This window comes from Macrotis lagotis, chromosome 1, assembly GCF_037893015.1.
Source record: "Macrotis lagotis isolate mMagLag1 chromosome 1, bilby.v1.9.chrom.fasta, whole genome shotgun sequence".
Taxonomy (NCBI): domain Eukaryota; kingdom Metazoa; phylum Chordata; class Mammalia; order Peramelemorphia; family Peramelidae; genus Macrotis; species Macrotis lagotis.
The window spans coordinates 700,737,841-701,026,198 of record NC_133658.1 but is presented as its reverse complement, the minus strand read 5'-3'; the positions used below and the strand labels follow the sequence as shown (position 1 = coordinate 701,026,198).

The following is a 288,358-nucleotide window of genomic DNA, read 5'->3' as shown; positions in this document are numbered from 1 at the left end:
AATTGGACTGAAATTCAAAACCTCATTGAGGACCTTAAAAAAATACTAAAGAAAAGAGGAAGAAGAAAAATTGAAAAAATAAATGAAAGTTATGCAGGAAAATTATGAAAAATTGACCGAAGAAATAAATTCCTTTAAAAGTAAAAATAACCAACTGGAAAAAAAGAATGTAACTCTTCAAAGATAAAATCAGTCAACTGGAACAGGAATGCAACTCATCTAAAACTCAAATCAACCAACTGGAAAGCAAATCTAACTCAGCAAAAAGTAAGATTAAGCAAATGGAAAAAGATACAAAAAAGCTAACTGAAAAATAAACCCTAAAAAATTAGAATTAGACAATTAGAAACTAATGAATTTATGAGACACCAAGATTACATGAAATAAAATCAAAAGGTTGAAAGAATTGAAGAAAATGTAAAGTACTTTTTAGGGAAAACAAACAACCTGGAAAACAGATCAAGAAGAGATAATTTACCAATTATTGGTCTACTATAAAACTTAGATCAAGAAAAAGAGCCTGAAAAGTATCTTTCAGGAAATTACCAGGGAAAATTGTCCCAATATACAAGATTAAGAAGACAAAATAGTTCTTGAAAGAATACACAGAGCTTATTCAGAGCTAGCATAAAAATTCTAAAAACTATCATAACTAAATTCTAGAATTCCCAAATAAAGGAGAAAATGCTAAAAGCAACCAAAAGGAAGCAATTTAAATAGAAAGGAAGCACAATTAGAATTACACAGGACTTATCAACTTCAACATTAAAGGATCAGAGGGCCTGGAATATAATATTTTGGAAGGCAAAGGACCTTGGATTGCAACCAAGAATTTGCTATCCTGCAAAATTCAGCATATTTTGTCAGGGGAAAAGATGGATGTTCAATGGAATAGAGGGCTTCCAACATTTCCTGATAAAAAGTCCAGAACTGAGTGAGAATACAATCTTCAAAAACAAGACTCAAGAGATGCATTAAAAGATAAACAGAAAGGGAAAAACAAAAACAAATGTTAGTCAAGAACATTAAATTGTATACAACCCTACAAGGAAAGATAATTCTAGGTATTCCTCTCAGGATAGTTAAAGGGTTGAATATAGTTGAAGAGATTCTATTTAGATGATTTGTGTATGATTGGTTCTTGTCCTTCTATTGAAGAAGATCAATGCTGGAGACAAATTACAGTGTATTAGGGGCGGCTAAGTGGTGCAGTGGATAAAGCACCAGCCCTGGAGTCAGGAGTACCTGGGTTCAAATCTGATCTTAGGCACTTAATAATTACCTAGCTTTGTGGCCTTGGGCAAGCCACTTAACCCCATTTGCCTTGCAAAAAAAAACCTAAAAAAAAATTACAGTGTGTTTACTTGTGGCCAATAAGACCAATACCTGCTCAGAATGCTCTACCATAGATCCTACACAAATAGTCCAGGTGAAAAACGATGGTGTTTACTCCAAACTTCTGTGTCTCACATTTCCTTTGAGCTATTTTAATTCGGCCTTGCTCACAGAGTTCAACACTTTCTCTGATGAGGGCCTCCTATGCTAAGCAATCCTGTGCCAGGGTCTCCCATACATTGCAATCATTTGAAAAGTTCTTGAGTTCTGGATGCCCCAATATTTACAAACTGTATACTTAATTAAATCAGAAGTGACTTTAATTTACTAGATACTTAGAGTTTTGTAGTATCATAGAGACAGAGATGGGAACCTGCCTAGAAGTGTTGAACATAAAGAGATTAGGAAGTGATCTTATCTTGATCAATACTTTTGTTAATGAGGATTTAAGTACCATGGTTGGGGTATTAAAGGGACTATGGGAAAGAGGATACACAATACTTTGGATGGGGAGGACTGAAGGGCTATGGTTGGATTACTATAGAGATGAAGGGAGAGAGTACACTTAGAGGGACTGGACATGAAATCATAAAGAAAAGATTTTGCTTAGCTTGATACTTTGGCTACAATTGGGGGGAGTAAGCTTGAGGGAAGGTGTATAAAATCCTCATGAAATGATTAGACTTTGCATGATGCTTTGGATCATGAGGATTGTTTGTCTGTGAAGAGCACTTAAAAGGGTGTAAGGTATAAAGGAGTTATAATTTAATGTAATTCATGACTCTTGAGAGGTGTATTTTTAATCAGACAGAAGAGGGGAGGGTACTTAGTGACTCTGAGGCAATGCTGCTCATCAATCAATTAAGTAATCAATCAGCCTTTGAGAATAGTATTTCTATCAGGTCAGGTAAAAGTATATTTTGACAAAAGGGATGTAAGTACAAGACAGAATTAAAACTTAAGTGCATAAAAAGAACTATACTAGGAGAAGACTAGGCAGTAGTGGATAAATAACATCAGGGGTAAAAAACACAAAGATCTATTATAGTAAAGAGAAAAGAGGGAGGGTGAGAACTCCTGAGTTAATCTTACTCAATAGATTTGACTCAGAGAGAGAGAATGATAATGTACATTCCCAATTGGGTTTAAAAATCTAACCTACTCCACAGGGAAGGGGAAGGAAGGGTGGAGCAATGGGAATAAAGAACTGATAAAAGGAAGTCAAAGGTATAAGTGAAAATAAACTTGAAGTTAAAATGTAATAGAAAAGTTAAAGGGGAAAGGGAGCAAAACATTGATGAAGAGGAATAAGAGGAAAGGAAAGAGAGAAGTACAAATAGGGAAAAAGATAGCATAGAAGGATATACAGAATTAATCATCTTTACTGTACATGTGAATGTGATGAACTGTCCCATAAAACAGAAATAGATAGCAGAGTGGATTAAAAACCAGAGTTTTACAATATGTTGTTTACAAGAAATACATTTGAAGCAGAGATATTCACAGGGTAAAGATAAAAGGCTAGAGCAAAATATATTATGCTTCAATAGAAGTAAAAAAAAAAATCAGAGGTAGTGATCTTGATCTCAAAGCTAAAGCAAAAAATAGATCTCATTAAAAGGATAAGAGAGGAAACATCTTCTTAAAAGGCACCATAGGCAATGAAGCTATGTCATTATTAACCATGTGCACCAAGTGGTATAGTATCCAAATTCTTAGAGGAGAAACTGAATGAATTACAAGGAGACATAGACAGCAAAACTATAATAGAACTAGGTAAATTTTACCACAAAATAAACAAGAGAAGTGAAGAAGATTAATAAAATCTTAGAAAATTTAGATATGATAGACATCTAGAGAAAATTAAATGGAGATAGAAAAGAATACACTTTTTCTCTCTGCAGTGCATTGTACCTATACCAAAATTGACCATGGACTAGGGCATAAAAACCTTACAATCAAATGAATAAATAATAAATGCACACTTTTCAGATCATAAGATAATAAAAATTACCTGTAATAAATGTTCATAGAAAGATAAACCAAAAGTTAATTGGAAACTAAATAACAATTTTAAAGAATAAGTGAATCAAACAACACATTACAGAAATAATCAATCATTTCATCCAAGAAAATGTTAACAATAAGACATCATACCAAAATTATGGGATGCAGTCAAACAGATTTTAGGGGAAATTTTAGATATCTAAATGTTTGTATTAAAAATAGAGGAGGAGGGACGGCTAGGTGGTGCAGTGGATAGAGCACTGGCCTTGGATTCAGGAGTACTTGAATTCAAATCCAGCCTCAGACACTTAATAATTATCTAGCTGTATGGCCTTGGGCAAACCACTTAACACCATTACCTTGAAAAAAAAAATCTAAAAAAAAATAGAGGAGGAAATCAATGAATTGGGTATGCAACAAAAAAAAACTCAAAAAACTCACTATTTGACAAAAATTGTTGGGAAACTGGAAAATAGTATGGCGAAAACTAGGCATAGACCCACATCTCACATCTTACATCACAAGAAAGTCATAATGGATACAGGATTTATACATAAAAGGGAATACCATAGTCCAGTTAACAGATCAAGAAATACTCTGTCTGATCCATGGAAAATAGAGAAATTTATGACCAAACAAGAAACAGAGAACATTATAAATTATAAAATGGATGATTTTGGTTAAATTAAATTTAAAAATTTTGCACTAATAAAACTAATACTGCCTAGATTAGAGGGGAAACAGAAAGTTAGGAATCAATTTTCACAGCTAGGGGGTCTGAAAAAAAGTCTCAATTCTAAAAATAGAGAATTGAATCAAATTTATAAGTCATTCTCCATTTGATAAATGGTCAGAGGATATGAAGAGACAGTTTTCAAACAAATAAATTAAGTTATATATAATCTTTTGAAAAAAAATGTTCCATATTATTACTGATTAAAAAATGCAAATTAAAACAACTATGAGGTATCACCTCACCCCTATCAGATTGGCTAATATGACCAAAAGGGAAAACAATAAATGTTGGAGAGTTTGTGAGAGGACCAAGACATTAATGCACTGTTGGTTGGAATTGTGAACTAATCTAAATATTCTGGAGAGCAATATGGAACTATGTCAAAAAGCAATAAAACTGATCACAGCCTTAGTCACAGCAATACCAACACTAGGTTTATATCCAGAAGAAATCATAAAAATTGGGAATAGTTCCACATATTTAAAAATATTCATAGCAGCTCTTTTTTTTTGTAGTAGAAAAGAATTGGAAATTGAGAGAATGCCCATCAATTGGGGAATGGTTGAACAAGTTATAGTATCTGAATGTTACAGAGTACTATTGTTCTAAAAGAAACCATGAAAAGTCAGGCTCTAGACAGGCGAGGATAGAATTATAGGAACTGATGTTGAGTAAAGGGAGAAGAACCAAGAAAACATTATGCACATTAACAACAACATTGTGATACACATTAACAATTATGATAGATGCAGCTCCTCTCAGTAATTCAGAGATCTAAGACAACCCCCAGAGACCTATTATGGACAATGCCCTCTATATCCAGGCAAACAAAAAACCAAACTACAAAATCTGTTTGTGTTTTTTTAGGATCAAACTACAAAATCTGAATGAATTTTTATATTCACTTTTTAAAAATTTCTCTGTTTTTCCTTCCTATCTCATAATTCCTCATATAAAAAAATGACTAATATGTAAACATGTTAAACACAATGTTCACTAGATTGCTTGCTGTTGAAGGATGGGGTATAGGAAGGGTGAGTGGAAGAAAATTGTGTGATTTATAAATATGCATGTGAAGGCAAGTGAAAAACTTTCATTATATATATATATATATATATATATATAATTGAAAAATAAAAATAAAAATAATTAAAAATAATTACAGGCATGTACCACCAACCCTGGCAAGGCTGAATTCTAATAAAGTGAAATTCAGTTGTGATAATGATGATGATGATGATGATGATGATGATGATGATGATGATGATGATGAAGGATGATGAAGATGGTGATTAAAGAATTTCTATAGTGCCTCCTATGCACCAAGCATTTTGCTAAGGGATAACTTTTGTATATATAGATGACTTCTGATGTCCTATCTAACTCTCAAATGGCATAATTCCTTGATTCTTTTACGTTATTCTGTGAAACAGACTCTATAGTGTGAATCAATTATGACTTCTCATTTGAGTCAAATGAGGGAAAATAAGAGAAAACACTCACTGGGTCTGTCAATATTAAAAACAATCAACCAAGCAATGAAGAACAAGTCATACAGGACTGAGGATAAGCCAAATTATTTTAGCAACAAAAGTTATATCCAAGGTCAGCATATGGAATCAACTCTCAGAAATGTAAATTAAAAAATAAATATCCTCATTTATAAAAATAGGGGAAATAACATTGCCTATTGCATAGCATTGGAGTGAGGATCAAATGAAATAATGTATCTGAAAGGCCTTGTGCATCTTAAATTGCTATATAAATATCAGTTGCTGCTACTATTAGAATATTCTGCCTTCCATCAAATTTTTGAAAAATTCATAAACCAACAGACTTACTGCTAACCAGTGACCATGTCCTTCATGTAAAGGACAAAGATGTGGGATAAGATGTCAAGCCATAAAAAAGAAAATCTAGGCACACAATTTGGCAAAGAACATTTGGAATAAAGAATATAAAAAGCAGTCATGAATGAAAAGCATAAAGGTGACATGGGAATATGGTTGTGAAATGGGATGGGGTAAAGATTCTCAGAAAATTGGCAAGGCCTGTGCAGAAGGCAGGAAATTAGGCTGAAAATTGCTGGGAAAGTTTTTATTTAAAGTGTCATTTGGGGTGTGTGATAGCATTCATTAAAGTTTATGGAATTAATTACTTAGCATCTGAGACTTAGTAGTATTTTTCCCCAAAAACAAATATCCATAAGTCTTACCAAGGGACATTTTTTAAATTAAACTATTTCACAATGGCTTCAAGGAAGGCTAAGGGTAAGGCTAAAACTGAACAAGAAAGGAGGGCTAAATTGATGCATGAAGAGGCAAAATTGTGTCGGAAGGAAAATTTTTCACATCATTAATCACTGAAAATGTGTCAGCAAGCACAAGGCCATATGTAATTGGCAATAATATCACAGAAATAGATGGTTTAACTAAGAAAGGCATTATTACTGAGTTCAAACATTTGTTGGACTACCTCAAATGAATGAAAATGTGTTGAATTAAAAATTAAATTATATGGACCTTAAGAATATTTATATATTGCTCTTCTTTTTTCTAATCAATTAATAAATATTTCCTTTTTATGTGTCAAGAAATTACTGTTCTGGGCACTGGACATACAAAGAAAAAATATATATTTGTTTTCCCTTCAAGAAACTTACAATCTAGATGAGAGACACATGTACATATATAGCTATATATATATATATATATATATATATATATATATATATATATATATATATATAAAAAACAGACAAAAGATGATGGGAGTAGGTGGACACTGGCAACCTGGATGATCAGAAGACCTCCTGTGGAAGGTGATATGTAAGCAGAACCTCCAAGAAAATTTGGGATTGTGAGTAATTGGAACAAATTTCATAGTTGAGGGACAGCAATGAGCAAAGATCTAGAAATAGGAAATGAGAACAAGAATACCCATCTGAGGAGACTGTGGTAGGAGCAGAATAAGGTTGGGAAAGTATGATGAGGCCAGACTGGGAAGGGATTTAAATGCAAAACAGAAGAGTTTGCATGTGATTCTCAAGGTGATTTGTTTTGGGAAAAGGATGACATGGTATTACTTGTGCTTTAGAGAAGTCAGTTTAGCAGCTATGCAAAAGATGGATTGGAGACAAGAGTCAATGCAAGGACATCAATGATAAGATGATTGAAATAATTCAGATTTGAGATAATCAGGACTTGAAATATGGTGGTGGTTGTGAGTGAAGCATTGGATATGCTTGAGAGAGATATTGAGGAGGTAGAAGTGACAAGATTTGGCAACAGAAGGGCTATGTGGGGTGAGGAACCTCAGAGGGCATCTAAACCAACCCTTTCATTTTATAGATAAGGTAACTGAGGATCAGGGAGGTTGAGTAGCAATAAGCATTATGGAACCCAAATCCCTTGATTCAAGATGCCATGCTCCATAGAGCTGAGATCCCCTCTAGTTCTGAAATTCTAATTCTGATTCCAATCCTCAGATAAAATATTATCTCTATGAAGAATGAGTAATCTGGGGCCAAGATGCCATAGAGAAGCCAGGGACTGTTTTAAATTGTTCTGACTTTCCTTCAGAACTGGCATGAACTAAATCTCTTAACAGATTTTGTAACCACAGAACCCAGAAAAGAACATCTACCAACAAATTCTGTCACAAGGGAACATCGGTGAGCTGGGGGTCAGAGCCAGCACAGGGGCTTCAGGGTGAGGTCAGGGGTTCTGATCTGAGAACAGCAGCAGAAGCTTTTATTGTGTGTATGGAAGGTTGGGAGACCTCCAAAACAGTGACCCAGACATCTGTCTGATCAACACAGCTAGTCGAAACACAGACTTTGAGCCCCATGTTTTCAGCTGAGCCCCTCCCCTCATTCCTGTGGGAGAACTAGACTTTCTTCAGAACAAATAGCCTCCCACTGGTGTTTGCACCTTGCCCTGAGTCTCCCCCAGTTGTGATTGAATATTTTTTAGGTTTTTTTTTTGCAAGGCAAATGGGGTTAAGTGGCTTGCCCAAGGCCACACAACTAGGTAATTATTAAGTATCTGAGGCCAACTTTGAACTCAAGTACTATTGAGTCCAGGGCTGGTGTTCTATACACTGCTCCACCTAGCTGCCCCCGATTGAGTATTAAGTAGATTATCTAGCCCAGGGACCCAGCTCCAATACAGCCTAGATCTTGTCAACCCCACCCTCTCAGCCACTAATCACATACAAGTCAGAGAAAGGCTCTGGCATCCTCTACAGGCTGATCCACTGAATAACCCCTGAAGTGAGCAAAGCCTCTAGGGACTTTCAACACCAAGGATTTGTGAACTAGCCCCTACCCCAGCACAAGTCTGGAGGGAAAGGACCCAAAATGAAGAAAAGGCAGCATAAGGGGGGGGAGGGGTCCATTGAATGTTACCTTGAAGACAAGGATCCTAATTCAGAGAGACTGGTCTCAAGCCCAGAAAGACTTCTTGGAAGAGATCAGAAAGGAGTTTAAAAATCAAATAAGGGGCAGCTAGGTGGCACAATGGATAGAGCCCTGGAGTCAGGAGGACCTTAGTTCAAATCCAGTCTCAAACACTTAATAATTATCTAGCTGTGTGACTTGGGAAAGTCACTTTTAACCCCACTGCCTTGCAAAAACCCAAAAAAAAAAAAATCAAGTAGGAAAACTGGGAAAAGAAATTTAATGAAATAGCAGACTTTCAACTTTTCCTGATGAAAAGACCAGAGCTAAACAGAAAATTTGGTCTTCAAACAGGAGACTCAAGAGATACATGAAAAGGTAAAGAGGGGAAAGAAAAGAAAAAGCTATTGAATAAAATGAAACTGGCTACATCCTCACTTGGGAGAAAGATTCTCATAATTCTTGAGAATTATAACTCTATTAGAGGGAATATACATAGCCAGAAGTAAAGGACACTCATGACTTTGTCTGTGACTCTGATGGAATGAGTTAAAATATTATCTCTTTAAAAAGGGGGGGGACAGTAAAGAGACAGGTGGAAAGAAGAGATTGAATGGGGTGCAAAGGACCTCTTGCAATAGAAGGGAAGAAGGGAGGAGGTAAGAACTGCCTGAATCTTACTCACATCATATGTGGCTCCAAGAGGGAATAAAACATCAGATGTGGCTCAAAAAGGGATTAACACACACTCAGTTGAGTTTAGAAACTTATCTTACCTTTTAAGTATTAAGAGAGAAAAGAGGGAAGGGGTGGGAAAGGGGGTAGTGATGGAAAGAAGGGAAGGGAGAAGGGGCAAAGGGAAAGGGGAAAGAAAGGGAGGGGATTGGATAGAAGAAAGTAAACACACAGACAGGGGTGGCATTCAGAAGCAAAATACTGGGGAATAGGGAAAAGGGGAAAACACAAATGTAGGGAAGATATCATGGAAAGCAATAAAGAGTTTGTAACTATAACTTTGAATGTCAATGGGATGAACTCTCCCATAAAACGGAAGCAGTTAGCAAAGTGGATTAAAAACCAGATTCCTACAATGTGTTACAAGAAACACATTTTAAGCATAGAGATACATACAGAGTAAGGGTAAAAGGCTAGAGTAGAATATATTGTGCTTCATCTGAAGTGAAAAAGACAGGGGTAGCAATCCTTATCTCAAATAAAGTAGCTACAAAAATAGATCTCATTAAAAAAGATAAGGGAAGGAACTCTATTCTCCTAAAAGGTACCATAGACAGTGAAGCAATTTCAATACTAAATGTATGCACCAAGTGGTATAGTATCCAAATTCTTAGAGGAGAAGCAGAATAAGTTACAGGAAGACATAGGCAGTACAACTCTGCTGGTAGGAGACCTCAACCTCCCTCTCTCAGAATTAGATAAACCTAATTGTAAAATATATAAGAAGGAAGTTAAGGAGGTAAATAGAATGTTAGAAAACTTAGACATGATAGAACTGTGGAGAAAATTGAAATTGTTTTTTCTGCAGTATGTGACACCTACACAAAAATTGACCATGTACTAGGACATAAAAGCTCATAATTAAATGTAGAAAAACAGAAATATTGAATGCTTCCTTTTTTGACCATGATGCAATAAAAAATCACTTGCTAAAATCACTTGGAAACTAAATTACCTCATTTTAAAGAATGAGTGGATCAAATAATAAATTATAGAAAGAATTAGTGATTTCATCCAAGCCAATGACAATAACTAGACAACATACTAAGGTGGTAAACTTGGATAATTAGAAAGATGGTGGTATCCTTAAGAGAATTATGGTAGTTTTGAAGAATATGAGAATTTCAGGGAAAATATAATGAACTCTATTTGGGAACAGTCAATTTTGAGTACATTCAGTTCAAAATATCCAGTAGGTTGATAGAGATGCATGATTAGAACTCAGGAGAGATACTAGGGTTGGACATACAGGGATTTGAAAGGTGGCTGCATAGAGATTATAATTAATCTCAGGGGATCTGACAAAATCACTAAGTGAGACACAATAGAACATGACCTAGGGTACAGCCTTGGGAAACACCTACAGTTAGGAATTATGATATGTATAAAATGAACAAGCAAAGAAAATTCAGAGAGTTGTGGTTACATAGGTAAGAAAACTAGCAGAGAGCAACAATACTAAAACCAAGAGAAGAGAGAATATTCAAAGGAGTGGTTGATCAGCAGTGTCAAATGTTACAGAGAAGTCTCGAAGAACAAGGATCAAGAAAAGGAAATTTTGCCATTAAGAGATCATTGTTAACAATCCACAAATGTAGCCCATTTACTATCAATTATCTATATTCACACTAGATAATTGCATGGTGGCAATATTAATAAATCTTAAACTACAATCTATTAATGAAGGCTATTATTATTGTTGCTGTTGTTATATCTTCTATAAAATGAGAGAGAGAGAGAGAGAGAGAGAGAGAGAGAGTAGAATGTGGTATTCTACATAAAGGATCAAATTTGGTTCAAAATCACCCTGACAAGTCCAAAAAATGCCAACTTATTTTAATATATTGTTCTGAATGGATGATTAATACTAAGAAATATGAACGCATATTTAAAGACTTTTATATACTATGGCAGAGGTGTTTTGAGTGATAAGTGACCATGGGAAAATCATTTAACCTCTCAATGTTCACTGGCAACTCTTATTTAAGATGATAGATAGATAGGTAGGTAGATAGATAGATATAAAACCATATATTACAGATGGGTTCCATTCAGTATCAGTCAAGAGAATTCCCATGCTGGAATTTCTCCACTTATGAAATCACAGATCTGAAAAGGAGTAAGAGAGGGAACCTTTTAAAAAGAATAAATAATGAAACTTGGAAGTGAGCTAAGTAAGACATCATCTAATCCTACTCTACCAATTTACAGAGGAGGAAGATGAGACCTAGAGAAATAAAGTGACTCACCCAATGTCACAGAAGCAGGGAATGCCAAAGCACAACAATAGGTCTCTTTATTTAGCTGTATGACCAATACTATTAATGTGTGTGATATTATATGTCATTGCATTGTCTAATACAAATCTGGGAGGGGCAGTAAGTCTATCAAATTCACTACAAAATTGACATGGTCTAATGACAATAATAGCACAAGATGAAGCAAGGCAGAAAAAATTCTATTATGAAGATATCCTTTGAAGAGGGGCATATATAAGGAGATAAAGGAGGTTTAATCTTGTACTACCCCTTTGAAAGTGGCTCACAGTTCTAATTAAATTAAACTCTAAACAGGCTGAAAACAAACAGACCTAAGAAACTGCTATGAACATACTTAATTTTATGTGAGAATGACACCCAAATTCCAAATGCTTCAATTTAAATTTGAGCTAGAAATATTTAAAATACAGCTATATACACAGAATGATCATTTTACCTTCCCTAGAATCCTCAGCATTTTGTCAAAGGATTCCATATCACTTATCCATAGGGGAAGAGTAGTGGGAACATATTGTAAATTTACCCTACACCAAAGAAATGAATGACTAAAAATGATAGGAGTGTTCCTTTATAATTCACTAAAAAGAAATTGTTGCTAAATTATCCTTATAATGTGGTTTCAAAATAAGCAGAACCAAAGTCACATGAGTAAAGAGTGCTTTGATATAAGCCCCTCCACACCTTAAAACTTCTCATTGGACCTTGTAAATGCAATGCGGGCATTTTGACTTTTCTTTGGATAATAACCAAATATTTTAAAAAGGCAATACTATTAAATCACTTGACCTATGTTAGCCTTAATAATTTTAGTCATGACATGTCTATTATTTTTGGACCCCCATTTTAAAAAGTTCCAAGAAAAAAGAAATATTCTGTGACAAATACTCTTTTAAAAGAATTATCATAGACAAGGAAGTAGGAATCATTATAAATAAATAAGCAAATAAATAATTCTCTAATTATACAATCTCAATTACCAAAAAAGGCAGGAGGAGCACCTGTATAGCCACAAAGGAAGGTCTTTTCTAAGTAATCACATAAAAGGGCAAGTACAAAAGATAGGAGGGGAATATATAGAAGGCAGAATTCAAAGGAATGCTCTAGACACCATAATATGCATTTGGGAGATTAAAGTCTGGAACAAGCAGAACTTTTTAACAGCAATAAAAAAAACACAGAAAAAGGGCATTTATCATTTATTTGGGGACAAAAGCAACAAGGAATAGATTGTCTCATTGCTTTAAGTTGATATGCAATGATAATGCAGACAGAGAAAACCAGACTTCTGTTTTTTGTTTCTGTTATATATTTCAAAAATGATTTTTTTTTCAAATTAGAAGGGATAGGACTAATGAGGGAATTCTGGCCCTATTGTTGAAGAGAGAAGAGAAAGCATTTAAGTACATTTAATGTGTCTGAGTGTCTATGTCCAGACTAATTACATTCCAGGTTGATGAAAAAATTTGCAGAACTACTAAAGGCAATCTTTGAAAAATCATGGAATCTCAAATATGGAAGGCAACTCATAAATCATCTAGTCTCCTCATAAATTCCCTCTACAACTTCTCTGAGGTATGGTCATTTAGTTACCTCTTTGATAACCTCCCATAATGGAGAATTCATTATTTCTTAAAGTATTTCATTGCTCTAATTGTTGAGAAGAGTGAAGGTCTGTGTGTCTGTGTGTGTGTGTGTGTGTGTGTGTGTGTGTGTCTGTGTATAGATTGGGGGAAGGGGTTGAGAACCTGTTGCTGTTTTGTTTCGCTTTGTTTTTTCATTTTTAATATCAAGCTGAAATATGCCTCTCTACACATTCTGCTTTTTTGCTTCTAGTTCTCCTGTTTGGGTTTAACCAAAGCAAATCCAATTCTTCTTTCATTTCTACTCTCAATATTTGGAGACAGATATACTAACTATCTTTACTTCCCCAAGTCTTCTTTACTCCAGATTAAATGTCGTGAAAAACAGGTTGGGGAAAGCAGGAGCTTAGAAATAGACAAATAATTTTCCGGACCAAAAAAAAAAGAAAAGAAAAGGATAAATCCTAGAAATTACAGACTGGTGATTTTGACATTTATCCCCAATAAAATTCTAGAACAGATTATTAAGCAAATGATTTGTGACCATTTCAGAAGGAATGTAGTAATAATTAGGAGCCAAGAAGGGTTCATTAAGAGCAAGTCATGCCAAACTAACTTCATTTCCTTTTTATGATTGAGTTATTAGGTTGGAAGAGCAGGGGAATTCAATAGAAATATTATATCTTGATTTAGCAATACATTTAATAAAATGTAATATATCCTTATGATATATGAATATGTATGTGTGTGCATGTAACTGTGTACACATATATTACATGGGTGTATAATCCAGACCTGTGAATTCAGTCATTTAGACAGCTCCTGATGAAGAAATTTCCTCTACAATGTTGGTTAAGCAATCTTTGTGCAGTTTCTTAGAGCACTACCTTAACTTGTCCAAGGTCATAAAGACTAAGTATAATTTATTAATCAATTTATTTATTTGGGATTTGCAAGGCAATGGAGTTAAGTGACTTGCCCAAGGTCATACAACTAAGTAAGTATTTAAGTGTCTGAAGTTGGATTTGAACTCAGGTCCTCTAGATTCTAGTGTGGTGCTCTATTCAATGTGCCTTCTAACTGCCTCAACTAAGTATAATTTGGAGGTACAACTTGAACTCTGGGTCTGACTCTAATTTATGGATAATATTATGAAATAAGGTGAACTAACAAATGGCTTAACAACTATACTAAAGAGCATCCATCAAACTGGAGGTAAGTAGAGGAAACTATATAAAGTACTAGGATTAGAGTCAGGAAGACTCATCTTTCTAAATCAAATCTGACCTCAAATACTTTACATCTCTGTGATCCTGGGCAAGTAAGTTTGTCTATTTCCTCATCTATAAAATGAGCTGGAGAAGAAAATAGCAAACCACTCTAAAAACCCCAAATAGGGTCATGGAGAGTCAAACACGATTGAAAAATGGCAACTACAATAATCTCAAACTGAGGAATGTTGCAACTCTATCTTTAATTTTATTGTATTTGACAACTGTCTACCAATTATTTAGTTAATAAACACTGAAGACATATTTATCAAATTTTCCTATGACCAAACTAGAACAGATAGATGCTATATTGGATGTTGTCATAATTAAGAGACAAAATTTTCTACATAATTCACAAACAATAAAATAAAACTTAATAGGGATATACACATATGTGTGTAATATATATATATATTTGTATCCCTATTAACTTTGTATGCATGTATAAACACAAATGTACACATATTTCCTAAAATTTCATCTTATTAGTTGTGACCAACATATAAAATTTTGTCCCTTCATTACATGTGTGTGCACATGCATGGATATGTTTGCATGCATGTGTGCATATCCATCCCACTATCCAATGAAGAAAAATACATGGAATCAGGTCATAGGTGTTCAATTTCATAATGATCAACTTGTTGGAATGCTTTCAATCAGAAAATGCCATTTATGACAATAAAGCTTCTTAGGTTTTGAAGAAGGAGAAATTTACTGGAAGCAATTAATTATGTGAAAAGACACTAGGAAGATTATATGTAAAAGTAGATGTGCATGTGTGTATATATATATATGTCAATTATGCATTATATTTCTATATTTGTGTACAAATATATGTAGCTTATTGCAGCACTGCTAAAAAAAATCCAAGAATTTAATAGCACTTGATTTTTTTCAAAGTATTTTTACATTATCTTACTCAAGATAAAGAAGGCAAGATTCATGATCCCCATTTTGCTGATTAGTAAAAGGAGACTCAAATAGGAACCTCAATGATTTGTTCATTGATTTATGCAAACTGACAAAAAAGTTACATAACTGGGGTTATCATCAGCATCATCTAATCCTAATGATCTGTAATTATGATTGAAGAAGGTTTTTCTAATCATTCCTTTGATTTTATAAGAGGCTCACATTAGGATAAACATTTTCTTTTCTTAAATTAGAGTTTTTGTCTACTGGGAATACATTTCATGTCCCTTGAAGATGTGAACAGATTACTATTTATGATGTAGATAGTCAGGTCAAACTCTTGATAAAAATATACAGGTCCATTTTTTAAACTGAAAAATCCAAAACAGCAGAATCAATCAATCATATCTCCAGAAACTTTTAAATCCACAGTCACTAAATTTCAGTTAAGTTTCAAACAATATTTCTTAAACACCTACTATGTGCCAGACATTGTCCTAGGTACTGGTGATAGAGATAAACACGAAACTGTCTCTGCCTTCCAGAAACTTATATTATTGGGGAAGGGGAATATATATATATATATATATATATATATATATATATATATACACATATACATATACATATACATATACATATATATATACATATACATATACATATACAGTGTATGTATATATACATACATATATACATTCATATATATGTATATGTATATATGATGTTTGTCCTTCATTCTCAAAGAAGACCACAACATCAGGGAGATGATGTCATGACAAGCACCTAATTTGGATTTGACTGAGGGAGGTGCTGTGCTAAGTCACCAGTTTCACTTTCTCCTCCAGAACCATCTGGGTCCAATGACCAGATAACCAGATATGAAGCAGGATGCCTGGAGATGACCCTGCATGCAAGGCAATCAGGGTTAAGCGACTCACTCAAGATCACACAGCTAGTAATGTCAAGTTTCTGACAGCAAATTTGAACTCGGGTTCTCCTGACTCCAGGGCTGGTGCTCTACCACTGCACCACCTAGCTGACCCATTTGTATATATAAGCAAATATAAAATACATATAAAGGAAACATTTGGAGCTACCAGGGGTGATACAAAAGTATGGAAATCAGGAAAAAGATCATGTAGGAGAGGGCATAGATGATATAAGGCTGAGATCAAAAGGAAATACATTCAAAGCTAAAAAGGGAAAATTCATACAAAGTCAAGGATTTGGGAAGGTAGGTTATTTTTTTATAAGGAACAGCTGGTAGAATAATTTGATTAGAAAGAGGAATATATGAAAGCAAATAATGTGTGAAAAATCTGGAAAGGCAGACTTGAGCTAGATTCTTCAAAAGTTAGAAAGATTTTCCTTTCTTCTCCTTCAAGGGTTTTAAAATCTGGTTTAAAAACCTTTAAAAATGGGTTTTAAAAAACCTGAAACTGAATCTTCATGTTATCATTCTGTAATTTTATTTATTTCTTTAGAAAACACAGATACAAGGATAAGAGTTCTAAAGTTACAAGAAATCTTAGAAATTATCTAGTACCACCCCCTCATTGTGCCAATGAAAATACTGAAGACCAAAAAGGTCCTCACTTGACTAAAGTCTCTCAGGTAATAAATATGAACAGTAGAATCAGATCTTCTGACTCCCAAACACTTACTCCAGAATGAAGGCTCTTTCTAAGGTTCAAAGCTGTTCTAGGTTAGTAAGCTGCACTTTTTTCTTTCTTTTTTTTTTTCATTTCATTGTTATTGTTGTTGTTAAGTCATGCCTTTCTCTTCACTACCCCATTTGGGGTTTTCCTGAAAAAGATATTGGAATGATTTACTATTTCCTTCTCCAGCTCATTTTATAGATGAGGAAACTGGGGCAAATAGGGATAAGTGACTTGTGCAGGGTCACAAAGACAGGAAAGGTATGAGGTCAGATCTGAACACAGGATGATGAGTCTTCCTGACTTCAAACCCAGCTCTCTACTCACTGCATCACCTAGCTGCCCACATCTTTCTTTACATGGAACTATATGATATCAACTTCTTTCATGTTATAAAATAACACTTCTATTGTGTGTTTATCCAGGCATATGATCACTTTTCTAACTTGCACTATTAAACAAGAATGAATTTTAAAAAATGTATGATATAAATACAGGTTCCTGGCACAATAGGCATTCTCTGTGAGATCACTTTGAAGCCTATGAATCGCTTGAAACTGGAAAAATGTACTTTACAAAGTATCTATCTTATAATGTCAAATTTCTCTTGCTCAGTTTGTAAGTCTACACCTTTCTCTACTGAGATGTTTGCACCACACCACTAACAAAGTCTGGGCCTCACTCCTATAGAAGAAGTGAATGTGATTACAAAGAAAACTGGAATTCTGAGCTCAATGTCTACATACATTTTACTAAGCCAAATTTCCTTAGGAAATAAATGAAGATAATCATTTGAGATTGTTACTTTAAATATTTTTGAATTAGAAGTTACTTGACAAAGAGTAAGTTCAAGGTAAACCAAAAGACTTGAAAAGTCATAGATTTGCATTTACATATACATATATATATACACATATGTGTGCATCCATTTATTTTATATACACAAAACCATATACATATGTGCATATATAAAATGAATCCTTTCTTTTATAAGAATAACAGCCCATTTAAATATATTATTTCCTGACATTACTTTTTAGCCTTTGCCTCTCCATAGAAGGGTACATCAAAAGATATTTTCCATTGGGCAAATAAACTTTCCAAAAGGATTTATGTTGTCTCTTACCAATCCTGCTCCCAAACAATCTCCCCAAGGACTACCTCAAATTAAAGAATGCCCAACATTCCTCTCCCTTCTCAAGTACATCTTTTGATGTTATACCCATAGCCCTGTGGCACCCATTTATCTAAGATTTTCTGGGAACCCAAAGTATTACCTCTCAGAAAAATTCTGTCCCTGCTCTATAAGTTTATATGGATCTTGAAGCACTTCTGCTAATGATCCTTGAGAAAAATCTCTTCCTGCCACCTCTCAGAAAGAACCTTTCATGCTCCTCTTTAGTCAACTATGGAGATTCTGCATAGCATGGTGGACCACATTCTGGACTTGGAATCAAGAAGACTGAGTTTGAATTCAACATCTGAATATTTACTAGCTGTGAAACAAAGTGAGTCAATTAATTTCTCTGAGTCTCAGTTTCCTTGTCCATCAAAGGTCTCAAATTATATCAAGTAAGAAAAAGTTCCTTATATATCTTACTGTTATATAAATATCAACTTATTAAATTTACAATGTAGACCTTTGTATATAGGTCTACACAAACCTGCTCTGAGGCCTTGCACATCTATAAAAAAAATACTAACATAGTCTAATTAAGTGAATCTTCAAGCCGTTTTCTTTTTTAATTACTTTAGATGATTCAAAGATCAATGGTGAGGTACATGGTAGGCATGAGTAGGTTATGATATAATACAGAAGAATTATTTTTTCCAATTACATGGTATGAAAGTTTTTCAACATCCATCCATATGCATATGTATATTTTTAAGTTACATAATTTCCTTCCACTGTCCCTTCCCACTCCCCTCCCCTCAGTGGCAAACAAATGTACATACACATTTGTATTTAACATGTTTACAGATTAGTCATTTTTGGTATGAGGAATTAGGATTAAGGGAAAAGAAAGAAAGCTATGAGATAGGAAAGAAATACATAAGAGAAAATTTTTACATGTGAATGTGGTGTTCATTCATATTCTGAAGGGTTTTTGTTTTGTTTTCTTCCTCTGGATGGAGATCGCTCTGCTAGGGTTGTCCTAATTCTGAACTGAGAAAAGTTGTATCCATCAAAGTTGATCAACTCAAAATGTTGTTGTTAATGTGTACAATGGTTCTGATCCCTTCAGAGAAAGAATAATTTAAGAATAGCAAAGTTATCATGGTATAGAGGTTACAGAATTGCATTTGGTGTCAGGAAGACTTGTATTCAAATTCTACATTTGGGCACTTACTATCTGGTTGATTTTGAACAAATCATTTAAACTTCTCTATGCCCTGTTTTGTATGTATAGGTGCCTAATAAATGCTTGTTTCTTGACTGAGGAGTAGAAAAGATGGGCAGTGAGAGCAAGAGCTAACCAATGGACAAACTTTGTGCTCTCTGTAAATGAGAGGAAAACTTCTGTGGCTTCTGTGGAGGACATGAAGAGCATGAACAAAAATGGAAAGGTTGTAACTTGGTACTTTAAAGTGAGTACCCAGTTTTCTCATATTAGTGGAACAGAGTTGATTTTTAAGTTCCCAGAAATGAAACACAGGTAAATGAAAAAAAAGTCCCAATTAACAATATAAAACTTGGTATATTTTTTATTATTTTCAAGCAGTCCTATGTAAGAATATATTTCTCTTAGGTTATTTTAAATGCACAAATAAATACATGAATTCAATTCTATCCATACTCCTAAGGACATGCATTCCAGTATCATTTCCCTTTAATAGAGTGTTTAATAGAGGGTTCTCAAAACTAATTCTCCAAAAAAACTTCACTGGACATAGGACATGTATGAAGCATGTGTATTCTACATATATCAGAGAAAGAAAGAAGCAGAGTTGGGAATCAAGTCATAAAAATAAGAAAGCCTGTTTCTCAGGAAATCCTGTATAGTTGAATCAGAAAACCTGATCACCTCCAGTGACATTTTATCTGGTGCTTGTGTCTCAATAATGATGATGGAACTAGGAAGGAAATGATACATTCTTTGGACGATTAAATCAGTTAAATCAGTCTAAACATTCTCATGATTCATAGTTGCATGAGTAAGGATGCCATAATCTTAGCTTCATCTCTGTCCTGCTAATTTTCTTAAGCTTCATTATTTTTTTTTTCTTGCTGGTATCTCTGACCCCTCTTTTGCTTTCCCCCATCATCTGTCTCTCTTTTTTTCTTCTAATTAGGCCACTTCTTTTTCTCTGTCCTTCCTGCTCCAGGTATATTTGCTACTTCTATCCCTGCTATCACCTCTTTTCCACATTATCTTTTTCTAAGCACAATGCCAATGCCATTTTTTCTTATGATTTGTGAAACTCTTTCTTTCCTCTGTCCCTGCCCAGGCCTCCTACCCCCTGCCTAAGCTTTTCCTTTTTCCTCTATTATCCAATATGCTCTCTGTTATATTTCTAGCCCTTAAAGTTCACAGAGCTTGTGGGAAAATAAAACCACAGCTGTTGTGAAACAACAGAGGTTTGTCCAAAACTATCTCTGGTTATTCAGCTCTCCATTTACCATTTTGTCCCAAAACAATAGTTTAATTGCACACATGATGAAGATCGAAAAAAATCAAGAAAAATCCAGGGAGAAATGCACTTCTGAAAATCTGTTTGCCATCAGTTTTAGTCCCCCCCCCCCCATCAACACCACCAATAATAAAAGTGTGTATGTTTACTTTTTTTAATTCTCTTACAAGGAAGCTAGAGCAAAAAGCTGTCTTTCATCTATTGATAATGTGGCAATATGACTTGACATACGTACCACCTTCAAATGTAAATGATTTTGATAAGAATGAACATTTAATTTTAATGGGATGCTTTCAGGGGTGTGCAGAACACTGTAGAAGGGGACAGAGTGCTTTACTCCAGAGCTGGTAGTGACAAGAAGACAATCTCTTGGGTTGAAGAATTTCCCAGAGGAGATTCTTGGAATAATAGAATCAGTTTAGTTTTCCTCTCTCTACTTTACCCACAGCTTAGATACACGACAATTTTAAAGCCATTAACTTTACCAACGTTGTTATATGTTTCCTTTTCTGGAAAATCTTTTAATGTTTATTTCTTGATCTTTGGGCTTCATGTAGAAGCTTTTCTTCTACTCTGTATACATAATGTGCCAGGTGAATTTGTGTACTCACTGATTAATACTTTTCCATATTACCAGCTGAGATACTGTTATATATGATTTGAAATTTTTATGTGTGTACATATATGTGTGTGTGTGTGTGTGTGTATGGAGAGAAAGAGAGAGAGAGAGAGAGAGAGAGAGAGAGTCCTAATAGGAAACTAATCATTACAAATGTAATTGAATTTTTTTTAACCTTTCCTTTCTATTCTACAATGTATTTGCAATTTGTCTGTTGAGCTTCCAGACCTTTGGAAGGAAAAAAAAGTAAATTTCTGACTACTTATAGAAAAAACATTGAAAGAAAAAGGAATATATATATATATATATATATACATATATATATATATTCAGGATATCTAAAATATACTATTAATTATAGCAAAACCAAATGAATTCCCATAGGATACAACCAAAAGTTCACTACACAAAGGCAGTTATTGAGATTAACCATCAAAACAACCTCCTTTCACCAAACAATAGCTGTTAGTCTTACAGGGAAAATGGAGAAGAATAAATACACACACACATATCACATAGACATTGATATGGGGTGAATAGATGATTAGAAAATTGAAGGACAGATGAAGTGAAAAAGAAACAAGAGAAAAGAGGAAAAGATTAAAGCAGAGGAAAAGGTTTTAATTAAGACTGATATATATAGCTATGAATATAGTATGGATACAAATCTATCCTCTAAGAATCTTTTAAAGAGAAATACTGCTGTGATAAGAGAAATAGGCACATTAACACTGACTGGCTTTTGCATAGTGATATTTTGCCCTCAAAGTTCTGCAGAAATTATCCTATACCAGTAATATTTAATTGTAGCATAAAAATTAAACATCATTTACTTGATATAAAATAGGGATAGTATGTAAATTAAGTAAGTTTCAATTCATGTCTTCTTACTCACATCTGTTGGCAGTTTAAATAGTTTTAGTGTCATTAATTGTTATAAAAGTGCAAGATTTGCTGTATGCTTGCCACTTAGGACCAAAGGCACAAAAGTCTAATTGAACTAAGTAATTAGTAATTTGTCATTTCCTATTGTCAGCAATTACTTTCCATTAGAAATCCTCACTGAAAATTCTAATTTGAAGTGAGGTTTGCATTTTATTGCTGTCCATCCAAATTAGTTTAAAATTGACAGCTACATTTTCATTTGAAAATTTAAAGATATTAAATATGCTTGAAGAAATTGAAACATATTCTATTCCACATAAGCCTGTAAGGTTGAGTATGTATGTCTATGTTTATGTATATATACATACATGTCCACTCAGGAGGAAAGAAGGAAAAAATCAAAGGAGTGTTTCTTTTCTTTTTCCAAAAGGGAGTTGTTGTTCAAATATCACATTGCAGGAGATGCTTTAAAATCTTTGGTCTTCTGAGTTTAACATTTGCACACAGACCTCCATGGTGCAGAACCTACCTTCACATAGATGGGGAAGGAAATCACACCGTTATGCTTCTTTCTAGGGTTCCAAGCCCCCATTGGGATTTGGCTGTTGGGTCATTTTTCATTTGTTCTTTCTTCATGCTCCATTGGCCAATCAGCATGGTCTCTTCCCTTAAATCCCAAGGGCAGTATGAGGCAACCTTAATAGTAAGGGGAACAGTTTGTTTGAGCCTTTAGAAACACACAGTGCTGATTAACTGATGATGAAGAAATGATTTATAATTAAGATGATTCCATTGAGATTCTCTAAACTATGAGCAGCCAGGATTCTTTTTTGGTAAAATTCAAGTACCACTTAGGTTTGTAAAAGTTCACAACAAATGTTATTTGTCTATTAAAACTTGACATGCCTGCTCTTACAACATAATGCTCTGTTTCTTTAACAAATTTGTCAGAAATCTGATTCTTGGTTGTTAAATTTAATGACACAGGAGCAGAAATACTTTGCACATTCCTCCTTAGTCCATTCCAACACCCCTAGAAGCCTAGCACTGTCACCCAACAGATCTGTAACCCAAGTGCTTTATTTAACTTTAAAAAGTGTCTAGAAGAGAGAAAATATGAGATCTTCAATGAGCCTTTGCACAAGTTGTGGGGAAGCAATCTTGGTGTGTCTACTTCAAGAAGAATTAACAAAGTCCATAAGAAAGATATCCAATTTATTCACCTACAGAGTTAAAAAAATCTATTAGAGGGCAAAAGACAATGAAATTGCACAATTACATGTCTAATAATTCAATAATTATTAAAAGAGGTATAGTGCACATCTGTACATTAATTGCAATATTATGGTATACTAACTTTTTTTCTAATTTATGTAAAGCTCTAATTGACTTGTAACACTAGCAATGGTGATATATTTTTCTAATATGCATTTTTTTAATGAAGACCCAACAGTTACTCCAAATGCATATACTTTGATAGAACAGGTTTGCCACAGAAATTCATTTTACTAACTGGTCTAGATCACAATTATGCAGCATTTTGTTTAAGTGGGAATTAATTACTGCTAATTTGCAACAGAATTCCTATGAAGTGTATTATGTCTATAAGAATATTATTATTGTTATGTTAGAATACTAGAGCACCATAATGATTTCTCTGTGTGATACAGATGTTTTTAACAAATCTTTAAAATTCAAAAGATTGGTACAAAGAAGAGGAATATAGGTTCATTCCATCCTGCTTCGGGTAGTTATCTGGCAGGGACAGAGAGGACACTGCTCTGTCCTCTACACTGAAAAAGCAAAGCCAAACAAAACATAACCAACAAAACCAGAGGCAGGCTGAAAATTTGAGATCAAAATGATCCACTAGACATTTTAACTGTGTCTCAAGTTGCCTGAAGAAATCTCACCACATCGCAATGAAATTTCTCCTTATGTTGGTACAAGTTTGCCGGTAACAGTAGTGTTTTCATCGAACTAACAATTATTGACATTGTAGATTATCTCTAGCCTATATTTATCCTCTTTCAATAGATTCACTTGCCTCTGGTCCAGATATCTTTCAGGGAAGAAAAATATGCAGTTCTTATGTAAAACCTCTTATTTGGCCCCTTCTACAATTGTGTATAATTGCCAATAAGGCACTGCACAGAACAGAGAATTAAATTAAAAGTTCAATAAACACTGATCAATATGCTTGTAAATACCAAGTCCATAAAATGATCTTCTCTTTAAATGTAGTTATACAACAGGTACATGTTAGTGTGTTTGAATTCAGTTGATTTTTTTTAAATCTAGTTAGATTTATTTCCAATTTTTTTTTAAAATGTCACAAATCTAAGAATAGTGTCCAGGAAAAAAAAAATCTGAAAAAACAGGCAGTCTTCTTAAACTGTTGCTGCCTCCTGGTTTAACATTAGCTCACCAGCAGCGAATAAAGAAGTCATCTCTGTCTAAGATGTAAATAAATCACAAGCCTCAGTTACTTTACCACTAGCTGTTTGTCATTCAGGAAAATAATGGTTAATCAATGACTAATCAATGAAGATGTGTAACTTATTAGTTTGCAGTCCTTCATCATCCTATTTTCTTCAATTGCCTGGGGGTTTGTGTTCAGTACTTACAGAATCGATTACAATTGAGAGTGATCATTCAGCTCGTGTTGAGAGCTGTCAGCTGCACTTTCTGCTCTGATGTTTTACTCTTCAGTTTAATATGAGATGCTAATATTTAGCTGCATCTGACAAACTAGGTTCCATGGCGGAACATTTCATGAGAAGTGCTTAAGTAACTAATTGTATCACTACATGTCACTTGATGAAACTAAACTTTTCCTGACTTCACAATAATCATAAGCATTACTGGCTTGCTGGGGAAAATTAAAGGAAAATAGCTGCCTGCTTGAGTCTGATCATGCCTGTAGGGAAGGTCTAAGAAAGGCAACTACCAATGATGCCTTTATAAATAACTACAGAGAGGAGAAACAGATCAGTCTTCGATTTCCATATAAACAACACTCTCTGAGATGAGCACCTGGGTGCCAGTGTGTATTTGCTCCCTAACGCCATTAGGAAAGTTGGTCCTGCTGCCTTTTGACACATTTATTTCAAGAAGCAACCTTTTTGGTAATGCACGTTTTGATTCCAAAGAAATGCTAATTGCCTGACAAGCCTGTTTTTCTCTTGGTGTGTAAAAATGTGTCACCAACCTAGACATTCTGAAGAAAGGCTGGGGGAACAGAGAGAAGGCAGTTGGGGGGAGGGGTTGGGGGGGAAGAGACACTACCATTAAAAAAATAATTATCAATTTATAGGGTTATTTACTTAAATTATTATTTTTGTCATTTGTTTTGAAAGTTGGTGTCGGCAGCATTCATACAGGATGAGGCAAGGAACTAATAATGATTAAAGCATTTCATTAGATAAATATTAAGAGCTCAATTCATTGATTAAAAGAAAGTTTAGGCTGTCTCCTCCTCAGTTTCAGTTCCAACAGCACCCTCTTGTGCCCAGGACTGCAGAGTGCAGTGGATAAGGAGAAGCATTTGTATGCAGCTCCTGCTAACTGACACTTACTTTATAGGCAATATTAAGAAACTTAGAAAAAGTAAATCCATCATCAGAAGTGACCCAAATGTCCCTTTTAAACTTAGAAATGTTTTAATTTCATTCGGTGATCAGAATGGAGAAGTTTAAGAATGATTTAAGAATTTTTTTAAAGCGGTACAATGGTGCATTAACTTTATTCAAGTACCACTTCAACGATTCATTTCAGAATTTTATGGATCTTTTGGGATGTTTTAATTGTTTTAAATTGCCATGATGACTGGGGGAAGATTTAACTAATGGCAGCCCCTTCATGAGAAAGGTTGCCTCATACTCAGTACCAGAAACTGATGAAATAGCGAGTTTACATTGTTTCCAGTAACAATAGGGAAAAAATCCAATGATTATAATGTATCTTTATACCCTTCTTTCTTAGACAATAGGATAGGGATAAGTACCATACTTGTACTTTCAAGGGATAAGTTTCCCACACAAGGAACCTCCTTCTAAATTCAGAATTAAAATAAAAGGTAAAATAGGAGACTGGATTTCTAGGAGTAAAGGGTATCCCACTATCATTTCACTATTTATGTCCTGGATAACTCTCCAAATTAAAAAGTTAAAAAGATTTGTCCAAAAATTTGAATAAAAGACTTCTCCAAAGTCACACAGATACTATATATGTCAGAAATGAGACTTGAACTCAAGTCTTCCTGATTGACTCCCATTGTGCCACCATAAAGATGCCTCATTAATAAGAAAGTGATAAAGGACAATCATATGTTACATGATATTGTTGTTTTCTTTTCCTACTCAACTATCCCTCTCTCCCTAACACAAGGAAATCATATTTTAGCCTTCCATATATGTGGGGGAAATACCTTGAAGTGATTAGATGACTGTTGAAACAAGATTTGCAAAATATTGAAACAAAGCACAGTGAAAAGAATACTGCAGTAGAAATCATAAGACCCAACTAGGTTCAAATTGAAAGTCATATGTGAGTGACCCTGGGCAAGTCATTTCACTCTAGATTAGCTTTCTTATCTAAAAAATAAGCAAGTAGAATTCAATGGTCTCTTTGTTCTCTTCCAACTCTGAGTCCTATAAAAATTTTACAAAAATTATAGTTTGTAATAGATTGTAATAGATTTTCACAAAGAGAACTACAAATAAAGATGTTCCTTCAGTTCAGGTTCATGTCCTGGAAAGCATTTAGATTTTATAGTAGCTAGATCAAGAGAGTTCAACTCAGGAGAGAACTGAGTTCAATCCCATTCCAGAAACTTGCTAGTTATATGACTGGATAAATCACTTATCCTTCATGAGCCTCAATTTTCTCAAATGTAAAAGTGAATATAAAAAAATAGTGCCTACATCAGAAGATTTGTTATGATGATCAAATAAGCACATATATGTAAAGTGAATTGATCATTTAAAGACATTATGAGTAAATTAGTAAATTAAGTTATAAAACTGCACTAAGACATTTGAAATTAGATAGAAAGATAGGTACATAGATAGATAGATAAATAGATGATAGATAATAGATAGATATAAAGATAGATGATAGATAGATAGACACACATATCCATACATATTTAAATTTTGTTTTTAATTTAATTTATGGAATAAAAAGAATTTCTATAATATAACAAAAGATGATTGTACATGAAATTACTAATCTACTATGCACAACTTGCACTTTCAAATACACAACAAAATTATGATTTTTTTTAAAAAGTTCTTCCCTCCTTCCCACTCTACTTGCTATCATCATCATTATCATTACTGTATTCCCCAATGTTTTCATACATTAGAATATGTATTACAATTATAATGGAAGTGAAAAGCCTTTGATGTTAAGATGAAAAATGACAGGGGAGGCAGGGAGGTTGGAGGTATGTACCAAAATTTTGAAAGAATTTAAATTTATAGTAAGATTATAGCACTCTCATGGGTGGTATGTAAACACAAAAAGCAGTTTAATGGCTTGACTATGTTCTTCCTACTAACTACATTACATAAATTTATAGAAATCACTAGACCAATATGTACACAAAGACACAAGCACAGGTACAATTGACAGTATGGTCAAAATGGACGCGCTCTCTCCAGAGCAATTCAAAAGTTGCAAAAATAGATCATGATAGAATTTGTCTCTTTGAAGCTAGAAAAAAAGTCTAAAGTAAATAATCCTAGATTTTCTTCACTGAAGCAAGGATTTCTCTAAGAGAATGAGCATCCTGGGGAATTTTAGGAATATCTTAAACTCCCCCAGAATATCTTTAAAAAAGAAAAAGAAGTATTTCCTTTCATGGTTAAAATATTAGATGAGCTACCAGCAAACTCTACAACAAATACAATATGGATATGTCATGTTTTCCTTGAATAATAATATGAAGATGTAATTCTATTGCAATGGAGTACACAGGTTTCTAGGTATCTTACAAACAGGGATTGAACAAGAACTAATTATCAAAGACTAGTTTTTGGGACATTGATAATAGTATTTTTGCCATCTAGTATTTTCCAAACCCTGGACAGACATTTCCACACTCAGACCAGGAAAGGTATTTTTGTAAAAGAGTTCTATCTCTCTCTACCCACTGAGCCTTGAAAGGAAAACTATGACAAAAACAAAAAGTTAATACTATTATTTATCTCTATAGAGGCCTGATCCCTGACCAAGTATTTTAAAGAGTTTGGTTTTTTCCTGGGGTAGAGATTGTAGAGATTTAGTTTTATTTCTGTTTTTATTTTAAAGGCAAAAGCTATTTCATAAATATGAAAATATCAGTTCATATAATCTATTGGACTGGAACAAAGGTAGTTTAGCCTCTTATATAGGGAGTTTGTCAAACAAGACCAGAAAATTTGAATCTTGCCTCTTTAGGGACATTAAGATATTATGGTAATTATGTTAAGAGTAGAGGATTATCATGATATTACTGGAAAAATTCCTAGGCCTACCTGAAAGTCAAGTAGTCAGCATCTCTCTGCGATGCATTTTGATACAAGGGTCTTAATGTATTTGCTTCTTTGTTTGCAAGTACTCTCCTAATGGTTCCAAGAATTTTTATTTTAGTAAAGGATCAAACATTTCCTTGTATGAAGTGACAGTAGCATTTGTTATTTGAAATCAAACTTTCTTCCAAAATATCTGATTAGTCCTTCTGAAATCCAAAATGCCTACTATACTAATTTTATTTAAAAAAAAAAATATATATATATATATATAATTTTTAAAATCTCATAACCTATGATCCATGTTTTCTGATACAGGTAATGTAAAATAAATGATATAATCCACAAAACAATGACAAATGAAAGACTTGGAAAAGGTTATGGTTTGACAAGGTAACATTTTTGAAATCTAGACACCAATCAAATTGATGTAACTCTCAGTGATGCAACACTTTCTGACACTAAAGTCTTTACCACTGTCTAAAACATATAGAATAGCCTATTGTGATTGCTTAATGTCAGCTTTTGTTCATAAGCTCTTTCATAAAACTGAAACCAGGAAAATGATTTAAAGCAGTTCAATTTGTCTATTTACCTTAATCTTTAACTATTCCCATATGTCTGGCTACATGATGTATGACTCTTCATAAACCAATTTTTCAAAGATATACAAGACAGAAAAAAGTCAAGCTCCTAACCTTTTATGCACTGAACTTTCATAGAGAGCTGGAAAAACAAAACACTTTTAGGTTTTAGGGGGCAAAAAAAAGAAAAACACTGAAAGGTTATTTTTTTTTATTTCTTTTTCTGCTTTTAGTAAATGTTTGCATCTCTTAAAGTACAGCCTGTGATAATACCTGGATATGTGAAGTGTGCTTTCATCAGTTCCTCCCACAAACTCCAATGGAAAAGGTCTTTGTTTGGAAGCTGAATGCCAGCAGAAAAAAGTTGATGATCAGCTCTTTAATTAAGATAATTAAACATTTATATCCAATGTAGTCAAGGTAGGAAAACTGTGCTAAATACAATACTGCAGTACAATAGTGTGTCAAAAACCAGACATATTCTTTCTAAATAACCAGTATGGCATTATTTTCTATTATACAGATGAGCATAAGAATATGAGCACTATGACCAAATCAATCATTTTGATTGGGAAAAAAAATACTTTTCAGTGGAATCCAGCTAATTAAAAAAAAACTATTTCAGGAGTAAATGAATGATTAAGTGAATATAGGATTCTATTATCTGAAAATCTTAAAAAAAAAAGATTTATTCATTGGGCAAATGGACCATAGGTTCTGGTATAAATAGTTAGTACCTATTGATTCCAGAAACAACCACTTACTGGGATTTGGCTTGTGTTGATATTTACATTTAAATCACTTCTATCACTCAGTTCCAGTCATCAGCCAATCAGTAAACAAACAGAAATCTGTATTATGGGAAAGGAAGAAAACAAAGAAACTGCCTAGACCAACCTTTTTTTTTTTTAAGGGCAGGGCTGTGGAGTTGGTAGTTAGTCAAAATTTTAAACAGGAAGGATCTGAATATTTTAACATCTATCAGACTGCTAACTCCATCCCGTTTCACCCTCTTTCAAACCACTTTGCTGAGCATAGAGCTTAGGATATATGTTTCTTCATATTACACTGCCTTACACAGAGTATTCCTGTAAATGCACCCTTGGGAGTTCACATTATAACATTTTGTTATAAGGGTATCTGAACTAAAATGGGTTCTTCCTAGTACTCTGTATAGGATCTACACTTTGAACTGAATTCTTTGTTAGAAAAGCTAACATAAACTAACACTTCATAGTGCTTTACATAAACAACTTCATCCGAGCTTTATAACAAGTCTGTGATGGAGGTAGCACTAGTTTTACTATCTCTATTTTATAGTTGAGAAAATCAAGGCTGCAAGAAGTTAGTTGACTCACCCATTGTTACCTAGTAGTTAATAAGATTCATGGGAAGATTTGAACCTAGGTTTTCCAAACCAAGTGAGGCATTGTAATTCCCACTAAGTCACAGTGACACATTTTCATAACAGATCTTGAATCCTGAAGTACCTGAGTCATTATCATAAGACCATTCAATTCCAAAGCAAATTTAACCAATTTAGAAATATAGGGTTCCAAAATTAGAGGTCTGAATGAAATGAGTTAGTACTTAGTAAAGAGCATTTTTTATAGCATACAAACAAACACGACCATGACATTCATCAAGGGGCCTACATGGACAAAAGGCGATGCTATTCATTAATGACAATGACTCTCATTGATGGGTTCATTTTTTTTCCATGATAATAAAATTATCTTTAAATTAAAGGAAGTCTACAGGGAAAAGTACTAGATAACAATTACAAAACCTGAGTTACAGTTCTTTCTTTACCCTCCTTCCTTATTATGTGAAAATAGAAAACTTTGCTTAATATCATAGTTAATATGAAGGTTAAAATCCCTGTTTCCACAAATCTATCAGAGAGGAAGTCAATTGGCACAATGGATAGAGTACTGGGGCTGCAATCAGGAAGACTTGAATTCTAAGTGCCCTCAGATACTTAGCAGAATGTAGAAATCTCTCAATAAATGCAAGTTGTCTTCCCCATAAAGAGGTTATTATAAGGTTAAATTTGTTACTTAATAAATCATTAATCCCAAAGAGTTTGTGCAACTTCTGAAAAATCCAAAGTATTTTGTGCTCTAGGAGAGTCTACATGTTTTACAAAATGTTATTTGTAAATTCAAAGAGATTTTATTATCAAGAAGCACCATTCTTTAATGTCTTCACTTTATATAACAAATGACAAAATTGCTCCTTTTAATTTCTAAAATACTAAACTTGTTCAGTTTATTTGAACATATCATTTGTAACAACATCAAATTTAAACCAAAATTCTAGTTTGCAATGTGCCTTTTACTCCACAGATTATTTATTTAATTAACAAAGGCAAGATATTAAAAGTATACATCAGCATATTCTAAGTAGCATATACTATGAGTTGTTTCTGAGTTAAAAATACATGTGGCTCTTAAGATAGTAACACATAAAAGGAAATAAGTGAAAATGAGAAGGAAATTGATTTGCAAAACATGCTAAGACACACTCTAGGGATATATAGTTATGATATCTAATTATTATAGCTCTGAAATGGGATTTCTTAATGAATTTGAAAATTTGAAATGTCAAGGAATGTTTATGCTTCCAAATCTTATAACTTCTCAAACTATTTATGCTATATTTCAATTGAGTTTCTGTATTTTTTAATTCTCATTTTGTCATATTTTATTTTAAACTAAGAGAGAGAACATTTTTAAATTAATTTAGCATAACCAAATGCATGGGTCCTATTGTCTGGAATAATCAGCCCTAAGCTGGGTAGATAAGTAATACCTAAAATGGAGAAGAGAGTAAACACAGTTTGATGATATTTGGCAAATGACTATAATCTGTTTACTCAGAAATCCTGCCACTTACCCTGTCCCCAAACCAATGACTTAATAAAGATAAGAACTGGAGAAATAGAGATCAAGCAGACAATAAGATTGGGGGAGTGGGAAGCAGATTGTTCTCATTGATAATTTAAGAAATTGTAAATGGATGAAATATCCCACCATTTGGCTAGAACAAGTATTTTGTATGGATAATCTAGGTAAATGGGAATAATTAGCAATTTTCATATATATATATATATATATTATATTTAGATATATTTATTTATATATACATTATATATATACATATACATACATATCTTTGATATAAAAGTTAGATTATTTTTAGCATGAAATCTGAATGTTTAAAATTTACCTTTTAATTTGTTTGTTCATTTAACAAGCTATAAATTCAACAAAGAGAAACTCATTTAATATAGATTATTTTCTGATTCCTGGATTTACCCTCAAAAATAAAAAATAAATAAAAAGGCTCTATTTTAAAAAACTTCAAGTAAGCTTGAGAAACTGACTGTGGATCATGTATACAATGTAGGGTCAATGCTGTATTGAATTTCCAGACCATTTTCAGACTACCTTCTGGCAATGGAAGCATTTTGACCACTGACACTCCCTATGGGTATATCTGACTATCCTGGTACAATGCACCATTCCCCATTATTGAATCTACAACAAACTGCTGTAGGTTATTCATTGATTGAGTGTTTAAGTGTATTCTTTAAGAGCAAATAGGGAACTAATCTGTAAGCAATCACATAAAATAAAAAATCAGCAGAATTCTGGTTTCAAAGACGCCTTTTTTGCTGCAGCACTTAATTATGTGCATACTTTGATTATATTGTGTCACACTCCTTTTTTAAAAATCTCTTAGATTATGCAGAACTCTTTACCTTAAGAAATTAAGCAATCATTTCCTAAGCACAGTCCACACAGAGTTAAGGCATTTTACTCTCCTTTACGCTAACATTTTAGTGTAGATCAATCAGAATATTCACTACTGCTGTTAAATACCCGATAAAGATGCAGATGATGGTTCTATAATATTTCTAATGGACATTAGACTAGACATCAGGGAAATAGCTTTTCAGCCTCAAGACAGACACATGTCTGGGCACAGAGTTCTACATACACCTCTGATCAAACTATATTTTTAAATAATCATGTACTGCTTGCACTGGCTCCTGAAACAATGCCGAGACTTAAGAATGTGTGCAGCTTTGTGAGAGTGTGAGAAGACAGTTTTTGAGTGCACTCATAGGGCTCCTCTGTCAGTATGTATTTAGGACAGTTTCCTAACATGAAGTCAGCTCTGCTGCATTTTTTATTTTAGATTTCTGGGGTGCTGAAAAGGAGAAAGAAAAAGAGGGAGAATTAAAAGTAGGGAATTGTATGTGAGTGTGTTTGTGTATGTGTGTGTGTGTGTGTGTGTGTGTGTGTGTGTGTGTGTGTGTGTGTGACAGACAGACAGACAGAGACAGAGACACAGAGAGAAAGAGAATGAAGATAGAACTGCATTTGCTAGTTCTTTCCTCTGAAAAGTGTTTTCTTATTTCTGGGAGAAATTACTTATTAGTTATTGCTATATATTTGCCAAATTGATTTATTTTTGTTTGAATTGATTCCAATGTTTGTAATATTTTAACAAATAAAGATTTAGAATGTTAAAGAATAGATTGATAGGTTAATGTGAATTACACTCATTGTTTTCTAAAAACAACATAGAAAAGTATATATATCTTTGAATATCAACATCTAAATAAGATAAAGGTAGAAGTAAAATGCATTGTAAATAATTTTGATACTCCATATTGATCCTAAGAGAATATTCTACTACATGCAAGTTTATATCATGCTTTTAAATTATATTTAAAGAACAATTATACAGTCTTTTGAGCTAATACAGTTCTCACTAAAGTTACTGTCTATAAAGGGGAAAAGTCTACTACACATTAAAGGAGCTGAGGTATAAAGGATATCATCAGAGAATACCATGAGAAAAAAAAGAAAAAAACAACAGATGGAGACTGGTCATATTATGAGAGTAAAGTGATAACCTGCTGTCAGTCTGCATGTTCCATAGGTATACATGCTTAGGGAAGGACTCTATATATTAGGTTGGGGGGGGAAGTGGGGTATGTACAAGAATCATAGAAGAAGGACCCTCACGAATGAGTTGCAATCTGCATCAGCAGAGGGAATACCCACGTTAATGAGATTGCAGACCCATTGTAGAAATGGAGTATTTCTAACACAGAAATAAATATTATTTTCCTTTGCATTTATTTCAGAGCCTATGAATAGCACTGACACTATTATTTGTTCGATGATTTTCATGTTAATGCCAGCTTTAATGGTAAGTGAATTGGGATAAGGAGGAAGATATAGGTTCAGCCCTTTGCACACTAAATTTAGGAAGTCCAGAAGCAAGAGGTTCTGTAATTCTGATAAACTGTTAAGATATTTCAGCAAAAATTCCAATAAGTTGTTTTTTTTTTTATTTCTGTAATGCAGGGGAAAGAAGCCAGAATTTTTTTTTTAAATAAATTTAATGAAGGTAAACCAAAACAAGAAAAAAAAATAATGGTGCCAATCCCTGTAATTTTTCTCACCAGTTGTATTAGAAACTTATATATGTATATATATATATATTATATATATATATAATAACAATAGTAATGCAGTTAATATTAATATAGCATATGTACTTGTCACTGTGCTATGATTTACAAATATTATCCTCATTTGATCCTCACAACAATCCTGAGAGGTATGTGGAATTTACAGATGAGGAAACTAAGACAAACAGAAATTAAGAGAATTGCCCTGGTTTACACAGTTAATAAATGTCTAAGGCTAGATCTGAACTCAGATCTTCTTGGCTCTGGTCCCATCACTCTATCCATGGTGTCCCCAGCAGCCTTAAGCTTCAAACTTAACAATTAAAGAGCAGGATAATCAGTTAATAATGAATGATCAGATTGGGACAAACTCAGTCTATAAAAAAGATCATTCAGAGCGAAATCAGTGCTATGTCACTGGTCCAAGGAAAATATAATCAGGTGCTTGCAAAATGATCAAGACAATTCCCTGAACAGAAGAGTCATGAGACACAAAGTGCTACCAAGAAAACATTGAGTATTCTTCTGTGATTTTGACTCCCAGTTAAGAACTACTTTAACAAGTGGGCAATAATGAAAAAAAAAGAAAAAAAGATTTTGCAGTGTTTAACAAGTTCTCCTTGTGATATGTGATGGTTTTTAATTGTATGGTATTTATAAAATAAATTCAAATTTTGACATTATTGAAAATGCACACTTTTTCACCAAAGGGCCTTTTGCAGAAGGTAAAAATCTACATTAATTTTCCTAAGGCATTCAATTCCTCTGCATGGCCCAAAAGGTTCTATTTTATCTAGTCATTAAATTTGCACTTATACTTGTTGGTACTGCCAGGGGTATTGGGCTTTTTTCAGTTTAAAGTAAGAATATTCCTACTGCTAGAGATTAATCATTATAAAGAAAAGTCTCAATCAAGAAACACAATAATACCTCAGGCCAGCAGTTAAAGGGACTCTCCTGCTGGATCTCCCCTCACAGCTTCTCCAATTAATATCAGATTTCCTTTCTCCCACACCCTCACTCCACCCTTCTCTTCTCCCTCCCTCCCACACCAAGAAATACATTTTCCAGATCCGAACATGATGTGAGAAATGTCTAAAATTAATGATTTGGAGGAATGGAATGATATAGGTAAGAAAAAAGAAAATTCTATGTGGTGTTTTAGTTTTTTGTTAAGAGTAAACTGAAACTGCTTTGTGAATTAGGTGCAGAAGCACACTTAATTAAATAAAATCAATTTAAATACAACTGCTGGAAAGCAAACTTCATCCAGAAGTAAGACTTTCAACCAGAAGATTATTTTCTTTTCTTCCTACATTATCAACTTCATCTTTATTTTCCCCAAAATCATTATAGATGTGTCCTCTGAGGGCTAGGATTTGTCTTTTTTGAAATGAACTAAAGAGACATGGGCAACCCACCTCACCATCCCAGCCAAATGTGCCCCAACTACAGCATCACAACTAAACTTTCCTCTGGGACAGGCACATTTTTACTGCCAGATAATTGGCCTTTCCACTGGATTAATGTGGAAAAACTGTGACATGCAATGGCTAGTTAGGTAAAAATCGGATAGAAGACATCTCCATTCCTTCGGGAGACATTGAGAGCTCACAGCAGCATGTTCACATCACCAGAGTTTAAGTTTTGTCAGCACTCATATTTTAAAGTCCACTTACAAGGGTTTATAACTCAGCTGTGTGGATTCTTCATTCCTAACTGAAAGCTGTCACACAACGGCATCATGCAGCTGGGGAAAATACTTTTCAAAAATCATTAGGTGGACAAAATTATACTGAACTCTCAAAATCTACCTTGGCCCCAGGCATATTTACCAGTGAGTCCCTTCCAATCCTTGCCAATTCCTACTTGATCTTAATCCTTCTCATACTGCCAGGTCAAAGGAATAAGCAACAAGATGCCAACAATATTCAGGCTGTTGTCTACATGATACCAAATAAAACCTCTTAAAAGGGTGGAATTTTGTCCATCGACTTGTTCATTTTATCTGTTGGACAAATTGATTTAGCTGTTATTAAGGTTTTTTTTTATTTTCACTAATTCTACTGTAAGTTTTGGCATCTATTGGAATAAGGGGGAGGGGTTGTAGAAAGAGCACTGATTCTAGGATCAGTAGATGGATAACATCTCCAAAATGAGAGGAATATAATAGGCGACCTCACTTTGAACTGTAGATTCATGGTCTATAAGACCTGAGATTACATATATGAGTTTCATTAATAAACCCAAAAATGATTCTTCTGGTTGTGGTTGTTCTTTTTGTGCTTTCTTATTATACTTCCCCTTCCCTTTCCCCTTTCCCCTTCTCTTCTCTCTTCTTTACTCTTTTTTTATCATCAATACTAAATCATTGTAACTCAAATGTACTTAGTTCCTAAAGTCTATGGAAAACACCATGTAGTGGATAGAAGGTCTGCTTGAAGTAAGGATAATCTGCTTTAAGGTTTAGTCACATATTGCCTAAGTGATCCAAGGAAAGTCACTTAACCTTTAGTGTCCCAGGGAAAATTTTTAAAACTTTTAAAACTTTAAAAAAAACTTTTATTTAAGGCAATGGGATTGAATGACTTACCCAAGGCCACACAGCTAGGCAAATATTAAGTGTCTGAAGCACATTTGAACTCAGGTCCTCCTGACTTCAGAGTTGGTTTTCTATCCACTGTGCCACTTAGCTGCCTCCCAGGAAACTATTTAGGGATATAAATTACAGGATAATAGTCAATCTTCAATGGTACTGGGAGTTTATTCCCCAGGAATAAGATCTGGACAGAAAAAATAATAACTCACAATAATTCAGTGCTTTAAAGTTGGGAAAGCACTTTTTTGTAAAGTACATTATTTCATTTGATCTTAACAACCCACTTGAAAAGGTATTTTCTTAATTCCAAACCAAAACTTCAGCTTAGAGAGGTTAAGTTTAGAATGATTCCCAGAGTTACCAGCTTAAAAACATCAGAAGAAGAATTTGAACTGAGTTTTTCTTGAATTTAGTTTAGTTCTCTTTGCATTAAATCATGTTGCCTCTGTTTTACAAGGCACAAGGTAGACAAAGAAAAAAGAAGAAAAAAGAACAAGAAGAAAAGAAGGAAGAAGAAAAAAAGAGAGAGAAGAAAGAAGGAAGAAGGAGAAGAAGTAGTAGTAGTAGTAGTAGAAGAGGAAGAAGAAAAAAATGGAAGAATGATGATGATGATGATGATGATGATGATGATGATGATGAAAATGATGATGTTTTCCTTCATTCTTGAAGAAAACCATGGCATCAGGGAGGTGATGCCAAACAGCAAGTGAATTGGATTTGAGTGATGGGGTTACTGTGCTAAATCAACCATCCTCACTTTCTCCTCCAAAGCCATTTAGGTCCAGTGGCTGGGGGTGGTCCTGGAAATGAGGCAATCAAGGTTAAGTGACTTGTTCAAGGTCATATAACTAATAAGTGTCAAGTATCTGAAGATTTTTAACTTAGGTCCTCTTGACTTCAGAGCTGGTGCTCTATCTACTGCTCTACCTAGCTGCTCTCAGTAGAAAGAGGAAGAGAAAAGGAAAGTGGAGGAGAGGTGAGGGACGAAAAGAGGAGGGAAAGGGAGGGGAGTAGAATGTTTGACAGCAGATGATAAAGTCCAATCTCCAACTTGGTTGTAAGATACAGAACTTGCCCTGATGCCACAGGGAATATTTCCATCATCATCATCTATTGTGCAACAGAATAGAATGACTGAAAGGGTTAGGATAAAGTGATATTGCCACAAAAAAGCCAATACATCATGGCCTATGAGACTCAACTGAGTTTAGAGGTCTCAAGAATCTCTTCATATAGCATATCCCTAGGAGAATCAGGGACCACAGCACCCTGCTAGAAGGTCCTGAAACTTAAAAACATCTGCACAAGTCAGACATTGTAATAGGGTTAGTCATTTTTTTTTAATTTTGAATTTAATTAACACCAGAGAGAGGGAGGGAGAGATAAAGAAAGGCAAAGACAAAGACTGAGTGAAACAATTCCACATAAAAAGTAAAACAGATAAAGGAAAATTATGGTAAATTATAGATCTCTGTTACACATAGCATAGTTTTATAAAGTAAAAATAAACTCAATCTGTTTCTACCAAGACTGTCCTGCTTTTACATGTTTAATTTGTTAGTCTTCACATTACCTTCAGCCCTGAGTTCAATAAAATGGGGAGAGAGATTTACAACTCTGCTCATTCTTCATCCTTAACAGGGCATTCTTCTGGGAAAAATACAGGAACTCAAATAGTTTTTTTTTTTTTAAAAGATAATTTAGGGGCAGCTAGGTGGAGCAGTGGATAGAGACCTGATTTCAAATCCGGTCTCAGACACTTAATAATTACCTAGCTGTGTGGCCTTGGGCAAGCCACTTAACCCCATTGCCTTGCAAAAACCTAAAAAAAAAAAAGATAATTTGGAGAGGGAGAGAATAGTAACTGATGTGCCCATGACAATCTGATGAAGCCTGTGTAGTCCTCCAAATAATGTTTTGCCTGCATTCATAATTGAAGAAAAAAGTCAAATTTATAACAGAGATTAGTGAAAATAAAGATCTAATTTTTTTCTAATCAAAGTTCAAGAGTCCCGTGAAATCTATACAGACCCCTTGGTTAATAGTTCTTGAACTAGAGGGATTAAGAAAGGCTTCAGATAAGAAGCAAAAACTGAGTTGAGCTTAAAAAGAAGTATTTTAAGAGACAGAGATGAGTGAGGAGACACTTCCAAACATGAGGGGAAGTTTATGCAAAGATCTAGAAGTTGAAGATGGAGAAAGGCAAGTTGGGCCTAGAAAGTAAAGTTTGTAAGAGAAATAACATGAAAAAAAAATGTCTTGAAAGGCAGGCTGCAATCTAATTCTGAAAGGCTTTTTAAATGACAGCCTGAAGCAGTAAGGAGAAGGAGATGAAAAAGGTGAAGAAGGAGAAGCAGGAAGATGAAGGAGGAGAAAAGATGGGGAGGCAGGGGATGGATATAAGACATGTTGTGGAGGTATAATGGACAAGAATTAGCAAATGATTAACTATTGGGAGGGCAGAACGAGAGAGTTGAGAATGCCTTTAGGTTTGCAAACCTGGGTGAAGTGACTTCTCACCCTCTCCTGAAAGGACAGGGAATAAAAAGATATGCATTCAAATAGTTTCACATAAAAATAAAGTTCCCTTTGTTACATAAAAATTATGATATTCCATCTTTCCAAAACTGAAAAAGGGCAAAGAATCCTCAGAGTTGCCTAGGTGGGTATCTTAAGTGGAAATAAAAGATTTCCTCCACCGGAAAGCAAAGTATATGATATTACTTAGTCAAAATCTTCAATAAGTCTCTTTTCTGTGGCTCAGACCTATGTTGCTGTTTACTCTGTCTTAGGCTGGGTAATAACCCTGAAATATATCTGGTTCCACTGGACCTCAGGGTCCATTGCTGATCCTTTCTTCTATCCTTTCCTAACCTGCCTTGCCCAAACTTCAAGTCACCAACCATGAGACCCCAAAAAGTAGTCAGCCTAGCAGCAATGAGGCCATGGTCACTGCAACAGCTGTCTGTAATGATTGGCACAGATCCCAAGAAGTGCCAACCGCAGGGCCCCCAAACAGCTTCTGTGTAGTGAGTTAATGTGGAACAGCAGTAAATATGAAAAAAAGAAACCAGAAGAAATGATTCAAGAGGCTCTGATGAACTGCTTCAGCTACTGTCGAACAACTGTGAACCAGGAGGATCAGCCACAGCAGATATGCAGACCCAAGAGTAGCAATCAGAACTAGACTGGCTCTCCTCAGACTGACCTTAAGATTTGAAGCAGAAAGATGGGCAAACAAGCTCTGATTTTGCAAATGGAGGCTACAGCCTCTGATCAAAGAACAACTTCTCATGTGTACAGTGTGGAAAACATAACTACTCATTTTCAAAAGAGAGAGAGAAACAGAAACAAAGAGATGGAAAAAAAGAGACAGAGAAAGAGAGATAGCCTGTTTCCATTATTTAACTAAAAAGGGCAGCAGGAAGATATATTTATATGTGATTGTGTCATTCACACACATAAACACACAGAGTCCACTTAAAGCTCTTAGCAGTTTTTAAATTTGAACTTCATCCATCTAGAAACTGAATTTTCATGCAGGGCATCTTTCTGGTAACAAGTGGTGATTTTTCATCTCCTAGCTGATAAGGACTCCCATTCAGCTAACCATAGGCACGATTTACCTACTTGAAGCTTGGAAACCATTTTTCATTTGTCACAGGACCTGAAATACGAATACATTGTACATAACTATGTGATGCAGTTGTCCAAAACTTTGTTAAATTAGTTTTTTTAATGTCATTTTGCAAATTATTTCTTGTCTTATTTAGACTTAACCCTGATTCTTATATTAAAAGTTCATAATGATGTTATGAAGATTGTACAGAGAGAAAAAATAAAAATAAAGGATAATATCTGTCCTACCTACCTCCACGGGAATACTGTGAGGATCAAGTGAGATAATATAGGGGCAAATAGAAGGTATGGTTATTATTACAATCCTGTCTCCCTCCCCAGGTGTTCTGACTCACACTCTTCTTCAAGCTCCTGGTTCTCCCTTGCCCTTGAACACTTATCTGCCTTGTGACTGTCTCAAAGAATGGGAGAGCCAGAAGGGGTCTTAGAGATCACCTAGACCAATCTCTTCATTTTGCAAATGAGGGAACTGAAGCTGAGACAGGCTAAGTGACTTGCCCAAGATTACAGTTAGTTGATGGCAAAGTCTAGTCTCTTGACCCTGTCTAGTATGCTGGTTGTTTTGTTGTTTTGGGGTTTTTTTTAATTTTTGTTTCCTTCTCTGCTTCACTGTCTTGGGGGTGCTGCTCTTTTCTTTACTTAGATAGCTAATATAATAACTAAACCTGTAATAAATAGATGAACAAAAAAGAGTTTAATAAATACTTACTAAAGCCAACCAATATGCTAAGTGCTAGGAGTACAAAGGAGTATGCTAAGTGCTAGGGTGTCAGGAGGACTAGTCACTCTGGGGTGAAGGATTGCCAAGCCCTTTTTAGGGCTCCTCATCTACCTTTCCTGACCAACTGTGTCCAACTTTCACCTGTGGCTCCAAGAAGTAACATGCCCTATGGTCACACCCTGGTAAAACTATCTGGGCAAATGGGCTAAACCAGGTTAAGGATAAGTGAAAAGCCTCAAACCTATTATTGAGTTAGGGAATTCCTGCCCCTACCATGTAAAGATTTTTCCTGGTTGGTTTGTTCTTGTCCTTCATTATTGAAGAAGATGAAAATGATATCTTTGTATTAGAGACAAATCACACAGTGTTCAACTGTGGGTGATCAGACCAATACAGTCTCAGAATGCTCTACCACAGGTTGGGCACAAATAGTACAGGTGAACACCTGGTGTGGTTACTCTAAACTTACGTATCTCACATTTCCTTTGAGCTATTTCAGTTCTGCCTTGCTCATAGAGCACAGCCCCCTCTCTGATGAGGGTGCACCATGTTAGGTGGTTATGGGAATAAGTTAGTCCAACAGCATGTAGGTGGCTGAAACAGGGACTGAGGAGAATGCCAAGGTTATCCACTGGATCCAAGGTCATTTGTCCTGACTTAGTCTTGCCAGTGGACTTTGATGACTCTGGAGGAGAGAATGAAGTTGAGGTCTTGTGCAACTTTGCCTCACTTAACTCCAATTCACCTGCAAGTCAAGTCATCATCCATCATCCCACTGACATGACATAACTGTTCTTCTTATAAAATAAAGAATGAATACCAACAAGGGATTGCAAATTCAAAAGAAAGGCAATTTCCACCATTATGGAGTTTGCATTCTAATAGGATAGTGGTATCTAGGCTTCTTTGATTATATACTTATATATATTTTTTAAAGTTAAGCATGCAACCATATGTATGTATTTATAAACTATTATGAATTGTTATAATTTTTTATTTTTTAAGATTTAAGGCAATGGGGGTTAAGTGACTTGCCCAAGGTCACACAGCTGGGCAATTATTAAGTGTCTGAGACTAGATTTGAACTCAGGTACTCCTGACTCCAGGGTAGGTGCTCTCTCTACTGAGCCACCTAGCTGCCCCCATTATAAATTATTTTAAAACTTATTTATGTTACATATATTTGCCATTATACAAATAAGAATGTAAATTATAAATCTTTCATGCAAATATAAATGACAAAAGATGAGAAAGATGCAAAAATATTTTGAAAATATTTCATTTATTAACAGTATACAAATTTTTCTTCTTACTAAAAGCACTAATAGCAATATTTTGGTAAGAACAATTTGATTGAATATGCTTTATTTTTTAAATTTCTGTTAAATACTTTGTGAAACTAAGTTGAAACCATGACTCTAAGTTTAGTTTATTCTGATACTTGGTTTTAAAGATGATTGGAAAAAATACATCACAAAATACAGAGATCTGAATTGCAAAAGTACATTGTTGCCTGTGCTCAATAAATATATTTTTTTTTGAGTTGACCCATAAAACATCATTGGTATTTCTTATCCAGAGATAAAAAGGAAGTTGATAATCTGGCACATTGGTAATGGTACCCTCAGTGCAAATAAAAAGTTTGGAAGCTGGGTGGTCCTGACAGGAAAGATAAGAAATCAGCAATGCACATTACAAATCACCCATGTCTGTGAGCTACTAAATCAGAATCTTCCACCAAAAATAAACAAACAAACAAACAAAATCCTGAAGAGGGCTGGGGTCTTACTCTGTCCCTGAGTACTTTCTCTGCCAACTGAATGGTGCCAGAAACAGACAAAAGGTCATCCAGGGTGCAACAGTACGGAAAGGCTGGGAGCAAGAGGGAGATAGGGAGCTTACTTTTATAGGTATCATAGATAACCAGTCCCAGGTTGGTTATTATTACCATTTTCAAAGGTTAATAGTAGGATGTGTGGTCATAGGAAAGGTGTAGGGAGATAATGAGGGGGTGATGAGGGAAAATGTTGACCTAATCATAGGTGAAGGGTTGGAGTAGTTATGTTGGAGATAACACCCAATAATTCAGAGAAGAGGACCTATATTCTCACTTTGTTTGGTTGACCTCATGTGGTCAAGCCAAAGACCTCACTTTGGATACTAAGTAAAGGGGCAGATAAGAAATACAATGGTCTTTGTTTTGGTCTGAAAAGTTAGAGATAGTGAGTGGAACAATAGGGTGAGCAGTTAATATGTCCTTACCAGAAAAAAAAGTGGTAGTATACATTTGATTACAGCTCATTTGGCTACAGTTTCTAGAGTAAGCCATGAAAAGCCAGAGTCAGGGAGGGAGGAGATAAGTGAAGAGAGAGGAGGAAGCTATGCACATAATAACAAGCCAGAAAATGACAGGGGCACATAGAGCATAATCAGGTCTCTTAATGGGAGAGGGCTAATGCCTTTGCCTAACCTTCCCCTCCCCCATTATGTGTGCATTTTAATTATGACCACAGGAGTTCTTAACCTTTTTTTATGTCATGAAATCCTTTGTAGTCTGATAAAGCCTATGGACCTCTTCTCAGAATAAGATTTTTAAATGCATAAAATAGAATCCATAGGATTATAAAGGAAATAAGGAAATACAGTTTTGTTAAATACTTACTTTGTTCCAGGTAATGTATTACACACTCAGGATACAAATAAAAGCAAAAAGAGACAAGTCCTTGTCCTCAAGAAGGTTATATTCTAATGGAGGGAAAGACACACACACACACACACACACACACACACAGACGCACACATAGAGAGACACCACACAGACACACACACACACAGACACACACACAGACACACACATAGAGACATACACACACACACACACACACACACACACACACACACACTCAGATGCATGAACTAAAAGAACAGGGAAGAGGTGGAAAAGTACCAGTCATAGGTACCAATTATATTGAAATGCAGAGCACCTAGATGGCTTAATGGATAAATAGCCCAGTCTGAAATCAGAAAGACCTGAGTTCAAATCCAGCCTCAGACATTTACTACCTGTGTTAACCTGCCTGTTTGTCTCAGTTTCTTCATTTGTAAAAATGATCTAGAGACAAAAATGACAAACCACTCTTTGCCAAGAAAACCCTAAATAGGACCACAAAATCAGACACAATTGAAAATCAAAAATATTGAAATGCAGTTATCAAAATATTTTTAATAAGTTCAAAGAGTCAGACACAACTGAGCAACAAAAATATTTTTTCTTTATTAAAGATTTTATTTATTTTGAGTTTTACAATTTTTCCCCTAATCTTACTTCCCTCCCCCCACCCCCACAGAAGGCAATTTGTCAGTCTTTACATTGTTTCCATGGTATATACATTGATCCAAATTGAATGTGATGAGAGCGAAATCATATCCTTAAGAAAGAAACATAAAGTATAAGAGAGAGCAAGATCAGACAATAAGATATCAGGTTGTTTTTTCCCTAAATTTAAGGTAATAGTCCTTGGTCTTTGTTCAAACTCCACAGAAGGTATTCTCCATCACAGACAGTCCCAAATTGTCTCTGATTGTTGCACTGATGGAAAGAGCAAGTCCATCAAGGTTGATCATTGCCCCCATGTTGCTGTTAGGGTGTACAGTGTTTTTCTGTTTCTGAGCAACAAAAATATTGAAATGCAAATTATCAAAATATTTTTGAAAATAACTTCAGACACCAGGTTAAAAGCCACTATCTAAAGACAATAACTTAAGTTAAAGGGGTAATTTAAATTTTGGTAATGTCCTATCAAGTAGGAAGGGGATGTTTACCAAATCATTGCCATTAGATAATCAGTTTTAATAGTATTAACTACAGTACACTATAGAATTACTGGGAAATAAGCAGGGCCTCTCACCATTTCCCTGAGGCTGCCCAACTAACTTATTTTCAAATAGGAGTAAAAAGGTTACTCTTTGTGCTAGACAGGAAGGGATTGTAGGCAATAGAATCATTTGAGGTAGAATAACTCTCTAGGCCAGTTCCATATAATTCATTCAGTCATGTCAATATCTTTCCCACCTCCTCTCCTAACCACTCCCTGCCAGGCTATCATGTAGGTGGAATTGTTCTCAGCACTGAGATTCAAAAATGAGTAAGACAGAGACTTGCCTTCAAGGAGTTTATAATCTAGCCTAGATGTATCACATTGGAAACAAGTTGTCCATAACACTCGAGTGGGACTGATTAAAATACAATTGTGAAATATTTAACAAAATAAACAAAAACACAATAGAATATATATAATGCTATTATGTTGTTTTCTAAGTCAATATATACAGCCCACAGAGATCCTCATGTTCAATTTAGTGACCCCACTTTTATTTTCCTTTGAAAAACAGCACTGATCTAGTAGTTTAAAAATGGATTAAATAGAGACGCAGGCTGGTATTGTGGAAAGAGTGTACATGACTGGGTTTGAATCTGAGCTTTATTGTTTATTAACTATTTGACAATGGGCAAATAATTTAACCTCTCTGGGCTTTAGTCCCTCATCTGGAAAATGAGAGAGATGAACTAGATGGGTCTCTAAGGCTTCTTCCAGGTATAAATCTACAATCCTATTAAGGAGGACCTGTGTATTTTTTTCTTTCTTTCATATTCTATGGGAATGTAAGAAAAAATTAATTCACAAAATTTTTATTTTATTTGCTCACATAGAACAAACACACATGCAGAGAAAAGGATTATTCAGATGAGATGTTTTTTTTTTCAGGGAAAAGGAGAACATCTATGAAAGATTTCATGAGGGCTTATTTGGTATTGACATAAACAAGTATTTCTACTCTCAGCTGGAATGATTCCAAAAGGGCTGTCATGGTCTGTCGAGTAAATAATACATGCTTTAAAAACAATTATAAATCTGTATTCACCTGATGGACTTTGCATTCATTCCAGTCAATTGGGCATATAATACTCGTTTAAAAAATAAGCACATATAATGCATTAAAAACTGCTTAAACGCCCATTTAACCGGAGGGGCCAAAACGGCTCTAAAATGGAGCATGTGATTAACACTAATGGAAGTTATGCATACGTAATGAGAAGAGAACCCCAAACCATTTTAAAAGAAGGATATGACAGAAGAACAACAGCCAGGAAGCATAAAGATTTAAAACCCTCGTTTGCTCTCTCCATCACTGGCTGCCCTGAATCCACCAACATCTCTGAGAGTGGTGAGGCAAGGCCTCCATCAGTAATAAATGGCCTGAGTCCTTAAGGTAAAAAGGATGATGAAGGGAATGGCAGTAACAACCTTCATGATGAATACATACAGTAATTGGATGCATAGTCATACTTAAATAGCCACTTACTGATTATGGCTACAGTCCCAGGGAATGAGGCTTCTTGGCGTCCGTTTTCTAAGCATAAGAATTTCCTATAGTTGGTCTCTAAAGGGCTTAAAGAGGAAGGGCTGTCACAAAATTCAAACACAGTTCATTTTCTAAAGAGTGTGTGTGTGGGTTAAATGAACCCACAGTTGTTGACATAAGGAAGGGGAATTCAGGGATCAATATTGAGCTGCCAGCGAATGCGGCCTAGGAATCCTGGGTTTGGTATTTCAAGTCCTTCCAAATCTGGTGTTTGCCCACCTTTCCATTCCGATTGCACATCATCCTGCTGTGTGTTCTACATTAAAGACAAACTGACCTATTTGTTTTGCCTTGTTCACAACATTCTCTCCCCTGTTTCTGTGACCTGTCTTCTGTGGTTAGCTCACCTCCACTCCACCTTCCTTCAAGGCTCACCTCAAAGGTTACCTACAATTTCCTTTGTCTATATTTTGCATTTATTTACACAAATGTATTTTTTCCATGAGAATGTAAGCTCTTTGAAGCCAGGAACTTCTTGTCTTTTAATAGAGTACCTGAATTACAATAGGCACTTAATAAATGGTGAAGGTAGGAAGGAAGGGAGGGAGGGAAGGAGAGACAGAGAGAGGGAGAGAGGGAGGGAGGAAGGAAGGGAAGGAAGGAAGGAAGGAAGGGAAAGAGGGAAGGAGGGAGGAAGGAAGAAGGGAAGGAAGAAAAGGAAGAAAGGAAGTCAGATTATCTCCAATAAACTCAGATTCCAATTCTGCCACTACCTGTATATTCTTGAATAAATAACTTGACCTCTCTGGGCCTCAGTTTCCTCATTTGTAAAATGATTAAATGACCTCTCAATTCCCTTCTAATTCTAAATCTATAATCTTTTGATTGCCTATCTTCAATACTTTCAAGCCTAACATCATATCCTCCTATGCTCAAATCTCCTCAAAGCACTGATCCTTGCCATAGATAAACTCTCCTCATGTTCCTTTGATCCATTCCCTCTGATCCTCTGTAGGACCTTGCTCTATCAATCTTCCTCTCTCAACTTCAGTGTCTTATTTTTATGACTTCTTCCCTGCTACCTACTTACAAAGCTAGGTCTTCCTGATTCTAAAAACAAAAACAAAAAAACAAAATTCCAGTGGCTATTATCCCTTTGAGCTATCAACCTACATATCTCCTCCCAATCTCTATTAAATTTCTAGAAAGAGTAGATTATACTTGTTGCTGTAAATTCCTTACCACCCACTCACTTTCAGCCCATTATAGTCTGGCTTACCCTGTCATTCTACAGAAACTGCCCTCTTCAAGATCACCATTGACTTCTTAATTGCTTAATTCAATGGTCTTTTCTCTATCCTCATCCTCTTTGACCTTTCTGTGGCATTTCACATTATTGACCAGCCTCGCCTTTTGAAACTTTCTCTTTCCTTGGCTTCTGTAAAATTAATCTTTCTTCTGGTTCTCCTGCCCACTCATTCTCAATTTCCTTCACTGGTTTATTATTATCTCCCAATTGTTCTTTCCTCTACCCATTTCTCTTCTCTCTGCACATTATCTGCTTTGGTGATCTCATCCAAGTCTGTTGGTTCATTTGTCATCTCAATGCTGAGAAGTAAATGAAAGAATGAAAGCATTTTTTAAGCATCCAGTTTGAGCCAAACATTGTGTTTAAAGTTATATATTCAGAAAGAAAGTTACTACTCTCAAGAGTCCCTACTCTCAAGGGTCTCAAATTCTAACATTCTTTCCTTTCACAGGATAATTCATATACTTTTATAGAATTTGCATTGCTAAACTCAAACCCATTCTGGTGTTGAAACACCTGGCAGAGCCAGGAAATATGGTGGCAAGAATTTTCTTCTGTGATTCCTCAGTAGCTATGGCAGTTTTTAATTAATATTGGTAATAGTGAGATTGATAAAGGTACTTCCACAGTGGCTGCTCTCCTGAAAAGTAGCTATGAGGACTGAAACACTTTGTGGCGGATTATGGTAGAAATAAAGTTGGTAGATTGGGGGTTGTTGCTGGTCCCAAGGATCTCATGTACAAAGTCCTGAAATACTCCAGTCATGATGACTCCCCAACAATGTGTTCTCTCTCTCTCTCTCTCATATATATAGTTAAATGGGTGCTACTTGAGATCTGGAACTCTCTTTTCTTTTTTTGTATTCTCAGAATTTAAAAAAGAGTTTGACACATTATAAGTGATTAATAAATGGTCTTTTATTCCTTTATATATGTGTGCATATATATATATATGATTTTTATTTCTTTATTGTATATATTTTTACTCTTTAGTAAATATGTATACTGTGCATACACATGTATATATACACATGTGTGTATATATACACACAGAGAAACACACACACAGACAACTCTTGAAAAATCACAGAAATAAGAGGTGGAAAGTTGTAAATAACAGTACAGCTTGAATACAAAATTGTAAAGGGAAGTAAGGGGCAATAAGAATGGAAAGTTAGGCTGACCCTATATGTATGTATGTGTTTATATGTATGAAATGTACAATATAACATATAATAATGTATGATATATAGTTTAATATGCAACTCCAGTGCTTCATTTCAACCTGTGTACCAGATACTAAACATCCTCACTTAGCTATCACACTTGTGACTCAAACTTATCATGTTCAGAACTAACCTCATCATCTTGCTTCTTAAATATATCTTCCAAACTTCTCAGTTGACATCCTTTCAGTTCTTCACCCTCCCAAATTCAATTATTGTTGATGTTTTCCAGTTCCTACTTAATATCCAAACAATTGGCTTCAAAATATGTCTCAGATCCACGCCTTTTTTTTACTATAAACTCCTACTGAACTATTAGAATAGTCTTCTGAATTTTCGTCTAGTTCCCAGTTTCTACTCTCTCTAATCCATCTTCAAGACTTTCAAAATAATTTTCTTTTTTTTTTTTTGACTTTTCAAGGCAATGGGGTTAAGTGGCTTGCCTAAGGCCCACTAGGTAATCATTAAGTGTCTGAGGCTGGATTTGATCAAAATAATTTTCTTAATAAATAATTGACCATGTGAGTGCTCTGCTCAAAAACTTGGTAGGGTTCACTATGTTCATTTGTATAAATTACATTTATACATTTTTTTGTATAAATTAAATTTATATATATTTCTTTTGCATAAATTGCATTTATATATTTCTTTTGTATAAATTACATTTATACATTTCTAAACCTGGAATTTAAAGAGCTGTACCATTTGATTCCATCCTAACTTTCCACTAAACATTATACCCCTTCAGCACTCTTCATTCCAGGCTACTTTAATTGTAGTTCCCCTAATGTTAACCTTGCTTTCCCCCTCCTCCAAACATTCAACATCATATGATCCCCATGATTTCCTCATCTCTGGATCTTGAAATAATTATTTTCCTTCTAAACTTGTTTTGGGTGTGGTCTTCTTCATGAAGCCTTATCTAATTTTCCCATCCTCTTCAGGATGCTGCTTTTCCTAAGCAGCTGTTTAGATTTCTCCTTTACTCTTGTACATACTTCCTTATTTCAAAGGTCATCCTTAATTTTCCTTGATCTTGATCCTTTTATCAACCTAGCTTTATGATCTAGAGCAGCGTGTAGACCAGGAGATTTTTTTCCCTTTCAAGTTTACTTAATTTCTTCTAATTTATCCTGAAAAAATTCAATTTCTGATCTATTTCAATTGTTCAAACCCCTCTAGCTCACTCATGAAATTTCCTTCTTTCTATTCAGCTCAGTTTCTCTCTCTTTTCCCACTTCACCCCAGAAGTGAGAAATTCTCTACATTTTGATAGTAGATATAATTTTGATAGTAATTTAATAACCCAACCCCAATTTAATAACGAGTTCTTCAGTCAGGGAATACTGAGCTAAACAAATATATTCTCCTCTTGTTTGCAACACAACTAAAAGAATATTTTGCCATTCTTAGCATTCTTCTCAGGCTTTATGCATTCTTAACTTTAGCACTCTTCATATTTACCTTAAGAACCAATGTTCCTCCATCACCTTCCCTTGCTTCCCTCTTCTACACACTTCTGTTAAAAGTCTAAGTTCGTCTAGTAAATGCCATAGGGACCTATAGTCTTTTGAAATAGTTTCCTTTTTTCTTCAGCACTGGAAAAATTCTTGTAAATTAATTCAAAATTGCATTATTAAGAGCTTGCCATTCTTCTTTGGGCAGATTTATCTGTGGATCTTACCTATCATTTTTCTCAACACTTTGAAACTCACACTTACATTTATTTAGGAAATACATCATTCCATATCCATCTTTTTCTTCTTACCTACTACATTATCTATTATGACAGTAGAATAATGAAATCAAAATGTCAATTAAGATAGGCAGGAATAATTGCTGGACCAGAATAAGTATATACATATATATGTGTATATATATATATATATATATACACATATATATGTGTGTGTGTATGCATATATACATATATATGTATATATGCATATATATGTCCATACTACATACAGCACAACATTGAAAGCCTTATATGATCAATTTTCAAATTATCTCATAAAAGAAAAGATTTCTAAATGAAAAAAGTCAAAGATGTTATTTTTCATACTCTCCAAAAGATAGTACTTGATGCTCATTTCCTATATGGACTTGGGCAAATCACCTAATTTCCCTAGGTCTCAATTTCCTCATCTGTTAAATGAAGGGATTAGACTAGATGTCCAATTCTATGATCCTGTGATATTATTAATACAAGAAAAATTCAAGTTAACTTCAGCAGCTATTGACATATATCTACTTTCTCTTCTCCATAATTCTATGAAAATATTCTGTAAATATAACAAAGATATACTTGAGGAATAAATGAGAAATGAATCAGAATTGTTTTATAAGACAATTTGCTATAACAGGCTACAACTTCACAATTGACTAAAAGGTATAAAGCACTTTTTGTATTATATTATATATCATTTATATTATATAAATACATATATTATATCTATAAATACATTATAAATAAATATATCATATAAATATTATATAACATATATAAGATATTATAAAAATAAATATATTATAAAATATCATATATCTTGTTTTTAGTTTATTAATTATAAAAGAAAAATAGTAATTCTAGGAAAAAAATTCAGTATTAAAGCCTGTCTTTCAACAAATATATCCCATTCATATAAGAAAAACTATATTAAAGGACTTTGATAGACGCCAACGCAGAGAGAAGTTTAAGGTCTGATGATGATATTTAAAAGGATTTATAAAATAATCAGTCAACAATCATTTTTTAAGAGCGCGCCACCCAGGCACTATGTTAAATGCTAGAGATTCAAAGATAGGCAAAAAAGAGACCCTGCCTTCAAAGATATTCCATTCTAAAATGGACGACAATATTAAATATTGTCCATAGGTCTATATTACATGCACATATGTAAATGATATAACTAAAAATAATTAGTAATCTCAGAGGAAAGGTATTAGCAGTAGGAGATCAGGAAAGACTTCTATCAGGAGACAGAACTTGAAGTAGGCCTTAAAGAAAACCAGAAAAGATACAAGGTAAGGTTGAGAGACCAGAAAATTCTAGACAGAACATGACATAGAATCAGGAGATGAAGTGTTCTGATTGAGGAAGAATAAAAAGTACAGAATAGGTACAATTGGGTAAAGAGGTTGGAAATACAGAAAGGGATAGTACAAAACTTTAAAAGCTAAATAGACTAAAGAAGTCCTAGTACTTGGAGCTGTGGAAGACCAGGGGAGCCTTCCTGGGCAAATACCAGAATGCAAACCAAGAGAGCTTTGACCACATATTACCCAGGATCATACTATGTTTGAAGCACCAAAAATTTGCAGACTCTAAGAACTAGATCTGAAACAGGATCATGAGAAGACCTGCAGTTTGGAACTGTACCTCCCCAGCCCTGGATGAACAGAGACCAACTTTAAGATAAAATTCAAAGTAAAAAAAAATACTTAAAAAATGAACAAAAATAACATAAAAGAATTTCCAATAAAAAACTATAACAGCAATAGGGAAGACTGAGACATAAACTCAGAAAAAGCCAACAATATGATACCAAAAAAAAAAAACTTCAAAGAAATGTGCTAATTAATCAAAATTCAATAAGAATTCCTTGAAGAATTAAAGGAAGAGATTAGAGCCATAGAGGAAAAAAATGGAAAAGAAATGGAAGTGATGTAAGAAAATTATGAAAAGAAAATTAACACCTTGGCAAAGAGGCAAAAAATAGGACAATAATACCTTAAAATAACAGAATTATTCAGAGGCACAACAAATCACTAAAGAAAATCACTCCTTAAAAATCAGAATTGACCAAAAGAAAAAGAGGTACAAAGCCTCATTGAAGAAAATAATTCTTTAAAAATTAGAATTGATTGGCTAACATGACAAAAAAAAAGGAAGTTTATGAATTTTGAAGGGGATGTGGGAAAATTGGGACATTAGTATTTTGTGGGAGGAGTTGTGAACTTATCCAACCATCTGTCCAAAGGGCTAGAAAACTGTGAATACCCTTTGATCCAGCAATACCACTACTAAGTCTGTATCCTAAAGAGATCAAAGAAAAGCGAAAAGGATTTATTTGTACAAAAATATTTATAGCAACTCTTTTTGTGGTGACAAGTAATTGCACATTAAGGGAATATATATACATCAATGGGGTGAATTGCTAACCAAAATGATTGGAATGGAATACTATTGCATTATAAGAAATGGCAAGCAGAATGATTTTTGAAAAACCTGGAAAGAGTTATATGAAATGATATAAAATGAAGTGAGCAGAACAAAGACAACATTATACATAGTAATATATTCCTGTTTGATCAACTTTGAATGCTTTAGCTATTATCAGTATTACAGTGATCCAAGATGATCCAATTCCATAGGACTTTTGATGAAAAATGCTCTCCAACTCCAAAGACTGAGGGACGAGTCTGAATGTAGATTGAAATATATTATTTTTCACTTAACTTATTTCATGGGAGTTTTTTGGTCTGTTTTCTTTCACAACATGATTAATATGGAAATATATTTTGCATGATTATACATGTATAACCTGTAGAAAATTTCTTACTGTCTCAGAGAGGGAGAAAGAGAGGAAGTGAGGAAGAGAATTTGGAATGCAAAATTGAAAAAAATAATGTTAACTAATTTTACATGTAATTGGGAAAAACAAATATTATTCATACAAAAGTAAAAATTAGAATTGAGTAACTAGAATCAAATGACATTGTGATACATTAAGAAACAATATAAATAAATATGAAATGTGACATATTTCATTAGAAAAATTGAATATAAAACAGAGAAATTAATTAGAATTATTATTCTAATTAAAGTAAAGATCAAAAAAGAGTGTAGATATCATAGTTCAAGAAATTATCAAGGAAAAATGTTCCAATATTTTAGATTCCGAATATAAAACAGAAATTGAAAGAATCCATCAATCATGTCATAAAAGAGAACCTGAAGTGAAAACTACAATAATATAGCCACTTCCAGTGCTTCCAGATCAAAAAGGAAATACTTTAGTCAAAAAAAATAATTCAACTATCATGGAGCCACAGTCACAATCACAATAAGATTTAGAAGCTTCCATGCTGAAGTAAGAGAGAGTTTGGAATATGATATTCTGGAAGCCAAAGGAGCTAGAGTTACAACTAGGAAGCTCTTACCTAATAAAACCCAGTATAATCTTTTCAGGAGAAAAATGGATATTTAATGAAATTGAGAATTTTCAAGCATTCCTGATGAAAAGAAAAGCACTGATGAGAAATACTGATTTTCAAATACAAGAATCAAGAGAAGGTACAGAGAAGGTAAATATGGGTGAGTAATTATAAGGAAATCAATAAATTTAAACTGTTGAAATTCCTATATGGGAAAGTGATACATATAATTCCAAAGAACTTTGTCATTATTAGGAGTTTACATAGACAAAAAAGCATGAGTGTGAATCAAGTTATGTTGGAATGATCTCCCAAAAAATGAAGGGATGGAAAAGAGAGATGTACTGGAGAATTTTTCTCACATTAAAGAGCTATATAAGGAAGGGCTTTCACTATGGAGAGGAAAATGCTGGCCAGGGGGCTGGTAATGATGCTTGAATCTCACTTATGAAGAAATACATGTTCATGTAATTGTGCATAGAAATATAGGTCAGAAATATAGAGAAATAGATGGGGAAGGGATTAAGAGTTAAGGGAGGGATTATAAAAGGGAGGGAGAATTAAGGGAAATAGTAGTTCAAAGTAAAACAGAGTTTGAGGACAGATGGGCTGAAAAGATAGAGTAAGAAACAGTAAAAAAAATGGAATGGAGAGAAATATACAGTCATAAATGTGAATCTGGATGGGATGATCTCATCCATAAAAATGGAAGCAGATTGCAGAATGGATTAGAAACCAGAATACACTATATTTTTTTTTTACAAGAAATACACTTGAAACAGAAAGACATTCATAGAATTAAACTAAAGGACTAGAACAGATATGCTGCAACTTAGGTAAAAAAGTCAGGGATTGCAAACTTGATCCCAGATAAAGCAAAACAAAAATGGGCCTAATTAAAAGAAATAATCAGGGAAGTTATATTCATTAAAAGCTAATAGCAAACATTTTACACTAATTTTCTCTGATAAAGGCCTCACTTCTCAAATATATACTAAAGATAGAATTGAGTCAAATTATAAAAATAAGAGCCATTCCTTAAATGATAAATGGTCAATGGATATCAACTGGCAGTTTAAGAAGAAGAAGAAGATATCAAAGCTATCTATAATCATTTGAAAAAATGGCCTAAATCACTATTAATTAGAAAAATACAAATTAAAACAACTAAAAGATGCCATCTCATACCTATAAAAAATGAAAAATATTGAAGAGAACGAGGGGAAAATTGTCACACAAATGAATTGTTGGGAGCAGTACACTGGTCCAACTATTCTTGGGAACAATTTAGAATAATGTCCAAAGGACTATGCATAATCTTTGACCCAGAAATCCCACTATAAGATCAGCACCACAAAAAGATCAAAGGAAATCGAAAAAAAAATCTAGAAGTACAAAAGTATTTGCAGCACCTTTTTGGTGTCAAAAAGTAGGAAATTAAGAATATACTTATCAATAGGGCAATGGTTGAACAGAATGTGGTGTATGATTTTTTAAAATTTATTTTATTTTTTTACATTTAATTTATATAATTATTTTCACAATACTACAATAGTCTGGATGTAAAAGTAAACATAATCCCCCCCTCCCCCCCCCCCTTAAGGAAAGAGAAATCTCAAGAAAAATAAAGTGTGAGAGAAAAAAGAAATGTACTTCAGTCTGTGTTCAAATACCATCTCTGTCTTTGGAATAGATTGAATTCTTTATCATAAGTCCATCAGAGAAATTGCTTCAATATTTTTCCCACAGTTGCTATTGCTAATGGCATTTCCCTCCATTCTATTCCTCCCCACTCCCAATTATTCTATTCTCTCCCTCTCCTTTCACCTTGTCCCTCCTCAAATGTGTACTGTATCTGACTACCCTCTCCCAAAATCATCCTTCTCTTCTAGCACCTACAGCCCCTCCCCTCCCCCAGCCCCCCCTTGTCTCATCCCTTTCCTCTCCTTTGCCCTCTAGGATAAGATAGATATCTACCTTATTGAGTGTATATGTTATTTCCTCTCTGAACTACTTCTTATGAGAATGAAGGCTCAATCACTCCCCCTCACCTTACACACAATTGCAAAAGCTTTTTCTTGACTCTTACATGAAATATCTTGACCCATTCTACCTTTCCTTTCCCTCTCTCCCAGTACATTCACCTATTGACTCCATCTATATATTATAACTTGATATTCAGCTCCCTCCTGTGACTTGTCTATATATGCTCCTTCTAACTGCTCTTATAAATGAAAAGGTTCATATGAGTCATCAGTATCTTCTTCCCATGCAGGAATAAATGCAGTTCAACATCATTAAATCCCTCAATATTTGCCCTTCCTGTCCAACTATGCTTCACCTGAGTCCTATACTTGAAGATCAAACTTTCTATTTAGCTCTGGTCATTTCAACAGGAAAGTTTGAAAGTCCTCTATTTCATTGAATATTCATCTTTTCCCCTGAAAAAGGATGTTCAGTTTAGCTGGGTAGTTGATTCTTTGTTGTAATCCAAGCTCTTTTGTCTTTCAGAATGTCATATCCCAAGCCCTATAAGCCCTTAATGTAGATGCTGCTAAATCTTATATAACCCTGACTGTAGCACCATGATATTTAAAATGTTTCTTTCTGGCTGCTTGAAATATTTTCTCTTTGACTTAGGAGCTCTGAAATTAGACTATAATATTCCAGGGTGCTTTTTTTGGGGGGGGGGCATCTCCTTCAGGTGGATTTACTCAATTTCTATTTTACCCTCTGCTTCTAGGATATCAGGACAATTTTCCTAGAGAATTTCTTTAAAAATGAAGTCTTAGCTCTTTTCTGGGTCATGACTTTTAAGTAGCTCAATAATTTTAAAATTATCTCTCTGAATCTGTTTTCTAGGTCAGTTGTTTTTCTAATGAGATATTTCACATTTTCTTCTAGTTTTTCATTCTTTTGGTTTTGTTTGTTTCTTGATTTCTCACAAACTCGTCAGCTTCCCTTAACTCCATTCTACATCTGAAGAAGTTATTTTCTTCAGAGAACTTTTTTTATCTCCTTTTCCATCTGACAAATCCTGTTTTTTAAAAGTATTCTCCTCATTGTCCTTCTGAACTGCTTTGCCCATTTGAAATAAACTGGTTTTTAACATGTTATTTTCTTTAGTATTTTTTAGTATCTCCTTTACCAAGCTGCTGACTTGGTTTTCATGATTTTCCTGCATTGCTCTTATTTCTCTTCTCAATTTTTCTTTTACTTTCCTTACTTGATTTTCAAAATCTTTTTTGAACTCTTCCATAACTTGAGATTTCTATTTTTTTTGCAAGGCAATGGAGTTAAGTGGATTGCCCAATGCCACACAGCTAGGTAATTATTAAGTGTCCAAGGCCAGATTTGGACTCAGGTATCCTGACTCCAGGGCCAGTGCTCTATCCACTGTGCCACCTAGCTGCCCTGATTTCTATTTTTCTTAGAGGCTTTAGACAGAGGCTTTGATTCTGTCATCTTCTGAGAGTATATTTTGATACTCCTTGGGACCAAAGTTTTTATTTATAGTCAGATTCTTTTTCTTCTGTGATTTACTCATTTCCTAATCCTATAAAGTTATTTTAACACACTTTCTCAAGCTTTTGAAGGTTTTTAGGACACCATCCTAGGTACCACAATTCCTTCAAGGTCTTATGAGAGGTTCTGACTGCTCTCCTGACCTGTACTCTGGTATGTAAGTGATCACAAGCACTCCCCTCTGCCTTGAACCTGTGAGAACAGTCCCTGTTCTCTTTGGCAATAGGAGGCCTCATACTGTGATCAGGGTCTTAGTATGGACAAAGTACAAGAGTCCTTCCAGATATAGTGGAGAGACTTCAACAGTCATCCCTGACTCCCTTACTACCCATGGGCTAAGAGCTCTGGAAGCAGCTGTCAAAGCCATGCTGAGGTCTGAGCTGTACTGGGCTCTGTGCTACCTCTATAGTGGCAGAGTGATCCCATTCAGCTTCCAAGATGTCCCTGGAGATTCCTGGGCTGAGAAGTCTGGAAACTGCCCCTGCTGCCATGGATTCAAAAGCAGCCAGGGACCCAGGTGCTCTAAGGGCTGTTCCTAGAGGGTTGGAGCTCTTTTGCTTCAATGCAGTCTGGCTTTGGTTGCTATGCAGCTCGTTCCAACACTGGTGGAACAGAACCTTCCTATGGTTTTTCCAAGTTGTCTTGAGCCAGAAAATTGTTTCACTCAAACTTTCTGTGGTTTCTGCCACTCTAGAATTTGGTTCTGGAGTTTTCTGGAGGAGAGTTTCTGGGAATTCCTGCCTCCCTGCTGCCATCTTGGCACCACCCCCTGGTGTATGATTTTGTTAAAGTACTATTGTCCCATAAGAAATGATGAGGAAGAGGATTTCCTTGATAAGGCCTATATGAACTAATGCAAAGTAAAATATGGAGAACCTGGGGGGTCATTGTCCACAACAATAGAAATATTGTAATGATAATCCACTGTTAAAAACTTGGCCACTTAGATCAATACAATAATCCAAGACAATTCCAAAGAACTCATGATAAAAAAAAAATGTTACTCACCTTCAGGGAGAGAAATGATAAAATTGGAGCAGAATTTTCTCACTCTCATTCACAATATGATTTATTTTGGAATTTTTTGTATGATTTCACATATATAATTATGTCATATTACTTGCTTTCTCATTGGCTGGGGTAAGCCAAGAAGGGATAGAATTTGGAACTCCAAATTTACAAAAAAAAGAATGTTAAAAATAAATAAATAAATAATAATAATAATAAATAATAATAAAATACAAACTAAAATAGAGAATATTATCATTGATTCTGGAGGTAATAGGGAGCCACTGAAGTGGGGTGGGAGGTATGGTATCATAGTTACACCTTCACTTTTGGAAGATCATTTGGCAACAGAGAAGACAGTGTAGTGTAATAGAGCCAGGGAGAGATGATGCAGAAAGAAGAACCAGTAGTCTAATTCTGTAGTACAGGAGTGAGATAGTTGGTATAATGCCTGGCACATAGGAGGTTTAATATAAATGCAAGTTATCTATCAAGTATTATACAAACGTTTTCTCATTTGATCCAAAAAATAACCCAGGAAGATCAATGCTATTATTGTCCTCACTTTATGAATAAGTAAACTAAGGCAAACAGAGGTTTAAATGATTTTCCCAGGATCACATAGGCCATATCTAAACTCAGATTTTCCTGATTCCATGACTAAATGTTTTATCCATTTTACTACCACTTGCTTCTAAAGTCAGTTCATGAGGGACTACATCAAGATGGGAATTGTATGAGTAGACAGAACAGAGTCATAGACCAGAGATGGTATGATGGTAGATCAAGTTTAGGCAAGAGTGAGGTGAGTCTAGAATGAAACTGTTGAGAAAAAAAAAGAACGACATTGATAACTAGTCCTGAATATCTAGGAGGGCAGAGCCAAAGTGATGAAATATGGCTTCACCTTAGAACATACAGAATAGTGAAATGCTGAAAGTGATGGTTTTGAGTGAAACGATCTGGGTTTAAAGCTTTCTTCTTCCAATTACTACTGTTGTGATATTGATATTGTGATAATATTGTGATATTGTGAAATTTGAAATTATCTAACCTTCCTGAATCTGAAGTTGTTTTTTTTTTAATCCTCAAAATGAAGCATGGGGTCAGATGAGGTCCCTCCATTTCTAAATTCATGACTCAATCAATGAATCTATGAATATGAAAAACTCCTAATTTACAAAATGATTTCATGCAATGATGCAGAGTGATGAAATCAGAACAAAATTAAAATCAAGATTCTGATCAAATACAATGGCTGAAGTTAGCATCCTACTTGAGATAAGCAGGTGACTCAGTGGATAGAGTCCTGGGCCTGAAGTCCGGAAGATCTGAGTTCAAATCTAAATCAGACACTTACTAGTTCTGTGACCCTGGGAAAGTCACTTAATCTCTCTTTGTCTTAATACAATAGAGAAGGAAATAGCAAACCACTCTAGCATCTTTGCAAAGAAAATCCCATGAACAGCATAGCATGGTCCATGGGGTAAGAAAGAATTAGACATAACTGAACAACAACAAAGCCCCCTTCCTATCATCGAAGTTAAAAGGCACAACTCTCCTTTCTTTTAACAACTGATAAACCTTTAGAGAGGTATACTTTGTAAGATGGTTTGTTTGTTGAAAAAAAGTCTTAATAAATAGATTGAAAATAAATTCAAGATTATTTGAAAATAAAGTCATTCCAGAACAGATGTTCAGCTTTCAAAATTCAACAATCAAAAATTATTCTTGAATGAATAAAACCACTTAGCTAATAAAAAAGTACCACCATGTAAGACACTGAACCAAAAGAAAAAAGCCCTGAGAAAACAAAAATCTCTGGAGCATCTTTTTTGTGAAGAGAGAGGGGTCTAAGAGTCATTGTATGGCCAGAGAGCAACTGTGGAAATTGGAAAAAGGAATTCCAATTACAGTCCTGGTACTGTTCATTGAGTTTTATAACCTGTTTGAGTCACTTATGCATCCTGTTTCTCCATCTGCAAAATGGGGATGGTCCTGTCTGCCTAAAAATATCACAGGGTGCAGATAGAACTGCAAACTGGATGGACCATTGCTCTAAATGGCATTGATCCAACATGGTACTTTTTAGTTCATTGTTATACATAATCATGCAATAATTATTTTTAAATTTCTTAAATTTCTACTGTTATCTCAAACCTTAAAGCAGTATTTAAATGCTATTATTTGTATTCTTATATTAAGTTCCTCTTAATGAAAGTATTGCTTTCAAGTCATATATATATTTTATTATTCAACATTCAGTAATTAATAACATAAAGCATTTATTGTGTCAACTGGTGAGGAAAAGACACAAAGAAAAATGGATAACTGCTGCCCTCTGTGACTCAACATTCTATCTGAAGGGATAAAACTCTGAAAAATGAAACTAGAAAATGATGATGATGGTGAAGATGATGATGATGACAATGATTATGATAGCTAGCATTTATATTGAGCTTTTAAAAGGTTTACAAAGTGCTTTTTAAATACCATCTCATTTGATCCACACAATAAATCTGTGAGATAGCTGCTACTATAACCCACACTTTACAGATGAAAAAACTGAGGCAATCAGAAGCTAGTTGATTCGACCAGGTTCTGATAGGGTAAGTTTCTTAACTTACTTGAACTGATTCAGATCTGAACAGGTATTCCTTGATTTTGTCATTCAATACTTTACCACAATACCTAACAGTTTCAAAGTCAAAATGACATAGAAATATATACATACATAGAAATACAAAACCATATCATATGTTTTGTAAATGTAAATGCTAATGTGATAAAAGAATAAATAAGTATAAATTAGTGGTTTTCAGGGATTGTGAGTTAGAGCAGAGAAGTATGAGGGGAGGTCTCAAAAGAAATTATATAAATAGATTTCTAAATGATATAGATAGATAGATAGATAGACATTTCATCAGTGGGGCTTGAATGAACTTTGAAGAGACAGGAGTGAGGAAGACATCTGTAGCACTGATGTTGTCTTGGTTAGAACAGCCCAAAACTGAGGTTGGAAAGAGAAAATTCTAAGAGAATGCCAAGGAGAGATATTGCAGAATTTCAGGATAATTTCAATTTTATTTTTACATAGTCTGTCTGAATTTTATAGACCTTTTTGTTTGAGACTACAGATGTTGGAGACTCCCAGAGTAGAAATGTCTTCTACCAACCAAGATAAGTAGACCTTGGGCAACTTAAGGAGTTACTGGGACAACTAAGTGGATAACTTACCCATGGTCATACAGATTCTATGGCTCAGAAGTAGGACATGAACTCAAATATTTTGACTCTATTCATTCAACTAGCCTTCAAGACATTGCTCAAGCACAACCTGTTTTGAAAGTTCTTTCCTTGTTCCACTGGATGTTAGTACCTTCTATGCATGTTTTGCATCTACCAATATAGGTACATTATTTTCCCCATTAAAATATAAGCTCCTCTAAGGCAAAGACTGCTTAATTTTTATTTTTTTAAATAAGTAATTAGCACAGTTCAGGAACTGTGTACATAGTAGGTATCTATTAAACATGTTTGTATTAATTACCTCTTTGTAAATTTGCTGTATATATATTAAAATAAAACATAAATCCAAATATTGTGAACTTTTTTAAGCATGTTTGATGGCCATCATCTAAGTTTTAACAATTAAAATTATGTTTAATATCATGTTTATCCTATCAGCTCCACATAACTTGATAAATGACAGAGAGAAGGTAGGGAAGAGGGCAGGAAGTGTGGGAATATAGAGGGAGGGAGAGAGGAAGGGGAACAGCAGAGATAGGAAAAAAGTAGGGGAGAAGTGAAGGAGAGAGAGAAACAGAGACAGAGAAAGAGAGACTCAGGGACAGCCAGAAAAAAAGAAACAAAGTGGAGAGGGAAGGAGAAAAAAGTACTAACTTACCTTAATGTATGTTCCTTTTCTATTTAAAAATGAGAAGAAATATGTGTATAGATACATACATATGTATATTAATACATGCATGAAATCTTTAATGTTGACTTAATGGCTCTGGTACCTTTTCATTCAATCTCTCTAGTTTAACTTTTAATGCTTTCTGTACATCCCAACAATTCAATCTAGAGCCAATGAAATAAAAACCATGATGACTCTTAAAGAGTTTAAGATTAATGCAGGAGGAAATTACCTTGGTTAGTCATGCCTATTCTTATTAGTAGCTTAAAGTTTGCTTTTTGCTGAAGAAGTGGTGGGAGGTTGATTTGAAGCCAAGACAGAGTAGATTTGATTGTGTGATTTGCTTTTTAATTATTGTATAAAAGTAGATAGAGTTGCCAGCTAAAGAATTATATTGCTTATGTCATATCAAGTAGCAGTTATATATGATGAAGCATTTGTGTGCATAGAAAGCTGACACAGATCTAATTCCCACACAGCCACCAGATTATATAACAAGGACAAATGATAGTTCCTTGCTTCAGAAATGCTAAGAACATTTTTGAGTGATTTTATTTTAAAATTTTTATGTTATTTACTCATTTTTAATTTTTAAAAATTTATTTATTTATTTTCATCCAAATGCATGTGTATATTTTTAAGTTACAAAATTTCCTTCCACCCCCCCCTTCCCACACCCCTCCCCTCATTGGTGAATACTTAGGTTAGCATTGTACATACATATTTTGATAAACATGTTTACAGATTAGTAATTTTTCTGTATGAGGAATAAGGATTAAGGGAAAGAGACACATAAGAGACAATTTTTATAAAGTGTTCATCAGATTCTGAAGGGTTGATATTTTTTGGTGTGTATTTTGTTTTGTTTTTCTTCCTCTGGATGGGGATAATATTTATTTATTTATTTTTGTTTATTTTTAATATTCATTTTAAAATTTTAAAGTTCTTATTTCAACTTAAGTGCCTTATTTCACCCCCTCGCCCACCCATTCATTGGGGAAAGCAAGTAATATGATACACATCATACATGTGAAGTCATGGAAAATATATTTCTATTGAGGTAAAACTCTAAACGAAACCAAAGATTGTGAGGGGTAGATGGAGTGTAGTGTATAAGGAAAAACCAGCAAATCAACATGGCTAAACTATATGAAGAATAAGATGGTAAAGCTATTTAAACACTAAATAAAAGAATTTGTAACTAAACCCAGAGGTAATAGGGAGTCAATGATGTTTACTGAATATGGTAGTCATGTGCACTTTAGGAAAATCACTTTGTCAGCTAGGTAGAGGATTGATTTGACTAATAAAGAAAGGTTCACAGTAGGAAGACTATTTCCTTCATACATTGTACCAACAATACAAATACAGAAAAGACATACTTCTACCAAAATGAACTGCAACCACAAGGATTGATTGAAAATTATACATATGTAGGACTTCCAGCCAAGATGGTGGAGAGAAGAAAGGTACTGCATTAAGCACTTCCTGTCCCCTCAAAAATAACATGAAAGAAACCTCTTAACAGAAACTCGATCAACAGAACTCAGAAAAAGAAGCTAGGAGAAAAACACCTACCAAAAAGGATTAGGAGAGGGCTTCAATCACTCCAGAAAAAGCAACCAGCACCCCCTATTGGCCAGCCCTTGGAATTACTAAGCAAAGTGAACAAAGCCTCTAGGATCCTTAAAAGCAAACCTCTGAGAGCTAGCCCCCCTCCCCCAACACAAGATCCTAGAAAAATGAAGAAAAAACCAGCAAAAAGGGGGACCCATGGAGAAAAACTTAGATGAACCAGATTCTAACCCAGAGAGATCTAGCACTCTTTAGGAGAATATGAATTGGTCTCCAGCCCAGAAAGACTTCCTTGAAGAAATCAGGAAGTAATTTAAAAATCAATTGGAAAAGTTGGGAAAAGAAACTCAAGAGAAAATTAACACATTGAAACAAGAAAATTAAACATTGGAAAATACAATTGGACAAATACAACAAGAAAATAATTCAAATCCTCAATTGGACAAATGCAAAAAGAAAATAATTCTCTCAAATCATCAATTAGGTAAATAGAAAAGTCCTTCAAAAAATAGAATTGACTGATTGGACAAGGAGTTGCAAAAGGTAAATGAAGAAAATTCTTCACTAAAAAAAGAATAGAATCTGTAGAAACTAATGACTTCATGAGACAACAAGATTCTGTTAAACAAAACCAAAAGATCAAAAAATAGAAGAAAATGTAAAATACCTCATCAACAAAACCACTGACCTCGAGAAGCAATTGAGAAGGGATAACCTGAGAATTATAGGACTTCCTGAAAGCATTGAAGAGAAAAAAAGCTTGGACTTAATATTATAGGAATTAGTGATGGAAAACCACCCTGATATCATGGAACCAGAGGGTAAAATAGTTATTGAAAGAATACATCGATCCCCTTTGGAAAGAAATCCTAAAATGAAAACACCAAGAAATTTTGTGGCCAAATTCCAGAACTATCAGATAAAAGAGAAAATCCTGCAAGCAGCCAGAAAGTAACCATTTAAATACCAAGGAGTCACAGTAAGGATTATGCAGGACCTGGCTGCATCAACATTAAGGGATGGAAGGGCCTGGAATGAGATATTCTGAAGAGCAAGGGAGCATGGAATGCAGCCAAGAATCCACTATACAGCAAAGCTGAGCCTTCTCTTCCAGGGGAAAAAAATGGGCATTTAATGAAATGGGAGACTTCCAACATTTTCTGATGAAAAGACCAGAGCTAAATAGAAAATTTGCACATCAAACAGGAGGCTCAAGATGCACATGTAAAGGTAGGAAAAAAAAGATAAGAAAAAAACTGTTATCCAATAAGATGAAACAAGCTAAATTGGTACTTTAGAGAAAGACTATAATAACTCTTGAGAATTGTAACTATTAGAGAGAATATACTTAGCCAGAAGTGATGAACACTCATAACTTTTCTGTGACTCAGATAAAATGATTTAAAAACAATACCTCCTTAAAAAGGGGGACAGTAAGGAGATAGGAGGATGGAGGAGACTGAATGGGGTGAATCTCATTACATCAAGAGGTACAAAAGACCTATTGTAATAGAGGGGAAGAAGGGAAAAGGTGCAAACCACCTGAATCTTCATCTCATCAGACTTGGCTTAAAGTTAACTTAGACACATTCATTTAACTTAAGAAACTTATCCTACTTTCAATTATTAAAAAGGTTAAAGGGGAGGGGAGAAAAGGGGAGCTAACAGAAGGAAGAGAAGGAGGAAGGAGAAAAGGGAAAAGGGAAAAGGGGAAAGATAGGGGAGGGCAAACACACTGAAAGTGGGGGTATTCAGAAACAAAATACTGGGGAATATGGATAAAGGGGGGAAAGGGGAAAATATATAGGGAAGATAGACATAGGGAAGATAGCATCAAGGGTAATAAGTAATTATAACTTTGAATGTAAATGGGATGAACTCTCCCTTAAAACATAAGCAAATAGCAGAGTGGATTAAAAACCAGAATCCTACAATATGCTGCTTACAAAAAATTCATTTGAAGCAGAGATACATATAGAGTAAAAGTAAAAGGTTGGAGCAAAATATATTTTGCTTCAGCTGAAGTGAAAAAAAAGCAGGGGTTGTGATCCTTATCTCAGACAAAGCAGTTGCAAAAATAGCATTAAAAGAGATAAGGAAGGACTCTATATCATCCTAAAAGATACCATAGACAACAAAGCAATTTCAATACTAAATATGTATGCATCCAGTGGTATAGCATCCAAAATCTTAGAGGAGAAGCTAAAAGAGCTACAGGAAGACATAGACAGCAGAACTCTCCTAGTGGGAATGGATTAACAAACTATGGTATATGTATGTCATGGAACATTATTGTTCTATTATAAACTAGGAGAGATGCGAATTTCGGGAAGCATGGAAGGATTTGCATGAAGTAATGTTGAGTGAAATGAGCAGAACCAGAGAAATACTGTACACCCTGTTGGCAGTGGGGGTGAGGATCAACCTTGATGGACTTGCTCATTCCATCAGTGAAACAATCAGGGACAAGTTTGGGCTGTCTGCGAAGGAGAATACTATCTGTATCCAGAGAAAGAATTGTGGAGTTTAAACAAAGACCAAAGACTATTACCTTTAATTTAGAAAAAAAACTGCTATCTTATTATGTAATTTTGCTAACTCTTATACTTTATTTTTCTTCCTTAAGGATATGATTTCTCTTTCATCACATTCAAGTTAGATCAGTGTATACCATGGAAACAATGTAAAGACTAACAGACTGCCCTCTGTGGGGGGGCAGGGGGAGGGAAGCAAGATTAGGGGGGAAATTGTAAAACTCAGAATAAATAAAATATTTTAAAAATTATTTTAAAAGGGAAGAAAAAATTGTACATATGTAAATATGCATTTAAAATAAATAATTTCCATTCCTTGAGTTTTTGATGGTCCAAATTTATTTACATGGCAAGGGAATAGGTAAAGCATGGATTAATGCAGCAAAACAATAAAATGACTAAATTATCTCATGAAAATTCCACTGAAGTCCCAATAGTTTATTGTCAAAATGAATTTTAGAATTTTGAAACCATCTTATTGACTACTCTCTGACTCATGTGAAGGTTACACCAAATAGCCTCCATCATCTTTCAATTATTTCTCAATAGTCTGTATCATTGAAAGAGAAGAACAAGAAGTCCAGTTGAAGTTCATAAACAATTCCCAAATTTTTTAACATTCTGGAGCTCCTCCCTAAAATGAAGTTCCACTAATACTATTCTTAATGGCAATGGCATGGCTTTAAGTCTTGGAACTGCAGTCTCAGAGAATTAAATATTAAGGAAAATAGAAAAAAAAAAGCACAAAGAATGATAGGCTGCAAAAGATTAGAAATAAAACGGGATAAGTAATGAATGAATGAATAAATCAATGAATATTAAGCAATTACTAGGTGAAGCACTGAGGATTCCAATAGAAAAGTAAAATAGTGCCTGTTCTCAAGAAGCTCACATTCTAATGAGGAGAGAACGCATAAAGTATGTTTTCATTGCAATTCATGTGGAAGGGTCACTAAAGGGATATCATTAAAGAAATATATTATCAAAATGGTCATATGGGCTAACTTTACCATGAAAATGGGGATAATTGACGGACAGGCCAGGAATTATACTACATTAGCAACTGCATCATATGAGGAGAATAAAAGGAAGGTTCCAGCACATCAAAAAGATATCATTTGGTGAATTTATGAGAAGAAATGTGTGAGATTTGCACAAGATGAATAGGCATGGATGGATAGGTTGCAATCTGCATTCTTTGGAGAGGATACTGTCACTAGTGAAATCAGGAATTCATTGGAGTAACAAAATGTTTTTACCCAACAAGGAAGAAATCTGTCTCCATTTAGATTAATTTCCTTCATTTTCCCCCTGACTTGCTTCTTTCTAGTAGATGTGCTAATGATCAGTAATATAACCAAAATGTAGAGGCTGGGAGAGGATTCACAAGGGGCCTAGGATATACTGAAATTATGCATTTTCCCTGAACGAATTGTCTTTTAATTAGAAGTCTAGTGAGAATCTCCTTTCCTTTAACCCACAGTTTGTCATAGCATCTGTGCAACCTATTCTTAGGGGTGGCACAGTGCTGCCCACTGAAAAGGTCAGGGGAGTTCAGAAGCACAGGCAAGTTCTCCATCAGAAGAAAAAAAGCATCAGAGATGACAGAAACCTCCTTTACAACGAATGTTGTTCACCGTATTTGAGAGAGTGCCACCCACAGACAAGATGGCAGTTGGTATACTGTACTGTGTTGCTTGCCAGAATCAAAGCAGCATTCCTATGGTCTGAAAGGCATTCAGACTGTCTTAGGAATGAAGCCCAGTGCCCCTTGATTCTTTGAGCTTTAGATGCTATGGAAGTGGAATCAGTTGCTTTGTACTGGCACCTACCTAATTTTGAGCCCAGGTGTTCCATTATTTGTGGCCTCTCATTCCACTACCATGCCCCTCCTCCCATTTTTTTTCTTTTTCATTTCACCTCTTGGCTAATATTGAAAATGGATGAAAGTGAGTTAACTCAGTCAGACCAGGGCAAGGAATAGCCGGAGTCTGTGAAATGGCATCTCTGTCTTACAAAATTCTGTCAAACTGCCCCAGTTCTGATGGGCAATGCCTGGTCCCTCCCTGTACTCTCTTCTAACAGAACTTGCCGCCTAGGATATAGGCTAATATAAAGTGTGGCTTTTAAACCTTGGCCAGGACTGTGCCACCAGGAAGGCACTGGAGACCCAAACCCCACCAAACCCAGTTCAGCTGCTGTAACATCTATAATCTTTGAATGCAGGTCTCCAGAGGTGAAAGGAGAGTGGATTAGCCCACTGCTCTGCCTTGCCCATAGCATAGTATAATATTAATTAGTCACCTTCCTTATTATTCAGTCAAAATATGCCAGACTAAAATAAATTACATTCTTAGCACATATTTCACACCCCTGGATCAAGTCTTGCAAGGGTTTTCTTTTATTATTTATAAGATCATGTGCTGTCTTCCTGCTGAAAATGAGATGGTCTGCATGAGGAAAAAGGTAAAAGAAATGCAGAGGAATGAAACAATCAGATATTCCCTAATGATATTTAAAAATAGAAATTTTGCTAGTGTTACATACAGCATGTTCCATCTTTTGAGATTTAATGGCTCTCTTGTGGTTTAATGGAGAATTACTTTCAGTAATTGATTATTAAAATTTAAAATTGCTAACCATCTTCATTATTAGATGAGCGAACATGTTATCCTTGTAATTAAAAAGGCCTGAGACTCACTTTCATCCTGTTGACAGAATGGGCAGACAGTCTCGGCACTCAGACTTGATCGTTTCAGGCTTCTTGTTTGACAAAAATAGCCAGCCAGTCATTTGATGATGAAAATGCAGAACATCCACAGAGACCGAGGAGAAATATAATGAACAAAAAATAATAATAATAAAAGCCTACAAGCTAATTAAAGTTTTCAGTCCTGACTCATTAAATGCCATGCATCACTTATAGGCTATTTCCCTGTGCTCTACTCAGGTAAAATGGAGCAATTGCCCATTTTTCTTGACTTGCTAAGTGGACTTTCACCATTCATCAAACCTGTTTCTTTTCCATTTTTTAATGGCATTTACCCTTCCTTGCTCCACCTGCAGTATTATCCGTGGTAAATTCTTAGTGAGGAATCTTACTCTATGGGGAAGAATGCAACTTGATTTTCCTGCTCTCAATCATATTTAATACTTGTCAACACTCCTTACTTTTATGGCTCCAGATGCTCAAGTCCTCTGAAAATCCAGAAGAATCACAGTATTTTAAAGTCAGAAAGAAACTCAGCAGACATTTACTTCAGCTGTTAAGCAAAAAGAATCCTCATTACAGCAAAGGGGATGAGTGATCCTCTAGATGAGTCATGTTGAACTCACATAGAAGGGTTGGGAGGAGACATTACAATGATCCCTGCTACATATAAGCATTAGAAAGTCATATATTAGCAGTTTCTATATTCTATTGTGTTTTAATCTATATTGTCAAATACTTCCTAATAAGATTTTAATCTGTTTCAGACAATATGTTGGGTCACAGTTCAACAGAATCTGGCACCTCTGCTCTCTAGGAAGTTCAGCATCTTTGAGAGCAAGAGAGGGGAAGCTAATCATTCATTATGTCCATTTCCTAAGTAGGAAGTTGAGGCTCCTGAAAAGATACCTCAATACATCAGAATGTTCATTTTGTGAGCTTTAGGGGGTTTTTTTTGCAAGGCAAATGGGGTTAAGTGGCTTGCCCAAGGCCACACAGCTAGGTAATTATTAAGTGTCTGAGACCGGATTTGAACCCAGGTACTCCTGACTCCAAGGCCGGTGCTTTATCCACTACGCTACCTAGCTGCCCTCTATTTTGTGAGCTTTATAATATGCTGTGATTTCCTAAAGGGATGAGTTTATGACAACCTGACACCTATCTATTAAAAGGGGGAAAATTCCTAAGTCTACATTGTAATGAAAAGTCAGGCAAAATAATTAGGACACCAAGGGAAATTATAAGTAAGAGTTGAAAGATGAGTTTTTATAATAAAAATTTCTTTTGATGACTGTCAAGTTTGTTACATTATCTCAATCATATAACTTGGAGTAAAGATTATTCATTATTCTATTCCCCTCAACTTTTAGCTAAGAGAGGTGATATTTCTTATCTTCATCACTCTGTGGGGAAGCTACTAAGAAAAAAAACTTAAAATGCTAAAAGAGAATAATAAAATTGGTGATTTGAAAATGTTTCTTTCAAGATACAACTCAAAACTGATTTCCTCTAGGATGTCTTCACCAATAGCACAAAGATAAATATCCCAGTAAGGGGGGGGAGGGAATGGTGGGTTTTCTAAACAGAAGAATTATCCAACTTAGATATCATTTAATGGAATGTAAAGTAAGCAAGAGCAGTAAATGAAAGATGATTAGAAAATCAAGACATCATCCTATAAGAATTAAGTTATGAACAAAGTAAACAAAAATGAATTAATGCTTATGAGAACAAAATGTGTGTTTAATGTTATTATTAGATGATGTTGAAACAAAATTATTCTTAAAAAAAATCAATACTATTCAGGAGAGAGGGGAGAATGATAAGAAACCATGGAGAGATGGAAGAACTATTCAGCTCTTATGTGACTACTCTTTTCTTTGACAAGAAAATGAACTCTAAGTTAAGGATAAAATAAAGATGTTTAACAAATACAGGAAATATGAAATAATAATGATAGGAAATTTTATATAGTCTTTTGAGGATTACAAGGTGCTTTACAAATATTGTCATATTTGATTCTCCCAATTATTGTGTGAGGCAAGTGCTATTATTATTCCCATTTTACTGATGGAAAACTTGAAGTAGGTAAAGGTTAAGAACTTGTTGAGATTCATCCAATTGGTAATTCATCCAATTAGTCCATATTTGAATTCATATCTTTCGGACTTGAGGTCTATTGCTCTCTCTACTGCACTAGCAATTTGTCTCTTAGAACAGAATAAACTTGGATATTGTAAGAAAGAACTAACCACCCTCAATAAGTTCAAGCAATCAAGTATGAATGATCTATATCTTAAAGGAATAACAATAACAAATATAATAATGATCAGCAGATGTTATTGTTTGACTACTGACAATGATCTTTGAAAAATGTCAAGCTAAGGGATGTTAAACTAAGAGTAGTGATTAATGAATCAACCTGGGGGGGGTCTCTAATAGGGATCTGTCTTTTTCCTATGCTATTCAACAGTTCTTATTTCACTTAAAAGAAGGAATAGATGCCATGTTTACCACATTTTAAGATGACTCAGAGGTGGTAGGTATAGTATACATGGTGTATGTCAGTGATAAGGCAAAAGAATCTCAACAAGTTCAAATGAGAAGCAGACTCTAATACAATAAGAGTATAGAATTGGGAAAGATAACTAAATAAGAGTTCATATGAAAAAGGGTCATTTTGGTGGACAGCAGTGTCAATATGAGTATTTGTGAAATAAAAAGTTTGGGGAAAAAAGCTTGAAGAAAGGGACATGATAGACATCTTCAATTACTTAAATGACTATCATAAAGAAGGGAGTCTAAATTTTTTCTGCCTAGCAACAGGGGCCTGACCTATGAGCAGTGGGTGAAGACTGCTGAAAGGCAGATTTTGACTGCACATACAGAGGAAAATCTTCCCAACAATTATAGCTGTCAAAAATGTAATATACTATTTGGAAGGTAGTCCATTCCCTAACACCAAAGATATTCCCAGAGAGATTAAATAGCTAATATTTGTATAGACCTTTAAAGTTTGCAAAACACTTTCATATGTCACCTCTGATCCTCACAAACCCCCTGCAAAATAGTTACTATCATTATCCCATCTTATAGGTAAAAAATTGAGGAAAATGGAAGTTAAATTACTTTCTTGGTATCACATAGTAAGAATCTGTGGTAAGATTTGAACTCAGGTCTTCCATCCACTAAGGTCAACTAATTACTGTGCCTTTGAAGATATTGTAGTTGAAACTTCTGTTCAGAAATAGATTGAACTTTATTACCTCTGAAGTCATTTCCAACTCTGTGATGCTGTAATTAAAGCCAACCTGCTTCGCTTACTTCTTCACAGAATAGATAGAAACTAAATTTAAATGGCATTTTATAGGTATGTGCACATTGTGTCATTTTATCTTCAAAATAACTCAGGGAGGGAAGGAGCATGAATATTTTTCCTCCTTTATACATGAAGATACTCTGGGTCAAATATCTTAAATGCCTGAGTCAAAAATCACACACACACACACACACACACACACACACACCCACACACAAATATCTGGTTTAGAATTCAACCCAGACCACCTGATTTTTCGGTCAAAGGATTTTTCTGCTCCTTTAAGAAAAAAATCCTCTCCTTTCTCCTCTGAAGAGTCCTGTCAGAGATGATGATATGGTGTTCATTTTTGTATCTAAGACACCAACTGCATAAAACCCAAAGTGAAAATAGAAACAGCAAATGATGAATGTAATAGACATATATTTCCATTCACGGAAATAGTTTCTATTTTCAGTATTTATCACCTTCCTATAAATCTATCATAATCAATTAGAGAATGAAGGAGAGTAAAAAATAGTAGAATAACAAATAGTACAGATCTTTTCGGGTGGATTGAGACTCCTTTAAGAGAGGAAAAATACTATGGAAGCCTGGATCCTTTTTCCTGCTAAACTTTCTACCAGAGGCTGAAATGACAATTTTTTACAAATATTTTAGAGGTGATATCTATTCAAGAAAAGATTTTGACAACACACAAGAAAAGAAATTTCCCAAACAATTATAGCTGTCCAAAAATGGAATATAATACTTCGGAAGGTAGTCCATTCCCCATCACCAGAGATAATCTAGGAGGTATTGGATAACTAACATTTATATAGCCCTTTAAAGTTTGCAAAACATTATCATATGCACTTTATGTCTTTTGAAATTACTTGCAATTATCATGGGAATTTCTTTTTTTTTTTAGGTTTTTGTAAGGCAAACGGGGTTAAGTGGCTTGCCCAAGGCCACACAGCTAGGTAATTATTAAGTGTCTGAGACCGGATTTGAACCCAGGTACTCCTAACTCCAGGGCCGGTGCTTTATCCACTATGCCACCTAGCTGCCCTTCTCTTTTTTTTTTTTAGGTTTTTATGGGAATTTCTTTAGGGCATGGGTTAGACTAGATAATCACAAAAGCACTAAAGATGATGGCCAGCTCTCAAATGTGATTCCACTATCCTCCTTCTTTTGACTCCAAGCAAAGTATCACTCCAACAGGAAAAAGCCTGAGAAGTTGTCTTTCTATATCATGGGTATAGTAGAAAGGATAAGTGTGAAAGAACAGATACCAACCCAAAAGCTAAGACTGTGACCCCAAAGCAGAAAGCAAAACTTTAAGGGTAAGGAAGAAGTGCGCTATCCATGGTCCTTAAATTACCTCATTGTCAAACAGTATTTTTCTTACCATTTCCTTGTGCACTATGTGTTTTGGATTGCTCATACCCATTATGGTCTTCTCGACTGTCTTTTGTGTGATACTCATTTTTAATTTTTAAAAGAGTATAGCAGGAATTCTTAACCTGGTGAAATTGGGTTTTAAAAATATTTTGATAACTATATTTCAATATAACTGGTTTCCTTTATATTACTAGGTATTTTATTTTATGTTTTTAAAAAAAATTATTCTGAAATTTCTGTAGTCTCTGCTGGATTTGATCCAGCAAAGCAGCCCATGAAATAAAATAAAAGGTTAAGAACACCTGGATTATATGGCTTATGTGGTTCAAAGCCATTCAATAATACTAGTGATTTTTTTGAAAAGCCTTTTTCATAAAGAAATTTAGTCTTCTTTAAAAAATCTCTGCAATTTACATAAGATAACCAAGCCATTCTCCCCCTATTACTTTCTAAGGCTAATATATTTTCCATTGGCAGTATCTATCCAAGAGACAGACTAACAGATATCTAGGTATAAATAGACATATCTATGTATTTATTTTACACACACACACACACACACACATATATATACATATATAAATTTATACTGAAAATATCCTTAGATTCTTTATCTAGCTGCATATTATAGAGTGAACAATAGGCATTCTAAATCTGCTAGATTTTCCTTTATGGATGACTAGGCCAAATTCTTTCAAGTAGTCACAAATCACATTTAGGAAGTTTTACAAGGTTTGAGGGTTTGATTGCAATGTTATTTGCAAACAGTAAGATCTGTTGTATGTCACCACCCATAAGGAATATCTATATCAGGACTCTCTAAGCTGGATCTCCTCCATGGCTGTAGTGAACACTTGGCAAGCATCTATCTCCTTGTTTTATTCCTTGCTTTATAATAGTGTCAGAGAATCATAACACAATATTATTTATTTTGTTATGTCTTTGAAGAAATTTTATGTGATTTTTATTTTTATTTATTTTATTTTTATTTATTGTTTGAAACAAATATAATTTTGAAGCAAATACAAGACACACTTTGTTGGAAGAGCTTTTAAACCAAATGTATATTTGTTCTATTAGACCAAATGCATAATAAACAAGCAATAAGCATAATGAGCTCTTGTATTCTCTATATTTTTCTGTCAAGTGTGTATTGAAAAGGATATGGGAGAGACAGCAAGTCAACGAATGAAGAACTGATCTAAGAATCATGATTAGACTCAAGTCCCATATCTGACATATCCTGACTATGCGATTCTAGGCAAGTCACTTAAACTTTCAATGCCCTCAGACAAGTCTTTAAGACCATAAGTGACAGAACAGTTTCTGAGCTTGAAATTGGTCTCCATGCCATAAGGAGGTATCAGAGTAAGATTTTTGGAGGATATAAATGTTCATAGGTTTAAAAATGCCAAGTTGTCTCATTTGGCCTTTATAATATCTAGAGACTTTGTAGGTTTATGGATATCTTCACTGTTACTAGCTTAAACGAAGACTTAGTTTCTTTACCTGACTATACCTAGCTCTAGCAGTTCCCTAAAGAACTAGCAGCTAAAATACCTTGTTGTATCCCATGCAGGATGCCATGCTTGAGAAATATCAGCAATCTCATCAGGAATGCATTGTTCATAAGACAAAGTCCAAAGACCAAGGTTTGGAAGAATATTTGATCAAAATCAATAGTTGTTTTTAAATGGACAAACAAAACCTGGACATTATTCAAGTTTAATCACTGTACCCTTCACCTCACCTATTTATTTTCTAACCTTTTCACAGAGATCGGTAAATCTGCTTTTTCCACAGTGAGTTGAAGGCAAGTCAGCATAAAACTGGTGAAATTTCATAGATTTTAAAGTGTTTACTTAATATCACCTTTCCAGTTAGAGTAAAATCCAAACCAATTTTCATAGACTGACATGTGCAAGACAAGTACACAATGCATATATAATTTCATGATGGGGTCTAGGAAGAGCCTTGAATTCAAACCAGTAGCCTAGGGTTCAAGTATTGGCTTGGCTACTTAAAATTGGTGTGTTTGTACAAATAATTTTTTTAAAAAACAGGATATAGATTTATGAAAGAAAACTTGTATGTCACCCCATCTGCCTCTCATTTTACAGACATAAGGAAACTGTAACCCAGAGAATTTAAATAACTTTGCCAAGGTCTTTTATATTAAGTGAGAAAGTCAACATTTGAACAGAGATCTATCACAATTTTTCTAGGCCTCCTTGTTTCCTCATCTATAAAATAAGATGGTTTGATAAAATGATCTCTAAGGTCCCTTCTACTTCTATCTAATTGCTGTAATTATTCTGCTTTTTTTCTCAGAGCACCAAAACCAAGAAAGCAATTCTCAGTAGACTTCAGTGACTAAGAACTTTGTGAAGAATTTGGGAACAAGGACAAAGTCTCCAAAAACTTGCTGTTTTCAGTGAGAACAAACCCCAAAATCTAAAATAGTTTTAGAAAGAAATGTACTAGATAATTTAATAGAAGAGAATGAACTGGAAAGGAGGTGTGACTCTCTCCCATCTAGGTTCTAGAAGATTTACATTATATAGTATTTATACAAAGGTCCCTGCACATGAACCATGGGTACACAGTAAAACAATTTTGTCTAAAGGATAACTTGACCAAAACACAAGGGAACTCAAAGCATAAACTTGGGTGGAGCATTACAAGACCTAGATCCAGGACCCAGAGGAACTCCCAGAATTCCTAGAAAGTTACTGGGGCCAGATGACATTCTGGGTGTAGACATCTTCAATTACATAAGGTTGAATTTAAACCATTATTTTCTTCTGAAGGATAAAATAAATCATCCTTCCTACACTATCCACATGGATGATGGCTGTTACCAGAAATGTGACTATATAGCCATGGAAAAAGTAGCAAAAGACACCAAAACCTGGAAACCACTTTAATAGCAGTTCAAGGATACCATGGAGAAGCTATAGAATGAGCAAAAGAAGAAAGACAAAATAGAGAACAATTCTTTTAAGTATTGTCCCATTCATCTAGTATTGTGTTACAAGAGGGCTTTATGGTGAATATATCCAGAGTAGGAAATAAAAAAAGAAGATACTCTTAATATTGAAGGAAGTGTCCAGTATTTTATCAAGTTTTACTTGATAAATTGGAGTAACTATGATTAAATTAAAACCTTCCTCATCTTACCAAAGGATGGAAAATTGTCCATTGTCCAAAGCTTCAGACTGTTGCTCCTATAAAAGAAAAGGAATAGATATGCAAAAACATGTGTGTATATATATACATACATTCATAAATATATATATATATATAAACATATATAGATATAGATAAAGATATAAACATATTTTCACTCAAAGAGGTTGAACTAGAGAATCCTGGGCTTATACTCTATGACAGAAAAGATGTCACAGAAGGTGAAACAGAAGCAGAAGAGTTGTAGTAGAATAAATGAGTGATTTATGATCTCACTATATTGGTAAATTATGCTATTCCCAAAGGAATTTCAAATGACTGGAAAATATTTGATACTTTAACATTTCGATCATTTAAGCAAAAGGGTTTTTTTTTCCTTTTCTGATTTACAAAGATGAGTTCAAAGTATAAAAATGCTGCACATCATAATCTATACTGTCCAAAACAAAAACGAAACAAAAAAAAACCAGAAGATTAAAAAAAACAGAAAAGAAAAACTAGCTCAGAAACATTAGTGTTCAATATGGAGTTGGGTTCGGACATGATGAAACCACATGATTTTTATACTAATGAAGCATTTCTCTTTCAGCCCTATTGTCCCCTAAATTATCACTGATTACAAGTCTTCCATATAAAATACCTGAATGAACTCTTCTTCTGCCCTAGAGTACCTTATCAATCAATCCATTGATCAATCAATCAACCCTTGAGAAAGGTATTGCTATCAGGATAGATAAAAGAAGTATATTTTGACAGAGTGCTTCTAAGTATAGGACAGGATTAAAACAATAAACATTAAAAGAAGGATAAAACTTAGGAGAAGTCTAGGTATTAGAGGATAAATAACACCACATAAAGAGGTACAAAGATCTACTACAGTAGAATGAAAGAAGGAAATGTGTGATCACTGTGTAAATTCTACTCTCAAAAGATTTGGCCCAAAGAGGAAATAACATATATTTCCAATTAAGTTGAAAAATCTCTCCCACCCCACAGGGAGATATGGGGGAAGAAGAAAGGAAAAGGAAAAAGGAATTGATAAGAAGGAAGACAAAAGTAAAGTTAAAAAGAAAAGGGTTTTGTTAGGGGGTGGTTGCAAGGCAATGGGGTTAAATGACTTGCCCAAGGTCACATAGTTAAGTATTAAAAGTCTGAGGTTGGATTTGAACTCTAGTCCTGACTCTAGGATCACTGCTCTTATTCACTGCATCACCTAACCACCCTTAAACAAAAAAGTTAAAGAGGGAAAAGGAACAAAACTTTGGTGAGGAAAAATAAGATAAAATTATAAATGGGGAAAGATAGCATGGAGGGAAATACAGAATTAGTAATATTAACTCTAAATATGAATGGGATTATGGATCCCATAAAATGGGAGATTGCAAAATGAATTAAAAAACAGAATCTACAATATGTTGCTTTCAAGAAGCACATTTGAAGCAGAGAAATACACATAGAATAAAGGTAAAAAAAACTAGAGCAAAAGATATTATGCTTCAGTGGAATCAAAAAAAATCAATGCTAGCAAACCCAACCTCTGACAAGTAAAAGCAAAGTAGATCTCATTAAAAGGAATGAGGGATAAGGTACCATGGGCAATAAAGTAATATCTTTATTAAACATATATAATATATATATATATATATATATACATACATACACCAAGTGGTACAGTATCATAATTCATAGAGGAGAAGGTAAATGAATTATAGGGAGACAAAGATGGCAAAACTATAATAGTGGGGACCTATCAACAAAATAAAGAAAGAAGTTTAAAAGGGGGAATAAAATGTTAGAAAACTTAGATATGATAGACTGCTAGATAAAACTAAATAGGGAGAGAGAGGAATATATCTTTTTCTTTCCAGTACATGACAGCTATACCAAAATTGACCATGTACTACAGCATAAAAACCTTCCCATCAAATATAGAAAGATAGAAATATTAAATGCATAATTTTCAGATCATTATGCAATAAACATCACATGTAATAAAGGGTCAAGGGATAATAAACCAAAAATCAATTGAAAACTAAATAATCTAATTTTAAAGAATAAGTGGATCAAACAATAAATCATAGAAATAATCAATAATTTCATGCAATAGAATGACAATGAAACATCATACAAAAATTTATGGAATGTGGTTAAAGCAGCTTTTAGGGGAAATTTTATATCTATAAGTGCATATATGAATCAGAGAAAGAGATCAATGAATTTGGTATGCAACTAAAAAAAGTTAGAAAAAGAACAAATTAAAAGCAATTAAATACAAAATTAGAAATTCAGAAAATAAAATGAGGAACCAATAAAATTGAAAGCAATTGATCTAATAAATAAAACTAAGAGTTGGCTTTATGAAAAAAAAACAAACTGGTAGTTAATCTGATTTTTAAAAATAAAGAAGAAAACCAAAATAAGTATCAAAAATGAAAAGGGTGTACTTGCCACCTTTGAAGAGGAAATTAAACTGATTATTCAGTTATTTTGCCTAACTATGCCAAAAAATTGCACAATCTAAGTGAAATGGATGAATATTTTCAAAAATATAAGCTACCCAAATTAACAGAAGAGGAAATAAACATTTTTAAATAACCTCATTTCAGAAAAAAGAAATTGAAGAAACCAATAATAATCCCCCTAAGGAAAAAAAAAACTCCAGTCTCAGATAGTTTTACAAATAAATTCTATGAAACTTTAAGAAAAAATTAATTTCAATCAGATAGAAACTCTTTTTAAAAACCCAAGAAGGAGTTCTGCCAAATACCTTTTAGGACGCCAAACTAGTGCTGATACTTAAGTTGTAAGAGCCAAAACAGATAAAGAGAATTATAGATCAAACTCCCTGATGAACATTTAAGAAAATTAAAATCTTGAAACAAAAAGTAATAAAAGGAAAAAATCCTTTAAAAATACAATTGTAGAAATGGAAAAGATAAGAGCTCCTTTAAAAATAGAATTTATTAAATAAAAAAGGAAATACAAAAGCTAACTGAAGGAAATAAATCCTTGAAGACTAGGGTAGGTCAAGTGGAAGCTAAGGACTCCATGAGACACCAAGAATCAGTTAAACAATATCAAAAAAAAAAAAAAAGGAAAAATAGAAAAAAAAAAGGAAAATACCTCATTGGCAAAAACAACTGACTTAGAAATTAAATCCAGAAGAACTAATTTAAGAATTATTGGACTACTTGAAAGCTATAATAAAAAAGGAGCCTGGATAACATTTTTATAGGAAATCATCAAGGAAAACAGCCCTGATATCCCAGACCTAGAGGGCAAGATGTCATTGAAATAATATCCTGATAACCCCCTGAAAGGGATCCTAAAATGAAGGTATCTAGGAATATTGTAGGCAAATTCTAGAATTTTGAGATCAAGGAGAATATAGGCAGTCAGAAAGAAGCTATGAAATTACCAGGGAGCCATATTCAGGATCATACACGACCTGCCTGCATTAACATTTAAGGTTGGATGTTAATGTTTAATGGAAGTTTGGATTACAATCAAGATCAACTACCCAACAAAAATGAGAATATTCTTTCTTGGGAAGAGATGGACATTTAACAAAATAGGTGACTTTCAGCCTTTCCTGATGAAAAGACCAGAGCTGAGCATAAAATTTGATCTTTAAAACAGAGGTACTTGAAAAAGTAAATCAGAGAAAAGAAAAAGACTGCTATTCAATAAGATTAGACCAGTTATATCACTCCATGTGAGGAAGAGTCCCATAACTCTTGAGAATTGTAACTCTATTAAAATTAAATTAGATATTAAGTGCATAATTTTCAGATCATTACACCAAAGGTAAGGACATTGCTGACCATATCAAAAACAGAACTAACAGAATCATATGATTATTTCAATAGATGCTGAAAAAGCTTTTGACAGAATAAAGCACTCATTCCAATTAAAAACACCATATAACATAGGAATGGAGTTTTCCTTAAAAGGATAAGCAGTATCTATCTAAAAATCATCAACAAAAATTATATGCTAAGGGGATAAGCTAGAAGCATTCTCAATAAGACCAGGGGTGTACTGCATTTCCATTGTCACCATTATTATTCAATATTGTGGTAGAAATTTTAGCCTTAGCAATAAGAAGAAAAGTAAATTGAAGAAACAGGTAATGAAGGAAAAAACCTCTCACTCTTTGCAAATGATATGAATGATATACTTAGATTATCCTAAAAATAATCTTTAAAACTACTTGAAACAATAACTTTTGAAAAATTTCAGGATATAAAATAAAGTCACATAAATCATCAGCATATCTATACCTTAATAATATGACACAACACCATGAGATACAAAGAGAAATTCCATTCAATATAATGATAGATAACATAAAATCCTTGTGAAGGCAGACTGGGAAACTATATGAAAATAACTATAAAATACTTTTCACACAAATCAAATCAGATGTAAATTGCTGGTAAGTGTCAATTGTTCATGAATGAGACAAACTAATATAATAAAAATGACAATTCTTTCTAAATTAATTTACTTTTTCAAGTGTCATACCAATTAATCTTCCAAAAAATTACTTTAGTGAGGGAGAAAAGGTCAAGAATAAAAAGGGAATTAAAGGGGAAAATAAAAAGGAAGGTAGCTTAGCCATATCAGATCAAAAATTATATTAAAAAGCATCAGTCATCAAAACTGTTTGGTACTGGTTAAGAATGAGACAGGTGGATCGATGGATTAGATCAGGTGAACAAGAAACTATGATATATAACTATAGCAATCTGCTGTTTTATAAACCCAAAGATTCCAGTTTCTGGGATAAGAACTCACTCTTTGATAAAAATTTCTAGGATAATTGGAAAATAGTATGGCAGAAACTAGTCATAAACCAATATCTCACACCCTATAACCAAGATAAGGTTGAAATGGGTACAGGATTTAGACATAAAAGAAACCATAAATCAATTGGGAGAACAAGAAATAATATATCTGTCATACCTATGAAAAGGGAACAGTTTATACCAAAGAAGAGATAGAGAACATTATAAAAGATGAAAGGAATAATTTTAATTAAAATTTTTTGCACAAACAAAATCAATGTAACCAAGATAAAAGGAATGCAGTAAGTTGGGAAACAATTTTTATAACTAGTGTATCTGACAAAGGACTAATTTCTAAAATATATAATAAATGAGTTAAATTTATAAGAAGCAAATCAATTGATAAATATCAAAGGATATCAAAAGGCAATTCTCAGATGAAGAAAATAAAATTATCTATAGTCATATGAAAGATTGTTCTAAATCAATATTGATTAGGGAAATGCAAATTTAAAAACTCTGAGGTACCACCTTCCACCTATCAGTCATTTAAAAAATGATTAAAAAGAGGGTTGGCTAGATGGCACAGTGGATAAAGCACCAGCCCTGGAGTCAGGAGTACCTGGATTCAAATCCAGTCTCAGACACTTAATAACTACCTAGCTGTGTGGCCTTGAGCAAGCCACTTAACCCCATTTGCCTTGCAAAAAAAAAAAAACAAACGTAAAAAATGATTAAAAAGGAAAATTATCAATATTGGAGGGGATGTAGGAAAACTGGGACATTAATGCATTGTTGGTGAAGCTGTGAACTGATCCAACATTTCTGAAGAGCAATTTGGAATTATGCCCAAAGGGCAATAAAACTGCATTCCCTTTGACCCAGCAATACTACTACTAGGTCTGTATCCCAAAAAGATCACAAAAAAGGGTAAAAATACCCTTGTGTACAAAAAATATTCAGAGCAGCTCATTTCATAGTGACCAAGAATTGAAAATTGAGGGAATGTACATCAGTTGGGGAATGGCTGAACAAATTGTGGTATATAAATATGAGGGAAATTATTATTCTATATTAAGTCTTGAAGGATGGGACTTCAGAATGGTCTAGAAAGACTTGCATGAACTAATGTCCAGTGAAGTAAGCAAACCAGAACATTCTAAATACTAATAACATTGGATGACGATCAACTATTATTTACTTGTTCATTTAAGTGGAGCAATAATCAAAGATAATTCTAAAAGACTTGTAATAGAAAATACCATCCAACGTCCAGAGAAGGAACTGTGGAGTTTAAATGCAGTACAAAGCTTACTTACTATATTCATTTTTTAAAAGATCTCATGTATTAGGTGGGGTTTTTTTGTCTCTTTGACATTTTGATTTGATTCTTCTTTCACAAGATGAATAGGGATTTATGTTTAACATAGTTATACATAGATAACCTATATTAGATTGCTTTCTGGCAGGGGGAGGCAGGGAGGAAATGAAGGGAGGGAGAAAAATATGAAATTCAAAACCTTCTAAAATGATTGTTGAAAACTATCTTTGCAACTTCCGGCCAAGATGGCAGAGCGCAGCCAAGTTCTGTGCTAAGGTCTCCTGATCTTCCCTCATAAACAATATGAAATAATGGAAGTCCATCAACAAAACCCAGAAAGGGAAGCTTGGAGAACAACAGTACCTCAAGGTCTGTCTCAGGAATTGGGGGTGTGCAGAGTGCGGGGTGCTGACAGCCAGTGGAGGAGGGGCGAGAGCAGGACTGAGGTAAGACCAGATGGGGGGGGGGGGGCTTTCACTGTGGGAACCACATGGCTCTGGGAACCAATCAGCTGGAGGAACGCCTTCGCTGTGGCAATCAGTTCACTATGGGGATCACTTCACTCTGAGAAACAATCAGAGAGTGGAGGCGTGGCCATGGGACTGACAGTCTAGGATTTACAGGAAGGGCTGGAGGATAGCTTCCAGCCTCTAGCACCCCCTACTGCCTGGGAGGAGATATTACATCCAGGAAGAAAAGCCTCCAACATCCCCTTCTAGCTACTCAGTGAGCAAAACCTCCAGCACCCCCCAACTGACCAGCTGGAGATACTACGAATCTCTGTGAACCAGCCCCTTCCCCCCAACACAAGATCTTAGGAAAATGAAGAAATGCCCAAGTGGAAAGGGAGACTATAGAAAAATTCCTAAAAGGAAAAAAAAACCCTAATTCAGAGAGATGCAGAACCACTGAGGAGAATATGACTTGGTCTCCAGCACAGAAAGATTTCCTTGAAGAAATCAGGAAGGAGTTTAAAAATCAATTGGAAAATCTGGGAAAAGAAACCCAAGAGAAAATTAACACCTTGCAATAAGAAAACAAATCCTTGGAAAATACAATTGAACAAATGCAAAAAAGAAACTAATTCTCTCAAAACCTCAAATGAACAAAGGCATTTACAAAAAGTAGAATTGATCAACTGGAAAAGGAGTTGCAAAAGGTAAATGAAGAAAATTCTTCCCTCAAAAAAAAAAGAATGGAGTATATGGAAACCAATGACTTCATGAGACAACAAGAATTGGTTAAACAAAACCAAAAAATTGAAAAAAAATAGAAGAAAATGTTAAATACCTCATCAGCAAAACCACTGATCTTGAGAATAGATCGAGAAAGGATAACCTAAAAATTATTGGTCTTCCTGAAAGCAATGAAGAGAAAAAAACCTGGACTTAATATTAAAAGATTTAGTGATGGGGAAATGGCCCTGATATCATGGAACCAGAGGGCAAAATAATTATTGAAAAAATACATCAATCCCCTCTGGAAAGGGATCCCAAAATGAAAACACCAAGGAATTCTGTAATGAGATTCCAGAACCATCAGATAAAAGAGGAAAATCCTGCAAGCATCCAGAAAGAAACAATTTAAATACCAAGGAGCCACAGTAAGGATTAACCAGGACCTGGCAGCATCAACATTAAGGGATCAAAGGGCCTGTAATGCAATATTCCAAAAAGCAAGGGAGCTTGGAATGCAACCAGGAATCCAATATCCGGGAAAAACTGAGCCTTCTCTTCCAGGACAAAAGATGTACATTCAATGAAATAAGACACTTCCAACTTTTCCTGATGAAAAGACCAGAGCTTAATAGAAAATTTGGACTTTAAACAGGAGAATCAAGAGACACATGAAAAGGTAAAAATTTTTTTAAAAGGGAGGGAGAAGGGGAAAAAAGTGTTGTCAAACAAGGTGGTGAAACTGACACTTTCCTTACCTGAAAGAAAGACTTTAACAACTCTCAAGAACTGTAACTCTATTACAGAGAATTTAATTAGCCAGAAGAGATGGACATGCATGACTTATTTGAGAAGCTATTATCCAATAAGATAAAACTGGATATATCATTACCTGGGAGAAAAACTCTAATAACTCTCAATGATTGTAATTCTAGTAGAGAGAACAGCCAGAAGTGATGGACACTCATGACCTTTATGTGACTCAGAAGAATTTAAAAATGATACCTCCTTAAAAAGGAGGACAATAAAGAGATAGAAGGATGAAGGAGACTGAATGGGGTCAATCTTATTACATTAAGAGGTACAAAGGACTTATTGCAATAGAGGGGAAGAAGGGAGGAGGTGAGACCACCTGAACCTTACTGTCATCAGATTGGTTTAAAGATACCATACACATGCTCAGTTAACTTAAGAAATTTATCTTACTTTTAAAGTGTTAAAAGGGGAAAAGGGGAGGGGGGAGGAATGGGGTAATCAACAGAAGAAAGGGAAGAAAGAAGGGGCAAAGGTAAAGGGGTAAAGAAAAAGGATGGGGGGTTGATATAGGAGGGAAATCACTGAAAGTGGAGGTATTCAGAAACAAAATACTGGGGAATATGGATAAAGGGAAAAAAGGGGAAATACAAACAAAGGGAAGATAGCATGGAGGGTAATAAAGAGTTAGTAATTATAACTTTGAATGTAAATGGGATGAACTTTCATACATACATCTATATATATATATATATACATATATATATATATGTATATATATATATATATATATATATTGAGTAAAGGTAAAAGGTTGGAGCAAAATATATTTTGCTTCAGCTGAAGTGACAAAAAGCAGGGGTAGCCATCCTTATCTCAGACAAAGCAATTGCAAAATAGATATTATTAAAAGAGATAAGGAAGCAAACAACACCTTCCTAAAAAGTACTATAGACAGGGAATAATTTCAATACTAAATATGTATGCACCCAATGGGATAGCATCCAAATTCTTAGAGGAAAAGTTGAAGGAGCTACTGGAAGATATAGACAGCAAAACTCTACTAGTGGGAGACCTCAACCTCCTGCTCTCATATTTAGATAAATCTAACCATAAAATAAACAAGAATGAAATTAAGGAGGTAAATAGATTGTTAGAAAACCTAGACAGAAGGGTGACTAGGTGGTGCAGTGGATAGAGCACCAGCCCTGGAGTCAGGAGTACCTGAGTTCAAATCCAGCCTCAGACACTTAATAATTACCTAGCTGTGTGGCCCTGGGCAAGCCACTTAACCCCATTTGCCTTGCAAAAAAACCTTTAAAAAAACCTAGACATGATAGATGTATGAAGGAAATTGAATGGGGATAGAAAGGAATATACTTTCTTTTCTGCAATACATGGCACTTAACACAAAAATTGACCATGTACCAGAGAATAAAATCCTAATAATCAATTGCAGAAAGACAGAAATAGTGAATACATCTTTCTCATATCACAATGCAATAAAAATCATATGCAATATTGGGCCAGGGAGATATAGACCCAAAAATAACCAGAAACTGAAGAACTTCATTTTAAAGAATGAGTGGCTCAAATAACAAATTATAGAAAGAATTAATTTATCCTAGATAATGACAATAATGAAACAACATACCAAAACCTATGGGATACACTCAAAGCGACTGTCAGGAGATATATTATATCTTTAAATGCTTATATGAACAAATTAGAGAAAGAGGAAATCAATGAACTAAATATGCAACTAAAAAAATTAGAGAAAGAACAAATTAAAAATTTCCAGTTAAATACCAAATTAGAAATTCTAAAAATTACAGGAGAAATTACTAAAATTGAAAGCAAAAAAATCTACTGAACTAATAAATAAAACCAACAGCTGGTTTTATAGGGAAAAAAAAGAATAAATTGATAAACCTTTCAATTTTATTAAAAAAAAGAAGAAAACAAAATTGTTAGTATCCTAAATGAAAAAGGTGAACTCACCACCAATGAGGAAAAAATTAAAGTAATAATTAGAAATTATTTTGCAATATTGACAAAAATATATGTTACCCAGGTTAAATGAAGAGGAATTCCTTACCTAAATAACCCTGTCTCAGAAAAAAGAAATTCAACAAGTCATTATTGAACTCTAAGAAAAAAAGCTCCAGGGCCAGATGGATTCACAAGTGAATCCTATCAAATATTTAAGGAACAACTGGTTCCAATTCTATATAAACTATTTGGAAAAATAGGTGAAGCTGTATCTCTGCCTAACACTTTCTATGACACCAATATGGTGCTGATACCTAAACCAGGAAGAGTTAAAACATAAAAAGAAAATTATAGACCTATCTCCCTGATGAATATAGATGCAAAAATCTTAAATAAAATCTTAGCAAAATGACTCCAACAAGTTATCACTATGATAATACATTATGACCAAGTAGGATTTATCCCAAGAATGCAGGGTTGGTTCAGTATTAGGAAAACTGTCAGTATAATTAATTATATCAATAACAAACCAATCAGAAATCATATGATTATATCAGTAGATGCTGAAAACACTTTGGACAAAATACAGCACCCATTCCTACTAAAAACACTAGAGAGCATAGGAATAAATAGATTCTTCCTTAGAATAATAAACAGTATCTATCTGAAACTATCAACAAGCATTATATGCAATGGGGATAGGCTAGAGGCATTCCCAATAAGATCAGGGGTGAAACAAGGATGCACACTATCACCAATACTATTCAATATTATATTAGAAATGTTAGCTTCCACAATAAGAGAAGGAAAAAAAATCAAAGGAATTAGAATAGGGAAGGAAGAGACAAACTCTCACTCTTTGCAGATGACATGATGGTATACCTAGAAAATCTCAAAAAATCATCTAAAAAACTACTAGAAATAATTAGCAACTTTAGCAAAGTCACAGGATATAAAATAAACCCTCATAAATCCTCAACATTTCCATATATGACTAGCAAGATGCAGCAGAAAGAGCAAAAAAGAGAAGAAATCCCATTCAAAGTAACTTCAGATAATATAAAATACCTGGGAGTCTACCTGTCAAGGCAGACTCAGAAACTTTTTGAAAACAATTAAAAAGCACTTCTCACACAAATAAAATCAGACTAAAATAACTAGGCAAACATCAATTGTTCTTGGATAGGCTGAGTTAATATAATAAAAATGACAATTCTACCAAAATTAAACTACTTGTTTAGTGCCCTACCAATCAAAATTCCAAAAAAAAATCCTTTAATCAGTTAGAAAAAAATGTAAGTAAATACATATGGAGAAATAAAAAGTCGAGGATCTCCTGAGATTTAATGAAAAAAAGTGCAAAAGAATGTGGCTTAGCCCTACCAGATCTAAAATGATATTATAAAGCATCAGTCATCAAAATTGTCTGGTATTGGCTAAGAAATATAGTATGGATAAGTGGAATAGACTAGGTGCAATAGCAGGAAATGATTACAGTAATCTGCCGTTTGATAAACTCAGAGTCCAGCTATTGGGATAAAAAACTTTCTCTTTGATAAAAACTGCTGTGAAAATTGGAAGTTTGTATGAAAGAAACTTAGATTAGACCAACACCTCACACCCTATACCATGATAAGATCAAAATGGTTACAGGATCTAGACATTAAAAAAACAATATTATAAGTAAACTAGAAGATCAAGGAATAGTTTGCCTGCCATATCTATGGAAAGGGAAACAATTTATGACCAAGGAAGAGATGGAGAACATCACCAAAAACAAACTAGATGATTTTGATTACATTAAATTAAAAAGCTTTTGCACAGACAAAACCACTGTAACCAAGATCAAAAGAAATGTCATAAATTGGGAAACAATTTTTATAAATAGTGTTTCTGACAAAAGACTCATCTTTAAAATATACAGAGAACTGAGTCATTTTAAAAAAAGACAAGCCATTCCCCAATTGACAAATGGTGAAAGGATATGCAAAGGCAATTTACAGATAAGGAAATCAAAACAATCCAATGCCATATGAAAAATTGCTCTAAATAACTAATTATTAGAGAAATTCCAATGAAAACATCTCTGAGGTACCACCTCACACCTCCCAATATGACCAGAAAGGATGATGACCAATGTTGGAAGGGATGTGGGAAATCTGGGAACTCATCCAACCTTTCTGGAGAGCAATTTGGAATTATACCCAAAAAGCAACAAAAAATGTGCATACCCTTTGATCCAACAATACCACTACTGCATCTATACCCTGAAAGAGATTATGAAAAAAGGGTAAAAACATCACCTGTACAAAAATGTTCATAGCAGCTCTCTTTGTGGTGGCAAAGAAATGGAAACTAAGGGAATGCCCATTAATTGAGGAATGGATTAAAAAAAAGTGGTATATGTATGTGATGGAACACTATTGTTCTATTAGAAACCAGCAGGGATGCGAATTCAGGGAAGCCTGGAAGGATTTGCATGAAGTGATGCTGAGTGAGATGAGCAGAACCAGAAGAACACTGTATACCCTAACAGTAACATGGGAGTAATGATCAACCTTAACAGACTTGCTCACACCAACAGGGCAACAATCAGAAACAGTTTTGGGATATCTGCGATGGAGAATGCCTTCTGTATCCTGAGAAAGAATTGTGGAGTTTGAACAAAGACCAAAGACTTTCTATGTATCTTTAATTTATTTTTTTTTCAAGGCAATGGGGTTAAGTGGTTTGCCCAAGGCCACACAGCTAGGTAATTAGTAAGTGTCTGAGGCTGGATTTGAACTCAGGTACTTCTCACTCCAGGGCCGGTGCTCTATCCACTGCACCACCTAGCTGCCCCCACCTTTAATTTAATTTTTTGGAAAACTGTCTTATTACGTAATTCTGCTATATCTCATACTGTATGTTTCTTCCTTAAGGTTATGATTTCTCTCTCATCACATTCAACTAACTATGGGAATGATGTAAAGACTAACAAACTGTCTTCTGTGGGGGGGGGGGAGGGAAGCAAGATTGGGGCAAAAATTGTAAAACTGAAAACCTTTCTAAAATTTTTTTAAAAAAATCTCTCTGCATATAGTTGGGAAAATAAATAAACAAAATATTTTTTATAAAATAAACTATAGATGTGACCCATGACTCATCAAAGTTTGTGTTTTGTTTGTAAGGACAAATCTTTACCCTCAAAAAGGATCCTTTTTTCCATTTGTTGTCCATAATTTAAATTTAATCCACGAGTCTTGAACTTATTAACCAGTTCAAATTGTGTGTGGAAATAAAAGAAATGAAGTATCAATGTGAGTTTAAAAACTTTAGCACCCACCAATTATCTCCAAGCATGACATGGCTAGAATTACGCATCAAAAGTTCATTATCTTTCATAAAGTTACCCATCTCCCTAATACAAGAAGAGATCTAAAAATTTCTTTGAGGATTTAATAAATAAATAAATAAATATTACTAGAACCATACCATTATCATAGGCAAAATCTCCTGAATATAACACCAATGCATAAAAATGTAAGAATAACATTTTAATAGATACTGCCAGACCAAATAATCACAATCTCCAATTTTTGTCAAATAAAAATGTTCAAAATATGGGAACCTATCAGGAAAAAATAAGTTCAAAACCATGTGGAATAGGGCAAGGTACATATCATCCCCACCATGCAATCTACTATTAGACTTGCCCTGAAAATTCTTTCAGTGACCCTACAGAAGATAAGTTTACAATCTAATCCAATTATTAAATCATTTTAAAAAACTGTTATTTTATCCACCTGTTCAATTTTCAATGGAGCATTAACCATAAAGTGGCATTATAGTGACTTGTGTCAGGACTTTGACACTGAACCTCATCAAAAACACTGAGATAAATAGGAGAAAACAGTGATGAGAGTTATAATCCTTTGTATTTGCATAATGTTTTTAATTGTTAGTATTTTCACAACCATTGTGATTTCTTTATATAAGCCACTGAAAAGCAAACATTGAATGAATATGAGTAAAGATTTAATATTTCCACTGTGCACATTTGAGGGATACTAGGAAAAGGAAAGTCATTGATGTTTCATGTTTGGAGAGGGCAGGGTCATGACATCCCACCAAGGTTCCATCCAGTCTGTTTGACCAATCAGCTGTTACCTAACCATCATATTTTTTTTCCTCCACCCAGGTCTCACCTTCATCTCTAGAATCCAGTAATGTTGTTTGCAATATTCTCTGTGTCAGCATAGACAAAAGTCATCTCTGTGCTCTGGAAATGGCAGAGAGTGAATAATTAACATTAGGCATCAAGACATTGACATGTCATTCACTGGTAACATGGTAGGACGGAATGCCAATAGCACTTTCTAAATATGCCATGGAGGAAGGGATTTTCTAGAGCCTTAATAAAATAGGTCTCAATACATAATGTATACCAGGGAGCAACTGCTTTCCATCACAAAAAAAGATTGCTAAAATTACAGGAAAGAAAGGAAACCTAAGAAACTTGTCTATTCATCTTACAGCCAGGACTGACCTTAGGAAAACTTAGAGTAAGTAGCCACTACCCACATTGTGATTTGAGGGCAATCAGGTGAGGAAAGATTGTCCCTCACCTTCCCCATCCTCACAATTCAAGAGGCAGTATAGTATCCTAGAAAGAACACTCACTGCATTTGGAATCAGTCTGAGTCTTAGCTTTGGCATTTAATAATTGTAGAATCTGTGGGCAAGTTACTTAAACTCAGTTTTCTCATCTGCAAAAATGAGATGATGATTTTTTCATTAACAACTTTGCAGTGCTGTTGAGACCAAAGGACTTTATAAATGTTAGAGTGTGACACATGGGCATAAGCTATTTTGCTTTTGGGTTTGGTATTCCTTTGCATCTTCAGAAATCTGTATTAAAATACAGTTTTTCTCTGGAGGCCTGATACCCTAGGGGGAAAAAAGTCAACAGAGAGCTGAGAGAAATGTCCTTCAGTAATGAGACATTGTATAAGTACCTGGGGAACAAGAAAGAGAGGGGAGGGAGATATTAAAAGGAAAATTGGAAGGCTGCTCAAGACAAATTTTGCCTAAATCTACTATTTTTCCTAGAGTTCAAAAATACAAGATTCCAGATTGTGTGAAATAAGCCAGCAAATAGGAATATCATTATATATGAATATTAGTTGAAATTAGCCTATTTTAGTTCATTAATCAGTTACATTGTATCATCATGAAGACTCAGTTCAAATACCATCTTCTACAGAAATCTTTCATGATCTCTCCAAATGCTAGTGTAGTCTTCACAAAATTGTCTGCTATATTGGTTCATATATATGTATATATATATATATATATATATATATATATATATGGATATGGATATTCATACATGTATGCTTTCTTTCTCACTCAGCTAGAATGCAAACTCCTTGAGGGTAGAGACTGTTTCAAATTTGAATTTATATCTCCTCTCTCCCCTCCACCCATACCTCCCCAACTAGCATGATACCTGGCACACTGTAGATAACAAATAAATGCTTTTTGCTAATCACCATTTTGTCCAAAGCAGAATTCATTATCTTTAACCCTGAATCCCCCTTTTCTCCCACCTTTCCTTCCTTTATAGAAAGCCAAATCATCCTACCTAGACTTCTAACTTAGGAGTCATCCTGGTCTCTTCACTCTCTGTCACCCCCATATACAATCTATTGTTAAGATCTGTCAACTTCACCTTTGCAACATTTCTTGAATATACCAATAAGAGGAGAAAAACTTGAAGACTTAAAATCAAGTAATCCTCTCTCATTTATCATAAAAGGAAATTGTAGGTTAAATGATTTGCTTTAGGCCTCATGAGTTATAAGAACCAGATTCTTTGAATTATTCCAGATTTAATGATCTTTTCCATCTTCCATTCTTCCTCTTTAAAAAATCCCTAAATACAGTACAAGAAATCGTATCAAGCTTTAGATATATATCAAGTCTGGGAAGTAAAGCATTATTCTCCTTTTAGACTTCCAGGAGGAAGGGGATTATAAAAATCTAAAACTATGTTTCCAAGTTCAACATATGTGATAACTATTCAAGAGCTATAACTTGCAATATGTTTAAATTGATAAAAAAGAAACCGTAAAATGGGAGATTGTAGTGTAGATGAAGATTTGGATTCAAATCCCCCAACCCTGTTAACTTACTGATAATTCTTAGTAAATAAACAAATATTTATTAACCACTTGCCATATCTCAGCAAATATATTTAAAAACAAACCATTAATTCATAGCTCTTTCTCTTTAAGAAGTCTAATTCAGAGAGAGAATATGTCAGTATTGAAGTGCAAGATAAATATGAGTGGATAGTAGGTATTCTGGAAAGGGAAGACATAAGCAGTTGAGGGAGAGGGGAAACAGGAAAGGTCTCCTATACAAAGTGCCATATAAACTGAGTCTCCAAATTGGAAATATGGGGGGGAAACCATTTCAGACCCCAAATGGGAAATGGAGTCTCCTTGAAGCAACTGTAAGTGGATCTATGTAGCTAAATTAAAAAGTGCATACAGATGAGTAAGGTGTAAAAGGTTGGAATGGTGGGTAAGGGCCTGGTGATGAAAAATTTTAAATGCTAAATAATTCATATTTTCCTTGAGAAAATTCTTCAATTTATTTCAGCCTCAGTTTCTTTACCAGTAAAAACTAAACAGGTAAGTTACTCTTAATCATCTCTAAATCATCTGAAGCTCTAAAAGCCTGTGATCTCATACAACTTATTTTGAACAGAGTTCTCATTCAACCCCTGAGGTAGTCTGCAAATACATATATGGAAGAAAAGTTCTAATTACTTGTTGGAATTTTTAGGTGATTTCATAAATATTGAAAAAAAAATTGCCAAACATGGAATAGTTAAAATAAATAAATGAATAAATAAGCAAAAAGATTTTAAATGAGAGAAAAATACTATTCAAAGATTAAAAGAATCTTCCAAAAAATAGTATTATATAGCCAAACACAACAGTTTCTTAATCCAAGTACGAGAGAACCTTGAAAAATCTGCTCAGAATATTTGGGTTATCTTCAAAAGCAGACAGCTACTGCAGATGGATTACAAATTCCCTAAATTCAGTCAAATGAATTGTTTCAGTGAGATAATTATTAAACTATTGATCAGTGAGCTGGGTTCTCTGTGTCGATGTCAGCTTCCTTTATCGTGGACAGATTACAGGCTCTTTGTCACCTGTTTGTGTGGCTCCGTCTGCAGCAGCAGAATGTTGGCAGTGTGCCCAGGTGCCACGTGGGAGACCCAACACTTCAAAGTGGCTTTTTCTTTCCCCCTGTGAGTACTTCTCCCTGTCATTACATGGTTCCCCTCTGCTCCTATCATTACAACAATGGAATCCATAAAACCTAACACAGAGACAAAGGAATATCTTATTGGCAACTAATGAAACATGGAAAGACTACTCAGGCAGTGTAAATAAGAAAGGGCTTTGAACCATTATAAACTACCCACTTATGTCCTACAGGTTTGTGTTCAACACAGTTGGGAGTAACTGCCTTTCCTTCATAAATATCATAGGATTCCAACCTTAGGGTGGTGATATGTCATAATCACCCTCATTCAATATCTAATTTGACATGCAAGGTCCTCCACTATCTAATCCCCACATATTTTTTTTAAAAGTTTTATCTTCTCCTGCTCCCAGAATATCATAGCAATAAACACAATTCCCCAAATAACTTTCAGTTTCCTCATTTGTCTCTCCTTTTGCTTCTATCATTCATTCTTTCTACCTAACTTCCTCCCCATTCTATTCTTTCCATCCAAATTTTATCAGACCCAGGATCACCTAGCTACTGAGTGTCTGAAGTCAAATTTAAACTCAGATCTCATCTAGCTGCCTCTATAGTGATAGTAACTCTTTCCATTTACCACTTGACACTTATTAGCTGTGTGACTTTGGCCAAGTCACTTAACTCTGATTGCCTCACAACCAGGGCCATCTCCAATCATCCTGATTCATATCTGGCCTCTGGATCCAGATGACTGGAGGGAAAAAGTGAGGCTGGTAACCTAACACAGTCTCCCCTCATTCAAATCCAATTCATGTGCTTGTCATGGCATCACTTCCCTGATGTCATGGTCTTCTTCAAAAATGAAGAACAAAGCATTTATCTAAAGCTCTATAACAACTCAGGGAAGAAGGGATTTCCAGAATTTATTAGCCAGCATTTTACAGATAAGCAAAGTAAGTCTCTGGTTAATTACCCCCTGAGCCTACAACCAATAAATACCAGAGCTTCATATTTGAACCCTGAGTTCTCTTTTCCCTACTTTGCCTTATTACATATGTTTTATCTCCCCAACTAGTTTCAAGCTCCTTGAGGGTAGAAATTATGTTCCATAATTCATTGAATCCTACATATCACTTAGCAGATTCTTTTCTGCATAATATCACATAGATACTTGCTAATGTTATTTAAAAGCAGTCAGCTGCCCACTCTGAGTACCTGAAACTACATAAGCTGGAAGAATGTTATTTGGTAATTTGATCACTTTAATCCACCTCATTATGATTTTTTGGAGTGCCATTATTGCTTTAATGTCTTAAGGGAGTTCAGTCTGGAAACTGAAGAACAAATGGTTTGAATCCTCTATGGTTCTGCTAGCACTGAGAATCTAGTACCATATCTGCAGTCTCAACACCCAAAGGGATTGGGCAACACTAACAAATAAGATGCCCTCTTACAAAATCCTGCCCTTTCACAGCTTTCAAACTTGGTCAGACATCCAAGACACCAATGGATGTCTGACCAAGGTAACCCAGGTCATCACCTAGATGTCTGATCAAGGTGATAACTTGGATGTCTGATCAAGGTGAAGATCTGAGTCATCACCTTTCATCTTGATTTTTTTCTTGCTCCTGAACTTTGATGACTCAGGAAGAGAGAGTGAGGCCAACAACTTTGTGCAAATTTGCCTCACTTCAATTCAATTTCACACCCAAGATATTTCCTGTGATGTCATTGGTCCGTTTTGAAAATGATGGATCGAAACAATAGTTCACTAAGTCATATTTATCTGCAAATAGTAAGTCCCACTAACTTCCCTGATCCAGTGCTGGGTAGTGTGGAAAGAAAGTTGAATTTGGAATGTGAGAATCTGAGTTTAAAACCCAGGTCTAATACACTAGCTGGGTCACATTAGGCAAATTACCTAACCTTGATGATTCTCAGTTTTATTATCTACCAAATGAATTTGATTGAACTAGATAATATCTAAATTCCTTGAAGCTCTAAATCCATGATACTTTTCTTTGTTTTTCCCCCATACCAACCCACCTCAATAATGGGCATCTCCCTTGGACCTCATATCATACTTTGTTTTGCTATGCTCCAATGCACTTACATGTAACATTATGTCATTAAAGTTATTTGTGTTGTGTCATATCCCCTGCCAGACTGTAAATTCTGTAAGGGTGGGGACTGTGTCCTTTTTAATCTTTTTACCTTTCTCAACACCTAGCATTGTGCTTTTATATATACATATACATATATAGAGATCTATCTATCTATCTATCTATGAAGTGCTTAATGAATATTTTCATTAACTGTTTGACTTCAATTTAACCTTGTAAAATTGTGAAACATCTTTTGTAAATTATTTTCACAAATTATTTTCCAAAAGAAATAACATTATGTGAAATCCAGTTCTATAATCATTAACATCTACTATGCACCAGATACTATGCTAAGCACAAAAGATACAATTAATATATTTTTTTTAATAAGACAAACTCTGTTCTCAGGGAGTTTACAATATACAGGGAGAGGCAAGACAAAATGAGGCAGGAAAAGAGGGAGGGGTTTCCTTGTTCCATGAAGCTAAACCAGTTAGGACATAGATTCAAAGTGGAATGAGCAATTTCTGCCATTTATAAAAGAAGGCATTGGGAGGAGTTTGGTACCCCACCCCACACCCCAGTCTTCCAATCAGAGGGAAAAGAAGGCTGAGGGAAGTAGTATCAATTAAGGCTTGAGTTACCTTCATGGAGGTAAGTTTAAAAGTGATGTCAAATGTGAATTTAATTGCCAAATATTCCACCAGTTGGATAATTTGCACTGGGGCAAAGTCCATGGTTTGCCTATACATGAGTGAAGTTTCCATATATGGGTCAAATAATCATTGACATTTCTAGAGCACTTTAAAGTTGCCAAGGTATTTTACTTACATTAGCTCATTTAAGCCTCACAATAACCTTTTAAGATTTCATTGCTAAATTTCATTAAATTTCATTTTCATTGTTAAAATAAAGTAGAACTCAGAGAGGTTAAGTGATTTGACCAGAGTCACACAGTTACAAAATGTCAGAAGTAATGATTCAAATCCAGGTCTCTCTTGAGTTCAAGTTCATCACTCCTATGGCTACATTAAAAACTCACAAAACATTATGAGCTATCCTTAAGACAATAAAAATTATTTTCTCTGTATAACCACAATTTCAAAGATATCCAGCATTATACATTCCTCTATCAAAACAGAATTCATTAAAAATTATTCAAATAAAACCTCAAATTGATAAGTAAATTTTTTTGATTCTAATTTTCTACATAGTGGACACAAATACTAAGTCCTGGAAGACAAGAAAATAGATTGAGAGATTAGCGATTCAATGACATTTTTTAAGCTGGAAGTTGCCTTACAGATCATCTAGCCCACCTCCCTCATTTAATAGATGGGGAAACTGTTTTAAGGATTGGATTTTTATCCCCAAAGTAACAGAGAATTCATTAACTCATTCCCAAAAGGATTTGTTTTTGTTCTTAGAGTAAATGAATCATGTTTGTTCAGAAAGTTTCTGATTAAGTTTTTCCCTTGTCCATATAACTATAATATTTGTTTGGAATAATATAGCCATCAGTGTAAAATTATTTTCATTAGCACCAACAAGGTGCTCACCAATCAGCTTGCTACTATTAAAGGGCTTATAACAACCATGATTTGGCCAGCAGCTACAAAATCTCAGAAGAAATGAGTTCAATCCCAACTCTCTCCTGAATTCAAGTTCATCTCTTTTTTTTTGGCTAAACCAAATCCTCACAAAATATTATGAGTTTGTTTTACAAATGAGCAAGACTGGTGACTTAAGTTTGCAAAACAGACTCCCCTAAGGTTCTGCCCATAATTATCAGTAGTACGAGTGGAAATATCATAACTCACTTAAGAAAACTGTTTTCAAAGTTTCTACCGTTGTAATATCTCTCACTTTTGCTCTCTTCTATACTCTAACATTGTCACCATCCTGGTTAAGACCCTCATCACCTCATGCTTAGAATATTGCCAATTTACTTCGAGTTTCCCTGGCTCAAGTCTCTCCCCACTCCAATCCATCAACCACTAAGTGATCCCTTGGATTTTCCTCAATAGCAGATCTGGCCAGGTCACTCCCTCTCTCTTGCCAGTGGCTCCCTAATGCCTCCAGGAACAATCACACAATCCTGGGCTTTTATAGCCCTTCACAACCTGACCCATGCCTGCTTTTTTCTTTTCTTATACCTGATTCTCCTTCTGGGATCCAGTGACACATTTGCTCCTTGTTGATCCTCAGATATGACACTCCATCCCCTGACTCCAGGGATTTTTAATGACTGCACCACCCTTGTCCAATCCTTACCTGGAATTCCCTCCTTCCTAATCTCTGCCTCTTGACTTCCTTGGCTTCCTTCAAGTTCAGTTAAAGTACCACCTTCAGCAAGCAGTCTTTCCCAATCCTCCTTAGTCTTAGAGTCTTCCATCTAGGATTAATATATAGGAATATGTGTGTGTACATACATGCATATGTATGTGAGTGTGTGTGTGTGTGTGTGTGTGTGTAAACTATTTATACAGTGCTATTTGCATGCTATCTTGCCCATTACACTGTTTACTTGATTTGGATTTCCTCACTCCAAGCACTTCTTGGAGTACAGATTTTCAACTCTACACACCTTCTCATATCAATTCTCATCTTTGTCTTTCCATATGTATTCCGTAAAAACCCTACCCAAAATGCTGAAGGCTTTTCTCTTTTAATATTTCATGGACACCAGTATAATGTGCAGATTGCTTATCTACATGAGCAACATGCCTCCTTTTCCTTTTGCCTTCTGCATTTAATTAAATGTTACATATATTCAAAAGCTTGACATACTAGTCATTTTGGGTTTTCAGATTGAATCACAGTGGGAATTCAGGAGAAAGCTGTCATCTAAAGTTCATGATGAGGATGGACACTATGGTTCAGTGACTAGAATTCCAGAGTTGAAATCACTGGACCTGAGCTTGGATTTTTGCCTTGGATACTGAATATATGTATGAAGACTCTGGGTAAACCATTTAATATAATTACTTTGAGGTTTAGAGAGGTTCCTCCTCTCTAAAATGGAAATTGTACTTTTACTCACAAGATTGTTGTAAGAAAATTCAAATTACTTTGAATATCCAGAAACATTTTTATAAGTAAGATAAATTATTTTTATGAAGAGGTATATGTTTATTGCCCAGTTTTGAACATGTATCTGCATGGACCACTATGGAGTTTCTCCAATACTATGAATAGCTAAGACAGAAAATATAGATAGATAGCAATTTGGACCCAGAGTTGAAAAGGAAAGAGGGCTGGATTGCTTTTGGGAAATTGCAAAGCACTTTTACTGACCCCAAGCTTATAACATAAAAGCAAAGGCTCACCTTTTCAATACAAAGATTTTACCAGTATTGCAATCTGGCACTGAGACCTACAATGCCACCATCTCCTAAGAATTAAAGATGAGCATCACACAGAGGGCAATGCAGAGGTGTGTGGTAGGCGGGGGAAAGCTGCAATATAGCAACAACAACAATAACAAATAGACAGCTTTTTAAGGTTTGTGAAGTGCCTTGCAAATATTATCTCATTTGATCCTCATGATAACCCTGTGAAATAAGCATTTTTTACTATTTCCATTTTATAAATGAGAAACTGAGGCAGATAGAATTTAAATGACTTGCCCAGGATCACACAGCCAGTAAATATCTAGGGTCAGATTTGAATTCAGGTCTTCCTGACTCCAGATTCATTCATTTATCCACTATACCACCTAGCTGCCCATTTAATCAATGGAGAACTCAGAAGAACAAATGCAATTGTCATTGAAAACTATATTACAGAAAGAAAAGATGGGTTGCTTTCATGAATAGACAAGGGATAATAATTAGAAGGCCAGAATGCTCCACTGGTCCCTTTATAATGTCATAAGCAGCTGAAAGAGGTTTCCAGTACATTGGATAGACCCCCAAATTTTGAGTTTCGGGGAAGGACATGGATGAGAATCTCCCTGAAGTATCTGGCATAGATGTACAGTAATCTGCTTTGTGGAAGGAAATTCCTAAGTCACTTATTTATATTTTAGTATTAATTTAGGTAAGAAAAGGCAAACACAAGAGGTAATGGAGTATGTGGTGTAGAAAGAGAACCTGCCTTAGAGTCAGGAAGACAAGTTCACACCCTATTTCTGACATATACTAACTTAGTGGCACAATGAATAGAGCACTGGCCCTAGAGATAGGAGAACCTGGGTTCAAATTGGGACACTTAATACTAACCTAGCTGTGTAACCTTAAGCAAGTCACTCAACCCCACTGCCTTAAATAAAAATTTAAAAAAAAACAAACCTAGGATCTGTGATTTTTTTTGATAACTGTAGTTCAACATAATTAAATACCTTTGTAATCCTGTAAACTTTATTTTATGCATTTAAAAATATTTGAGAAGGGATCCAAGGGCTTCTCCATATTCCCAAAGGTGCTCACGACACACAAAAGCTAAGAACTCCTTTAAGATTTTAAGCACAAAGCAATTGTTGATCTACATGATGTTTCTTCCTACTTCATGTTCTCTCCACTAATGAAAACATAAGTAAGACTAAAGAACAAAACATGAAGTTCCTTGGTCAACAGCACTACTGTGTTTTGTCTCAACTCAGTCTCTAAATTCTGGAGTCATCTATCTTTGCAATACATTGTTAGCTGACTTTCTGAAATCTGTCTCCCTCTTGGAGTCCATTAGCATTATTTTTTGCATTTCTTTCTTCTTGCAGTGTATTTTAAGCCTAGGGTCAGGTCATTATTTTTAGACAAGGGGGACAAGCAATATATTTCAAGTCTAAATTCATGATCCTGAGAAGGTTGTGTCTATCTGCTGCTACTCTACAACATCCCCTCCTGACTGATTGACCTTTGGCATCTTTTTTCTGTTCACTCCATGGAAAGGAGGAAGGTGCTGTAAATAGAGCAATGCTTGGAATCAAGAAGATTTGAGTTCAAATCCATTCTCAGATACTTAACTCTGTGACTTTGAGCAAATCATTAAACCTTTCTATTTCTCACTTTCCCCAACTGTAAAATGGGAGATAATAAATCATATCAATTATCTTGCAAAGTGATTGTGAAGATCAGATGAGATAATATTTGTAAAAACACAGCACAGTAACTGGCAATAGTAATCATAATTATAAATGCTTATTCTTCCTACTAGTTATCAGAGATACAAACTAGAGTTCCCTTTGTTTTGTTTGGTTTTCTTGCTCTCCCTGGGGCAAATGGCCCACCTAGTCTGGATTCTCCTACAGTCATAGTTCCAGTTCCTCCGGAAAGAAGGCAGAATCTAGGTTAAGGTAGTGCTCATAAAGAGAAAAATAATGATATAAATGATAAATGAAATAAAGATTTTAGGAAAATTTTATGGTATTTAATTAATCTACCAGTTTTACTAAGTTACTTTCAAGTGAAATGGCTTTTCACCGGAGCCTTTTGAAAAGGTTGGAAGGGTATTCCCTGAGCTGCAATCATTAGCATATAGATGTCTCTAAGTGTTAATTTCTGTTTTCACTGAATGAATGTAATTTAAAATGAGGACCTTTCAAATCAGTTAACTTTGGTCATTTGAGAAAGATAAGAAAAATGGACTCAAGCATGAACCCCCAGCAGAACCTGCTTCTTCAGGATAAGGACTCTGTACTAGAGCCTCATGCTACACTGGGAAATCACAGACTTGTTTGGAAACAAGAGGATGGCTTAGGGTGAGTGGGTTAAAAGGACCCTAAACACATGCCTGCACTAATAGTTAATCATGGAAAGGAAATTGAAAATGAATGAAGAAATCAATTTGGGAAAATATGGTAGCTTTATCCCCTATGGATAAACCAATGTTATAACTGTTATAATAAAAAGGATAATAATATAAAAACTATATTGAGCAGCTCAAACTTTTCATCTAGCACAGTGCTAGACACTCAATAAATATTTAGTACTTTTTTTTTTTAATCTGCGATTTCATCGGTACAGGGAGCACCTCAATGAGAAAACTCTCATTAGTAATGCCAATTTGCAGTTAGGTGGCTAATGTATTGGACCTGGGGACAGGAAGACCTGGGTTCGCAGCTAGTCTCAAAACTTCAGTTTCCTGATCATGGACAAATCACTTAAACTCAGCCTCAGATACCTTATCTGTAAAAAGAAGGAAATTGAAAATTTCCAGGTATTTTATGCTAAATCCTAGAATTGGGAGAAGATAAAGTAATTCTAAAGCACTTTATATATCCTAAAGTACAATATAAGTTCTAGATGCTATTAAATTATTTTATATTTCTATTTATATAATTATTATTTTATATATAAAATACAATCAAATTAAATTATAGACTAGGGTACTGAGTGGATCACTCAACTAGTTAAGTATCAGATGCAGTATTTGATTCCAAGTCTTTCTTCCTAAACTCCAAGGTGGCCTTCTACCTACTGAAAATCTCTCCAATCCCGCAGCTCTAAAAATTCAATGATTCCTAGCACTGCAATAGGGCAGCTAGGTGGCTTAGTGGATAGAGCACTGGTCTTGGAGTCAGGAAGATGTGAGTTCAGATCAGACAATTGACAAGTACTATTTGTATGACCTTGGGCAAGTAACTTAGTCCTGATTGCCTCACATCCAGGGTCATCTCCAGTATTCCTGATCCACATCTAGTCACTGGGCCCAGATAGCTCTGGAGGAGAAACAACACCCCCTCACTCAAATTCAATTCACATGCTTGTCCTGGCACCACCTCCCTGATGTCACGGTCTTCTTTAAGAAGGAAAGACAAACATCATCCTTGTAATAATTTTTATACCCTTATCAAAACTAACTAGTTGGTCAAATCCATTCTGACTGGCAATTGAGGCTTAGTTCAAAAACATTTTAGCAAAGGAAAAATTGTGTATAATAGCAGGAAATAACTTTTTAGTCATGAAATTTGTCAAAAATTTAGGTTTTCTAGAGAATATACTATCTCTTTCATGATGCATAGAGATAGCTGCTATACAGTCAACATCTTTAAGCTTAAGTAGCTAACATTCCCCTATTATTGGGGAATTTGACTTGTGATTCAATAGCCCCAAACTTAAAAAAAAAAATGTTTTCAACTGAATATTGGCAATTTTATATTGACCCCTGCCCAAGCATCTCTTCCTAAATTCCGAGAAATATATACATTCTTCAGAAATATAGATAATTTTTACAGCACCAGGGACAGAAAGTAATAACACTAATGCCACATATAGTAATATTTATTTAACAGATCTGTGCAGTGTGCCTGACATTTCCCCTGGTATCAATTTGTTTTGTTTTGCTTTCTCCTATAGCAGCACAAGTTAATTTAAAATGCAAACTCACTTTGTACACATTGTAAAATACAGGAGTCATTTTATTAAAACAAGATACCTTGTAGACCCAATGTCCCACATCTATCAGAAGTTCTAGAATGTAAAAAGATATTCAGAAAAAGGGAAAAGAGAGATGAGTAGAAGGGGGAGAAGGAAGAGGAGAGGGATAATGAGGAAGAAAAGATGAGGAGGAGGAAAATAGGGAGGAGAAATTGGAGGAGGAGAAAAAAGAAAAGGAAGAGGAAAGCAAGGAGGAAAAAAAGAGATGGAAAAATACAGAAGATGAACAAAAGGTATCAGTATCCTGCTCCATAATACAGAGGATAATGGAAATAAAGTAGGATGCTAACCTAGGAGGTTTACCATCAATTTCAGGGATCATTTTGGCAGTTGTAAAGGCCTGGCAACAATCTTGAAATGTTGCCAAATAAGATTCAAGCTATAGAATTAAGGGGGTCTGTGCCCAGATTGCTGTGATGATCTTCCTTTTAGAATTCAATATAATGACCTTCTTTAAACTACAAGGAATGATAAAAGTAAGAAAAAAGCATTTCTTAAGTTCCATTTGTGTGCCAGGACTTAGGTTAAAATCTTGTGATAAAATACAAAATGGTGGCCACTATTCTTAAGAAGACAATACATCTACTTGAGTGGAAGGTAAGGAGGGTTGTTTGAACTAGAAAGACACAGGGATAGTTAATGATGCCACAGGGAAATTAATTGAAACGTTCTTTCCAAGAATGTCAGTGTTGATTTGATTACTGTTCCAAAAGCTGGAAGTATAATGGGGTAGAGAAAAGGCAGAGTGAGTAACAGGACAGCATGAAGATGGCAGAGCACATCAGAGTGGTAGATTTGGATTGGACTAGTTATGGGGAACTCTCATCAACTGCAGTTCCTGAATGAAATGCTTTCCAAATAAAAAGGATGAGCAGAAGAAATTGAAACTATGTGAGATGATGGGGTACATGATGTCATCCCTGTCATCTGTCTGCTCCTGGAGTTGTCCCAAAGATGCTTTTAGTGAGTTCACAGAAGATGAGTCTACATCTCAATATTCCTATTCAATTATTAAAAGCAATCATTTTATCAACCTGTGCAAAAATTTGTAGAACATTAAATATAAAAGATAACAGGAATGGAGACAAGCCCCATGACCACCATTTCTAACTTAAGGCCAGTGAAACATATGAGATGAATGAAAAAAGAATGAGTAAATGAATAAACATATATCATATATTTCAAATTTGTAAAAGTACTTTATGTACATTATAATTGTCTCATAAATGGGAATCAATGGGAATCATTATTATTGATAAGATTTCAAACCATTCATTAGATGCAATAAAAAAATGAGGAAAGGTCTTTGCTTTGTATATCACTCCATTCTATTATTTATAACAACAAGCTGCAATGGAACAAACTGATGCTCTCCATCAGGAACCTAGCTGGCAAAGAGAAGAGGAACATATATATATATATATATATATATATATATATATATATATGATGTTGGCTCATATAATTTATACCAGGTTCTGTACTTGGCAGTTGTTTGGTTCTTCTCTTAATCTAATTTATTGGTTATTAACAGTAATGAGCATCTCCTTTAAAAGAAATGGGCAAAGTTTCTCATTTCAAGACACTGAGGAGTCAAATGACTATCCCTGAATAATTTCCCCCTTCTCCTCCTCCATACCCATTCACTCTAGAGTTATTGCTTTTCTTTTTTCCTTCCCTAGCATAGATCTTAAAGTCCCCAGTTTTCTTTACATTATCGTTAACATTCTTCCCTCTCTCTTCCTTCTCTTAATTTTACATAGGGGTTATGATGATACAAATGTAATAGATCTTCTGGAAGGCTCCTACCCCCACCACCACCACCACCACTACCACTACCACCTAACTGGCCATTGTGATGAAAAATAGCACATTGAATCGGCAATCACCCATGTGGATAGTAATAGGGAAGAATGGGCAAAAATGGGAATAGTGAGGAGGAGACAGGGCCTTATTGAATGGATGGATGGATGGATGGATGGATGGATGGATGGATGGATACAGAGAATATTGCAAAGGTGAGATTGACAAGACTTGGTTATTGATTGATTAGAATAAGGCCTCTTTAGAGGAAGATAGGTGGCATATAATGCAGGGCTTGGAATCATGAAAACCTAAGCTCAATGCTAGCCTTAGAAACTTAGAAACTTGGAAACTTGGCTGAGTGACTTTAATCAAAACATTTAACCACTCTCTGTCTCAGTTTCCTCAACTGTAAAATGGTGACATTAATAGCATCTACTTCAGATGAGTTGTTAACTCTCAAGGGAGATAGTATCTGAATAGTGCTTAATAGTGAGCCTTTAATGAGCAGAACCAGAAGAACACTGTACACCTTGCAGCAACATGGGGGTGGTAGTGGGGAGATCAACCTTAATGGATTTCCTCATTCCAATAGTGCAACAATCAGGGATAGTTTTAGAGTACCTGAGAATGCCATCTGTATCCAGAGAAAGATCTGTGGAATTTAAACAAAAACCAAAGTCTATTACCTTCAATTTTTTTAAAAGTGTCTTATGTACTACATAATTTTGCTATCTCTAATATTTTATTTTCTCCTCAGGGAGATGATTTCTCTCCTAACACATTTAATTTCGATCAATGTATAGCATGGAAACAATGTAAAGATTATCAGACTGCCTCCTGTGGCGGGGTGGAAGGGAAGGGAGGGTGGGGGAAAAATTGTAAAATTCAAAATCTCATAGAAAATGATAGGTAGAAACTAGTATTGTATATAATTGGAAAACAAATACAATATTAATAAAAGTAAAAAGAAAAATAGTGGGCCTTTAAAAAATACTTCCTTCCTTTTCTCCTCTTTCATGAAGGTCAATGATTCTGTGTTAAAGAGTATATGGGTGGGGGCAGCTAGATGGCGCAGTGGACAAAGCACTGGCCTTGGAGTCAGGAGTACCTGAGTTCAAATCCAGCCTCAGACACTTAATAATTACCTAACCGTGTGGCCTTGGGCAAGCCACTTAACCCCCTTGCCTTGCAAAAAAAAAAAAAAAAAAAAGAGTATATGGGTAATGGAAGACCTTATGATTAAATATTTACCTATGAGGCAAATACTTGAAATTTGAGAAGTCTGGGGAAGGGCACCCTACCCAAATAAATGTTTCCTGGTATACTGGAAAAGACACTAGGCACAGTAAGAAAAGTTGCACTTGAATGTCAGCTCTATCACTGTGAGCAAGATATTGGAATTTTTTGATCCATTTTTTTTATCTGTAAAATGGCACAATACTATTTTACTATCTTCCACATAAGGTAGATATCATGATTACATGGAATAACTATCTCCACCCTGAAACTTTCCCTGATTCCTTAAGCAGTTAATACATTTGCCCTCCATAAATTATTCTGAGTTTAATAAATGTTTGTTTACTTGAACTGAATTAATGATATAAAAGCATGTTGTAGGGAGGGAGCGGATTGGGAAACCTCTTAACAATTGATTTTCTCCCAGACCAGTTGATGAAATTACAGGATATAAGGATGGGTAATGTTCACTTTGAACACATCACCAAAGCAACCCAAGTGTCTGATGCTCCAGGTCCCTGATGTCTTTTTGCTTTTCCATTTGTCTAGCTTTTTGTTTTAAGACAGCTCTGTGATTTAATCAATGTAAGGACTCCCCCAAGATTGCACTTCCTACTAATGAGGATAGGCCCCTGCTCTGCAACCTGTAGTCACCTTGAGAGTCGCACAACTAGAATGTCTCAAAAGCTAGACTTCCACAAAGATCTTAAATCTGAGGCCAGTCCTCTATCTTCTATCCCAATCCTGTCTCTTATGAAAAATATATAATATCAAAATCATCTTATCTTTCCTTCAAAACATTCTCTTCATCCAGATAATTTTTCCATTTATCACTATTCTCTTAAGCACCCATATTCAAAGCTCATAATTATCACTGACCCATTCCTTTTCCTTATACCCCACAACCAATTTTTCATAAAACTCTGATAATTTTATTTCTTTTTTTAAGGTTTTTTTTCAAGGCAATGGGGTTAAGTGGCTTGCCCAAGGCCACACAACTAGGTAATTATTCAGTGTCTGAGGCCAAATTTGAACTCAGGTACTCCTGACTCCAAGGCTGGTGCTCTATCCACTGTGCCACCTAGCCACCCCTGATAATTTTATTTCTAAAATACTTCTTGCTTCCTTCTCTCTATCATTCCAAAATCATTCCCTCTCACCTGAATCACTGGTAATTTCCAAGCTGCTGCAACTCATCCAGCTCCAATTTGTTTTATACATTAATCTTATTAATGTACATTTTTTCAAATGCCTTCAATAGATTCCTTCCACTAAATTCTTAGCATAGCAAAAGATCCCCAATAATCTGACAGGAACCTATCTTTACTTTCTTCTTGTCCTCACTCCTTTTTATACTCTGACTTGCTATCCCAAAATCACATTTCTCTGGGCTCAGTTTCCTACATCTTCGTCTCTGCCTGCACAAGTCATATCCATATTTGTGATGATCCACTTCAAATGCAACCTATATTAATGAAGCATTTCCTAGCAACCTTTTTTTCCTTCATGAGCTTTTGTAAAATCTTTACTTTCTTAATCATCTATCTATATGCAAGATGATATATATATATGTGTGTATATATATATATATATATATACACACATATATATATATTACAGATAGCTTTCAAACCTTCTTTGGGTGTCTCCTTTTCTTCAGACTATACATATATATATATATATATATATATATATATATATATATATATATATAAACTTAAAGTTTTGTGAGGGTTAAAAAAAGTTTTTTTTAACTTTTTTTTTAACTCTCACAAAACTTTAAGTTCCTAGAAGACAGGGGCTCTGTACTGATTGCCTTCTACCTTCTTTAGTGCCTACCACAGTGCTTTCTAATAAATGGAATGGGCAAGCAATAGGCATTTATACAGTGCCTAAATGTCTACTATGGACCAGATACTGGGTCGTGTTTTTAAGAAATATTATGTCATTTGAGCCTCACAACAACCTTCTGAATCAGTTACATATATACATATCTAGATATCTGTATCTATCTGTGTGTGTGTGTGTGTGTGTGTGTGTGTGTGTGTGTGTGTGTGTGTGGCTTATTCAGGGTCAGAGAGCAAGTACATATCTGAGGATGGATTTGAACTTAGGTCTTCCCGAACCCAAATTCAACCTCTAACAATTGTGCTGCCAGCTAACTTCAATGGCCTTTAAGGATTATAATTTCAAAATAAATGTTTGTTGATTGAATAATTGAATGTTTCCCAAGATAGTACCTGGAGCTAATACTTTTCACTAGTTGAAAATATTCAATAATCATAAGGAAATAAATGAAATATTCATAGTAGAGAATTCATGAACATTATAAAAGCTACTCAAATGTTCTTGACACCATCTCAATGGCAGCTTTGGTCCTTCCTCAAGGAAATTCATTTTACTTCTCAGCCCATCTAAAGCTCAACAATTTTTACTCCAGTTACTATAAGGAATACATAAGGAACAAGGTCACCTTACAATTTAATACATTGCATAAAAAATGTAAAGGTCAGATTGATTCATTTGTCAAATTCCCTCCTGATTTTTTATTTCTTCTCATTAATGAGTAAATGAGATCATATTTGCAAAGCACTTTACAAAGCTTAATGTTAAGTGTTATTATTAATATTATATTAATATTAGCTATTTATTATTTATTTTTATCAATTGCACTCATGCTGCAGTATGAAGTAAAGGAAATTCTATGTGAGACTTCTAATGATGAATAAAGAAATATTTTGTAAAAGCATGTATCCTTCAAAATGCATATTTCAGTTGAACTTTTCTAAATAAAAATGTTGTTAAAAGAACTTGTGTTTTGGTTATTTTGAAACCTGCCAGGTAATACAATTTTGTTTGAAATTAATTATATAAGGGTAATTTTCTTTGCCATTTCAATAATATACTTTACCTTCTACAATATATTTGATCTTCCACTGATAGAACAAAGCCTTAAACACAATCATATTGTTCTTTATGTACAGCAGTTTAAGTTATCTGAAGAAAACAAAATCTTCCCACATAATCCTATACATGAAGTAACATAGATCAAATTGAATTCACCTGTCTATTGTCTTCTCTGTTGTCTATATGTCCTTCGTTCTTGAAGAAGACCATGACATCAGGGAGGTGATGCCATGACAAGCATATGAATTGGATTGGGGGGGGGGGGCTTTTGCTAAGTCACTTTCTCCTCTGGAGTCATCAGGGTCCAGTGACCAGATATGAATCAGGATGACTGGAGATGGATCTGGATGCGAGGCAGACAGGATTAAGTGATTGTCCAAGGTCACAAAGCTAGTATGTGCTGAGTCCAGATTTTAACTAAGGTCTTCCTGATTTCTAAAAGTACTGAATGATATATGACAAAATAACATAACTCTATTCTCAATAATTAATTTCTTATAATTTTATTAGGTTTGACATAGTCCTTTCTAATGGGGATGCATCAAATTCAGTACTTAGAACCAAGATCAATTAGATCTTGAATATTTATTACTGAAATTCCAATGTAATATGACAAAATACAAGCTCTTAAAAGAAACAATTTTGGTGTGCCACATCTGTAGTCAGTGTTACTACATGCTATGATAAACTTTCCAAAAAATATGTTAATGGAGGTTATTTTAACCCTACTATATTTATTTTCCTAATCTGACTTCTCAGAATGCAAAAGCAGCAAAGTTCAATTTGCCTTTGTGGTAAATGGATGCAACTTAAAGTCATTGAGTATTCCCAGGTAATCCCTTTTCTTTATTCAAGGGCAGCCAAGTCTATGAGGGTCTTCATTATTTTCTGTGTAGCATGTTTGCAGCTCTAAAATTTATTGGTTCACCTATCAACGTATACACATATGTGTGTGTATGTGTATTGAGTTTGATGATAATGATCCAGCTTCACAAGGCCTCTTGGAATTATTTATTATTAAATTTCATTACATTCTACAAACATTCATCCTGATTAAGTTCATTGTTTGAATCTCTAACAACTCCAACCCTCATTATGCTCAGATATGGATACTGTAGTGATTACTTCATTCACAGTTCACCTTGATATTTCTTTAAATATCTTTTAATGAAATATTTTCCAATGAAGCTCTAGATGGTAAAGAGTTATAGGAAGATAAGCCACCTATACTTCAAATGTATTTTTAATCATCTTTCTTTTAACATCGCAAATTTTTCCCATTGTTTATAAAATGGGAGTGTTAGACCTGTTGACCTCTAAGTTCCTTCCTATTTCTAAATTCTTTGATCTTGCCCAGGTCCCATCACAGACACAGACAAGAGGATTGCTAGCTACTAATGCAGAAAAGAACCTCTAAGAATGGCTTACAAATACCTAAAATAATAGCATACTCTAAAACTTCATCTCCTACCCATTAAATTATGAACAGGAAGAATTCATAGAAAGTAGGATTTTAGTTAGGACTTAAAGGAAACCAAGGAAGCCAGTAACTAGAGCAGAGTAAGGAGAGTATTCCAGGTATGGGTGATAGCCAAAGAAAATCCCTGAGTCAAGAGTGTCTTGTTCATAGTAAAGCTAGGGTCACTGGATCAGAGTCTGTTTCAGCAAATAAAGTGTAAAAGAACTGAAAAGGTAGGAGAGGGCTGGGAAATGAGACTTCAAATCCCAAACAGAGCCTTTTGAGGCAAATGAATAAATAATTATGGAAAAAGAGGTTTCTCCAGTTTATTAAAGAATAAATATACTGCAGTCTGGGGCTCAGAGTTAATTGTTACAGTTGGTTATTTATTTATTTGTTTGTTTATTTTTTAGGTTTTTTGCCAGGCAAATGGGTTTAAGTGGCTTGCCCAAGGACAGCCAGGTAATTATTAAGTGTCTGAGACCAGATTTGAACCCAGGTACTCCTGACTCCAGGGCCAGTGCTTTATCCACTGTGCCACCTAGACGTCCCAACAGTTGGTTATTTAATGAGAGAAATGTTGCATTTTAATCATTAACACAGAAATATTAGAACATACCCCTTGATTACCGTAAACTCAGTTTGAGGAAAATGAGATAGTATCAGGTAGAGAGAAAGGTGATTATCTCATCAAGATTACATATAAAGGTATTTGATCCGCCAAATCATGCTACAAGGGTAATGTGGCACCATAAGAAATGATGAATATAAGGAATTCAGAAGAAGCTTTCTCAAGCACAGTACTGAAATCAAAAGAAAATAAAATTTTACGCAATGACTACTGCAAAGTGCTTTGCAATAAAACACATTAAAGTAGCATTAAAAGACAGTTGAACTCAGATTAATTGCATTGACCAAGCCTAATCCCAGATCTTAATTTTTGTTTCAGGAGGGAGATAGTGACCTATAGGTGTAGAATTTTTTCCCAGATCCTAAGTTATGATCATTTTGTTACTTTTGTTGGCATTTGTTACTAGAAAAGGTTCCATTGTGGAGAGAGAACACACTATTAAAAGTAATGCTGTTAAAGAACAAAATGTATCATTAATTTTTAAGCAAAAAAATAAAAACTTAATAGCTTAATTAGGTGCTCTTCTGTCTCTATTGATACACCTGAGTTGAGACTGAGAACCATTTCCATGGTTTCATTTAACCATCACTGATGACAGAATAAAGATGTGGGAAAGAGTCAGGCTCTAAGAATAAAAAGAGAGCCAGGAACAACAGCAACAACAAAATATTTTCCTCAGTGTGCTGTACTCAGTTTTCCTGTGCTGTACTCAGTTTTCCTGAGACCTATATGTGTTTTATGATGAACCATGGTAAAGTTTCTTTATCCATTCTTAAATATTTTCTGAATGTATTGCAATTGGAAAGCTCCTACTTCTGCCATTCACATTACTCTGCATAGGAATGACCATTCTAAGTAAAAGTGACTTTAATAAAAAATGCATAATAGATCAATCTGAGTGATTTCCCCACAACCTGATTTTTTTGACTCTAGTGATCATACTACCAAGAAGATAGTTTCATTAAAGCAGCACTTTCCTCCCATCTAAAAACTTGGAAGAATTACAAGAAAGAATACATCAAGTCAGGGGCAGCTAGGTGGTCCAGTGGATAGAGCACCGGATAGAGCACTGGCCCTGGAGTCAGGAGTACATGAGCTCAAATCCGGCCTCAAACATATAATAATTACTTAGCTGTGTGGCCTTGGGCAAGCCACTTAACCCCATTGCCTTGCAAAAAATAAAAAGAATACATCAAATCTGAAAAGTAGAAGGACAATGAAGAAGATGAAGGATTTGAGCAACTCAAAATGATAAAAAGTAGTAATTCCAACAAAATCCTAGGCATAAGAGAAAATGAGGAGGAAGAGGGAAGTGAGAATGATTAAAACAAAACTTATGGATAGCACAACTGACAAAGGAAAGAAGATTACTGTGAAAGCCAAGAAATCAGAGAATGAGGAGGTTAGGTTTAGGTTTAGGATGAAAATCAAGATAAAGATAATAAAAATGTAGATGAAAAAGAGAAGAAGGAAAAAGGGAGTATCTTTCAAATTAGTACCTGGAAAAAGGAAAATGAAAAAGCAAAAAGTCCCTAAAGGTGGAAAACAGAAATTGAAAATTGAATCATCTATAGCTTTTAATCTCTTCAATGGAAACCTTCATTGCAACAATGACCAAAAAAAAGTTATTTTGAACTAAAAGCCAGTATCATTGACTTATTAGCAACATAATAATAAAATTTTTTTTTGTAGTTGTGGATGCCTAAATTGGCACTACCAGGAAGTTTGGCTATATGGAATTTGAATCCATTAAAAAAAAACCTGAAAAAAGTTCTAGATCTCTATGGCACAAAAGAATTTTACTTTCTTAAAAATTATTTTTATTTATTGCGATAGTTTTCAAATACATGTAAATAGCTTTTAATAATCTTTTTTTATTTTTGAGTTCCAAATTATTTCCTTCCTTTGCACCTTTTTACTCCTCCAATCTTCTTGAGAAGGCAAGGAATTTGATCTCAATTGTATATGTGAAAAATTCCTAATATGTAAATATGATAAACAGAAATTTACAAGTACAACTTTAACCAGACTGTTCCCTGCCAAAGGGAGGAGGGAGGAGAAGGGGGGTGGTGACAGAAAAATGTACAACTTACAAATTTGTAAATGGATGATTGTTGAAAAGTTATCAAAGCATATAACTGGAAATATAAAATACAAATTAAAAAAATTAAACATATGAAGTCACACAAAACATATTTCCATATTAACCATGTTGCAAAACAAACAAACAAAATAAGACGAAAAAATTAAAGAGGGTTAAATAGTATGTTTCAATCTACAATCAGAGTTCATCGGTTCTCTTTCTGGAGGTGGATACATCATAAGTCCTTACTATGTTCAATGTTCTCCTGGTATTCTTCATTTCACTTTGCATGAGTTCTTACCAGTCTTCCCAGGTTTTTCTGAAACTATTCTTCACTTCATTTCTTGTAGCACAAGACTTTTCCATCATAATCATATGCCAAAATATGTTGCCATTCCCCAATTGATGGGAATCTCGATGAGCTGTTATTAAATATTTTGATGCAAATGATCTTTTTCTCTTTTTTTTTAGTCTTTTTTTGGAATATAGACCTAGTAATGGTATTCCTGATCAAAGAGTATACACAGTTTTATAGTCTTTTGGACATAGCTCCAAATTATAACTCCAAAATGGTTGGGCTAGCACACAACTCCATCAACAGTATATTAGTGTCCCAATTTTTCCATTTCCCTTCCAGAATTGGTCATTTTTCTGTTTTGGTCATGTTAACCCTTTTAAACTAGAAAAAAAGAGGGGGGAAAACAGGAAAGGTACAAAAGATTGAGATGGAAGGACACTTCATCAAGAATCAACTTTATTAATTTCAGAGGAAGAAATAAAAGAATTGAATGAAGATGCTGTTGAAGTTAGATTATTCTGCTCAAAGAAAGAGATATCCAAAGGAATTTACTACAGATGTAGATATGGACAAGATCTTGGAAGAGAAACAAAGTACAGAGAATGATATTTGGCACTTATTCCGAATTACACATGAGAGAAAAGTTGAGGACAATAATATTCAAGAGCCAAAATAATGATTTCTGGACTAAAGTCAGGGTGAGGCACGCCTGCTCAATAATTTTGTCTATAGTGCCACTGAAGAAAGTCTACAAAAAGGGTTTAAGAAGATACCATTCGGGGTGGCTAGGTAGTGCAGTGGATAGAACATCGGCCCTGGAGTCAGGAGCACCTGAGTTCAAATGTGACCTCAGACACTTAATAATTACCTAGCTGTATGGTCTTGGCCAAGCCACTTAACCCCATTTGCCTTGCAAAAACCTAAAAAAAAAAAAAAAAAAGATACCATTGATCAGTGTAATTCAAACAAACAAGAACTGAAAGGGATATATTCAATGAATTTTTTTTTGTTCTATTGAAGATACAAAAGAACCTTTGAATTTTGATATAAAAATAGAAAATTGATGCAGAGAAATCAGCCTGAAATTAAACAGACAAAAAATAACTAATGTAAGGTGTCAGTTATATATATTCCCCCAAAAGGCAACATGAAAGCCACCAGAGAAGAAATTTTAATCATATTATGGTTGTCTTGGTGCAAGGATGATCAAAGACAGAGAAACTGGGGCAATTAAAGGCTTTATTTAGTATTGTAGACTTCAATATAGAAGAAGTTATGAAAAGTTTCCAAAGATGCCAAAGATGATGGGGGAACTAATAGTAACAAAGGAATTCTCAACTTTAGACCAGACCTAAAGCTAAAGTCAGATTTAGAGGTAGTGGTGGTGGGTCAGGGAGGATTAGGTGGTGGAAAAGGCATATGTGGACCTGGAAGTTTTGAAGCTAAGGAAACTTTTGGAGTACAGGATAGTTTTCAGTGAGACAGAGAAAGAAAATAAAGTTTGAAAAGCTTCCTGACCCATTCTCTTCCCTCTTATATTTGAAGGGACTAGGGTGTTCATCCTGTCATAAAGTCATTGACAGAGCCTTCCAAGGACACTCCAATATAAACATGAATTCCAGACATCTTCTTGGGAAAATCTAGATGATATTTGAAGGGAGAGAATATTCCAGTTTTCCCTGAATGGATGCTACATATAAACTTTTTTTGAGACAGGTCATAGATGTGAGAGTTAACATTTTTTGTCTAAAAGTTGATGAGAATATAATGTTATATACACTCCATATACAAAACATTTTTATCACAAATGTCCAAATTTTTATTCTGTTTTCATTTTTCCCTTTTTTGAGCGGGCTGTGGAGTGAAATATTTTATTAAGGCTATTTCCTAAGTAATCTGACTTGGGATAAACCAAAAGAATCTAAGATTGTTTTTAAAAGTTAACAGATACTTAAAGCCTATTGGATTTCTTGCAAGACATTTAATCTATAATCTACTATGACCCTCTCCAGTTTTATTTCAAGTTACTTCGTTCCACACCCTAATCTCCAACCTAACTGCACCAGTCTCAGCCACCTAAAAATATCATGAACTTCTCAATCAAAAGATTTTGTTTATATTGCTCAATATGCCTACAATGTTCTATTTCCCACTCCCTCATTTTTTAAATTCCAATTCACACTTTAAATACATGTTCAGATTCAACCTACTCTATGAAGCTTTCCCAGATCCCCCAGGTCAATAATGTCTTTCCTCCCTCTTCAGAATTCCTATTTGTTTTGCAACTCTGTAATGTATTGACCATAAAATAGAAAACCTTATCTTTGATTCTTCCTATTCCCCAACTTTCATAGTAACCCATACAGTAACCCATGTTTGCTTTTTATCTTACTCAAATGTAATCTCTACAAAGATAGTACTATGTCTTATCCAACCTTTCAGGGACAGAGGGAGATAGATGAAAAAAATGGTGGAGACAGTGAAAAGTTTTAAGATGTATTATATAAATGGCATAACATACCACCTAACTGAATAGGTGAAGAAAGAATAAGAGATTTTCTTTCTTTTTTAGGTTAAGATATCGTATTTATAAAATAAGCAAGACAATGATGGTAACACAGATGTTGGCAGAGACAATATCTAAGCTTCATTGAGTTTGAAATGATATCAGAACAAGACTTGGACATGGTCTAGGAAAAAAAAGGCAAGATTTGAAACTAACTTGCTAGATAAGTAGCAATCATTAAGAGATAGATTTGATTAACCATGAATTAACTAGAGGAAAACATCACTGAATTCTGTTGAATCAGTAGTGCCTTAAGAGGCCCTGAACAAAGTTGCTCCATCTTGCTACCAGTTTCATGTCTGCAAAGGGAAGCTGATAGTATATTCTACAATGACCTGTCTAAGAGGAGAGTAAATATAAAGAGCTGTAGCTTCTTCAGAAAAACAATTATTAAAAAAATTATGTGCTTCTATGTCTCTGTCCCCAGAATCACTCTAGGTAAAAAAATGAAGAGTTACTAGCCTTGTGCTTCTGACCAAGAAGCATGAACCATTATTTTATACCCCTTTTAACATTTAGAAGAACCCTAATATTCATGACAAAGTAGTATAAAGTTTGTGCATTAAGTCAATTTTTTGAAGACTGTATGGTTCTGAGCATCTTTTGTTGCTTCCAGATCTGTCACAACCTGGCAAAATGGAGCATGAGGAACTGAAGAGGCATTTTAGAGACAAAAGAGAATAAAGAAGAAAGAGAAGCAAAGGAGTGCCTCCAATACTTTACTTGCAACCATAGTGAGAAGAGTTCATGGGCTTCAGAAAAAATGTCTTTCTATTCTAAGGATTTTGGAGCCCAGGTTATCTAAAGTGATTTCATAATTAACTAGAAATAGCTTTATAGTAAACTAGAGAGATTCTATTGTAGTTCCAATTTGATCTAGACATCCACGCTTCAGTGCTTATACTTCACAACAAACCTTCAAATTGGAAAATTCACTGGAGTAATTAAGATTTTTAATTGGAGGAAAAGCATACAATTCACAAAGTGTACCTAATTAGTTCTCATACTACTGATCCACCAGACACAATTTCCAAAACAATTTTAGAATTCCACAATATGGTCTTTTTTAAAAAGCAAGGGGGATGGGTGAGTGAGGGTACAGGAAAATATTTCTCTAACCAAATAGCTTTGCCACATACAATTTAAATATGTTCTAATACAAAGGCTCATGAACTTATCTGCATTTAACCCTCTTCCCTTTATAGTGGTACTGCTTTCTTAAATTTGTTCAGGCGTGTTTAAAAAATAATTATACAAATCATTAGTATTAAAAAGGTAATATAATAGTATCAAGAAGTCACTTCACAGAATAGCTGTAAATTTAATCAACTGCTGATAAATTTTTCATAATTTGAGTTCAGGTTCTTTTCTTGAAGCTTAACTTGATAACAAACCTAGCAACTGGTAAAAACTAATTGGTACAGAATAAGTGAATAATTTATATAGAAAGGAAAAAAGTGAGGAGTGTTCAGTAGATGTAAGATGACCACCAGTTATAGCTACTTCTGAAAGATAACAGCAAAAGTCATGATTGACTTTATGAATTCATGGTACACTGCTGACATCCACAGGCTGTCTTTCCACATTGTCCTGAATCCTTAAACCTATAGTAGTGCATGACTTATGAAGCAGAAATCAATAACTTTTAAATATGCATGTCTGTCTTTAATTTAACATTAGGCAGATTACTGTATACTGACTGTGTTCATCCCAGCAAATGCCTAACCTCTGAAAGCATGAAACTTGAAGAATAAAGTCATTTTTTATATCTTCTGCTAGACTGCTCACTGCAATTCCAGGCACTTCAAGTTAATATCATATAAATTTAGTAATAAGAGGGGGTAGAGACTAGAGAGCTAAGCCTGGAGTGAGGATTGAGTTCAAACTGAACCTCAGATATTGACAAGCTGTGCGACTCTGGGATTGCCACTTATCCTCTGTTGCCTCTTCCTGTACTGTAAAATGGGGATAATAATAGTACCTCCCAGGGTTGTTTTGAAAAACAAATGAGATAATTTAAAAAAAAACCCAAAAACTTGGCACAGTGCCTGGCTATAGTAAGTGCTATATAAATATTAGCTATTGTTATAAAAATATTTGGTGGCAGTCATAGTGGTGGTGGTGGTGGTGCTGGTGGTAGTAAAAATGGCAAAGGTGGTGATGGTAGTTGTAGTAGTGGTGGTGGTGGTAATGGTAGTGATGATAACAGTAGTAGTAGTGGTGGTGATGGTAATGGAAGTAGTAGTGGTAGTAGAGGTGGTGGTAGTAGTGGGGGGCAGCAGTAGTAGTGGTGGTAGTAGTGGTGGTAGTAGTGGTAGTAGTGGTAGTAGTAGTAGTAGTAGTAGTAGTAGTAGTAGTAGTAGAAATAATAGTAGTGGTGGTGGTGGTAGTGAGAGTGACAGTGATGGTAGTAGTGGTGGTGGTAGGGGTAGTGGTAGTCGTAGTAGAAATAATAGTAATAGTGGTGGTAATGGTGGTTTTAGTAGAGATGGTGGTGGCAAGAGAGGTAGTAGTAGTAGAGTCACTGTCATAGTGCTAGTGGTAGTGATAATGTTGGTGGTATTGGTGATGGTGGTGGTAGTGGTAGTAGTGGTAGAAGTAGTGGTAGTAGTAGTGGAGGTAGAGGTGGAGGCAGTGGTGGTGATGGTGAAGAAAGTGGTATTGGTGGTAGTAGTAGTAGTAGTAGTAGTAGTAGTAGTAGTAGTAATAGTGGTAATAGTGATACTGGTAGTGGTGGTGGCTATGGTGATGGTGCTGGGGTAGTATTGGTAGTAGTAGAAGTAATAGTAGTAGTATAGTAGTAGTAGTAGTAGTAGTAGTAGTAGTAGTAGTAGTAGTAGTAGTACTAGTACTAGTACTAGTACTAGTATAATAGTAGTGATATATGAATCTGAAGGACCTCCCTTCATTAGTGTAGTACCATTCACAACCCAGTTTCTTCTCAGGTATGATTTTTCTCCATTTCTAAGTATAAATTTTCCATTGATGATTGACCCATTGTATAAGAGATCCTGCTTGGGGCGGCTAGGTGGCACAGTGGATAAAGCACTGGCCCTGGAGTCAGGCGTACCTGAGTTCAAATCCAGTCTCAGACACTTAATAATTACCTAGCTGTGTGGCCTCGGGCAAGCCACTTTAACCCCATTTGCCTTGCAAAAACCTAAAAATAAATAAATAGATAGATAGATAGATAGATAGATAAGAGATCTTACTTGAGTTCTTTTCATTTCATGAGACTGCCAAATGCCCCTTTGATTTTGTTGCTGTTGTGTGTAAACCTATCATTTTATTGGTACAGGGCCTCTCTTAGATTCTTAGTGTTGCAGAGGGCAATGAAAGGTTAAGTCCTTGCCCATGGTCACACAAAAGAGATTGAATCTTGGTTTTTCATTCTCTGAGACATAAATGTCTTGAACAATATAGTGTTCATGTAATGTTATTGAAGTTGTTTTTATTAGAACTGAAATTTTATTAGTGAGCTCTTGAGATAAACTTCTACCTATGTAGATTGGTTTAATTTCTTTAGAACTTATGATGATAAGCAATTAATCTAAATAAACCTAGATCTTCTTGATTCTGCATTGCAATACATCACTTCACCTTGTGTAAAATAGTGAAAAACATTATCATCATGTAATGGATTCACTTTCTTCCTCTCAATTTCAAATTCTGCTTTCATACTTGGATATTTCAGGTTTTAATGTTTCCTCAAACATAGCTCATTAATCATCTTAAATCCTATAAAGTTAGTCACTTTTCATACCTACAGATTATTATATCCTTGATCTCACCATCAACAACAGTTCAATCCTCTATGATTCAAAGATCTAAAATTCCTTATAGATCACAATTTATTTTCATGTAAATTCTTCCTCTTCTTATTTCCTTCTAGATCAGAGATTCTTAAGATCTATTTTATTATGGATCTTTTTGACAGTGTGGAGAAAAATAGACCCCAAAATAGTCTTCAAATAATGATTCTAAATGCATAAAATACATAGAATTAAAGAAGAAAAGAATTCCATTGAAATAGTTATCAAAGTATTTTAAAAAATTCATGAATCCCAGGTTAAGAGCTACTATAGAATTACTCTTTATTCTCATCATGCCTTACAATCACTCTATCCTTTCCTATTCTCTCAATATACTACTCCCTGCTCTGCTCTGGCTCCCTTCTCAGCCTTGATTTTTAATGAACATTACAATTTTATTGTTGCCTACTTTTGAATCCCTTTGGCTCTTGTCCTACTAATGATCATTCCTTTCCATTCCCCAAATTGCACTGGTTTACTGCTATTATTTGCCTTTGCAGCTGAAGTAATGAAAAATGATGATGTTGAAAATGATGCAGATATGTTATCCCCACCACAAATTTATCTAATTTCAACTGGACCCATATTGATATATAGCAATCCTTTAATCTGACTACATTCTCAATGCAATGGCTCCAAAATTTTTTTCTCAATCCATCTGCACTATCCTTTCACTCTCCCTCTTAGCAGAGAACTTTACTAGTTTACCAAGAAAAAAAGAAGTTTTCTCTTACAAGTTCCAACTTCTCTCAAATTCTAAACCTCAAAAAAAAATCCCAAACAACTTGAGTTTATTCCCATACTTTTCTCTCTTTATGAAGGCCAACACCTCTATATATGTCTTTTTATTTTTTATTTTTTAATTTTTTACAATTTTCCCCCTAATCTTGCTTTCCTCCCCCACTCCCCACAGAAGGCAGTCTGATAGTCCCCCATTGTTTCCGTGGTATACATTGATCCAAGTTGAATTTGATGAGAGAGAAATTAAATCCTTAAGAAATGAAAATAAAGTATTGTGCCTGACTGTTGCACTAATGGAATGAGCAAGTCCATCAAGGTTGATCATCACCCCCATGTTGCTGCTAGGGTGAACAATGTTCCTCTGGTTCTGCTTATCTCACTCAGCATCAGTCCATGCAAATCTCTCCTGGTTTCCCTGAACTCCCATCCCTCCTGGCCTCCAATAGAACAACAGTGTTCCATCACATACATATACAACATTTTGTGGAGCCATTCTCCAATTAAAGGAGATTGACTTGAATTAACTTCCAACAAATAGAACTGCTATAAATATTTTTGTGCCAGTGATATTTTCTCTATACATTACTAGAATATTTTTGTTTAAGAGTAAACATAATATCCCCTCCCCCAAAAAGTATAGAACCTCATGAGAAATAAAGTAAAAGAAAGAGAAAAAAAATGTGTTTCAGTCTGTGTTCTGATACTATCAGCTCTGTCTCAGGTGGATCACATTCTTTATCATAAGTTCATCACAGAAGTTACTTCCATATTTATCCACTGTTGCTGTTGTTGATTGTAATTCCCTCCATCCATTCCTCCCTACTACCATATTATATTTTCTCTCTCCTTTCATTCTGTCCTTCTTCTAAAATGTGCTATAGGGTAGCTGAGTGGCACAGCAGACTGATCACCAGCCCTGGGGCCAAGAGGCCACATACCACCCCTGAGACCCAGCAACCAGCCGGCCCCATGGTCCTGGACAAGCCACCCAATCTCAGGCCCTTGCAAGAAGTAAAAAAGAAAATATGTTATATCTGACTATTCTCTCCTATAATCTACCCTCTCCTCTATAACCCATATTTCTCTCTTCCCCTTTCCCCTTCTCTCCTTTATATTCTAGATGTTTATCCCCGATTGAGTATGTATGCTGTTTCTTCTCTGAACCATTTCCGATGAAAGTGAAGAATCCCTCATTCCCCCTCACCTTCCCCGCTTCGATATCATTGCAAAAGCTGATTGCAAATACATATGTGTGTGTGTATCTTTTATATGAAATATCTTAGCCTACTCCTCCTCTCCTTTCTCTTACTCCCAGTACATTTCCCTTTTAGCCACTAACTCCATTTTTACAAAATATTATATCTTCAAATTCAGCTCTCTCCTGTGCTTCATCTACAAAACTTCCTTCTACCTGTCTAGTAAATGAGAAGTTTCATATGGGTATTATCAGTATCATTTTTTTCTAAGCAGGAATACATGCAGTTCATTATCATTAAGTCCCCCATATTTTGCCCTTCTCTTCTGCTCTCTATGCTTCACCCAAGTCCTGTATCTGAAGGTCAAACTTTCTGTTCAGCTCTGGTCATTTCAACAGGAACAACTGAAATTCCCCTAGTTCACTGAAAGTCCATCTTTTCCTCTGGTAGAGGATGTTCAGTTTTTCTGGGTAGTTGATTCTCATTTGCATTCCAAGCTCTTTTGCCTTCTTGAATATTATATTCTAAGTCCTATGAGCCCTTAATGTAGTTGCTACTAAGTCCTGTGTGATCCTGACTACAGCTCCACAATATTTGAATTCTGGATGCTTGTAATATTTTCTCTTTGACTTGGGAGTTCTGGAACTTGGCTATAATATTCCTGGAGGTTGGGGGTTTTTTTTGGATCTCTTTCCAGGGGAGATCTCTCAATTTCTATTTTACCCTCCGCTTATAGGATATCAGGGCAACTTTCATGTAGAAATTCTTTAAAAATGAGGTCAAGGCTCTTTTCCTGATCATGACTTTCAGGTATCCCAATAATTTTTAAATTATCTTTCCTGAATCTATTTTCCAGATCAGTTGTTTTTTCAATGTTTCACATTTTCTTCTAATTTTTCATTCTTTTGGTGTTGACTTCTCATAAAGTCATCAACTTCTTTTAGCTCCATTCTACATCTGAAGGATTTGTTTTTCTCAGAGAGCTTTATTATCTCCTTTTCCATCTGGCCAATTCTGTTTTCTAAAGCAAACTTCTCCTCAATAACTTTTTGAACTGTTTTATCCATTTGACCTAAGCTGGTTTTTAACATGTTATTTTTCTTTAGCATTTTTTTGGATCTCCTTGACTAAACTGCTGACTATTTTTTCCCCAATCTTTCTTCTATCTCCCTTACTTGATTTTCAAAATCTTTTTTGAGCTCTGCCATAGACTGAGCCCAATTTCCGTTTTTCCTGGAGTCTTTAGATATAGGAGCTTGTACTTCCTTATCTTCAGTTTGAGCATTTTGATCCTTCTTGGATCATAGACAAAGTATTTCTCAATGGTGTTCCTCTCTTTTTTCTGTTTACTCATTTCTCCAGCCTGTGCCTGATTTTGGGGTGCTTCCTGAGCTTTTGAGTATTATTTGGACACCCCCACACACACACACAAGGACCTCAGTGTGTGAAGCTCTGACTGCTCTCCTGGTCTATGAATGACCACAAGCACACCCCTCTGCCATGGGGCTGAGGTGTGGGGGGGCTGTTCTATACGGGGGGGTGGCAATCAGGATCTGAATGTGGTCAGAGCCCCAGAGTCCTGTTCCAGGGACAGAGGACAGACCTCGGAAGTCTCTCTCCACTTCCCTACCTTCGGTGGACTGAGCACTCAGGGCTCAGCTGCCTGGAAGCTCCTGCTTGCTGGTGCCATGTCTGCTTCCATCTCTATATGTATCTTTGATCCTATATCTTTCAATCTGCTCCAGGAACTTGCTCATTGGTCTTCGTTTCTACTTTCTAGTTTACTTTCTCCTTTTAGTCACTGGTTTCTTTCTTAATAACCAAGTGTCCAACATCCTAAAAAAAATATCCACTCAGCCTTTTTATCTCTTCAAGCTATAGTCCCTTAGTTATCTAAACTTTTTTAAATCAATAGTCATTGACTCAATTTTCTCACTTTGCACTCACAGTACAATCCTTTGCAGAGTCTTCTGACCATAAAACTCAACTGAAACTGCCATTTCCTAAGTGACCCATGATTTCTTGACATCTAAATAGTCCTAACTCCTTCCCTACACCTTAATCATTATGATTTTATTTTTTAAAGCACGTTACTTTTATTCATTTTTTCACATTACTACAGTAGTCATGTTATAAAAGTAAACATACTCCCCCCACCCACAAAAAAGAGAAACCTCAAGAAAAATAAAGTAAGAGGGAAAAAAGTGTGCTTCAGTCCGTGTTCAGATACCATCAACTCTGTCTTTGGGATGGATAGCATTCTTTATCATAAGTCCATCACAGAAATTGCTTCAATATTTTTTCCCACAGTTGCTATTGCTAGCTGTATTTCTCTTCAACTATTCCTCCCCACCCCCATTTATTCTATTTCCTCTCTCCTTTCCCTCTGTCCCTCCTCAAAAGTGCATTGTATCTGACTAACCTCTCCTACAGTCTTCCCTCTCTTTTATCATGATTTTCTTAACGGAATCCATACTACTCAAAATGAAAACAACTCCTACATTTTTCTTTCGTCTCTTACTCCTAATACACAAAGGATGAGATGCTTGATTTCGAGTATCATTAAATATTATTCATAATCAAAAGTTAAGACTCCTGGATGGAAATTAAATGAACACAAGTCAGAAAAACATGGCAACCAAAGCAACATTGGTTAAGTATAAAAATGCAATTGTAAAAGGTATACATATATAAAAGGAACAAAATATTACCTCATCATAACTAAAAACAAGATCATATCATTCTGACAGAATTAATAAATAAAACTGGAAAGAAGGAAACAAACCTATATGAAACAGTACAGATTTGCTTATTCTTCCATAGCAACATACACTTTCTCGATGATGGTAGAAGAAGCACTTTAGTATATTCTGGCTCTGTGAAGAAAGTAGAAAGTATGTTTTTAAAGTTAAGCTGAAAGAATAGCTATATTGGACCAAATACATAAGAAGGAAACTGTGCTGACTAAGGCAGAATTGCAAAGCAACTTAGAATTTGATTTTAAAAATATCTCAAAGGGAAAATTGAAAAAGAATGGAAAAAAGTGTGAATGGCATTATTACACAAAAAAAGGTGACTGAGAAGATGTAAGAAACTGCTGAACCATGTATTGACTTTCTCATTTCTATAAAATCTTTAGGAGGATGGTTAATGCACCACTGAGAGTGCCTTATGATAACACAAGGAGGGAAAAGGTATATTTTTACTGATGATCTTCTCAAGTAGATCATACCATGACAGTCCCACAATATGCTAAAAATTATCAAGAATAAAATATCCCACTCTGTAATATTTTCTGATTACAAAAAGTAAAATTCAATGTGTAGGAGGCTTGTTTGAGTCAATTAATTACCTGGACCTATTTAAAGTGACACATGCTACATCCAGAGCCTGGTTCTAACAATCAATCAATCCTAGGTGCAAACCAGGTACAAACAAGGCCTAAATACTTAATTGAATCGATCAATCAACCATAGGGCATAGAACAAGTGTAAAAAGTCCTTGATCAATTTAAAAGTCCGTGAAAGTCATTAGATGAAGCTTACATAAGAAATATATTGATATTAGTTGAGGAAACTTGGTTATAACCTATGGGTCATATCTAAAAAAGCAAGATGATTCAGAACCCAAGATTTGATTGTCTAACTGCTTAGGATGAAAGCCTTTTAGTCAAACTTTGGACTCACTTAGTGAAAGGGAGAAGGGCCTCATCCCAGCCTAGACTTTAGTCTCTATTCTCCCCTAGGAATGGTTTGGATTTATCAGTGTAAAAGAAGGATTATGTACCAAACTCCTCCTGACCTTCTGAATCATAGGAGCAAGGGAAGGCATTCGAAATCATTTTGACTAATCCCTTTACTTTAGAGAAACAAAGAGACTTGCCAGAAGTCACAAAGCAAAGAAATGGAAGAGCTGGAAATCAAATTTGGCCCTCTTCTCATAGCAAGATCCTCCCAGGAAAACTAGGAAGGAATGACTTCTAGCAGGGATGGATTTTTGTCATGAGCTTGTAATGACATTTGCAAAGCATATTTTCTCCCTGATTTTGAATATCCAATTCCTTTGACTACATTATCTCCAATTGTGAAATTAACTCAATTCTACTGCTTACTTCTCCTGACCTGATTTTGAACAAAAACATTTAGTTGCATAAATTTTTGATACATGATAATAATTTAATAACAATAATTACTGGCATTTATATAGAACTTTAAAGTTTTAAAAGTGCAAATGTTTTCTCCTCTTATTCTCACAATAGTCTTATAAAGTGGATGTTATCATTCCCATTTTGGAGATAAGGAAACTGAGGCAGACAGGTTAAGTTACTTGTACAGGTTCACAAAGCTAATAAGGGGATTAGATATGAACTCAAGGTTTCCTGACTCTATATCTAGTACTCTGTCCACTGAGCCACCTACCTATCTATACATAAGGTATAACTTCATGTATTTTTTTGAGGGGGACGGCATGAAATTAATTCAGTTCAATTCAATTTGACAAGCATTTAGTAATGGGAAAATATTTATTCCATGCAAATCAATGAACTAGACATTGAGAATACAAATTAAACATGAAAGTCTCGGCTTCAAGTTTATATACTAGAAGTGATACATCAAGTACAAAGATTAAGTCCATAGAACCTGAGTTATTTGCTCTCTCTCTCTCTCTCTCTCTCTCCTTTGCTTCTCCCTTTCCCTTTCCCTCTCCCTCCTCTCTTCTCCTTTCTCTTTGCTTTTATCATAATTTTCTTAACACATATTCATAATGGGTTCAGTAGTGAGGAAACATTTCTTTCCATCAGGGGTCTTTAATCTCTTTTGTGTCGTGGTCTTCTTTGGCAATGTAGTGGACTATGTATTCCTTTTTTTAATATAATGTTTTTAAATGCAGAAGATAATATGCAAATGACTACAAAGGAAATTAAAGGTTAGTGAAAAATAAGGATGTATTTTTATCATCCAAACATATTAGCCTCCCTGAAATCTATCATGGGTTCTCAGGGGATGCCAGCTTAAGGACCCCTGTTCTTAATATAGATAAGATATTTTCTTGAATTCTTGGGTTCTATGTCTACCCATCCACTTGAATCTGGACATCTTTGGAAAATCAATTATAACTTGGGGTTGGTCCATGTCTACTATATTCCCAGAAGTAGGGCATACAAAGATACTCAAAGAATAATGGAAATCAGTTATAGGATAGTGATAGTTACCTATTTATTACACAATAAAGAAACATTTAATGCAAAGACCGTGTATTTTAAAAAAGGTTATAATATTTCACTATTGTACTCTCTCAGATTTCCTAAGCTTATGAAAAAAACACAAAGCAGAAGAATCAGGCAACACTCTTAAGACCCAGATTTAGGCTTGCCTAGTAAGATATATGTGCTTGCAATCATCATATTGCCAGGGTAGAGGGAGACCACCCATTTCAGAAAATCTTAGAGAAAGTTACTTGCCACATATATCAGAAAGAGGAAAGAGTACAAGTCACACCTTTAAAATAAATCTATTACATAGGTGGTTCTTTCAAGGACAATCTCTGGCAACATCCCTTTGACAGTCTTCTCTCCCTTCAAACATAAATGAAGAAAAAGTTAGGAGAGGAAATGATCTGGGAAAGCAGGGATGGTTGGAGTGAGTGGTGAGTAAAAAGAATTGGTTTAGGAAGGATTAAGCAGAGGGAGAGATGTAAGGGTGGGAGCTTATAGTCAGAGAAGGAATGACAGAACTTTGGATCATGGAGGTTGAAGACTAATGAGCATTAGTAACATTAAGTATATGACCATCATTCTCTGTGGATGAGGTTGACTTAAATTGAAGATTATGGGATGTTAAGCTATTAATGAACTGGGAGGATGACACTTTTTAAAAAGAAATCTCATCTTTAATATTGAAATCCTTGAATAATAGGGGTTTGGTAGAGAATAGCTATGAGACAGATGTTGAACTACTTGAGAAAGAATAATTAAACTTTGGTAGATAACAACAATTGGGATCTGGACAGGGTGATATATAGTAGATAATAATCTGGACAGGGTGATATATAGCAGATACTAATGGGTGTTGATTGAACTAATCAATGAATCACTTCCCTCCCCACCTCCGACTCTTAGTCTGATACTTCTATCAGGTCAGAACATATCTTGATTGATTCATCCACAGCTGTGAATCAGTTGTGAACAAGGTTTAGACATCACCCAAGAATTGGTTGAGGGTCTCTCTCCCTGTCTCCATCTCTGTCTCCCTCTCCCTCTCCTTTCCCCTCTCCCACTCCCCTTTTCACTCTCTCTTTTTCTCTCTCTGCCTCTCTGTCTCTGTCTCTAAGTATTAGGGTCTAGCAAAGAAAACAGAAGTATAGATGAGCTCAATAGCTGAGCTGGAATCAGCAGCAAAGGAGTCAGCAAAAAAAGGAGATAGTAAGAGAGCTGAATTATGATAAAAACAAGAAAATATCTAGGAGGTATATTGACCCTATAGATACCTCAGAAGATATATATAAAGTCGGAATTTGGCTAGGCTAGGCTAAGGTCAGAATTTGCACCCACATCCTCAAGGACTGAGCAAAGTTCTAAGTTCTTCCAAGTTCTTCCAAGTACTTCTCCTTTAATAACCTTCCCTGTTAACAGACAGGGCAACCTTTTCCCCCTTATTCTTTTCCCCAAATAATCTGAATTTTTCTTCAATGTCAGACAGAGGTCAGGGGCAAACTAGAGATAAATACAAATTTAAATTGAAGCAAAGCTAAATGTTGGGAATTTTCCTAACTAGGGGCTCTGGGAAATGGGGGATATACTCATAACTTTTCATTTAATATAAATTTCCTAAAGCATCAGAGGAGGGAACCATGTAGGTGTAAGGGAGCATTATATTGCATCTATGCTTAAAATGGACTATTATAACAGAGTATGGCAGATTATATCTCCTGAGACAAAGATAGTAGGAAAGAAAGGTCACCTACATCTTCTGCAAAGACACCCACATCCATTGATGTTACAGATGAATGAAATGAATCTCAAAGGAGAGTAATAAGGGTCTGGGAGTGACAATGGAGAAGGAAGGAGCTTGCCTACTCCTTCCTCCAGTCCCAGGGGAGTTATGAGTAGATGTAATCAATGAGCAAAGCTGTAACCAGTACATAAGAATGTGCTCAGTATGCAATGTTTTCTCTGAGGAGCTTTCAGTGAGACACAGAAGATGGAAGGAGTAAGAAATGAAGAGGTCAAATAGGAAAGGCAGTTTGTTAACTGTAACAGGAATTACAGAGGGCACTATATAAGGGTTATAGAGAGTCAAGGTCAGTCAGTTAATAAACATTTTTAAGGACCTACTAAGAGCTACTCATTAAGTTCTAGGGCTACACTGGAAAATGAAAGACAGTCCCTGACTCCAAGGAGCTCACAATTTAATGAAGGAGACAATACATAATATCTCCTACTTCATCAGTCCTGTCATGGCATTTCTCAAAACTAATCAAATGGAGAAATTTCCTAATTTGTTTTCTAATTTTATGATACTCTTGTCTCTTCCATCCTAAATTGAGCATGAAAAAAGTTCTGTAAATTTGTACTAATGATGGTTGCTATAAACTTCATCATAATAGTAGCACTTTGGAGATTTTAGACATAAGAAACATACTAAAGCAACTGCATTCTTTCACTTTACACACACACACACACACACACACACACACACACACACTCAGACTTAGTAATTAATAATTTTAGGAAATTAAATGAAGCAGGTTTACCATTCAGATGCAACTTACAGAATGATACTGTTTATGACTAATATTATTAATTGACCAACTTCCACTTATTGAATGGCTAAATTATGTAGAATCCTGTAATGAAAGCAAAATACAGTTATCCCTTCCACATCACAACTTTCCCCATCATGGTTTCAATAAACTGACAATCAGCATAAGAAATTAAATGGGAATTATTTGGGGGGAGTTTGGGGGAAGTCACAAAATGACACAGAAAATTTTAGATATTTAGAAATACATAAAAAAGCATTGTATAATATCAATATAGTTTATCTTTTAATACTGTAAACACTTCATAAAAGAAAAAAGAAAAAATTGAGAATTCTTCTTAATACAAAGGGAGAGTTAAAATTTTTACCAGGATTTTTCAGATTTCTTATTGCCTTAACCCCCAAACCCCTAAGATGTGGAAGGGAGACATGGTATACACCTTTAAGGAGCCTATATTCACTTAATAAGAACAAGCACATTTAAAATAATACTAAGGGGTAGCTAGGTTACACAGTGAATAGAATACCAGCCTTTAAGTCAGTAAGACCTGAGTTCAAATCCAACCTCAGACACTTAATAATTACCTAGCTGTGTGACCTTGGGCAAGCTACTTAACCCCATTGCCTTGCCAAAAAATAAAATAAAATAATACTCAATATAAAACAACATGTTCATCCTAAATTATGTGATAGAGGAGAATGATTGATATATTTAAGGAATTCTTAGGAATGAGCTCTTAATGAGAAATGGAGTAATCACAAGAACCAAATATTTATTAAATAATGATTATGTTCTAGGCATTGTATTAATAAGTGGTGATAAAAATAAAAGCAAAAAGATAGTCCCAGACCTCAAGGAGTTTACATTCTAATTCCTGTGTAATAAGAATTCTATATCTGGACTAGACATTCTTCAATGGAAGAGAAAATAAAAAACAGTATTTAAGGAAGATTAATCAAAAGGCATAGCCTTACAGAATAGCGTAAATACCACAATACTAAAGTTCAAACATTTAAAGAATTCAGAGACTACACAATTCCTACACTCCAAAAATTCATAGTCTAAAAGGGACATTAACAATTAATTATAAATGTTCATTTAAAAGTTTAAATGGGGAAATTCTGATGCATTTTTAAATAAACTTTAGTTTTCTTCCTAATTTACTTGATTACTTCTCAATTTACCATCTAAATTATCTGATATAAATAATTTCTTCTCCTTTAATCGAGATGTCTTCCTGAAAGTAGGATTATATAAACAACAAATTTGATGATTAAAAAATTATTTTCGGCTGAGCTCTGTCCTCTGCCCCTGGAACAGGACTCTGGGGCTCTGACCACATTCAGATCCTGATCCCAGTCTAGGCCTCCCCATAGAATAACAGGGCCCCCGCACCTCAGCCCCATGGCAGAGGGGGGCGCTTATGGTCATTCACAGATCAGGAGGGAGGACAGAACCTCACACACTGAGACCCTTGTGGGAGTGTCCCAAAAGCTCAGGAAGCACCCCCAAAACAGGCTTAGGCTGGGAAAATGAACAAGCAAAGAAACAAGAGGAAGACCATTGAGAAATATTTTGCAAATGAGCCCAAGAAGGATCAAAATACTCAGTCTGAAGATGAGGAAGCACAAGCTCCTGCATCTAAAGACTCCAAGAAAAACAGAAATTTGGCTCAGGCTATGACAGAGCTCAAAAAGGACTTTGAAAATCAAATGAGGGAGTTGGAAGAAAAACTGGGAAAAGAAAGGAGGTGCAAGAAAAACATGAAAATGAAGTCAGCAGCTTAGTCAAGGAAATCCAAAAAAAATGCTGAAGAAAATAGCATGCTAAAAACCAGCTTAGGTCAAATGGATAAAACAGTTCAAAGTTATTGAGAAGAATGCTTTTAAAAGCAAAATTGGCCAGATGGAAAAAAGAGATAAGAAAACTCTCTGAGGAGAACAAATCCTTCAGACAAAGAATAGAATTCAGGGAGATTGATGAATTTACCAGAAATCAGGAATCAATACTTCAAAACAAAAAAAATGAAAAATTAGAAGAAAATGTGAAATATCTCATTGAAAAAACAACTGATATGGAAAACAGACTTAGGAAAGATAATTTAAAAATTATTGGAATACCTGAAAGTCATGATCAGGAACAGAGCCTTGACATCATTTTCAAAGAATTACTACAGGAAAATTGCCCTGATATTCTAGAAGCAGAGGGCAAAATAGAAATGGAGAGAATCCACCGATCCCCCCGAGAAAGAGATCCCAAAAAACCAACCCCCAGGAATATTATAGCCAAGTTCCAGAACTCCCAAGTAAAAGAAAAAATATTACAAGCAGCCAGAAGGACACAGTTCAAATATCATGGAGCTGCAGTCAGGATCACACAGGACTTAGCAGCAACTACATTGGAAGCTCATAGGGCTTGGAATACAATATACCGAAAGGCAAAAGAGCTTAGAATGCAGCCAAGAATGAACTACCCAGCAAGGCTGAATGTCCTCTTCCAGGGAAAAAGATGTACTTTCAATGAACCAGGGGAATTTCAAATGTTCCTTTTGGAATGGCCAGACCTGAAAAAGAGGTTTGATCTTCAGATAGAGGACTCAGGTGAAGCATGGAGATTGGAGGAGAGGGGGGAAAATATGAGGGACTTAATGAGGATGAACTGCATGTATAGAAAAATGATACTAATAATATTCATATGAACCATCTCAGTTAATAGAGCAGGTAGAGGGAGCTTATATAGTTGAAGCACAGGAGAAAGCTGAATTAGAAGACAAAATATGGTGTAAAAATGGAGTCAATAAGAAAAAAAGGGAAATGGAATGGGAGAAAGAAAAAGGAGAGGGGGGGAATAGTCCAAGATATTTCACATAATAAAATTTTTTTTTATTACAATGAGCTATTGCAATGATATGGAAGGGGGGAGGCAAGGGGGAATGAGGGAACCTTTGTTCTCATCAGAGATGGCTAGGAGAGGAAACAGCAAATATACTCAATGGGGTATAGACATCTGGAGTAAGGAGGGGGAACGGGGGAAAGGGTGGGGATGTGAATTAAGGAGGAGAGGATGGACCATGGGGGGACAGTGGTCAGATATAACATTTTCTTTTTTACTTCTTTGCAAGGGGCTGGGATTGGAAGGCCTGCCCAGGACCATAGGGCCAGGTGGATTCTGGGCCTAAGGGGTGGTATGGGGGCTCAGGGCTTCTTGGGCCCAGGGCCAGGCATCTGTCTGCTGCGCCACTCAGCGACCCTACAGCAAAGCCAGAGTGAAAGGAGAGAGAAAATATAGTACATGGTAGTGGAGAAATAAGAAAGGAGGGAGTTGCGATCAGCAATGGCAATGGAAAAATATGGAAGTAATTTTTGTGATGAACTTATCGTAAAGAATGTGAGTTGATGGTGTTGGAACAAAGACTGAAGCACATTTTTTGTTATTATTTGGGGGAGGGTGAAGGGCAAGTGGGGCTGGATGGCCTGCCTGGGGCCACATAGCAGGGTGATCTTTGGGTGTCTGGGGCCACATTGGGACCCAGGTGCTCCTGGCTCAAGGGCCAATGCTCTGTCTGCCACCAGCCACCCCTACTATTATTACTATTTTATTTTATTTTGGGTCTTTTTTTTTTCTTCTTTTTTGGTTTTTGCAGGGCAGTGGGGATCGGGTGGCTTGCATGTCACATGGCTGGGTGATTATTGGGTTTACGGTTTACGAGGCTGGATATGGACTCGGGTGCTCATGGCTCTAGGGCTGGTGCTTCGTCCATTGTGCCACCTGGCCATACCTACAATTATTACTATTATTTTTTTAATTTTAATTTTTTTCTTTCCCCTTTAATTTTTTTCGCCCAAACAAGTCTATCTATTCATGGGGGGAGGGGTATTTTGTTTGCTTGTAAACAAGAATATTTTATCAATGTAAAAAAAACCTTTGTACAAAATGAGAATAAAAAATAAATTAAAAAAAGAATTTCAAAATAAGAAAAAAATTATTTTCAAAAGTTTTCTCCTCTGAAAGAATGCAGTGTCAACTATAATGATTTATATGATCAAAGAAATATCTAATATGAAAATCTGTCAGAATTTGGTTAATTATCTAAATGGAAGTAGTAGCAGATAAGTGGATAATCAAATGTGATAAATAATCTAAAATCATTAACATTTTTCATCTTGGCCACCCTACCTACAACTTTATTTCCTGCAACTCTTTAATATACACTGTCTTTGAATATAGGCATCTCTAATATTCTGATCACTTGATTAAGAGTAAATGAATAAACATACTGTAAAAATCTCAAAATAAAGAAGACATGAGAAAGTTGTCTAGTTTCCTTTTCCCCACCTTCCACCTCAATCTTCCTTGCAAGTCATTCCATGATCTAAGTAAGCAACTACCTACAAAAACTCAGTCTCCTCAATAGAAATCTGATTCCAAAGCAATGTGTAATGAAGAATAAGTTATAGTCACCAAATATCAAAGACACTGACAAACTGGTCATCCAGGACCAATTTTTTAAAATTACACCTACTGATAGTGCCAATTTGTACAAGGGACAAAGTTGCTGGTTTCATTACAGGTTCATTGGGTCCACCCAGGGCCATTTTAAAAAACAGAAACACTGCCATTTCTATAGGGATTGTGTCTGTCTGTCTGTCTGTCTGTCTATCTGTCTCTCTCTCTCCCCCTTCCCTATGTTTTTCCATTCATATGCTCCATGTTCTTCCCTTCAAGGGTACTATGGAACCTAAATGTTATTTATATTCTACCACTCAGTATCTAAATAGAAAACAGTAGACTTGTGGACAGAGGATTAACTTGGGAACCAGGAAGATTTGGGTTCAAGTTCTGACTCTGAAATGTGGCAGTTGTAGTTTGGTCAAGTCACTTTCCATCCTCCAGGCAAATCTCTAACATTATTTTATGAGACAGGTGAACACTTAGGATCTGCACCAGAGTAAGAAATTAAAACAATTATGTCCGAAATGCACCTAGGTTCATTCATAAAACCAGTCACTTCATGTCTATTTCAATTGTATGGAATAAACTCATCAAATCAGGAAACTATAATTTTATCAGAAAACCCAAAATTGTAAATGTTCGTGTTAAAGTATGTTACTTTTAACAGGCTCAGTCTATCACTCCAGATATCTTGCCCAACACAAGTTTGACCCTATTCTGTTCAGGCTTTTCAGTCATGTTCAAACCTCTATCACCCCATTTGGAGTTTTCCTGGCAAAGGTACTGAAGTGATTTGCCATTTCCTTCTCCAGCTCATTTTATAGATGAGGAAACAGGCAAACAGGGTTTGTGACTTGCCCACAGGGAATCTGGGTGGTGAAGTGAATAGCAAATCCACTCTGGAGTCAGGAGGACCTGAATTCAAATCCAGCCTCAGACACTTACCTAGCTGTATGACCTTGGGCAAGTCACTTAACCCCATTTCCCCAAGGGGGAAAAAGTGACTTGCCCAGGATCTCACAGCTAAAGAATATCTGATCTGGATTTCAACTCATGAATCTTCCTGATTCTAAGCTAAGTATTCTATCCACTGCACTATTTGGCTGGCCATAACACTATGTAGGCACCATCAAATGACAATCTGTGGTTTTCATACTGGGAAACTTAATAATGATATAAAATGCATATAGTTTGAGGTGGGGTGGAGGGAGAGAAGAAAGAGGGAAAGAGAAAGAGAGGAGGAAGGAAGGAGAGGTGAGAGAGTGAGGAAGGAAAAGTAAACAGGAAAGATAAAGTGTTCTTATGATTTGGTCTCAAAACTGTAACTAAAATTTGTATTTTTTTAAAAAATGAATAAAAATTTTTTTTTAGTTTTTGCAAGGTAAGTGATTTGCCCAAGGTCACACTGCTAGGTAATTATTATGTGTTTGAGATCACATTTGAACTCAGATCCTCCTGACTCCAGGGCCAGTGCTCTATCTACTGGGCCACTTAGCTGCCCCTAAAAATGAATAAATCTTTTCAGTATTCCCTAAATGTTAATAGCAATGCTAGCCAATAAAAATAAAATGTAATATTTTTAATTATATATTTAAATATAAAATCTTTCTACTTATTATAATAATCAAAAGAGTGATTTTTTCCGAATTTCAACATTTTTGCAGTTATCTCAGATGACATGTTCAGCTTATTAAGCAAGAGTATTTGAGTTCTTCTCAAGCACACTTCTACCATGGTCTAAAGGACAGATAAAACAAAGTCAACTCACTCCACCAAAAGCACTCAGTGTGTTTAAAGACAAAAGATGGGCCAGGGTCTGTCAGTCAGTCAATGAGCAATTATTACTGGGCTAAGTGCTAAAGTAGTTTCAGGCTTCTTAAGTTGTTTCTGATGATATTACCATAGTAACAAGACATGAATTTCACAGCAGAGGAAGGGAAGAATTGTGATTTACTCCTTAGCATCAATTGTTCTGGGCACTTATATATTTGGCAAAAACTGTAATAACAGTTTAATCTTGCAACTTTTATTCATAATGACTTGAGCTGATGATTGCCATATTGAATAGTACATTCTAGGAAAATGTTGAGTACAGTTCATGAACTACCAGAAAATATATGTATGATAATGCATACAGAAAATAGCTCAGCATCGTATTGGTTGGTTAGGTGGTTGATTTTTTAGTAGATACAGTCAATCATTACAGAATCAACACAAAAATGAAATGGTCCACAGTGATTAATTTATGTACTATCTTAGTAACAATCAGGCTAGAGCAAACACCAGTTAATAAATTATTCAATATTATTTACCTGTCATAAATCAACATATAATACTTCATTTTTAAGACTTTTCTTGCATAATAGCAATAGATCTAAACTACACCCCTCAAAAGTCTAAAAGTTAAGCTAAAATAATAGTACAAAGTAATTATTGAGATTTACATATGCAGTACATCTTCAATTGATAAGCAAAAGTCAAACCATACAATGTTCTATGCTAATTTGTTTTGAGACTGGGGTCTCCCTTATCTCATTTCCAGGCTGGAAGGGCAGCAGCTCCTCTTGGGGTTAATCCCACTACTGACTGGCTTGGAAGCTTTGACCTGTTCCCTTTTTGATCTGGGTCAGATTTCTGTTTTTATAAAGCTTCCCCTTCCTCCTTTTCCCATAGGGACTCACTAAACTACTGCCAGACTTAACACAGGCACCCAGTTGACTTAGTCCAAAGTAAGTCAGAACACTGGAGCTCCAGAGACCTGATAGCCTCAGCCTCCCCAGAAGCAGGGACAGAATATAGGTATGCATCACCATGCCTGGCCATATCTTACTGTAAGACACCACAGAAGTGAAGAAATGAGTCTGCAAACAAATCACTTGAAGCTGAAGGAATTTCTTTTATTATATTCATATGGAAGAGAGCAGCAACATTATAAGAGTAAATAAACCCAAAAGTTTTTCAAAGATTCATATCTGAAGGAAGGATTACAGAACTGTAACACTATACCAGAACACACAAAAAATAAGGTTTTTATGTTTAATTTAGACTACAATGTATTTTTAAAATATTAAATTCAATGCAAATTGAAGATGGACTCTAACTTGTGATTCCTAGACTATTCTTTGTAGTTTCTGGTTGAATTGTCTATTCTTCTCACCAATGGAAGCTTTCCCACAACACATGGACTTTAAGAAATCATTCTGAAATTCTTTTCTCTCCACTCTTTGTGAGTTGATATCTATTTGGATTAAAGAGCAATCCGAGAACAATAATGTTTTAATTTGCAAGGAAGAACACCCTTATTGAGCTGGTAAAATTCCACTAATTGTATGAGATCAGTAAATCTTGTGTGACCATCATCCAGGGTATGAAACATTTCACCATCATCTTCTAGCTGTAAGGAGAATGATAAACTGTTTAAAGGTGGCAAAAATGAAAAATAGCTTAGATCAACAATAGTCTATAAGAATATCATATCTCCCCCATGAGAGTTTAGAAACCAAAATTTACAGTTCAACAGAAACAAGGCAACTTTGGAAGTAGGACTGAGGAAGAGTTCACTTTCTAGCCTTAATATCATTAATAATATACTTAAGTATTTCTAGTGTACAAGGTAGTTCTATTCCCCACCCTCACCCCAATATTTGCTCATTGATTACCTATCTGTAGTAACAATATGTACTTTTCCAAAGTAAACAGATGTTTGCAATTGACTTATATGTCTTATAGAAACACATTTCCAATTTTAAGGCTTTTTTCTCTTAACTTCCGGTCAATGTATTTAGTAAAAATACTCACAGTTTGCATTATTAAATTCATTTTGAAGCAATGAAATATCAACCTAATAGAACATTTTTTTACATTAAACTTTTTTTGGCATTAAAGAGTTGATCCTTACAATAAAATACTGATCATATAAGCAAGAAAGTAGGAGAGCACAATTTATAGGCTCCAGAAAATTCAGAAGAGGAAAATTCAGGAGTAATGCAGGCATCATCAAGCTCCCTGTAAGATTTAATGCCCTTGATTGAAAGTAGAAAACATTTCTAACTCCCTCCCTGAAGTAACCTCACTGCTCCCACTGAATAGCTTCCTGTCCTCAAAGATTAAGGGAAAAAAAAGTTGTCATAATGTTGGAGGAGGAGTAGAAGGAGGAGAAGGAATAGTAGTAGTAAAGGTAGAAAACTGGCACAGGAGATTAAAATCATGTGGGAAAAGGAGGTATCTAAATCATTATTTCATACACTTGTGTAATAGTTTATAGAACATTAAATACAAAAGAACAGGACCCTGACTTGTTTCTATGTGAATTACCAAAATCAAAAGTAAAGATGAAAACAAAATTATAACAACAATAATGATAAATTCAGAGAAACAATGGAAATTGTGCTATATCCATGTTGTATATAAAAATTTAGCATCTCTCAAATATTTAGCATGACATGACCTGATAGTTAGAATTATACATCATAAATGCATGCTCTTCCATGACCTGATATAAGACAAGTTTACACATCAGAAAAACAAGTATAATGGAAAACTCAACCAATAAATTAAAATTGACCTGAACCATTATCACAGACTGAACCATTTCCCACAATTTCCTGGGCAGAACACTAATTCATAATTTTTCTTTTTAAATTTACTCTTAATATCCAAAGTAAACAGAATGAAAGACATTCAAAATATAGAGATTTGGTTGAGCAACTGAAAATCGAGTGAGAACAACAGTTTGAAGTAATATGTCATTCCTAATATTTTGTTTGCTCCTGCATTTGTAGCAAGAATGTTTTGCGTAAGCTTACAGAGGATAAGTTTACATCCCAATTCTTTTATTCAACTATAAAAATCATTTTTTAAATCTACCTAAGTGCAAAGAATATTCACCGATTATAAAGAAATAATAAATAGCAGAATAACAACTTGCCTTAGGACTATTTCTATCTGAACCCAACTGAAAAAAAAAGATGAGAATGATAAAATCATCAACATAATAATACTTTATTCAAAAAATAGTTTAGAAAAATGACCTGAACCCAGAAAAATGTGTCAACACTTCCCCACAGTTTCACAATATTTCCTTGCAAAGACATATTTAGGAGAAGAAGAGACCAAAGTTGTAACATGATGCTTTCACAAAGAAAGAACTAAATAAAATTCAGAAAAAGATTTCTTTAAGGGGTCTTTTAACAACAGGTGGCAGGGGATGCAACATTGCTAAGCCAATTTTATACAATTGAAGGAAATTCAATTTTTCAAACATTTTCTCTATTTCTTCTATCAATTCAGACCTAAAAGATATCTGTGCCAAGATAGTTCCAGTCAAAACAAAAGCTTCCAAATAGCATTTAATAAAAGAATAAGTTTCCCAAAATTGTACTCATCAAAATAATTCCCAATACAAGAATGTGCAATGATAAATCACTTACTGGTATAATTTGAAAATGCTTTATCTTTTGTCCGTGGCTCAATGAAAGTACAAAGGTTTTGGGGTTGCTTTGGCTGTCCCGTACCAAGAAAACTCTAAGGAGAAAGAAGGCAGTTGAGTTTGTTTCTGAGGAATACATAAATTTCAAAGAAATAGAAGGACAAACCCAGAAGTAAATGTTCCAGTTATGTCTGAGTTCAGTAAGCCCATTCATATGGACTTTTCATGTGAATTTCAATAGTGTGAAATAAACTCAGAAAGGTCAAGAAATTTTGAGCAATTTTCCTCAGAAAATCTGAACTACAACTGTCATCTAAGTTAAAGTATGTCATTTTTAACAGGCTCAGTCTTTCATTTCCGATAGCTTTCCCCCCAAAAGCAAAATGCTTTATAAGCATCAACAACTGGCAACATGTGGTTTTCATATAGGGAAATTGAGTATTGGCATCTAAGTGTGAATACTCTACAAACTAGAAGAAATGACATCGGCATTCTATTATTTTACCTCACAAGTCACTTTAAGTACTGAAAAAGAAAAAAATTCCACCTTTTCACCTGGAAAGTGGCATTAACTACTTTTTAAACTTTGGTATGTTATTTACAATCCCATTCTTTTTATAGTTGGATTGGTAATGTTAAAAACATTTTATATAATGAGGATAGCGGGAAAAGAAAAGATGAAATGCCATAATACTGAAATGATTTTTTTGTTTAGATAAAAGCAGAAAATTTTTAAAAATGGGAAAAAAGAGCCAAAAAGACAATAGAAAAAAGATATGTAAAACAAAACAAACTCATCTTAACCTTGAAAGATGAGGTAAAAAAAACCCCAACAACTTTCTGATATATCAAGCTAGAAAACAAGACATGGCCTAATGGCCTGAGAGAAAAATGCTGCCAGACATGGATCCTTATTTACTGGCAAGACAGCACAAAACCAGTTTTGTATTAATTGCTGGCAAACAGCCTGTTTTCAACAAACCCCACTGGCAAATCCTATGCTACTTTCCCTGGTGCTTAGTTAGAAAGGCATTTAGATTTTGAGCTGCAGTGCCTGTCCGGTGATAGTCCCATTTCATTTGTGTTAGTGTGAAATTCCAGACATTACATCATTGGCAGATAGGACAAAAGTGAATTTTATTGGTAAATCAAGTTGTAAATCTTTTTTCTCTCCTAAATAGACCACCACCACCACCTAGTGGACTAATTCTTTCCAAGGTGGTACAGAACAGAGTTAAACAAAGGTATCTTCTTCCTATATTCTTGTAATATCAAAAGGACATGAAGCTAATGATAGAAGAAAAATAATGTAGGAGTCCTCCCCAAATCACTTTAGCCCTTTTGATTCCTATTTGCTTTCTGTTCCCATTAGGTTGTAATTCAGGTAGTTTTCAAATATAATATTAATCTCTAATAAAGTGTGCCATACATCACATCTATATAATACTGTGATGTGAGGTTAACAAAGCATTTCCCTTATGACAAACCCTCTAAGGTTTTCTAGAACATTGCAGGTACCCAATAAATGCTTGGTGATGAACTACTATTTGAAAAACTAAATTATTTTTTCCATTTTCAAAAAATGGTTGATGATTCCTTGCTTTTTTAGAAAAATCTTATTTACCCAGATATTAGTATCAAGTCCTCACAAAATCCTCTATTGAAATGATTTTTGATATTAACTCATCAGCATCATTTATTAAAATGAATGTAAAATGCTTTCTTATTATGTATTTGCAAACTAGAATATATATACAAAAATATACTATTTATAACTAGACAATATATTGTTATATGCACTTAGCTCCTCCATTAGAATATAAGTTGGAATCATTTCCTTCTTTGTACTTATAGCTCCACAACCTCCACAGTGCCAGGGCCATGAAAGGTGTTTCAATAAAAGTTTGTTGCACTGATTTGAAGGTAGGCATTGCAACATTCCTCAGACAGTTTTGGTTGATAAATTCAGTAAATTTTAAATATTCTTCAAGTTATTGGCTAACTTTATTAAAGTATTAAAATTAAGATAAAAGGTATGGGTAAGAAAACAATAAGCCTTGAGAATTCAGATAATACTACATCATCATAACAGAATAAGTTCTATGTATAAACTCATAAAGAAATTGCATCACATTAAGGCAAACACGTTCAAAAAGTGTTTCAAACATGTTCAAAAAGTACTGTGATCCTTTAAAACTTTTTTTAAATTAGACAAAAGAAAAAATAAAGATCTCACAAGTGTTAGCCGCATATTAAATTTTATGACTTTCTTGGCTTGAGCTTATATGGTTCATCTTTATAGCAACAAAGTAAGTTGGCCCTGAATCACACTTAACAGCTCTCTTAATCTCCACCAATTATGAATACAAATGAGCTGGAGACATTTAAAAGCTAATGTGAAAATAAGAAGAAAATTTGTATTAAAAATAGGAAAGAATCAGCATTGAATTTGTTTAGACAAGTTCTTCCCCCCCCCCCCCAGCAGGGATTAGAAAAGGGGACAATTCTTCCTTTCTCCAAAAAAGGTACCTGAAAAATGCAATTAGTAGGAACAAATTTGAGGAGGAAATATGTACACACTAACATAACAAATTAGTTGTATGCTTAAATCAAAACATGTTTGTTGTTGTCATTTTCCTCAGCCACCACTGCCAACTTAACTGGCACCCAAAAAGCAAGCTCTGTTTTTTCAATAATTAACATCTGTGACCAACAATAAATTTTCTCAAACTGACATAGAGTGAGAAATCTAACTGATGGCTGAGGAATTAACTGAGGAGACTCTTCCTCATTTGTTTTTGCCTTCATCTGTTTTGTTCCTTGTGACAATGAAAAGGCCACTTGTGGACTGTGGGAGGAGCAAACACCAGCCGCACTTTATCCAGGGATGCCCTCTGGGCTCTGCACCTCCTAATGAAAGTAGATGTTAGAGATGGTACCTACCCATCTACAAGTCCTTGTTGAATGATCAGTCGCTGAGCTTCATCTCTAGAAATTCTGTGATGAAACCATGGCTGTGCCCTATGAATAGCTGAAGAAATCACATAAATGTATATTTAAAGATTTCTCTCTCAAAATCATATGGTGTCAAATGAAGCTTCTATACATCTATCTGGAATTCACCAACACATTTACACAAGGAATTCTATTTCCAGTTAAATAAACAGACATACCTAAATTTGTTGAGGAACTTTGAGAAGCAGTAGGACTACCATGTGTGTTTAGTCGTAAACATCCCTTTTTCTGAGCATGGAAGGGAAAAAAAAAACACTTCAAATTTTGAATGGAGGAAAAAAATGTATATATATTAATATTTGAAAAAATTATTATACCCTCCATGCTAATCCTTCTTCAACAGCAACTGAAAGGGCTTCAGTGGGATTTTCTATAACTCTGCTTTTATGGCCTGAGAAGTCCATTGCAACAAGGGAATTCTCTGAGATGCTCCTCTGAAAAAAATATTCAGTTTTAAATATTAAAAAAAATTGTTGCTTTGTTGCCTTCCAATATTGTTCTTCATTCTAGAGCATGATGATCCACTGAGCAATGGGGGCTAACAAACCAAATCAAAAACCTTCCAGGAAATTAACAAATTAAAATGCCTTTTTTTCATTATGGAGGTCCTAAAACAGAAAAAAAAATTTTGTTTTGACTATTTTCAGTTGTTAGTACAATAAGATTAAGTTGATAGACTACAAAGATTAAAAACATACAGTACAGAGCGAATCCATCTGTCAAGTGAAACAATACTATCTGCTCACACTCACATTTGGGGTTGGAAAAATACAAGTCAGAAGGGAATAATTATTTCAATGGCCTTCAATAATCTTTTTAAGTCCTTGTTTGCATGAGTCAATATCTCTCTCATCCCTTTGTGAAGCATTAAGAGACCTGTCTTTAGAGCTAAGATTTTATTTGTTCCATCTCACCAAGAGAAAACTGTGTTTTGTAAAGTTACAGGATAATATAAAATTTTATTTAAATGAAATTAAATTAAAATTAATGAGAGGAATTACCCTGTAACTTTTTTAAACTGAATTTTCCCTTTGTGAGATAGAGCAAATAAAATATAACAGCTCTAAAAACAGGCTCTTAAGGGATGAAAGAGATGTCTCTTGCCAGAAAGGACTAAAAGATTATTTGCCATCTTGATTTAATCCAATAACTTTCTCCATTTCTTTCCTCCAAATCTGTGAATGGAAACCTTGATTCTTAATTATCAATATTTTGTAGTAGGAGATGAGATTTGCCTTGCCGTCAACAAAGATTGAGTCATTTGTCTTTTACAAATTGTAAAAACACAAAACCAAAAACAAACATTAAAAAAAAAAAGTCAGAAGACTCTTAATTCAGGCTACTATTGAGTTTAACACACCTCCTTTCCCCTCTCTTCCTCTCCCAATAATGATAGCCCTCCAAAAGGACATGGATAGAGTCTTTAGTTATTGGGTAATAAAGAATGGGCAAAAATAAAAATAAAGATCTAATGATAAAGGAAGTTTCCTACCTGCATCTGGGGGACCCCATGGCTCAATAAGGACTTTTTAGATCTGTCTTCTTGGATCCAGCCAGTCCTTGTTTCATGTAACAGATCACAGTCAAGTATGTGCTTGGATAAAAACACTCCCCACCAAAAACTTGAAACTGGCTCTGGGCCACGTTCCCATATTGTGATGTTCTCTTCAAACCCTCCTGGAGCACTCAACCATCTTTTTTTATAGTTCATCTCTATTTCGAGAGATCCTGCTTGCAATCTTCATTTGTTAGAGGCTCCTTTCTGTTCTAACTGACAGCTGCTCTTTCCAGACAGATGCTGTCTCCGTAATCTCTATTTGCTGTCACACCTTAGTTTGCCCTTTTCACCCCATGATCTTATGGGCACGGCTGTCGACCGGCCAGATGTACTTCTGCTTTGCTGATATTAATGAAACGCCTCCACCTGCCTCAAACACGCAGGTCTGAACTGAGTATCTAGCCTCCATCATAATGATAGCTTTATCCTTAGAATATCTCTATCTTCACATGGCAAGATGGGCTATGTAATCTAAAGTTCCTGATAACATAGAAATACGGCTAGGAAAGAAAAATAAACACAACCAGGTGTTTCTTTTTTTTTCTTTTTTCTTTTCCCTGAAGAACATATCTCAGCAATGAAAAAAAAAAAAGAGATCCTATTCCACTAATTACTTGACTCTAAGTAAGGAGAAAATAAATGCAGGAAAACAGAAAAGTATCCATTTCCCTTGACATTATGAAAATTTTAAAGTATGAAGAATTTACCTTTACTTAACACGAACGTGTGAGGCATAATTCATTCTATCATACAGGAAAGCAACAGTAAAAGCATTATTAGAATCTGTGAAGTTGAGTTTTAAAAAATCTCCTTTTTTAGCACTTTCTTCTTTGGAATGGCAAAGAAACTTAAATGTTTCTTAGGGCTCTGTTGCTTCACCCATCCAGTTAATGTGCTAAGCCATCAAAATAAGGTTTTTGCATTGGAATATCACACTATCAGTCAGATTTGGATTCTCCTTGTCTTTTCAAGGACTACCAAAGGATAAAAATATTCATTATCACTTAACCCTACTTTTACCCCCATTGTAATCCAGCTGGCTGGGATCAGCAGTTCAGTTCATGGCAAGAAATGGAGATTTTTTGGTATTCCTTCCTCAGCTAACATTCTCATATGGGTTTGAAAGTTATTGGTATGTCTCATTAAGCAGGACCTGAAGTCAGAACTGAGTTCAAATCCTGCCTCAGTTATTTATAAACTGTGTGACTCTGGACAAGTTATTTAAAGTGTCCTCATCTGTAAAATGGGGATTATGGTATTATGTATGATAATCACATATAATATCATTGTATTGACCTCCATGCGGGGGTGCTATAAGGTTAAAAATCAGATATAGTAAAGCACCTTGCAAACTTTAAAGAGTTATATAATGTTAGCTTTGAATACTATTGGACTTATTGTTACTGAAAAATCCCTAAAGAGCATTTTGAAAGGGAATGAACAAAGTACTCAGTTAAATATGCCACTGGGATTCTTTGTCAGGAAAAGGAATCACAGACTATATTGTGATGTAAAAAGTTATTCTTAAGCACAGTTTTAAAATATTGGAGGATAGTAATGTTAAAACAAACCCAGGCTTTCACAAATATCCCTGTATTTATCAAAATAGCCATCCCATCAATAGTGTATGCATGGATAAATACCCAAATACACTTATGATGAACCAGGAAGACAGGGCCCTTATAGTTCATAAACTACCTCTTGATTCAAGTTTTGTTCTTTTTTTTCTGGAAGGCAATCTACATTTTAAGGAATATGCATTCATTATTTTTGTGACTATATTTTAGTGTTAGGTGATGAGCCAGGCACTAATAAATGAAAGAACCCAATGTAGAAAAAACTAACCCCATACCAGTCTTTTCCTTCACAAATCAACTCAGATGGTCAACAGTTGTGCCACCCCCCAAAAAATAAGTGGGGAATAATGTCATTCCTGTATAGTGTTACTGTTGTAAAATGAGTCATGAGAGCAGATGAATGCTAGTGCATTTAAAAAAAAAAATTAACAATTGTCCACCCCCCCAAAAAAATCAAGCTGCTATTATATAGTTTGAACAACATAACTAATTCTTTGGAAAAAATATGCAACAAAAAAAAAGATGGTGTCCTTTTTATGTATGTCATACACACACAAACACACACATATGCACACACACAAAACATTTTAGAATTAGGTTTATAACAACTACTCTCTAATAGATATGAGGTCTTACTGATGTTGACCATTTCTCCCCCAAAACACAGATTAATTCACTAATGCCTTCCCACTCTATGAGACCAACATCCAGACCCATGCCTAAGTTCACCAAAGTGGTTTAGTTAACATGATTCTCTATATTCTCTGGATAGCACAAGAATACAATAACCCCCAAATGCATACATCTATTTTAACTTGTGCATAAATTCAAATACAAGGATAAATGGTCATTTGTAAAATGCTCATTTTAAAGTGGTCATTTTTAGAAAATTCAATAAGACATGTAGCTCTTAGTTTGTGGTTTGTAGGCAGAACAATACAATGATGGAAACTTACTCTTCTGTAACTTAAAGTAACATCACTAACTGCTTTGGAGCTCTTTTCCTATATAGTCTATCAAGCTTTCTAATCAACATTATTTCATGCCTCATTCCTAGAACTGAACATTTCATCTGCTACATTACACGTAGGGTAAATGTTCTTTCCTTGGGCACAGCCATGAAGAGAATATTTTAAATTCAAGTGCAAATGCAGGTTTCAAAAATACAAGTTAACCTACTTGTAACACTAACACAGAAATGTAAATTTTAAAAATATTTATCATTATGGGATACTTCTAAGATATCATGCTATATATTTAAAGTACAGGAATGTGTCTCGGATTAATATACAGGAAATTAAAGTCGGATTTGATGGAATAGAAATAAGTATTTATCATATCACATTTTAAAGGACCTCACACTATAATGCATGGACCAAAAATGCTCTGGTTGTATTTATGATGAACCAGTGAGACACAGTCTATATTTCTCATATATAGTATCATTCAATTTTTTTGCCTGGAAAAATAATCTTCACTTAAAGAAATCTACATTCATTGTTTTATAAATATATTGTAGTGTTGGGTCATGAGGCATGAGCCAAAAGAATGGTAAGTCTCACTCTTCCCAGGTCCAAACAACTATCTAAATTCAAAAACAAAACTTTCACAAAATCAAATAAATTTACTCATGAAATTAATATGATCTGCATTGTTGAAGTAAAGTTCTGCAATTTCACTAATGAGAGCTGATTCCTAAAATAACTTTTCTCAAATACGTCAAATTAATAATCATGTGACTCAAAAACATAACCATAGTTTCAACAAACTTGTAATGAACAAATGAGGTTTAACTGGAAAGGGAGCCTATCAAGAGTAACACAAAGGACATCAATAAAACTGTTTTTTTTCTTTTGGTTTTTACAAGATAATGGGGTTAAGTGACTTGCCCAAGTCACACAGCTAAGCACGTTTTAATTGTCTGAGTCTGGATTTGAACTTAGGTCCTCCTAACTCCAGGGCCGGTATACTATCCACTACGCCACTTAGCTGCCCCCTAAAACTTTAAAAATAAACTGCAAAACATAACAGAAGTAAAATGAAACAGATAATGAAGGAATTTCATCACAAGATTTCTGAGATAGGTCTAGAGAAAAAACAAAACAAAACACATGAATTTATTATTTCTTCCTAATGAAAGAATGTAACTTAGAATACCAAACTGATGAGCAACATGTTAAAATAAGGTACAAATTTAGTATTAGTGGATTAGTACTTACCATAGGTGACATATTCTGAGAGCTGCAACCACTTCTCCCTGGACATGGATGCATATAATTCTGGTACAGCTGCATCCCATACTTTAATGAGAAATGAATATTTTCATCAATTTTATCTCATGAATTAAAGGACAAGAAACGTCTATGTCATGCAAAAATATGGTCTTAGTATTTTATGTCTGACTTTAATTTATCACAATACTTTGGAATTGTATATTTTTTATTTAAAGTAACTTCTGAAAATATTTTTAAAAATCAGAGGCTTTGCTAAAAAAAATTGGAAGTGAGCTTGTGGCTTAAAAAATGCCAACACCTTAGAATGCTACCTAATGGAAGTCATTATTTCTTTCCAACACTCAGGTTTCCAAAGATCATAGAATATCATTTCTATATTACTTATTTAAACATCAAATAGGCTGCTTATTTAGTGAAGCTGCTATTTAGTGTCACTTGTGAAACAAACAAATTAGTGGATAACCAATTTTTTGCTTAACATTTGCTATGCAATTTGGTCCCAAATCTCTTAAGATTCCATGTTCACAAGAAAAGCACATAGGGAAAATTCCATTTCCCTAATAAAGAATCCTGTGAAGTGGGTTGTATATAGTTAAATCTGCACTAAAGTTATAATTGTGTAAAATATGGTAGCTGGTTCCAGTTCAATGGAAATATGAAATGCAAAATCAAATAATGTGATCACTTCATAGGATTCATTACTTGTGCTAATTGGGATCTAGTTTTACCTTTATAAGGCTCCTTCACATAGGATTTAGAACAGTGAATTGAGGTCCCTACCAGGTTATTTCACAAACTCTAACATAGTTAAGATCCTGAGATCATGTCATTATTATCAAAAGGCAATGTTTAAAAAAAAAAAAGCAATACTGATGTCAACAGTATTAAGTCATTTACTTTAATTTTTTTGGTTAAATTTCCAGGAATTCAAAGTCATAGGGAAATGGTAAAAGTACACCACATTCAAGCACAAGAACAAAAAAACACAGGAAATATGTGGTTGTGAGGAAAGAATTCTTACTTTCAACATTAATCTTGACATCCATCTTAATACATTACAATAGACAGTCAAACAGCAAGATAACACTTAGAAAGTTAATCTAAAACATGTGTACATATATATATATGTATATATAGTTTAGATATTCAAATGGCTGGTTTTCAACATAATTGATTTTCTTTATAATATATTTTATTTTGTACATTTAAAATTATTCTGAAAAGGAATTCATAGAGTTTACCAGAATACCAAAGGGGTTCATAACACACATACACATACACACACACACACACACACACACACAGAAAAAGGGTTAAAAATTTAGAGTATAATTGCTTTTGAGATTTGAGATATGTGAAAAAATGTAACTACTTTCCACAAACTTGTCCTTGAGTAGATGTCTTCTGAAACTGGGAGCTATTCCTTTAGGCTTATTTTATTTTATACATGAAACATCAATGGGACAATATTTCTCTCTGCTTCCTGCTAAATTCTCTTCTTTGGAAAGAACTATAATTTACTTAAAAGAGAGATTTAAGATAGGCAGTGAAATGAAAATCTCACCCTCAGGTTGTAAATTGTTGGAAATATTTGAAATTATTCAGAAGAACTATTCCCTCCTTGAGATATTTTTTTTTACTTCAAAATGGGAATCAAACTTAAGTTGCATATACCAACTTACTTTTAAGTCAAAGTAAAAGATAATTTTTAAGGTTTTTTCTTTTACCATATAAAGATAAATAGTTTTATTTAAAATCTATATTAAATTCTTTTTTTTAATTTTAAGTTCAATGATTTTTCTTTTATTATTTGAATAAAAATGGCCACTGAAAGTCATCTTTGTGGGTATTTTCCTCCAAAGGGGTATATCTCAATCTATCCATGCCTTCTCATTCAGGAAGATTCTTATCATGTATTGAGGAGCTATCCAATGTCCTGGAGGCTATCTTCTGGGTATTTTAATATTTTGTGGACACTAGTGAAATACACAGGCAGGCTAATCTGCACCCCATGTAATCTCTTGTTCTCATTGCATGACCAAACCATTTTCTTTTTATCTATTTCAGAGGCTTAAGGGACAGAATTAAAATGGTTCATTGTGCCTAAGTCAAAAAAAAAATCATCCTTGGTATTAGGATAAAGTCTTTTATATATTCATTATATGACTTGTCAATACCATCTGAGTTATCTGCAATTTGTATTCTAAGACTATATCATTTACAAGATTTGCATTTCATATATTACTAGAGCACTAATTTTTTAAAAAAATATGTTTTAAATGTTGTGAATGTTTTAAATATGCGTTTTAAATATGTGCTTTCATGACATTAGAATCACTGAAAATTTAATAAGATTTCCAAATTCAATCCAACTCACTAGCCTCTTTGTAATCAGTTCTAGAGTTTAGACATTATGCATTTGTAGCATCTGTCTAATACATGTTAAACTTATTCAACAGGTGGACCATCAAAAGGCCTGCCATGTTCTGAATAATATGTATTTGTCATTTAACTTGATTTTTCTTTCTCTGTGTAGACTGCTAGGTAATATCTTGAAAAGGTTCTCTTCATGATTATATTAAAATGGCAAAAGATTTTTTTGGTAGCACATTTCAGAGATAACTGTTAGTGATGTTCTACTTATCAGTATCAAGTTAGGAATAAAATGAGGAGACATGAGTTTTTCAGGGTCACAGAGGATATTCTGCACAAAATGTAAAGGGTAGAGAAATTTCACATAGATGATATATTCTTGTTCCAATTTAGAGTGATACCTGATTGGTCTAGAATGCCATAACAATGTTTCAGTGAGCTTCATAATTACTCTACGATAATGGTTCAGTTTACAGTCACCTCATCATTGTCACCTGCCCTCCAAAGTGCATGAGCAAATTTTTTCCCTAAATGGTGGCACCTAGACTGGAGTATCAGGGAACCATATCTTTTTGAGCTTATACTTTTATAATTAGACTTTTATTATTATTCTAAATGGCCTTAGGGATTTTTGGCAGGGAGGTTGGGGTTGTTTTTGGCTTTCATGTCAGTCATGTGGAGTTTACAGTTTATTAAGCTCCTAGATCTTTTTCACTTAAACTGTTACTTAGTTCTTCATCCTATATTTTTTTCAGTTTTAACTTAATTATTAAATTTTAGTGTTATCCCTACTAAATAGCTTTCAAATTATAGCCCCTTCCAGATTCATTAGTCCACATTATAAATTAAATTGGCAAAACAATTTTAGCTTTACTATAAAGATAACAGAAATTAGTTAAATGCACACACATTACTAATGTTGTTTTTAATAAAGCTGGGTGGGTTCAAAATTACTAGACTTGGTTTAAAACAATGCAATAGCAACAGAGAAATCCTATCATTGCATGTAATTTGGAAATTAAGTATTCCAAAAAACATCAAATTTTTAAGAATAAAAATGCAACAAATTAATTAAGAGTAATAAATTACATTTTTTATTATATAAACATAATATCTTAAGAGCAATAACACCGATGGGATGGTGCCATGTTATTCCCTGAAGAAAAAACTTTAGATTTTATAACAGAGAATCTGGGTTTTATGACAGAAAATCTGCTCTGTCACTTATTACCTAGGTTCAACTTTGGACAAATGAGTTAACCTCTTTTCCCTCAGTTTCCTCATCTGTAAAATGAAAGGGCTGTATTAGACAACCTCTAATAATCTACAATTCTAAGGAGTTGCTGCTGTTGTTGGATTTAAATGCTACCCTTCAGATAACCCTTTTTCAATCCAAAAAAATAGTTATTAAAAAGCATCAGTTTTAAGCCATCTGTGTCATCGCCTCCAAAGTATGCATCTTTATTAAGTTCAAAGGGGCATTAAACTGACTTGTATCCAAGCAATTGTATATTCATCATTTGAATGTTGTTTTCATTTTTCATTTTAATTTAATTTTTAATTTATCGAATAAAACAAGTATGTCCATAACATAGTACAATAAGAAGATGATTGTACATGAAGCCAAAAGTCTATTATGGACAATTTGCTATTCTTTTCACTTATATAACAAAACTTATCATGTAAATATTTTTCTCCTTTTTTCTTCCCTCCATTCTCCTAGCAATGGCTATAATAAGTATAGTGTAAAATTATTCTGCATATGTTTCTATCTATCAGCTCTTTCCCTGGATGCAGATAGTATCTTCTTTCATATATCACTTGATAGTTAATTTTTAGAACACTCATTCCTATTTTCTGTCCCTCTCCTTGAGGGCATCTTCATGACCTCCAAAGGAATATATATATTTATACACAAACTAACAAGTTCAAAAATTATCTTCCTTGGGGCAGTTAAGTGACTCAGTGGATGGAGTACCCGCCCTGGAGTCAGGAGGATCTGAGTTCAAATTTGACCTCAGTCCTTAATAATTGCCTAGCTGTGTGACTTTGGGCAAGTCACTTAATCCCATTAGAGAGAGAGAGAGAGAATGAATTATCTTCCTTGCAGGAGTAATGATCCCTATGTAGTACAAATATAGATCTAAGATTATCAAAGAATTGAAATTTTACAATCTTAGGACTGAAAGGCAACTTGTAACCTATGAATCTAATAATTCAGAAGTCTAAAATGATTGCATTACAATGTTTTTATAAACAGATGACCATAATTTGCAATACTGGTACATTTTTATAAATGCAGGGTAAGCACTGTAAAGATAGATGTTTTAAAAAAATTTTTATCATAGAAACGGTACAATGCCAAAGATGACCATTATTTGTGTTATATTAATTTCAGGCAGAAATAAATCAAAATGGTCTTAAATGTAACAGTCTTATAGGAAAAAAATAAATTTAAAGTTACCACATTCTAATTAACATGGAACAGTAATTTTTTAATGTAAAGATGATCTCTTATACATAGAAAAATAAAGAGATGGAGGAGGGGAGCCAGAGAGAAGATAGATAGATAGATAGATAGATAGATAGATAGATAGATAGATAGATAGATAGATAGAGACAAAAAGAGAGAAACAGACAGAGACAGAGAGATACAGAGAAGAGATACTCTATCTTTTAATTCCTCCCATTCTATGGTAAACACTTTTGACAAGTATTAGCTCCACAAGATAGTACCTTAAGCAATCTAATCGCAGTCAGCCAGCACGTTCTACTCTGCTCTTCATCTGCATAGAGCAGTTTCAGGTCTCCGCTCCCTCCTGCTTTGTTAGGCTAGAAGGCCACAGCACATTGTTTAGCATTAATGCATATCTTGAAGGTAACACCTGTTGAAATAAAAGCCACTAAAATTCTCCTATTTATGAGAAACCTGCTTCTTTTTTATTTTAAAAAATCACAAGAAACTAAAGCTTACCTACAAAAGCTGTGGCCTGCCTTTATGCATCTATCAAAATAGTAAGCCTGTACCTTTAAACAGAATCCATAGTTTGCTGGGGCTCCATGGGTCTTTTTGCCTGCCAATGCCATGAAAATATCACTATTGCCAAATTCACTGAAAAACTGCAAATGTCGTGGTTCCTAAAAGGAAATGAAAGGGAAACTTTTTTTTTTACCATCCTCAGCTTAACATGAAACTTTTTTCCTAATATGACTGCCTTATAGAAGCAGAATTTTAAAATATCAAGAGATTAAAGATAAAATCTAACCCTAATGCTACCCAAGCAAAAACAACCACAATAACAACTAAATAAAAATAAAAACCAAAAAACACAAATAAAATGCATTGTATCATTTATTTAATCAAGGCTTCTTCACTGAGTTACAAAGACCTTTAGTGGGGGGGGGTCCATAGACAGATTTCAAGGGTTCTATGAATATAAATAAGGGGAAAATTTCATAAAACTTTTTTCCTCTGTAATTTTATATATTTTATGCATTAAAAAATTCATCTGAGAATGGGTCCGTGGATTTCAAGTCTTGTAAAAGGTTTCATAGAATATAAAAAAAGGCCAGATTCCATACATTAAATAATCCTCTAATCTCTACTCTATTTCAAAAATTTAAGAATACATCAAGAAAAGGACACTTATCATCTATAAATTGATAACTATTATTCATACTTCAAAAAAACTTTCCCATCATGCAAAAGGCAACTTTGCCACTTTGGTAGTAAATATCTACCTCACACATTCTCACACCTTACATACTGTCAAACTGGACTACTTTTCTTCCTTAATCCATTTTTCTTATGTTAGTTACATAAAAATGGCAATTAAAATGTTTGATGACCTCAATAACTAAAGAAATGAAAAAAAAAAAAACCTTGAGCAGAAACAGATAATGGCTCCTGTTTTTTTAGGATTTATAACTCACATTTAGCTATAAAATAATTCCTTTACATAGGGAAAGACATATTGCATAGGTAAACTTAATGAAATTAATGGATAGGAACTATGTCTGAATTTAAAGGCAAAGCAGGATCTTGAATGATTATTTCTTCCCTAGAAAATCAATGATATTTAGGATGTGGTCATGGGAAATTACCAGGTCACTTTGCTTCTCTGATAGGTTAATAACACAGAGTTGTGAGAGAGTTTGAAAGTTTAATCAGGAATGGTCCAAACTCACCTACTTTTCAAGAGGCAACAACGGTGGGCAATATAAGCAAGGAAATCTGCCAAGAAGAGTTGTAAGAAGACTGGACGGATATAGGAGTTTCAGTCTCAACTTTGTTCACTGAGTTATGTGACCTTGAGCATGTCACTGATCAACTCTGATCTTTGATTTCTTAGAAAAGTATGCCAGAATCCAAGGGCTTCCTCGAGTACTCTAAACAGCATGCTCAATAAATGGTCATCCAACTCTTGTTTAATGATCTCTAAAACAAGAAGGAATCCACTGCCTTAAGAGGTAGCCAAATGTACTTTTAGGCAGTTCTAATTACTAGAAGTTTTTCTTAATGTGGAACTTAAAATCTACCTCTATATCTCTGTAACTTCCACCTACTACTGCTGCAAATTCTGTTCTTTAAGGATAAACAGCATAAATCTTATCCTTAATCTCAGTTATAATTATATAAATCTTTGAAGACAGTTATATTTTCCCTAATTCTTTTCTCCTCAAAATTTCTTAAACAAACTATGGCATGGTATGATTGCAAGGTCCTTCTTGCTGGTTTTCTTCCTCTAGGCATTATGTAGCAGAGAGGTAAACACAATATTACAGCAATAGTCTGACCAAGATACTTCCTGTGTTCTAAATGCCATAATTCTCTTGATGCAAGCAAAAATCTACATTTGATTTTTTTTTGCCTGATACTAAATATTGTTAAACACACTGTAGCAAGTTTAGTCCACTGAAAGCTACCATTCTTTTTCAAACCAACTGATAAATAAGCCACATTGTCCCCATTTTCTATTTCCACAGTTGACTTTTTTAATCCAAGTATGGGGTCCAATATGTATGCTTATTAAGTTTATCTTATTAGATTTGACCTAATGAAGACCCTTCCAACAAACACTAGTAGCTATTGTTCCCAAGTCAAACCTTTAGAACTGGAAAGAACCTTAGAGGTCACATAATCTTTAATCTATTAATGGAATTTATTAGACTTAATGATATTTAAGATCTCATCGAGTTTAAATATCCTATGATCTAGGGGAAGAAGCAAGAAGGCAGATTAGAGGCATTTGCTAACTGAACTCTCCCCAAATTCCTGCCCAAACAACTTTAAGATAATTCCTCAAATTACATTTTGGTACAGAAAAGACAGCAACAATTCAGAGTGAGACATTTTTGCAGCCTAAATCAATTTCAGAGATGAACAAGAAAGGTCGGTACCACTGGGACAGAAATCAGTACAGTAGCAGCACCAGCCAGGGGTCTTAGAGGTATGTATGACTGTGAGGTACTGCTATGACATTATCAGCTGCAACTGTTGGAGATCTTAGCCCAGAGAGATGGTGAGAGGAATAACAAGTGGTCAACAAGAGATTATGTGACACTCTTTGCTGGCACTGGCTACAAGTAGCACTATCAACTCTACTGCCAATTTAGTTATTGGTCATAGTTCAAGGGCAGAGATGGGTACTTTTGTCAGTCACAAAAGCTCAAGAGCCCTAAATTCCAAAGCAGAAAGGAGCACCAGTACATGTGGCTATGGAAGATTCTGGTCGCAGTTTCAGGATCAAGAGGAGTACTAACACTTGAAACTATAGAAAAGGATAAAGACTCCTGGATCATGACACCTTGGAATCACCAAAAATCTGCAATCCCCCAGAAGTAGATTTAAAAACAGTAGAATAAAAAATGCTGAAGTGTGGGACAGTGCATCCTCCCAGTCCCAGGGAAGTAGAACCCAACTTCAAAATATCATTTAAAGAAGAGAAATAGACTAGAAAAAAATGAACAACAACAATAAAAGAACTTGACCATAAAAAGTGGCAGAGAAGACCAAAACAAAGTTCAGAAGACAATAATGTGAAAATGGTTATAAGCAAAGTCTCAAAGAAAAATGCTAATTGGACCCAAACATAATAAGAATTCCTTGAAGCATCAAATAAAGAGGTAGTAGCAGTGGAAAAACTGGGAAAAGAAATGAGATTGCTGCAAGAAAATTAGGAAAAGAAAATTAATAGCTTGGCAAAAGATGCACAAAAATATTATAGAAAGTAACTTAAAAAAACAAAATTATTCTAACAATAAAAATAGTAAAAAAATTCACTAAGAAGAGAATTTTTTTTTAGAGAATTTTTTAAAAAGCAGAATTGGGCAACTGAAAGCTAATGACTCTGTAAGACATCATGAAACAATAAAACAAAGTCAAATTAATGGAAAAAAAAGAAGAAAATACGAAATATCTCATTGGAAAAGAAACTGACCTAGAAAAATAGATCAGGGAGAAATAATTTAAGAATACTAGACAAACAAAAATTATGATTAGAAAATTATTCTAGATATCATATTTCAAGAAATAATTAAGAAAAATGACCCCAAATATTTTAAAACCAGAGGGAAAATAGAAACTGAAAAAAAATCCACAGATCACTTCCTGAAAGAGTTCCCAAAATGAAAATTCCCAGGAATATTATAGCCAAATTTCAGCACTTCCACATTAAGTAAAAAATATACTTTAAACAGTTAAGGGGGGAAAAAACAAATATCATAGAGCCACAGTAAATTATCACACAAGATTTAGCAGCTTCCACATTAAAGGAGTAGAAGGCTTGGTATATTATATCCCAGAAAAAAAAGCTAGGACTATAACCAAGAATCACTTAGTCAGCAACACTGAGTACAATCCTTCAGTGAAAAAAAAAAAAGATATTTAATGAAATACAGGGTATTCAAGCATTCCTGAAAAAAATCAGAGATGAAGAGAAAGTTTGCCACTCAAACAGAAGACTAAAGAGAAGATAAAAAGGTAAACCTGAAAGAGTAATCATATGGGACTCAAAATTATACTGCTTCAGTCCTACATAGGAAGATAATAAATGAAACTCCTTAAAACTTTAATAAACATAATGGCAGTTATAAGAAGTTTACATAGACAGAGACTATGAGTAGGAGTCAACTATGCAAGAATGATCTCAAAAAAAAAAATAAAGAAACTGGGAGAGAAAAAAAAGAGGAAGAATTTTCTCACAAAGAAGCAACATATAAGGAGGAGCTTTAACAGTGGTCAGTGCTTGAACATCACCATTGTTGAAAGTGGATCAAACAGGGAAGAATGCAAATTTACATTCAGCTGTGTTTAGAACTATAACTTACCCAATAGGGAAAAAAGGAGGGGAAGGGGATAAGAGAAGACATGAGGACAATAAAGGGAAGGTCAGATTAAGGGAGCCAGTGAAGAGAAGCTAAACATATTTTTGAGGAGGAACAGGATAAAAAGAAGAGGAATAAACAGAGGAGTACTGAATGAAAGTTAATAGTTAGAAATCCTAACTGTGATTGTGAATAGGATGACCTCACCTATTAAACAAGAGATAACAGAATGGATTAGAAACCAGACTCTTAAAATGTTGTTACAAGAGACACTCCATGTTGTTCCTTGATATTTGTCCTTTATCTCGAAGAAGATATCAGGAGGAGGTGATGTCATGACAAGCACATGAATGGGATTTGAGAGAGGTGGGGCTGTGCTAAGTCACCAGCCTCACTTTCTCCTCCAGAGCCATCTGGGTCCAGTAGCCAGATATGGATCGGGATGAGATGACTCTAGATGGAAGGCAATCAGGGTGAAGTGACATGCCAAGGTCATATAGCTTGTAAGTATCAAAAACTTACATAGTCCAAATAAAGAGCTGGAGCAAAATCTAATATACTTTAGTTGAGGCCAAAAAAAAAAAGTATAAGTAGTAACCATGATCTTAGATAAGGCAAAAGCAAAAATAGCCCTAATCAAAAAATAATCTGAGGAAGAAACACAAAAACAAAAAAACCTTCAGAATCTGATGGACACTATAAAAATTATCTCTTATTTAACTCCCTTTAATCCTAATTCCTCAAACCAAAAAAGACTAATCTGTAAACATGTTTAACATAAATATGTATGTAAAATAATAATCTGAATGTTCACTGGTGAGGGGAGGAGTAGGGTGGGAAGGAAGAGTGGAAGGGCATTTTGTAACTTAAAACTATACATGTGCATATGGATGAAATAAATAAATAAACACATAAATAAACAAATAAATAAATAAATGAGAGATAATCAGGTACCATAGACAATGAAGTAATGTCAAAATTTTCCACAAATTTATCTGATTAAAGACCTTATTTCTCAAATACATACTGTGAACAGAAATTAGCCAAATGTATTAAAAAAAATTTTTAAATTTCCCAATTAATAAATGGTCAAAGGATATGATCAGACAGTTTTAAAAAGAACAAATCAAAGTTATCAATAACCATATGAAAAAATGCTCTAGATTACTATTTCTCAGACAAATGAAAATTAAAGCAACTTTGGTGTACTCTCACCTGTCAGAAATGACAAATGATGGAGAGGAAATCTACACTCATGAAATGCTAGTGCAGTAGTGAACTTGTTCAACTACTATAGAAAACAGTTTGAATTTTGCCCAAAATGGTGTAAAACTGCACAGTCTTTGACTCAGCAATACCACTATTAGGTCTGTATCTCAAAGAGATCAAAGAAAAGAGAATAGGACATGTACAAAATATGCACAAAAATATTCCAAGCATCTCTTTTTGAGGTGGCAAAGAAATGGAAATCAAGGGTATGCTCAACAATTGGGAAATAACTGAACAAGTCACAGAAAATTATGTATAGAATGCTATTGTGCTCAAATGATGGAGGATAGGGCAGAAGAACATGGCACAACCTATGTGAACTGATGCAAAATGAAATAATAAAAACTTGAAGATCATTGAACTGTGAAAGACTTGTCTACTCTGATCAATACAATACTTTAAGACAATCTCCAGGCACTCATGATAAAAATATGCCATCTACCTCCAGTGAGAGAACTGATGAATTCTGAGTATAAATTGAAGTTATTCCTTTATTCCTTTATTCCTTTCTTATTTTGGGGTTATTTTTGCAGTATGGCTAATATGTATGTTTTGCATGATTTCACATATATAATTGTTATATTACTTACCTACTGATAGGAAGAAAGGGAGAAAATTTAGAAGTCAAAATTTAAAAAGAAAGTAATATTTAAAATAAATAAATAATTTTTAAAAGATTTTTTGTGTCCAAAGATGTCCACAATCTATATCTTGATTGAGCATCTGACACTGATTAAAACTGTTAGATGTGATCTAACCTAGGACTTGCCAGAAAGAAAAAGAGAAAACAATAATCTACCTAATATCAGAAGGGATAGGTTTTCTGAGAAACAGAAATAAGCAAACTTACTGATAAATAACTTGAATTTTTTTAAAAGATGGAATGAAATCTTCTCTGATAATTCTATAGGTCACCATGGAGCTGGATTAGTGGGAGGTGAGGGATAAAGTTAAGCTGTTGTAGAACATTACATGAAATTGCAGTTCTCAGCAGTAGACAAACTCAAATAATAATACTGCTTTTCAGAAGGATGGGGAATAACCAGGTGGCTAAAGGTGCAAAGTTAAGGAAGAAAGATCCCTATGGAATTGATTGTAACTATACAGAACTGAAAAAAAAAATCTGACCATCTAAGAGCTAAAGAAAAGGTAATATAGTTTGCTAAACAAAAAGAACTTTAGGGATACTGATTACATTAGGGAGTTTAAATAGTTGGTGCTGTAATTTTACAATCTATTTAGGTAGAGACATGAAAAACTATCCCACTTTTAGGTTGCAGAGAATAATCCCACAAAAGAAGAAAAGGAATAGAGAAGAATGAGAGGATTATCTTGGCATATCACTTCAGGGAGGAGACTTAAGGTTCATCCTTTGAGCATAGATAGCATTGTCCTTCAGTCCCTGAGTAAAGGGAAATCTGCAAACAGGATTTAATTTTCACTAATTCTTCTTTTGACCACAGTGGTAGTCAGCAAAAGAAAGAAAATTTTCCTGTTTGTAGCAACAGAATTAAATTTCCAAGGCAGAAAATATGAGATGGATGAATAGTAATGCCTCAAACTTAAAAATAGTGTTTTATAGTTCACAAATTACTTCCTCAAAATAACCTTATTATGTAACTAGTCTAAATATTATTTATAAGAAAATAAAACTTTCTGATCCAGTCTTATGAAAAAAAAATGATATAAATCATTGTAGATTAGAGAAATGCAACTCAGAACAACTTTTAGGTACCTACTCATAAGACTGGCTAATATAAAAGAAAAGGAAACTGATAAATGTTGCAGGTTATGTAGGAAAATTGGTATACTAATGCCTTTGGGTGCAGTTGTGAACTGATTTAACCCTTCTAGAGAGTAATTTGGAACTGCTACACAAAGAAAGTGAATTTTTTGCACAAAAATCAACACTAGTATAACATAGCTATAATTTCTTTGCAGATGCAATCACTCTATTCAATGGCACTGAATCTTCTGGCTCTGATTATTCAGATAGAAAGTAAGAAATCTTAAATTCTAAGACACATAGACCTTAAATTTCAGATTTTCCTGAAAGCTATCATTTTTTTCTTCCATACTGCTGAAAAAAACTTAACACAAAGAAATTTAGTGAAAATAACCAATAGCTAAAGAACATTTTTATGTTTTCTAAGTACTATGTTCTTTAGGTCTCAGGGAAACAATCAACCAAAGTGTTTGCTTCTAAGAACAGAATCCACATGGAATGGTATTCCTAGAGATGATGAAGACATCCAGATTCTCATGTTTGTAAATGATCTAGTGCTAACCAAATTAAGGCACGAAATACTGTAGAGCCCTTTGAATTTAATCCATCCATAATTACTCATGAGACTTTGGCGTTTGTGAGTGTGTAATTGTGTGTGTGAATGTGTGTGGGAGGGAGGGAGGGAGAGAGAGAGAGAGAGAGAGAGAGAGAAAGAGAGAGAGAGGAGAAAGAGATGGATGTTCCACGAAGTGGGACTAAAACTGAAAATTTGGAAATAAGCATGATTGTGTTTGGAAAATTGTGTGGCACTATTTGAAACAAAATTTGAGTAGAAACTCTGGAATTCAAATATAAGAACAAAGAAAAACATAAAAAGATAAATACATTTGAGATGTTTATCTTAAAAAAGGAAAATATCTCCTATATGATAATAACTGGAAAATAATCTAAATGAGGAAAAATAATTAAGTATACCTTCAAAATCTCAGGGGGGGGAGAGAAAAAAGGAGCAGAGGATGTATTTCCAATGCCTCATAACCAAGTGCTGTGATAATGAGCATATAGTCATGGAGATAGTTATAGAAGTAGTCACCAATGGAATCTCATACTTGTCTGAACCAGGTTAAGGTTTGAAAAACAAACACACACACACACACAAAGTATTTGAGAGAGAGAGAGAGAGAGAGAGAGGGAACAAGAAAAAAGGGAGGATATTATGAGGGAGGGAACAACCTCAAACCAGACAAATTTCAACGCTGAAGGTGAGTTATTTGTTATTATGAAGAATTATTTAAAGGGGGGGAAATGGGTAAGAACCAACGATGGGAATGGAGGGGTGCAGCCAAGATGACAGAGAGAAGGCAGAAACTGTCTTAAGCTCTCCCCAGTTTCCCTCAAGAGCAACACTAATCAAAGCTCTAAACAGATTTTGGAGTGATGGAACCACAGAGTGGAGCATCTTCCACCAAGGTCTATCAGGAGCAGAGCATGAGAATGCCCAGGTAGGGAATAGAAAACCACAGCACCCTGTGGTGAGGTGACAGAGAACCAACCAGAAGTTCTCAGTTACAGGAGAGGTATCCAATAGAGTCCCCAGACTCAGCAGGTCAATGCACAAGAGGCCAACCAGGAGCACACCCCCTATTGCGCAAGCCACAAGGATACCCAATCCAGAAGGCATAACTCAAGAAGTAAGATACTGGTGTTCCCAAAACAAACTCCCAAGAGCAAGTCTCTAGCATTCCCAATGGGAGGGCCCATGAACCACTCCCTTATACTCCCCCAAGGCAAATGGCCCCAGGCCAGTGAGCAGGCCTCTAGGGCTCTCAACTCCCAACTCTGCAAGCAGCCCCCCCCCCACCCTTACACAAGAACCTGGAACCTGGAATAGGGCCCAGAAACCAAACTCAAAATGAGTAAGAAAGGGGCAGAGAAAAGCAGGGTCTATAAAAAAGTTACCTTGGAGATAAGGACCAGCAAAACACCATCTCAAAAAGAGGATGGCAGATAAAAGAACAAGAATATGAATTGGTCTTCAGAACCAAAAGACATCTTGAAATAACTCAAAAAATATTTTAATAATCAAATAGGACAAAAATGACTAATATGCAAATATATTAAATGTAAACATACAACTATTAACAGATAGTTTGCCATCATGGGGAGGGGGGGAGAGAAGTCAGAGGGGGTTCAAAAATGTATGACATAAATTTTCAAATGAATGAATGATGAAAAAAATGACCATAGCATATAATTGGAAAAATAAAATAAAATATCAATTTAAAAAATCAAGTAGAAAAATTGATAAAAGAAATGCAAGAGGGGCAGCTAGGTAGCGTAGTGGATAAATCACCAGCCTTGGAGTCAGGAGTACCTGGGTTCACATCCGGTCTCAGACACTTAATAATTCCCTAGCAGTGTGGCCTTGGGCAAGCCACTTAACCCCATTTGCCTTGAAAAAACCTAAAAAAAACATGCAAGAGCAATTCAACATCTTGCAAAAGAAAGCACAAAAATTGACATAAGTAAACAAATGCTACAAAAATATAATTGGGCAAATAAAAAAATGGAAGAAGATAACAGCTCCTTTAAAAATAAATTTGGACAAAAGAAAAATGAAATGTACAAGCTAACTGAAGAAAATAATTACTTGAAGAATAGTCTGGGGCCAGTGGAAGCTAATGACTCTATGAGTCATCCTGAATCAGTCAAGCAAAATCAACAAAATGAAAAAAAAAAAAATAGAAGAAATGTAAAATACTTCATTGGAAAAACAACTGATCTGGAAAACAGATCCAGAAGACCTAAGTTAAGAATTTTTGGATTACCTAAAAGCTATGATCCAAAAAGGAACCCAGACATCTTTCAAGTGGGGCAGCCAGATGGCACAGTGGATAGAGCACCAGCCCTGGAGTCAGAAGGACCTGAGTTTAAATCTGGACTGAGATACTTAATAATTACCTAGCTGTGTGACCTTGGGCAAGTCATTTAACCCTACTGCCTTGCCAAAGAAAAAGAAAAAAGAAAGCATCAAGGAAAACTGCCCCAATATCCTAGACCCAGAGGGGATTATAATCATTGAAAGAATCCACCAATCACTTTTTTTTTCCAAGGCAATGGGGTCAAGTGGCTTGCCCAAGGCCACACTGCTAGGTAATTATTAAGTGTCTAAGATTGGATTTGAACCCAGGTCCTCCTGACTCCAGGGCCGGAGCTCTATCCACTGCGCCACCTAGCCACCCCCCATCAATCACTTTCTGAAAGGGATTCCAAAATGAAAATGTCAAAGAGTATTCAAGATAAATTCTAGAACTATCAGATCAAGGAGAAAATTCTGCCAAAAAGAAGCAATAAAAATGCCAAGGAGCTATTATCAGAATATGCATTAACATTAAAGGATGGAAGGAACTGGAATATGATATTCCAGAGGGCAATGGAGCTAGGATTACAAATAAGAATCAACTACCCAGGAAAACTGAACATGCTCTTTCAGGGGAAAAGGACACTTAACTTTCCTAATTAAAAAAAAAAAAACTGAACAGAATTTGATCTTCAAACAGGAGACTCAAGAGATACATAAAAAGGTTAAATAGGGGGAAAAGAAAAAGACTTATTCAATAAGATTAACCTGGTTATATCCCTGCATGGGAGGAAGATTCTCATAACTCTTGAGAACTGTAACTCTGTTGGAGGGAGTAGACTTAGAAGGTATGGATGTAAATTGATTTTGATAGGATGATTTAAAAAATTAAGATTAAGAAAAAAGGAATTGGGGCAAATCATGTCACATGAAGAGGAAAAGGGAGAAGGTGAGAATTGCTTGAATTTTACTCTCATCAGATTTGGCTCAAAGAGGGAATAACACAAACACTCGGCTGAGTTAAGAAATGTATCTTACCTTTCAAGTATTAGGAGGGGAAAGGTGGGAAAGTGAAGGTGGAACTGATAGAAAAGGGGGAAGGAGCATAAAAGGGGAGGAGGCTGATACAAGGGAAAGAGAGAGATTGAGGGAGGCTTCAGAAGCAAAAAAGATAGGGTGAAAGAAGAAAAGTACAAATGGAGGAGAGATACAATGGAGGGTAATAAAGAGTAAGTAATTGTAACTATGGATGTGAATGGGATAAACTCTCCCATAAAACAGAAGTGGATAGCAGAATGGATTAAAAGCCAGAATCCTACAATATGCTACTTACAAGAAGGGCATTTGAAGCAGATACACATAGGGTAAAGATAAAAGGCTGGAGCAGCATTATGCTTCAGCTGAAGTGAAAAAGACAGGGGTAGCAATCTTTATCTCAGACAAAGCAGCTGCAAAAATAGGTCTCATTAAAAGGGATAAGGAAGGAAACTGCATCCTCACAAAAGATACCACAGCAATGAAGCAATTTCAATACAAAATATGTATGCACCAAGTGGTACAGCATCCAAATTCTTAGAGAAGTTAAAGGAGCCACAGAAAGACAGAGAGAGCAAAACTATAAAACTGAGGGGACCTCAACTGCCCTCTCTCAGAATTAGATAAATCTAACCACAAAATAAATAAGAAGGAAGTTAAGGAGGTGAATAGAATGTTAGAAAACTTAGATATATGATAGACCTATGGAGAAATTTGAATGGCGATAAAAAGGGATAAAACATTTTTGTTTTTGTTTTTGTTTTTTTGTGGTACATAGCACCTACACAAAAATTAACATGTATTAGGGCACAAAAATCTCATAATCAAATGCAAAATAGAAGAAATATTAATTATATTGTTTTCAGATCAAGATGGAATAAAATCACTTGCAATAAAGATCTATGGAAAGACAGAATAAAATCAATTGGAAACTAAATAACCTAATTTTAAAGAATGAATGGATCAAACAAATCACAGAAAAAATTAATAATTTCATCCAAGACAATTACAATAAGGAGAGAATATACCAAAACATGTGGGATACAACCAAAGGAGTTTGAAGGGAAATTTTATATCTCTAAATACTTATATGAATAAGAGAGAGAGAGAAAGAGAGAGTCATGAAAATGATTTGAACATGCAACCGAAAAAGCTAGAAAAGGACAAATTAAAAATTCCCAATTAAATATCAAATTAGAAATTCTGGAAATCAAAGGAGAGAAAAGCCAAAGTAAGAAAACTATAGAACACGTAAATAATAAGCCTTGGGTTAATTTGATTAAAAAGAAAGAAGAAAATCAAATTATCAGTATCAAAAGTGAAAAAGGGGGCAGCTAGGTGGCGCAGTGGATAGAGCTCCCACCCTGGAGTCAGGAGTACCTGGGTTCAAATCCGGTCTCAGATACTTGATAATTATCTAGCTATGTGGCCTTAGGCAAGCCACTTAACCCCATTGCCTTGGGGGAAAAAAAAGTGAAAAAGGTGAACTCACCACTAATGAAAAGAAAATTAAAATAAGAGTTCAGAGTTATTTTGCCCAACTATATGCCAATAAATCTGACAATCTAAGTGAAATGGATGAATAATTACAGAAATATAAACTGCCCAGATTAACAGACAAGGAAATTAAATACTTTAATAACCCAATTTAAAAAAAAAACTGAACGAGCCATCAATGAACTCCCTAAGAAAAAAATCTCCAGGGTCAGATGGATTCACAAGTAAATTCTACCAAACATATAAAAAACAATTAATTCCAATTCTATTTTGAACTATTTTTTAAAAAATAGGTGCAGTTCAGAGAGCTAGGACAACCATATTAGACTGGCTATGGACAATGTTATCCCCATCCAGAGGAGGAAAACAAAACAAAACAAAAAGAAAAAAAAGAAAAACAAATTCTTCAGAATCTGATGAATACTTTATAAAAATTATCTCTTCTGTATCACTTTTCCTTACTTATGTATCTCTTTTCCTTAATCCTAATTCCTCATACTGAAAATGACTAATATGTAAACATGCTTATCAAAAATATGTATGTACAATGCTAACTTGACTGGGAAGGGAGGGTAGGAGGAAATTTTGTAACTTAAAAATACATATGTACATATGGATGAAAATACATAAATAAATAAATTTTTAAAAAATAGATGAAGTTCTGCCAAATTCCTTCTTTGATACCAATATGGTGCTGATACCCAAACCAGAAAGAGTCAAAACAGAGAAAGAAAATTATAGACCAATTTCTCTAATGAATACTGAAGCAAAAATTTTGAATAAAATATTGCTAAGCAATTATAGTAAGTCATCACTAGGGTACTACACTATGATCAGATAGGATTTATACTAGGAATGCAGGATTGGTTTAATATCAGTAAAACTATCAGCACAAATGACCATATCAATAACAAAACTAACAGAAGTCATATGACTATTTCAATAGATCCTGAAAAGGCTTTTGACAAAATAAAGTACTCATTCCTATTAAAAACACTAGAGAACATAGGAATGGAGTTTTCCTTAAAATGATAAACAGTATTTCTCTAAAACTATCAACAAACATTATATATAATGGGGATAAGCTAGAAGCATTTCCAATAAAATCAGGGGTGTATCAAAGATGCCCATTATCAAGACCATTATTCAATATTTAATTAGAAATGTTAGTTTTAGCAATAAGAAATGAAAAAATACTAAGGAATTAGACTAGTCAATGAAGAAACAAAACTCCTTTTTTTTGCAGATGATACGATGGTATACTTAGAGAATCCTATAAAATCAACTAAAACACTGGAGTACTTAGCATCTGAAACACTTTAGCAAAGTTGTAGGATATAAAATAAACCCACATAAATCAACAGCATTTCTGTACATTACCAACAAAGTCCAGTAACAAGATGCAGAAAGTAAAATTCTATTTGAAGTAATTCTAGACAACATAAAATACTATTCTCCAAGGAAACTCAGAAACTATATGAAAACAATTATAATACAATTTTCACACAAATAAAATCAGACCTAAATAACTGGACAAATGTCAATTACTCATGGATAGATAGAGCTAATATAAAAAATTATAATTATCAATTAACTAACTTATTCAATGCCATACTAATCAAACTACCAAAAAATTACTTTTTGAGGTAGAAAAAATCGTAACAAAATTCATAGGGAGGAAGAAAAGGCCAAGAATATAAGCGGAATTAATGAAAGAAAATGCAAAGTAAGGTGGTCTAGACATTCCAGATTTAAAATTATACTATAAAACATTCATCAAAACTGTTTGCTACTAGCTAAGAAATTATATTATTAAAGCATCAAGAAAACAAGCTAAGAAATCTATTTAGTGGAATATTTGAGTTATAAGAGAAAGTAGTAAATGAGTAGTAAACAAACAGTAGTAAACATACTGTTTGAAAAATCCAAAGACTCCAGCTCCTGGGATAAGAACTCAATCTTTGATAATAAATTCCAGTGAATAAATGGAAGATAGTGTGGCAGAAACCAAGCATAGACCAACATCTCACATCTATACCAATATATGGTCAAAATGGTTATAGGATTTAGAAATAATGGTGATGCCACAAGCCAGCTAGGAGAACAAGGAAGAGTTTATTCGTCAGATCTATGGAAAGGGGAGAAATTTACGACCAAAGAAGATATAGAAAATATTATAAAATGCAAAATATATAATTTTAATTACATGAATTTAAAAGTTTTTACACATATAAAACCAATGCAACCAAAATTAGAAGTAATGCAATATGCTGGGAAACAATTTTTACAGTTAGTGTTTCTGATAAAGTACTCATTTCTAAAATATACAGAATCAAAATTATCAGAATACAAGCCATTACTCAATTGATAAATGGTCAAAAATATGAACAGGCAATTGCCAGCTGAAGAGATTAAAGGCATGTATAGTCATATGAAAAATGTTTTAAATCATTATTATTTAGAGAAATGTAAATTAAAACAACTCTGAAGTACTACACCTCATACCTATCAGATTGGCCAAGATGATTAAATAAAAGAAAATGATAAATGCTGGAGGGGAAAACTGAAACACTAATGCATTACTGATGGAGTTGAGAACTGATCCAACCTTTTTTGGAGAGCAATCTGGAACTATGTCCAAAAGACAATACAGTTTTGCATACCCTTTGATCCAGTAAAACATTACTAGGTCTATATCCCAAAAGATCACCCAAAAAGGGTAAAAAAAAAAAATCAACATATACAAAAATATTTATAGCAGCTCTTTTCATAGTGGCAAAGAATTGGAAATCAAGGGTCTTTCAATTGGGGAATGACTGAACAAATTCTGGTATAAATGTAATGGGGTACTATTGTTCTATAAGAAATCATTAGAGGGGTGGCTAGGTGGTGCAGTGGATAAGATCACTGGCCCTGGAGTCAGGAGTACCTGAAAAGCTTGGAAAGCCTTGCATGAACTGATGCCGAATGAAATGAATAGAACCCGATGAACATGATCTAAACTATAACAACACTGTGTAATGATCAACTTTGATGAACTTGGTAATCTCAGCAGTACATTCTAAAGGATTTGTAATAGAAAATACCATCCACAAAGGAAAAACTATAGTCTAGATGCAGATCAAAGCTTATTTACAATTTTTAAAATTTGCTTTATGTATTATATTTTTTCTTCCTTTGTGCTTTTTTTCCTTTTTTATTTGATTCTTGTTTCACAACATGATTAATATGGATATATGTTAAGATAGTTTTATATATATACATATATATATATATATATTATATATATGTATGTATAACCTAAATTAGATTGTTTTCTGTCACTTGCAGGGGGAGGGAAGAGAGAGAAGGAGAAAAATGTGAAACTCAAAACCTTACAAAAATGATTGTTTAAAACTATCTGTGCATGTGGTTGGAAAAATAAATAAAGAAAATATTGGGAAAAAAAACTATACCAAAATAAAAATGAACCAATGATCAGGATCTAGAAGAAGAGAAGAAATAAAGAGTCTGTTCAACTGAAATAGGTCACTCCAGTTACAAAGCATTAGCATCCATCACACTCTTTATTCAAGTTATACCACTACTTAGCCTATTTGACCCCAAGAGAAACATTTAACAAAAGAAAAAATTATCTGTACAAAATGTTTATAGTGGTTCTTTTCATGTTAGTTCAAAATTGGAAACTATGGAGTATCCAACTACTGGGGATGGTTAAACAAACTGCACTATAACAACACAGTAGAGTATTATTGAACCTTAAGAAATAATTCAATGTACAATTTCAGGTGAAACTCTGAAGACCTTTGTGAATTAATACAGAATGAAATGAGCAGAACCAGGAGAACAATGTATAGAATGGTCATGCTACATGCTATAGAGAAAAACACCTCTAAGGTTACAGCACTCTGATCAATGAACATGAGTCCAAACCAATGAAGATGAAACACACAACTAACTTTCTGACAAAAACATGATGAGCTTAAAAATGCAAAAATAAAAATATATATTTCAGAAATGACTAGGGTGGAAATTTGGTTTTTTTCCATTCTATGACAATATATAATAAGATATTTGCTTAAGGTTGGGAGATTTTTGTGGCAAGGAGAGAAAGAAAGGGGGAACACATGAATATAAATTTATATAAAAATAAGTTTTTAAAAGAAAATTTTAAAAAGAAATGACTAAAGGGATAGATTCAGAAAAAAATTGGAAAGATGGATGTGAACTAATATGAAGTAAAGTAACAAAACCTGAACTATTTTATAAAACAGCAAACACATTACATTGAAAAACAATTTTTAAACACTTGAAAACTCAGTGCAACAGCCAGTCATTATTTCAGGAAGTAGAGAAACAGGAGGAGAATTGAGGGGCAAAGAGATATGCACTTTTGGATATGGCTAATGGGTGGATTTGCTTTGTTTCTCTCTGCTTATTTGTCAGAAGAGATGATTTTTGTGTTTTTATTTTGTAATTGGAAAACTGAAGTTATAGGGGAAGAATGCCTAATAATAGAGATGCCAAAAATGAAGAAGTTAAAAAGAAAGAAAAGAGGGTCAATACATTTTTTTTCTTTAATCACATTAGACAGGAGCCATTTGGAATTCACAGACAAAGCAGGACATCATTGAAGCTAGTATGTCGAATTAAGTATATTTTTTAAGGTGAACATACAAAAGATTTGTTGTGTCATAGAAAAAAAGTAGTTATTTGAATATATGCTTTATATTTTCCATTTGACTGTAAGCTTAACTTGCCCAAATCAGATACTCAATAAATATTAATTTAATTAATTGAGATAAATCAATTATATTATAGAATTCCCAAAGAAATTTAAATATGTGTTTAAGTGAACTCTACTTATCCATATCTGATTATGTTTTACTGCAATTCTGAATAGATAATCTAGCGTAGTTCAAAAACAGATAACAGACCAGTGATGGCCTGCATATAGCACAGTTTGCAAACCCCAATCTAGAGTATGTAGGGTAAAAACTAAAATATCTGACCTATGTATTATGATCTGGTACAGATCAGTAACTTTTTCAAGCTAGGTATCCCTCTTTCCCTTAACCTTAACCCATTATTTATTTTTTTCCATCAGTTTTCCAAGTACACATGTTCTAGTTTTTTTCTCCTTAATTCTTTATTTCTTTACTGATGAACGAACTTTTATCCTTCCAAATTTTTCTTTTAAAAATTAGAAATGGTCCTAAATGAATAAACATGAATTATTTTAACTTCAAGAGATCAAATTAAAAGATCCAACAAAGATACTTCTCATCTTATAATGACTACATGATCCATTAGAGATCACTTCTATTTCTACCTACCTTTGATGTCCCTTTGGTAGAATAATATAAACCTGATCTTCTTAGAAGAAAGTAAATCTTCTTCCAGGATTTTTTCCCCTGCTCTTTTGCATGTAAGAAACCATGTATTTCAGGATATGTGCTAGAACTCAGAAAATTCTAGAAAAAAAAAATTAAAGAAATGTAATCCCAACTGAACAACAAGCTGAACTTTATTTTTACAGAAAATGAGAAACTAAGTTTACATATATATATGTATATATATACATATATATATTTCAAATATTGAACAAGATGACTAATGTCCTTATGAAACCATAGAAACAGCAACTTATTTTAATAAGAAAAACATAATCCCCTCAAAAGTCCCCAAGTTTATTGCAATATAGTAGTGCTCGTGGAGAATTTTTGAATTTAAATATCTGTAACCTAACCAAGACAGTATAAATAGTGACAGAGCCATTTAACATACCTGTTGTCCCCACTGAATCCATTTGAAAAATCGGGTTTTGCTTCTGGAGGTAGATGGAAATATAATTTATTTAGACTTTGAAAAAAGCCTTTGACACTGCAAAGGTTATTTTAAAAACCAGAATGGGATTAGATGAGAGACAAGAGGCAGTACGGTACTGTAGGAAGAACTGTGAACTTAGGAGTCAAAAAAAATTTGGTTTAACTTCTGGACCTGCCACTGAAGAGATCATGGATTAAAAAAAAAACCCTCTTAATTTCTCTGACTCTCAATCTCCTCATCCACTAAACAGAGATAAGACTTAAAATACCACAGTACTACCCTATTCCTAAGATATCTAGGAAGTAATGACTTCCTCTTGCTGTTGTATCATAATGTATTAGATTTAAAAGTAAGCTTGGAGATGATTTGTCCCAAAATTCTCTCTCTGCAATTTCTCAACATCCTTCTCCATTCCTAAGGAATGGCAGGCATAGTTATTCCGAGTATGGCACTCTGACTTCCTATTCTGTTAACTTGAGTTGGGGGGTTAATGTGTGTATTGGGTGTGTATGAGGGAGAGCAGAGGGAGTGGTGGTTACCAGGTTCCCAAACCAAATGGAACTTCACAGGCTTTTTCAGAAAATGACAAATTATAACAACATGAAAGGAAATCTACTGCTATCACTTCTCTCCAAGGTGTTTTCAAAACAAGAAAAATAGAAAAGGAGAAACTTAAAAAATTTGATGCCTCCCTGCAGAATAAGAGGCAAGTAAAATAAGAGGCATGACCTAGATATCTAGACCATCTGCAAAAATTCCAAATCAGTCATAAAATATTTCTGATTCTTCACAAAGCACTGTGACTTCCACTGTTACTATCTTCCTGAAGTTTCTCAGTCAGGTCAGATATAGGGAACCAATCAAATTAAAGGTGGCTGTGGCAGTCAATGAGCTATTAAGCTTCAATCATCTCCACCCAGATGGGATATTTTGTGCCTCTTCCTCCTCCCATGAAAAATAAGGGAGATAATATTTTGGTCTTACTCAAAGTAGTAAGGAATTATCCTGGTACTCAGTTGTCACAGATTTCCCTCAAAAGATTTCTTGTGATTTTAGGCATATCTTAGACTTTCTTCATGACAATAGATGTAATAATAACAAGCGCAGGGGAGGTGGTATTATCCGCCAATAATCAATAAAATCAATTAAATTATGGCCATCAAACAAAATATTAGAGCACAATTTTTGAAAATCAATGAGAAAACAAAATTGTAGCATTAAAATTTAATTAAAATATAGCATAATTATTTGGGTTGTATATTTAATTTTTTAAAAGACTGGAGGTAGGGGCAACTAGGTGGTGCAGTGAATAGAGCACTGGCCCAGGGGTCAGAAGGACCTGAGTTCAAAGCCAGCTTCAGACACTTAATAGCTGCCTAGCTGTGTGATCTTAGGCAAGTCACTTAACCCCATTGTCTTAAATAAATAAAAGACAGGAGGTAGTAATTGTGAAATAACATTCAATTATGAAATATCATTCTACAGCCCTATAGATGACTCAGAACAAGTAATATCATTTATTATTTTACATTTATTAATTTATTTCCAGAGAAAAGCACATGTCTTTCCATTGACAAGTCAATATGTTCCTAGAATGCAAGGTCCATATTTCCTTGTGTCTGCAAATGTATTTTACACCATGCTTGCTAAGTATCTGTCAATAACAAACATTTCCAAAAGATTTCAGAATTACCACAAACTGAAATACACTAATATCATTTCAAAAGATTATTAAAAATAAATATTAGACATATGATCTTTGTTCTAGAAACAAAAACAAATCAGAAAAAATGTTTTCTGTTTTTAAAGGAACCTGATATTTCAAGGCTTCGGTAACAATACAAAGTGTTTCTTTGCTAATTGGAGCTTGTTAGAAGTAACAGCAGAGTTATAACATTATAATCCACTACCCTAATCAAAAAATATTTCAAATTTTTTCCTCCAAGTCAAATTTCTAGGGAATGAACATTATAAGTAGCCACTATATGAAGAAATAAATATAACAGAAATGCAAAATTAATGACACATCTCTATCTTGTTCTTTGTCAAATAATCTTTTCTCTTATTCTCATTAAAATACTTCAGATTTAGTTAAGAATCAACATGTTGGAAAATTATTTTGCAGGCTTTTATGCTCTTATAATTTTTTAATTTCATCTTTTACATCTTTTTTGATTAAGGAGTTTGCTATATAAAATCTACCTTTCAGTATTTCTTAATGAGAATTTTTAACTTTCTTGCTTTTATTCTTTATTTTTCCAGCAGGAAAATAGAACCATATACTAAGATAAACCTTCAACATACATTGCATGATAATACTTTTTTTTCTAAGGCAAATGGGGTTAAGTGGCTTGCCCAAGGCTACACAGCTAGGTAATTAAGTGTCTGAGACCAGATTTGAACCCAGGTACTCCTGACTCCAAGGCCAGTGCTTTATCCACTATGCCACCTAGCTGCCCCACATGATAACACTTTAAAATTTCCACTAATGATAAAAAGTAGTTGAGGTGACAATGATGGCCGTCATTGTCAAAATCATATCATATTCATAGTGATAATAATATTATATCTTAATATCTTAGATAACTGATATACCAGGAGAACATATTACCTGACAGCATTAGTACCAATAATAATTCACTGTTTTAAAATCTCCAAAATCATCTATTTTTGAAATATTCTGTCTCTCTCTCTATCTCTTGTCATCTATCTCTTTCTAGTGCTCTACCTCAAGCTTTCTCCCCAATATCTCTCCATCTTCATTTTCCTTCTCCCTATTCTTCTTAACATCAGAGTCACTTACCAATAGATCTATAAAACCTATTATTTTGAAAAAAAATAAATATGTTCAAACAAAATAAATCAACCCAGTGGCTTCTCATAATCCATTAAAAGTTGGGGGGTTAGGGGGTTATATTTTTCATTCCTTAAAAAAACTGAGATCACCCATGAAAAAAGTTGTTAAAACCTAGGCATTCTGAAGCAAAGGTCTCAAACTCAGGTTAATAAATTGTTGATGGTTTAACAAAAATTTACATTACCTGTAAAATAAGAGCTTGAGAGAGTTCTCCATTAGTTTCAGTTGCAAAAGACACCATATGCTCTGGAAAAAAATTCTGTTTAAAAAAAGAAAAATGTCAGACCATCTTATACTGTAGCTTAAAAAGATAATATAATTAGTTTTCTACAAAAATGGTCCCCAATAACCCAGTGATACCCAACTCAGTGTTAGAAGGGACTACAGTCTACATCCCAAAGAGGTTAAACGAATAGTCCCTGGTCAGAAGGGATTGTGAACAACAGATAGCAAAAGAGTAGTGATTTTAAAAAAAAGGAAATATTATGATGATATGTTTTGATAGAAATAACACACCAAAAATCATTAGGAAAATCTTGATTTCAGTATTTCTGTCTTAAATAGAGCTCTAGCTTAAAAACTAGTTAGAATAGGATGAAAAAATCCTGAGGAGCATCCAAAGGAATCAGAAAAATAATTAAAGGTCAACAAAGAAAGTCCCTTAGAAAGTAGGTCATAAGAAATATTACTTTTTACTGTAAAGCCATTCAGTCATGTCTGATTCTTCATGACCATAGCCACCAGGTTCTTGTATATTCTACCGTCTTCCAAAGTCTAAGTTTATGTTCATTTTTTTTCCCTGACACTTTCCATCTCATCCACTTGCCATCCCCTTTAACTTTTGTCTTCAATCTTTCTCAAAGACCACAAAATATTAATTTTAAAAAAGTGAACTGACTTCAAGTATTTACTGAAAATGTTGGCTACTTTCCTTAAAAAAAATATGTGCGTTTTCTCTAAGAAAATATATGCAATTGGGGCAGCCTGGTTGTACACCTATCATGGAGTAAGATATGGGGGTCAAAGCATTCTAAAGCAAAGGTTCCTAACTTTTCTAAAGGAGAAATCAGCTTAGCATTCCCCTATAGTCTTTATTAAGGCAACTAGGTGGCTCAATGGAAGGAGCCTAGAGTCAGGAAAACCTGAATTCAAATCCTCCAATACTTACTAGCTGTGTGACCATGGGCAAGTCACTTAACCTGTATGCCTTCATCCATTGGAGAAGGAAAGAGCAAACCACTCTTTGCAAAATATCTTTGCAAAGAAAGCCCAATGGATAGTGTGGTCCACTGGGTCATGAAGAATCAGACATGCCTGAATGACTAAACAATAGGTTTTATCCTGGGGAAGGGGAATACGTTAAAAATGACATCACTTTCAGTATCAAAAGTGATCAAAGTGGAAAGAAGGGAGAGATATCACAATCTATCTCCCAGTAATTTATGGCCACTGGATTATCTACTTATGCAGCTGAATGGGTCCAACATAAGATACTAAAAAACTTAACTGGGTTAGTCCCTGGTTAACAAATAGTTAGTTATCTCATCTTTATTCAGACCCTTCCCAGGCTGGTAGGATTCGCCAGCCTCGGTGTTCCACTGATGAGAATCCAGGGGCATTTCTGCATCATAATGAGACGGCATACTACTCTAATGATGATGTTGCATAATATTCTATATTATATCTATTTGTGTGTCTCAAATCCCTCCTTAATTGAATACTCCCAAAGGCAAATAACATGATTTAGCTAAACTTTTTTTTTTTTAGTTATTTTCAAGGCAATGGGGTTAAGTGGCTTGCCCAAGGCCACACAGCTAGGTAATTATTAAATGTCTGAGGTCACATTTGAACTCAGGTACTTCTGATTCCAGGGCTGGTGCTCTATCCACTGTGCCACCTAGACACCCCTTAGCTAAACTTTTTATCATTCCAAGTGCTCAGAGAGAAACACTTATTATACAGCAGATAGTAACATGATTTCAAAACCAAACAAAAAAAGCAAGTTTAAGTGCTGCCTCTCAACATACTGGTATGTAATATAGAGATTTCTTACCTGCTCTAAGTAACCTCTAATCTCCTCACTTTAAGAATAATGGGTACCTGGGCAGCTAGGTGGCACAGTGGATAGAGCACCAGCCCTAGAGTCAAGAGGATATGAGTTCAAATCCAGCCTCAGACACTTAATAATTGCCTGCCTTGGGCAAATCACTTAACCCCATTGCCTTAAATAAAAAATTTAAAATAAAATAATAATGGGTATCTATTTGCATTGGTAGATGGCTTCCCCTCACCGAGGCATGCTCTATTGCAATGAAATCACAGGTTCATTTCTAATCCATGACTATCCCCATGCTTACCTCTGCACACAATGAGAACTAAATGTTTCTTGACCCAAACTGAAATTGAATTTGATGCATTTTCTTATGTTTTTTTTTCCATAAATAGCATGATGCAAAATCCCTTCTACTCTTGGCCAATTAACTCCTAAATGGTAGGGATTGTTTCTATTCTGTCTTTGTATCCACACAGCACTTACAATAGCACTTTAAAAACAATGTTTGCTGAACTGAATTGGTAATTCAGTTTGCTCAGATTTCTACATGAGTCAGAGAAGGGGTGAATGCTAAGAAATCCAATGAGGGACCAGAAGGTTCACCATCAAGCCAACTAGGATATCCTAGTCTAAGGTGATAACCTAAATGTAGACACTCCAGCATGCCTCTATAGAAACATAACTAAATGATCTTGCCTTTTCTCTTCTAGTCATACAAATATACTATATGGTTAAAGAATAAAGGATAACATATCTAAAGCATGTATTTTATATCAAGACCATCACTGTGGAACATCTCTTTAGATGTGTTTTAATTTCTTGCTTTTAATAAAGGTGCACACCAAGGAAGTGATTTCCACTAAAATTATACTCCCACTTGAGTTTTACTGCAACTATTATTTTCTTTATTGCGACTCATCCCATTATTTTCCAAATGCCAATTCTATCATGCCTGCTAAAATTCAAACTCTAAGGGATTTGGGATCATATCTTAATTATCTTTATATCTTTCCTATTGCTTAGCACAAGGCTTTACATATAGTAAGCAATTAAAAAGGTTGGTGGATGACTAAAATAATATAGTAAAAGAAAATAGAATGTAAAAAGGACTCTTTCAGGATTCTGGTAATGTTCAATTATCATATATATTATGAATATTTCCTAAAGGATAATTCTAACAATGAAAAATTTATAGCATAAATATGCCCAGTTACAGAAATAAACCAATTTAAAACATACCGAACATTCCTAATTTGCCAAATAATTTGTATGTTTCTTAGTACAGAATTCCTTTCCTATATTAAAGTTGATATCAATAAATAATAAATTTGTAATCTACTTCCCATGTATGATAATTTTTTTTAAAAAAGGCACCCTGACTGGACCAGAGAATAGTATGCATTCAAGCTATAACGTTAGATTCAAAGGATCATCAATTTAATTCCTGTCTACTACTACTCCCTCATTTTACAGGTGAGGAATATGAGGAACAGAGAGAACAAGTGAATTTGTTCAGTGTTGTAACTAGTCTGAGGCAGAATTTGAACCCAGATCCCCACAACTTGAAATCCACTATACTATATCAAGGTTTCTGAAAGGCTGAAGTCAATTTGTAAAAGAGAGAGTAGTTCTCCTCAGGTAACTAAGAGTCACCAGAGTTTCAATCAAACAATTCTCACTATGATCTGTTATGTCAAATTTGATTCCTGGAACTGGAATTTCTTATTTCCAATATATCATGTTTATGTGTATGTGTATATGAAGCAAGGGGTAGCTAGGTGGCACCATAGACAGAGCACAGGGCCTGGAGACAGGGAGAGTTCAAATCCAGCCTCAGACACTTCCTCGTTGTGTGATCCTGAGCAGTCCCTTGTTTGTCTCAATTTCCTCAATTGTAAAATGAGCTGAAGGAATCACTGCCTAGAAAAGCCCAAATGGGGTCTAACTCAACAACAACTATAACAAATTTGAGGCTGAGTCATTGCTGATTCTTTTTTCTTGCATTTTTCTCCTGAGTTTTTGTGAGTCTACTACTACTATTCTTCATTCATTGTAGCTACTTTTTATAGTACTTAGCTTAGCAGAAACAGTTCTTTTTCACAATCCATGTTTGATTACATCTTTCTAACATTTTACATCTCAAATCCTGATTGTGATAGCAACAAGGATGAAAATATCACCAATGCTCCCTGAAATACTCAGTTTCTTTCCTAAGACTTCACACTACTTAGAAATAATTCTTAATTTTTTGGTAGTACTGATCACAACACCACAAGTTATCAGATATGAATTACACAAGAAAGAAAAAAAGGAAGGAAGGAAGGAAGGAAGGAAGGAAGGAAGGAAGGAAGGAAGGAAAGAGAAAAGGAAAGAGAAAAGGAAAGAGAAAAGGAAAGAGAAAAGGAAAGAGAAAAGGAAAGAGAAAAGGAAAGAGAAAAGGAAAGAGAAAAGGAAAGAGAAAAGGAAAGAGAAAAGGAAAGAGAAAAGGAAAGAGAAAAGGAAAGAGAAAAGGAAAGAGAAAAGGAAAGAGAAAAGGAAAGAGAAAAGGAAAGAGAAAAGGAAAGAGAAAAGGAAAGAGAAAAGGAAAGAGAAAAGGAAAGAGAAAAGGAAAGAGAAAAGGAAAGAGAAAAGGAAAGAGAAAAGGAAAGAGAAAAGGAAAGAGAAAAGGAAAGAGAAAAGGAAAGGAAAGGAAAGGAAAGGAAAGGAAAGGAAAGGAAAGGAAAGGAAAGGAAAGGAAAGGAAAGGAAAGGAAAGGAAAGGAAAGGAAAGGAAAGGAAAGGAAAGGAAAGGAAAGGAAAGGAAAGGAAAGGAAAGGAAAGGAAAGGAAAGGAAAGGAAAGGAAAGAAATGCTACTCATATGGCTTGAAAGGTATGGGGAGGTTTTCTGTGACGGCTTGGATACATGCCAGGGGAAAGAACAGATTTTTGTACTGTATCAGCAGGAAGAAAAATAGAGGCCTAAATATCCTTCAAAAGGAAGCCACCAGTCATCTTTCCTCACTTCCTTCCCCTAGCACTTAACTGAATGCTTACTGCTTACTTGCTTACTGGAAGCACTACCAAATTCACATCATTCCTTGTAGGAGGAGGAGGAAGAGGAGGAGATGCTTCCTCTTTAGAGGGTACAGCTGACTCCTCTCAAGCTACAACATCTCTCTCTCTCTCTCTCTCTCTCTCTCTCTCTCTCTCTCTCTCTCTCTCTCTCTCTCTTTCTCTCCACATGCAGCTGGTGGATCAGGGGATAGAGCAACCCTCAGAGTCTGGAAGAAGATATAAGTTTAAAAGCAGCCTTAGAAATTTATGGGTTGTGGGACACTGAGAAAGTCACTTATACTCTATATACTCCAGTTTGCTCATCTGTGAAATGGGGCAATAAACACCTATCTTGAAGAATTTTTATGAGGATCAAATGAGGTATTGTCTGGCACTTAAAAACGATTGCTATACTTCCTATACCTTTTTATTTATTGTTTTTATACTGAAGCCCTCCCTCCTTTTTAATACTTAAAGCATATTCCATTCTATTAGATGTTCTTCATGATCCATTTACATTCCTTTCAATGAGAGGGTTCAGCCTATGCTTTGAGCCTATATAAGAAATACCTTGACAAAGTCAATTTAATCCATTAGGTATAAAGTAGGTTGCAAAATTCTCCCTGGACTACATACTTTCTCTATGTGATAGCCTTAATCCTTTCTGGTTTTCCTTTTTTTTCAGTTCCTGCTATGGTGATCATTTTTTCTACACCCAGTTTGTAAATAGCAGAATATCCAAATGGAAATGTTCAGCAGATAATTTTAAAATGCCGAATACTGCTGTAATCCCTTCCTATTTACCAGATGATGAAACCAAGGCTTAAAATTTAAATGTTTTGCCCAAGGCCACACAGCTAATTAGTGGCAGAATTGAAGCAAAAACACAAGTTTTATGACTCTTTGTCCCATGTACTTTTCATTATACCAATTATCTCATCTTTAACACAAGAAGAATCAAATACTTTTACATTTAAAACATACTAAAATCACTATTTTGCTTTCAAAAAGCTGAGTCTATAATTTAGAAATAATATGATTAATTTTGGAGACATTTATTAAAATGTTGTCTTTCAAAAATTACATTAAAATAACTAAAATGAAACATTTATTTTTCATTGCAGTATTTTATACTACTTATGGATATTACTTACCACTGGGTTTTTAAAGAATTCATATTTGGCATAATTTTTTCTAAAGTATAGCTTATTTTCTTCCTCCATTCCCCAGTTTGACTGAACTTCAATCACCAATTCATGGTCTTCTATTGTTCTTTCTGTAAAGATTGAGAATACATATGTAGTCTTCACTGTAGTCTAGCTTCTTATAACTATAGCAATGTTTAAATTTTAATTCAATTCTAAAATAGCCGTATTAATTTTCATATCAATGTAAAAATACAACTGAGACTGGGGAAAATAAAAATTTTAACAGACTTCTTTCTGTCAGTTATGTTTTAACTTTATTGCTATATTAGATATAAAATAAATCAGATCCTAAACATAAATAAATGTATAGGAAACAAGCAAATAATTCTACCTCTTTGTCATCCCAGGATAAAAATGTTTCTTTTTATATAATAAGTGCATTATTATACTTGAACAATTTACACTATAAAAAGATAACTTTTACATTAATAAACATTTATTTACTTTTTACTCATTCATAAAGATACTATCTTTTCACCGTCTTTGTGTGTGTGTGTGAATGCAAATTTTTCCCTAACTCTTTTTCTACCTAACCTCACCAATCTTAATCTAATTTCCCCCCATAAAGCTATGCTTGATCACCCCATGCAGTCAGAAATGATTAATCATGTTCCTAAGCTCCAGTAGCCCTTACATTGTTTAATCATTTGGTATTTATATATGCCACTTTATATCACTCATTACAATTTCTATATCTGAATGTTTCATATCTCAGGTAGACTAATCTCCTTGAAAGCAAAGACCATTTCATACTGACATAAAAGTTCAGATTTGTTCAACAAATGTTTACGAATTTATTAATTCCAAAGGGAAAAACTCCACAAACTATTAGCATGAAAACTGGCAAGAGTCTGAAAGTATGGAAACAGAAAAAGAAAGGAATTTGATTCCAAATAAAACCAGGCAAGATATCAAAATATGTAAACTATAACCTTATGTAAATTTTACATAATTCAATGCATTTCATATACAATCAAAGAATAAATAAAACAAAAGTTTTGCTAGGTTTTTTTTAATAAGCTATATTTAGTAGGTACCACAGTATATTTCAAAAAGAGAATTGCTTTAAGGAAACACCAGAGAAACTAGCTTTAATGAGTATGAGTTACAGTGTGCATAAAAAACCAGTATGGCCCAGAGAATGGTAATCAGTGGCGTGGGAGGGTAGGGGGAGAAAGGGAGATATTATAGGTTTCAGAATGATTATGGCCTGAAATGTTCAAATGATATTATTGATAATCACAACAATTTTCAGGTATTTCTAAGGCAAAAAATTACTTAGAACCAGTCTATTTTGGACCAGGAAGTGGAGTGTGAAAGAAAGGAAAATGGAACAAAGACTGCCAGATTAGCAGACTTAGATCTAAGCCTTTATTGTATCAGAGATGAAAATTATACAACGAGATTGTTGTGTAATTTGTTGTATATACAACTCTAACAAGAGAATTAGTAAAGGATATGGCAATAGTAAATAAAGAGGGAACTCAGGTCAAATGGCAATGACGTGAAATTTATCCAGACTAATTCATGAAATCTTCAAAGGTCAAAAACACACAAAAGGAAACTTTTCAGGGACTTATAGGGAAAGTCAGAATTAATCTTTTTCTTGCCAGGTGTGGTAGGCTAGGTGTAAATTTATAGGGGTCATTTTGGATCTGAAAGAAGAGAAATAGATTGATTTTTTACAGTTTTATAAGCATGAAAGATTATACCCATCAATACTATGGGGAAACAACTATTTAGCTGTTCATAAAGAGTGACTTTAATGTGCCACTTATAAAATCAATCATTATTTTATAGTTATAGTTTATATGTCATATTCAAGTTAATTTTAATTAGTCACTTTTTTAAAAAGTTTATTAAAAGAAAATAATAAAAAAATATGGCTGTTGGGAAGTTTGTCTGACAATTTCAGTAAAATGGTAAGCATCTCACTACAATTCAAATAAACTTATATGGTAGAAAAGGAAGTTAGTGGATGGATAGTTCCATAATAAAGCTACATATTTCCATCATATACTAAACATGGAGGCTAGAAAGGTGAATGTTCAATTGTAAAGTGAATCATAGGAAAAATAACAACTCTATAAAGAAAGGCATCTGAGTTTTGCATCTTGTTTAGTTAAAAGACTTTGACACACTAACAGACCACACTTAGCTCTGAACTTGCAAGTCTCAAGAAAATGTAACAACATGGAGGCAGAGAAATTTAATCATATCCATGCCTTATCACAGATAATATGGAAAAACTAAGTTAGAACCTCTTAATAAAATATCAATTTATAAGAAAATGTAGAAAGGCATTGTCTAGAATCTTGTTCTAAATTCATTTCTCATTATATGCTTTTCAATATTTATAGTTACCTTAAAAAACTTAGGTTACCTAGAAAAAGAAAAAAGGAATCCATAATTATAGAGTCATTGGCAACCAGTAGTTAAAAAAAGTTTTGCTCAAGAAATCTATATGCTACCCAACAAGATGCATCTATTAACTACTATTCAAATCTAGATTCATAGTCCTTTGGGTACAATGCACTAAGGTTCATATTTCACAAGATCAATTGCCAAAATTATCATGGTGACATCAGATTCTGCCTAAGACACTCTCTAGTGGTGTCCCTATGACCCTGAACAATTCTTAACCTCTCTTCAAATTTCCTCATCTGTAAAATAAGGATGCTGAATTCAACTTCTAAGGACCTTTTTTCTAAATCTGTGATCTTATAATTACCCACAATGGGCCTAAAATTTCAAGAATCACTCAGTAAATAGAAGTTAACATTTAGCTTCTATATTAAAGCCTCATACAAGTATATAGATTAGAGAAAGATAAGTTAATGCATAAAAATCTCAAGAAATATAGATTTAAACCCATAAAAAACAGTGTTAGATTTGGAGTCAGAAGCCCCAAATCGAATTCTAATTCTACTACCTACTGAGTGAGTTCATGGTCTCAACAGGCTACTACATTAGCCTGAGACATTTGAATTAGATGGTCTCGCTAATACCCTTTTCCAACCCTTAACTCTTATGATCTCATGGAAGGACTTCTAAAACAAAGTAAATGAGTAATTGCAATTTATTTATTCACATTTATAAAGTGTTTTGAGATTTGTAGAATATTTTCCCTACAACAACCCTATGATGTTGGCAGCTAATATTGTCATCTTTCAAATGAGGAAAACTTCAGCTCAGAAAAGTTGGATTACTTCATCCATGGTTTTATATGGAAGCTTTATAGGAAACACAAAGCTAGTGCTCCAACCCAGATCTTCTAACTTTTCATCTTTACACACTGAAAAAGTGGCTAAGAGGGAGTAACCAATGTTCATGAATTACCATACTGGGCAATTTAATCTGGGTATCCTTCTATCACAGCCCAGACCACTAACTCCCCTCAAAAAAAATATTCATAATGACCCTGATTCACCAAGGCAAAAATTCAATTATATTCAGCAAACTGCCAATAAAGCAAGCTATTACAGAATTCATTTAAAAAAAAATTTCTGAATACATGGTTTGGAGGCTCATGAGTTAGCTTTAGTCACCTAGAAATTTTCACTTTCTAGAACAGCTTATCAATTATACCAGATAAGGGTGACTAGGTAGCACAGTGGATAGAGCACCTGGAGTCAGGAGTACCTGAGTTCAAATCTGACCTCAGACATTTAGTAATTACCTAGCTGTGTGGCCTTGGGCAAGCCACTTAACCCCATTTGCCTTGAAAAAAAAAGCCCAATTATATCAGATAAATCACTGCTGTGAGTTAAAATGAAACAAAATGGAATGACTAGTCTAAGCTTATTTGAAATCTTGTGAGATATCTTTAAACTCTACCACTTAAAAGATCTTGGAAAAGTCATAAAATCTCTCGATGCTTCAGTGTCCTCATCTGTAAAACAGACCCTAGGGTCTAGTCCCTAACTCCTTGGATTAGTATAAGGATCAAATCAGACAATACTTGTAAGGTCCTCTGCAGGTCTTAAAATACTATATGAATGCATGTAGGTACCATTCTTGGAAATCAGCACCAATACTATATGTGATCGGTTAGCATGTCGAAAAGAAAGCATGCATCCTGCCTTCATTGCTTTTTTGTTATGTTTCATGGGAATCTGTGTTCTTGAAATGTATGTGGTGCAGGAACATGTAAGTTGACTTCCAGGGATATAAAGAGCAACAACTACAGTTCAATAAACAGGCTAGGTAAAATCTGCATTCTACCTTCACAATGTATATGTGTGCACGTTTGTGTGTATGTTGCTGTATATCCATTTACATGTATAGTCATTTATACCCTAGTATAAATTAAATTATCATCATCATTATTATTATTATTATTATTATTATTACTCATCATTTATAACTGACAACTAATTGAAAACTGGCTTTGTCTAGGGAAGTGGAAGAGAAAACATGAAGACATAGGGCATCAGAAAATGTAGAAAGACAAAGAAAGACAAAGAACAAAACAGAGCAAAATCGGTCTGTTTCTCAGTTTTCTTGGACCTAATCCTAAGGATCAGAAAAAAAGAAATATTTATAGCTATGTAGAATACTGAATACCTCTCAGCCCTTTCATCATTTCCTCCTTAGTTCCTTCTGGAACTTCTAGCAAAGTTCAATCAGTTAAAGATTAAAAAATACTTTTAAAACTAAAAAGAAATCAACATGAGAAATATTTCTATGAATGATGACAAATAAAATATCACAATTAGACACTTAAAAAGATCAAGATTCCATAATTAGTGTCAATATGAGAAACTGAGAGAAAAGGAGAAAGTTTATATAAAACATATGCCAAACTAAATAAGTAAAACCAAAAGAACTAGATATAGGTTTGAAAAATTCACTAAAGAGAAGTTGAACTTCAAATACAAGAAAACCAATGAAGAGGGTCCTTCAATTGAGATATTAAATCATATCTTTTCCCTAATGGCATGCAGGTAGAGAATTAGGAGAAAACAATGTTGTATACATGCTAATAAAGGTATTAACAGATGTTTCTGTTAAATTATTTTTGTCACAAGGTATGCTTCAGTCTAGAGAGCACTAGGGTATGAAATGAATATGACATATAGACAAAAAAGTATTCATAAAACATATTGTTTTAGATATGACAGTTCAAAATAATATCTTGATCAATCATTGAAAAAAACGAACACAGGGCTATCTCATTTAAATTTATTAACAATATTTTCTAATTTATTATTTTAAAAAATTTTTAACTCAGATTTAAAAATACAGCCAACATAGAAATTTTAATAATGATATATATTGAAATTTATTCTGATACTTCACAGAAAAAAAGCTACCCTAAAAATGCTACAAATGCAAAAGGAAAAAACCTGCATTTTTAATGTATGCTGAAAAAAACTGTATTTGCTATATAGCATACATATTTATAGACATCTTTGTCTTCTTTGCCAGCTATAGACAACTCCAATCATTTTAACAATGGCATAAAAAATTTGAAAATTTTCTATTTATAGAACATTAACAAATTTACTTTTGATGTTTCACAATTCACTGCAGCTTTATGACATCAGAAGGAAATACTACCAAATGGAAGTAAGTATATGTAATTCTGTTTTTTATTTAATTTTGAACAGAGTTTTTCTTTAAAAACAAAAACCTGTTCCTTCTGAAGCTGTTGATTTAGCTTCAAAGTCTTTTTTTTTTAAACCTCAATCCTCCAGGAATAGAAAGTGCTCACCTGTGACCTTCTGCCTGGGTTTCTTCAGTGAATCTACTGAAAGTACGGCATGGAGCTCAAATAGAAATCTGAGTCCCCACTCTTCTCCTCACTTGATAAGAGAAGAAACAAAAGTGGCTTTTTACCTCTAATTCCCCCAGAAAACAATTCTTACACCTTTGTTATAGGAAACTCCAGGAGACAAATGGTCCTTGTACTCCCATATGTTGGGGGGAACTACATAAATATTTTTTTCAGTCTTATTTTCAGGTAAAAATGAACAGTCACCTACCAAACAAAACAAAAATGAGAGAAGCCTTGGAAAAAAGAGGGCTCTATTTCTGAAGAAATTCTTAAACCAACAAATACTTTCTTAATAGAGGCAATATCACCAGGAAAACTGTCACTGTCAAATTTAACTGTTACTGTGGTCGGTGTCTATGACCTTCTTTCAACTTAGGCACTATAACCAGTTTCACAACACTAGAATCTTAAAAAAGTGCGCTATAAATCCCACCTCCTTGAACCCTTTCTTTCTTGATTGTTAATAACTAACTGCAGTCTAGTTCTGGACAGGCTTCACTTCCTGGCACCCTCAATTAAATACTATTCTTGATACAAACATTTATATTGGACATGATAACTACTCAGCTATTCACTCAAATATTGTATTAATTATATAATATAATTATAGTATATTAATATTATTCCACCTATTGCCTGAAACATTCTGGATTAAACATCTCTAATTTGTAAGAAGACAAAGGCTAGGAGAGAGGGAATCAATGTTTATAACTGTCTTTGTACAAAAACTCAGTTCCATGACTAAGTTGGTATTTAATTCCCATTTTAGTTGTTGTCAATGACAATATATCAGAAACATTGACAGTATAGAAAGCTACAAAACCATTTCAAGAAACATAAGATAAAATTTCACACTTTTTACATGGATGAACTGAACATACTCACTTCAAAAAAAAAAAAAAAAAAGGATTGCAGCCCTGTATCTTTTTCATCTCTATGAACTTCTGTCTGAAAGAGGTGGCACAAAGACAACTAAACAAACAAAAACTATTACAGAAAAAGCATCCAGTAATTCATTTTGACTGTTAAAATCACTAAGCTAAGAAGTTCATAGTGTCCCAATGTTACAATGAATTCCTCCTGAAGTGACTCCTGAGCAGTCTGAATATATGTGCTTGATAACTCAGGCTAATTGCCTCTGTTTCACACCGTAGCTTCAATTAGGAAACAAAACTAAAGGGAGGCAAATATGGATCTCATTAAGTTCCAGATGACTTCTTTGAGATTGAAGCTCTCTTTCCTTGTGTACTGCTAAGTAAGAGCAGGAATGTGCTTCCAGGGAACTACAGTGACATCCAGTGGATATGAAGAAACACAGACCTGCTTCAAATCTGCATTACTGAAACAGGGCTTGAATTAGAAGCATAAGAAATTTTAAAATCTTAAGTGTGTGTCAACGTGAAGGGATATATATATATATATATATATATATATATATACACATACATATATATGTATGTAAATATACATATATATGTATATATGTGGGTGTGTGTATATATATGCATATATAAATATATATATATATATATATATATATACATACATATATATTATATGACTAGTTGCTTCAATAAGGACCATGAGCCTATCAGAGTGAAGAATCCATCAGTTAAGTAAGAAAAGGTATATGGTAGGTCCACTGTGGACCCTGTCCAAAAGAGAAGCATAACAACCAGATATCATTTACAAGATATATCAAGAATTGATTTAATGTTATAATTTCAAAACTGCTAAATGTTCAAAGGATATGAATAGTCAGGACTCAAGGGAAGAAATTCAATCTATCAATAGCCATATGGAAAAAAAATGCTCCAAACACTAATAATTAGAGATGCAAATTATCACTCCCAGCAGATTGGTAAAGTTAAGGGAAAAAAAGGAAAATGACAAATATTGGAGGAACTATGGGAAAACAGGCATATTAACGGTCTGCTGGTGGAGCTGGGAATTGGTCCAACCATTCTGGAAAGCAATTTGGAACAATGCCAGGCTGGCAGGATTTTCAAATATCAGTTTATAAAAAATTCTGTCTACTGCTCAACCCTGCTGAAACAACTTCAATTATTTCCAGTTTCCTATAGGATAAAATGCAAATTTCTCAGGTTAGCATTTAAGTCTCTCTGTATTCTGGTTTCAACCCATTTTTTTAAACTTTATTTCATAGCACTATGAACTCTGTATTCCAAGCTAATTAGAATATTAGTAATTCCTTAAACTTGAGACAAATTTATAATTCCTTGTATTTGTATAAGCTCTACAACATGTCTAGAATGTAATCCCATCCTCAGGTCTGCCTTTGGAAATCAGGCATCCACTACACTTTCATGTCTCTATCATGACCTACTAGGGCCATCTCTACTCCTCCCCACTGGTATCTTGGACTCAGCCACTGGAACTATCCTGGGTTCAGTCAAATCAACTTTGGTCATATGTTTCCCAGATCCTCATGTCTTCCACACTTCTAGTTCATACTCTATTGCCACCCCTTTCAAATTCCCCCTTTTATATGTCATTTTTTCCCCCAATAAAATGTAAGCTCCTAGAATGCAGGTCCTGTTTTTCTTCCCTATATTTACATCTCTGCCTAAAAGCAAAGTAAGAACTCAATGAATGCTTTATCTTTCTATCTAAGGCCGTGACCATTCCAATGCTCTTTTCTCCATGAAGCATTCCCTAACTCTCATCCCCTATCCTCACCAGTACCCTGCTATTTCAAGTGCTCTCTCCCTCAATTTTTGAATTCCATACTTGTTTATGGACATGTTGAACATAAGAGGCAAAATGGTGTCTAGTAGTAGCAGTGGATAAGCTTAGAAGGGAAATGGTTCTGAATCTTGGAAGTTAATATTTGGATAAGCACACTGTTGACTGAGAAATTTTAACCAAAAATTCTGCAAAACACATAACACTTAATCAGAGAAGTTTTGACAAATCATTCTTTAGCATAATAGGCTGTTAACATTACAAATTTCATTTACAGGTGAATAAATCAAGATTTCATTATCTAGTTCAAGGGCATTTTCCTGCTATTTACATATAATGACATCTAAGAAAAAATATATAATTTATCTTCATTCACTAAAAAAAAGTAATAAGCAAAGAATGTCATTCAATGCTACTATTCATCCTAGAAAATATCTACAAGATTATTTATGAAACATGAAAAAAGAACTAATAGATATCATTTTGACATTTAGCAATAAGGTAAATGACAAATGAGCACAAGCTACAAAAAAGAAATATTTGTATCTTTTATCACTAGTTGTATTTGATTACTATTTTTTAAAAGATCTCTAATTTTAATTCTCATATGTTTTAACCTGAATCATAAAGCAAGATGAACTGGCTACTCCAAGAATAATGTACTCTATCTCTCAGATTCAGGCATCTTTCCATACCTGGAATATTCATCTCCTCAATTTTACCTTCTGAAATCCCTGGCTTCACTTTCAACCCAACCAAAATCCCATCTCTTAAAGCAAGATTTTCTTCCACCTCTCTTTAAAACGTTTCCTATTTGTTGCTGTACAAATTTGCTTTGTATGTAATTTGTTTGTATGTTGTCTCCCCTTTTAGAGAATAAGTTCTTTGAGAGCAGGGGCTATCTTTTGCCTCTGTGTATAACCTCAGTTCTTAGGCACAATGTCTAGTACATAATATAGGCATTTAATAAATGTTTACTGATCAATTGATTAACATAACTTAAATATGGTTCTAAGTCCTATATCAGGTGACATTTTAGAAAAAATTATTGGTTCATATCCTTATTTTTTAACAGTTTCTAGGAAAAAAATAAAAATGTTTAAATATCTTTATCTCCCCACTTCACTTATAAGAATTTTTTTCACTTTTTCTCATCCTCAGACATCCAAAACACATGGGAACAGCCTACCTAAATAAAGTATTTATATATGAAACAGAGTAGAACAGTGGTAAAGTACTAACCTTTGAATCTGGAAGACCTGGGTTTAAGTCTTATCTCAGACACATATTGCTTATCCTAAGCAAGTCACTTAATTTCTCAATGCCCAGACAACTCTGTAAGACCATAAATTGTAGCAGATAGATATTGGCAGAGGAAGTTTTCTCACCTGAAAGTGGGTGTCTGTGTGTATATAAGATATAGATATAGATATTCTTTCTCTTACCCAACCACCCTAAACAACTTCCCTAATTGACCTCCAAATCTCATCTCTTCCATTGGACTAACTGAATAATCATTCCATCTCTTTCTCTCTAATTTTCAATCTCTCCTAATCTACTGATTCATTCCCCACTAACTACAAACATATCCAGGTCTGCTTCTCCTTAAAAACTCTACCCAACATTCTCCTAAACTATCATTCTATATTACTATAAATCATGCAACATTGCTCTCCTCCCTTTCACAAATTTCTAGGGAAAAAAGCTGTCAACATTCACTGCCTCAACTTCTCAATCACTTCTCAACCCCTTGAAATCTGGCTTCCAATTCTATTACTCAACTGCAGCTGCCCTCTCCACAGCTATCAGTGACCTCTATATTGCCAAATTGCTTTTTCTCAATCTTCAGGCTTCTTGGCTTCTCTGCAGCACTTCAACTACTGACAACCTCCTCTTGATGGATTCTCTCCTCTATGGGCTTTCATGACACCATTTTCTCTTGGATCTTCTAATAACTGTCTCACCACTCCTTTCCAATATCTTGCTGAACCATAACTATGGGTATACTATAATCTCTATCCTTCACGTCTTTTCTCTTTAAACTCTCTTGTTAAATTCATCAAGTCCCCCTGAGTTAAATTTTCATCTATATGCAAGTAATCTCATATATATATATATATATATATATATATATATATATACACACACACACACACATATACACACACACACACACACACACACACACACACACACAGTACTAGGTTCTTGCTTTCTGAGTCTCAGGTCACCAACTGTCTATTGTCCATTTCAAATTGGATGTTCTATAGGAGTCTCAAACACTGTAAACCCCAAACATAACTCATTTTTTCCCAAAAAAACCATCCCTCATCTGAAAATTCTTATTATAGATGAGGTCATGACTATCTTTATAGTCATTCAGGTCGAAAACCTTGGTGTCATCCTCTCTCTCTCTCTCTCTCTCTCTCTCTCTCTCTCTCTCTCTCTCTCTCTCTCTCTCTCTCTCCCCATATAACCAATCAGTTGCAAAACTTTGCCAATTCTTACACAATATCCCTCGAGCCATCTTTTCTAAAGAAACAGCTGATGGCACAGTAATTAGAGCAGTCATAAAGATTAGAGTTCAAAGCTGGTCTCAGATACTTAATAGCTCTGTGAAACTGGCAAGTCACTCAACCTCTGCCTCAGTTTCCTCATCTGTGAAATGGGGATAATAATAATAATAATAACCACCTCATAAATTTGTGGGGATCAAATGAGTTAACATTTGAAAAAAAAGTGCTTACTTAGAACTGTGTCTGAAACATAATAGTCACAGCATAAATACTTTTCCCTTCCCTTTCCCTGTTTCCACCTCTCTTACCAATCTAGCTAAAGCCTTCATTATCTTTCCCCAGGAATATTACAATCGCCTCTCAATTGCTCTCTTGCCCAATTTTATCCTCTATCAGAGATGCATGTTCCACTTAATTTTCAAAGTGAAAATACTAAAGCACAAGCCTAACACAACTCAACAAAGTCCAACAGATCCTTTAAAAAGGATTTTTAATCCTCTAGAATTAAAACTGTATATATTTTTTGGGGTTTAGAATTCACAATCTGGCCCCAACATTACAGATTCCATAAAGCTGGTTTATTTTTCAAACAACCTAGAATGTACCCCCTCCTCATCTCCACATCTTCAAATTACTCATTTCCTCTGAAGCTCAGTTTAAGTAATACTACATAAACTAGATCTACCATGAAAAAAATTAATGTATTATCATGTCTTCCCCCATAGAATGTAGATGGTTTCATTTCTGTCCATCTATCCCCAGTGACTCATATCTGGAACAAAGTAAGTACTTGATAAATGTTTGTTGACTAGTTGACATTCTCCATGTGAAAAAATTAAGGAAATATAGACTGTTATTTGCACTGGAAACTGAAGCAGCAAATGGGGAAAGTCTGACACCTGTCTACCAAAAAAAAAAAAAACCATCCAAAAGCAGACTTGACTTTGGAAGCTATTTCATATATTTAAATCAGACTGGAGGGTATCCTTCAGATATCCTAGCATCTACCATTAGAATGCCCAAATTATGATTTATCTCATTCAGATACCTACATACATTCTTACCAGGTCACCCAAGGAGGTTGGGAAATTTCCTCTATCAATCTAGAATTTCCCTGGACAAGTCTATGTTTTGGTTTAAGGAAGTAATTAAAGTTGCTAAATATTCATCTGAGAAAGACTTATAATATATAAGTCCTCTAATGAAACCAATGCTACTTTTTGTTAAAACTTTTAAGGAAAGTGAATTGAAAGACTATTTCTGGCTGATTTCAGTCCACAATTTGTGTATATCTGAAGAAGATTCATCATGTTATAAAGGAAGAGTATTTCTGAGATAGATGATTCTTGAGAAATTTTCACATTTGTTGAATTAAATGGAAATCCAGTTCTGTCTCCTTACCTATACCTATGTGAGGAAGGTGTTCAATAAGAGTCCAACTGTTGTCATCGATGTAATGATTCTTAAGGATTAACAATTGGCAAACATCTCTGGCTGTTATATCACTTGGTACTTCCAATGCTCTGCTGGTGCCATCCTCATTGTACACTTTAATTACCTGTGCAAACAGAAAAGGGGACATGTGGCTATTATATTCTGGTCAAGCACTGATCACCAGAAGACATCTCAAGTGAACTGTAAAGAAAGAGATCATCCAACTTATCTTTTTATATAATTAAAACTTTATTTAAAAGTGTACTCTTAGACATACTTTCCAACAATTATCATTTCTCTAACCACAGGATTTCATTTATTCACAGACCTGATTAGTAGAAGAGGTAGAAAAGATAATACTTGTTATTATCATCTGGAACATTTTGCTCTATGTAAAATATTTCTATGGAGGAGAAACCCACCAAAAATAATTCATCATCCAAAATGCATTTCACTGGTAAACCAGAGAGGTAGGTAGCTTGACAGACTTGATCTAGAGAGAATGTTGAAGTCAGCAAAACCTTGGTCAAGTTCTGCCTCTGATAGAAATAGATTGTGACCCTGAGCACATCTCCAAGACCTGCAGTGCCCAAGACAATTCTCTAAGACTACAAATTACAGAGAAGGTGGTAATCTGCTTTTGGTAGAGTTTCTTCCCTTGGAAATTCCTGATGTCAATCAAATAGTATATCCTATCCCTATCCCTTTATTCATGTTTAGATCTATTTCAGATATTAAATTAAGGAAAGTTATTTGGCCCTATGAATCAATGAAATATCATAAAAGCATCAGTGAAGCAGATAAAAAAATGAACACTGACACTATGATTAAGCCTGTTCTAAATTTTACTTCCCTCTAAAGAAAATAATAAAAAGTTAACAGAATTAATTTTTAAAAATCCAAATATAAAAAAACCCTTTTGCTTGATGTGAATCTATTTTGCTTTCAATTTTTTGATGGATAGATATGGTAATGATCATTTTTAATAAATTCCACTTGTAATTAAAAAGCAATATAGTGAGAATTTCATATTTGTAACACAAAAATATACCAAACACTTAAGAAAGAATGAATGAATAGCTAAAATTGTCCACCATTTAAACAGGACAGCTAGCTGGGCTTGGAATCAGGAAGGCTCTTCCTGAATTCAAATCTGACCTCAGATACTTATTGACTGCATGACCTTGAGCAGGTCTCTTAATCTTGTAGGATTCCAGTATCTTTGCCAAGAAAATCCCAAATGAGGTTAACAAAAAGTTGGGACACCACTGAAAACCAAATGAACAAATAAAAACATTTAAACAATCCTGCTAGATTAGAAAAGTATCTCTCTTTGCCTAAAAATGTAAAATTAACACTTTATGTTTTCTGGGTAATTATGCATCCTAGCCACTTGACTAAGCAAGCTATTCCACATCTGAGCCTCAGTTTTCTTATCTGTAATATAAGGAATATCTTCACTACTTCACAATGTTGTGAGCAAAGCATCCTTTTAACTTTGAAAGTCTCATATGTATGAGCTATTATTATAATTGTTGCATATATATTTTTAAAACCAGCACAAAAATAATATACAGTGTTACATTTCAAACTGACCAAAGTTCTGCTTTTTGTCAAATACTCCCTGTATAACCTTGAAAAACTAGTAAAACAAGACTTCAGTCTTTTGAACTTGAATATCCTTATTGGTCAAATTCAATGGCATTTAATTCTATTAACAAGATAATCTAAGGGGTGTAGTTTTTATGGAACGCTGAGTAGTATATATTCTTTAATACATGAGGAAGAAACAAGTAATAGGGAACAGCATTCTTTTCTGAAATGCTTAGGTTTAATACACCTTTCTTTGGTACTCAGTGCAAAAAAAAACATAAAATTAAAATATTTTGCTATATTGGCTTTAAATTCACTGAATAAAAATATTTTTTCATCCTTTATGTCAGTGTGCTATTAATTGACTATATTAGAGTCAATCTATGGCACATCATAAATTCTAACATAAATTAATCTATCATTAATTTCCTGGACTGATGTTACTCATATTCCCCATGGCCAAAAACTTCATTACTTCTTGGCCAATGCACAAATGATGAGTCTTTCCCTACTTAGCACATCTGCAATGATACTCAAAGACTTTACAGTCTGTTAGACTCAATGATTATTGATAGACCCTTAGATAATCCAGGATGTTTGGTAGAAAGCATAGGGGGAGGGAGAAGAATATATAAAAAGGCTACAATCACCTTCACCTGAAGGGATGCCCACATTACTGAGATAATAGATTCATTGAAGTAAACTAAACTGATCTTTTTCAACTTTGTGTTTGGATGGATTTTTTCCCCTTGAGTTGGCAGTTCCCATTTGGCACCTATCCAAGACATATTTTCAAAGTCATCTTGACTACATACATATATATATGGATGGGTGGATGGTTATGAAAGAAGACATGTGAGGAGAGACAGGCAGAAAGAGAAAGAAACAAAGATAAAAAAAGAGAGGAATAGAGAGAGAGAGAGAGGGAGCAAAAGAGTAAAAAAGACATCAGAGAGACAAGAGAGAGTAACAAAGAGCAAGAGACAAAGAGCAGTCAGAGAGAATGACAGAGGGTCAGAGACAGTATGACAGAGACAGTACAGTGAGTGACAGCGACAGAAAGTGACAGAAAATAAGAAATGAGAGAACTTTCTGTCCAAAACTGCCAAGAAAATGGACTAAAGATGTTAAAGAAAAAAATAGACTTTTATTTGGAAGACAGCATATAGGTCACTAAATCAGGACTTCTATATGAAGTAGAGTCTTTATACTCGATGTTTAAAGACATAATTCTGTCTTTCACGGTAAAATTCTACACCAGTTCCATTCTATATAAATATGGCTATAATCTTAAGAGTGTGCTTTTGATAGAAAAACATTCAGCTAAGTTTTGTGTTTATTCTTTCTCAGAAAAAAAGAAAGATAAAAGAAAATGCGAACAAACACCCACTGTCCCCTTGGAGTTTCAAAAAAGTACATTCCCACAGAAATCAGGAATAGCCTAAATCTTGGCAACTTTTTTAAACTTTAAAACTTTCCCAAAGACTATTCATAATTAGAACACTCTGTAGTTTTGGCATAATTTTAATGCATTTTTACACTGTGTTGCTTCATTTGCTCTATATACCAAAAAGAGAAAAGAAGTTTAAAATTTTATGCAAGCATGATATATAATAAAAAGCAATCACACACTTTCCAGTACAATAACCTAGACTGTTCTATAAAATGCTACAGTATAAGAAGAAGAAGAAGAATATTTATTTTTGCTGTCTCCACTAAATCATCAGAAACTGCAGACTCACAGGAGAGAACCACCTAAAAGGAGATTTCACCTAAAGGAGAATAAACTTTTCTTGTTTGAACCAGTGGAAAGAAACTAGTTTTTTGAGACAGGGAGGACCATGATAAGAGTCTGATTAGAATAACTTATCAGTATAAATAAAACTACTGCCAAAGGCCACCAGACTATCCACTGACTATGTTTGGTATTTCTCATAAAGTCATAGTAATTATAGACATAATAACCTTGAACTTTGTTATACTTTAATAGGTCTTTTTATTTTTAAAGCTGCTGTGAAGAATATGATATCCAAGAATGAAAAATTAATGATATAAGTAAAGGACATGTAAAAGGTACATTAACAGAAGACTAGTTTCAAAACTAACTGACAACATGCAAAAAAAAAAGAAAATTAACAAAAATTATTTTTAAAAGTTTAAGGCACTTAAATTCCCATTCATAATGAAAATATTTGCAAAGAATTAATGAGATTTGCTTAAGTTTTTTGAATGACAACTAGTCAAAGAAATCGAACAATATAAAAAAATTAAATAAAAAATATATGAAAGTCAATCCAATGAAAGTTAATAAGATTCATATCTTTTTGTGAATGTGTAGAATACATACATATATGTCAGAGGCAAATAAACTAAAGAATGGCTGAAAATCTTCTGAGAGCAAAATATTTTAAGAAGTTTTTAAAGAAACAAAGTAAACAGTGCTTAGACCAAGAATATACTCATAAACTAAGCACAGATCTTTTTAATTTTCTCCAAATGAAATGGAGTAATGTATCATTTTAAATCACTTTTAATCTAGATTTACAAGAGAACTCTAATTATTCCAAAATTATTCTTCAATAATTTGGTCATTTCAAAAGATGATAATACAATACAAAGAAATTAAAGAGGATACTCCCCTATCTAGTCAACAGTAAGGTCTTTTCTAATTTTTTTTTTCTCAAGGGAATGTAGAAAAAATAGAAAAAACAGAAATATAGCTATGTACATTAAAAAAATAAGCACTAACAAAAATACAAGGATTAATAAGCATATATATCTGATTTGTCTCAAAAACTGTAGAGAATTTCTATAGGGTTCGAAATTTCATTTTTATCACTCTTAGTGACTTAGATAATGTTTTGAAAAAAATAAATGATCAACATGTGCTTGTTAAATGTATATTCATATAAGGAAGGGTCCTAAATATATGGTTCAATTAGGGAGTTGCTTGAAAATGATTTTTAAAAATAATTTAAACAGAATAAATTTCATTAATTCTGTGTTTGATGTCAAAGACTGCTGTTAAATTAGTATATATGAGTTAATTGTACTTATAAATACTTGTGCATAAGATAAAGTCATTTCTCTAAGTAGAAGTGATTTAGAATTTCTTATTATTTTATTTTTCCAAATTACATAACTTTCACTACTGACAAATGTTCAACAAATACCAGAGTCTCATTAAAAGTTACTGTTCTCAAGATATAAGCCGCTATTAAAGCTGCCTTTTTTTCTAAAATATAGCATTCTAGCTCTTAAATTATGACACAATTAAAAGCTTATGTTTTGAGACCGAGGTTACCAGTATAATATAAACTGTTTCCCATGAAATTTGAGCATAAATATCCAGTTTCTTAATTCACAAGTTCTAAGAAAGTCTCTAATCAATACTTGGAAATATAAGGAAAAAAGTTAGTTGAAGAAAGTCTGACTTGTCTTTGTGTATAGTGAAGAAGAAGCCCAGAAAGACAGTTTAACTGAAGTTGGTTCCTTTACTCTATTATCTACCCAAACTTCCCCGAAAGACTTCAGACTATCTTTTTTAGTTTCCTATGATTCTTTTTCCCTTACTGAGAAGTGGTATGACATAGACTCAATAAATTTGAGAAGGAAAATAATTTTAAAAGAGCAACTAGTGGGGATTCTCTCAACTGACGCTAATCAGTAAATTATCTATAAGTTCTAGTCTTATGAGTTTCCCGTAGCACTGAAAAGTTAGATGGTTTAGCCACTGATAAACAGTGTCAGAATGTGTCAGAGGCAGGCCTTGAACATGTGTTTCCCCTTGAACTCAAGGCCAGCATACCACAATGCCCTTATACTGCATCTTATTTTTTTTAAAAAGTATATATGAACATTTATATATGTGTGTGTGTTTATTTATGTGTGTACAGTTATATAAATATGCATACACATGTATATTTATACATATAGTCACACTTTTTCATGGTTCAATATTACATTGATAAGAAACATCTTATCAACTGAATTTAAAATATAAAGCTAGTGTCTAAAGAACCATAATGCTCAATTATACCAAAAAAAATCTAGCTTTACTCACATATTAAATGGACACCAGAGGGCGCCTTCACATACTAAGATATAAGAGACCCTTTTTAACTCATTAAATTTGAATTGGACAAAAGTTGCACAGTTCAAAATAAGTATATGTACAGGATCTAAATCAAATAAAAAATTCATTAAAATTAAATTTAAAGTTGAATTCATTTAAAAATTAAAATAAAATTCACTTAAAATCATTCTGGATTAAAAATATTTAACACTATGTCTTCCAGCATTTTTTTCTTTTTCTTCTTTTTTCTGATTATTCTGTGTAATCTATGCAACTTGAAAATCATTTCTCAAGTTAAGCTTTCTTTTTCTATTTTCAGAATACAACTGCTGAGAATCTAATTCAAATGGAGTTCTGCAACAAGAAAGTACTTCTATAAATATTCTGAATGTTTTTCAAATAATATCATTGGTAGTTCTTCACAAGAGTAAATGAAAAATACTAGACAAATTATCAACAAATTAGAAGACTTCCCTTTTCAAAATAAAATAGGATGATGTGAAATAGTTTTTTAAAGCTTTTGACCAAGTTTTTATTTTTGAAATTAAAATTTTGAAAAACCTATGAGGGGTAAATAAGTTAAAGGAATAGTTTAGTCTAAGAGGGAATATAATTATTCAGATATTTGATGAGTTGCCTGACACGATACAGGAGGTATCAAACTAGCACTGCTTGGCTTGGATAACAAAAAACTGAAGCAATGGGTTGAGACCCCCAAAAAGGGAAAATTTAGGTTCAATGTAAGGGGAAACTAACTAACAATGAGATCCATTTTATGAACAGGTAGTTCTCAGGGGAAGAAATTCAAACATATATAGTCATTTTTTTTTAAAATGCTACAAATTGCTAATGATTAAAGAAAAGGAAATTAAAGTAAGACTGAGCTTCTACCTCACTCATTATATTGACAAATCTAATAAAAATAGAAAATAACAACTGTTGAAGGGTTTAGGAAAAATTAGAAACTTTAACACATTGCTGATGGACCTGTACATTGGTCTAGCCATTCTGAAAAGTAATTTGGAGGTAGGTTTAAAAAGCTATTAAATTGTGCATGACCTCTGATATAGCAATAGAACTAGTAGGCCTACACACCCCAGGGAACTTAAATAAAGAAACAGGCTTTTGTACAAAAACATTTACTGAAGTTCTTTTGCAATGGCAAATTAGAAATTAAAGTGATGAACATCGACTAGGAAATGGTTAAGAAAATTATGCTAAATAAATGTGAGAATTCCACTATGCCTTAAGAAATGACAAAAACAATAGTTTTAGAGAAAACTGAGAAAAATTATATGAAAAAACATATGGACAAAAACAAAACTATATAAACAACTCTGAAAGATTTAAGAACTCAGTGGCCAATGACAATGCTAGAGATCCAATGATGTAGAAAGGCAATATCAGATTAATATGCAAAATTAATCACATACTTTTGTTCAATGTTTTGTTTGATGATGTATATTTGTTACAAGGGTTTTTTGAATTAAAAATGAAACTGAATCTTAAAGAGGTAGAGCTATCCAAAAGTGAAATGAGCTGCCTCTGGAGGCAGTAGGTGCTCTTTCATTGTTGGGAGTTAAAGCAAAATCGAAATCTTTACTAGGTAGGTTACAGAAAGGGTCCTTTCTTTCTTTTTTGATATGACCTGGTCACTTGAATATCTTCCAACTTTGATTGGAAGAGGCAGATTCTTTTCTGAGAGAAAGAAAAACTTCCTAAGGATAAGAACTACTTAAAATGCAATGGTCAGCCAAGACAGCCAAGTGAGCAAGAAAGCCTCTGAAGCCTCCTCAATTCAACTCCAAACCTCAGATGGATCTAGGAGTAGGGAAGCAGCTTATCACTACTGCAGGAAAAGTCTTTCTCACTGGGGTGGAAAGGGAACGAGACCCAGGAGCATCAACAGCAGCCAGCCTCACAGCAGGGGGCCTACAGCAAGGCTCCAAGTCAGGAGCACTCTTATCAGTGGGACCCTGGCTCTCCTACATGGTAGAAGTCCTCTAGGCAGGTGGACCAGTCTGAGCAGCACAGTCAGACCTCATCACAATAGTCCCAGTACTAGCACAAGATGGACCTTGACCCCACTCCTGTGGTACAGCCTCACCCTGGGGGGTGGGGGTGAAACCCCACCCTGGACCTGCTACCAGAAAGACCTTGTTTCCATAGCAGCTCAGCACCAGGGGCCCCATCCCTGGGATAGACTAGCAGCAAGATTACTCCTCCAGGGCCTGCTAGCAGAGAGACCCTGTTTCCATAGCAACCTTGCAGCAGAACCCCACCCCTGGGACACACCAATAACAAAATTCCTCTTATAGGGTCTGTTAGCAGGGAGGCCCTGTTTCCATGGTAACCCAGAAGCAGGGCCCCACCCCTAGGGAAGACCAGCCAAAAAAAAAAAAATCCCTCCTACTGGGCCAGACATCAGAAAGACTTACAATTGCAAAGTAGCAGAAAGGCCAGATGCTAAAACCCCACAAGCAAGGAAGGGCAACAGAGAGGCTCTAACCCCCAAATAAGCTTAGAACGGTAACAACATTCCTTCCAGTGAAAGCAAGAAGCAAAAACCTGAAGTCTAAAGACAGCAGTAGGGCCCTGAGTCCAAGCACAAAAAAGCTTGGGACAGAGACAGAGTCCTTCACTCACATACAAATATCAAGTCACAAAAAAAGGCAGGGGAAAAAAAAAGAAAGAAATTTGACTATAGAAAAATATTGCAGTGATAGGGAGGATCAAGGAACAAACTTAGAAGAGGGCAATAGTATTAAAATGACTACATATGAAGCCTCAAAGAAAAATGTAATTTGGTCTCAGGCCCAGAAAGAATTGCTGGAAGAACTTAAAGATTTTTTTAAAAGGAAATTAGAAAAGTAGAAGAAAAATTTGAAAAGGAAATAAGAACAATTCAAGAGAATCATGAAAAGTCAATAACATGGGGAAAGATAAACAAAAATTTAACAAAGAAAAAAATGCCCTAAAAACTAGAGTTGGTCAAATGGAAGATACAAAAGCTCACTTAGGATGTGAATATAAGATGACTGATGGAATGATATTCCAAAACACAAAATAAAGGGGTGAGAAAGAAAACTGCACTAAAAGAAGGATGAGAAAATTGAATGGGTTAAATTATTCCACATAAAAAAAGATGCTTAAAGAGATATGATAGAAGGGAAGAGGAAAGTAATAGAAAAAAGCTTAAGCCTTTCTCTCATCAAAACTGACTCAAAAAAGGAACAGTATATACACTCAATTTCATACAGAAATCTGTTATCCTATAAGGAAGAAAAAGAGACAAAGGTAATAGAAGGGGAGGGAAGTCTGATAAAAAGATGGGTAGATGGGGGAAGGAGGTGATCAGAAGTAAAGCATTTGTAAGGAGGGGAAAGGTGGATGTTAGGAGGAGGGATAAATAAGGGGAAATAGTTTGAAGGGAAACATACAGTTATCATAACTATAAATGTGAATGGGATAAACTCACCCATAAAATGGAAGCAGATATTAGAATGGATTAAAAACCCCAATCCTACAAGATGCTGCTCACAAGAAGCACATTTAAAACAGAGAGATGCATAGAGTGTAAAGATAAGGAACTGAAGTGGAATTTATTATGTTTCAGCTAAGGCAAAGAAAGCAGGGACAAAAATCATGTTCTCAGACAAAAAAAGCAAAACAAAAAATTAGATCTAGTCAAAAGAGATAAGGAAGCACAATATCTCTTGCTGAAAGAGAAAGCGAAAGAAGTCATATCTGTACTAAAAATATCTACATAAAATTATATAGTATCAAAATTTTTTGAAAAAAAGTTAAAATGAGTTAAAGAAATAGATAATAAAACTAGACTAGTAGAGGACCTCAACTTTCTCTTCTCAGAAGAAGATAACTCTAATCAAAAAATAAACAAGAAAGATGTTGAAGATTTGGAAAATTCTGGAAGAAATAGATATATCTCTCTGGAGGAAAGTACATAAAGGAATAAATATATATATATATATATATATATATATATATATATATATATATATGTCCTTTTTCTCAGGAGTATATGGCACCAACACAAAAATTGATCATATATTTGGATGTAAAAAACCTCACAACTAAAAAAAGAAAAAGTAGAATTTCAACAATGCAATAAAAATTTCATTCAATAATGGACAATAGAGAAATTAAAATTTAATTAGAAATTAAATGATCTAATTCTAAAAAGTGGTCAAAAAATAAATCATAGAACTAATAACTTCATTAAAGAAATGGCAACAATGAGACAACATTTCAAACTTTTTGGGATTCAACAAAGTAGTTCTAAGAGAAAATTTTAAATCTCTAATTACTTACATCACCAAAATAGAGAAAGAACAGTTTATTGAAGTGGGCATACATTTAAAACACTAAGAGAACAAATTTAAAATCAAAAAAATCAAAAAGAAATTCAAAATTTTAAATCCTAGAAATCCTGAAAATCAAAAAGAATAATAAAATTTAAAGTAAGAAATAAGTAATATGACTAGAATCTGAACTTATGGGAAAAAACAGATAAGCCCTTGGTTAGTTTGATTTTTAAAAAGGGAAAAAAACAAATTACTAGTATCAAAAATGAATTCAGCACTAACGAAAAGGAAATTAAGATAATTGTTAGAGTTAATTTGATCAATTTTTGACAATAAATTTGACAGTACAAATTACGTGGATGAATGTTTACAAAAATTACTTAGTTTAACAGAAGAATAAAATATTTAAGCAGTCCAATCTTTGAAAAAGAGACTGAACAAGTCATCAATGAACTTTCTAAGAAAATATCCAAGGACCAGATGGAGCCACAAGTAAATTCTACCATATGTTTAAAGAACAATTAATCTAAATACTGTATCAACCATGTGAAAATTAGACAAATAAGTAATCCTACAAAATTCATTTTATGACACAAATATGGGACTAATACCTAAATCAGAAGAGCCAAAACAACATATATATGTACAGAGAGAGAGAGAGAGAGAGAGAGAGAGAGAGAGAGAGAGAGACAGCACAAAAGAATCACAATTTGACCAGAAATGCAAGACTGAATCAATATTAGGAAAAACTATCAACATTATTGATTACATCAATAACAAAATCAACAGAAATCATATGATTATCTCAAAAGATACAGAAAAGGTCTTTGACAAAATTACAGCCATTCCTATTAAAAACACTAGAGAATAAAAGGAGCTTACCTTAAAATGATAATTAACATTTATCTAAAACCACCAGCAATCATTATCTGTAATGGAGATAAGTTTAAAAGTCTTCCCAGTACAATCAAGGGTGAAGCAAAGAAGTCCATTATCTATTATTTAATACTGTACTAAAATATTAGCCATAGCAATGAGAAGAAAAAGAAATAGAAGGAATTAGAATAGGCAATGTAGAAACAAACTATCCCACTTTGCAGTTTAGAAAATTCTACAGATCAATTATAAAACTACTTGAAATTATTAACAATTTTAGCAAAGTTCCACATAAATCATCAGCATTTTCCATACATTAACAACAAAATCCAGCAGCAAGAGATAGAAAGGGAAATTCTATTTCAAATTACTGTAGATAATATAAAACATTTGGGAATCTACCTGAAAAGACAAATCTAAGAACTAAATGAGCAAAAACTATAGAACACTTTTCACACAAATAAAGTTAGATCTAAATGATTAGGAAAATATTAATAGCTCATGGTTAAGCCAAGTCAATATAATAAAAATGGCAATTCTACTTATATTACTTTATTTATTCAGTGCCAAACCAGTTAAATTACCAAAAACATTTTATTATTAGAAAAAATAATAGGAAAATTCATTCAGAAGATCAGAAGCTCAAGGATATCAAGGGAATAAATGAAAAAATTTGTGGAAAAAGAAAGATGGTCTAGTCAATCAGATTAAAAACTATTATAAAGTGGAAATCATCAAAATAATCTAGTACTGGCTAACAAATGATGTGGTAGATCAGTGGAATAGAGTGGATATAAAGTACATAGTCATAGTAATCTGGTATATGATAAACTCAAAGATCCAAGTTTTGGAACAAACACTTATTATTTCACAAAAACTACTGGGAAAACTAGAGAACAGTACCTCACATCATATAGCAATAAAATGTCAAAGAGGATACATAATTTACACCCAAAGGGTGAAACCTTAAGTAAATTAAGAGAACACTGAATAGATTATCATATGATTTCCAGATAAGAGAGGAATATAGGTCCGAAGAAGATAGAGAATGGAACAGAAAATGCAAAATGAATAATTGTAATTATATAAAACATTTCTGCACAAACAAAACCAATACAACCCAAATTAGAAGGAAAGCAGAAACCTGGTGGGGGAGGGAAGGAATATGCAACAAATAACTCTGATAAAGGTCTCATTTCACAAATATATAGAGAATTGAGTCAAATTTATAAAAATATAATTCATTCCTCAATTGATAAATGATCAGCCAGTTTTCAAACAAATCAAAGCTATCTAGGGTCATATAAAAACATGCTCTAAATTACCCCTGATTAGAGAAATGCAAATTAAAACAACTCTGAGGGACCTCCTTATACCTATTAGACTGACTAATATGACAAGGGGGAAGTGTTGGCTGTTGGAGGAGATGTAGGAAAACTAGGACATTAACACAATGTTAGAGGGGTTGTGAGGTGATTCAAACATTCTCGAGAATAATTTAGAACTAGGCCCAAAGAGTTATAAAACTGTATACCTTTTCATTCAGTTAGGTTTCTATCCCAAAGATATCCAAAAAGGGGGGGGGGGGAGGGTAAGGATCTATTTATACCAAAAAAAAATATTTATAGCAGCTCCTTTTTTGAGGTCTAAGATTTAAAAATTTAAGGGATGTCCATCAATTGGGGAATGCCTAAACAAACTATGTTATATGATTGTGATGGGATATAAGAAATTACAAGCAGGATGATTTCAGAAAAACCCGGAAAGACATATAAACTGATGCAAAATAAAGTGAACAGAACTGGGAGAACACTGTACACAGTAACAGCAATATTGATTTATGAAGAACTATGGAAGAGTAGCTATTCTCAGGAGTGCATGATTCAAGACAATTTCAAAGGACTAATGATGAAGCAGATTATTCACTTCCAGAGAAAGAATTGTTTGAATACATTCTATTTTTACTTTCTTTCCATCACTCTTTCCAACTCCATTTGTACAAAATGACTAATATGGAAATGTTATACATGATTACATATGTATACAAAACCTATATCTGATTGTTTACTGACTTCAGGGAGGGGGAAAGGAAGGAAGGGAAAGGAATAGAATTTGGAACTTGAAACTTTAAATAAAAACGTTCAAAAGTAAAAAATGAAAAAAAAAATGCAACAAGCTACCTTAGAAGTTAGTAGGTTCCCCATCACTGTAGTTCTGTAAGCCAGAATCGCATAACTACTAATAAAGGACTCTTTTGTTCAAATAAAATGTTTTCCAAATAATTTCCAAGGCCCTTTCTAACTAAGAATTTGTGATTCTGTGAGATTAGACACCAAAACAAGCGCTGTCTTTCAAACCAGATTGGGGAGAATGGATATTTTCCCAACAACAGTCAATCTCCCATCTCCACGCCTCTCCCATGTATACATGCCAGTGTACAAACTGTCCCCCATTACTCAAACACACATGCCTTACAACCTCTTTAGAATTTCACTTCCTTCAGAATTGAGGTCAGTTATCACTCAGCTCCTACATGAGACCTCTTCCGAGCTCCAAATAATAGTAATAATGATAAAATCTGTCCTTCATTTTTTTTTTTAGTTTTTACAAGGCAATGGGGTTAAGTGGCTTGCCCAAGGCCAAACAGCTTGGTCATTATTAAGTGTCTGAGACTGGATTTGAACCCAGGTACTCCTGACCCCTGGGCCTGTGCTTTATCCACTGCTCCACCTAGCCGCCCCTGTCCTTCATTTCTGAAAAAGAATACAACATCAGGGAACTGATATCAGTGCTAGCTCCCCACCCCAACCCCCATAAAAATTCACTCTTTGTTCAAATCATATAAAGTTCTATATGTGCATTCATCTTCCTTAAAACAATAGCTTCTTAAAGGAAGTAAGTCTTTCATTAATTTCCTGAATTTTTTTTATTAACTGACTAACTGACCTAGATCTAATCTATTATTTATCTGAATATGAATTCCACCTATTATAAATCAAAGCAGTCAATTAGTTTTTGATTAAGGCTCTTCAGTAAGGGGCAAATCTCTTTCTTCTACATCCCACCCATTTCCCTCATGGATCTCTCTAATTATTTGAAAGCTTTTCTTTACGTTCATGATTTCCTTACTTCAAATGGTGTAGCTAATGGTGAAATCATTAAGAACACTGAACTTGGTTCAGGAAGACCTAAGTTTAAATCTGGCCACAAATACTTACTTGCTCTTTAACCCTAGGCAAGTCACTTAAATGTTGTCTGCCTCACCAGTAAAATTAAGATAATAACACATACTTCCCAGGATTGCTGAGATCCAATGAGATATTTGTAAAAGTGCTTAACATAAGACCTAGCACATTGTAGCTGCTCTATAAACACTTTCCTCTTCTTCCCTTTCTCCTTAAATCTGATTTTTAACAACTTCAATTGCTTAGTTTTCCCTAGGGAGAACAAATCTGATCCTACTTCCAAAAGTCAGTCCTTCAAGTACTTAGAGTCAATTATCATGGAACCACAGAGTCTTCTTCTCTATAAGCAAAACAACCCATTTCTCTTAATTTTCCAGTAGCATGAATTCTAGACTCTTCACTGTTCTGGTTGCCTATTTCTTGGAACTCTCTAGCTCCAATAGAACTCCCAATGGCACCTAGAATTAATTAAGCAAAATTTTCCAGATATAGAAGATGGAGTATCATGTCCTGAGTCCTAGACACTATGACTCTCCAAATTCAGAATAAGACAACATCAGCTTTCTTGGTTGTCTTACCATGATCACCCAGTCCTTTTTAGTTTACAATTCATTAAAATTGCTCATCTTTTCATTTCTATACCCTATTAAGTATGTATGTTATTTCATCTCTGAGCCATTTATGATGAGAAGGAAGGCTCATTCATTCCCCCCTCACCTTCCTCCATTCTACTCCATTGAAAAAAAGCTTTTTCTTGACTCTTATGTGAAATATCTTAACCCCTTCTTCCTCTCCTTTCCCTTCCAACCAGTACTTTGCTTTATCACCCATTGACTCCATCTTATTACTATATTGTACCATCATATTCAGCAACTTCCTGTGTCTTGTCTATATATGCTCCTTCTAACAGCTCTTATAAATGAGAAACTTCATATGAGTTATCAGAGTCTTCTTCTTCCCATGCAGGAATGCAAACAGTTCAGCATCATTAATTTCCTCATAGTTAGTCCTTCTCATCCACCCCCTCTATGGTCCACCCAAGTCCTGTACTTGGACATTAAACTTTCTGTTCATCTCTGGTTGCTTCAATAGGAAAATTTGAAAGTACCCTGTTTAACTTAAAGTCCATCTTTTCCCCTGAAAGAGGATGTTCAGTTTTGCTGGGTAGTTGATTCTAGGTTGTAAACCAAGATCTTTTGCCTCCCGGAATATCACATTCCAAGGCCTAGGAGCCTTTAATGTAGATGCTACCAGAGCCACAGTAGTTGAATTACTTATTTCTGGCAGTTTTTAGTATTTTCTCTTTGACTCTGGAATTTTGGAAGTTGGCTATAATATTCCTGGGAGTTTTTCTTTTGGGATTTCTTTCAGGAGGTGATAGGTGAATTCCCTCAATTTCCGTTTTACCCTCTGCTTCTAGGATCTCAGGGCAATTCTGCCGTACTATTTCTTGAAAAATGAAGTCTAGGCTCTTTTGCTGGTTGTGACTTTCAGGTAGCCCAATAATTTTTAAATTATCTTTTCTGGAACTGTTTTCGAGGTCAGTTGTTCCCCAAATGAGATATTTCACATTTTCTTCTAATTTTTGTTATTTTGTTACAGTTGTATTTCTTCCTTGGTTCTTGCAAAGTCATCAGCTTCCTTTAGTTCCATTCTGCATTTGAAGGAGTTTTTTTTCTCCCGAGAGCTTTTTTATCTCCTTTCCCAGCTGGCCAATTTTGCTTTCTAAGGCATTCTTCTCATCATTTGTCTTTTGTGTTGCTTTTGCTATTTGGCCTAAACTGCTTTTTAAGATATTATTTTCTTCAGTATTTTTCATATTTCTTTCACTAAGTTGCTGACTTGGTTTTTAATCACTTATCTGCATCACTCTCATTTCTCCTCCCAATTTGTCCTCTACCTCCCTTAATTGTTTTTCAAAGTCTTTTTTTTTTTAGTTCATCCATAGCCTGAGCCCATTTTCTATTTCTCTTGGAGGTTTTTGGATACAGAAGTTTCAAGTTTGTCATATTCTGAGTCTTCCATGGGACCAAAATAATTTCCTATGGGCAGATTCTCCTTTTTCTGTTATTTGCTCATTTCCTCAGCCTATGACCAATTTACTGCACTTTCAAGTCTTTGGAGGGGGTTTTAGGACACCCCACTAAGACCTCAATTTCCCTGAGGTATTATGAAAGCCTCTGACTGCTCTCTTGCCTGTGTTCAGGCCCTCTCCTCTGCCCTGGAGCTGTGAGGAGGGTCCCTGCTTGGCTATGGAGGTGTTGTGGAGGCCTAGACTGTGGGCAAAAAGTTGAGTCCTACCCCAGGGAGATCAGAGAGATCTCTGCATTCTCCCCTGACCCCCTTACCATCTATGGGCTAAGAACTCTGGAGGTGCTGAGGAGCTCTGCCAACTCCCACTACACCACAGAGATGCTCTGAGGCCGGAGTTCCACACTCACTCTGGTGCAGCAGAGTTCTCTCATCACCCCTTCCAGCTCTACCTGGTGATGCTTAGGCCAAGAGGTCTAGAAAACACCCCCTCTGCCATGGACCTAGGCACCCGGCCTAACTGTGCGGCATTGTGGCTGTGCTGTGGCTTTCTCCAACCCTCTGTCCCGGTGGAATAGACCTTTTCTGCAGAACTTCTAAGTTGTCTTGGACTGGGAAATTGTATGACTCAGTCTTTCCATGGGTTCTGCCCCTCTAAATTTTGGCTAGAATCCTACTTTGATGGCTTTTGGAGTTTTGGGGGGAACGAGTTTCTGGGAATTCCTGCCTTTATGCCGCCATCTTGGTTCTACCTCCCTTATCTTTTTTTTTAGGTTTTTGCAAGGCAAATGGGGTTAAGTGGCTTGCCCAAGGCCACATAGCTAGGTAATTATTAAGTGTCTGAGACCAGATTTGAACCCAGGTACTCCTGACTCCACCTAGCTGCCCCCTCCCTTATCTTTTTAAACAAACTGAAAGAAGGTGGTACAATAGATGAAGTGCTAATCCTACAATCAGGAGAGTCAAATTCAAATCAGACATTTTACTATATGGGCAACTCCTTAAGCTCTCTTAAGCCTCAACTGAAAAATGAGAATAGCAGCCCCAAACTACTTTCCAGGATTGTATCACATGAGATAACACACACACACACACACACACACGCGCGTGTATGTATTCATGTATTCAAGAATGTATAGCAGCAATTCGCAAATATTTTGCATAAAGCATAATATCGATAGCTATTATTTGCTATTAGTATTCTAACATGGTTTTCTCATATTGTAATCAGTGATTTTTACTTTTTTTAATCCAAAAGTACAACTTGATGTTTATCCCTATTAAATGTTTTTCATATTATCCCATCCCAATGTTCTAACTTAAATCACATCTTCAAAACACAAACAAGTTTAGGCTTATTAGAGATCATACCAGAAGAAGAAGAGATAGCTATATGTTGGATGACCAGAACCAAAGTAATCTAAAATATATCTGATAGAATCCTTAATTTACCCCATCCCATAACCAAATTGAATTTACTGAAAACCAGAAGTCAAGGTGATTTTCTCCACCTAAAGGGAAGGAAGGAAGGAAGGAAGGAAAGAAAAGGATATACATTTATTGAGCAACTGCTGTGCTAAGCACTCTACAAACATTGTCTAATTTGATCCTCCTAATAACCCTGGGAGATGGGTCCTTTTATTATCTTCATTTTTCAGATAAGGAAACTGAGGTTGAGTTAAATGACTTGACCAGGATCACAAAGCTAGTACCTGAGGCTAGATTTGAACTCAGGTCTTTCTGATTTCCAACCCAACTCTCTATCTACTATATCACCTAGCTTCCCCTAGAAAAAACTTGTCAAAGGTATGTAAAGGTTTTCCTATCTTCTCTATTAAAAACATGCACCCTCTAAAGCAGAGATTCTTAACCATTATGTATGCTGTGGAACCCTTTGGTAGCCTGGGGAAATACTTTTAGAATGTTTTAAAATGCATAAATACATAATAAGGGATCATAAAGTTGTATTGGAAGACAGTTTTGTGTATGTGTGTGTGTGTGCTAATTTCATACACCCCAGACTATATATTTTCATTTTGGATAATTCTTTAAAACCAAGGTACTCGGTAGGCAATATTTTTTGCCCATCCACGCAGAAATATCTGTGCTGAAGATTATAAGGAAGTCAACAAAGTAATACATGGTCCCTACCCAAGGCATTTCCAATTACAGAGATCAGAAATACAAAACCGGCAACAGAAATGGACCAGAAGGTGGTATCTTAATGTATACTTACATTAGAGAGTATAAAGTCCATATGGCTACTAAGGAAAAAGGCCACAAGAAGTTTCATATAAAAGAAGCTGGATTCAATTTGGACTTTAAAGGACTGGTAGAATTAGGATAGGCAGAAAGGAATAGAGAAAGCATCCAGGAAGACAGACTGGCATCAGTGGCACAGGAGGGGCCATGTGGATGCTATGTTGGAGAAGCATGAATAAAACATAGTGGATCAAACAGAAGGTTCATAATGAACCTCACAGTAGCAGGAAAGATGTTTGAAGAGGCAGTTGAATTCTTGTATGCCCAACTTTTTATTAGACTATAACAATGTTAAAATCAAACAACCTAAATTCTCAATGAGCATTTGTTGGAACACTATGTTCACATGCCTTTGGCAGACAAAACCAAAAAGTATTTTCTAGGAAGAGTGGACCTATGTGATGAAGAATGGTTTAACACACTTCCTACAGTGCCAGATGCTCCAAACACTATATTGTTTTTTTAAAATGTATTTAAAGTATAAGGGGCAGCTAAGAAGCAAAGAGGATAGAATGCTGGGCCTGAAGAAAGGAAAATGAGTTTTTCTAAATTCAAATCTGGCTTCAGATACCCTGGGCAAGTCACTGGGTATAGCCCTACTCAGTTTCTTTATCAGTAAAATGTGCTGAAAAAGCAAATAACAAACCATTCCTGTATCTTTGCCAAGAAAACCCCAAATAAAGTAGTAAAAAGTTAAGACATGAATGAAACAACTGAAGAACAACCAAAAAAAATATATAAAGCATGATCATTTCCTAAATAAGCTTACAAATTCTAACAGGAAAATAATGATACATATGTATATACACACATACATACATACATACATACATACATGAAAAGTCTAATCACCATACAAGAATATAATAACAAGACAATCTGACAATTCAAAAAGTGATTACAAATTTCAGTGCTGGTAGTATGTAGAAATAAATATATTCTTTATATTCCTGATACAAATGCAAATTGGTAAGATATTTTTGAAGAAGAATCTGTCAATGTACAGGAAAAGTTATTCCTATGATATAATTATACTCATAATTGGGGATATTATCTTGTTTAAACTACATCCAAGGATGATATAGGTTTCAAGTCCCTGAACACTAGTTTCCAAAGAATTAAAAGTAGAGATCATGAGAAAAAAAAAAAACAAATACAAAAACATAACTGTGAGATATATGATGGGCCTAAGTAGGCAAACAAGAAAGCATGTTATCAAAGAAATGTAGAATACAAAAAAAATAAGGATCAATCACAAAGCAAATAAAAGTAAGACAATGTAAAGAGAAAGGAGAAAGGCCTCCAGTATAAAAAAGCAGACCCTTTGTGGTAAACTTATGTGGTAAACTTACAGGACAAGATGGACTGATATTCATGGTTGGTTTCCATTCTGCATCACAGGAAGGAATATGAACATTAATGAGATCATAGATCCAATGAATTATTCATATATGTTAAAAATGAATTTATGGAAGGACACAAACAAGAGTCACATGAGCCTTATAGTAGTCAAATGAACAGGTTGCATCTTGAAGGGAATACCCATATTGATGAAATCTCCTATATTTTGGAGCACACAAAAAATATTATCCTTCCCCCAAAAAAGTTATTTATCAAAAGAGAATTATAAAAGATTATTGACAGTTATTTGTTCTTTACTTGTTTTAGTTCTTTACAAAGCACTTGGGTTAAGTGACTTGCCCAAGGTCATACAGCTAGGTAATTACTAAGTGTCTGAGGCTGGATTTGAATTCAAGTCTTCCTAACTCCAGGGTCAGTGCTCTATCCACTGTGCCACCTAGCTGCCCCTGTCCTTAATTTTTAAAGAGGATCAATGATATCACAGCACAATGTCTTGGTTTGCATATGAACTAGATCTGAGAGACAGAGCTGCACTAGTATAGAATTCTGTAGATGACTCTGGCATTATTGATGACAGATAAAACTCTTAAATACTCCACAGTGTCTGCTTCGACCACCTTCATGGACAGTGAAACAAGCTGTTCTCATCTACCCATTCCACTGGAGGAAGTCTTCATATGTTTGGGGTAGACACCCCCTAACTCCTTGTTGGGCTAAGACCTGTTGATTACCCACAACCTGGATCAGCCTGCCTGCTGAGATGGTTGAACAGGTGGCCGCTGCAGATGCTACAGCTTCTTGGAGTCACAGGTGAGAGTTGGGTGGCCAGTTGGACACTCAAGGTGGATGAACAGCCCTGAAAAGGGCTTGACAAGCATTCACACCAGAGACGTTAGTCCTCCCTTAACAAGCCATATATTTCCATAGTGATCTAAAGCTGGAAAAGACCTAGGGACCAACTGCTCCAACCCTGATACTCATAAAGGTTGTTTACTTCACCCAAATCATATAGGTAGGAGGAGGAATTAAATACAATTCTCTTACTCCAAATTCAAGTTTTCTATATTGTCTTTAAATGTCCAGACCTCGGATAACTAAATAAATTGCAGAAGATCATTTTAGTGTAATTTAAAATACAATTAAAAACAAATAGGAAAACAAGTAGGAAAAATGAGAATCAATCAACAAGTATTAATTATTAAGCGCTAACCCTGTGCCAGTCTGAGGATATAAAGAAAAAGCACTAGCATCTGCCCCCAAGGAGTTTACATTTAATGAGGAAGTCAAAATACACATAAAATCAAAATATACAAGATAAATACATAGTAGATAGTTGCCTTAGAGGGGAAGATAAGGGAAGAGAAACCACGGATTTTAAGGAACATTCTGGAGAGCTAATGTAAAGTGCTTGAAGATGCAGGAAGTGTCACCTGGTTAAAGAACAGTGAGTATAACTGAAATGATGAGGAAAGGAATACATGTTTAGAAAAGAGACAAAAGATGCAAAGAGTCAGGTTTTTAAGAACTTTAATGCCAAATAAGAAGAATGCGTATTTGATCCCAGAGTGATTAGAAGTTTAATAATGGGAGTCATAGGAGTGAGACTGTCTACATTTTAAGAGAATCACTGTGTCACCTATATGAAGCATGGATGGAGTAGAGACTTGAGTAAGTGAGTCTAATTTGAAGTCTACTGCAATGCATGTAATTGGAAAAAAATGAAGAATTTTTAAAAATGGAACCAACAAATCAAGAAAAAAAAAAGTCTCTTACTATAGCCTATGTGAGAAATGATGAAGCCCTGAACAGAAGTGATAACTTTTAGAAGGGCATGTATATAAGAATAGTTTGGAAGATTTATAAAATTTTGGAACTGACTGGTCATGTGGGTTAATATGAGGGCTGCAAACAAGCAAAAATTAATTAATATAAAATAATAAAAAGTCAAAGAACAAAAAGCATACATACTATGGAAAAGGAAAACATACACACCATATACGTGGATATGAATGTGTGTTTGCGTGTGTGTGAAGGAAGACAATGAAAAGATGACTAAAAGAGGAACAACTAAGTTGCTAGAGATAAAAAGATAAGATTGAAACCATGCTATCATATTTTAGCCATGACACCATAGCCTTATGAGGACACATCTCAATCAACCAATCATAAGTTACAGATTAAGAGGAAAAAGTTCTTCCACTTGGAGTTGGAAATATAGTTTGGGTTGAAGTTGTGGAGGTCCTGAATGCCCAATAGATTTTTCCTATAATCAATGGCATACAATTGGAAAATTATGAACAAGGGATGGACATAAGAAATCCCTAGCTTTACTTAATGATTCTCCAGATTTCTCCACTAACCCTTAGCATCTGAGGTGTTCTCACCATGGAACACCCAGACGCACCCACTCCCTCTTCTCACTGATGATTTTGGGAAGGGAATCAGGCCAAGCAACCTTCATTCCCCTTTTGACTCTGCCCATGACTCCCCACATTTCAGCAGTATGCCCCTCCCTCCCTAACCCAAAGGTAGCATCCCCTCCCATATGCCAACCTCCCTGCTTTTCAGCTTCCTTTCTTCTGGTGCTCCATTAGAATGGAATCTTCTTGAGGAAAAGGATTGACTGGTTTTTAATCCATATTTTTATCCCTAGCATTTAGTACAGTGCTTGGATTAAGTGCTCAATAAATGATTGCTATCTTACCTTGACTATAATCTGTCACTCCTTGAATGTTCTCTTTTGAGTAGATTAGTAAAATGGTATTCATTTTATAAATAAGAATTAGAGCAATAGTTCTTAAATTGAGTCCATGGATGCCCAAAGACTCTGTGGACAGATTTCAAAGAACAATAAACTTGAATGTAGAAAAATAAATCATTATTTTCACTGACATCTGACTGAAATTTAGCATTTCCTTCCATTTTGATTCAGAAATATAACTGAGAAGACATCCATCTGTTTCACCAGAGGAGGTTGAGTAACAAAAAAAAAGTAAGATTAAGAACCCTTTAGCCGGAGAATAATACTAAAATGGACCAGGGCACAAATATTCTCCCAATACACTCTAGAAGGATTTGCTAAAAATATTATATCAGTACACGGACAATATAAAAGATATAGTTGGTGTATATTATGTATTCAGTTTATCACCAAGACAGGGATATGTGGAATGTGAATGGAGCAATACTAGTCAACCTTACTTCTGGGTGAATCACACCTTACTAGGTCTCCTTTTTATTTATATTACTGAAGGAATGGGATTTTTTTGATCTGGAAGGTCTTTCTCAACTCTTAAAAATCTATGACTTTATTACAGTTGTAGAATTTCCTACGGTTCAGTTAAGAGACTTAGTAAACTTGAGCATCTGATGTGGACAGAGAAATATATAATTAACAGAATTCATTTATCTACTATATAGATTATCAATTTTCAAAAGATTAGAATATAAGAAAAGTATTCTTTTCATCACAATCTGGTATTAAAGAAAATTCTGAACATCATTTCTTCTTTCTCTCATAATTCCAAATTAGAAACATCTTGGAATGTTTCCAGATCCTTATTGAAAACAATTATTATTGGTTCAATAGATAAAGCAATATACCTGAAATCTGACCTGAGTTCAATTCCAATTTCAGACACTAACATTCTGGGGAAATCATTTAATCCATTTGCCTCAGTTTTCTCATCTTAAATGGGGATAATAATAAATAGTACCTACCTCCCAGGGTTGTTATAAGGATCACATGAGGTGATAATTATGAAGGGCTTAATCTGGCAAACAATAAGAGCTATATAAATGTTAGCATCTACTACTACTACTACTACTACTACTACTACTACTACTACTACTACTACTACTACTACTACTACTACAGTCAATAATAATAATACCACCATCATTCCTCTAAAAGTCTGTGATTCCATTACAGTCATAGGGAGTTTCCTAAGGCTCAGTAAGTGACTTGATCACTTGATCTGATATTATATTATTAGCTAATTGAATATAGACTATGTAAATAGAAAGCACTGAGAGTTAAAACTCAATCTTTGCTATCAACTTTTCCAAAGAAAAAGATAAATATGCTCACATTTCCCATAAACTGTCCAAAAATTCTGATCATAGGGTACTTTTACAACTTTACCTGAGTCTATATAAAATAATATTTGTAAAGCACAAGAACTCAGTGACTGATACATATCAAGTGTATAATAAAAGCTTGTTGCCTTCCCCCCAAATCCATGAATGTGCTAGTCTAGAGACTAGTCTACCAGCAATTGACATGACTATTGGGGGAAAAAAGTTAATACTTAAAATTGAATTATAACTAGTATATATTCTATATTATGAAGCTTAGAGGAAAATGCAGTAGATTCTTCAGCAAAAGTCAGAATATAGTGATAGAATTAGCATAATTTCAGGAGTCACTATATTTTTTTTTGCAAGGCAATAAGGTTAAGTGGCTTGCTCAAGGTGACACAGCTAGGTAATTATTAAGTGTCTGAGGCTGGATTTGAACTCAGGTACTCCTGACTCCAGGGCCGGTACTCTATCCACTGAGCTACCTAGCCACCCCGAGTCACTATATTTTTAATGGAAACAGAAATAAGAATCAGGAGTCCTAAAGTCTAAACTTTGGCTTTACTCTTATTCTGTGTATGATCTTAAACAAAACATTTCCCTGAATCTTAACTTTCTTACCTGGAAGGGTTTCAAACCAATGAGCCAATTCATAGACAAACAGTTGAGAGATAGGCAAGGATGTAGATTATTTCAAAAGAATGGATTATTGGAATGAAACAATCATTAATGGATGTTGTGGAATTATAAGATATAGAGCTAAATAAAACTTCAGAGTTCATCAAGTCTAACACCTTTATTTTAGAGAAGAGGAAAATGAAGGCCAGTATGGTAAGAAATTTGGCCAAGGAGTCAGACAGCATAAAGAGACAATCCTGATATCTGTCGGAAGGCAGATAGCATCAGAGTGAAGATTTAAATCAATATCCTCTAATTCCAGAAGGTATTAATTCCAACAAGTCATGTTGTGCCATATCTCAAGAATCTTAAAATTCTTCTCCAATGAATGGATAAAGTCAGAGGATATGAATAAGCAGTTCCCAAGAGTAGAAATCCAAGCCATCTATAGCCTTGCAGAAAAATGCTCAAAATTACCAATTAAAAAAGATGAATTAAAAGAAATCTGAGGTGGCACCTCACACTAATCATATTGACAAAATACAAAAATGGAAAATGACAAATATTGGAGAAACTGTGAAAAGAAAAAATTATTGCATTGTTAGCAGAGTTTGAATTGGTCCAATCACTCTGGAAAGAAATATAAAACTAGATCTATATTCAAAGAAATCAAAGAGCACTAAAAAAAGGTACAATGCACGCAGAAATATTTTTAGCAACTTTTTTTTTGAAATGGTAAAAAAAACTGGAATCTAAGAAGGTATTTTGATCGGTTGGAGAATGGCTGAACAAATTTTAGAATCTGGAGATTTTGTGCCATACGAAATGATAAAAGAGATGGTTTCTTAGAAACTTGAAAAGACATATGAACTGATTTAGCAAAGTAAAAAAGCCCAGAGAACAATTCGCACAATTCTATAAAAATGAACTGTGATAAACTTAAGAATTTACAAGATGCAATAACAAATAGTGATTCTGGAGGATCAATAAGCTAATGAAGAACATTGCCCACTGTCTGAAAGGTATTAAATTGATAAATTATATAGAGGATGCCATACATTTCTGGACACAATTAATGTGGGAGTTTGTTTGGTGAACATCTTTCTTTTTTTTATGTTTTTTACTCCACTTCTTAAATGGAAATGAGAAGAGCTGGAAGGAAGAAAAAATAAATGCTAGTTAACTGAAAAAAATAATTTTAAAAGAAAAAGAAAAAAATTTAGAACTTAAGATTTCTAAAATCTAAAAAAAAAATACATATGATTGAAGTTAAGTGAAAGTTTTCTTCTCTTCCCCTATCCCTGGTAGCTCTAAGACATCTACCTAATTATTTTGATGATTATCAAATAGTAAAGCTCATCACTGAAAGAGAAACACAACAAATTCAAGTTTCTACAGAGGTGCAAATTATAAAACAGCCTTAAAGAACCAACTGATCAACAAACATTTATTAAACATCTATTATTTATCACCAGAAACTGGACAAAGCACTAGATACAATGAGAAAAGTAAAAAGAAAAGATATTTAAATCCTAATGGATAAGCCACTAGCAGACAGGGAAGTGACTTTCTAGAGATTCCAGATACTTTCAGAGATGTACTGTACTCATATTGTCAAGAAACTAGAGCCCACTACAAAATCCTCCTTAAACCAATACAGAACTGTTCAAGGTAAATAAAGAAGCCATACCCTGAGCTGTGAGATTAGACTATGCCTTCCTGAAGCAAAGGCAATATTTTACATAAAAAAAAATCTAAGGTATTTTTGGATTAAGGTAATTTTGGATATTCTTTTGCAACGCTGATTTAAATAAAGTCATGTTAATTCCTGACATGTCCATAGAATCATTATGTATAATGACAGATAATCCAACATGTGAAAGAAACAGTAAGGAAAAAAACACTACAATCCCTAAAGTAAATGGTATTAGCCTTGGCAAATTAAAGAGACATATGAGCCCTTGTTGAGTGTAATAATATCATGGAAGCTGGCCAGGGGTATTTTCATATGCAATGTGCCAAAGTTTATACATAATTTTATATATTTTGTTTTTTTTTTAAATAAAGTCTTAGGGTTGGGTATTATATAGTTAATATCTATTATGGAAAACTTTAAAGAAGATTATTACAAAAACTGACAAAAATTCCAAAAGCTGTCAACTAAAACCTCAGGTCTCACTCAGTAAGTACAAATATAATTTCCAGAGTAATCTTATCTCTTATTGAATAATTTTCTATTCAAGTTTTGCTCCTAAATTTGTTACCCCTACAATGCTTTAAAAAAAAAGTCCTGAAAAATGATAGCACTTTTTTTAATGTTTTCCAATCACTCTTCAAAGCAAGGAAGAAACAAAATAGATATTTTAAATTTGCATCATTCTAAAAGAAAATACATTTAAATTTATATAATCCTGGATATGGAATGGGCTAGACCAACTCCATCATTTTGCAGGTAAGAAAATAGAGACAGAGAGGGGGAACTCAGAGTGAAGATCCAGAGCTTTAGTTTTCTGAATGGGAAAGAATATGCAAAATAATTTTCAATATACAATTGAATTAATAACTTAAAAAATAAGGAAATGGTCTAAGAAATAATTAGTTTTGAATGAAACCTTGATAGAAGGAGAGGCAATAGGAGAATAATCAAATTTAAAAATTAAAAATATTCAAAATTAAATAAAATATATGAGATACAGTCATTAATGATTACAGTGCTTAAGTGATCATAATAAGTTCAATTTTTAATTGACCAACAAGGAATAAACATTAGGAGTATATTCAGATTATGTATTATAATTATTATTCTAATTTACATGCTAAAATAAATGGTTTACATTAAAATATAAAATGCAGTGTAGTATAAATGACACAGAGAGCTAAGAATGTATGCCAAAATATTTGACAATGGAAGTATTTTTTTAAATATCTGGAATTATTACAATATCTTTACAGATTTAAAATGAAAATACATAGAAATTAGGTAGAAATTAGGATTATAAACTGAAAATATATATTTAACAGGATAGAAATTAAATATTTCCTTTCAGTAGCAGAGAGAAAAATGTTATGAATTACAAGGAAACAAACTGTCTCTTAAAAATCAGTATAAAACTACAATAAAGAGTAGATTGGCAATTAAAATGAAAGCATATATATATATATATATATATATATATATATATATATATACAGTACAAGAAAAAAGACTTCTACACATTGACTAAACACTACCCAATTATCTAAAGGAAAACTACTATTTTTACACAGTAGTCAACTTCTTCATTCTGATCAATTATTTTTTTCAGTTTAAATCAAGTAACATTTTCAATTAACTCAGCAAATATTCTCTCAGGATTTACAATGAAAGTTTCCCAGACATTTACAGAAAGAAGATGGGGGGGGGGGGAGAAAAACAGAGAGGATTTATACCCTACCCTTTTCTGCAGAACTATTGGAGTTATTGCAGGCAGGGTGACCCTTCTCGCATACAAACTCATGTCTTTTCTTCATAGAACTACAGTATGTGAAATCAAATCGGCAGTTACTCTGAGGAGTTTCTGTTCTCAATTGGAAGAAACAACTAAAAAGTAATAAATGTCATCCTGTTTATGTGAATCTAACTCTATCCAAAGCCAATTAAGGATGACTATGGGACAGCACAAGGCAGCAACCAATCATATTCTTGAAAACGCCTCCTTTGTCCTTGGAAACACATTCTGATACTTTTGTTTATGATATTTAAAGAACCAGATTAGCAGGCATTTAGCTGACTTAGGGTTGGGTTTTGTGTTGTTTTTTTTTCTCCTCCTCAAAACAGTGTAATTCAATGCCATCTTTGTTGATTAGGCAGTTATATCCTTATTTTACCAAAGCAATTTAACATATGGCAGATAAGAGATTGTTTACACTGGTCTATTTAAAGTATGTAAATATGAAGATGAATTAAATTTACTCAATAGTTATGCTACTCATAAAATGGGTAATTGGGTCAATTTAGGGACTTTGAAAATCAGATTAAAATGAAAGCTCTCAAAGCCATTATGAAAGTTATATTTTATATAAATACATTCTACTCCCTAGTAAATGGTAAATCCTACATTTAGGGTTAAATGTAGAGTGTTCCAGGCAGCCAAATATCACTTTAGAAATTAACAAACCATGGGATTAATGAATTCAGAGGTTTTTTTGTGATATAAATTAATTTCCAAAGTTTACATGTTTTAAAAAAGCAGCACAGAACTGACCATTATTAACATATTTATTTCAAGTTTAGAATACTAATCCAGATTCAAACCTTCTATTCTTTTTTCCCCTAAGAATTACTAATAAAAATAACTTTTTTAAAAGAGGGAGTTGAAAAATAAGACTTATTAATAAGAAATTTTCAATGAAATAGCTGTAGGGTGGTATTAAAGCAAATGTTCAGTATTATCAAATAAGGAATTATTTTGAAATATTAAATGCAATCTGAGTTTTTCACAATGACAAACAAATTCTGCAACTAACAATTCCTTAAATTTCTTTATTAACCTTAACACCTTTCTTACTCAGCCATAAATTGAGAGCACATAAAAGTTCAGTGTAAAAGATATGCCACATTACAGTAAGATTATAACATTACTATTTTAGTAACATGGAAGATCCCCTGCAAAAGAGGGAGGTATCATTTCCGCAACTAAAGTACCATTAGGATTTAGTTTATTGTCTTATACTTACGTGTTTTTCTTACGTGTGCCAAGTACAGACTTATCAAAAAAAAAATGAAATGAAAACTCAGACTGTTTCCTAAAGCTGTTTCAAAACAAATTGTCACTGATTATGGGAAGGAGGAGAATGGGGGAGGGGGGGAAATGATTCCTGAACTAAATGTAAAGTCAAATTGATCTGGTTTGAGGGCAGGAATTTGATCCTTACAAAATTAGCTTTAATCATGAGCTTAAAAAAAGAATAAAAGCACATACAAACTACCCTAAAACTTATAAATGTGGGCATGGGTAGAGGGGAAGAGAATAATTTTAAAGGTTAATAGGAGAATCATTTTCTGTCTGTGGCATAAACAATTTACTCAGTTTTTAAAAACTTGGATCATTTTCCTGGCAAACCAAAGCAACAAAACTTGTTCTTAAGAGTACCTCTATCAACTCTAGCACCATGTGGAAAATTCACTTCAATAGCTCTTGCAGCTTACATTGCAGAATGTAAGGTCTTTGAGGCCCGAGACAATTTAATTTTTGACTTTGATTCCCCAAAACCTTGCATACAGTAGGTAAATAATAATTTCTGAAGTAAATTCTTGAAGTTTCATACTTATGTACTGACAGAAGGAAAATTTTAAAACTAGGCTTAATAGAAGCTTGGAGTATGATTCTTCATTTTATTACATTTAGGTTTTTTTTTATTCAAGTGTGATGAAGTTTACTTTTTTTGCTACTAAATACTTAACAGTTAACTTTAAAGTGAGATTTTTTTATACCTCTATATTTGCAAAATGAAGTTAACAGCTTTTTAATGACCTTTATCCAACATTAAATGTGGCATTTATCTAACTAGATGTTACATGAAAGTTAACTATTTTTGAAACTGTCTTTGAAAAACCATGTACTTTCACCCTAACAGCAACATGAGGGTGATGATCAAACCTGATGGACTTGCTCATCTCTTCAGTGCAACAACCAGGGACAATTTTGGGCTATCTGCAATGGAGAATACCATCTGTATCCAAAGAATTATGGACTTTGAACAAAGACCAAAAACTATTACCTTCAAATTAGAAAAGCATTATATTATTATTATGTAATTTTACTATCTCATACTTTATTCTTTTTCCTTAAGGATATGATTTCTCTGTCATCACATTCAACTGAGATCAATGTATATAACATGGAACCAATGTAAACAGAATACCTTCTTGGGGGGGGGGGCAAGAATGGGGAAAAAATTGTAAAACTCAAAATAAATAAAATCTTTCATAAAAAAGAAAAGAAAACCCATATACTTTAAAAAATAAAGTATATTGGTTAAGATGATCAAATCAGGAGAAAGATGAAAAAGGAAGATGAAAAATTAAGTCATTGACAATCAGGTTACACCATTCAACATCATGCCAACCCAATCTGTCACTCTCTCACTCAAAAATGACCAGAATTCCTCAATGACACAGGATCACATACCAACCTACTAAAACAGGATCCGAGTTCCCACATATACAAATGACCTCCAACAAATCTTACAATCTAGCTCTACCTACAAATCAACACAAACTCTTGCTGTAACCAGGTCAGATGAATCACCATCTCTTGAATACATTTGAGCCATTTCCATGTATGAATTATTAATCATTCTGACCTTCATCCCTACCCAATCAAATACTTCCCACTTGAAGCACCTGGATTCAAAATCAGCCTTGGGCATTTTAGACATTTTGTGCCCTAAGCAATTCATTTATCTTCCTTTTGTCTCAGTTTCCTTAATGGGAATATAATAATAGCCTCTACCTTTCAGGGATGTTATGAGGATCAAATGATACAAAATTTGTAAAGCCCCCACACAGGCACTGTGTTACAGAAATGTCAGCTTCATCATCATCATCATCATCATCATCATCATCATCATCATCATTGTACTACAAAGTAAAGACAAAGTTATTGGGTCTTGGAAAAGGCGGCAGGCTCTAACAACAAGGGAGATCAAGAAGGAGGTAACACGAGTTAATCCTAAAGGGAACTTTGGATATCAATCAACAAGAATTCATTAAGGATAATTTACTTAGTATCTACTATTAGACCAGGTGGTAAGGACACAAGAACAAAAGTAAAATCGTCTCCTGGACACAAGGACTTCACATACCATCAAGGAAAAAACTTCTCTGAATCATTTTAATATAAAAATAGATACATAGATATATAGGTTCACAGATAAAAAGAAATATATCTCTACAATTATATCTTATATATAAAATATATAGAACAGCCTATTATACAGATATCTCTACAACTATAACAATAGCATAATATAAAGACATTCTATATAAAACATGGATATATCTATAATGATATGTCTATATAGAGATAAATATAGATATACATAAACCTAAATCTTCTTATACATATATAATTTTTGTTATATATCTATATAGATATATATTTTAAATCTCTATATTATAGATATATAAAGACAGATCTATGTTATAATATATAGAGATATATACTTATAGATATATCTCTGTATCTCTATAATAGAAAAGTATAAATATAAAATAACTATGTTTTATATAAGTATGGACAAAATAGATTAAAGCATGTATTAAACACATATTCCTGGGAATATAAATACAAACAAAGAGAAAGATGGTCCTTGTCCTCAGGAAGTTTATATCCTAATGAGAGAAAACAACATTACAAGTCCTTAGGGGATCTAAGAAGACAAGATGGAAAAGTCCAGAGTGAGGTAATAAACTGGGCTAGAAGTGAGCCTCCTCTATCATGAGCATTTCCTAAAATGAAGGTTCTGGAGAGGAATTAGTGTAGAGACAAAATCTTTGGGAAAAAAGTAGCTGGCAAGGAGGAACATCCAGGAAATTAGGAGTGAGATACAAAGTCATTTCCTGGGAATCAAACAAGTAGCAACTGTGATTGAGTAAGGCCTCCTGCAAGCATTTCAAGTGAGCTAAGCTTTGTCCCTGAAGAAGTTGTGAGCATCCAGAGGTTCAAGAGGTGAGGGAGGCCCTGTACAAGGAAAAGTCATCAGACTGGCCTAGAAAGAAATGCCGATTTCCTGATTGTAAAGGCTTTAAATATAATAAAGAAGATACTGGAGAGGTCAAAAGGAGTCCTTGAAATTTCTTAATTAGGAGATATGGTCAAGCCTGAACTTCAGGAATGTCAATTTTTAAGTCTTGCAAAAGATAGAGAGCAGAAAGGTGGGATGCAAGGAGAATAAATTATTAGGCAATTACAACAATCCAGGTGAGAAGCAATGATGGCCTAAACAAGAATGGTTGGTATACCTGGAAACAAGGGGATGATGCAAGAGATGGTGAAAGGGTACAGTACCAAATGTACCAAATGAGAAGTCAAAAAAGATGAGAACTGAGAAAAGTATATAAAATTAAGCATGAAGAGATGATCTTGGAGCTAGAAAGATATAGAGATCAAATTTCAAAGGGATTAAAAACAAGTGGAAGGTGAGAAAGTTAAGGCATTGGTTCTTTTCCATAAAGATCTTCCTAAGCACAACAGACCCTCTATACCAAACCTTTTCTGAAACGAATCTTGTACCCATATCATGGATATGACATTTCTACTAACTCATTTTGTATTTTTCAAAAATTTTTTTAAAGAGTCAGCCTCAAATCAGAAAAGGTGGGTTCAAGTATCATTTCTAACACCTCCCAGATACACGTCCCTGCACAGATCACTTAACCTCTCAGTGATCAGGACGCAACTCCCCAAGACTGACTTTTTGTATTAAAGATGTTGATCTGTACTAGAAGAGAGGTTCCTCCTCACTTGGAAGTCCCATGTGCCAATTAAATCACAGCTGAAGTATCTATCCTCATCTGTTCCTCTCATTCAATTCTGTGAACCCAGTCTATGTTATAAAATTAGGTAGAGAGAGCCAACTAGGTGATCCAGTAGATAAAGCACTGGCCTGGAGTCAGTGGGATCTGAATTCAAACCCAGCCTCACACACTTAATGCTTACTTAGCTGTGTGACTTAGAAAAGTCACTTAACCCTTGCAAAAAAACAAACCAAAAAAAAAAAAAGATCCAAAACAAATAAAGATAGAGAACCCAGTCCATGCCCTAAGGAGACACTTAAAAGGATTATAACTGTAGTCAAGACTTTTCATTTAAAATAAACTTTCTTTAGGTAAACAGGACTGGACCAAGTGGAGCTTACAGGCCATCATATTGCTCCCTGGATTTAAAATAAGCCAACCATTTTAACAGAGGGGCAGCTAGGTGGCACAGTGGATAGAGCACTGGCCCTGGAGGAGGAAGGACCTAAGTTCAAATCCAGCCTTAGGCAAATCATTTAACCCCATTGCCTTAAATAAATAAAATTTTAAAGAAATTACAAAGATATCACATTTTAGGAATTAGGCACTGACTCACAAACTAAAGACTAAGAATGTTGATGGCTATCTTCAACTTTCTTAAGGGTTATCATATAGAAAACAGATTAGATTTATTCTGATTGATCCAAGAGGGCAAAACTAGGAGATAATGAACGGATGCTGCAAAGAGTTAAGTTTAGACTTGGTAAGGTGAAAAAAACTCCTTAAAAACCTAACTCTATTTCTAGGTAGAATGGGGGAGAATAAGTTTGATCTTAAATGAAATCTTCACACAAAGGTTCAATCACCATTTGGGCATGGTAAAGAAGAGATTTCTATTCAGGTACAAGATGGACTTTGAGGGGCTTTGAGTTTCCTTCCAGCTGAGATATTGTGATTTTCTGAAGGTTCTATGGGATTTTAAAGAACATAAAAATTCTGATCTCTTAACAACTGTCAGTTATACAATTTATTCTAGGCATAAACACACTGACTTCTTCATGGGAACCTTCGGGTATTTTCTTGTTATCTAGCAGAGTTCTGTTAATAGTCAGTAACAGAATAGCATAAAATTGAAATCAAGCAGAGCAATAGTAAAATTTCAACATGTTATCTATTAAGAAATTGCTTAGATTTTTAAAATATATTTTTCAATTAAAAAAAAAGTATTTTCTCTCTCCCACTTTCCTTCCCCATTGAGGAAAAAAAACAAAGTAAAATCGTTGTAACATAGTCAAACAAATTTCTGCAGTGACCCTATTTAAAAACATCTGCCTCAGTCTGCACCTAAGTCCATCATCTCTCTATCAGGAGGTGGGTTTCATAATGGGTCCTCTGAGGACAGCTAGATTTTGTAGCAGTTTATTTAACTGAAGTAATACTAATTTTCTCTATCTCATTTAGCATTTTTATTTTGGAAAATTCCATTGTACAATATTCTTCTATAAAAGAAAGTTTTTGAAGTTACTATCTGTACTTTTCACTTTCATTATGAGTTACCAACTTCACCCAAGAAGATATTCTCAAAAATACTTTCTGTGGACCTGAGTTTAGCCTAGAAATAAAAACACAATTTCTGAGAGATAAAGATGAAGAGGATAGAAACTAAAGAATCAGAATTAGAAATTACCTGGGGGGGGGGGGGGTCTCCTAATCTAGCCTTTCATCCAATTAAGAAACTCTTTTATAGAATCCCTAAGAGTCATCCAGTCTCTGGATATGACACAGTCAAGAAAGGGAAGAAAAAAGAGCCCCTGAACCTTTGGATCAAAGTGAAAACCACAGTGGCAGTGGATAAAGCACTGGCCCTGGAGTCAGGAGTACCTGGGTTCAAATCTGGTCTCAGACACTTAATAATTTCCTAGCAGTGTGGCCTTGGGCAAGCCACTTAACCCCATTTACCTTGCAAAAAAAAAAAAAAACCAAGTGAAAACCACAAGATTCTTTTCCAAAGAGGAAGAAACAGCCCAGCAACTAAGGAATGGCAAGATAATAGGAATACAAAGATATTCTGAGTATTTGTCAGAGGTGGGATATAGTTCAAGGTAAACTAGTACCCCTGGTGTTGGGGCTGCTAAGTCCTTTTAAGGCTGCTTTCCATCTTTGATGGGCACCTCAACCACGTAACTCTCACCTGCAGCTGCAAGAAGTTGTAGTATATCCAGTGGCCACACTCCAGTAAACTGTTTCAGCAGATGGGCTAAACCTGGTTGAGGGTATCCAAGGGGGTCTCAAACCCATTGAGGAGATACAACAAAGTATGCATTCTCAGTTACAAGTTAATTTTGACCTAACAATCAACACCAAGAAAACAAAGATGCTCCATCAGCCAGCACCAACACCATCCATATGTGGAACCATCTAGTACAGCAAATGGAGAAATTTTAAATACTCTGGATAAGTTCACTTATCTTGACAGCTCACTTTCCAGGGAGATACACATGGATAATGAGGTTGACACACATATTGCCAGAGTTGTTTGGTTGGATCTTAATTCATGTGATGCCCACTACCTATGAATGTCCCCAATGCATTGTCCTGAATGTCCTCTTTTCCTTCTTTACAATTTTGCTTAGTGATCTCATCAACTACCACAGGTTCAACTATCATCTCTTTGCAGATGATTTTATGAGCTCTTATCACCTCACACCTAGACTACTGCAATAACTTTTGAATATTCTTCTTTCCTTGAAGTTCTCTTCAAAATCTCAGAACATTCCTGGACTTTCTAATATTAAAACCTTCCTATACTGACAAAATCATGTTTCTAGTTTTAAAAAAAAGGGCAAACTGGCAATTCTCTTTCAATTACCTATGTTCATGGATTATATCAAAGAACTGGGAAAGAGAGGAACCAAAGATATTTTAATATTGGGGTTTTTGTTTATTTTTGCAAGTCAACAGGGTTAAGTGGCTTGCCCAAGGTCACAGAGCTAAGTAATTATTAAGTGTCTGAGGCTGAATTTGAACTCAGGTCCTTCTGGACCCCAGGACCAGTGCTCTATCCACTGCACCACCTAGCTGCCCCAATGATGTACAATGGACTATTCAAAAGTCTAGGTTCTCACCAAAAAAGAAAATTGCTGAATTTGGAAATATCTAAGAACTATATGTCAAGGACACTGCTGAGACTCACAGCAAGACCCTTGAAAAGGCAATTAAGAATTGCATCTAATGAACTACTAGATACTTTCCTAGTCACTATAACTGGGAATAAGGACCAAAGCATCCTCATTCAACTTACTAAAGAAAGCAAGCCCTTTCCTGGGTGAAGAATATTATAGAGTGGAATAGGACAGTCTCTTATTAAGGTAGGACACAGAGAATTGCTAATTGAGTTAATAAGTATTTATTAAACATTACTATGTTCTAGATATTTTGCTAAGTGCTGAGGACAAAAAGACAGTCCCTGTCTAGAGAAGACAGGATAGGAAGGATGGAATCAAGAATACATAGAGAGAAGATGCCCAAAGAGCAATAAAAGTGTTCATACCATTTGATCAAGCAATTTTAATTCTATCCAGAAGAAATTTAAAAAAAATGGGGAAAAGTCCTACATGTTCCAAAATCTTCATAGCAGCTTTTTTTTTCTGTAGAGGCAAAGAATTGGAAATTGAGGGGATGCCCATCAATTGAGGAATGGCTAAACAAGTTATGGTACATGAATACTATGAAATAATATTGTTCTCATAAGAAATCATAAAGGGTCGGACTCTAGAGAAGCATGGAATGAATTACAGGATCTGATGCTGAGCAAAGGGAACCAAGAGAACAATATACACATTAACAACAACATTATGAGATGAACAACCTTGATGGAAGCAGCTCCTCTCAGCAGTCCAGAGAGTTGGGACAACTGTATTTGACTGGTTATAGACTTATATTATCCCCAACCAGAGGAAGAAAAACAAAACAAAACACACAGAGAAAAAAAACAGTCCTTCTGAATATGATGAACACTTCATAAAAATTATCTCTTATATATCTCTTTCTCTTAATCCTAACTGCTCATGCCAAAAATTACTAATTCATAAACATCTTTAACAAAAGATGCATGTAAAATGCTAACCTGACTGTTTCCTGCTGAGGGGAGGGGTGTGGGAAGGGAGGATGGAGGGGAAATTTTGTAACGTGTGTGTGTGTGTGTGTGTGTGTGTGTGTGTGTGTGTGTGTGTGTGTCTGTGTGTGACACAATCAGACTTGTGCTTTAAGGAGAGTTTGATAACTGAATGGAGAACTGACTGGATGGGAAGAGACTTAAGGAAGGAAGATGAACCAGCAGGCTGCAGTAATTCAGGCATGGGATCATGAAACATCTGAATCAGGGTGGTGACAATAACAGAAAGAAGGGATCACATATATAAGGGATGCTTTGAAAGTAGAGAAAACAGGACTTATCAACTTAATTATTGGATATGGAGAGGGCAGGGAATGAGGAGTCAAGTATGAGACCCAGGTTGTGAGCCTGGAAAACTGGGAGGATAGTGGTCCCTTCCACAGGCAAGTTAGGAAGAGGCGAGCTTTGAGAGGAGTGGAAGATAATTAGTTCAGTTTTGACTAGGTTGAATTTAAACATTATTAATCATCCAATAGGCAGTTGGAGATGACTTCTTGGATGATAAAAGCAAGGTAATATATATATACTCTGGGAGTCAACTCTCAAACACTGATTCTTTGACATTTCCTCTGTATTTTGCAGCAAAGGGTAGGGAAGAAGAATTCTACTCCTAACCATCCCTACCCCACCCAAGAACAAAAATGAAAGGAACAACAATTGACTCAGAAATCATGATTTGTGCCAATGTTCCTCAGATTTTTTTTTGTTTTTATTTATATCCACAACACGTTACATAGTGTCTGGCATATAGCAGGTGCTTAATAAATATTTGTTGACTTGTTAACTCTCTCCACGTACTCTATGATACAAGTACACTGGTCTCCTTATAGTTCCACACATAGAATATATTCTTTCTCCCATCTCTGTGATTTTTAATTTATGAAATAAAACAAGCATTTCCATAGCATAGGATAATAAAAATGATGATTATACATAAAATTGCAAGACTGTTATGTATGCCTTGCTATTACTTTCAAATGAATAATAAAGTTATCTTGTAATTTTTTATCCCTTCTCCCACCCTAGAGATTGCATCTACAATTAGATACAAATAAATATGCCTGTCTTTAATATCATTCTATACATACTTATATTTATCAGTTCTTTCTCTGGATGCTGATAGCATCTGTCTTTTTTATAATTAATCTATGTATAATAGTCAAAATGACTTATTTGCTAAAAATCATTCATAAAATATTATTGAAAGGCTTGCATAGAATAATGAAGAGTAAAATAAGCAGAACCAAAAGTGTATTGTAGATGTAAGAGCTATTGTTTTAAACATGATTGGTTTTGAATTTCTAAACAGCTTAAGATATAAAAAATAATAGGCTCTTCAAAGCAAATAAAGTAGATCTACCAAGAGTGAGCAAAAATATATTTTCCTGGAGTCTTACAAATATGATCAAGAGAATTTTAAATTGAAAATAGAAATGAAAAAGAATTATTTTGAGGGGAAAACATCATAGCCTCAATATATGGGTTTAAAATTAATCATGAGTTCTAATCATATATATGCTGAAACTACAAAAAGCATATATGCCTGTTAGAAGACTATTAAATATAGAAAAGTTAGTCCATTGTTGAAGAGAATATGGTGTGATATTATGACTTATTTGTTCTATTCATGAACTTTGGATATAACAAAATATTGGACAGGAGGTTGAAATTCAAAATAGGCAGAAATAAAAAAGATGTAGCTGTATTCAAGGAGTTCAAGTTATCAGATTCCAGACATAAATCTTTGATCACCTCTAAGTGATGGCTCCAAAACCTCAAGAACGAGAGAATGGTTTCATGACTAGATATTGGCAAGGGTCCAGCTGTCAAAAAAGGAAAGAAGGACCATTAACCAATGGGGGTGGGGGGGCGGTAACTGAGAAGGACGGGGAGAGGTGAGGAGTAAGGGAAGGCCTCTAGAAGAAGGAGGAACTTGTCCTGGACTTTGAAGGGAACTGATGGGGTGATCTCAAGAGGAAAAGATAAGGAGAGAGAGCATTCTTGGAATAGAATATTATAAAAGAGATACAGCAAATAGGCCAGTTTGGTTGCACTGCAAAGTACATATGATCAATTAAGCAAGAAATCATTAATTAAGCCCTTACTATGCTGGCTGGAGGAACTTGCATTTTATTCCAGATGCACAGATCAAGTACATGGATTTGAAAGTGTTTGAAGGACTTGAAGGGAGTTCTCTAAATGAGTGACTCAGGGATCTGTCCTAAATACTATTATTTGGATGAAATTAAAAAATGGCTATGCTTATTAAATTTTCAGAAAACGTATAGAGTCAAACAACAATGTAAAGATTTTTAAAAATCAAAAGGCTAGAATATTTATCTAATAAGCTGAAATTGATTGGAAGACATGTAAAGTATTATCTATATTTGGCTTTAAAAGGCTAGAATATTTATCTAATAAGCTGAAATTGATTGGAAGACATGTAAAGTATTATCTATATTTGGCTTTAAATAAAAGTCAATACAAATACAGAAGGGGAGAGTCATGGGCTAAAAATATTTCAGTTCACATGGAAAATTGAATAGCTATTCTTGATTTAGAAAGTTAAATATTAGAGAAAAATTAATGTGAAAGAAGGAAGATAAATTGGGGTTTGATGGTTGAAACCTAGAATATTAAAATAATCTGGATTTCCATCCTAAGGGCAAAGATAGCCCATGTAACTGTGGTTCAATTAAAATCATTTATTAAGCAAGTACTATGAACAAAGCATTGTGTTAGGCCCCAGATACACAAGCACAAAAATAACAGTACTTGTCCTTGGTGAGGCTATATTCTATCATAAATCAAATCATCAAGGATGTCTGTCACCTGAAGATGAATTTGACCAGTGACTTATTGAAAAGAAAATAAGAGACATCTAAATTTTATATGAAATATTAAGACTTGAGGAGAATCTATAGTACACTGAGAATTTTTTCTTCAGGTGCCATATAAAACATGGTCAAGAATCCCATAGGATGAGATAGAAAAGGTTCCATCCTCAATCCCCCTTGCCAAATCATTTTGTAATTAGCTTATTTATGTATCCCACATACTCACAGTAAAGTATAAATTCATTGAGGGCAGGAACTTTTTTTGTCTCCTTTATAGTCTCATTATCTAGACAATTGCCTGGCATCCAATACATATTTAATAAATTCTTACTGAATTAAATCAAATTGAACAAATGGTAGGGCAGCAAGGTGGCACAAATGGATACAGAACTAGATTTAAAATCAAGAAGACTTTTCTTTCTGAGTTCCTAGACACTTACTGTGTGATCCAAAAGAACACAAATGCTCTTTGCCTTAGTTTCCTCATCTGTAAAACAAGTGGGAGCAAGAAATAGCAAACTACTCCAAGAAACTTTGCCATAAAAACCCCAACTAGGCTCACAAAGAATCAGATATGACTCAACAATAATAACAAAACAAGGTAGAAGTCAACGAGAGGTGATATCACTTAAAAATATAAATAAATTACTTTTAATATAAATTATAAAAAATTAATAAAAATAAGTATATTAATAAAAATAATATATATAAAGTAGACATCTAGATGGGTAGGGTAGCAGTCTATGGGCTGGTGATTTAGAAATGCTATTATAAACTGTAAGGGATTATGAATATATAATCATATCTTACAGTTTTTAAAAATCAAAAGTAAATTTGTTTTTTTTTCGAAATTTCTAAACATATATATATATATATATATATATATATATATATATATAAAAGTTTTAAGTATGGTTTATTTCATACCAACTAAAGAAACAAAATATAAAGTCTCATATACAAACAGAATTCTTTTCTGAATTGATTCTCTACCATTCTAAATCTCAAGTAGGATCTATTTCTTAAGACAAATAAAAACAGATTTTTCCCTTTGCTTATTTAAACTAGAGTAAATTTTAAAAAACTTTAGTAGTTTGCTCTTGCTCTAGCCTTTGACTTCTGTTTGACTTTTCTTTACTATGAGGTGATTTTTCTCAAGTTTAGAAATCTGAATAAGACGTTTTTGTTTCATTAAAAAGTTGAAACAGTCTTTGACCTGTAAAAACCTGTCAATTTTGGCCTCAAACACTTAATATTTACTTAGCTGTGTGACCTTGGGCAAGTCACTTAACCCCACTGGCTCGCCAAAAACAACAACAGCAAAAAACAATCCTGTCCTCTTCCCTCATTCCCTCTAGGTATTTTTGTTCCATCTGAATTTAACAATAACAGGTCCTTCAGGTATCTATATAAATGAAATAGTCAAAAATATATTTTCAAACTGCAATTTCTAACATAAAACATACCTAATTCAAGACTATATAGACAACCTTTTTTTTACCTTTACCTTTATGTATAATACGGCTCTGACTTGAAGTACTACTGAGATATACTAAAAAGATTTTAGGATATAATTATTTTATCATATATATACATATATATATTAGAATTATTTTAGGATATGATTATCTTAATAGGTACAACTTTCCAGGATTCAGTCATTTGGTCTAAATGGTAATTAAATTATTTTAATTTTATTACTCCTTCTTTGATCCCCTTCAGTAAAAATGGTTAATTTTATTTAAATCACTAATCAAAACTCATCATAAATTATTAATAAGAAACTTTTTCCTTAAGTATTTTTCTGTTTTTATACAAAGTCATGTTCTCTAATCATCAAGTCTTACTATCTTCACTATCTTTCCAATCTATCTTCTCATTATAAGCTTTAACCCCGTAATATCACCCTACCCCAGGGCTTCATTACTTTTCACTTAGATTATTGTTAAATTTAAATTCCCACCTCTGATCTCGACCTCCATCTTATCTCTCCAAAACTGCTCTGCCAAATTAAACTTTCTAATGCATCATTACAATCACTTAACTTCATAATGCAAAAATCTTCAATGACTTCCCATCTGCTAGTCAAAAGAGTTTCTCCCTTTGAAGCAGTAAAAAACTTTGTGCTTCTTTAAATGTACATTTCTGATGATCTGTGTTTATGAAAGTTATTTGTATTGGTCTTAAATATCTTATGAAACTGCAAATTTTTTGAGAGCAGAAAATATAGTATATTTCTATATAGGGTTTTGCAAATTGTAGACACTTACAGGAAGTATCAAGAAGGCCTCTAGGGGCAGCTAGGTGCCACAGTGGAAAGAGCACCGGCCCTGGAATCAGGAGTACCTGTGTTCAAATCCAACCTCTGACATTTAATAATTACCTAGTGGTGTGGCCTTTGGCAAGCCACTTAACCCCATTGCCTTGCAAAAATCTTAAAAAAAAAAAAAAAAAAAAAAGGCCTCTGATATGAAGTCAGAAGACCTGGGTTCTTTTTCACCACCTTATTACCTAGGTGATTTGGGGCAAGTCAAAAGTTCTGAGGGTCTCAATTTTTTCAGCTATAAAGTTTTTCCTACTTCAAATTATATAATTCTCAAATGTTTGTTGAATAAGTAAATTAAGTATAACATTTTAATGTCTTAATATTGACAAACTGTATATTATAAGATGATTTTTTAAATTCTTTTATAGATTAATTTGATAGGCAGAGTAGAAAGATGAATAATTTGGTTACGTAATTTAAAGAGATAATTGATATAAATGTCTGCAAAGTCACTGGGAAGGAAAGTAATTCTAATACAACAAGTTACTCATGAGGACACTTGGTATATTCTTTTAGGACAACAGTACCAAAACCATAGCAAATTGTTATATTTGAGGAATAATAATACATTTTCCTATTTTCTACAACAAATATGTATATTGTTGCAGAAAAACATTTTTGAATTATTATTTTAGTTGTTTGTGTCCCCCCCACCCAGGAGAAATCAACTGATTTTTTTGTTTTTATTTTTTTTTATTTTTTGGCAAGACAAGGGGGTTAAATGACTTGCCCAAGGTCACATAGCTAAGCAAGTATTAAATGTCTGAGGCCAAATTTGAACTCAGGTCTTCCTGACTCCAGTATGAATGCTCTGTCCACTGTGCAACCTAAGCTGCAAACTGCTTGGAGTCAGGAAGATGGGAGTTTGATTCTAACCTCAGTCACTTAACTTGTACTAGCTATGTACCCTGGGCAAGTCACTTTAACCCTGACTGCCTCTCATCTAAGACCCTTTCCAGTTAATCTAATAACTGGTCACTGGACCTAGATGACCCTGGAGGAGAAAGTAAGGCTGGTGTCTTAGCACAGCACCCCTCACTCAAATCCAATTCACATGCCTATCATGGCATCACCTCCCTCCCTCATGTCATGGTCTTCTTTGAGAATGAAGGACAAGCAACAATATCATCATCATTATCATTTTTTATTAATATTATTATTTTAGCTGTTTAATGCAACAAAAATGACATTTTAATTAAGTAATAAAACCCTCAAGGAGTTTCTATTCTACTAGGGTAAATAAGGAAATTAAAGCACACACATATAGTTAAGAACAAAGTAAAGTTTATTATTTTACAACTGTCACAGATTAATGCTTCCCAGGCTAAATCACTGGGCCTGGATTCAGAAAGACCAGTATTCAAAACTGACCTCAGACACTTACTAGCTGTGTGACCCTGGGCAAGTCACTTAACTTCTGTCTGTTTCCTCAGTTTCCTCAACTGTAAAACGGAGATAAAAACAGTACATACTTCTCAAGGGTGTTGTAAAGATGAAATGAAATAGTACTGGTACTATAACTAGCAAAGTCAAAGTCACACATAATGGGCTCATAATAACTGCTTGTTTCCTTGCTACTTTCCCAAAGCTTATATGATTCAGAAGTTTGGGACAGAAACAAGGTAACTGTTCTTGATACATCAGCTTCTGGAATATTTACTACAATTTAAGGCCCAGCTTAAACACTACTCCTCCTTACAAGACTGCCTGTGATTCCATCCATCAGTAATCACCTTTTTATGGTATTTGTATTCTGTTCTGTATTTTAGCTATCTGAAATCATCTTACCTTCCTACAATCATAAACAAAGTGGTTACAGTATCTAGAACTGTGTCATACATAAGGCAATCAAAAACTCTCAGACTAATATGTGTAATACATTTTTCATGGTTTATCCTAGTACGATTCAATGTTTACAACCCATACCCATCCAGCAAAACAAAGAATGGAACATTGAGTCTTGCCTGCTAGTCATGAATATACATTTTTCCTAAAAGGTTATAATATATCATCTTATTATTTAATTGGAAATCATAATCACAATTTTATATCTTTGAGTTGTATAACAGCTTATTAAATGATTTGCATTCCTGAATCATTTTAATAAAAGATAGGAAATTAGATAAGCGAAGAGACAAATTAAGATAGCCAATTTACTTGGAGTAGATCCTTTTTTTGTAGTTGAAGTTTATTTCAAAATAACAAATTTGGCTCTTTGTTCTTGTCATTCTAACTCTTAAGAGTTAGAATTCTAAAACTCTTCATGTAAAAGGGAAAATAAATAAATTCTAAGAGAGAAAGCACAAAGATTACTAAGTATGAAAACACACTATAGGTTTGAGGAGGTCAGGGTAAATTCCCCAACTATAAAGTAATGATTAATATCCCCCAAACTTTAAGATTTGTGCACAATCAACCAAAGATGACCTTCTTGCTGATCTTGAGAATCTAAGATAGAAAATGCCTCAAGAATTTTACAGTGGTTATGATTCATTTTCTCTGGTCAGACAATATGCTTGCCATCAAACAAATCAGTTTTAGGAGTAAAGATGAAAATCTGGGAGTCATCTGGATTGGGTGAATGCCAGTGCCAGTGTGCTTCAGGATAATGCAAACTTCTCCACATAGATGGACTTAACATCATGAAGTCACTACTGTGCCACTCAAAAATGATTCTGACAAAGTGGAATCCCTCATAAACAAATCCATTCTCTCTAGAACAGAAGGTGGAAAACTATGGCCCCAGGGTCAAATCTGGTCAGAAAATGATTCTTAATTTGTGGGCTACACAAAAACAGGATACAGAGCAAATTGCATTTGCCCAACTTTGCTCTAAAGCATAAGGGTTTCCTGCTATCTTTGAAAAAGCTTATAAATAACATAGCTTATAATAAATGGGGATATTGAAGAATATGATAGATATTGGAGATAATGGCAGTGGCAGTAGTTGTCTTATGGACAAAGCCTAGTGGCAGGCAGGAGATCTCAATATACTTCTCTCAGGTTTGAATGAGTCTAACAAAAATATAAATAATAGGGAAATATAGAATTAAACAAATTGCTGAGATACAAGACTGATGATATCTTCTAAATGGGACTGCTGAAGCATACACAAAATTCTCAGAACCAGTTAGAAGTTTTTTTTAATGATCATATAATAAGGGCACAAAGGCATTTTTAAATGCAGTAAAAAAGCAGAATAAGTAAATTTGTCCTTTATATACCACAGTAAAACAGTATCAGCTTAGAGAGTACAAACAAGACACAGATAAAAACAAAACAATGAAATTCCAAATAATGAGTGAATCAAAGAATAAATCATAAAAGCAATTAATAATTATGTGAAAGAAAGTTATAAGGATGGAACAACATACCAAAATTTCTGGGATGCAGCTAAAGCAGTCCTCAGTGGAATAATTGTTTCCTTAAAAAAATACATTAACAAAATAGAAAAAGAGATAATTAATGATCTGAATAAGTATATTTTTAAAAAAATGTTAAAACTACAAGTAAACAAACCTGACCAATCACAAAAGAGAAAAATTTTAAAAAGAGAGAAGCAAAGTAAAAACAAAAAACCTATCAAAATGAAAACTAAAAAGATCCTTTGAAAAGACTAATAAACTCTTAGACAATCTGCTTTTAAAAAGGACAGAAACAAAACAAAAATAGTCAACAGTGAAATCACAACAAAATCTGAAGAAATTTTTAAATATAATCAAAATCAGAACATACAGTTATATGTCAATAAAACTGAGAATGCAAGAAAAGGAATACTTTCAAAAATATAAAATACTCAAACTGTCATATCAGAAGACCAAAGAGTTATCTTGATAATCTAAGAAAATGGAATAGAAGTAGCAGAAAAAGAATAATCAAAGAGAAAAAACTTATCCTGATAGATTCAAAAGAAAATTCAATCCAAATTTTAAAGAACAATTAGTACTCATATCACACAAGTTACTCTCAAAAACTGAGAAAGTTCCCCACTTGATTCCTTTTTATGAGAATAATATAGGCCCAATAACTAAATCAGGTAATAAGAAAGCTCAGGAAAATAATAGAGTATCATCTATTAGAACCAATTTGGAATACCAATTCCAAACTTTAAAGAAAATCCTATCATTCTGGAGTAATTCATCAAAGAAATCATTTATTATAATAAAAATAACCCAAACCACATAATTATCTTAATATATATTTGGGAAAAAATCTTTGATAAAGTACTCTGACACTCATTTACACCTTATCTAACTCAAATATACCCTGGTTTCCTTCTGCATATGTCTAAAAAAGTTCTTTAACCTTATTACAAAAAAGAACTGAAATGATAGGAAATAATACTGCATGTTTCATCTCAAAATATAAAATTTATTTAAAAATCAATATGAACATTTTTTAAAGTATAGGTTTATCATTTTGCTAGTTGAATGAATCTGTGATTTCATGAATTTAGGTTATCCAACAATATAAATCAAAACGTATTGAAACCATGTTCTTTAATGACTTTTTCCCCTATCTTCCTATAAATTCTACATAGAAGTATCAGAAGCAGAAAAATAAGGCTTTCAGTCACTCACTGAATGGATAACAACAAACTATGAGGAGGATTCACAAGTTATTCCTAATTCTGGTCCTATGATTTTTTTCCCTAGACATACATCTATAATAACAGCTTGAAAGATCCACTATAACAAGGGCAATGGATATTTCTTCTGCAACTCAGAGAAAAGAATCTTCCCCTTCCCCATTATTTATTTTTAACATCCATTTTTAAAATTTGAGTTACTGAAACAAATTTATAAATATATATAAATTTATATAATATATTATATAATATACAATATAATACATAATATATAATGTATATAAATTTTATAAACCATTCATCAACTGATAAATGGTCAAAGGATATAAATAGGCAGTTAAAACTGGAGAAATTAAAGCTATCTAGTATCATGAAAAAATGCTTAAAGTCACTATTATTTAGAGAAATGCAAATTAAAACAACTCTAAGGAACCTCCTCCCCCTTAAAAGATTAGCTAATTTGACAGAAAAGAGAAATGATAAATATTGGAGGAGATGTGAGAAAAACGGGACACTAATGTAGTCCTGTTGGTGGAGATGTGAACTGATCCAACAATTCTGGAGAGCAATTCAGAACTATGCCCAACAGGCAATAAAACTGTACATGCTCTTTGATTCAGTAATACCACTCTCAAAGAGATCACACAAAAAAGGGGAAAAGATCCAAATGTACAAGAATATTCATAGTTCTTCTTGAGGTGACAAAGATTTAGAGGTTGAGGGGGATATCCATCAATTGGGGAATGGTTGAACACATTATGGTATAGTAATGTAATGGAAAATTCTTGCTCTACATGAAATGAACAGACAGATTTCATAAAAACCTGGAGAGAATTACATGAACTGATGCTGAGTGAAGTGAGCAGAACCAGGAGAACATTGTAGACTATGCAATGATCCACTATAACAGACTTAACTCTTCTCAGCAATACAGTGATCAAAGATAATTCTTAAAGACCTGAGATTAGAAAATGCCATCCATATTCAGAGAAAGAACTATGGAATCTGAATGCAGATCAAAGAATACTATTTTCACTCTTTTAAATTTGATTTTTTATTTTTTCCTTCTTGTGTATTTTTCTTTTTGTTCTGATTCTTTTTTCACACCCTTTTCAATACAGAAATAAATGCATGGGGCAGCTAGGTGGCACAGTGGATAAAGCACCAGCCCTGGAGTCAGGAGTACCTGGGTTCAAATTCGGTCTCAAACACTTAATAATTACCTAGCTGTGTGGCCTTGGGCAAGCCACTTAACCCCATTTGCCTTACCAAAAAAAAAAAAACATAAAAAAAAGAAAAGAAAAGAAATAAATGCAACCCGATTATACATGAATAATCTAATTCAGATTACTTGCTATCCTATGGTGAGGGGTGGGAAAGGTGGGAGGGAGAAAATTTTACAAAAATTAAAGTTTAAAAACTATCTTTACATATAATGGGGAAAATAAATAAATATTTTAAAAAATTTTTTAAATGGAGTTCCAAAATCTCTTCCTCTAACCTCTCTCTCAAACCCACTGAGAAGGCAAGCACTATGATATCAATTATATAAATGAAGTCATGCAAAATATATTTTAATATTAGAGCTCTTTTGAAGGAAAAGAGCAAAAAAAATAAAGTAAAAAATATGCTTCAATCTGCACTCAGAGTTTATCACCTGTCTGGAGGCGAACAGAATTTTTTATCAGAAATCCTTTGGAATTGTCTTGGATCATTATACTGATCAGAATTTGTAGTAGATTCTTGTACAATATTGAAGTTACTGTATAGTGTTCTCCTGGTTCTGCTCACTTCACATTGCAATGTCACTTAAATCTTCCCAGGTATTTCTGAATCCTTCCTACTCATCAATTCTTGTAGCACAATAATATTCCATTATAATAATATCCCATCATAATCAACTGATGGGCATTCTCTCAATTTCCAATTCTTTGCCACCACAAAAAGAGTTGCTATAAATATTTTTGTTACATATAGCTCCTTTTTTGCCCTTTGATCAATCTGGTATTACTAGGTCAAAAGGGTATGATACCCCTTTGGACAAAGCTCCAAACTGTCCTCCAGAATGATTGGCTCAGTTCACAAATGTATTTACAATGCCTTATTGTCTCTATTTCTCCACATTCCCTCCAGAATTTACTACTTCATTTTCTGTTATGTTAGTAGATCTGATAGATGTGAGAGCTATTTTTAATTTGAATTTCTCTAAATAGTGATTTTTTAGACTTTTTTTCATGTGACTATTAATAGCTTTAATTTCTATCACTTGGAGAATGGCTCTTATTTTTATAAATTTGGTTCAGTTCCCTATATAAGTGAGGCTTTTATCAGACAAACTTGTTGTAAATTCCCTCCCTCCCAGTATTCTGCTTTCCTTTTAATTTTTGCTGTACTCATTTTGTTTGTAAAAAAACTTTTAAATTATATATACATTCAAAATTATTCATTTTACTTCCCATTATCCTCTCTGTCTCTTTGGTCATGAATAAAAGAATCTTTATTATTTGTTAATTTAATTGGTATTTTAAATAGTTATCTATAATGTTTATTGCATATGGGACAAGATTAAACAAAAGGGCAATAAAACTGTGCATACCCTTTGATGCAGCAATGCCACTAATAAGTCTGTATCTCAAAGAGATCACAAAAAAGGGTGTAAAAAAAACTCCACGTGGACAAAAATATTTATAGCAGTTTTCTTTGTAGTGCTAAAAAATTGAAAACTGAGGGAATGCCCAGCAATTGGAGAATGGCTAAACAAATTGTGGAATATGAATGAACACTATTGTTCTATAAGAAATCATGACAGAGGGGACTTCAGAATAGTCTGTAAAGACTTGCATGAACTGATGCTGAGTGAAGTGAACAGAACCAACACTAACAGCCCAAGTCAGTGTTCATACTGCCTTGTATCCGCTAACAGCAACATTGGGTGATGATCAACTCTGATGGATTGTTCATTTCAGCAGCACAATAATCAAAGACAGTTCTAAAAGACTTGTAAAAGGAAAAAAAACGTTATTCACAGAAGGAACTATAAAGATTAAATGCAGATTAAAGCTTACTATCTTCAATTTTTAAAAGTTGTCTTTATGTAATATTTTTTCTTTTTTCCCAAATTTTGATTTCATTCTTCTTTGACAACTTGATTAATACAGATCTATTTTTAGCATAGTTATATATGTATAAGTCTATATTAGAGTGCTTTCTGTTAGGGGGAGGGGGAGTGAATGGAGGGAGGGAGAAAATGTGAAACTTAAAAGTCTTGCAAAAAAAAAATGATTGTTGAAAACTACCATTACACGTAGTTCAAAAAATAAATAAAGTGGGGGGGGGGGGGAGGACTAAGAATTTCTTTCCTAGGATCTTGAATTTAAATTTGTCTTAAGAAGAAACATTTCCTTGAAAGATTTTGGCTGCTAAATGATATGACTGTTAAATTAGAAGTGGCTTTGATTATTATCATTCTCATAGGTGATATATTGAAAATAATTACACATGTCTCTGCTTTACTATGCTGTATTGCTATTAGACTGAATAGCTAGTAACCCAGATGTTTGTCTAAATGACTGGAAGTTGATATATATAGATATAGATAGATAGAGATAGAGATAGATATAGATACACAGACTGAGATATGCACACATATTGGGGGAGGGGTAAGAAGCTTATGAGAAAAAAATTTATTAAATTTATCATTTAATAAATAATACGTAAGAAAACAAATGAGGTTCAGAGCTAATACTAGAAGAAACATAGAAGAAACAGGCACATCACTTGAAGCAAAATAATAATGATATTAAAATATAATTTCTATCCTTTTATGTCTATTTTCTTTGTCTTTATGGATTCAAAATTTGCATGTCATCAAATAATAAAGCCTGATCTATTGAGATGTTCTTAAATTCCAATCCTCCTGCTAATTGAGAGATTGCAGTTTTACTGAGGAAATATCATACCTTTTTATAATGAAAAGAGGTAATGAGTCAAGTAACCAGTAGAAAGAAATGGTGACCTGACCAAAGCTACATGTAACTTAATTGACTGTAAATTCTGCTGCATATCTCTCAATATCATCAAACTTAAATTAAGGTTTCTCATTTTTAAGTTAAATATAAAATGGAAAGGATACTGACTTATGAAGCAAAAGGCATGCACTCTAGTCCTTACATGTCTGTCAGTTACTGTATAGGTTTTTCTGGGACTTAGTTTCTCTGATTATAAAATGATGGTGATGAAATCCTCTGAACTCCTTTTTGGTTTTCATTTATGATCATATGACTACTTTCTCTAATGTAATTTCCAATTCTATAAAGAAAATGCTCAACACACTGATTTACTGAAATTAAAATAGATATATAAGTATAAAGATTGATAAGTATTACTGCTACTAATAAAAAAAAAATGCTGACAGTTAAGAAGCATCATGGTGGAATTGATGGCAGCAAAGCTCCATTATCAGGAATACCAAGGGTTGGATCCTGCCTGTGAAAAATACTAGGTGAGTAAACATAGGTAAATCACTTGACCCTCAGTGTCCAAGGCAACTCTCTAAGACTTCCAGTTTGTTATGTATTCCCTCCTCATCTATAAAAATGGAAAGAGTATGTAAGTCACCATGGCAGAAAACCTTTTGTTAACTGTTCAAGAACTTCTGAGTGTCTCCTTTTAACCCCACCTTTCACCTGAACTAAAAAGGTTACTGACATTAGACCCAATTCTCACCACATCAGATAAATGCTTTGATAAATGCTTGAGGCAGTTAAAGGCAGTTAAAGTTTCAATACAAAATGGAAGAAGTATTATATTTCAACATCTTCCATTACTGGAATACCTGTAAGGAATAACCTTGCTATTCACACATATACATTGGCCCCAAGTTGTACTCTGTATCCACATATACTTTTATTTTACTAAATCTGACATTTTTTTAGTTAATATTGCAAAATATTTTCAGTTATTTAAATTGTGCTTTTGCAATTAAATTGTACTTTTGATTCCAAGATTTTTTCAATTTTACAAATTTTTATAATTATTAACAAATGACCTAAGGTACCATTTGAGGTTTCTATTACTTATTTCTTAAATATAAAGAAGCATTAAACTATGAGTAGAACTCAGCATCTTACAGGGTTCTCAGAAGAAAAATTGTTAGTCTTAGAATAACATACTCTATTCAATATAATCCACCTTTTACAATACAGAAGTAGGAAATTATTTGTGTCTCATCACATGCTATTGTATACTATTTTATCCTAATTACTCAACTGTAAATTCTTTTTGAATAAGGGCTTTCTCACATCTTTTTTATTCCACCCTCAAAATGTAACATATTAAATATATTACACATACTTCCCTCCTTTCTACAGCAAGACTGAACAACTCTCTCCCTAACAATGGTATGCTCTATTTTCACATCTCCTAACAGAAAGATAAATGAAAGAAAACTATTGAAGAATTTAGAGCTTAAAGATTTATGACATCTCTTATGAAGAGGAATATTAAAAATTAAAAATGTTTCTCTGTCCTGAGGCATCAAGAAATCAAATAAATGAACAAAAAGCTGAAGTTTAACATATCCTTTATAGATCATTTTTTAGACGGGACCAATAATTTCATTGATATAGATAAATTCCAGGGAAGAAACTTTCTCTCCCAATATAATTCTATAACTAGTTAGTTTTACAGGGTTCCCAAGGGGAAGTGAAGGTTAAATAACTTACCTAGGGTCATAGGGTCATCCAAAAGGGGTAGTCTTTCTATTCGCTACTCTGGATAGGCTAGTTTTTGTCTCTTACTAATAAAACATGTATATGTTCTATGTTTATGTGTATATGTATATATATATATATATATATATTTTAGAGATCATAAAAATTGAAGATTAGAAAGAAGTACCCTTAACAATTATTGCAAAAGAAAAATTAATAGTTAAACAAGAATAAAAGGAATTTTTTTTAAATGATTCAACTAAAATAATCAGTCAATAAACATTTATGAAGCACATACTATGTGCCCGGACCTATGCTGGACAGAAGGGGAAAACTCTATATCATAGATAGACAGATAGATAGATAAATAGATAATAGTAAAACAGATTTTTTTCTTGATAAGAACTATGATAAAACAAAGATATAATCTTTTCCCACTGTTTCTGATATAGTTTTAGAAATGCTAGCTATAGCAATAAGGGAAAAGGAAGAAAGTAAAGGTTTTGCTATTAGAATATTACAAGATGACTTACTTAGAAAATACCAGACAAATCAATATACATATATATATATATATATATAAACTTTCATATTTCCAAAGCACTATCTAGATATATAGATATATAGAAATCTCATTTGACCTTTATAGTAATCCTCTCAAGCAGAAGCTATTATTGTTCCCATTTTACAGATAATAAATTGAATATAAAAAAAATAAAGTGACTTGCCCAATGTTCCACAGGAAGTATCTCAGGTGGAATTCAAACCTAGGTTTTCACTACCTTTCAAAATTAGATAAGTAAGGCCAAGAAGAAAAGAATACATAAATATGTGACAATTCCAAGAATGCAAATTACTGAGGGAAAGACTATCCTAACAACATTTATGTATGCATGTGTGTATGTATATGTGTGTGTGTGTGTGTGTGTGTGTGTGTGTATTTATAATATATATTTGAGAAAGTAGTTTGGTAGAAATTTGTCTTAGAATGACATCTTACAATATATACTACAATAATCTCCAAATGGATTAATTTATCTAAAAATAAAGTCACATTAAAAAAGAGGACATATAAAAGAGGTATCTTTCATATCTATTGCTACAGAAAAAAGTTTAAAAAAAGGAAGAGAAGTCATAAAAGTAAAAATAAAATTTTGAATATTCAAAATTTAAATATATTTTCATTAAAAATCAATTTTAGCTTAAATAAGAAACTAGTGAATTAGAAATAAATTTGCATCAAACATTGCTAAGATTCTGGTATTTCAACTGTATGAAAAGCAATTTGTTATGGTGAATACAGAACCAGCCTTGAAGTTAAGAAGACCTGGGTTCAAGTGTTACCTCTAAAACATGCTGGTTATGTGAAGCTGGGCAACTTAACTTTTCAGTATTCAGATAGTTTTCTAGGACTATAAAATGTAGGTGTAAATTGCACTATACCTTAAGATAAATATGATCATTTGGTGCTGGAAGAGATAGGAAAAAATACATTTTTGTGCATGTAAAGGAAAAGGTCTGTGTTTAACTGTCAAAAGTAATAAGATATTACTGATGCCAAAGATGAAAAATGATACCTAAGAGAAGTGGGGAAAAGACTTTGTTTTAATCAAAACTGTTAAAATGTATATGAAAAACTGGTTTTCAAATAGAATCTAGGCAGTTTCAGACAGAAAATGAAATATGGTGTAAATAAAAAGACAACACATTGTGAAATGATGGTAGACTTGGATGGGAACATTTTGACATTTTAAAGAGTATGATGATCATCTTTTCATTTATTGAAAACTAGAGAAATAAAATAAGTATAAAGAGACAACAAAGGATTAGGAAGAACATATTGAAAACTTGATTGCTGTAGTGCCTGATGGTACCTTATTATTTTTGCATTTATCCATTTTAAATAAAACTAAAAAATGAGAAGATTGGGATATGATCAAGACAATAATTAATTTGATAGAGGAAATTTTCGGAGTTGTGACTTTTTAAGCTAAAAGTCAATAATCATCAATCACAAGGTGCTCATTAAAGTCATTGTAAGATTAGAAACCAGGACTAGAAGTCTGAGCAGAACTGAAGATGCTGTGATAGGTTCCAGGATTCTGGAGATAGAGGGTTTCAGTTAAGTGATTCCTCATTGGAGACAGGGAATTGCCTTCACTGGCCAAGTGCTTCATGGAGAGCTATCCCCCTTCCATGATAGCTACTGCCTTTCACCTGAAGTTAGACAGGTAAGGCTTTTCCTAAGAGCCTCTTTGCTCTTTCCTGCCATCCCGAGGCAGCACAGTCTCTGAAACATAGTGGTTGTGTCCCTGAACAAGTTTTGCAACCTTTCAGTGTCTCTGACAACCCTCTGACATCATAAATTGTCGAGAAGGGGCCAATCTGAATCAGTAAAGGGAGCTTCCTCAATTGAGAGCTCCCTATTACCGTGAAATCAATGACCCAATCTCTTTCCCTATCCTTATTCACTGTAAGAAAAGATGAATATCAGGAATCCAGAGAAATGTCATAGGATTCATATGAACTGGTGCAGAACGAAGTAAGCAAAATCAGGAGAAATTATAATACATAATGTAGAAATAATTGACAATGGACTCTAATAACTTAAAATCAAGCTTGGTCTGGATTCAACACTGCTCTTTTCTCAGCAGAATTGGAAAACAAGTTATTGAATGCAGCATGTGGGGTCAAATTCAATTGCTGTGTGTGTGTGTGTGTGTGTGTGTGTGTGTGTGTGTGTGTTTTAATGTTTTTACTCATTATACAAGGGAAGATAAAACATATGATGATGGTATATTCAATCAATCCATCAACTAACATGAATTTAAGAAGTAGCTATAGGGTCTTAAGCACCAAAATTGGCTTACCAATGCTTCTAAAGCTACAAGTATTTACTATTTTACAGGTACTATACTAAGTAATGGGGATACAAACACAAGCAAAACTATAGCCAGTCCCTGGTCTCCATGATGCTTACTTTCTAATAGAAGATGTCAAAAGACAAAATGGAGCCGCAAATCATGAGGAAGAGAGGGAATGGAAGGGAAGACACCAAACTGGGTCCTTTCCCAAAATGAAGGAGCTTTTTGAGGACCTGATCAACAGGCACATGGTCTGAATGGTGAGGGTTGTTCCAATGCTGAGAAGGTTGCAAGAGCAAATGAATGTCCCTGGGTGCGGGGGTTCTAGATGCTGAAGAAAGTTCCAGAGAGAGGCATGACAGCAAAGTCCAGAAATTCATAAACAAAAGCAAGAGGATTAGCCAATCCCCTGTTACATTATTATTTTTTTTTTAAATTTATTTTAAACATCACATATTTTCCATTGTATCAAACATTTGGTTAGACAAGATGTAACTATAGCTAAGATTGTATTTTTAAAAGTGTGAAGAAGTAAAGAAGCAAGAACAAAACCAATTTGAGTCAAGAAAGAATGAAATGACATCATCACCAGGCAACACTAAAATGAGGCAAGAAAAGAATTCAGTTGGGTTCATGGCAACATTGAAATATGTTTTGAGATTGTTGGAAGACTTCTGAACTAATAATGGCAGGTGCTCCTGAATCCAAAGGCAAAGCCTGAGGAATCCCTCAAATCCCTCTCCGACCAGGGCTCCCTTCACAAGAGTAGCCAAAATATTACTCAAGATTTAAGATAAGTGAAATAAATAGTTGCTACCTCTCCAACTCAGAGTGCTTGGTTAACTAATACCCTGAAATATCAAATACTAACAAGTTTCTTCTTTTTTTAAGACACTCCAGCAATAATAGGACTTTTATTTTCCAAAATTAAAAAAAAACTTTGATAAAGATTTTGGCAATTTGAAGAACATTTTTGTTATTCAAATGGAGTCGTTGTTTTGATGATTTTCCACATGACAGAAGATTAATCACAGTGCTCAATGGCAAGGGGAACAAAAAAGAGAAATTTTGGTGATACACCTTATCTTCATCCACCCTATCCTTTATTCTCTTTCCTTATACTCCCTTCAACAAACTAAGGAATATTATTAAATTAAAGGAGAACCAAAGAATCTTTTTAATCAATCATACTAATAGACCATCTGGTCTTCCAAGTTATTCATGCCAATGGCCACAACAAAAGCTTAGAGAAAGCCCATGTGGACATAATTAAAGAGTCACATATGTCAGTGGAGGGTGGATGAAATCCCATTTACTTATCAGTAAGATTCTTCCTCTGAAGATCTATCTCTGGAAGCTATTAAAACAAAATTGCTTCTTTCATATTGGTTATGATCATTAGCTGGCTTGGCGACCTATTCTAGACATCCCCAGTCCATGAAGAAGGGTAAAGTGCCTTTCTCCAAACCTGTTCTGTTAAAATCTCCCAAGTCAGTACTACTTAGTATTTTTCTAATCACACTTAAGAAATAAATAGAATTGGTCTTCCTACCCCAAGTCTCTTCCAGTGCCTGTCCATTTGAGCAGTTAGATGGCACAGTGGATAGATTTCTGGGCCTGTAGTCAAGAAGACCTGAGTTCAAAATTGACCTCATATACTTACTAAATGTGTGACCATGGGTAAGTTACTTAATCTCTATTTGTCTCAGTTTCCTCAACTGTAAAATGGAGATAATAACCATACCTTGTAAGATTGTTGTGAAGATCAAATGAAATAATATTTGTAAAGAGCTTAGGACAGTACTCAGCACACAGATGATAATATATAAATGCCTATTGCCTTTCTCTTTATCCTCTACTCAGTTATCAAAATGATCAGTATTACTTTATAACCCTCCTACCTTTCCAGTCTGTTTCCCTCCACATATCCTAGGATTCACTTGCTCTGGCCTCCTTGTTGTACCTTACCACAAGGCATTCCTGAATCTTTGAATTTTTTCTGTTTAAGTCTCATGCCAAAAATATTCTCCCTCATTTCCACCTCCTGACTTCCCTAGTTTAAGTCTGATTAAAAATCCTACTTTCTACTACAAGAAATTCCTCATGGTCTTCCTCAGAGATACATATACATGCATTTATATGCATGCATATATGTATGTTCGTGTATGTATACTGATATGCAGCTGTGTTTCACATGGTGACTGTTAATAGTTTTGTCTAACTTTTTTTTTAGAAGGAAAGACTAGTTAACAAAGGAAATGACAGTACTGCAAAAAAGCATCAAATAAAATAATAATAATAACACTAGATGAGAATATAATATTTCTTTAGCATTTAATTCCCTATAAAATTGGAATGCAACTGATCTTTACTGTCTCACTGAATATTATTCTCTGTCTACACACTGTAATCCAGCCAAACTGGCCTTCACTGTTCCTCACTCCAAAGTATGTATGTTTATGCTGAACATTTTATATAGAGATGCTGTTTGTTCCATGGGAGCTCATGGCAAAGAGAGACTACTTCATTCAATCATACTAATACATAGCAGGTACCTAATAAATACTTGACAACTGAGGGAGGACCAGAAATAATAATAATCATTATCATCTTACAGCTTTGCTAACAACATTCTTTTCAAAGTATGTTTTTTCATCTGCCCATTTCTACCTATTCCCAAAACCCCTACTTGAAAATGCTACAAGTCTCTATAGAAGGAAAAAGTCATAGGGAGAGGTCTGAATGGAAAAGGAGTTTGTAGTACCATTATACAAATTCTATGCTATTTGATCTTTATGATTATATTATGTATATTATGCTCCTGCATTGTCCTAAAATATGTATTCCATACAAACTGCACTCTACAGTCATATTTAAGGGAACCAATGACCAAGATTTGTTTTGGGACTTCCAAGGGACCTTCAAAATTAAAGGACACAATAAAGTTTCCATTCTTTACTGCATGTAGGAATTTTCAGTATAAATTTTTAGACAAGTGCAGTGGTGCATTAGCAGCTACCTTTTATCAAGTTGGCAAAAAAAAAAGGTTTAATATAAACTAAACAACCACATAGCATCTGGTTCATTTTCTATTGACATATTACAATTCTACTTCTGAGTCCCATGACTGACAAGATGAACTACATGTTTTCTTGTCACTACCCTCAAAAAACATCAAAAAGAGGAATTATAGCAGAGTTCTAGCTATTTCCATAAAAGAAAGCAAGAAACCCAATAATTTATTAATAAGCCAGGGATAATATTACTTCTTAATGGATTCACTCAATACTGGCATCCTCATCAGTCTCCACACTCTAGTAAGGTACAACAATCGACCCACTGGCTTATATTTTGGGGTTCAAACAGGGATTTCCCTTCATCCACAGTCTCGTCCAGAAGACCTTGGGTTTCCTCCAGTTAACTGCTTCTATAAGTAGGAGACCTCAATTCTAATACAAACCCTAAAAAGATCAGAAATGGAGGGGTACAAGAAGAACTGTTTCCATGACCTGAGGTGGCCCTTAAGGAACTTGAAAATTGCAGAAACTGTACAGAGCACCCAATCTACCCTCTCTCTCAATCCCCATAAAAAGGAACAGATGCTGACTCAGCCCAGTGGAGAATTAAATATCAAGAGAAAACTGTGGGAGGGGGGGTTAGTCTACAGGGCTTCCCTAAGCCTGAAGGAAAGAGGACTAGAAGTCATCTGGGACCAGTCTTAATCACTCCCCCAAAGTCCATTCCCCCTTCCTCACCCCCCACCCCGGTCCAGGAACTACTTGGGGCAGTGACTGAGAATAATGAAAAATTCCTCTAAGTGAGAGGAGGCTGGGGACAGCTTTGAAGTCCAACCCCAGGGAGTAAACCCACCAAAGACATGAAGAGGAGGAAAGTTTAGTTTAAAAACCTAGAATAAAAGCAGATAGATCAACAAAGAAGATACTAAAATTGGAAGGGAAGACTTTCAAGCTTCTCAAAATAAATATTACAAGACAAAAGGAAATTAAACCTACAGAAACCTGTAGAATCCCAAGAGAGCATGAAACTGGGGCAGTGTGATCTGGAGCAGTACAAGAGAGAAATCAGAGTTTTGAAAGAAGGGGGAAAAATGGCAGAATGCACAGCAAAAATGATTAGCAGAATAGAAATACCCAAATCCATCGTGGCAAATCTCTCCAAAAAAATGAGACTCCCAAACTGAGGCCACAGATTACTGAAGACCAATCCAGAAGAAAAACAAAAAGCAGTGATAACATGATCTCTATGCAAGCAAAACACATTGATCTCAAAGACAAGATATATAAAAACTTAAGAATTACAGAATATGATGAGTCAAAAAAACCTGAACCCCATGGTCTAAGAAATAATACAAGAAAACCACCCAGAACTGCTGAATATAGAAAACATACTAAACTTGTAAAGAATTTTTTCTACATATAAATGATAAAAGACCTTGAACCTTTAACATCAAGAAAAGAGAGAGAACAAATTAATCATTTTAAGTCAATGATCCAATATAAATATCAGTCTGTACATAATCAAAAGTTACCCAAATTCTTGAAATTATCTTAAATAAGAGGTTTTCTTTTAGATTAATTAGAGTTTCTAAAGAAATATTTATCTAAGTTTCTCTCATAACGATGTTGTTCTCCCTGACAACTTCTGGAGTTATTTAAAGTACATTTGGTCTAAGAAGATAAAAATAGCAAATAGTTTAGAAAAGCAAGAAGAAAAAACTGATAAATACACAAAGATAACATTTTTGTGGAATAAAATGTTCTTCACCTTGGGACTTCTTGGCATCTTATTTTTACATTTCAAATCAAGCACAAGGAAACATTAAACTTGAAAATTACCTTGAACTTCTTCAGTACAATTTTTGTCTTATCCTTGAGCAAAGCTAGAGCTGTCACTCAGTGCAAATTATTCTGTTTGAGTTTTTAAAATGCAACAGATTTTTCATCAAAAAGGCAACTGAATAAAATAAACTTTTCACAGATTCTAGTCTTTAATCCTTGAAATAAACTACAAAATACTTAACTGAATTTAATCAGACTTGAAGAGACTGAAACATCTAATGACAGATTATTCCCTTACTACTAGAAAATTAACCACATTCCTATATCAAGACATAGCCCTGTTCAACAGCATCAAGAAGATCAAATCCTGGGGAGAAGGGGGGAGTAAAGACGAAACTGAAAAGAAAGCATACGTTTAAAATCTTATATACATAGGCAGTGAAGACAAAACTAAAAATATGCCCCATATAGCAACATCCACATCATTCTCCAAGTGTGCTCTAGTCATTTCCATTGTTATTCTCCTTTTTTTCATGCAGACATGTGGTCATATTCATTAGAGAGATGCATTTTTCAAGAGTATTTGCCCCAAGTGTATTTGTTCAGCATGTATCCCACAAAATGCAATCACTTTTATTTATATAAGCAGAGAAGATGTTCAAATTACTGGCACTGATCTAATCTATAATAATAAAATGAAATATTTAATTAACTATTTAAGTTCTCAAGACCTAGAAGAAACTGCTTTATTTTCTTTAGAATAAGTCTAATGTATCAAGAGAAATATAAATAAAATCATTTCTATTGCTTTTCTCATAGGGGAAAAAAAGCAGGTAAATGCATCCCATGAGCCTGGCAATCTCATTCCATTTCCATATCCATTCTCTAATATTCTGGGCTGTATTTAAGCCACTCCAAAATGACTGATGTCTGACTACCTTATCATAAAATACCTCTGAAGAAATAGGTCTCCTGGACCCATTTGGCAAGGAACCATAATATCTATAGCTCTCAAATGTCATCTAACCTGTTGATAGGTTAATTCATTTTTTCTCCAAGTAAAACAACTGAGGAAAAAAGTCAAAAGAGAGTTTAATATCAAAAAGTCTATGATTTTTTTTTCTTAGCCTGAATAAATAAGTTCTAGGGAACTGTCTAAGGCTTAATTGACTTGCTCAGGGTCACATAGCTACTGTCATAGGTGGTATTAGAGTCTATGTTTTCTCGTTACCAGTTAATAAAGGCTATATCCAAGATTCTCAGCATCACTCTAGTGTAGGGGATTATTATTATTAAATATTCTTATTTGTCACAGCTTTAAAACCTGCTAAGTGATTAGAGAGCATGATCTCTGAATCCAATTTTTATCATTATTTCGCCATTTTCTTAAACCTAAACCTTAAGTAGCTAAAAGTTGAAGGTTCAAAAATGTACATTCATATAATATACTTGCAATCAGAATATCTCCCTAAAATATTAATCAATTAGAATTTATTAAGGGCCTCTTGTATGCAATGAAATAGAGAAAGGTTTGGTACCAGAAGAACTAGATTAAATTTTGTCTCTGAAATGCCCTGGCAAAACTCTCATTGCCCCCAGTCAACTCTCTTAAAGTCTAAGCTTCAAAGAAGATATAGACCTGCACTGGTGGAAGTTTACTCATTCAGGAGATCCCTTTAGCAATAAAAGCAATGGTCTGGTCCCTATCTCCTACTATATAGAGACTATGCAAGAGTGTGCATATGTATATATAAACATATACATATGTCCATACATATATACGTTCATTTTTCAGGGAATGTAGTAGCAACAAAGTGGGGTCTGGTAAAGACCTCATGTGCAAGGTCAATTTTAAACTAAGCATTGAGGAAATCAAGATCCTAAAAGTCAGAAGTGATATGACCTATTAAAAAGGAAGGAAGGAAAGGAGGGAGAGAGGAAGGAAGAAAAGAGGGAAGAGAAAGAAAAAGAAAGGAAAGAGAGAAAGGAAAAAGAAAAAATGAAGGAAGAATGAGAGAAAGAGAAAGGAAGGAAGGAAGGAAGGAAGGAAGGAAGGAAGGAAGGAAGGAAGGAAGGAAGGAAGGAAGGAAGGAAGAAAGAAAGAAAGAAAGAAAGAAAGAAAGAAAGAAAGAAAGAAAGAAAGAAAGAAAGAAAGAAAGAAAGAAAGAAAGAAAGAAAGAAAGAAAGTAAGTCCAAATTCCCCTGATGGAGGGTTAGAAGGTAAAGAACCAAGTTCCTCCCATTCTCTCTCTATATGGAGAGCAGAAACTAGACTGCTCATTCCTCTTTATATCTGCTGCTCTGCTTGGTTTCAACTGTAAGAAATAAGATACTCCCATACACTTCCCCACCACACACACAAACTAGACCATTTCCTGCTGCTTCCCTTCTGGGTCCCCTAGGGTAGATGGTAAGCTCCTAGAGAGCAGGGTCTGTCTTTCTTTTAATTGTCCCTCCAATGCTTATGCCTCCTAGTAGGTGCTTAATAAATGTTTATTGGATTGGATTCTTTTGTAGAATTTAGTTGCTTATTCCCTACAGACTATTAAAGCTTTAAATATGTCTTGCATAATACTTTAGTAAGTTCTTTCTTCTGATTTTTAACCCCATAAGATGTATTAGTGTTAACCATATTCTATAGATAAGGAAACTGAGGCTGACATAAGTTAAGTGACTTTTCCAGGGTCAAATTGCCACCAAGTATCTAAATTGGGGTTTCAATTCAGGTTTTCCTGATTCCAAAGTTCAATGTACTTTCTACCTACCTGTTTATCAGAATTCAATTTTAAAATAAGTTCCAACCAATGTGATTTCAAAAGCCTATGGACAGGGCAGGTAGGTGGCACAGTGGATAGAGCTTGGGCCCTGGAGTCAGGAGTACCTGAATTCGAATATGGCCTCAGACACTTAATAATTACCTAGCCACTTAATTCCATTTGCCTTGCAAAAACTAAAAAAAAAAAAAAAAAAAAAAAAAAAAAAACACAACCCGCAAAGCCTATGGATAATCTCATTGACAGGAATTTAAATGTGCTTTTTTGAAGAACAATATTGGAGGTGAAAAGGACTCATTTTGGGGACAAGAGGTATAGGGGACCTAATAGCTGCATTTGTGCTATCTTTCCTGCTTGTTTTTTTTAAATGAAGTAAAGCTAATTGAAAATTCTTTTTTTTATGGCATTAGTATTAAGCTCACTGCAAACAAAACATAAATAAAGCATTATCTTTTTCTGATCTCTAGGAATTCATAACCTTCATCTGTGAGTCAACTGCTTTTTTTTTTTAGATTTTTTTTTTTTTGGCAAGGCAATGGGGTTAAGTGGCTTGCCCAAGGCCACAGGGTTAGGTAATTTTTAAGTGTCTGAGACCGGATTTGAACCCAGGTACTCCTGACTCCAGGGCCCATGCTTTATCCACTGCGCCACCTAGCTGCCCCCCTAGACAATTGCTTTTAATTACAGAATTTTTTAATTTATAATTTGCTATTTCAAATATAGCAAAATTATTTTTAAGCGGCAATGTGGCATGGCGGATGGAGGAGTAGCCTTGTATTCCAAATGACCTAGGTTTAAATTTAGTTTCTGAACGAAACAAGCTAAAAAAATTACTTAAGTCCTTTGTGCCCACTCACCTCTCTAAAGGTATAACTTGAAGAGCAGTTGATTGCAATTGTGGAGGTAGTTTCCATACCAGGAGTTCCCTACATGTATAAAATCAAAATTGATTTTAGTTCAAAAAAGGGGAAACCAAAACACTTTGAAACTCTTATCACAATATAAATCATACATAACTCTAAATTCTCAAGACCTAGAAGAAACTGCTTTATTTTCTTTAGAATCAGTCTAATGTATCAAGAAAAATATAATAAAATCATTTCTTAATAATGGGTCTCTTCAAACCTCTAAAGTATTTCTTTTTCTGGGCTCCACTTCAACTGGACTTTCTCCACCATGCTACAGCAGCCATCTCACCCTGGCATGTCATCCATGGCAACCTCCTCACACTCTCCCAACCTCCATTTAAAGGAAAGTGCCCAGGCTAAAAGTGTCTTTAATCTTCTTCAGGCTTCCTCCACTCTCCTTTCTCCCACCACACCCTTAAGAACAAATAGTACTTTCTTCCCTCCCACTTTTCAATGCCCCCTTCCTCATTTTGAAAGTTAGTTTCCTGAGGGTAAGAGCTCTTTCTTTTTCCTAGTATTTTATTTCCTTTCCCAATATACAGTATTTTGAAACTAGTAAGCACTTAATAATGTTAACTGACTTGGCTAGAGGGACTTTGAATATTAGACATAAAGGGAATAGGAGTATACAAACATATAAAAGTATTTATATGTGTGTGTGTGTGTGTGTGTGTGTGTGTGTGTGTGTGTGTGTGTGTGTGTTAACTGTGAGAGTTTTGTACAGCTGGCTTCAGTCATGCCCAACTTTTTGTGACCCCCAAAATGGGATTTTCTTGGCAAAGATATTGGAGTGGTTTGTCATTTCCTCTCCAACTCATTTTACAGATGAGAAAACTGAGGCAAACCAAGTTAAGTGACTTGCCCAGGGTCACTCAGATAGTAAATGTCTAGGGTCAGATTTGAACTCAGGAAGTTGAGTCTTTCTCTGGGGCTCTAATCTACCTTGTCACCTAGCTAAGATCTAGATGTAGATATAGAGATACATAAAATCACAAGTGTGTATTATTATATGTATGCGTTTGTGTATATATACACACACTAACAAAGTAAAGAAAAATATGATTATTTCATTGTGAATGTGGCTATATATATATATATATATATACATACATACTGTACACATGCGTATATACGTATATATATATACGTATATACATACATATATATATATATATATATATGTATGTATAAGTTACACAGGAGATTTCTGAAACTCAAAGGCTTTCAATAAATACTTACACATTATTCTTACATTATTATGTTATTCTATACTAAGCCAAGGCCAAAAAGTCCCAGAAGCCAGATCCACTTTAGGTTTACTCTTTGACTCTTGTGTTTTCACTCTTCTATTAACTGATCTCCTCATCCACTCCACCCTCCATCATTTTATTTTGTTTGTTTGTTTTGCAAGGCAATGGGGTTAAGTGGCTTGCCCAAGGCCACACAGCTAGGTAATTATTAAGTGTCTGAGGCCTGATGTGAACTCAGGTCCTCCTGACTAAAGGGCTGGTGCTCTATCCACTGTGCCACCACCCCCTTCCTCTATCATTTTACCTGAGTCTCTCAATTATACAGTCACCGTATTAATACCTCAGAGATCCTATATCCTCCCAGACTTCCAAAATGCCTGAGTGATATGCTAAGAGGAGAATACTGTGATAAGTATTTGAACTTTACTTAATTCTGTTTTTAGGTGTTAGATAAATTGGAGGCTACAAGTCAAGACTAAAGTGGAGGGAGGGTTGGTCCACATTCTTCTATTTATAGATGAATATGCATTCAATGACACCTCTGAAGCTGAAAGTATGGATCAATTCTCTGCTGCTTGTGCTAATTTTCACCTAACAGTTAATACCAAGAAAACACAGGTGCACCATCAGCCAGCACCACACCTTCTATATGTGGAACCATGATTACAGCAAATGGAGAAGTTTTGAGTATTGTGGGACAAAGTTCACATCCCTTGGCAGTTCCTTTCCAGGCAGGTACATGTTGATAATGAGGTTGACACTCACATTGCCAGAGCTAGCTCAGTATTTGGGGGGCTCCAAGAGGCATTAGACTGACACCAGACTGAAGTTCTACAGAGCCGTTATGCCGACCTCATTGCTCTATGCTTGTGAAACCTGGACAGTCTATCAGCACCATGTTAGAAAATTGAATCGCTTCCATTTAAATTATCTCAGGAAGATTCTGAAAATCACCTGTCAGGAGAAGATCCCAGACACTGAGGTCCTTTCTGGAGCTAAACTGCCAAGCATTCCAACATTACCACAGAGAGTGCAACTATGATGGGCTGGACAGGTTGTTAGAATTCCAGACTTACCAAAGAGACTATATGGAGAACTCACACAAGGCAAGCGCTCACAAGGGAGTCAGAAGAAGCAATACCCTGAAGGTCACATTGAAGAACTTTAGAATTGATCACAAGGCATGGGAGACACTGGCACTGGACTATCCAGCATGGCATGCTCTCATCAGAGAGGGTGCTGTGCTCTATGAGGGAGGTAGAATTGAAGCAGATAAAAGGAAATGGGAGAAAAATAAGTTTAGAATATCTATCCCAGGTGTTCGTATGAACTAGTTGTGCCCGACCTGTGGAAGAGCATTCTGAGCTCATATTGGTCTAATCAGTTACAGATGGACACCTAATTCTAAAAGCATTCAGTTATAAATTTTCAGGATATCTCAAAAAGGAGACTATTCCTAAATAATGAGGGGAAATGAAGATTATATTTTATATATTTACTACATATTTGTTACATATTTATATATCCTACTATATTTTGAACAGTAAAATTAAGTAGCAAAATTAAAATTAAATAAGAAAATTTCAAAACAATGTTTTAAAGTAGTAAAATTAATAGAAAAATTAAGTCATAGTGCATACAAAATTCAGTGAGAGTTATTAAAAAATAAATCAGTGATGGCTAAAAATAGGAAATCTAAGGAATGTTCATTAATTGGAGAATGACTAAACAAGCTGTGGTATATGATTGTAAAGGAATACTACTGTGCTATAAGAAATGACAAGTAGGATGATTTCAGAAAAACTTGAAAAGACTTACATGAGCTGATGCAAAGTGAAGTGAACAGAACCAGTACAGCATTGTATATGGTAACAGCAATATTATTTGATGAAGAACTGTGAATGACTTGGCTTTTCTCAGCAATACAATGATCCAAGACAATCCCAAAGGACTAATACTATCTACCTCCAGAGGAAAGAAAAAACTGATATTATTTGAATACAGACAGAAGTATGTTATTTTTCACTTTCTTTCAATCTTTTTATTTTATCCAAGTCATTTACAAAATAACTAATATGGAAATGTTTTACATGATTGCATTTATATATATATGTGTGTATATATCTTATTGCTTACTGTCTCAGGCAGAGGGGAGAGAAGAAACAGAGGGAGGGTTAGAATTTGGAACTCAAAACTTTATTTAAAATTTGCTAAAAATGTCCTCAAGGATATGATTTTTCTCTCAACCCATTCAATTTTGATGGAACAAGTAAATATTATCAGACTGCCTTCTGTGGGAGGGGTGGAGGGAGGGAAGGGGAGGGTGGGGGAAAAATTATAAAATTCAAAAACCTTACAAAAATGACAGGTAGAAACTACTAATGTATATAATTGTAATACAAATAAAATATGAAAGAAAGACAGAAGAAAGAAAAGAAAGAAAGAAAGAAAGAAAGAAAGAAAGAAAGAAAGAAAGAAAGAAAGAAAGAAAGAAAGAAAGAAAGAAAGGAAGGAAGGAAGGAAGAAAGAAAGAAAGAAAGAAAGAAGGAAAGAAAGAAGGAAAGAAAGACAGAAAGAAAAAGTGGACCTGGTGGATCAACTCCAGTTCATAGTTTAGGGCTAAAGTTCATTCACAAGACTGAACTAATATTAAAGAACTAGGCAGATTTTAAGTAAAAAAAAATGCAAAAAATTGTTTAAGCATGCAAGTGAGAAATATAATATATTAAATTTCTAAAAATAGATATAGCATTAAAATTTCTAAAAGTCAGGGCGGCTAGGTGGCACAGTGGATAAAGCACTGGCCCTGGAGTCAGGAGTCCCTGGGTCCAAATCCAGTCTCAGACACTTAATAATTACCTAGCTATGTGGCCTTGGGCAAGCCACTTAACCCTATTTGCCTTGCAAAAACCTAAAAAAAAAAAAATTCTAAAAGTGAACAATTCATTCAAAAACATAAGCATAATCACAAGAACTATAGTAATTATAGAAATGCTTAAGACATAGTCTTTCCCTATTGTCAAGGAACTTAATAACCATTCAAGATAACACAAAACACAACTATAATACAACTGTAAAAACCCAAGACAGGTACTATGAGAGACAAAAAAAACCTTATCAACCTTCCTTAGGAAATATGGGCTTAAAAAAGAAGATGGTTCTTACAATATCTGGATTTTTTTAAAAAGCATAACCTTGCTGCTTGTAACTCCAAGTTGAACTGCCCATGTTTTCTGGACTACAGTGGTTTCTTGGCTAATTAATACATGTTCTTAGTCTGGTCCCTTCTTAGCATTTCACTTTACTGCATTTTATAGACAAGTGAAGATCATTGTTTTACTTGGTCACCCCCCTCATTCTGTTCCTTCTTACACTGGAATTACGATTCTTACATTTTTAAGCTATTTCCTTCTCTTTCATTTCATTTGGGCAAACAGGCTGGAAATTGATATAGACTCTCCACACTAGTCTGTTACATATTAATAAAAGACTTAGCAGGGATAGGCTGGGAAAGATTCACAAAAAAAAAAACCCACAGAAATGGAAAATTAGAAGATCAAGAATGTAGTGTCAGCTCTGATACTAATTAGCTAAGCACCTTGGCTAAGCAATTAGGATAAATATATGTCTCTTTGGGATATGTTTCCTACTAGTGGTATCAAGGGCTCAAAAGGTATGGAAAGTTTAGTGGTCCTTTTTTTGGGAGGGGGTGTTAAGGGGAGGGTATAGTTCCAAATTCCTTTCCAAAATTACTGAACTAATTCACAGCTCCATCAAATTCATGTTTGTCTACCCTCCCACATGCCACCTTCCAACAATCGTCATTTCCTTTTTTTTGTCACTTTGACAATATGACTAGTGTGAAATGGAATCTCATGTTCTTTTCTTTTATACCAAAGAATTATATGGCAGAAAGAGAAGATGGAATAGTGACAGAGCAAGACTGACGGATGATAACTAGACAAACAGTGTTCTATTGGTATCCTTGAAATACCAAATAAAGAAACCACAAAGCAGCAAAGCAGAAGTGACATCACAGATCTATTTGAGAAATTAAGAAATTTTGACTATGAAGATTTCAGAAAAATATTTAAAGCCTTGAATGAACTGATGCAAAGTTACACTGAAGCATAAAAACATTATACTCACTACAATAATGTAGATGAAAGGGACCAAAAACCAAATCTGAAATCTATGCAATTATAATGATCTGGTATTATCATAGAGAAGAGGTAAGGAAATCCAGGTTCTTTACCTTGGAATGGTAGAGGTCTAGGAATGTGGAATATTATATAATTTATTAGATGCTGTCATTGCCAGTTATGAGTGGGTAAGGTGGGGGTGGAATGAGCATATCCAGAAATGATTATGATATAATAACATCAATGCATGGTTTAGACCTGTGTGTTAAATAAAGATATTGTTCTGTTTTTTAAAAAAGAAAGAAATGATTTAGTGTATGCAATCTGACAAGATGTACTACTGCCAAGTCTAAAAGATCACTGGGAGTATAGAACCATTCTTCTAGAGAATCTGAGAAATAGTTTTATTTTTAATATGATATTAAGTAACAAAAGCAACCGAAAAAAGTCTACGCAATTCCCCAAAGAAAAGGGGAGTAAACAAATTCAAGATAATTCTTTTTCAAAAATATTTTGATCCACAATTCAAGAGATAAAACTTTAACAACCTTGACTTTTAAGTTTATTCTTAGATTTCAATTAAATGACCCCCCCTGATATATCACTCTGTCCAAGTAATCTCAATCATTTGAAAGTTCAAATGGGATTAAAAACACAAACCTACACCAATGCATAGTGAAAACACAGAATTCACAGCTTAATTTGTTATTAAACATTCTCTGCTGTAGGTCACTTTCAATGTTGATGTTCTAATGCTGTTCTGATGTTCTAATGTTGTTCTGATGTATGTTGAACATCCCCCTTTACTAACCATTTTATAAGATAGTAAATAAGGCACAGACACTGCCTCCTAACTGAATACTTCAATGGATCTCTGATGAGAGGACTCCCTGGAAAGGTACAGATTACACCCACCCATGACTTCCCTACTGGTGCATGTTTCCCCTTGCTCTATGGGCACACACCAAACATTCTCATGCCCATATTCCTCCATCCTCCATGGGCATACTGAACACACTGGAGGTTTTCCCTGGATGCTCTGACATTGAGTAGGCACCATCAAGCATGTGAGCTTGGGGTTACATCCCTTGCTCACACAGGGTACCCAATTCATCTCCTCTTCCTCTCCTTTCATACCACTTCTGAGTTACTAGACTGTTAATATACTGCAGCTCAGTTAAACTAAATCACTTCTCTCTCTACTGCCAAGAGTGATTCAAAACTATAATTCCAGACACTGTGCTTCATGCTTTTTTCAACCATACAGAATCACAGAAAGAATATTAATATTTAAAAAATGAACTTTTAAGAAAAAGTTATGATAACACTTGAAACTAAATATTTATTAATCTATATAACTACTTTTCTTTTTAAATAAGGGAAAGTTTCCAATTCAAGCAAAATTAGCATTGACACAAATAAGGTTACCACTTAAACATGGACCTTTTTGAAATAATATCATAGCAAGCATAGCAAACACAAAACTAATTATGTACATAAATATGAAACCTTTTGTTACATCCTCAAATGATCCTAATTTTATAATATTCTGTCAGCTATATTACCCTTTTGATCCCTACTCCATTTATTTTATATCCTAAAATATCTTAAAGAATCATACTTTTCCCAAATTAAATATAATAAATCTTATTTGCAGTAACAGGACAACTTGCTCCTCTTTAAAATACTATTTTGAATTAAACTCAAACAGCAAATACAACAAATAGAACTTCAATATTCTGATTTTGTGCTAAGAAAATATTTTCTCTAATATGAACTGAAACTTTTGGCTCAAGAATTCATCTACTGGTGGTTGGCCTGATGCTAAGTGACCACAATGCTTTTAGAACAGATCCTTTGAAAATCTCCACTTTCAAAGTAGGTAATTGAACTTGCAAGTCCAAAGAACATTAAACTTGGAGTACATAAAAGTTTAAATAAACTGCTTGATCAACTACTTTGGCTGCTTTATTTGGTTTAGTAAAGTATGTTCTCTCCCATGCTTTCTGTGATGAATGAGAAGTGGGTAAAGACTGTGACTTGCATGTATATCCTCCAGGAAAGTTGCTCATTCCTTTGCTCAAATATCCTGATTTATTCAGAATCTGGGCCTCTCCATCAACTCATAATCATTTGTGATTTGGTCAGTCATAATGCCTCACACATCCTAGGGACTTGCGTAAGACAGAAAAGACATTTATTGACTTGTTCAGAATTACACGTATAGAGTCAGATAGAGAATTTGAACCCAGGTCTTCCTAAATCCAAGTCTAACATTATATCCATTAATCTTAGATCATGTTAATAGTTCAAAAATCAGAAATAAATTTGGTTTTAGCAATTAAGCTCAAGAAGATGCATGCTAATTAGTGGCTATGCCCCCCCTTCCACTCCAGGCCCCCATTCCTGACTCTCTAAATTTCTTTATACAAAATGTCCCTGACAATTTCTCCTTCACTTTTTGCTTTTTTTCACTTTTAAGTATTATTTAACCCCATTAGAAGGTAAACTCCTTCACAGCAAGGACTCTTTCTTTTTGCTTTTATTATTATCCCTTTGAAGCTTGCCTTTTGTTAACAAGCTTAAAAAATGTCTATTGATTTGACTAGACCCAAAGTACCACTTATGAAATAATTTGCATCTAGATATGTAATCAACTTTACTAGAAAGTAGAGTCCTTGAAAGCAGGGACTGTGTCTGGCTTTTCTATTTATATCCCTATGTTTTATACTTAGCAGTTGCTGAAAAAAATGCTTTTTCATTCTTCTATTCATTTGTTCAAATCCAGCCTCAGACATTTGATTCTTTAAGGCAACGGGGTTAAGTGACTTGCCCAAGGTCACATAGCTAGGCAATTATTAAGCATCTGAGACAAGATTTGAATTCAGGTCCTGACTCCAAGGCCAGTGCTCTATCGACTGCAATACCTAGCTGCCCCCAGACACCTGACTCTTACAAGCTGTGTAACCTTGGGCAAGTCACCTAACCCTGACTACCTCATATCCAAGGCCATTTCCCAGGATAGCAGGAGAAAGTGAGACTGGTGACTTAGCACAGCCCCCTCTCACTCAAATCCAATTCATGTGCTTGTCATGGTATCACCTCCCTGATGTGGCCTTCCTCAAGAATGAAGGATAAATATCATGCTGCCACACTGCCTCTAAAGCTGGTGTTCTTAACCTGGATTTGAATTTCTTTGAAATTTTTTGATAACTATATTTAAATATAACTGGATTCCTTTGCAATCTTATGAATTTTATTTTGAGCATCTGAAAGCATTATCCTGAGAAGAGACCCACAGTGATTGCCAAAAGAGTAAAGACACAAAAATAAAATATGCTGAGAACCCCTATTCTAGGTCCTCCTTAAGAATAATAATATCCTAGGGTTTTATACCTAGTTATTCCTTTGTTTTGACCAAACCCTAGAAGAGGAACAAATATCCATCAATGATCTTTATCTTCAAAGGATCTATTTTTTTTATCATTGTATCATTCTCCTCTAATACAAATTATAACCCAACCATGTCCTCTCATCCTGTAACACTCTTATTCATTTCTATTCACAAGTCTTCCATAGGCTTGTAATAGAATGCCTACTCCAAATTTTGCTAAGTCTTCCTCTTCGTCTTTTAATATTATATGGATACCAATGCAGTGTATGAGCCATTCATCTCTTCTCTCTCCATTTCACTACATGGCCAGGCTACCACCTTTTCAGAGTGCAGATCCTCCAGGTGACATATTTATATTCCCTTTTGTACACAAATCATCCTTAGTAATATGCTGCGACCTTCTTAAGCTCAACATGTGTCTTTAAATTGCCCTTTGGGTCAGTGAACTTTATGACAAGCCATAAAACTTGCTGACCTGTTCCCAAGTCAAGAAATCTCATTGTTCTGGGATATTTCCTTAACAGAGACAAGGGATCAAAAACAAGGGCTTACTAAGTGGAACGGTAACTAGAATTTGAAGGATATGACATTCTATAAAACAGAATTTCATAGGACCAGAACCAACCTCATGCATCATAAAGAAGAGTTTTTACCAGATGCCAGAGATATGGGTCTAGGGCCACTATATGAAAAATCCTTTCTCTTTTATAGACCAGAAGGGAAATGCTAAACGGGACTAGGCTAGATGCTGAGACCCCCAAAGAGAGAAAGCACACCCTAACTCAAATGCCTCAGACTGAAGGAATCCCAAACACATTTATAAGACATTTCTCTAACCTTTTCAACTTAGGACCAAAACTAAATGACCACACAATCTTAAAGCCTAACTGTAATAGTCCTCCCCACCCCCCAACAGGGGTTAGCCTATGAAGCAAATAAAAATGAGGCTATTTTAAACAAAAAGACTTGCTTCCAGTACTTCAGGATTCCAACTGGCATATCGACAAGAACTTACTGGTTAATCTTAATTTCTTTGGCAATGCACAAGAAAAACACTGTAATATAAAACGATGCCTCCAAAGGGAAATTTGACACTCAACAAAATCATGCCAATACAGAGTCAATGCCACCACTAACTTTTTTGCCTGTACAGTATTTCAAGAGCAGATGTCCATTTTCCCAAGAATAGAAGTAATTTTCCATAAATTGTAAATGGAGGTTAATTGGTAAGTCTCAATATTCCAACCCCATAAAAATAGACTTTAAAATTAACATATAAAAATTAATGAGGTTATTAATGTTCACAATGCAACAAAAAGAAAATAAGAACATTTATCTAAAATAAGACAATTCATTCTGAGTTTGGGTAGACCAAATTTAGGATAAATGTTAACATTGCTTATTTAGTAGTCAATCTTTTTTCTGAGAAATATCTCTATCAGCACCTGATAATCCAAGTCATACTTCCAGAAGTCTGAACCAATATTCATAGCTTTTCTTTAGTGTCCCAAATTTTTTTTAACCTGGACAATGTCTATAAATCTTTTCTTTAATCCTTCCATTAAGTACCAGTCTTGTATTTCTTTTTCCTTTTTAATATCCTATAAGGACCCTTATCTGTGACTCAGTCTATAAATGTAGCTGAGAAACTATGTAGATTTCTATCTAGACCAAAAAACATTTTTTTCTTTAATTCTTTCAGTAAATGCTACTGAAACAGATTCCATAGTATCCAATTGAAAGAGTCCAGGCTCCAAATGTTAGGTTTAAGCCTGTGTAGAGCATTTTAAAAATTATTTTATAAAATTCATCTCAAATAGAGAAATAAAAAGGCAGGATCTGTGTGTTGCTCGTGATATAATTAATTATATTTTAAATCTTTTTATATGAAAAATGTGATTTCTACAACAGAGGTAGATCCTAGCCCTTGATTTAGAAGGAATTAATGTCCTATTTTGACCAAAAAAAAAAAAGATCCAATTTTAGTGGTGTGACTACAATCATCACAAAAATGGAGTTTTACTTCGCTTTTTTCTTTCTTTCTCATGTTTTCCCCCTTTAGTTCTCATTCTTCTTTCACAACATAACATGAAAATGTGCCAAATATGATTGTACATGTACAATCTTTATCAGATTGCTCACTGCCATGTGGAGGGGGGATGGAAAGAAGGATAGTAGAAAAATGTGGAATTCAAAAGCTTACAAAAAGATAAAGGTTAAAAAAATTGCATGAAATTGGAAAAAATAAAATAACATTTTAAAAAAATAGAGTTTTAACTATATGATCAAGATCAATTGTTGCAATATCTAAGAATACTTCTAGGGATAGCAAAGATATTATTTCTAGCCTAAGGCCCAAGTCACATCTTTCATTCACCAATCCACTCATCAAGTGTATATTGAGAAATAATAGTTATGTGTTCAATACCATCCTAGCACTTTGATCATATAAAAAGCACAGTTGCTTTTCTAAAATAATTTGTGATAGAAATTGCTAGCATTAATAGTCATTCAAAGCTTACAAAATACTTTATATGTTATTATCTCACTAAGCCCTAAGAATAATCATTATCCCCATTTTATAGAAGAGAAAGGATGAGTGACTTGCCCAGGCTTATACAGCACATAAGTGCCTGAGAAGGAATGTGAACTCAGGTCTTCACTATTACCCACAATATCGTTAATGCGATCAGACATTTCTAGATCAATGATATTTTAGGTGCTCTGAGCTTAATTCAACAAGTACAAATGATATCTAAGGAACATTTATCAATTTTTATTGAAAATGTAAAAATAATATTATTAAAAGTCTAAAAGTCTTTGGAATATCTTCTTTAATGAAGTTCCTTCTTAGTGAACTTGTGTTTTTCTCTCACATATTAAATTAACAGTGTTCATCCACTAGTGCTTACAGAGTGTTTAAACTCAAATCAGAGCCTTTGTTAATGATACTCACACATATCCATTTAATGCTCTTTTATTATTCCCACCAACATTTGTGCATCAATAGCAAAACCCTAATATTTGAGTGACCATTTAACAACTAAAATTTAACAATAAGCAATAAACATTTATTAAGCATATATGATTCATGGGCCACTGTGCTAGGAATTGGGGGGATACAAAAAAAAAAGTCAAAAGACAGTCCCTGCCCTCAAGGACCTTACAATCTAATGGGCCAACAATCCTACTTTACACAGTTAAGAATTTCCTCATTCACTTGACAAGTAGCCAATTCCCTTTCAACTTCTAAGGTTCCTCTTTGCAGCTCATTATAGTCTTCTGCCAAAACTGAAATTATGTTCTTCAAGTCATCATAATTCAGTGCATGTTGACTGCTTCTCTTTTAATTTTGACTTTATCAGATTTGTTTGGGCAAAAACTTTTTAATTTTATGCAGTCAAAATATCCATGTCATCTTTTCTGATTCTATGACATTTATTCAGTCCTGAATTTTTATTCTACCTCTAGATGTGGTAGGTAATTTTCTCCATGCTTCTCCGATTCATTTATGATGTGATCTTTTTATATCTAGGTCATGTGTCCATTTGGTATCTTTGTATAAAGTGCAAAGTGTTGGCTTAAATCCAGTTTCTTCCATTTTGCCATCCAATTTTTCTAGCATTTTTATCAAATAATAATGTCTCATTCCAACAACTGAGGTTTTTGTGTATTTATTAAATACCATACTACCAGAAACATTTTGTTTCTGTATGTTATGTACCTAATGCTCCACTCATCAATCTTTTTTTTTTTTAACTAACATCAAATTGTCTTGAGAATAGAATAAAAAATGAGCTTGGAAAAATCCCTTGTAGAAAGTTTCTCTGATGAAGTTCTCATTTTGAAGACGTATAATAAGGAATCAATTCGAATTTGTCAGAATAGGATCCATTCACCAATTACATAAGGAGATGAAAAACAGTTCTACAGGAAACATAGGTTAATCTATAATCATATAAAATGTTTCTATTTTTACTAATTAGAGAAATGAAAATTAAAACAATTCTACTGAACCATGTCACATCCATCACATTAATAAGAAAAATGACAAATGCTGTCAGGACTACAGAAAAACAAACACATTAAAGCACTGTCAGTGGACCTGCAAATGAGTAAAACCATCTAAAAACCATTTTGAAATTTTACAAAAAAAGTTGCTAAATAGTACATGCCTTTTATCCCTTTTTAACCCAGCTCTATCACTATGAGGTCTCTATACAAACAAGAGAAAGAAAAGAAATGTACAAAAATATTTACAGCAGTTCTTTCTGTGATAGCAAAAAATTGGAAACTAAAAAGATGCTCATTAATTAAGGTATATGAATATAAGTTAATACTATTGTTATAAAATAAAAAAAAGAGAAAATTTCAAAGAGACATGAAAAGACTTGCACAAACTGAAATATGCAGACTGAAAACAGCAGGACCTGAAGAGCAATTTATATTATACCATCAGTCTTCTAAAAATGAACAATTTTGAAGATTGTCATCAAATGATAAAGAATGAAATGAACAGAACCCAGAAAATAACTTATCTAAATAGTATAATTCTCCAAGGTTCATAATAAAAAGTTAAATATCTGTAACACAGCAGGCAAGGAGGAGAGCAGAGAAAGCATCCACCTCTCCTCATCCTGGTGATTCTCTTGCCTCTGGTTTTAGAATTCCCTAATATCACTCTCGGGGATTTTGTCTATAAAAAGAATGGAACTCCTTAATGCAGAGGTTCTACCTGGACTCTCTGGACTCTCTCATCCCATCCCTCCTCTCCACAAATCACCTTTTATTGCCTTTCTCTAATTATCCAGTGTGTGCAGGCACAGGCACAAACACACACACACACACACACACACACACACACACAGACTCTCTCTCTCTCTCTCTCTCTCTCTCTCTCTCTCTCTCTCTCTCTCTCTCTCCTATCTTCCTCTCCTTTCTCTCTCTTCTCTTCTCTCTCTCTCCTTCCTATCTCTCTCTTTTCTCTCTCTCTCTCTCTCTCTTATCTTCTTTCTCTTCTCTCTTTTCTCTCTCACTCACCCAAGATTATGTCCAAGGTTTAAACTTTCACACATTAAACTATGTCATCAATGTAGATTCCAATCCATTTAGCTCAAAGCCTAAAGTAGAATCAGAAAGTCTCACCTAGGTAAAGCCTTCCCCATGCTCTTCAACCAGCCACCATTCAACCACATCTGGTCCCAAGCCCACCTACATTCTGTAGCTTTTAAGTTTCCCAAAATCAAAGGTCATATTTTATCTAAATGTGTACTTCTCCCAGGACCCAGAAGGGTGTTCATATATAGCAGGTAATTAATAATCTGTTCTTATTTAAAGAAGATTTTCTTCTACATTTGCCCATTGGCTTCTGTTCAAAACTGCACTTCTATTACATCTATCTCCTTCACATGAAAGTGAAATTCTCTAGCTCCTGCCCTAAGAAATCCTGTCTTCTTATTCAGTCTTTTTTCACTGGTCTACAACAGACTTTCCTTTTTTTCTCCTCAACTAGATAACATATTTGGATAAAGTACCAGATTGGGAATAAGGAAGATCCAAATTCAAATGTTGTCTCAGAAACTGGACCCTGGTTAAGTCATTTAACCACCATTTGTCTCAGCATTTTCATAAGTGAAATGTGGATAAGATACCTCCTGGAGATGTGGTAAGGAATGAATGAAATAATAAATGTAAGGTACTCTGCAAGGCTTCCAACACTATCTAAATGTTAGCTATTGTTATTCACAATCCTTAAAAGATCTATTATTTCATACAAGTGGGTACAACTTTCAATGACGTAAAATGCAGTTTTATAATCAAGCTCATTAATGCATTCATTATTGGCAGAACTACTCTTTGATGTACGGTCCTTAGCCAGAAGGATACAGTCTAGGGGGCGGCTAGGTGGTACAGTGGACAGAGCACCAACCCTGGAGTCAGGAGGACCTAAGTTCAAATACAGTATCAGACACTTAATAATTACCCAGCTGTGTAACTCTGGGCAAGTCACTTAACTCTTAAAAAAAATGCCTTTTAAAAAAAAGACATAGTCTCTAAATGGCCCCTACTCAGAGTTTTCACAACTTGCACGAATCTACTAGAGCTCGTACCCTCCCTAACACAACCTTCAGGGTCACTTCTATAATATAAGGAAGCATCAAAGCAAAGCTTTAATGGAAACTCATTAACTTAACACATTATCATTATTTCTTCCTCCTTTTAATGCACTATTCATATGGGTTCTGTATCATACTGCAGATCCACCATTTTATCATGTAGCTCCTCTCCTGCAGGGCCAGCTCCTGAAGCAGTCCAAGTACCGTTCCGTCCACCTCACAATCCACCCTCTCCCCTTCTACTGTCGTGGTTCCCCTTCTACTCATCCCGTTTAGAGGGCAGGGCCGAGAGCAAAGTGGGGGCTGAATCCTAGCTCTGACTCACCCCTACTCAGGTACACTGAGATGCTTTACACAACAGCATCTTCATTGCTATTCAATCTGCATTTTTCAAAGCAACTCCCACAGATTTCTAGTATACTTTTAAAATTAAATTAGGATCCCTCAATTAATTTTAAAAGTGTGCCAGAAATCTGTGGGAGTTGCTTTGAAAGTGCATATTGGAGCTGTGCATGGTGGGTGCAAGTAAGATAAAACATATTACAAACAAAGAATTCTGCAGAAATAATGATACAAATAATGTAAAAAAAATGTATGATGGAAAATACATGGGGCTGGTGATATAAAAGGGAGGGAGGGAGGGGAAGAGGAAGGGGAAGAAAGAAAAATAAAAAAGAGAGGAGGAAGGGAGTAAGGAAGGAAGGAAGGACCGACCAATCCTTAAAATGTCAATAAAAAAATTGATAAATTTATGGGAGGACAAGGATGAGCTACAATCTGCATAGTTGGTGAATGTACCTTCACTGATTAAATCAGAGATCCCCATGGATATTTTAAATGATGGAAGGCTCTTTCTTAGACTGAAAAGAGCCAGCGTGGCATAGTGGATAAAGATATGTTCTCAAGATAGGAAGATCTGAGTGTGAGCCAGGAGCTACTGCTTCCTGTGTGACTTTAAGCAAGTTGCTTAAATCTCCAATGCTCAAGGCCAGTCTGAGGCCACAGGTTACAAAGAACATACTGACCTTCATTGGGAGGGCAAAGATCCACAGCCAAGAATTTCCTCCATCAATAAAACCCCATGTTCCATCCCTATCACTGTCCTATTCGCATTAAAAGAACAACTCAACCTATTCTTCCTCAACTACTATGTCTTCCAAAAATATACAACTATCTCAAGAAAAAAATGAAAGACATTCTTTTATTATATCTCAAAAAATAGAGAACAAAAAGCTCATATATAAATATACCATACAAATTTTTACATTCAAAAATTTTTAGAGATCTCAATATTTCAGATCTTTTTAAATTACAAAACCATAAACATCACTTACCAAATATCACTTGAAACTATCTTAAAGTTCATTTATATTTCCAAATACACAATAAACATTGCTTATCAAATATGAATCAAATTAACCAACTAGATATTAAACATATAATGACTAGAACTAGAAATATGACAATATTATGATAAAAGCATGTAGGCAGGGGGCAACTAGGTGGCTCAGTGGACAGAACATCGGCCCTGGAGTCAGGAGGACCTAAGTTCAAATCCAGCCTCAGACACCTAGCTGTGTGACCTTGGGCAAGTCACTTAATCCCACTGTCTTGCAAAAAAATAAAAAAAGCATGAAGACTTTACTATAGCATTACCTACTTAAAGAATCAAGCTACAAATGGTCCTTTCCAAAGTTTAGACACACCAAAGCTGCTTCAAAACCTCCCAAAAGAAACCTTCATGTGAAACTGAAAAGTCCAAAGACTTAAAACTCCCATGCTGACTTCAGTCCTTCCTACTTATGTTAGCTTTTATGAGCTTGTACCTCAGTTTCTTCATCTCTAAAAGTGAAGCTTTGAACCATGGAAGGCGCCACTAAGGTTGCTTCTTACTCCAATCTGTCATCAAGACTGATGACATCCAAGCTGGCATGGAAGAGCAGTGCCACCTGGTGGCAAGCATCGGGAATGGATCCAACATCTCTGTCCCATTACCTCTGAGACTGTCCCATCACACGCAGTTGGTTCTACCTGAGTCATCCATCCCCTTAAGCACAAACGTGATCGTAAAGTTTATTTCTCATATTTTTCTCTTTTCTCACTCTTCCTCACCTCAAAAACCTATTTTCTTCCTCTTCCAAACCACCTCATTTCATCAATATGTCAAAAAGTCATTTTGATAACCCTAAAAACAATATGCCTACAGAATAAGTCATAAATAATAAAGTAAATTAGATAAAATCTACCTTCATCAACTTATAAACTATTGAAAATTCCAGTCAAGATGACATGTTGCCAACTTCCCAGCTTCCACGGGAAAAAAACAATACTTGGCACCAGGATCAAATGCTGAAAAAGAAAATTGGTGAGAAAGTGATTTCTTCTACTATCACACCTAAACTGCTCAAAAAAGAAGAGAATAGAAGACCACAGGCAATAAGAAAGGGGGTCAGCATCAAATCAGGCAAGCCACTATTCACTTCCCAGAAAAGCTAGAGATAACTCAGAAATTTGTGTAATCTCAAAGGCTGTGTCCAAAGGCAGCAAAAGCAAAGGGCAGCTCCAAGAAAGTTTCAGTGGGGCAGAGATGACCCAATGTATTAGAAACCAAAAGAGCCCTAAGAAGAAGCAACAAGCAATGGTACATACAAAGAAGCATTCAGAACAGGATTGCATAGATAATCATGGGCTACAAAGTCCCTAGAACGCTTGTCTTAAGAGTTCTGTCTTCATTATATCAGAGAGGTCCCTAAATATTCAGTATTCTGAACCTCAAAAAGCCAGTCCAAACGCAAGTCAACAAGAAAATCTGATGATTCCGAAGCAAATTCAAATAGAGTTAATCACTACAACCAAAATTGCAAGTGAAGAGGAGCCTAGACCTGGCACAAAGCCCCAGGTCAGAAACTAAAGCTGGAAAGAAAAGTAAAAGAAAAATTAGTGTAAATATGGAGATCTTTCAAATGAAGGTGAGAGTAAATGTATCATCTATTCAAATGAATAGAAAAGCTGGATTTTTCACATGAACTACATAAATATCTAAAAGAAATGAAGCAAAAAAATGAAATAACTCTGGAGGAAAGAAATGGAAGGAGAATAAAGAATTTCTGAAGAGAAAATGATAAATATTATCCAAGTAATATTACGGAAGTCTGAAACTAGAAATAGACTAAGTGGAAACCAATGACTCCAGGAGATAGCAAGCTATTTTAGAAAAAAATATCAAAAGAATGAAAAAAAATAGAAGACAATAAAAGATATCTGTTATAAAAAAACAAGTGACCTTAAGCAGAGACAATTTAGAAATCAATGAACTCATTAGAAAAAAAGTAAAACATACATTCTTCATAGCTATGATAGTAGGTGAATTTTCAACCAAACAATGGAGAGAGGCAATTTCAAAGGATAAATAGATCATTCTGATTACATGAAATTAAAAACAAACAAAATTAATATATTTGAGATACAAAAGAAATGGTCAAATGGAAAGAAAACTCTATCAAATTTGATGTCCAAGATAGAAAGATACCTAACAAATATATAGTTATAAAATTTATTCTCCAATAGATAGATGATCAAAGGGTATTAACAAACAGTTCTCAAAAGAAGAATTTCAAAGTATTAATAATTGTTTGAAAGACTGCCACCAATTACTGACAAGATGAAAAGCAAAAGAAACCTAAAAATTCATCTCACACCTAGCAAAGATGAAAAAAGATAGGAATATTAGAGGGGTTGTGGAAATACAGAAACTCTATTCCATTGTTAGTTTAATTGTGAATTAGTACAATCATTTTAGAAAACAATTTGCAACTATTCAAGTAAAGTGATTGTTTTGGGACTTTTTTTTTTTAGGTTTTGGCAAGGCAAATGGGGTTAAGTGGCCTGCCCAAGGCCACACAGCTAGGTAATTATTAAGTGTCTGAGACCAGATTTGAACCCAGGTACTCCTGACTGCAGGACCGGTGCTCTATCCACTGCGCCACCGAGCCGCCCCCTTGGGACATTTTGAGATTTTGTTATTTTAAAAATCATTTAATGCCTGGAAAATTACGATTTAATAAAAAAGAAATAATAAAACTTTCCATAAGGGAAAGTAAAGAAACAAAGAATACACTGATCACCTCCTGAAAGGTACTCCTCAAAAAGAAAAATCCAAGGAATATTATATCCAAAATGCAGTTTCCATATGAAAGAAAAAACTTTAAGCACCCTGAATGAAGTACCAAGCAATCACACCAGATTCACACAAGATTTGGTAGTTTTTACTGTAAATGAAAGGGGATCAGAAAATACAAGATTTCAAAAAGTAAAAGAGGTTTACAATCAAGAATAAATTACCTCACAAGGCTGAATATCATTCTGTAACTAGGGGAAACAAAAAAGATTAGTAGGGCTTTTAATCACATAAAAGACTTTCAAGGTTTTCTGATGAAAAGTCCAGAGCTGAAAAGGGACTTGAAAACACAAAATCAAAGTCTACTAAATTAATTTGAGCAACTGGAAGGAGTTTGAATGTAATGTAGTGCTAATTTTCTAATAAGTCGTTAAGAATCTCAATGTCTGGGGTGGCTAGGTAACACAGTGGATAGAGTCCCTGGAGTACCTGAGTCCAAATCCGGCCTCAGACACTTAATAATTACCTAGCTGTGTGACCTTGGACAAACCACTTAACTCCACTTGCCTGGCAAAAACCTTAAAACAAAAATAAGAATCTCAGTGTCTTCAAAAGTTATTAAGAGAGGGCAGCTAGGTGACACAGTGGATAGAGCACTGGCCCTGGAGTCAGGAGGATCTGAGTTCAAACTTGGCCTCAGACACTTAATAATTACCTAACTGTGCGATCTTGGGCAAATCACTTAAACCCACTGCCTTGCAAAAACCTGAAAAAAAAAAGTTATTAAGAGAGTTCAAGAAGAAAAACATATGACATTGAGGTGATCTAATTCTCTTCTGTGGGTCTGATAAGGAAAAAAAGGGAAGGTTAACAGCAGTAATCAGAACAGGGAAACTTTTTTAACTGAGCAAAAGAGAACAATAAGGACATTCAGAAGGAAGTACAGACTAGTGGAAGTCCTGAAAGTAAATTGTAAATTTTTTAAATACTTTAAAAAAATCAGTCAACATGGGAGTCATAGTTTTATAGATAATCCTCTTTGTGTGTTCTACTGTGTATTTGGAAATACTCATTTTGCTGTTTAAGTTTAGAATAATTTTTTTTAATATTTTAAACTCCTGGAAGAAACTCTGAAAATCCCTTTAAAACTTCCATAAAAGTCTCATTTTGTCATTCTTCTCCAGTTAAACCTGTTATTCCTCAGACAATTCAAGAAAATTGAAAAATTCTTATATAGTTTTATTCTTTTGTTCATTTGCTAATATTGCAACAGTATTTACTGCCTACTCTTTAAATAGGCTTTTGTGAGGGTTAGCTTGTGAATCTAACCACTATTTATAATATTGTAAGGAAAAATGTGCTCTTAAAATATCAAACAATGTATGTTCTTAAAAAATGAACAGAACATAACCAATAGATAAGTTGAGTACTTCCTGTTCCGAAATAACTAATATTGGCATTTTTTGCACAAAATATTTCATTGAAAAATTTATAAAATGTCAGGCAATATTGCAACGAACTCTATACATAAATAAATATGGCAGTGGTCTCCAGTCCCAAGGGATGTATAATCAACCAGAAAGGGTGGCAAGATGAGAGCAGCCCATACACTTACCATTGCCAACTCTGAGATCAGTCCAATATTCCCCCAATTTCACCTCCATCACCACCACCACCACCATGCCAGTGCCCAACCTTCCCACTCCTTCACACAAAGGAGTGATCTTCCAGCAATTATAAACTTACCACCATCTGGGCAGTCACAGCAGCAGCTGTGCAGGTAGCAGTAAAAGAATTCCAGTCCTTAGTATCCTGCCCCCCACCAAGATCACCTCATATTGCAAAAGGCACATCTCTGAGAGCACACTCTGTACCTCACTCCCTGCATTTTCATTTTGAGTGTCACAGAGTGGAGTCACTTGGCTCAAACATTTTAAGACTGTGAGCTGCATCATAGATCTCGTGACATTAACTGCCCCACTCAACGCAACCCCTACTTCCAAACCTTCCAAACCCCTACTTTTACCTAAGAGTCATCCTGGAATCTTCACTTTCTTTCACCCCACATGCGAAAATAGTTGGCAAATCTTGTCATTTCTATCTCTACAACAGCTGGCAGCATCTGGCAATATCAATCTCCATCTCTCCTCTCATACAGTCATTATCTGAGTCAAGGGCCTTATCACCTCCCATATATACAGTGACAATAATTGACATCTTGTTTTCTCTGCCACAAATACACTCTAGTCTGTCCTATATAGATTTGCTGCAGTGATTTTCCTAAATCATGCATCTGATTAGGTCATTCCCCAATGGACTCAAACTCTAAGTGGCTTCCCATTACCCCTTAGATTAAATATAAAGTTCATTTTACATTAAAGACCTTTACAGTATGTCTCCAATCTCACTTTCTAGACTTCATTTTGTATTTTCTAGACTTCTCTCCCTGTACTCTGAGGTTCAGCCAAACTGATCTTCTCACTATTTCTCAACTCATATAAAAATTACAATTAAAATATTCAAACATGACTAGGATACGAAGGTCTAGTAGCATTTATTCAGCAGAACTACAAAAAGTAAAAGGGGGGGTGGATTTAAACTGAAAAGTTTCTGATCAATTGAAATCAAAGAGTTCATAATTCACTTTTTTTTGGCGAGGCAATGGGGTTAAGTGACTTGCCCAAGGTCACAAAGCTAGGTAATTAGTAAGTGTCTGAGGCCAGATTTTAACTCAGGATCTCCTGACTCCAAGGTCAGTGCTCTATTCACTACATCACCTAGCTGCCCCTTCATAATTCACATTTGCTCATTGTTGTTCTATTGTATATAATGAATATCTATAAACAGAAGAAATATAACTCCTAAAAATTTATGGAGTTTACTGTTAGAAACTTTAGTATGTGTCTTTTTAAATAAAAAACTCAAAAAAGAAAAGGAGGAAAAAGAAGAAGACGAAGATAATAAAGGGAGGAAGGCAGGAAGGAAAAAGGACATTAACAGCAACATTGGGTGATGATCAACTATGATGGACCTGTTCACTTCAGCTCAAAAAAAGAAAAGGAGGAGAAAGAAGGAAAAAGAAGAAGAAGAAGAAGAAGAAAAAGAAGAAGAAGAAGATAATAAAGGGAGGAAGGCAGGAAGGAAAAAGGACATTAACAGCAACATTGGGTGATGATCAACTATGATGGACCTGTTCACTTCAGCAGCACAATAGTCAAGGACAATTCTAAAAGATTTGTAATGGATAACACCATCCGTATCCAGAAAGGATCTGTGGAGTTAAAATGTGGACCAAAACTTACTATCTTCAATTTTTAAGTTGTCTTATGTATTATTTTTTCTATTGTTTTTTTCTCCATTTTGATTAAATTAGATTAGATTCTTCTCTCACAATGTTTTCTCTCTCTCTCTATGTGTAGCATGATTTTATATGTAGGGTCTATGTTGGATTGCTTTCTGTCCAGAGAAGGGGGGAAGGAAGGGAGAGAGGGAGAAAAATGCAAAACTCAAAATCTTTCAGAAAAATTATTGTTGAAAGCTATTATTTCAAGATCCTGGAAAAAAGAAAAAAAAAGGAAGAAAGAAAAAAATCTCCCTACTTTGTTACCTACATTGCCATAATAAACTGATTAATTACTAACAATTATTATTCATAAGTTCATCCTATCCTCAGGACAAACATGGAATTATGAAAATATAAGGATTTACATTGTTATCAAAATCAAAAGGTCTTGTGTACTATTATTAAAATTGCTTTTTTTATCTTAATCTCATCCTTTTAAACTTTCTTTTCTTTGTTTTATAATGTAACCCAGTAAAATAGGATATTCATGACATAAATATATTAGGGGTAAATACTCAAAAATTTTTTACTGATAGGGTATGAATGAAATCAAAAAGATCAATGAATTAGGAAATAATTCTTCACAAAGATTCATATCAGGTCACTTAAAGCTAGGGATGGATACTTTTTTTTTTTAACTACAGAAGGGCACATCCTTGTGGAGGATTCTTGAGAATTGCAGTGTTGGCGAGGACAAGCACAACATGACTCAGTGAGCCAGAAAAAGTCAAACCAAGGTTCAGATTTGCCTCTCAGTTTCAGGTTCCCCACCTAGCAGAATAGCAGAACATTCATTGATGAGTTTTATTTACATTTCTATTCTTTACTACTGGGAAATAAATTATTAGGGATTATTGTAAAGTGAAGGTTAGAAAAAAATTAAGATAAAGGATATATAAAATTACTGTATAAATCAGTTATATTGGTCAATTTACAAACTATGACATTCATATACAACTTTCCACAAACATGTACTAAATAAATGAAGGCAATCTTCAAACAAATGTTTTAGAGGAGCATGAAAAGACTTGTCTAGGAAATATATCTCCAGTTGACATAATAAAAAAGACCAATAGTGCTATATACTTGGGTATTTTATTTGTTATGGGAGATAAAATATGTCCTATTTGTGGCTTCAATACACTTTGCTTCTCATGCATTATGCAGGCATCTCAAACTGTAAAAATAAAATTATGTTCTGTAAAGTGATTTTGACTATGACTTTGAATGGCCAAACAAGTTTTTAACTCTTACTATTAAATCTTCTCTCGAAACCTTCAAAATTAGTTATGTTGAAGAATCTCTTTATTTGAGAGTACTAAATACCTAGAATAATTCCTACAATGTCTGGGACATATTGGGTCCTAAATTAATTGAAAGGAATTTACCATCTCAAAAAAAAATTTACAAGAGTAATTAAACAGAAAATTAAAAGTTAAGTATAAGAGAAACATACATTTGCTCTTTCATGCTTCCACCATAAATATAAATAAGAAAAACCTATCATATACTGTTAATGAAATCACATATTTAACAAGAAAGTCAAATATCTTAATCAAAAAAATCTAAGGATAATACAAAAATGTCAGATAGCGACTGCCCACCAAGAAAGACACCTCCACCACTTTCCTTCAGAGATTGTTGCTTAGGAACATCCTCCATTGAAGACACCTGTTTATTGGAGATATATATCCTGTTATGAGATACAGATATTAAGCTAGTTCCTTTCTCATTCCAAGATGTAAACAAATACTAAATGAGCATTATTTAGTTTAGAATACAATCTCAGCTAACATTCACTGCCTTCTCCTCTATCTTTTTCAAAACTATTTTGGCACTTCCCCATGGCCACTTATCTCTTTGGGATCCATTTTTTTCTTAATTTTAAGAAAGAAATAATGCTTAATTTTTAAAAAAGCTCTTTTTTTGTACATTTTAGCGTCCCATACAACTATCTTCCACTTAAAGACATATCATTCCGATAGCATGTTTTCCTCTAACAGTCATGGAGACCAATCTAGGAAAGACCACTTTTCAAGTACTGTATTATTCATTCTCACCTCCACCTGCCACCTATTCAAAATAATCATTTCTACTATCTAAGAAATGAACAAGCCACTTAGGGGATTTCAAAGAACTTGAAAATCTCTTTTCTGCTATAACTCATTCAGTCAAAGGATACTATTCCTTGGAATAATACTATATAAGCCTTCCTATTCTCCTCTACTCCTCCCCTAAACTACTTTGAAAGAATCATTATAGATCATAGCCTATTACTTAGGCATTTTTTTTTCCTACAAACTAGACAGGAGTCAGTATGACATGGTGGAGAGAGAGCTGGCTTCAAGCCAAAAAGACCTTGGTTCAAATCCCCCTTCTGCCACATACTGGTTATGTGATCCAGGACAATCTCAATCTTTAAGTAATTCAATAAGTCATAATATCTACATGAAGATCAATGCTGATTATAAAGGGAGTTTCCTAATCTAGGAACTCACTGTATCTGTAAAATCGCAAGGCAGGTTCTACATAGACACAAAGCCAACTTGAAATTCCTTGTTAGGTGAAGGTCTTGAGGAACAATGGTAAAGAAGAGGATAGATGAGGGGAAGGGAGAGTGGTAACATTAGAGAGGTAAGGGTGCCCTCTACACCATAGGAGTTGATATATAGAACAGAGGTATGAAACTTATGGCCAAGTATAACCTGAACCAGATTAAAATGTATTTGAGAAATATTTAACAATGTAAGTTAAAATACAGTAGAACATAGATAATGCTGTGTGGCTTTCTAAGTTAAAATTTAGCCCAGAAACTTTAGTGGACCCATTTCTTTTTTGTTTGACACCACTAGTGTAGAAGGTAGTCCAACAACTCAACCATGTAATCATTTGTTCTAGAAAATGGCACAGGCTCATCCCCTAAAGAAACTCAACTGTGCCTTTCACTGGTTGGGGAAGGGGGAGGGATAAAGCCATGAAAGGGGAACAGTGTCCTCCAGCATGTCACAAGAACACTAGGACTAGGGACACATAAGAAAGCAGGCCCTCCTAGTAAGGAATATTAAGCACAGTCTCACTGAGGGATAAGGGTCTCCAGGCAGCCATGGAAAAGAATTGCATCCCTTGATATTAGCATCCTAGGAGAAGCCCCAATAATCACATCTTGGTAACTGCTCAACAAATATGCAAATATGTATAGAAAACTTAAAAAAGGAAGTTTTACCTGAAAAATTGCCCCATCACACCCTCCTTCTAACAAAAGACTATAATTTTTCTGTTTCCAAATAATACTGCACTGCCATTATAGGCTCTAAAAGGAAATATAACCTTCCCTTACCAGTAGTGAAGTAGTGAAAGAGTTGAAATAAAGCAGCTAGATGCTTACTAGTAGGAAGGGAAATTAGTTAGCCTCATCTTTTTGTTACTACCATAAAATAAATGTGAGAACTGCAAAGTATCTCAGCAATCACCTAATCCAACTAATACTCAAAAGGACTTACCACCATAATAAGAACAAATGTTAGCCATCCAATCTTTGCTTGAAGATCTCCAAAGGGAGAAGACATCAAGGCAGCCCACTGCACTTTTGAATAACTTTATTTGTTAGAAAGTTTTTACAGATATCAAGCACAAATTAGCCTACCGTACTAATCTCCCCTCTTCCCTTTCCTACTTTTTATTTCTTTCCTATCTCACTTGGGCTAGAAGCCCAAGGGTAGAAGCCTGTTGATCCCCAATGCACCTTTGTGAAAACAGTCATCCATAAAATGAGAGATAAAACTGATTAGTCCTTCTTCTCCCAAAATACATGTGAGCAAGCATTTATTAAACATCTGCTACCTGACAGGAAAAGAAAGAAATTCTAAATGCTTAAATATTGTTCAATACCCTGTCCACCATTCCCCTCTGCAGCCAGAGGTTTCTAGGTTTTCACTCCAAATAGTCTTATTCAAGAACCCAAAATACTGAAGAGGGAAAATGGAACCTAATTAACTTTGATTTACTAAAAAGCAGTGGCAAAGTTAATGGGGGGTGCCAAGGATTAAAGAAGCCTGACAAAGGTGATAGAGGATCAAGCCTTCTTTGTCTAGAATGTACTCAGCTCCATCTTGAAAAAAATCAACTTTCTTCAAAGTAGGTACCACCTCCTACATAAAGATTTTACTAACCTAATAACCCACTTCTGGTGATTAGCACTTTTTCTCTCTTGAAAAGTATTTTAATTAATTGGAATATACTCAATATTTGTTTACTTGAATATTTACTTTGTAAGCCTATGTCCCTTGAGATCTTCCTAAATAGAATATAAGCTTCTCATGGCAAGGATCATTGCATTTTGGGGTTTTTGTGCTTAATAAATTCATGCTAGAAAGGAAGAAAAGGGAAATTATTTTATTATATTTCTATATTATATATATATGTATATATGACTTGTATTATTAAGTATATCACATTTGATCCAATTTATTTTTTTCATATATCTTAGTGGGAATTTTTTAGTCATGGAGGTAATATAAGAAAAGCTAGCCTTCTTTTCATGACTGATGTCAAATAATCCACAGACTCAAAAACCTAAATCAGAAAACCAAATGTCTTTTAAGTTGTTATATGATGTTGTCAATCCTAAGAGTTAAACAATGAAACTAAAAACTCGTACCTGTTTTTTCCTTGAATTTGCTTTGGGAAATAGGCTTGCTGAAAACACAGATGTAAATGGAGAACAACAAAGCTCAGGAAAAGGATTTGGAATAGATGGCATTTCTAGAACATTGAGATCTTTCTTTTTTCTCCTGCAACCAACAGAACATAGGATATAATTTACATAAAACAGAATGTAAAATATAATTGCTGTCAGAGTCTAAAACTGTTAAGGCCAAACAGTGCTGTGACAGACCTAATATTATATAAAGTACACTGAAAAGTTTTCTGGTACACTTTTCTGTGGATTAAATTTTTAGAAACACTTTAATAAACTTCAACATTTTGTAGTAACTTTTACACTTTTGACTTTCCACAAACCATCAGGAATGTGAGTAAACTGCAGTTTTTGGTTACTTTTCTTTAGCAAAAATACACAGACCAAAACTGTAGAAGCAGTTATCCTGGACAGGGCACTAAGAAAACAAACAAACAAAATAATTCCTTTCAAAACTTCAATGAAACCAAGGGAATCTTTCCTGCATTTAGAGAAACCTGTTCTATTAAACTTTACTAATTACATTTTGAAAGTTCTATTTATTAATTATAGCTGTGGTTCATCTCACTTCAAGTTTCATTCAAAACGTTGCCCACACACAGTCTGTTGACTTCTCAAATGCTTAAGCTACAAAACAGCAACTAGCACTGAGTCTCTGAAAGCAGTAAGTTAATGGAACTTGTTAGGATGTGTGTACACCGGGTATAATGAAAAGTAAGGCAACTTTGCTAGAGTTTAGCTCTGAACCTAAAAATAGATAGACAGATAGAAAGATAGATAAATGATAGATCAAAGATAGATGATATATTGATGACAGATAAATGATAGATGACATGATAGAAAGATAGATGACAGATAGATGATAGATGAAAGATAGATCACAGATAATAGATTTTAGAAGGATAGATGATAGGTGACAGGTAGATGATAAATGATAGATGATAGAAAGATAGATAGATGATAGATAGATGACAGATGTTAGATGATGGATAGATGATAGATTGATAGATGATTGATAGATTTATAGATGATAGATAACAGAAGGATAGCTAGATAGATGATAGATGACAGGTTGATAGATGATTGATAGATGATAGATCGATAGATAGATGTTAGATGGATAGATGATTGATAGATGACAGACGGATAGATAGACAGATAGATAAGCAAGCTGTACCTGGGCCATCTGAGTTGGAGGTGGGCAGTGCTAGGTTTAATTTGTAGGCTTTGTATTTTCGCAGCCTCTCCTCTGCTAAGCTATGCCCTACTTTAGACACAGTCAACTACAAATGTGCTTGATGCTGAGTGGTAAAAAAAAAATTAATTTAATTTAAAAAAATAAACTGAAATTGTGGAACACTTAGAAAGGCTGCATGCGCGCCTGCGGGCAGCGGGGCTGGCCAGGTAGCCAGCATGCGAGCACGGCTCTTCCCGGCGGGCACGGGGCTCCACTCATGCCACAGCTGAAACCCAGGAGCGGGTTCGGAGCTGCGCCTGGGGGCGGCCCCGGGGCCCCGCCGGGAGGGGCGGCTCCGCGGACACTTTCCCCAAACTTGGCCGGAGTTCCCGGCCCGCGCGGCCGGCAGGACCGCCCCGCTGGCCCCGCGGCTCCCGCCCGCTCCCCGCTCCCCGCTCCCCGGGGGGCACCTACCTGTCCGCGGCGCGGAGGCGGGCGCCCTCCGGAGGGGGCGCCGGCGCCCGACAGGCCAGCCCCGGGGGGCGCGCCGCCGGGCCGCGGGCGTCGCCCCTCCCCTGGGCCGCGCCGCACACCTGGGCCGGCCCCGGGCCCCGGGCGCCCGCCCTCTCCGGGGCGCTGGGGCCGCCTGGCGGGGCCGTGGTCATGCTCGGCAGGTGCAGGCGCGCGGCTCGGGCGGCATGGGCGGGCGGCGGCGGCTCCGCTCCCCGGGAGCCTGGCCGGGCCGGCGGCGGCGGCGCAGGCTGGAGGCTGCGGGAGGCGGGGGCGGGCGGAGGGCGGCGCGGCAAGGTGGGGGCGGGGCCGGGAGGGGCGTGTGGTGGGGGCGGGGCCTGGAGGGCGGCGCGGCAAGGTGGGGGCGGGGCCGGGAGGGGCGTGTGGTGGGGGCGGGGCCGGGAGGGCGGCGCGGCAAGGTGGGGGCGGGCGGAGGGCGGCGCGGCAAGGTGGGGGCGGGGCCGGGAGGGCGGCGCGGCAAGGTGGGGGCGGGGCCGGGAGGGCGGGGCCGCAGGGTGGGGCGGGGCCGGGGCGGGGCCGGGAGGGCGGGCGGTGGGCGGTGGGGCCGGGAGGGCAGCGCGGCAAGGTGGGGGCGGGGCCTGGAGGGCGGAGCCGCAGGGTGGGGGCGGGGCCGGGAGGGCAGCGCGGCAAGGTGGGGGCGGGGCCGGGAGGGCGGCGCGGCAAGGTGGGGGCGGGGCCTGGAGGGCGGGGCCGCGGGGTGGGGCGGGGCCGGGGGCGGGCCCGGAGGGCGGGCGGTGGGCGGGCTGGGCGCCGCGGCTCCGCCCGGGCCGCAGGGCCTGCCCTGCACGTGGCCGCCAGGAGCCAGACCCCCCCCCCCCCCCCCCCCCCCCCCCCC

At 34.5% G+C, this 288,358-nt stretch overlaps 1 protein-coding gene across 5 annotated transcripts; it reads right to left on the bottom strand.

Annotated features, from left to right (window-relative positions):
• Positions 1-138,432: 138,432 nt before the first annotated feature.
• GRB14 (growth factor receptor bound protein 14) lies at positions 138,433-287,672 on the bottom strand. Of its 5 annotated transcripts, XM_074215829.1 has the most exons (15): positions 287,467-287,672; positions 285,777-285,909; positions 258,707-258,775; positions 194,837-194,993; positions 182,381-182,502; positions 176,325-176,399; positions 172,791-172,928; positions 154,769-154,879; positions 154,478-154,573; positions 149,354-149,434; positions 144,317-144,433; positions 144,158-144,227; positions 143,928-144,015; positions 140,986-141,079; positions 138,433-138,950 (listed from the first exon to the last, which is right to left on the bottom strand). In XM_074215829.1, the coding sequence occupies exons 1-15, from the start codon at positions 287,655-287,657 to the stop codon at positions 138,804-138,806; spliced, it is 1,689 nt and encodes a 562-aa protein (XP_074071930.1). In that variant the 5' UTR covers positions 287,658-287,672; the 3' UTR covers positions 138,433-138,803. The 5 variants fall into 5 exon arrangements, with proteins under 5 accessions (XP_074071930.1, XP_074071932.1, XP_074071931.1 ...); XM_074215831.1 differs by lacking the exon at positions 154,478-154,573; XM_074215830.1 differs by lacking the exon at positions 258,707-258,775.
• Positions 287,673-288,358: the final 686 nt, after the last annotated feature.

Excerpts from the sequence above, each read along its gene's own strand:
- GRB14 (XM_074215829.1), bottom strand. The coding sequence starts at position 287,657 with ATGACCACGGCCCCGCCAGGCGGCCCCAGCGCCCCGGAGAGGGCGGGC. Across the intron at positions 144,228-144,316 it reads AAGAAGGATTAGCATGGAGG|AAAAAGGGATGTTTACGACT; the intron begins GTATAATAATTT and ends TTCCATGCTCAG. Across the intron at positions 144,016-144,157 it reads AAGTTCCTCAACAAATTTAG|CTATTCATAGGGCACAGCCA; the intron begins GTATGTCTGTTT and ends TGATTTCTTCAG.